At 34.4% G+C, this 288,358-nt stretch overlaps 2 protein-coding genes across 7 annotated transcripts; both read right to left on the bottom strand.

The window, feature by feature from the left end:
- Window positions 1-8,791: 8,791 nt before the first annotated feature.
- LOC149576501 (uncharacterized) lies at window positions 8,792-11,030 on the bottom strand. Its single transcript, XM_089817465.1, has 3 exons — window positions 10,233-11,030; window positions 10,001-10,146; window positions 8,792-9,264 (listed from the first exon to the last, which is right to left on the bottom strand). Exons 1-3 carry the CDS (start codon window positions 10,932-10,934, stop codon window positions 8,952-8,954), a joined length of 1,161 nt encoding a protein of 386 aa, XP_089673591.1. The 5' UTR covers window positions 10,935-11,030; the 3' UTR covers window positions 8,792-8,951.
- Window positions 11,031-60,238: 49,208 nt separating this feature from the next.
- Window positions 60,239-283,486, bottom strand: LOC149576500 (uncharacterized). Of its 6 annotated transcripts, XM_089817443.1 has the most exons (14): window positions 283,364-283,484; window positions 282,709-282,758; window positions 282,432-282,467; window positions 282,043-282,066; window positions 281,774-281,858; window positions 281,631-281,704; window positions 281,398-281,528; window positions 279,657-281,297; window positions 278,880-279,575; window positions 229,332-229,508; window positions 223,013-223,092; window positions 222,877-222,906; window positions 172,776-172,869; window positions 162,287-162,657 (listed from the first exon to the last, which is right to left on the bottom strand). In XM_089817443.1, the coding sequence occupies exons 2-14, from the start codon at window positions 282,731-282,733 to the stop codon at window positions 162,568-162,570; spliced, it is 3,183 nt and encodes a 1,060-aa protein (XP_089673569.1). In that variant the 5' UTR covers window positions 282,734-282,758; window positions 283,364-283,484; the 3' UTR covers window positions 162,287-162,567. The 6 variants fall into 6 exon arrangements, with proteins under 6 accessions (XP_089673583.1, XP_089673569.1, XP_089673588.1 ...); XM_089817457.1 differs by lacking the exon at window positions 162,287-162,657 and adding an exon at window positions 60,239-60,375 and having other exon boundaries at window positions 282,709-283,486; XM_089817462.1 differs by lacking the exon at window positions 283,364-283,484 and having other exon boundaries at window positions 282,418-282,467; window positions 282,709-283,308.
- Between the last annotated feature and the right edge of the window lie 4,872 nt (window positions 283,487-288,358).

Raw genomic sequence — 288,358 nt, 5'->3', positions numbered from 1 at the left:
GAAAAATCCCAATACTTTGAAAAAAAAAATTGCCTCCTAAGAGTAAAAAATCTCTGGAGTTTGTATGGGGAAAAAGAATTATTCCCCTTGTGATGATAGGGAATATTCCCTGATTGATACTCCTTTTAAATTTGAGAATCAAAAAATTTAAATTAATTTAAAAAGGGAAAATATATTTTTTTTATATCCTAAATATTACAAAATCCTATCTACTTTACTTTTGTCCATAACTCCACTTACCTTGTTAAAGCCTTGGTGCAGTTCCCTTGACCTCTGGCACATTAATTTTTAAAATCCCCTCACGCTAACATATCTCCTGCATTTCCCCATGTTGATTTATGCCTATTTGATTGGTGGAGAGTTGAGTTTTTAAATGGGGCAAGGGGGGGGGGGGGTGTGGTTTGGGCGGGGCAGGCAACACATTGTTGGCAGTGCATTAAAAGTGCTAAGTCTATGGAAGGTGGAGGGGAGTAGCCGCCGCCCACTCACCCGCCTCCCTAGGACAACGTGGTGGTGTGGGACAATGCACCAACATGGGGGGAGGGTGATGTGGGATGGTTAGTAGGGGGTTGGGAGTTATTGGGAGTTGTAAATATAGGGTTAGGTTAGTATTGTTAGGAGTTAGTAAAGTTGTTATTAGTATTTAATAATTTTAGAATTTAGTTAAATAAAGTTTTTAAAATTAGTTAGTTATTTTAATTTTTATGTAAGTTAATTAATATGTTCTTTTTAATATAAGTTATTTAGTATAGTTTAGCTTTAGTTTAATTATGTTTTTAGTTAGTTTTAATTCTAAGCAATTATTATGTTTTGTAGTTTAGTTATATTTTAAATATTTTAAATTAGTAAAGTTAAAGTTTTAGATTTAATGTTAAAATTAATGAAATTAATTTATTAGATTATATTAAAGCTTAAGTTTGTGTTAGTGTAGGATAGTAATTGATTTTAGGATATTAATTAGTTTCAATTTAAATGTTTAAGATTGAATTTAGTATAAATTACGTAATGTTAAAGTATTAGTTAGTAAGTTCTTTTTATTTACGTTTCGAATAATTAGATTTATAGTATTTAAATGGTTATTCGAATCAATTAATTATTTAAGTTAATTGATATTTTGTTTAATTGAAGTTTTAATGATTAATGTTAATAGGTTTTAAATTAGTTGAAAATTATGTTTACTAATGAGTTCGGTATACTTTCATTTTGTGAGTATATTATTTTAAAAAGTATATAAAGGTAATAATGTATTATATCTTTTGGTTAATTGAAATTGGTTTGTTTAGTTTAATTAATTGATTTAATAATGGAAGTTTAATTTAATGATGTATTCAAGGATGATGACTATAAACTAAATGTATTGTCAGGACATTGTTAGGAGAACCTGAATCTATCTTACACTATACTTGTACTTAACTTGTGAAAAACAAACTTATTAAACATAGTGGAATTAACCTTTAAAAAACAATTACATGTGTGTTTTGCCCTTGTATTTTAGGCATGACAATATACACCAATCCAAATAATTACCTTTTGGAGTTGGCTACAACAATCTTTACCAAGTCAACTCACTGCTGACACTTGGGTTATGAAGACTACTCGGGTGATATTTGATACTCAGAAACACAGTGAACTCAACAAGCTCTAACACTCAATTGATACTAGTGCTCATTCCACATTGATCACTTCGGAGTAGGCATGAACTTAGTTAACAATGATGACTCAATGAACACTACAGAACTTGGTTGACACTTCAACTTAGTCAGCACTACCTTCCTTTTGGCTTGGTTAACACAACTAGCTCGGTAGACTCTGTAGCTCAGATAAAACTACTTCCTGCTTGGTTGGTTTACACTGTGAAACTTGGTAAATACTATTTTCTACTTGGTTTTACTCTGTGAAGCTTGGTTTATACTATGAAGAAGCTTGGTAAACATTATTTTATGTTTGGTTTACTTCGTGAAGCTCAATTTCTATTCCAATAGCTCAGTAGACACTGTGAAGCTTGGTAGCAATGTAATCAACCAAATGATTAAGTGATTTGACCATAAGGCCAACAAGCTAATACTACACCGTAGAGCAAGTAATCTTTGATTGTCAAATTTCAAGTAATATTTGATCATCAAGTAATCTTATATGACAACATTTTATTTACAAAATATTTTTCCAATACGCCAAGGCATGTAATCTTTTATCATCAAGTAATTTGATTATTTTTATAAACATCTTCATTGCCTATAATTCCTGCTTACAATTGACAACTTTTTATCAAGTAATCTTTGATCGCCAAGTAACCTGATTGTTTATATAAACATCTTCATTGTCTATAATTTCTAATTGTTTTTATAAGCATCTTTTGTTATCTAATAGTTTTTATCTAATTGTTTTTATAAATATCTTCTTATTTAATCTAATTATTTTGGTAATTTGATTGTGTTTTTATAAGCATCTTCTATTATCTGATAGTTTTTATAAACATCTTCTTCTTTAATCTGATTATTTTGGTAATCTAATTGTTTTCATAAGCATCTTATGTAATCTTCTTCTTTAATTTGATTATTTTTATAAACATCTTCTCGCCCTATAGTTTCAACTTTAAATTATTCAAAGTTTAATCTCATCTTAAATGACCCTTATAATTTCAGCTTTAAATTATTTGAAGTTTAATCTTATCTAAAATTATTCAAAGTTTAATCTCATCTAAGATGACCCTTATAATTTCAGCATTAAATTATTCAAAGTTTAATCTTATCTAAATTGACATTCATAAATAGCTAATACTTACATTTATTAGCAATAAGTATAAGTAATAGCTAATACTTACATTTATTAGCAATGCTTATTGGATAATAACTCATACTATGGCGTAGGGCAAGTAATCTCTTTGATCGCAAACCATAATCTTTTCCTATAATTTCTATTATAATTCCTATTTACAATTCAAAATGTATAACAACTTTTTATTTACAAATTATTTTTTCAATAAATGAACCTGAAATAGAGTTGTCCCATCACATTTCTGGTAACTATGACTCACAATATTAGCCAATATTTAAATCAGAGCTTTCTCGTTGCATTTTTGGTAATTATGGCTCACAATATTTAATTTACCTAAATATTAAACTCAAATTAAATCACCAAAATATCACCTAAAATCAGCTAATATAATTTTTGGTAATTATGGCTCACAATATTTAATTTACCTAAATATTAAACTCAAATTAAATCACCTAAATATCACCTAAAATCAGCTAATATAATTACAAATTAAATCCCATCACATTTCTGGTAACTATGGCTCACAATATTTAATTTACCTAAATATTGAACTCAAATTAAATCACCTAAATCTCTGATTTAGGAATCAACTTAGCTTCATGTTGCATGTTGTTGATGACTTCATTTCGAAAGGATTGAAGGATAAGGCTCTCAAGTTCTTGGATGAATTTATGATCTTTTTCTCTATTTGACAAGCCTTGTACTTGAAATTCTAGTGATTGGTGATCATGGATTCCTGAACTTATTTCTGACACCAGACACTTTTTCTTTTCCATAGGAATGTTTTTGTTTGTATTCTCTATGAAATTTCTCCAATATGAATGCACATCTTTGTCACATTGAACCTTCACATGATGTATTTCTTCCTTTTCTCTCATTAGATCGCTCAAAGGAGAAACAATCATCTTTTCCATTTTGGTGCACACATGCTTTATTGAGTTTATCTGATCAAGAGAATTGATCATCAAGTGACATTAATGTAAGGAAAATTCTTTTAAAAGAGCATTGTCATCTATGCCTTCATCTTCACATTTTTCAATCATTAAATCACAACACATTTCTTCAAGGCCAATTACTTGTCTAGTGCAAGGTACCATCATAATGTTTTCTTCAATGTGGTTTCCACTTGTGAACTGGAATGTTTCAAATTCAGGTTTTATGCATGGGGAAGAATGAGAACTTGATGTATCATTTTCTCTTACTTGAAACTTATCTTTCATTTCCATGTCTATTGTACTTGTCATTAAATATTCATCCATGTTTACACAAGCTTGGATCATTAATTTTTCTTGATGACCATCTTCACAAAATGGGAAAACTTCATATTCCACTTGCATGTAACTTGGAAGGGGATCTCTTGACAGCTCATCATCTTTCTCTTGAAAATGATCTTCTACTCTTGTGATGATCATTCCACTTTAACTACTCAACATCCGCAAAAGTAAAGACTTCAATCTCAAGAGTTGATGAAGATGTCTGCAAGATTTCACTTGAGGTTATTTCTTCACCAGTGGTGGTAGAAGATTGTGAAAAATATTCTAAAGAGTTGACTATCAATAGAGTCCTCATCATTAATGATTAGGGGTGAATTAATAGGAAGGTCTTCTCCACAGAGAAAGTCATCATCTAAAGCATTTAGGCACCAAGTAGGAATAAAAGTAGTATGAAATTCATCTAGATCTGAATTTCCCCCATCTTTAATCATATCTTCTGTAATTCCTTGAGAAATATTTGATATTTCTTTTCCCTTCTCATTAGGATTGAGATGATTGAATATGTTCTCATGTTTTACATTACTAGACCCTTCTCCCATAGACATCATTTCTTGACCATTTCCTTGATTAGACATAGAATCCTCATCTTCTTTCACGCATGAGGATTTAGATGAGTCATTTCTAACATTTGGATCAAGAGATATTTTGTTACCAAGGAAATAATTCTTGGATGAGTCTTCTTTCTCAAGTTCTCGCAGTGTTTGAAGTAAAGAAGGATGTACATTGTCAGAATCTAGGCATGCATTGCCATAGAATCTTTTTAAAAATTCAACTTGATTAGGATCAATGGGAGCATGATTTTGATGAGCAATAGGTGTGGAAATTGGGGCACCTTTTTGACCAACACTATCCATCTTTGATTGACATGAATCACTTTTCTGGTCAAACTCTTCCTTATAATTACATGTAGAACTTGTTTCTAAAGATGATTTGGGCTTGTGAGAGAAAAATTGATAATCTTTACCATCTTCTTGTTTGATCTTTTGCAATGTCTGGAGCAAAGATGGATGAGTCTCTCCTAGATCTAGTTTCCGTCCACCATATAAACTCTTCAAGAAGCTAGCTTGCGTAGGATCAACAAAAATCTGATTTGGTTCAGGTAGAGGTGCATGAGAGATACTTTTATTATTCTTGATCACTAATTTCGATGAAAGACATTTTTCAGTAAAGCCTTCTTTATCTTTATATGCTGAATCTTTTTCCGAAAAGGATTTTTGATCATGAAAAAGAAAACCATAATCCTTTCCATCCTCTTCTTCAATATTTTGAAAAACTTAAAGTAAGTGGGGATGAACCGTTTTAGGATCCAGCCTCTTGCCACCATAGAAATTCTTTAAGAATTCAACTTGTAGAGGCTCATCAGGAATCTATTTCTTAGGATATTGAAAGTATTCATCATCACTATCGCTATCACTATCACTTTCAACTTTTCCCCTATACCAAACCATGATTCTGAATTTTCGCCTTCAAATAGAGTCATTGATAACCAATCTTTTAAAATAGAGTCACCAACCTTCATTCCAGAGAAGGTACCTCTAATCAACCCTGTTGTTAATTATTGTTCACTTGGTTTTGGATGTGACCAAGGTTTGGTTGGAGAACTGGAAAAATGTTCTCATGTGGTAGCACCATTGTGCTTCATTACAGGCGGCTGTCAATCTTTCTTGTTTAGTCTCCCCAGTGGAGTCGCCAAAAATCTGTTGGTAAACAGATTTTTTACAGTAGAATTTTCCCAACGGAGTGTGTGGCAAACCGTTCACAACAGTTGGATAGGCCCTTGGTATGCGGCCTTTGTGTTTTGAGGGGCAGTGATATAATTTTTAAAGGGTTTTTCGAATAAAGAATCTAAGACTTCAAAGTTCAGAAAAAAGTCATTCAGGACGAATGCACCACATGCCCTCACAACCTTCTTCGGTGAACAAGATTGATAACAACGGTGATCAAGAACTACGCTTGAAGGCAACCAGTATTACCAAGTGCATTCATTATTATTCATAAACACTCGCATAGCACCATGAAAATGTCTACTACTGCATATAACAATTTTGATTTTAAAATAAGAAACCCAAAGCACATCTCATTTCATTTCCTTGCACCAAGAAAGCAATAGAGATTTTTCAATTTCAAAGATAAAAAGTGTACATACTTTCCAAAATTTATCCCTCAATCAAAATTTTAGCATAGTGTTCCCTTATTTTTAAAACTCAAAAAGTCCCTTTACAAAGCCAAAAGGCGTCCTTATATAGACATAGAGGTTAATAACTACCTCTTCGTGGTTAATAACCACCTCCAAAATACGTGATTTCGGTGAGGTTAATTAACCTCAACAAAATTAACCTTAAATGACAATGACCAATATTTGAAATGTATGGCTTGGAAGATGTCTTCAGAAGCTCGAATCGTTGACTTGATATTTATGAACCATGGTATAGTTGCAGTCCTTAGTATTAGAGAGGGAGCATTCCATTGTGAGAGTAACATCAGAAGTAGTAATGTTGATTATCTTGCCATCAATGCAATAATCATAGATAGGATGATTACTCCTTCCCCATTCAAGCTTTCCCTTCAATGAATCATCCAAAGTCTTAACACTAGCCGGTGACTGTGTAATGTAGAGATCTTTGCTAAAATTCAATGTTTTGGCAGCGTTGCTATCACTGATTTAGTTTATTATTGATAAGGTGATCAACACGGTTTTCCTTCAATTTGAATAAAATCTGAAAACCTACTTTCACTTGATGCCCCATTTGTTATTAGTGTGAGGAAGTAATTATTGATGTAGTCATTTCCTCCGAGAGAGCTAATCTACATGAGACCTTGAGTAACAAGTTTGTCAGTTGCAGCAACACCAAGTATCTGTGCCCCTAGTTTTATATTGAACAAAATTTTGGATTCTATCATGGCATCCTAATAATATTTGCGAATTGCACTTCAATATCACTTAGAATCCAATAGCACCACTGAGCAAGGCATCCCCATTAAGTGTAGGACTCAAATATGGTAGTGCAGATTCTACCCCTAGCTTCATCCATGATTTGGTGCGTCCAACCTGATTCAATGACCATGCCCATTAATTCCAATGAGATGGCATATCCAAGGGCATTCAATAAAAGATAAATCAATAGCTGAACACCATAATATGTTTTATCAAAGCTGGAGTTGAAGTTTGAATCATGATGTCGTGCTTTCCATTATGACCAATAGCAATTCATCGCTGGAGATTATCATGCCGTGGGTTGAGAATAGAAATATTCTACCAAACAGTTCACATATGGTATTGACACAGTCAACATCACAATATTAATGATTCGACTTCATTTACTTCACTGATACATAGGCAGAGAGGAAATGATGAGCAGTTTGCTAGAGACTCACTTCTTTTCCTCACATATTCCTGCAGGCATTTCATTCAACATCTAGACATGAATTTCAATTTGAGTTCAGTCCATGACCACACGTCTCATTAGAGAATTTTCCCAAACACCTGCAGGGCCTTGTTAGTGTACCCTTTTTTTGTGCATATCCTACAATCGGCGTCGTCCAAGACACCGTATCTGGCTCAAGAATTTTGTCAAACATGTATCATGTATCCTATAAGCTTCAACATTTCACATATCACATAAATGTCTACCACTATGACTTCTCTTTGAATTAGTGTTCCATTTTTATCAAAAGCAATTGCTTCTATCCTTCTAAAGGCTTCTAGAAAGTCTCCACCCTGATGAGGAGGCCCATCCTGGCAGTTTGTGCCAAACCACAAGCTATGGCAACTGAAGTTGATATGATCAAGGCGCAGGGACAAGCAGTGACCAAGAGCACTAAAGATAAGTAGAGCCAATGCCGTTTATTTTGCCTTTGGATCAGAGCTGCCACTATATTGGTAGCTGCTCTCTCCCCTATGGATATGATTCAACCCATCCCAGCTGGCAAGTTTGACATACTCAGGTGCTACTCTTGATGTTAAACTCTGCATTGAGGCAACTTTCTCCTCCCAACACACGGGTTCCTTCTTCATTCCAAGAGCAATATTGTGGTTCTGTGAAAGCATTGCTGCCAGTGGACATCCTATTATTCCTCAACAATTCTTAGCAAACAATTCGCCTTCCTCATCCAATTCCATTTGTTGTTCAACATGATGATCTTCTTGCTTCCAATTATAGGTTAATGATTGTCTCAAACAGGTTACGAAAAACATGTTTTTGGAAGCTATCATTAACCTTTTGAGAGGTTAATGGTTAAAAAAAACGTGTTTTTGGAGGTTATCATTAACCTTTTGAGAGGTTAAGAAAAATGCATTTTTGGAGAGGTTAATTAACCTACTCCAAAATGCGCAATTTGAAAGAGGTTAATTAACCTACTCCAAAATGCGCAATTTGAAAGTTATATTAACCTTTTGAAAAGTTAATAATTAATGATAGACTTGAAAACACGTATTTTGGGTCTCAACATTAACCTGCTATAATTTAGAGCTTAGAAGCCAGATTTTAACATTAACCTACTATAATTTAGAGCTTAGAAGCCAGATTTTAAAAATTTCAAGTGCTGTGCAGCGCTGAGAATGAGCCGGAGACACGAAGATTTAGAAACTCACAAAAACTCGGAGATAAAATCGTCAATTGGGCAAGTTTTAAAAATTAACGGGGCAATAAATAGCAAATTAAATCACCTAAAATCACCTCAGCTAAATATTGGACTCAAATTAAATCAGCTAAAATAATTACAAATTATGTCACCAAAACTCCTTTTAAAACTGTACGTAACATAGGTATATTTTATTCGAAATCCAAGACAACGCTAATCTCAAGCAAAATACAAACGAACTGGACTCCACATAGTTCAACTGAACAGCTCAATATCATATGTTATAATTATCCAAATATTCAATGAAAGAGACGGTTTACTTCAGAGCTTTCCTTGCTCTGAAGGCGGCTGCTGCTGCTCGGATGATTTGCTATTACCGCCTCCAACAACGCCCTTCACTGAATCTGCAATGGATCTCAGGATTCCTTTGCTTTCCTCAAGATGTTCCTGTGCTTTCCCGGTCCCCATTTCTGCTCTCTCTGTTTTCTCCTGCATATCACGCAGGACGTCCTCTGCTTTCCTCTCCTTCTCGCCCTCCATTGTCTCTCTTGTTGTCTTCTCCTGAGCATGCTCACTGCTCTCTTTTGCGCCACCAAATATGCTCTCCTTCAACCCCGTCAATGCCTGCCCCGTCCTGCATTTTAAGTATACCTCACATTTTTCAATAACCAAGTAAAGAATCATCTCAAGCTGTTGAAATATAACGTACAATTACGAAGAACTGTAAATGACACTCCGCGAGTATTTACTTCATAAGATTTGCATTTGAATTTGAAGAACTGTAAATGACACTTACTTAGATTTGCATTTGAAGAACTGTAAATGACATTTACTAGATTTTCATTTTGAAGAACTGTATAAGACTTGGACGTAATTTGCATATTTTGAAAACTTTAAAATGACACTTCTGAGTATTTACATGAAAATTTGCATATACTGAAAACTGCAAATGACAGTTCTGAGTATTTAGATGAAGATTTGCATTGTTGAAGAACTGTAAATGACACTTTGAAGATTTACATTTATTTATAAGTGTAGGTGACTTGTCTGAGGATTTGCATTCATGAAGGACTGTAAATGTACATTTCTGAAGATTCACTCAAAGATTTGCATCTAATGGACAATTCTGAAGATTTGCCTTATAGATTTGCATTTATAGAGGACTGCAATCGATATTTTAGAAAATTTATATTTCGTAAGGACTGTAAATGACATTTTAGAATATTTGTATTTTCTAACCTATAATTCTAATATAACTTGCATTTTTTTTGAGATTTTCATGTAAATTTACAATCTATTGAGAACTGTAAATGATAATTTTGAGGTGCTCAATAAACATAACCAACCATATACTATCAATTTTCACTTACTTATTAAGAAGACCGCCCTTGGATTCTTGAGCCCGGTCTGCTTCTTCTCTGGATCGATCTATGGCGCTGTCCTTGCCTTCTTCTCCTTTCACTCGAAGCTGCTTCATCTTCTCCCGCGTAGCTTCTGTTGTTTCGCCCAATTGTCCCTGCGCAACATAAAATATTTTAATTTCTGCATTTTCACTAACAAAATATTCCTCTGAATTAACGAAACTAGGTCACAGAAACTCACCTTTGCAGCATCTTTAGCCTCCTGAGCTTTCTGAGCAGTATTCTCCTCATATTCTCTGGCCTTTTCCTTACTTTCCTGTGCCTTTCCTGCAAGACTGTCCTTAGTTTCCCTTGCCTTCTCAGCAGCAGTATCTTTATACTCGTATGTTTTCCCCAATGTTTTATCCTTGGCATCCCTTGCCTTCTCAGCAGCAGTATCTTTATACTCCTGAGTTTTCCCCAAAGTTTTATCTTTCGCCTCCTTTGCCTTCTCAGCAGCAGTATCTTTATACTCATAAGTTTTCCCCAAAGCTTTATCTTTCGCCTCCTTTGCCTTCTCAGCGGCAGTATCCTTATACTCCTGAGTCTTTCCCAAAGTTGTATCTTTCGCCTCCTTTGCCTTTTCGGCAGCAGTATCCTTGTACTCTCCGACTTTCCCCAGGGTAGAATCCTTGGTTTCTCGAGCTTTCTCAGCAGCAGAATCCTTGTACTCCTTTGTCTTTTCAGCAGTAGCACCCCTGGCGTAATCGATTTTATCTTGAGCCGATTTCAGAACCGACATGGTGCCCTCCTTGAGGCCGCCGAGTAAACCAGAGGCCGAATCTTTGCTTGCTTCAGAAGCGACCCCGGCGCTCGACTTTGCAGATTCCAAATTCTCAGAAGCTTTTTCTCTCCTCTCCTCGGCCTCCTTACCAGCCTGCGATCTTTCCTGATCTGAAGCCATTCTTAACAAATCAATAAAGCAAAACAGAAACAAAATGAAACGATTAGCTGCTTAAGACTTCCAAATCCTGAACTTGTGTCGAACTTGCCGACGGATATGGGTTTCCCATAGAATTTATAGGGAGACTGCTTTATTCAAACGTGTTGGCGCTACGGGGTTTCGAACACGTGTCGGTTTTGGTATGGACACGCGTCGATCTTGTTCTGTGTGTGGACGCTCCACAAAGGTGGATACTGCTACGTGGCAATCTCGTCGTTAAATGGAGGTGGCTCATGGCGAGGCTTCAGGCGACTCTAACAACATAGAAATGTGATTGCACACACAATCACTAAAATCCAGGCACAATTTGAGCCTTGCAAGAGATTAGTTTCAATTGAACATTTTTGCCCACTCCCTAGACAATTTTAGGGTCATTAATGTTACGTGGTAGATAAACTCCAAAACACTATAATGTGTTTTTCCTTCTTCGTTTTAACTACAATTAAACACTTTAAAATTGTTGGGATCTGGTAAAGTTTCAAGAGACCCTTTAAAACTATTACAGTTTTTTGGTTGACTTTTCAATCAACCAATTCTATTGGACTATTAAATTTTGCTTCACAAAAATACTATAGTTAAAAATTAATATTTATTTTTTAAAATTAAAAACTATTAGTTATATGATTTTTCATTAGTTTGAGCAGGGAGAAAATTCACTTTTGATTACTAAAAATATGAAATTTCTTTAATTTCTAACATTAGAACAACTAAAAGAAATTTAAAAGCTTTTTGGAAACTTCCATCCTTTCTCTGCCCTTTCCTAAAGCTTCCATGGAAGCTATGTAGAAGGATGACAAGCAAGGTGCAGTTACATGCTCTAGCAAAAGACCAATAGGCATTGTCAAGGTCGCACCAGCGCTCCACAGAATAAAGGACCAAATTGTCATCCCCTTGCATGGAAAGTGGTCGTTTCACAATGTGTTAGGCATGCAATCTAATTTATCTGATGGTTAGTCCTTCCTCATTAAAGTGGTTGCTTTTGATGTGTTACACTGGTCAATTGACGAAGGTAGCAGTAGTAGAGCAATTGGCCTCTTTGTTTCAATTCATCTGGGGCTTGTTGTTTTGGGTACTCTATAAATTGTTGCAACCAAACAATGAGGAGTTTGAACATACTAAAACTCTTACGTTCAACTTGAAATTCTAATTTTGATTTATTGTGTGTCATATGTGTATCTTATGAACATGTATTAAAAAATCATACATGCATACATATGTCACCCTCAAAGGCATTTATTTTTCAGCATTGAATGTATTTCTTTTTGTTGTATACAGGTCACATGCTTCAAGCTTCTTAAGTAACAAAGACCCTTGTGATATTGCTATCAGGATTTAACTGTGTGATTTTTTAGTCACACTCATTGACCCATGTTTCATGAGTAGTGATTCCACATGAATCCATCTCTCATGAGAATAAATGGAACACTTAGCCCTCATTGGATCTAGGCGATGCTCACAAGGGTGAAGCATCAAGACTTCCCTAGAGATCACCCATCCCAGTACTACTCTAGCCTGAGCATGCTTAACTACGGAGTTTCCTCCATGGTTAAGCCTACGCTTGCAACCCCACTTGCAAAACCTTCACCAAGTGTTGTGCCTTATGAACCATTCATTAGAAAGCCCCTTAAGCTCATCAATTGATAAGTAGGAGATAATTTCCACAGCAAGTCAAATTGTGCTATTGCTATCAGGATTAAATTGTGTGATTTTTGAGACAAACTCATTGACCCATGTTTCATGAGTAGTGATTCAACATGAATCCATCTCTCATGAGAATAAATGGAACACTCAGCACTCATTGGGTCTAGGTGATGCTCACAGGGGTGAAGCATAAGGGACTTCTTGGGAGGTCACCCATCCCAGTACTACTCTAGCCTAAGCGCACTTAACTACGGAGTTTCCTCCATGGTTAAACCCAAAGCTTGCAACCCCATTTGCAAAACCTTCACCAAGTGTTGTGCCTTATGAACCATTCATTAGAAAGCCCCTTAAGCTCATCAATTGATGAGTAGGCGATAATTTCCACAGCAAGTCAAATTGTGATATTCTTATCAGGATTTAACTATGTGATTTTTTAGTCAAACTCATTGACCAATGTTTCATGAGTAGTGATTCAACATGAATCCATCTCTCATGAGAGTAAATGGAATACTTAGCACTCATTAGATCTAGGTGATGCTCACAAGGGTGAAACACCGAGACTTCTCGGGAGGTCACCCATCCTAGTACTACTCCAGCTTGAGCGCACTTAACTACGAAGTTTCCTCCATGATTAAACCCAAAGCTTGCAACCCCATTTGCAAAACCTTCACCAACTATTGTGCCTTATGAACCATTCATTAGAAAGCCCCTTAAGCTCATCAATTGATAAGTAGGAGATAATTTCTACAACAAGTCAATTTGTGATATTGTTATCAGGATTTAACTGTGTGATTTTTGAGTCAAACTCATTTACTCATGTTTCATGAGCAGTGATTCAACTGGAATCCATCTCTCATGAGAATAAATGGAACACTTAACACTTATTGGATCTAGGTGATGCTCACAAGGGTGAAGCATCGGGAGTTCCCAGGAGGTCACCCATCCCAGTACTACTCCATCTTGAGCGTGCTTAACTACACAATTTCCTCCATGGTTAAACCCAAAGCTTGCAACCTCATTTGTAAAACCTTCACCAAGTTTTGTGCCTTATGAACCATTCATTAGAAAGCCCCTTAAGCTCAAGAATTGATAAGTAGGAGATAATTTCCACAACAAGTCAAATTGTGATATTGCTATCAAGATTTAACTGTGTGATTTTTGAATCAAACTCATTGACCCATGTTTCATGAGTAGTGATCCAACATGAATCCATCTCTCATGAGAATAAATGGAACACTTAGCACTCATTAGATCTAGGTGATGCTCACAGGAGTGAAGCACCGGGACTTCTCGAGAGGTCACCCATCCCAATACTACTCCAGCCTGAGTGTGCTTAACTTCAGAGTTTCCTCCATGGTTAAATGCAAAGCTTGCAACCCCATCTACAAAACCTTCACCAAGTGTTGTGCCTTATGAACCATTCATTAGAAAGTCCCTTAAGCTCATCAATTGATAAGTAGGAGATAATTTCCACAGCAAGTCAAATTGTGATATTGCTATCATGATTTAACTGTGTGATTTTTGAGTCAAACTCATTGACCCATGTTTCATGAGTAGTGATTCAACTAGAATCCATCTCTCATGAGAATAAATGGAACACTTAGCACTCATTAGATCTAGGTGATGCTCATAGGGGTGAAGCATCGGGACTTCCCAGGAGGTCACCCGTCCTAGTACTACTCTAGCCTGAGCGTGCTTAACTACAGAGTTTCTTCCATGGTTAAACCCAAAGCTTGCAACCACATTTGCAAAACCTTCACCAAGTGTTGTGCCTTATGAACCATTCATTAGAAAGCCCCTTAAGCTCATCAATTGATAAGTAGGAGATAATTTCCATAGAAAGTCAAATTGTGATATTGCTATCAAGATTTAACTGTGTGATTTTTGAGTCAAACTCAAATTATCTCCTACTTATCAACAAAGACCCTCTTAGATTTATTTTCTTTTTTGTTGAATAGATTAGACAAATCCACCATCTTTCTGTGTACTAGTCATCTTTTACATGTGAAAATATTTCTCGAGCCTATTGCACCTCTAAAATAGAAGGATTTAAGAACTCATTGCTGAAAACTCTGAAAAGACAAAAGATTAATTTGTCAAAAGAATGAAAAGCTTAAAATTCCTCTAACACTAACAACAACATTCAAAATCACTAAAATGATTTTGAATATCTACACCTTGCTTTTCATCCTTCTACATAGCTCTAGCAAAAGACCAAAATCAGACAAACCTATAGATATCTGTCAAAGTATAATGGAATTTAAATAGTTTCATTTAACCAATACTAGGAAGTTACCAAATATATTAAATAAATTTATATAAAATTTACATGTGGCAATATGAGTTGTTTCAATTTTTCTAAAGGTTGAAGACAACATAGTTGCCAAAGAATATATGTCACGTCCAATTTTTTTAAAACATATATGTTTTACTTACTATTATATATTTTATAAAATAAATAATTTTTCAAAATAATATTCAATTTAGTATACTATATTTTAGAATAATGAATGTATAATATTATTATAATATGTGTTAAATATTTAAGTATTTATTTTATATCTAAATATTTTATATTATACATTATTCAATCTAATCTTATATTTTTTAATGTATAATACTATTTAAAAATTTCTTGAAATATAAAGTTAGAAGAGTAAATTAGAGTATTGTCATCTTAATCTAATAGGTATTGATAATTTAATTTAAATCTAATATAAGTACTATAAAATTCAACTTCTATTCTTTGTTATACAATTAATTTATATTACTATAATTACAATATATATTATTTTCAAACCTATTTGATAAATAATCTATAAATATAAATATGATTAAATTGAATAGTGAAATATCTCTTTTGTCTAAATATGTTTTAAAATATATTATCAAATATTAAAGGATTCACTTTTTTTTAAAGTGGATAGTATGAAAAAACATCTCGCAATATTTTGAAGGCACGGAAAGATATAAATTTTGAAAAACCCTTAAATTAAATTTGTGTTTTTAGATATTTAAAGCATTCCAAATGTGATTGCGAGTCTTTTGTTATGTACAATATTCTTCTGGATAATCTTTGTGTTCTTTTATAAATCTACAATGGTACTATTTGGTTTAACAGTTTATATAGTTCACGAGTTTAAAGTTTCTATAAAAGGGGTGAATGTAAAATGTTGGTAGTTTTTGGGGGTTCTTAAATTAGTACTATACACTAAAATGATCTATGAACTTACTTGAATTTCCATATGTCTCATCTCAAACTTTATATACTTTTAGTTTGAAAATTCTGATATAAAAACATTCGTATATTTTTGAAGTTAATATAGGTTGGTGGTTTTAATTATATAAAATTTAACTCTTGAATTACTATTGAAATATAATAAATAATTGTTAAAATGTTATATGTTGTATGCTATACTCTTGCTAACATCTTTTGCTATTTCATGACAATTTTTCCTTATAGTAGAGACATAAGCCTTACTTGTTCCAATAAAATGATCTTCCATGTAGAATTCATTCGTACTCATTTTAATTTTCAAAGTATCACAACATGAAATTTATAAGGATTAATGTTTAAGCTTCTTTGAACACTCATGTTAGACCAAGGCTTGTTCTTTTTATATGATACAATTTATTTGTTTCTTTGTTATTGATATATTTTTTTCTTTTGAAGAATAAGAATGTTTATTAGATATTATATTCTAAAATGTTGATGATGTCATTTGTAAATTAATATCTTAATATTTTTTAATTTTTAGATATTTGTCTTACACATTTTCTATAGTCATCTAAATTATTGAAAACATATGACATTACAAATGCATGTTTCACATTCTAAAATAGAATATATATATATATATAGACACATGCGCGCGCACGTGCATACACACACACACACACACACTTACTTTAATATTTAAACAAGTGTTATACTATATTGTGGATCTCATAATAAATATATCATCAGATTGCCACTTCTTATTTTTTCACATTTACTTTATATGTATTTTAAGTATTCAAAGATCAAAAATTTGTAATTTTGTTGTACTATTTTGTTCATTCCAAATATATAAACTCTTTCTTCTCACTTCCTCTAAATTTAATTTTTTCCACTTCATTTTAACTCTCTATTTTTTCAACCTACAATACTAAAACTATTATACATATGGCAGGAACTATGGCGCTTTGTGTCTCTTGTGTTAAAATTGACATTTAACATCTAATAAGGTGCACAAGAGAATTGAAATAATATGTACTATTATTATATTGCCGATAAAGAAGATCACATAAATTTGATATAATCATTCGTCATTCCTTGCTTCCCCATCTATTATTTTGTGTACAAGCTTATGTTTGTTCCTCCACACTTTGTCCACATTTTTGTTTTACATCTTTTCCACTATAAAAATGGCTTTTGATACACCTTGTTAAAAAAAATACCCCAATGCATTCAATGGTGTATCTCGACTATCAAATCACAAGTACCTCCGCAAGCATGTACCAAGTTTCCAATAGCCATGCATAAATTTCCATCCAAACATCACAACTACCTTTTTCCACCTACCTCCCATCATCCATGACTGATATTACCTAAATACCACAATGCATTCAATGGTGTATCTCAATTGTCAAATCACAAGTACTCCTGCGAGCATGTACTAAGTTTCCCATAGCCATGCATAAATTCCCAACCAAGCATCACAACTACCTTTTTTCTACCTACCTCCCATCATCCATGATTGATAATACCTAAATACCATAATGCATTGAATGGTGCATCTCGACTATCAAATCACAAGCACCCCCAAAAGCATGTACCAAGTTTGCAATATTCATGCAAAAATTTCTAGCCAAACATCACAACTACCTTTTTTCACCTACCTCCCATCATCCATCACTAATATTACATAAATTATGTTGGAAGATAATTGAAATTTTTAACATCATTAGATCCTTTCGTTATTTTTTTTATGTTTCATTTATTTATTTGATTCATTGAGCCCTAAGTGATTTCTATGGTTTTTAATTTTTAATTTTTAATTATAATTTTTAAATTCCATTTATCGACACCATCAAGCTCATTCCCACCTTTGTACTAAACTTTTCATCATTTTTATTTGTTGTCACTTATTGGCAATGGAAGTGAGCTTAAAATCAAATATTTCAAAAAATTGAAGGACACAAAACATTATGTTGTGTTTCATTTAACTAGATAGGTGAAAGCCTCTTTATAACACTAAATCTCAAAATTATCTTACTTGATTACCAATACAATGTTGGTTTAGTGACATCTAGATCTAATCAAAAGATTTGAAATGCACTCAAAATTAACATAAATCTATATAATTAAAGAAAAGTCAGTACAGATTAATTTAAAGTACTATGATTATTCATGTATTTCACAATACTATTTTTTTTTACTTTATAAATTAATTAAAATTGTGAGAGGCCCTGACCGAACCGTCATAGTATAGATGAGATAATCGCATTACAATGATTCTAATTCTATGTTTTGATACACTTTGAGACTATAGGGTTATGTCATTTTAATATCTACATTTTTGATGATCTGCACTTACCTTTGCATATTCTAACCTAATTGATGTATTTAAGGATTCCATTTCATGTTTTAAATTATTGATATTACTTTAATAGAAATTGAATGGTAGAAATACTTGTAATGTAAGAATGTAATGTTTAAGTGGAAATTAGAGTTAAAGGATAGATTATGTCATGCATTGAGACCTAACCCGCATACCTAGGGATTCAATAGCAGCGGATTCAACATCTTGTCACAATGACAAATATAGATTATGAAGTTATTTATAATATCAAATTGACCATACTATGTCGATGAGAAAAGTTTGATATTATAGCATTTTGAGCATTTTACGTGAAAATTGGAAAGAATGAAGTATGGAACCCAAATGTGGAATGTGATATGCAAGTTTTGATATTTTAATGTTATATCTGAAATGATTTGAGATGATGAAATATATGAAAGCCTAATGTTGAATAAGATAATAATTTATTCCATATATGTACTTATTACTTACATGATTTTCTTGGATTACTGATGCTTGAGTTTAGTGTACAGGAATTTGACCATGGGTTTAATGGGGAATTAAGGCTCAAACTACTACAAACATGACATAGACAAGGTTGAATCAGTGGAAAAGATTCAAACCTCATTGCAATGTGTTTTATTTCATATATGTGAATTGTATGTGTGTGTAGTGGCCTAGTTCATGTATTATGGTAGACAAGTCATTTTTAATGTAATGTGTTGTTTTGTGTGTGTCACTTCACACTTGTGTTGTCCATGTGGAGATGCCATGTCATTTAGGGTTTGACAACAAGTAACCTAACCTAAACCTAACCCCAATGTAAAACCCAAGTTAACCTCACATAGAAAAATGCCATGAGGAGTCTCAATCAAAGGAAATTCGAATTTGGACTTGGCTAGGGTTTTGAGGGGTCATTAGGTGGTCCCAAAGTGTCCTTTATGTGAAAATAAGCTTTCCATGTGATAGTATAGCATGCTAGGGACCTAATTTTGACCATGAAAGTGACTAGATAGCCTAGAGGGCCCCTTTATCCATGCATTTTTCCACCAATTCGAAAATGGACTTGTCACATGTATTCTCTTTCATGTTTCCACTAAACCAAATATAGAAAAATTAGAGGATACAAGTTTGTAAGGGGGGATAGCTTAGTGTTTTTGCTAAAATAAGTTAGTGGGAAGGCCTTATTAGAGGGTCTTGGACAAACTAGTGGGGGTTGTCTACCCACTCTCTAATTTTAGAGACTATTAGGGTTTGTAAGCTTAGGAGGAGGGACTCTTCTACAATAGTCATTACCATTTTGCAAGAGATTGAAGGTTAGTTTCTTCTTGTCCATGTAATATTTTGTTCCTCAAATTTACATAATGGTATTGCATTCATGATCATGTAGGGATGTGAGTTCATATTGTCAGTAGAATGCATGGCAATGTATTGAGATGTAGTGTTCACGTGAATGTTTGAATGGTGCTCTTCCATGTAGTTATTTTTCTTTCATTTTGAAGTTGAATCTTGAGATTCCATTCAAGAGATTGTAGGTAGTGTTTATGAAATTGTGAAGGAAATGTGTGTGACCATCTTGTAACTAGTTGTGTTGTGTTTTGTTTTGTGGTGTTGAGCATGAAGTTTGGATTTCCCTTGTTTTGTTGTTTTTGATCTTCCATGTTTGTGCATGAGTGTTGTTATGGGCATGGGACTTCACTCAACCTTTGGGAAGGGAAGAGAAGTCCAAGGTGAAGGGCTTAAGTTGGGTTTGAAAAATGTATTGAGAACCTTGGAGTATGGGCTCCATTGTATGCCATAACCATTCATATCTTGCTAGGGGTGATAAGGAAAGTATGGTGCTGAGAGGAAGTTTGTGGAGTATGGGTTTCAAGGAAGCTACAGCTGATGGTAGTGGGTTTGGAGGATGAATTGTGGAGGCCCCGAGAGGGCATTAAAATGTTGATTGTATGATAGCCCCGAGAGGGCATGAAATTTTCTGATTTATGATAGCCCCGAGAGGGCATGAAAATTGTTTATTGCATATATGGTTTGGTATGGCAAGTCTCCATTTTAGAACACACCTTCACCCTATGTTTATGGTTCCATCTGTGAAACCATTGTGAAATAGCCATGGGAGGGAATTGTTCAAGTTTGAAATGTAATGTTTATGCAGTGAAAGGTTGTATGTGTATCCTAGTTTGAGCCTTGTTTCCCCTAGCACGGGGGTGATCTCTTGAGGTCTATGGTTGGGTGGAAAGCACCCATGGTCCTTGTTATTTTGTTGTGTTGCATATGCAAATTTATGTCCAAGGGAGCAATGGAAACAGCTTGGAATGACCATCTTGCAGATTAATGTTTGGATGAGAAAACTTGACATTGTGCCCCTCATTTGTGAAGGAGGATTCACTAGCTTGTTCATGTTCTCAATGATCATGTTGATCAATGTTCATGCCACTCATTGTTCATGTATTTCAATTTTCATGTTCCTTATGATTTTGGAAGGTCTCTTGTGTTGTCTCATTGTGATGAAAGGAGATTGCATCATTGTTACCAAATGTACATGTAGAGAAAATAATTGAAAATGTTGTATATGTATGTTCCTTGTTAAGAAGTGATCAGTTGAAGCTTCATGAGTTATGGAAGAGTTAGTAGGAGATATAGAATATCTTGGCATCAATGTTTCCATTTGATAATTGTGGAAGGAAGGTTGAGAGGTTTTATGCTTATATCTTATTTTTAATGAAATCTTTTATGTTAAAATCCATGTATTATGAAGTAAGGCTATATGTAATTCCTCTCCTTGATGAATTTATAGTTCATATATGACATGTAGGAAAAAATAATAATAATCATGAATAGGATTGTTAAGATTCAAAAAATGTATCAGTTGAGAGATATATGTTGTGCATTGCATATCTTGGAATAAATTGTTAACTGATAGTTCATTTATACATGTATAAACATTAGTGCAAAACCATCATTAAGAAGGAATGAAATGAGGTTACATAAGAATAGAGAAAGAGCATAGTTCAACCTTGCTGTAGGTTCACATTTTCCTCTCTGGAAAATGTATGGGGAGAAAAACAAATCCCCTCCTAGATTATAGAGTGATATTTTATTCAAGGGAGGATTCTTAGAATCATAGACTTGAAGGGTGTGTGTATATATATATATATATATATATATATATATATATATATATATATATATATATATATATATATATATATATAAACCCATGACCCCAAAACTGCATAAAATATGCCTACATGCATAGTAACAAGGACATGTCAACTCATCTTAGACATGTAACACTAATTTAATATATACCCTATGGTAACTCCTATCCTTATTTCACTTTAAATCCTTTTTGGAAAAAAGAAGCTAAAAAAAAATAATAATAATAACATAGGAAATGTGTCCTGGCGGCTATGTAGTGGGCCCTGCATTATGAATTAACTATAAAGTTAAAGTTAAAAAGCAAGGAGACTCCCCACTTGGCGTGAGCCTAGTCTAAATTAGAGGGGACAAGGAGTAGCTTTCCTAACAAGACTAAAACTCTCCCTCTAACATCCCTTCCTACCTAGCAAGGCATTAATTGCAGATTTAAACAACTTTTTTTATGAGATCTCACCTTGGTTGAAGCACCTGCGTTTGGGGAAGAGGTAAGAGATGTGATCTTCTTGAAAAGAGTTAGGAGTACATTGAGCCAAAACAAAAAAAAACTCTTGTGTCAGGCCTGTCAGCATGTAATAAAAGAAAATCCTTAAGTCAACTTTTTCAAATAAAATGTATTTGCAAAGGCACGTGACCATATTCCTTGGATGTCGAATTGGTAAAGAAGTGAGTAAATTAGTGGTATAGAAAAGTAGGCCATGTATAGTTAAAAAATTTAGGTAAGTGTTAGGGGTAATGAGTTAATTGATTTACTTCAAATTTAATAGATTTTAAATTATGTTTGGAGGTTAATTAAGTTGAAGCAACCATATTTTGAAATTAATAAGTCTTTTTTATTAGTCATTAGAATAAAATAGAAAGAAAATAATAAGCTTATGACTATAGTAGTGTGAATTGAATATATTGTTGAATCAACCTAAACAAATGATAGGATTCGCTTAGGAGTTTGGTAAACTAATAACAAAAATTATAAACAGAAGAGTTTGGCAAATGTTTTATTTATTTGAAATGACTAAGATATATATATATATATATATATATATATATATATATATATATATATATATATATATATATATATATATATATATATATATATATATATATATATATATATATATATATGTATAATTCAATTATTAAGTGAATAGGATTAGATTGATTGTTTTATATCAAACCAACTTTGGATTGTATGATTAATTGAGTCAGTGAAGAGATAATGTTTTATCCTATTATTTGGAGGTATAAATCTTGAATTCCAAAAGAGAGTAACTAGTCATAGTTGACGCTAGAAGTGTAATCCTCAACGAAAACTCTATGATCACCTTATCAAACATATCAATACAACTTCCACATAAAACATAATAGGAGTTTTATGAGTAGAAAAGTCAACAAAAAGTTTATAATTAGTTCACATTTTAATTGTTGAAATTTACATTGGGTTATTGAACTATATTTATTTAATCATGTACTAAGGGATTAGTGGGTGATAAGGAGAATTGATTTAAATATGGGGTTAAATTTATTTGGAGTATAAATATATATAATCATTGATTTAACTTAATTATTTATTTATTTGTTTCAATTACAACAACAAAAAAAATGGTTGTGTTTTATCTCATAAATTTAGGGCATGACAAATTGTAAACTTTTTAAATATAAATTCTAAATTCTAAATTATAATTATATTTATTTTATATTATAATGTCAATGTTGGATATGTTAAGGATAAATCTTTGAAAAGTCACAAAACATGAATAAAGAAAGGGCATACAATGAAATGTAAAGAGATAAATAAAAATTCTTAAAACAAAATAAAATCTTCATTTGAATTATTAGATAATACATCTATTAGAGTATCTTACCATATATTATTACAAGTTGGGTATCTTGTTACAAGAGTTCCTACAAGATAATTCAATAGATAGATCATACAATTACACCACCATTTACTCTTAAGAGGGGAGGCACTGATAGTGTGGAGAGTGCAAGGATCACACTTCAAGAGACTCAATTCTAATTAGATGAAGCTATACATGAAAGATTAGTGTTCCTCCCAAGGTTAGTGAAGTAGTTTTAGACAAGTTCATGGAACTCGGAGATAGGTTTCATGATTTTATTAGTCTTTGGAATGAGTTTTAGCATGTCAAAGAAAAGACTATACCTCAGCTACATGCTATGATGGATACTCATGAGTGACTATTAGTGAAAGGGAAGGTGATTAATACAAGAGAGATAGAAAAAATAAAAGCATGGTACTACTTTGACTTGCAAGTTGTAGATTTTGGAGAAGTCAAGGGATGATACTACTCATCTTCATATTTTAGCCCACAACATAATTACAAATATTTCACGTATCATAATGGTTGCATTTAATTTTGAGTGGGTCAAGAGAGAAAGCTTGACCATATTAATTTTGAGTGAAAGGTTGAGATCTTTTGGTGGTGGGGAGAATGATATCATTGGGAGGGAGACCATGGAATGTCTCTCATCTTTGAAGTCTCTCATGATTTAAGTAGAGAACCATACAAAAAATCCAGAAAGAACCATGGTGGTAGAAAGGGAAGAAATGGATAAGGAAGAGAGAAATATTCATCACGCACCTACACCTCTAATGAATGAAGTCAACAACATGATGTCTAGATTCATCAAATTGGCAAAGAGAGAAAGAGATAAAGGAAAGATAATTTTGGATGATAGTTTGATGTAAGCCCGTGTGGCATCTATTTTCTCATCAATTAGTTATCTAGGTGTTTGATTCTAATTGACCCCACATTTGTGTCATCTTTTGATTGGTTTCTACTTTCATGGAATTTTTCTATTGGTTTATTTTGAGATACTTGAATCTCATTGGCTGATAAGATGGAAACCCTACTTAGGATTTATAGAATTTAATCTAGGTAGTTGATTCTAGTTTAATCTTGATCACTAATTGTATTTGAGCTCCCTATATAAAGATTTCTCCTCTCATTTATAAAGAGAGATGTTGGAGAGTTGTTGCAAAGATAATGCTAAATTTTCTCTACTTATCATTGTTGTGTTTTGCACGATGATAGATGTAATCAATTTTTTATTATTTTATGGTTATCTTCATCCTCATTTGGATAATTTTATTTCAAAGTTGATTTTCCATTTCAAGTTGTTGAGATAAAATAGAGACAGAATTTTCTTCAATTGATATTTTAGTTGAATTAAGTTACTTGTGGAAATTTAGTTACATGACTTGAACAAACCTAGACCACTAGCTTCTTACGGATTATAAGAGTGCCTTGCATGGTAAGACAATGAATATTAATACTTAACTTCAATTGGTATTGAGTCTTTAATTTACATCCATTTGATGAGATTGAAGAGGAGATGTCACTATGAAACCATTCTCTCAAGTACACCTTAGAAGATCACACTAGGTGAGTTGAGTCATTGTATTAATACCCATCTAGTAGATTCCAATTCATCCACAAGTCCTTGCATTCAATCTTTGGATTAGCGGTAATAGTAAATTTTAAGTAGGTTGAGGAGACAAGTGTCATCAACTAAAAAATAACATTTTCCTTGCACATTGAGAAGCCATATCATTAGAAGTGCATTGATAGATCTTGAAAAACAACATAATTCCTCAAGTATTTACCAACATATCACAACATTTCACAGAGAAATTATCTATGATTAAGAAACCTTGAAGTTACCTCATGATCTTCCTTTGTTGGTCAAGCATGAGGGATGACTTTATTCGAGAGGGGATTAGATATTTAATGCTCTACCATGAAATATTGAGTATTTGTTTTTTCATGTTGTAGTGGAACAAAAATCACATCAATAGGTTGAAACCATAAATAAGAGAAGCCATTTTAAAATAGGACAACATCAGACATGAACTACAAACTTGTCAGTGTTGCCTACCCCTTTTGTCTTTCATAAAAAAATCATTATGACTTTCTTATGTGCACTCGTGCACTCAAGAATTTTACTAAGCTCAAATTTAAGAGCTTATAAATCTTTTGGTTCAACATTATGCTTATTTTCATAGTCATCCCACTAGTGCACATGGTGGATCATCCCTTTCCACTTTGCAAGAACGATTTCATTCTCTACCAATCCCAAATTTTCAAACAAATCATCTATGATAAAATTAACTTCACATTCTTCCATCTCTTCTCTAGCCTCATCTTAGCTCTGATACCATTTATAAATATAAAATGAGAAAAGAAATGGAATAAAACATAAACAAAGAAAATAGAATATAAAATACAAAACAAAAATATTTATCGTGGTTTGGGAAAACTTGCATATGTCTACACTCCAACAGAAAAAAATTATTATTCAAATTATCTGATACAATCTATACAGACCGCACATAGTCATTTATAAAAAGTTCTTCAAATAAATAGAAGGGGAAATGAACTGTCATGTGACTATTAGACTCCATGCCACAACAAATCTTTAATGTTCTTAGCATACTAGGTTTTTATAGCACTATAGACATCACTAGCAATATTTGGCATTGAATAATTCTGTGAATTTCCTTATAGTCTCGTAAAATCTACCATGCTTTGTTTAAGTATTTTGAAATTTACAATTTGTTTTAAAATATTAAAAAATATTTGCAGGGGCCATTGACATACAAATCCAGTGTTTTCTTTGATCAATTGATGGATCTATTGCTCTTTGCAACTGATCTCGAATATTTTGTGAAGTTGCTAAAAAATTCCACTCCATATTGGCCTCAATCTTTGACTATATATGTCCATTTGTGCAAATATAGCTCCAATTTACAGAAATCTACAACTTTAGAAGTACTCAAGGACATTCATTTGTGCAAATATAGATCTAATGTTTTTATTTCTTCTTTTAGGGATCTATCACATCCCATCTTGCGACTTTCCTTGTCGTTGCTTATGTGGCGACCCTGTCATTTTTTACTTTGTCAACCTTTGATTTGAACATGAGTTAATTAATGGTTAAGTTAACTATTGCATTATGATGTGTAATTAGAGTGATTAAATGGATAATTAATGCATTGAAAGGCTTGTTTACATCTTTTTAATGTTAAACATGATAAGGCTTATAAATTTATTTTATGATGATATATATAATGGATTTCAAGATGATGATGTAATGAGTTATGCTACATAATGGTAATGTATTTGTGGATATTGATGCATGTTTTATTTCATTGATGTTAGGATGTTCATGATGTCAATTTAGTTATTAAAATTGATGGATGTTGACTTCTATTTGGTTGTGAGTGCTTGAGTGATTGCAAGTTTGACAAGACGAGAGTGTGGTTGAGGTAGAGTGGGTTAGTCTTCCAGAAGGGGATGAATGGATAATCTTTAGTAGCCCATGCATCACATAGAAGTTTAAATGACTTACAGGAAATGTTAATGTGTTTATTTAATTTTAATAATGTTATGTTCAAAATGGACAGCAATGTGAAATAATATAGTTATGTTTTGATTTCTATCCTAGTCTTAGAAAAAATAGAAAATCAAATGGAAAAGGTTAACAAAATTTATGTTTGAGTGTTATATATATATATATATATATATATATATATATATATATATATATATATATATATATTCTTGGATATCAAAAATAAAAGATAGCAATGATAAAATGGGAGATCCAAGAACAAATTAGGTTAGTTATTTTATTGAATGTCGATAAAAACAAAAGAAAAAGGGGCATTGGAGATATCAGAGGTTGTAGTTGGAGGTAGGGCATCAACGGTTGGAGAGAAGAGAGCTAGAGAGGGGTTCTTGGAATAGCTATAGAGAGAAGGGTTTTTGCAAAAAACACTAGGTTCTAAGTTATTTTACAAATTTCATGAATGTTATGAAGCTAGTTTGATTCTGAATGCATGACCATGTTATTCATCTTTCTTTTAATGTCATTTCTCTAGCATTTAGTTGTTAATCACTCTTAGCTTCTGTGAGAGTGTGTTGTGTAGTCTTCTATTTGAAACCTTTGTTCAAAATTCTTCAGTAGGATGCCAACCTTAGGCAATAATAAAGTTAGCAGCAATTACATCACCACATGTTGTGGATTCATTAACACCTATCTTTTCTTTCTAGTCACAAAACCCTTGCGGTTGTGAATCATCTTTTGAATTCCAATCTATCCATGTGTCCCAAATATAAATTCCTCATCCAATAAGAAATAAATTGGTGGGTAAAGAACCTCTATCTGATTCTTGCATGCATGTGTGAGTAAATGCAATTAGAGTCACAATATTGATAGGGAATATGAGAAAGTTTGGATAGAAATGAAACGTTAATTGTTGTTTTTGACATACCCAATATTGTTCATGTTACATCTTTATTTGATAGAAATTTTTGAAATATTCTAGCTACTCAAACACTGGCAAATTGTGACTAGAAGAAGCTAGTTTTGTTTTAAGAAAGTGTTTCTTGTAAGTGTTCCTTGAGTAGACACAAGATTTAATTCTCTATGATCATAGGAATGTTTAGCATAATAGTCTTTAATCCTTCTAATTTAGAAAAGAGGGTCTCAACTGTAACTTTGCCTTCTTTGGAAAAACTTTTTAATTTTTCCTTAAGGTTACAAAACCTATTATATGTTAGGAATAAGATGTCTCAACCTTGGATAATTCCTATTCTTATTATTTGTTTTGTAAATTTATTTTTTGTAAATAATGTAATTAAGTGTGAGTGTACATGTCTAGTTGGCATGTTGATGTGTCACTCTACTCGCATGTGTCGACATCTTGAATTGTGTGTAAGGAGATCATGACTTAAATGGTTATGATGGACTCCTATGATGTGTAAGAGCTATCTTTGGAAGATTTGATGATGGGTGAAGATGTGAAGACATGTGGCAATTGATCATTGAGTTGTATAAGCATTTTTAGGGTTGTAGATAGGAGAGAGTGAAAATTGTATTATTGGTTGCTATTGAATCACTCTTTTGTGTCCTGAAAGAACTTGCATTGCAAGTGTGTTGTAACCTTTGTGTTGAAGATAATACATTGTGTAGGTTTTGGAGGGATGGGGTTGTTTTACCAAAAGGTTTTTCCCCATCGGCATATCTTGGTGTTTATGTGCTTTCTTTCTCTATCTATTTTTTGTATTCATGGTTGACTGCAATAGTATTGTTTACATAATATCAAATTTGAAATTGTAAGGATTTAATACGAATTTGCACAATACTTTCCTTAAGGAATTAGTGTAGGAAGCTATTTCTACACCTGAGTTTCCTTACAAGTAGTATCAGAGCTTGATCAAATTTTGATCCTAGTTGTTAGGTAGGGCTTTTTGAGCTAATCTCAAGTTGAGTGGGAGTTTTCTGCAGAGCATTTTGAATCTTATTTGCAGATTGAGATGACTATTTCATCATACAAAAAAATGGAGGTGGAGAAATTTAATGGTAGTAATTTCAAGTTGTGGAAACTCAAGATGGAAGACTTACTTGAAGATCGTGATCTATGGGAGGCAGCTTCACTTGATGTGAGACCTGCAACAATATCTCAAGTAGATTGGGATCTCAAGGATCAGAAAGCTAAGGGTCTCATTAGACTCTGTCTAGCTGATTCAATTCCCCTGACCATTCTTGATGAGAAGATCGGAAATAGTTTGTGGGCACGGCTTGGGTCTATGTATCAGGCCAAATCTCTTATGAACAAGTTTTTCCTGAGGAATAATTTGTATTCTCTAAGAATGGAGGAAGGAGGATCTATTATAGATCATCTAAATGCTTTTAATTTACTGATTGCATAGTTGACATCATCTAGTGTCAAGATAGAGGAGGGGGATCGATGTATGACCCTATTATGTTCCTTGCCAGATTTATGGAACCATCTTGTGATGGCTCTTGGAAGTATTTTAGTCACTTTTAGAAAGGATAATGTGGTGTCTTCATTGTTATCTAAGCAGATGAGTAGAAACTCATTAGATTCAGCTAAGGAAGCTCTTGTTGTTCACAAGAGATCCAACGACAGAGGGAAGAAAAATGAAAACAAGTCTAGAAAGGGTAGATCTAAATCCCTTGCAAAATCAAAGACTCCTGGAAAGTCCAAGGAAAAATGTTGGAACTGTGATAAGACTGGGCACTTTCATAAAGACCATAAAGAGCCAAAGAAGAAAAAGGCCTTAGATTCAAGTTTAGAAAAATCTCAAGAAGATGGTGATGCTTTCATTGTAGCCTTGGTAGTGCATGCATCTGATGATGTGAGATTGATAGACTCAGGTGCTTCTTTCCACATGACCTCTCATCGAAGCTAGTTATCAAAGTATGAAGTTTTTTTTGGTGGAAAGGTGTATTTGGGTGATGATTCTCACCTAAAGACAGTTGGACAAGGATAGGTCACTATTAGATTCCCTAATGGATGAGTAAAGGGGATCAACAGGGTAATGCACATCCCTAGTTTGGCATGAAACCTATTATCTGTAAGTATGTTGAATGATGTAGGTGTGCAAGTTGTTTTTTCTAATGATAGATACAAGATTATGAGAGGAGCTATGGTGCTTGCCAGGAGTACTAGGAGAGGTACTCTATTTCAGCTTGATGCATGCATTTCTTAGTGCAATAGTTCTTATGTTTCAAAGAAGAGAGCAACTATCACTTCATCCCCACCATCTGAACAATTAATAAAGAAGACTGTGGTTATTGGTGTTGATGGTAGTGCAACATGTGTACCTAAGGGTGCAAACACATTAGAAGGAAAGCTTCCTATAGAAAAGATAATGTTGTAGCATATGAGATTTGGCCACATTGGTGAGAAGAGTCTCAAAACCCTGAAAAAAAAGATCCTCATTGAGGGGTTAAATGATTGTAATCTCGAGTTTGACTTCTACGAACATGTGTCTATGGTAAAAAAAATTGTGTTCAGTTTTACTCTAGTTCTCACAAATCCTCTAATGTTTTGGATCTTATTCATTCTGATGTATTTAGTCCTGTAAAATTTTCTTCATTCTCCAAGTCTATATTTTTTGTATCTTTCATAGATGATTATAGTAGAAGGACATGGATTTATTTCCTAAAAACTAAGACACAAGTCTTTAGTCAGTTCAAGGAATTTAAAGCCCTTGTAGAGAATTAGACTAGTAAGAAGATTAAGTGTGTGAGAACTAAAAATGGTGGTGAGTCTTGCTTAGAATATTTTGAATAGTTCTATAAAGAATGAGGTATCAAGAGGCATAAGACAACTCCTTATACCCCACAAAAAAATGGAGTTACAGAAAGAATGAATAGGACACTAATGGAGAAGGCTAGGAGTATGCTTATTGGAGATGGTCTTGAACAAAATTTTTGGGATGAAGTTGTGGCCACTAATTGCTATCTGGTTAACAGATCTCCTAGATCAACTCTTGTTGGTAAGACACCCATGGAGGTGTGGTCTAGTAAGAAGCCTTCAATTAGACATCTTCATATTTTTGGTTGTGAAGCTTATGCACATGTTCTGAAGGATAAAAAATCTAAGTTGGAAAACAAAGTTGTCAAATGTATTTTCATCAGATATAGAGTTGGTGTGAAGGTATACAAGTTTTGGGACCTTGTGACTAGTAAGGTGTTGTATAGCATAAATGTTATTTTTAGAAAGCTAACATCTTCTCCTACTGTGCTACAACTAGGAAAGAAGATATTGTCGAGTTGCTTCCTACTCCTGAGAAGACACAACAAAAAGACCATTTTGGGTCTAATGATGAGGAGAGATCTAGTAGCTCTGATAGTTCAAAAGAAGAGGAAGAACAACCTCAACCTCATCCCTTGAGGATATCCATGAGAGTAAGAAAGTAGCCAAAAAGGTTTGGTTATTCTATGTTAGATTCTAGTTGTGCCTTTGCTTTGATTACTAACACTGATGAGTCTAGATCTATGAAAGAGGCTTTGGATATGGAAGATGCAAGTTCTTGGATTGAGGCCATGGATGATAAGATGGCTTCATCGGATAAAAAAAAAACTTTGTACCTTGTACCTTTGCCTAAAGGACAAAAACCTGTTCATAGAAAATGGGTGTTCAAGAAGAAATTATGTACAGATGGCAGTGTTGAAAGGTACAAAGCTAGATTGGTTGTGAAGGGGTACTCATAGGTAGAGGGAATAGATTATGGTGAAATATTCTCTCCTGTTGCAAAGTTGACATCCATTAGATTTTTTTTATCTCTTGTTGCATCATATGATTTAGAGATAGAATAGATGGATGTGAAGACAACTTTCCTTCATGGTGATTTGGAGGAAGAGATTTATATGTCACAACCTGAGCACTACATTGTTAAAGGTAAAGAGTCTTTGGTTTGCAGATTAAAGAAGTCTTTGTATGGTTTGAAAAAATCTCCTAGGATGTGGTAACTTAAGTTTGATGCCTTTGTGTTGTCAATTGGATTTGTAAGATCAAAATCAAATCATTGTGTTTATTTTAGAGTTGAAAATGATCACCTTATGTTGATGATATGTTGCTATTTGGGAAGGGTAAGGGTATGATTTCTGATTTTAAATCTCAGTTGCTAGCATAGTTTGAGATGAAAGATCTTGGGGCAAAAAGGTACATCTTGGGTATGGAAATTAGTAGAGATAGGTCTAACAAAAAACTTTGGTTGAGTTAGAGTAGGTATGTGAAGTCTGTGTTGGACAGGTTCAACATGGTAGATTGTAGACCATTGTGTGTTCCTGTTTCTATAGGAGAAAAGTTATTTGTAGATGATTGTCCAAAATGTCCTAGTGAGGTGGAGGAAATGAGTAGACTACCTTATGCTAATGTTGTTGGCAGTCTTATGTATGCTATCATCTATACTAGACTAGACATTACCCATGCAGTGGGAGTTCAGAGCTAATTTATGGCTAATCCTAGATAGGTACATTGGGATGTCATTAAGTGAGTATTTAGATATTTGAGGGTTATATCAAATTACTCCATTTTTTTATCATGGTAACTCTTTTAGAGCTCTACATTCAATTTGTATTCATGGGTTTGTGGATTCAGATTGGGCAGGTGATATTGACAGCAAGAGATCCACCAGTGCTTATGTATTCACTATATGTGGCGGTGCCGTCAGTTGGATGAGTAAGTGACAACTTGTGATTTTTTTGTCCACTACAGAAGCTAAGTACGTGGTTGCTACTCATGCTTGTAAGGAAGCCATTTGTCTTCGGCGTTGATGCAGGATAGGTTACTATTTGGTGCAACAATCAAAGTGCTATTTTCCTTGCAAAGAATCCAACTTTCCATGCCAAAACAAAGCACATTGATATGAAATTTCACTTTGTGAGAGATATGGTGGAATATGGAAAGGTAAATTTGGAGAAGGTGGATACTATAAAGAATGTTGTAGATGTATTGACAAATCTAGCAGGCACAGAGAAGTTCAAATGGTGTTCAGAGTCTATGGAACTTTCGACCTATAGTAGTTAGTTCCTATTATGTTCCTGTTGCTCTTACAAGGTGTTCAACAAGTGGGAGAATGTTAGGAATAAGGTGTCTCAACCTTAGATAATTCCTATTCTTATTATTTGTTTTGTAAATGTATTTTTTGCAAATAATGTAATTGAGTGTGAGTGTACATGTCTAGTTGGCATGTTGATGTATCACTCCAATTCCATGTGTCAGCATCTTGAATTATGTGTAAGGAGATCATGACTAAAATGGTTATGATGGATTCCTATGATGTGTAAGAGCTATCTTTGGAAGATATGATGATGGGTGAAGACATGAAGATAAGTGGCAATTGATCATTGAGTACTATACACTCAAGTGTCCATCTGCCATGTGGGGTTCAAGGCATCGACCCAAAAAAAAAAATTGGGTTCCTACTTTTTTGGAGAATGGTAAAACCTAATATGGTTGTTCTTTAGAAGTTTCCCTAAAAATGGAAAGTGCGTGATATAAGCATTTTTAGGGTTGTCGGTATTGTTGGTTGCTACTGAATCAGTCTTTCATGTCTTGAAAGAACTTGCATTGCAAGTGTGTTGTAACCTTTCTGTTGAAGATAATACATTGTGCAGGTTTTGGAGGGGTGGGGTTGTTTTACCGAAAGGTTTTTCCCCAACAACATATCTATGTTTATTTGTTTTCTTCCTCTATCTATTTTCTATATTTGTGGTTGATTGCAATATTATTGTTTACATAATATCGAATATGAAATTGTAAGGATTTAATAGGAATTTGCACAATACTTTCCTTAAGGGAGTAGTGTAAGCAGTTGTTTCAGCACCTAAGTTTCCTTACATTATACTATAATAAGTTCAGTTTGAGGTGTTAGCTTTATGTAACTATGATCATAGGTAGTCCTATCAAGACTATTGTATTATAACATGAATGTTGTCATTCTCTAACTGCATTCATATGGAAAATATGGTTAATTCTCTATTAGGGAACAATGAACTTCCACAATACCATTGCTTAGTCTAGATCAATATTATAATGTCATATGTTGAAAAGGGAGTGAGACTAATTGGATTGAGTTAAACTGTTATTTTTCCTTTGCATATCCCTTCTATTGATGCAACCCATAATGTCTTTAGGTGAAAAAAATCATCTTTTAATTTATTTTCTTTCATTTTGGATTGTTATTATGTTGATTGAGTGGTACACTTAAGGGATGTATAATCTAGAAAGAAAACAACAAGGAAATTAACTCTGAATCTAATTTGATTCTAATCTAGGGGTAATAAATAAGCAAGATGATAGAGTGAACTATGTCAAACTATTTATTGAATGTTGCTTGTTTGTTTTACTATGTTATGAATCTTTTCCTTATTCCTAAAAGTTGAGATAATGCTTTGTTCAAAATTTATTAAGCTGATGCATTGGATTCAAATTTATGCTCTAAAAATTGTTAATATATGTAAATGATAGAGTAGGCTGTAGAGGACCAAAACAACTCAAGTTAATATTTATTTTTCTTTTGGTGCAAGCCTGGGTATCTTGTACATTGGGAATAGAAGTTACTCATGAGTTGAGCATAGATACATTTTATATTTCCCCTCAGTTAATTAAAAATACTAGATTGTTTGTGTTTGCTATTTATCTCTTTTTTGGTAGGGTGTAATGTGGCATTTTGGAGGGTGGGGATGGATGTAGTTTGTTTTGCTTCTCTCAACTTGTTAGATTTTGAAAAAGTAAGACTTATTATGTTTTTTCTCTCTTTTCTGGAATGCTGACAAATTTAGTGCTTGGGCAAGTCATTTTAATATTTTATTTAATTATGTTTTTTTTCTGACATGTAGCATATTTCTGTGACTATGCTTATTTCATCTTGCATATGAGTAGATATGCTTTAATTAAAAGAAATGTACATGCAGGTAGATGTGTTATAGTTTTTTTTGCATTGCATATGTGTAGATGTGTAGTGTTCTTTTCTTTTCCCTTCTACATTCTATGATTAGGCTACTAGGCACATGGTTGTATGTAGTATGTTTCATGGCTATGCTAGATCCATCCAATCCATCTTGTTTTGAGAATATAGGCTTCTTGTGCTAGGGCTAGGGTATTCTTCATGTCGAGAAGAGTCCTGGGGGAGTAAACACTTCGTGGTTGGCGAGGTAAAAGTGCTTGGGCCACACTCGTATTGCAAATAGTAGATTGACAATGTCTGATGACTTTTGATACCAGATCCACTAAAAGACACATGTCAAATTCCAATAAATTTTCTTGTGGTCTTCTACCTTCATCTTGATGATGAGTACAATAACATTCAATTGATGTAATATTTTTTTATTGGATAACGTAATCATGAAGATGGTGATGTATTATAGTTTATGTATATTATGGGCATGTGATGTATATGCAATGTAAATCAACACCTTAGTCATTATGTTATTTTGTATTAGTTGACAACTAATGAATATGGTGAAATCTTAAATCTTGGATAATTAATAGTTTCAACTGACTTTTCAACTCTATTCATATTGGTTCATTTTTCATTTTTTCATTCATGTGTGATGTGGTATTTATTTAATAGGACATGGTTTTTACATATGGTATCAGAGTTGTGTTTAAACCCTAGGTGCTTGGGCTACTATGTTAATTTTCACCTTGTGTGTTAGGTGTTTAAGTTGTCACCATGGCCATAAGAGCTAATCATAGAGGTGGGTCTAGCAGTGGTGCACAAGCTCAAGAATCTAATGAGAGCTTAGATCAGATATTAGCACTATTGAGCCAACAAGGGGCTTTGTTACAACAAGGGCAAAGGATGGATACCTTAGAGCATGAGACTCAAGGTAGGCATACAGAAGAAGAGGAAAGGAAGCATGATGAAGATCATCAATCTGAAGCCTTGCATAAGTTGAATGGGGAAGTGAGAAAGAAACATGAGGATGAGAAGTTGGAAGAGGCCATTAGGAGATATAAGGTAGAGAAGAAGGCAGAAGAAATTGCAAATCTGACATCTAAAAATGATAGACTAAAGAATGAGTTGAAAGATAAAAAGGAATTCATTGAAAGGTTGAACAAGTGTAAACATGTTATGAGACTACTTAATGAATAGATGAATGCACCAAGGAGATCTCATGACACCACTAGACTAGGCTATGTTGAGTTCCTATCAAGTGTCGAGCAGGGAGAGTCATCAAAGAAAGGAGAACAAAGGAATATGATTGCAAAACCAAAGAAAAAGAAGCCTACATGCTATCACTATGGAAAACTAGGCCATACAACAAAAATTTGTAGGAGAAAACTTGGTAAGTCAAATCCCAAACCCAAATTCAATGGTTATTGTTTCAATTGCAACAAACAAGGTCATCAAGCACATGAATGTAGATCAAATATTAGTAAGATACCAGTTACTTCTAGATTTGAAGGTTATTATTACACATGTTAAAAGTATGATCATAAGGCACAAGATTACAGATCTAGAGAAAAGAACAACTAGAAACCTAAAGGTCATGGAAAAACACATAGGCAAGGTAATATTGTAAATTGGGATTACAATACTCGTGTGAATTGTCAATTGTGTGGAAAGTATGGACACATTGCAAAAAATTGTGCTAGGATACATCTTAGAGGAAGATTAGGAAACTCAAAAAATTTTGGACTAGTATATTTCAATTGCCAGAAGGTCAGTCACCTAAGAAAGGAGTGTATAAACTGAGCATCATGGGCACCTAATGTTGAAGAGAGCAATGGTAAGGAAAAGGTCAATCTTAAAGAAGTAAGATGTCAAATGAATTAGGCATGAAAAAAGAAAATTGAAGGAGAGAACAATTCAAATGGTGAAGTTGTGATCACCTAATCCAATGGACTAGGTGATTCTCCTAGCTCAAACTAAATAAAGAGGTATAAATTGAAATATGTTTCAAATGTTAAATCTTACATCAGGTCCTAGATTAAATGCACTAGAGTCCAAACCTACATGATAATGGATGCACAAGGAAAAACTTGGAGTTCAAATTTGAGTAATGTATGTTAGTGCCGAGTTGAGTTTTTAATGTTGACAAAGTGTCAGTAATGAAGTTCTGAAAGTGCTAGGAAGATGAGTTGCATTGATAGTTATGACCAAGCCGAGGTTTTGACTAAGTTGATGGAATGAGTTAATGTGATAAACAAGTTATCTCATGATGGTCAAGATAGTTTTATCTCACTTACTATGTGTATAGAGTATTGATGAGGCCCTAAATTTTAATTTCTAAACTATATAGAAAATTGTATAAGTCATTTTATATACCTTGCATTCAAGTTTCCACATAGTGAAAAGAGTAGAAGAATTTCCTAATCATTTGAGTGAGGTGCGTGCCTTTGGCTATAAGAGTGATTTACAAATAAAGTGTTGAGGGTAAGCTATGTAGAAGACTTCATGCATAACCTAAATTGAGAAAATGGCATCTATCACATCTACATCTAAGAAGAAGATGGAACTACAAGTAAGTAATATTGAGTTGGTTAGAAATGATGCATGTCCACCTCTAAAATTCAAAGCATATCTTAAAATCACAATGAAGGGTGATTATTTGGGTGTCCTATCATCTATTCTTCTTAGAGTAATCATGAATCACAACATGAGATTATGCTACATGTGTAAGATGGGAGAGGTTGGAGATTTCAAGATAAGGGTTGCATATGACAAGCTATGTGAAAATGGGAAATTGAAGGAAGAATATAATATTATTGCCAAGAAAGGGTTGATTCATGCCCTAAATTTTCCAAAGAATTTTAAGATAAAATGGATCCAAGTTGTATTGATCTGTATTCACAACATAAATTTATGGCTGGAGAATGGACCGGTCAAGATCACTAAGCAGATAGTTCACCATGACACAAGATACCTTGTTATAGATAGGGTTAAGATTATTCGACATCAAGGAAGGTTAATGACACAAAAAAATTATCAATCTAGAAGATCAAGCAATGTGTCATATGTTGCAATGGACTTAGGTTGGAATTTTTTAAGAAAGATGATAGTTATGACCTAGCTAAGCTCCAACTCACCCAACTTATAAAGAATTTGGAGAGCATAAAAAAGGAAAAGAACAAAATGTGTAAGTTTGGATCACTATTAGTTTGCATTTTCTTTTATGTGAAAAACATGTTTGCATCTATTGGTTATGTAGTTTGGGACAAGACTAGGCCAGTCACCCAGTAAATCAATGATTTCATAAGCTAGATTAGTGATAATTTTGACACTATTATGGATGGGTATTTTGAAGATTTTAAGAGGAAAATGAAGAATAGGTCTAGGATACCTCAATCCCTTGTAGAAAAATACTATGATGATATATTCTTCTTGGTAGCGACTAACTTTACCTATGCATTAGAAGCTCTACCTAGGGTTGCATGGTTGAGACCTCTACCTTAAGAGATGAGAATTGATGAAGTGAATGCAACTGTAATAGCTTTATTGGTAGAGGAAGTTTATAAGAATTTTGATCCAATTGACATATATGAGTCAACTAAGGTGAAAATAACGGTTCAAATCAATGAAAAAACAAAATTGAAAAAGATTTTAAAAATACAAGTATAGAAGTCTATGTATATACCAAATTACAGTCATGGATGATATCCTAAGGGGGAATACTTATGTTTCAATTTTGTAATGTAAAATGTTTTATCACATGACTAAGTATTTTATCCACTAATGCCAAAGGGAGAGATTGTTCATACCTAAGGAAAAAAATTCTATTAGTGTCAAACACTTAGTTACTCACAAGGTAGGATTGTTCAATCATCACTACAACTAAGCCATCCTATACATGTCGAGCTATGTACTAAAGAATTGTACATATTTCAATTAAGTGTTTAGTAGTATTTATTGCCCATAAATTTAGAGGTCGTTGGGTACTCCAGTGATTTCCAAGTTTTTTAGTGAGCAACAAAAGTTGAGTGATATAGAGGCTGAGAAAAGTAGTGTTTGCTAAGTATACTTAAGCTCAGGGGACAACACAAAGAATTAGTTTGGGCCAAGCACTAGTAAGGTATAAGTGTTGAGTAAGATTCTTTTTTATATTTGTTTGAAATGAAAAATCATATGTAAACCAATTTTGTTGAGTTGGAAGAATGTTTTACAGATCAAGGAGTTAATCAAGGAGTTGATTGTACATCTGATAGAAGATCATTTATCCTTGTGTAAGAAAATCCACTACCCAGAAAATTGCAAGGACTAATCAGAAAAAGGAATGAATCTAGATCATTGACTTGGGTATAGAAGCTTCACCATATAGCTATTTAAGAAGGTTTTATGACTTAGTTTGTATGTGTGGAGCATATGCGATTAAGATTTTAAGTGCATGCAAAGTTGACAGTGAATGAGGTAGAGCAACTGAGTAGTGCAGTGAATAGTTTTTAGTACAGGTATTGAAGATCAATCATAGAGAGGTGAAAATAATTGGATAGAGAATATCTAACATTAGCATTGAAGTAAAAACTGAAGGATCAGTTAATGATACATTCTAATAGGTGTTTTAGCGTTTAAATCTTTTAACAATGTGACTTTAACAAGCTTTTGTAAATCTCCTAACAAAGTACTCACTTAGCTATGATGTAAAATCATTTAAACCAAGTAGACCTAAAAGTCTTGTAAACCTTTAACAGAGTAGACCCCTCACAGGGTAGATCACCAGAAGTGATCAAACATTGCAGCCTTAATAGACACACTTTATTGCTATAGTAGTAAAGATTTTGTGGGTTTCATCTATTGATATATGATTGAAAAGATCATTTGAGTAAGAAAATTGTTAAAAAAGACTATGTGTTTCAATCATCATTTTGTCACTGATGTCAAACTTGCCACATGTCGGTAAGACAATTGCTTCTATGTTTCAAGCACTATCATTTAGTTGATTGATGAGGAGGATTTGATCAACAAGATGTAGCAAAAGTACCTAGAGGAAAGGTTGAGTTATGATTATGTATTGAAGTGCAAGAATCAATTAAGACAGTGATAACATAATGTATTGATGATCTACTTGAGGTTACAAAATGACTGGCTACACATAGAAAGATCAGAAGAATAAAGTTGAACAAAGTTCATTTGTCAAGCTTGACCAAGTTGATAGAAGGTGTCGAGCAAAGTTAGTGCAAGCTGAGCAAAAAGTTAGTTGGAGCCGAGTTAAAGCAAATTCTAGTGGATGCTGAGTAAGTTAGTAGATGTTGAGAAAGTTAGTTGGTATTGAGTAATTTTTAGTTGCTGTTGAGCAACAATAAAATTTAGTTGATGCCAAGTGATTTTATAGTAGATGTCGAGTAACATAGTATGTGTCAAACATCAATAAATTGATAATGTCGAGCTGCTACGTTATGAAAAAGATCTAAGATTCGCCAAATAAAAGATAACAAGTTGTTTTTCTTAGAACTTGTGAATCAAGAGGAAGATAAGATTGATGAACTGGAGGCACAAAATCTTATGTAAACCATTTTGGAGGTGAATTCAAATGGATTTTAGGAGAATTTTTTAGAAAAGACAAGATATGGGGTAGATACATTGTATCCTACCTAATCCATTGAAAACTCTAATTTTGGTGATGGATAATGAGTAAGAAAAGTGTTCTAATTTCCTATATGTAGGGATGTTTGGTCATGAAGCAGAGAGGTTGGAGAGTTTTGAATGCAAAAATATGACAAGGAGAAGGAAAAGGGTTTGCTTCATCAAGTGACCCAAGAGAAGAAGTTTGTAATGGCATACTAAGCAAGAAGGCTTAATGAGGATGAATGCTTGAAGGGTGAATAAGTTGTTAAAGCTGCAAAGATTGGAAGCCAAGAAGAGTTGAGGACTGAATAGTGATCTATAATCTGCAAGTAATGTTGTAAGTTGTATTAAATCAAAGCTCTACTGTTACTTTCTAACAATTGTATCAAATCAAGGTAAGTCCTTTAGAGAAAGGTTGACTTAATAGTCATTGGAAAATCCATTAACAGGGTGGCATTCCAAGTGAATGGCCTAAAGTCCTCTAACAAGGCTCACTTTTAATAGGTTGATTGAAATCCCTTAACCGGGTCACATTTAACAGTGTGTATTGTAACCTTTAACAGGGTTGGCCTTTAACAAGGCATCACTTAGAAAGAGTGAAAAAGGAGTAGCATGTTACTAGTGGTTTTTCCCAAATTGGGTTTCCATGTTGAATCATTATGTCAAATGTAAGGATGGATATGTTATGCTTTATGCTTTACATTTCTTCATGTTGATTTTATAGTAACATATCAGTTTTGGTTAACACACAATAAATGCATGCATGGTTGGAATGTTTTATGGGTTCATTGAATTGTGAAAAGTTTTATTTGTACATCTGGACCTTGAATAACTAATTCACACCCCCCTCTCTCAGTTATTCTATAGTTATTCTAAAAGAATTCCAACAATTGGTATCAGACCCCAATTGCTTAAGAGGATTAGTTTTAAGGTACTAAAAGCATAAAGATCAAGATGTCAAAAAGAGAGGTACCCAAGCTAAATAGAGATAACTTTCCTGCATGAAAAATTTTGATGAAGCTACACCTTGGAGGACTTAGAGACTATGCACAATCTTTCATTTCAATAGAACATGTTGATCTAGCAAGAGCCTTGATTGCTGAAGATTTGAAGAAAAAGAAAGAACACAATCGGATGATTTTGGAGATTGTCTTTTCCTTAAGCTATGCTGAATTTGATGATATCAAAGGCTTAAGAATGCAAAGCTGATGTGGGATGCCCTAGACACCATCTATCAAGGAGACAAAAATGTTCAAAGAGCCAAGTTAGAGAACCTCAAAGGTAAGTTTGATGACATGAGAATGGAAGAAGGTGAGAATATTGCTCAATATGTTTCTAGAATAAAAGAAGTTGTTAGTGTAATAAAAGGTGCTACTGGTAATAGATGATGATACTATGCTAAGTAAATTCTTGAGAACATTGCTGCATGTGTATGCCATTAGAGTGTCTACAATCCAAGAGCTAAGATGTATACCAAGAAATGAAGGTCGAGTAGGAAGACTCACTATTTTTGAGCTATCTAATTTTGACAACTATAGACTAGAGAATATTGAATCAGTTTTCAAAGAAAAATTGTTACTGAAAGATTCTGAGGAGGTAAAGCCAAAGAAGAAGAAAATAAAGATAAAGTATGCATCCAGTGATATTAGCACAAATGAGGAAGACATTGAACAATTGGAAGCATTGCTGGCAAGAAGATTTCACAAAGGAAAAGGTAAATTCAAAGGTTACAAGTTGCCTATCATTTGTTTTAATTGCAATGAAGTTGGTTATATTACAAGATGTACACATAAGAAGAACTTTAAAGAAGGGAATAAGCACAAAAATAGAAGCGAAGATGATGGAAGAGACTACAGAGACAAAGGCAAGAACTCATGCTACATTACTGATGAAAATGATGATGAAGAGGTATATGTTGCAATGAAAGATGGATAAGGATGAGGCAACTGTACTTATGACTTGTGTGAAAAAGAATAACAAATGGATCATTGGCAGTAGATGCTCACATCACATGACTGGAGACAAAAGTAAGTTCATTACCTTAACCTGCTATGATGGAAATAGTGTAAGATTTGGTAATGATGCACCATATTTAATAAAAGGAAAAAGGTCTATCAAACTCATAGACAAGATTTCATGTGACGATGCTTATTATGTTGAAGGATTGAATTATAACTTGTTAAGTGTGTCACAATTGAATAATTTCGGGTGCAAAGTTGAGTTTGAAAGTAAATCATCCAAGATATATGATACAAATGGAAACTTGATTAGAAAAGGTGATCAAACTAGAAGTAATCTATTCTATTTGGATATAGAAGATGCTACTTGTCTTATTGCAAAATTTGGTGATGTATGACTTTGGCACAAAATATTATGTCATGTTAACTTTGATAATCTGATTAGTATCAGTAACATGAAAAAAGTTAGAGGTTTTTCTAAGTTGAAGAAACCAAAAAATATAATGTGTAAACAATGTCAACTAGGCAAGATGACAAAGTCAAGCTTCAAAAGTAAAGCTTATACCTCTAACGAAATACTTGAAATTGTTCATATTGAGTTGTGTGGACCTATTGAAGTGCAAAGCTATAAAGGAGATAAGTATATAATGGTCTTTGTTGATGATTACTCTAGAATGATGATAGTCATGTTTCTAAAACAAAAATTAGATGCTTTTCAAATGTTTAAATGGTACTTGGCAAGACTTGAAAAAGAAATAGGTAAGACTTTGAAATGCTTGAGATCAGGCAAAGGAGGTGAATTCACTTTATATGAATTTGAGATGTTCTACAATGATGGAGGAATCAAGAGATAGACAACTGCACCTAGAACCCCTCCACAAAATGGAATTGTTGAAAGAAGAAATAGATCTATAATGGACTATGCTAGAACACTCATGATGGAGAAAAATGTTTCTCTAAAATACTAGAGAGAAACTATAAGTACTGTTGTATACACTTTGAACTGTGTGCAAGTAAAGAAAGGTACTCACTCAACACCTTTTGAACTATGGTACGACCATCCACCTAATGTGAAATATTTTAAGGTATTTGGAAGAAAATGCTATATTCTTAAAGATGTTAGGAATGGAAAGTTTGATGCAAAGAGTGAAGAAGGTATATTCTTCGATTATTTCACAAGAAGTAAAGCTTACAAGTGTTTAAATACTAACACTAAGAAAATTGTGGAAAGTGCAAATGTGAATTTTGATTAGTTTACAGAAGCACATGAAGCTGAACCTACAAAAGAACCAAAAGATTACAAGTCATTTGTATACTACTATGAAGGAATGCCTACTAAAGAAGATGCTACAGATCATGCAGCAAACCAACAGCAAGTCTCAACAACTACCAAGTCACATCTTGTGAATGTCGAGTTGCATTCAGATGCTGAGTTGCAGAATGAGGAAAATGTACAATCTGACTCTGGGATTAGCACACATGAAAGAAATGCTAAAACACCTAACAAAGATGCACACAATGATACTAAAGTTGAGAGATAGAATGCAGCTACAAGAACTGAGCCTAGTCTATCCAAATATGTCAAAAGACATCATCCTATAGATCAAATCATTGGAGACAAAGATGCAAGGCAAATGACAAGAAATAGATTGAGAGGTGAATCATGTTTGTTAAGCATGAAGGAACCCAAGATAGTGAGAGATGCATTGGAAGATGATGATTGGTACAAGGTTATGGAAGAAGAAATTCAATAGATAGAAAAGAACAAGACTTGGAGTCTAGTTCCTAAACCAAAAGATAAAAATGTGATTGGCACAAAATGGGTACATTTAGAAATAGGTTAGATGAGAATGGTGAGGTGACAAGAAACAAAGCAAGACTAGTTTGCAAAGGGTATGCACAAGAAGAAGGAATTGAATATGGTGAAACATTTGCCCCTATTGTAAGAACGGAAGGAGTAAGAATTATGCTTGCTTATGTTGCATATAAAGGTTTCAAAGTTTATCAGTGGATGTTAAGTCTGCATTTCTAAATGGAATATTAGAAGAAGTCTACATAGAACAACTAGAAGGTTTTGTTGATAAGAATAACAAGAACATGGCATGTAAACTACGAAAAGCCCTATATGGACTAAAACAAGCACCAAGAGCATGGTATGAGAGACTTCATACTTATCTTGTTAAGATTGGATTTGAAAGGATAGATGATAACAACAATTTGTACATGAAGATAGATAAGGAGAAAGGTATACTATTATCTGAAATATTTTTTAATGACATAATATTTGGAGGACAAGATTCTTTGTGTAAAGATTTTGCAAATCAGATCAAGCAAGAGCTTGAAATTTCAATGTTTGGTGAGATCAAATTCTTTGTAGGATTACAAGTCTATCAAATGAAATATGGTGTCTATATCACTCAGTCAAAATATGTCAAGGAGATATTGAAGACATTTGGACTTGAGGATTCAAAACCAATAAGTACACCTATGGTGAGAACACTCAAACTATCAAAGAATGATGATTTAGCTGAGATCAATCAAATATTATATAGATCCATGATTGACAAATTGCAATATGCAGTACATAGTAGATCTGATATTGCATTAGCTATAGGAATAGTTGCAAGATTCTCTGCTAACCCTAGAGAGAATCACTTGATGGTTGTAAAAAGGATAATGAGATACTTGAAAGGAATAGAAGAATATGGTTTATACTATAAGAAGAATGAAAAGTTTGAACTGAAAGCCTACACTAATGCTGATTGGGTTGGAAATATTGATGATAGAAAGTGCACCAGTGGAGGAGCATTCTTCTTAGGTAAAAGACTTGTTACATAGACTAGCAAGAAATAAAGTTGTACTTCCCAATCTACTACTGAAGCAGAGTATGTTGTTTCTGCTACACAAACATTGTATGGATCAAACAACTACTTAAGGGAATGAAGGAAGAAATCACAAAATTAGTGACACTTTATTGTGATAATACAAGTTCTATAAATATATCAAAGAATCTTGTAATGCATACAAAGACAAAGCATATTGCAATAAAGTATCATTATGTAAGGGAATTGGTTCAAGACAAAGAGGTAAAGATGGAATATATTAACACAAATGAGCAAATTTTTGATATCTTCACCAAAGCATTACCTAAGGATGCTTATGAGTATCTAAGAGGTGAACTAGGGGTGATACCCCTATCAAAGGCTATGTAAAAGATAGAGGGAGTACCCTGCATCAAATAAGCTGGCATTCATTTCATACAAATTGATGTAGTGGATCTTGCTTTAAGAATTTTCTAAAGTAATTACAGAGCTAGAATTACAAATCAATCACAAGCAATGTGATAGAGGGAGAAAATGTAAGAGCTTGCAAAAGCCTATATATGTCTACATATATCAAGATGCTAAGTGTTGAGTATATGTCTTTGGCATTGTTGTTAAAGAGGAAGAAAGTACATTAAACTGATCGAGGGAGATGATCACGGAAGAAAGTACATTATTGATTGGTTTGGAAAGAATAAAAGAGGGAGAAAGTAGAAAGCACTCAAATGAAAGATCAAAACAAAAGAGGAAGATATTATGATGATTCAAAGGGAGTTTTATTTTGTAACCTAATTAGAAGGAGATGTTGATAGAGGGAGAAGTTTTAATCACAAGCTTTCTTTTTGGTATTGCCTTACTATTTTAACCTAGTTAGTTTGATGGAACAAGATGTTTATCACTTGTTTGACTAGTTGATTAGTTTGGTTTGTCATCAATGCCAAAGGGGAGATTGTTGATATATGATTAAAAAGATCATTTGAGTAAGAAAATTGTTGAAGAAGACTATGTGTATCAATCATTGTTTTGTCACTACTATCAAACCTGCCACATGCTAGTAAGACAATTGCTTATATGTTTCAATCACTATCACTTAGTTGATTGATGAGGAGGATTTGATCAACAAGATGTAACAAAAGTACCTAGAGGAAAGGTTGAGTTATGATTATGTATTGAAGTGCAAGAATCAATTAAGATAGTGATAACATAATGTATTGATTATCTACTTGAGGTTAAAAAATGACTAGCTACACTTAGAAAGATCAGAAGAATAAAGTTGAGCAAAGTTCATTTGCCAAGCTTGACCAGGTTGATAGATGGTGCCAAGAAAATTTAGTACAAGCTGAGGAAAAAGCTAGTTGGAGCTGAGTTAAAGCAAATTCTAGTGGATGTCGAGTAAGTTAGTAGATGCCAAGAAAGTTAGTTGGTGTCGAGTAATTTTCATTTGATGTCGAGCACCAGTAAAATCCAGTTGATGCCAAGTGATTTTACAGTAGATGTTGAGTAACACAATATGTGTTGAGCATCAGTAAATTGATAATGCCGAGCTATTGCATTATGAAAAAGATAGAAGATTCACTAAATAAAAGCTAACAAGTTTGTTTTCTTAGAACTTGTGAATCAAGAGGAAGATAATATTGATGAGTTGGAGGCACAAAATCTTATGTAAACCATTTTAGAGGCAAATTCAAATGGATTTTAGGAAATTTTTTTAGAAAAGACAAGATATGGGGTAGATACATTGTATCCTACCTAATCCATTGAAAACTCTAATCTTGGTGATGGATAATGAGTGGGAAAAGTGTTCTAATTTCCTATATGTAGGGATGTCTGGTCATGAAGCAGAGAGGTTGGAGAGTTTTGAATGTGAATATTTGACAAGGAGAAGGGAAAGGGTTTGCTTCATCAAGTGATTCAAGAGAAGAAGTCTACAATGGTGTACTAAGCAAGAAGGCTTAATGAGAATAAATGCATGAAGGGTGAACAAGTTTTCAGAGCTAAAAAGATTGGAAGCCAAGCAGAGTTGAGGACTAAATAGTGATATGTAGTCTACAAGTAAGGTTGTAAGTTGTATCAGATCAAAGCTCTACTGTTACTTTCTAACAATTGTATCAGATTAGGGTAAATCCTTTGGAGAAAGGTTGACTTAACAATCATTGGAAAATCATTTAACAAGGTGACATTCTAAGTGAATGGCCTAACATCCTCTAACAAGGCTCATTTTTAACAGGTTGATTGAAATCCCTTAACTGGGTCACATTTAACAGTGTGTGTTGTAACCTTTAAAAAGGTTGGCCTTTAACAGGACATCACTTCAGAAGAGTGAAAAAGGAGTAGCATGTTACTGGTGGTTTTTCCCAAATTGGGTTTCCATGTTAAGTCATTGTGTCAAATGTGCTAATGGATATGTTGTGTTTTATGCTTTACATTTTTGAATGTTGATTTTACAGTAACATATCAGTTTTGGTTAACACACAATGAATGCATGAATAGTTGGAAAGTTTTATTGGTTCACTAAATTATGAAAAAAATTATTTGTACATCTAGACCTTGAATAACTGATTCACACCCCTCCCCTCTCAATTATTCTAAGAGAATTCCAACATCATCCCCGTTTTAGTTTTACCTTCACATTGGAGTTTTTTTATGCTACCAAATCTTTGTGTGAAATGTGTTATGCGTTTGTGTGTTTTATTCATCCAATTAGAAGTTAAATATGAATTTATGTTGAAGTACATGATTACATTGATTTGAAGTAAATGTTTACTGAGGGTTTATGTGAAGAGATCAAATATGGTTCATAAATGAAGTGTTAAAGTTTTATAGATCCCAATTCATTCCCCCCCTCTCAATATATTAATTTCCCTATTATATTTCCAACATTAAGTTCATGAAAGTGACAAGAACATTAGTCAACCCAAAAAGTAAAAAAATGAATTCGTAATGCCCATACCATGTTTTGAATGTTGTTTTGGGCATGTCTTCATGCCTAATCCAAAGTTAGTGATATTTGGATCTCATGTCAATTTTGGAGAATATAAATTCTCTATTTATTTTATTAAACAATTCATCAATTCATGGGAGGGGGATAGCGATTTTTAATGGTCACCTTGTTCAACATTTGATAGTTAGTCCACAATCTTAAGGTGTTGTCCTTATTTTTATTAAAGATTATAGGTGCTCCTCAAGGTGATACATTAAGGAGGATGAAACCCTTATCCAGAAGTTCTTGTAGCTATACATTAAACTCATACATTTTTGTGGAGGTCATGTGGTAAGTAACCTTTGTCCGAGGTTTGGCTCCTGGTACAAGGTCAATAGAACATCAAACTCTCTTTTAGGAGGTAGTTTAGGTAAGTCATCTGGATATGCATTTATGAATTCCTATAAGATGGAGTAATCCTCTAAATGAGGTGGAGTGTCTTACATGTCTTTAACATGAACAACATAATGTTGAAAATATAAGGTAGGCTAGGTTACTAATAGGGGAGGGGTGAATCAAGAACCAATAAAATCTTTATCTTATTTCATCAATTAATCTTTCATATATTATTTTGATCTAATTGCATGCATGAAAGAATGAAAGCAATAAAAAATTCATAAAACTTTGACATAAGATATGGTGATCCAAAAACTTTCCAATTAGAAAGTAAAATTGGGGTGGGGATGATACCCACAAGCTTTAGTAGTGCAATATAAAGATAACCTATTAAGGCTTACAATTGACCACTTCTAGTGATCTACCTTGTTAGGAGCAATAAGGACTATTAGGTGCACCCTGTTAAGGGATTTACAAACATACAATGAAGTATGCACTTGGTTAGGAGATTTAGCAAAAGACTATTAAGTCTACCTTGTTAAAGGATTTGATTGATGCACTTGTTAGGATGAATCAATGGTTGATCTTTGATTTGCAACTTTGATTTTCTAAATGAGATTCCTTGTATTATAATGATCACTTGGTTGTGATAGATAAATCTTTGTTGTCTCTTATACTACTTGTAGCTTTCTTCAATTTACACTCAGACACTCCTTATTCTTTTTCTCATACATACTCTCAGATATGATACAATTGAATATATATATATATATATATACATATATATACATACATATATATATACATACATACATACATACATACATACATATATACATACATATATACATACACATATATATATATACATATATATATATGTATATATGTATGTATGTATGTATTTATGTATGTATGTATGTATGTATGTATATATATATATATCCAAATAACTAATTACTAGAGTTGGCTACAACACGAAATTCATCATAATTCACAAGTTTGGCCCAACTATTGTAGCTCAAGTTTTGAAGACAAACTCAATGATGTTTTGATACACGACAAACATTGTCAATGCTTAGGAAACTCTGGCACTCGATTGAAGTAGAAGCTCAATCCATACTGATCACTCTTGAGTTGCTTAAACTCGATCAACATTGTTGAGAAACTTAGTAGCTACTAAATCACTTAGTTGACACAACATGACTTGGTCAATGCTAGATTCATTGAGTTCACACTGCAAGCTCGATAGACACTATAGAGCTTGGTTAACACTAGAGTCTTCTTCACATCTCCTAGATATCTCAATAGACACTACTACACTCAAGCTATACTATAAACTATCTCTGATGCTCAGTGGATGATATATAGCTTGGCATGAACTACAAACTATCTTTTTAGCTCAATAGCAACTAAGACACTTAGTTGACATTGTTGGATGAATGATAAGTAGCTAGGTAGCAACTATAGAGTTCAATAGCAATGTAACCATTTGACTAATTGTTGTGTCACTAATAGAAAAATTAACCTTAATCTCAAAAATCTCACCCTTTGGCATTAGTGACAAAAAAACTTATCAAGCCAAAAAATCAAAATAATCAAAATTACAAGTCAAAAACTTTCTATATCATCATACTATGTCTTCAACTTGGTTTTGACTTCATGTTGTTGTAGCTTGGTAAAATACACTATTTTTTTAATTTTTCAAAATTGCTTTATTAAAGATATTTTCTACTTGCCTGTACCATGTATCTGCATAATACTATACTACTTCCCCATACATATATCTCCTAGATGCATACATCTAAAGTATAGTGATCTCCTTTTCTAAAAAATATTCTCTATATATATAATATATATACACTTCTCCCCCTTTTCCTTTTCCAATAGTATTCTCCCCCTTTTTGACATAAATGCCAAAGGTGTATAAAATCTACAAGTTAATACCAAAATGTAACAAAAAATTAGAATGTACCTTCAAAATTAGTATCATTATCTTGTCTCAATTCTCTTGCAATACCTTACTTGCATGCAAAGCTATCTATACTTCTCTTGACAGTTCCATCATGTGGTCAACTATGGAGAAGTTATTATCATGGATGAGAGTCTTTGCATATAGATTATGCTTTTGCAGTGCATCTATGTTTGGAAGAACCATGCCCTAAATTTCTATAAGTGTGGCTATAATTCTAGCTTCTCCCCTCAACAATTATGCCTAAAGATTTGTTAGATATATGATCTTTTTGTAATGTGCAAAAGTATAACTTAGGTCAAGTGATGGTGTGCACTTGCCTTCATATCCGCATCTATCTTGGACAATTTATCCTTGATCTCCCTTATGAAGATAGATGTGTCACTTAGTTTGACAAACAATGAAACAACATTATTTACAGATGTTTCTAGTGAAGCAAGAATGTTAGATAGTTCTACTTGATCTATTGCAATCTTTAGTGCAACTTTCTCTAACACTTTTTTTTCAAGTTTTCTTTCAGCTCTTTATAGTAGTTTTTCTTATCCATTCAAGTCTTCATTATACTTGTGGACAATTTCAGCCAAATGATCTAGAATAGATTTTTTTCTATCAACCTCAATATTGAGAGCATCAACAAATATGCTCTTTATGTCCTCAAAGACTTGATTTTTCTTATTCTTCTTCTATTCTCTAAGCTTCTATTTCTTAGCCTTTTTCTTTAAGAGTTCTCCTAGGGTATCCATTTGATCAAGAGTAAGGATAGAGATATCTCAATTTGGAATAACAATGTCCTCATCCAGATCAATTTCTTCCTCTTCTTCTTTACCCTTAACCTTTGAAATGGTAGAAACACTTTCTTTTGACTTATTGAGAACTTTAGTGCTTGGTTGAGACTACTTCTCAACTGTCATTGTATTGGCTATGGATACACTCAATGTTGAAATAATTATAGAAATATATGGAATAGTAGTAAATGTAGAAATAGCACTAACAATAGGAATACCTTTTTGTTGCTCAGTCAAGCCTGATGTTGGAAGAACTTGTTTCCTAGCAGATGAAGTGTTGGGCACTTCAATCATTGTAACACCTGGTAGTAGAGATCTAGAGATTGGTTGGGTGCTTGGTGTAGTAGTGATAACCACAACAAACTTGGTAGAAGCCTTCTCTAAGCCTGATTACACTAAGGTTTTTCTCAAAGAGTGAGGAAATGAAGTCATAACTAATGTTGCAATATTCTTTGCATCAGTTTCTTCAATACTCTGTATCTTTGGAAGACTTTCCGCAATGGCTTCTTGTCCTTCCTCCTCATCACCAAGATAAACATCATCTATCCCATCATCTTTTATTTCTACTTATTCTTGTGTATCCTCATCATTAGCATTATTGTCATCAACATGCACCACAAAGTCATTGGGTTTGTGCAACCCATAGATGGTTTTTCATGTGGTAGAAGTAGATTGCATTATAGATTCAATGTCCTTAAGTAGTATCATACATGTGTTGAATTTAAGAGTGTGCTTCTTGTCATTCTGCTTCAAGGAATCCTTCACCTCCTTTTCACTAAGATTTGGCACAAGCTATCTCAAAGTTTGTTCATAGATGTCCTTAGTAGTCTCCATTGCACTGTCTCATCTAGGCTTAACTACTTCAAAAAGTTAATTTGAAATTTGTTGTGAAAGCTCATGAGGTAAGTATTTGCACTTGCCCAATTTTTCCATAAGTGTATCTTCTATCTTCTTTTTCTCTTCATCACTTCTAGTCTCATACTTAAGAGACTTAAAAAATGTCATGCCTATTCCTTCTTCCATCTTCTTTAATTTTTATTGAAGTGTAGGTGCAAACCTTTTAAAGATAATCTATCCTGCTTCATCTTCACCTAACTTCATATTCTTCTTGGACTTGGTCATTCTTCTTGTATATACTGCAAGGGAGGGCTTAGCAAGTTTGGTTATAATAACCTTCCCCTTCTTCTAGGGAGGCTCAGATTCAGTCTCTTTTACTTCATCCTATTCATCTTCATCTTCTATATCATCTCATTTTCCCACAGTAAGCATTAGAGGAGATCTTGATGACATGGTATTCTTCATTATTTTCTTTGTCCTCTTTCTTCCTCTTCTTACTGCTTGAGGTAGCTTTATCTCAAGCTCAATTATTTCCTTAGATTCATCATAAGTTCTAAAATAGGTTTCTTTAGGATCCACAAGCTCATTCCATAGAGCTTTAATGATATCTTTAGTGTCATCAATGTTAACCTCATAATCTAGAGGCTTAACCCATGCCACTGTAGGTCTGACTACTTGAATATATAGTTTGTCACAATCAACCATGAAATAGATATCTTTCTCATAGTCTTCTACAATATTCTTGGGTATCCTATATCTATTTTACATCTTTTCCTTGAGTGACTCAAAACAATTATCCATGATGTTGCTAAAATTCTCACGCATTTTTGCTATGTACTCATTGATTTGGTACAATACTAGAACATCCTTTCTCCATACTATAGATCCTTTGGAAGGGAAAAATTTTTGAACAAATAAAAATAGACATGTCAAAAGAGAACCAAAATTACAAGGGTTATTCTTTGACATTCTGATGCTCTACATATTCTTGTTGAATTGTGTTAGCAACAACTTGGCAAGGTCAAAAGATAAGTTATTCTTCACCACCTCATATGCTAGATCAACAGCCTCACATGACACATTGTTCAATTGGCTAAAGCTCTATATCTTATAAGAAATCACATAGATCCCAAAATTTAGCTCCATGTTTGTCATGCCACTTAGCTTCATGCCTCTTCCATCCCACTCAACAAGAGTATGCTATGTCAATTCTACCTGACCTAGGGTTTTAGTGGTCTTAGCTTTATTCAACATGGGAAATCCAATGATTCTATGTATCATCTTCTTTTTTATCAAGATAGGGTGATCTAACCACAATTGTCTATTATGAACTTGGATCAAAATAAATTTGATCCACTTGACTTGAAAGCCCTTCGACATATGTAGAATATGTGTTAAGCCTTTTGTTTCTAAATGATTGTGCTCGAGTTTAAGAATTCCATCCACACATAACTCATTGAATGCTTCATTAATTTCCATGGCTCCAAGTTCTTGGATTGAACAATGATAGAACAAATGGATATCGTGGACAAGAAGTACCTTGGGTGGAATTTGTGGTTGTACTCCAGTAGGGTCAAGTGCCTCTACAATTACCGAACTTAGCTTGAATGTGGAAGCCTTGCAATCCACTCCACAAACCAACATTTCCAATCCTTTCTTCATTTTTCTTCTCAAATATTCTGTCCCTCAGTAGGGTTTTAAAAATGGGAGAACCTTTAACAACAATTCCTCAAATCACTTGAAAACTCTAAATTTGCACTTCACTTTGTGCTCTGAAAATTCATGGTGAAACAATGCATTTGATTTCTTCCTTTTTAATGAATTTCCTCTTTCTTATCACCATTAATGCTTCATACATATACTTGCTCTATTACAGGCTATCCTCTACTCAATTTGGACTTTAATTCTTTGAAGACACCTTCAACTTGGTAAGGTCTCATGAATCAATAGGAACTACCAACTCAGAAAACTTCAAAACTCAGTAACATTACAATCATTCGGTCTGACCTTGGTACTTGGTAGAGTTACCAACTCTGTGTCTACATTATGAATTGATATGTAACCCAAAAATGCTTGGTAAGATCTTGAACCTTTTTTATCACTAAGGGATCCTTGTGCATCTTGAATGTTGTATGGATCTTTCTACTTGTTGGTTGGAACTAATGTTAGATGACTTCATCTGAATCATAGTTCCAGTGATCTCCATAGGAACTAAGTTGAAATGGTTGGGCCACCCAACTCACTAACTTGGGTGTCAACAATTTTGTGACTTTGGTTTACATTCTCTAGAGATTTCGGTACCCATTATTGTCTCATTTGTTTTTTTTTATTGTTATCTTTGGCTTTCTTTTCATCTTCAATTCTTCCTGTGTTCATGCAGTTCTTGGCAGGATGTCCAAGTTCTATACAAATAAAACATATTTTTGTAGTATCTCTTTTCCTCATGTGATGTTTCACACAGTTTTCTCCAATGTGCCCAAACCCACCACAATAGTGACATCTAAACCATGTGTTGTAATTGATCCAAATATTTCTTTTACAAATTGTTCTAATGGGTTCCATTTCTTGGTTTTGCACTATGAAGATTTGTGTCTTTGTTTCTTTCAATTGTGACACTTTCTTTCAAACTTAGGTTTCTTTGTACATTCAATTGCTCTATGTCCATGCTTGTTGCAACTATAACACTTTCCATTAAATTTTACTTTACCATTGCTCCAACATTTGTTTCATGTATGACCTAACTTACCACAATGATTGAAAGTAGGCCTTTCATTCTTTTTAGCTCCCTATTAAGATGATTCACCATATTCTATATATCCTAATCCATCTATGCCCTTGTGTCTATACTAATTTTTTTTATTTAATTGATTCATGCTTTCTTGAGATTTCATCATTCTTTCATTGGTTTTCTTTTCAATGTTGAGATCATTTTGCTATCTTTCATTCTCTATCCTTAGATTGAAAAGCTCTTGATTTGCATCATTGAATTGATCAATAAAGTTTTCTTCTTGAAGGGATAGTTGTTGAATTTTATCGTCCTCTTCTTCTATCACTTCTTTCGCTTTGTCTTTTTCTTCCACGACTTCACATAATCTGATTGATCAGATTTCTTGCTCTCTTTTAAGCTTTCTGAATTCTTCTCCAATAGGTCTTTGATTGTTGCATTAGCTTCATCTAAATTTATTTTTGGACATAAGTCTTCCATACTTCTTTTAGTGTAGAGATTATCATCCATTTGTACTACAAGATCTTTCCTTCTTTTTAATGAATGAGAGAGTTTCTCCTTTTCTTTCTTGAGTTGTCCAATGGCCAATTCCATATCCAAATTTTCATTCTCAATAGCCTTATCTAGCTTGCATACCTCCATTGACTCTGATCTTAGCTCAAGCTGTCAAACTTTTGATGTGAGAACTAGAAGCTCTGATACCAATTGTTGGAAATGTAAGGTAGGATAGGTTACTAAGAGGGGAGGGGTGAATTAGGAACCAATAATTTTTTTATCTTATTTCACCAATTAATCCTTAATATATTATTTTGATTTAATTGCATGCATGAAAGAATGAAAGCAATAAAATATTCATAACACTTCGACACAAGATATGGTGACCTAGAAACCTTCCAATTAGAAAGTAAAATTGGGGTGGGGATGATACCTACAAGCTTTAGTACTGATGTATAAAAATAATCTGTTAAGGCTTACAATTGACCACTTCTAGTGATTTTCCCTATTAGGAGCAATAAGGGTTGTTAGATGCACCCTGTTAAGGGATTTACAAACACACAATGAAGTATGCACTTGGTTAAGAGATCTAGCAAAAGACTATTAAGTCTACCTTGTTAAAGGATTTCACTAATGCACCTATTAGGATGAATCAGTGACTGATCTCTGGTCTACAACTCTGATTTGTTGAATGAGATTCCTTGTATTACAATGATCACCAGGTTGTGATAGATAAATCTATGGTGTCCCTTATACTTCTTGTAGCCTTCTTTTATCTGCACTCATACAATCCTTATTCTTCTTCTCATACATACTCTCAGATGTGATACAAATGAGTTACATATATATCAATCCAAATAACTAATTATTGGAGTCAACTACAATACCAAATTCATCATAATTCACAAATTTAGCCCAACTTCTGCAACTTGTGTTTTGAAGACAAACTCAGTGATGTTTTGATACATGACAAACACTTTCAATGCTCAACAAACTCTAGCAGTCAGTTGAAGTAGAATCTTGGTCCATACCGATCACTCTTGAGTAGCTCAAACTTAGTTAGCACTATGTGACTCAGTGAACACTGAGAAATTTAGTAGCTATTGAATCACTCGATTGACATGGCATGACTCAGTCAACACTAGATTCATTGAGTTAACACTGTGAGCTTGGTAGACACTGTAGAGCTTGGTTAACACTACAAAGCTCAGTTAACACTAAAGTCTTCTTCACATCCACTAGATAGCTTGGTAGACAATGCTATGCTTGGGATATACTATAAATTGTCTCTGATGCTCAATAGATGTTGTGTAGCTCAACATCAATTTCAAACTATTTGTTTAGCTCGATAGCAACTAAGACACTTAGTTGACACTGGTGGATGAATGATAAACTTGATAGAAATTGTAGAGCTTGGTAGAAATGTAACCATTTAACTAAGTATTAAGTCACTGATAGAAAATTTGACCTTAATGTCAACACATAAAACTCACACCCCTTCCTCCTTGCTTTCTTCAATTGCATGGTAGAGATTTGTCTAAGTTCAAGTGGGTGTTTGACACCATTTAACACTACCAAGTGTCCTGCATCATCAAGGCATTCAATCACCTTGTCCTAGTAGTTAACAATGGCTTTATATTTAGTTAGCCAATTGATTCCTAATATGACATCATACAAGCCCAAATGAGCCACATACACATTGACCTTGGTGTGAAGGCTAGAGAGTTTGAGTTCACTATAGAATAAGCATTTCTCTACCCAACACTCAACCCTATTACCATATTCTACAATCCAAGCTTCAACCATTTAACTATGCCCAAAAGGAATTACATCTATAATATTTGGATCTACATAGAATTCTCTAGCACCAGTATCAAATAAATTATAGACAATCTAAATTTACCCAATATCAAAATAGGTGTGGCCTGAAAGTTTGTCTGCATGTGATCAACTACAATATGGATGTGATGTTGAGGTTGAAAGTATCTCCTATCAAAATTTCAAGGGAACCTAGTGGCATAATGTTTTCCACCACATACAAAACATCTTGATTGTGGTACTCTCTGATCATCATTCATGTTGTTTCTATTTCTTTCATTACCTTTAATGTTTATCCTATCATTATTGTTCTGGTTGTTATTCCTATTAAAATTATTTGTGTTATCATTGTTCATATGATTATCAGTATTTTCATGCTCTTTACCTTTTATTTATTGGATATGTTGTTTCTTTCCATCCTCCTTCTAACTATCCATCTAGTATTTCATTTTATAATTATGATTATGTTGGGGTTGCATCCTTCAGCCTCTATTCCTATTTAAGAGCCTTGTTGAGTGCTTAATCCATTGTGTTAGGCTCCTACACTTCTACCTCACTGTAGATCTTTGGGCATAAGTCCTGATGAGAGTCATTTATGACCCATTTAATACCATATTTTAATCCATTTTATGCACTTACCTACTCATTTCCATATTCCATTTCCATTCCATTACCACCCATTTTACCATTTTACGTTGCATATGGTTCAATATATATAAGTAGTAGTTAATGAGGTTTTGGGATTAAAATATGGAAAATTCATCATTGATTATGTTTTACTAATCTTTAATATTGTAGCATGTTGGTATGCATAACAGAACTTCCTGTCACCTATGGAGATGTAACAAACAAAACAAAACCCATGCTAGAGTTACGAAGGACTTCATACATGGCAGGGAATAAAATTATTATTTCCTCTCCTCCTCTTCTGGATACCTTCAATACTATACAGTAAACATCCAGAATATATAAACGATGATTATTGATGTTATAACAACATTTTAAAACTATATTTTGCATCCAACAAATCAAGGTCTACGTAGGTGTGTTTTTACCATTATTTATTCTAGCTGAGAAATAAGTTCCCATTCTTACCCGTGGAATGAAGGGAGCCGCCATCTTCACAATGCTTAATAAATCCTTTCATAACTACTTAAAGGAAAGGAATCCAATTAGCTATTATTGTACGATGGAGGATGTGAAAAGTGGTTAATTAGTTCCTTCAAACAGTCAGCAAAACAGACCACGTATTTCAGTTGTATATTCATGGCTTCCATTGCATAGTTTGTTGGTCTCTAGCTGATTATAGATTATACATTATTGTACATACTTGTTATGTTTGGTCTATATAAGAAATGTAATATGGAGATGTAGAGAACAATTCTATACTATTCTTCTGAGAAATAAAAAGACTGTATATTGTGTTGATCAACCTCATGCTCATTGTCTTCTATCTCACCACCTTACGGACTGGGGAGGGGACCCACTTCTTGGAACATATAGTGTGTTTTCTAGTTTTTATTTCAGTGTGGTATGTTTGTATTTCAGTAATATCAAGTTTCATTTAATTATTATTTTTGAACTAGTTGGTAATCTGATTTGTATTAATATGCTATGCATGTTGTTCATGTAACAGTTTGAATTTGATTTGCATTAATATAATATGATTACTATTTTCTTATAATTACTAATGGTTTATCCTAGTTTTGATTTACTGAATAGAAATAATTATGTTGTTATTACTAGTAGAAAGATGTTTTAGTTTATGATGTTTTTATTCTCCAAATCATTTTAGTAGGTTTCAGTCAAGTTCCTGTCGCAGGAAGTGACAGTTCTTGTCGCAGTTTTGTTTTAGTTCTTTATAGGTTCATTTTTGTGTGTTTTAGTTGCATTCATAAGCCCTCATTTCAAAACTACCATCCCTTGATAGCATATTTCTTGGATGCCTTTCACAAGCTTACGCTCTCGGATTGACACATATAGACCAGCCGAACTGTATTATAAATCATCAATTCTTTATTATTATTTTTCCCAGTGTTGGCCTATCAAGTCCATTAAAAACTTATGGGTCATGAATAGTTCATCATTTCTGGATACTATGGAGCATGTTTAACAAAATGGAAGAACCCTTCATGGTATTGCATAATTGTCATGACCCCTTATCACAACTTGTAGAATTCAGTTGACTTCTTATCATAGAATAGTATAGGAAACCACCTCTAATGGAAATGTTGTAAGAAATCCTCCTAGGACATCTCACCATGTTGAAGCTTCTTCTCTACCATCACATTTTCTCAACACATAGTTTCTTCACCCACCAATAGAAATGTAGCCCATACTACCTTTGATTTCCTTGTGAAAATTTGGAGAAGGAATATTTTTCCTTGTTGGCTATCCATGCCTTGACATCTTCCCTAGTGGAAGCATTACAATTAGAGGTAGGAGGGGTGATCTTTTTGAGGTCCTTTCTTAAATTAGTTACAATCTAAATCCTATCATTAACAATCTCACCAATTCAACGATCAACTTACGTCTTTTGTTTCTCTTCACTCCTCTTTTCCTCTGACTTCCTACATGCCTTAGCTAATTGATCCTCCTCATTTTTCTTCTTATGCTCTTCCTCTTTCCTATGTAGGGCCTTGAAGTATCAATCTTCATCCCACTTATTTTATTCTTCCTCAACATGTCTACCCCTTACATCATTTTCTAAGGTATCCATTTGTTGATCTTGATGTTGCAGAAAAGCCCCTTGTAGAGTCAAAAGTGCCAAAATTTAATCCAACCTATGGTTAGATCCATCATTATATGGATTGTTTCTCAATCCATCTCAAGTGTGACTTCTAGTAGTCATGGTGACAGATCAAACATCTACACCCAAACACATTTATGTACATTAGGATTGTGGCCCAAGGCCCTAGGATTTAAACACCTCTCTAATACCATATGTTAGATCTTGTTCCATCTAAGCAAACGCCACATCATCAAATTTGCAAAAAGTGTAGAAAAATATTCATGGAACCCTAGTTGATTTTTCAACCATCCATTTCATTAAACATAATCAAGGATTAACAATATGTACTCATTAAATAAAGTATTTATGTTGTCAATTCAATGATGTTGACCTACATGTCATACATCCATGACATAATAATATAATCATACTTACAACTATAAAATATTAAATTTGAGTACATCAATGTTATGTACATAATTACATCCAATTATATGATTACATCATCTACAACATATAAGTTGATTTCATGCATTACATCATATGAAGAGTTTAAAACAAGTTTACCTTAGATAGGTGTCCATCTAGAAGTCTCAGTCTCCTCAGCCATCTAACATTGTCAATCTTCTATTTGAGAGAGGAATGTGGCTCAGGTGCTTTTTCCATGGTAACCACATACTGTTTAGCTCCCCTGGGGTCATTCCTAACACCAAAAATGCCTAACCCTGACACAAGAAGCATAGAAACTTAGAATAATAGGATCAGATGGATCTAGTGTAGTTGTAAAACATACTACTTTCCACAAATTTCTAAGTAGCCTAATCACAAAATGCGATAGAGAATAAAATAGTAAGCATATCTATACATATGCAATTTAAAAATGGCTTTGGCCAAAGCACTTTAACCAATATTTTCAGATAGAAAAAAAAAGAAAACAAATGTATCCTTTTCTAATTAGATAACTAGCAAATAAAAAAAAACAAAGAAAACTATATCCATTTCTATCCCTCCTAATTTACCACATTACACCCATCCCATAAGAAAGTCTAAACTCATTAACAAAGCAAAATCAAAGAATATATTAAGTTCAGAATTTAAAAGTGAACTCCAAAATTGTTCTATCTACACATAGACAATCCATAAATTGTTCCCAAATAATGTACCCATTCCTTTAGAAAAATTATCACAATGCAACATTCATGTAATAATATCAGAAATTATGAACAACTCCTTTTTCATTATCAACACATAAGCATACAAGTTAATACGCTTGTTGAATTATTTGCACAATTTTCTTATAGGTCATACTTGTGTGTCATCACATATTTTTATGAAAGCAAATATCTTTAAATACCTCATATGAATAATCTAGATGGGAAATAATTTCCAGTAATTAGACTTCATTTTTGATGAATAGTCCTTTTCAATTAATAAAATTTACTAAGATTACAATTCACAAAAAAGGGGCTGGGGGATACAGGATCACCCTGTGAATGAGTTCAAACGACTGAAGTCAAAATAAACAACATGGCCTCAACTAGAAACTATAAACTATTCATAAAAAAAAAACACTTTTAAGCTGCCAAGGCAGTACCAGCAGAGGGAGGAGGATCATCTTTATCAGAAAATCCCCACGCATCAGTGGGATTGTGAGGCAGACTGGGAACAGTCCAGCTGTCAGCAGCATCAGCAGGGTCTAGGGTAGTCGCAATCTCCGCATCCTTCTTGTCTGGCCACGGAGGAGAAATTGCCAAGACCAGCTGAGGAAACTTGCCAGAGTGTGCCCGTCCAGGGGGAGCAGCCAGAGACCAGCCAAAAGCCCGCCCAGGGGGGGGAGCTGGGGACTAGCCAAAACCACCACGTGGTGGGGAAGTGGAGCGGCACCTCCAACCGCCATGACCACCACTGGGAGAGCGGTGGCGGGGACCCTGGGAGCGCGGCGAGTGTGAATGGTGGCCAGAGGACTGGCATTGGGAATGGTGACCGTGAGACGAGGAGGCATCGACCGAGGCATCCGGAGGCACTCTAGCAATGGTGCAAGGAGCATTGCCCCAATGATTTAACAATTCCTGTAAGTGTGCAACCTCAAGGGAAACTTTATTAGCTTGCACTTGTATTTGCATAATGACATTGTTACAAATGCATGCCTTAGTGTACATTGCAATGTTAACATCCAAAAAACTATGAGTGAATAAAACTGCATTCCTATCTTTCCATAGAGAAAACAAAATTTCCATCCTAAAAGTATGCCAAATCTGGGAGAACTTCTGAGGAAATCTAGGGGAATCACCCAGTAGGATCATGTGCCATGAAAAAGGTTCAGGCCTAAAAGGCTTGAAAAAATCATGAATCCAGTGCCAATAATTCTAAGCACACTTGCAAAACCAAAAAATATGCAAAAAGGACTCAGGTTGGCCACAGAAGGGGCATCTGGGATCAGGAACCCCAATGTGCTTGAGCTGAGGCCCTAGGGGAAGACCTTGGAAGGCAAGGCACCAAGCAAAGTGTGCAATCTTAGGTTCTGTAATGGCACTCCAAATGGTGTCAAACCGTTTTCTCTATTGAGAAAGCGAAGAATGCAAATGCCACCATTGATTAAGCGTGTCCACCATCGAAAGGTGGGGCGAAAGCCATCTGTATCCCATATTGGGCTTATAATTGGTAAATGGAGTGGCAGGAAACCACTTCCAATCATACCACCAAGGATGAACAGACTGAATCCCCACTTTATGAAGTAAGTGCACAAGGATGGAAGACAACAGAAGGTCATAAGTCTGGCGATCAGCATGAACAAGGCGGTATTGAACTTGCATATCCTCCCATGACTTGAAATTCATGGTGACTCTTGAAAAAATGTCCTTGGTAGTGCAGATGCCACGTTTAAAGAAATGCAGAGCACTGGCACCTTGAGTCTTGGCAAGAGGAGTACCCTAGAAGGCAAACAGGGGAGACCACCAAATGTTCTGTTGATTTAAGGATAGCCCATGCGAAACTCATCACCAGCCCAAGGAAGCCAAGGTTTAACAGCTTCCCAAGCTTTCTAGATGCTCTTAATAACAAAAGAGCCCTGTATGACCACTGGTTCACGCATAGTGAGAAGGGTCTGAAAACCAATCCCCTTCCACGCTGGTTTGTTAGCAGGGAAGCTTGAAGAGATGCAATGCCTAACAATAATTTTCTAGGCTTCATCTCCAAAAATAGCTTTGATAATCCATTTAGCACATAGGGCAAGGCCCTGCTTTCGAGTGGAAAGCAGGCCGAGACCCCCAGATTCCCTTGGGAGACAACAGAAATCCCAAGAAACTCTATGAAAACCATGATGGTCAGAACCAAAGGCCCAAAGAAAATCTCTGAGCAAACGTTCTAATTTGAGATAGGAAGCTTTGGAGGAAGCCCAACAAGAAGAATAATACACATGGGTGGCAGCCAAAATCTTAGAACAAATCTAGAATTTACTAGCAAGAGAAAGCGGCTTAGTGATCCAATAATCAAGCTTTTTGTTAATCTTTGTAAGCACAACATTGCAAAGTTCCACAGGGGAAGCTTGGAAAGAAAAGGGAATGCCAAGAAAGCAGAAGATTTCTCCATGAGTAACCCATTTCCATTAGAATTGTCTGAACCAAGGTGGAGCTGGCAAAAAAGATTGTCAGTAGCAGAGCATTTTATGCCATTGAATGGTAGAGCCAAAGGCTTGACAAAAAGTGTCTAGACAATTTAAAGCATTTTTGATGTTTTCTTCATCTTCAAGAAGAGTAAGAAAAGAATCATCAGCAAAATGACCATTGACTAACTGGGAGGAAGAATCAGGCAAGGAAATGCTACGGACCAATCCTGAAGACACAGAGTGAGCAAGTAAATAACCAAAACCTTTAGCAACAAGGACATAAAGCGCTGGAGCTAGCGGACAACCTTGTCTAATGGAACGAAAAAGTTCAAAAGCTTTAGATTGCAAATTATTGATGGTGATGCAAGCATTAGTGTCACCAAAGAGCATCTCCACGGATTGAAGAAAATTGGGACCAAAACCTAGAGCCTGAAGCATAGCCAAAATGAAAGGCCATTCAATGCGATCATAGGCTTTAGCAAAATCTATCTTTAAAAAGCTAGCCTGTTGCTTGGACTTATGAGCCCATTCCATACCTTCCCAGACAGCAATGATGTTGTCAAGAATATACCTGGATTTGATGAAGCCAGTTTGTTCAAGCCGCACAATTAGAGGAAGCATATGGCAGATTTTGAGAGAGAGTGCCTTAGCAATGATCTAATAAGACACATTTAGGAGGGTGATGGGCCTCTAGTTGTAGATGTCCTTAGGATCACCAGCTTTAGGTATGAATTTAATATTTCCTTTATTTATGATTGCTCCTAAGCTTTTAGAATGGTATGCTTCAAGATAAACTTTGTACAGATCAGGACCAATTTTGTCCCAAAGATGTTTGTAAAATTCACAAGGAAATCCATCACACCCAGGGGATTTGTCATCCGCCATGGAGTAAGCTGCCTCTTTAAGGTCTCAGAGGGAAAGAAGTTGCTCACAGAAAGCGTGTTGCTCAACCGTGAGGCGGTTTGGAGTAACAGTAATAGACTTTCTGAGAGCCTCCTCCTGAACAACCGAATGGCCCTGCGAAGCAAAGACGTTCTCATAGTGAAGAAAAAAAGCTTGCAGGATGTTAGGCAGATTGGAAAGAACATCAATTCCCTATTTTATCTTTTTAATCCCAACATTGGTATGATAGGCTCGGAGAGCCTGGAAGAACTCCTTCGAGGCTTTGTCGCCAACCTCCAACCAGTGGAGACAGGCTTTGATTTGAGCTCCTCTGGTTGCATAGTTATCAGCAATTTGCTTTTCATGGCAAAGCTTGGCAAGATAAATTTGAAGATCCACATCAAAGGGGTTGAAGGTGAGAGCTTCAGAGGCTTTTTTGAGGGCAAGGGTGTTGGCTTCATAAGACCATTTTCTAAAAATTGCCAGCTAACGCCCGTAGATGCGCAAAAATCAAGTCGTTCTGGTAATGGCGTCATTCCACCATTGAATCCAACCTCGATGGGAATGTGGACGTGGTTCTAAATTCTAGACACGTTGTATGTGGGAGATGGTGGAAGCATGCAACAACATAGACATGTTGAGGAAGAATTGAGACTTGGCCACTTTGGGGATAGCTTTTTGCCAAAAAATGCCAAAATAAATGGGATAGTGGTCTGACAATGTCACATCTGTCAAGGGAATGACAGGTAGATCACGATCTTCAGAAAAGAAAAAAAAAGATTGCGCTGAGATCATAGCACAATCAAGACGTTTCAATATGCGATCAGGACCGGCTAAAAAATTGGACCAAGTGTGTCAGGCCCCACTATCATGATGGCGGCTAGTATTGGGATCAAAAAGGCCCAATTTATGACACATGTAAAACCAGGCTTCTCTTTCCCCAGCTGTCCAACGGAAAGGCAGAATGCCATCTTTGTCAGAGGCCACTTCAACCATATTGAAGTCCCCACATAGGACCCAAGTAGCTGGCAGCAAGTTGTGAGCAAGCCAAACCCACATTTGTGCCCTTTCCACAGCATCATTGGAAGCATAAACATTAATGACTCCAAAAGAATGATTGTTAATGGAAAGAAAAAGCTAAATAATACAGTGAGTGGGGTCAGAACCATGCGAGATAATAGTAGAATGAAGGCAAGGTGACAGGAGAGTAACTACACCACCTCAGCCAGCTTCATGCTGAGAAGAAAACATGACGCTATCCTGCCGAATGATGCGGCATGCAGCAGAAAGCATGAAACCAGAAATCTTAACTTCTTGTAGGCAAAGAAAATCTAAATTCCCAAGTCTATGATGGGTATCCCGGACATAGTACATTCTAGGGAGGTTTGTAAGACCTCGAACATTCCAAGAGAGGAAGTTCATGAGAACTCTTCCATACCATCCTCATCCTCCAAAGAGGAGTAACTATTCTACAAAAAGGTAGAAATCGGGTGGAAGTCAGACAGGAAATCCTCTGAACTTACAACCTGTCGTTTTACCCCTGATATCTCTACACATTCAAGAGCACTGCGAGAATGCCTTGTTGTTGGTGGTACTATGGAAGAGACTACAAGAGGAGAATGAGCCCCAACCAAGGATGAGGCCTTGGCGGTCGCCTTAATCCCCTGCGAACCAGTAGGGTTTGAAACCTGTGAAATCAGAACAAGTGTAATGGAAGCTGCTGGCATCTCCATGCTAGTAGGCACTGACACTTTGGTGGAAGCAAGAGGAATCACGGTAATTGCCGCATAGGATGGCTTGGGGGCCAAAGGATTCAAGGCAGGCTTGCCCTTGTGCCCAACAGTAACCCATTCTTCTTTTTTTCCTTCGACCTATTTGATAGGCATCGCTTTAGGCTGGGGTTTGACCCTAGGCGTAGCCAAAGGAAAATCCCTGATCTTGTGTTTCGCAGACTGGCACCTATAACAGGTGTTAGGTAGGTTCAAGTAAAGTACCTTCTGTGAGAAGGTTTGAGCACCAATCTGGATTTCCACAGAATCCTTGAGATCTTTAGAAAGATCAACTTCAATGCAAACACACCGCTGAGGGAGAGCATTAAAAAATTTCTCTGGCTCCTTGGTAACAACTTTGCCAAGGGCTTGGGCAATAGACTCAATAAAAGGCTAGCAAGGCAAGGGTAGACCTGAAAATTCGACCCAAACAGGAACCCTAAGCTTTTTATCATCTGAGAGAGTGAAGTCTCGGGACCATTTTTGAAAAACAAGCAAAGACGAATGCACAGACCAAGGGCTGTTGGTAAAAACCGCGTCTTCTTGCGACGGGTTAGCAAAGTGAAATAAAAAAAAACCTTTGGTAAGGTTTTGCACAGCGTCAAGGTGGACTCCATGAGGAGTCTAGCTTTTGTTGACCCATTCTCTGAGCATAGCTTCAGGGGGAGTCCTACCAACAAAATACCCTATCAAGGTATGTTGTTCTAACCAGTCACATGCAGCATCAAATTCTTGCAAAGGAAGGACAATATCAGGATTACCTCGTGGAAGACCTTCGGGACAAACTTGCGTGGGCATTTGTTCGGTGGTGACGCCATGGCAATCTGAAGCAGCAGCGTGAATACTAGAAACAACTAGTTCACTGCTGGCTAGAGCCATTATATCCTAACCTAAAGCTCCCACAGTAAATGCGGTATGAAAAGTGCCGACAGAAGGGGAGTTTAGGCGAAGGGTCATATGCAAAAAAAACTAAAAGTTCGCATGTAGCAAGAAAACCCTAGCAGAGCAAAAAACCCATTTGACTTCATTGACTTTCACACATAAATCTGAATAGGAAACTTCATAAACTAACTTCCACACATAAATCTAAAAAGGAATTATATATCAATCATTTCACAAGAAGAAAAACTTTCAGCATAATCTACGCTTCATAATTTTGATACCTATGAGTAAGCTTGATTGAGTTCTAGACAGTCAAAATCCACGGAACATTATTTTATGCCTGTAAGTTTCATGGTCTGGAATTTCTGGTGTGGTGGATTTCTATGCAAATATTAAATTTTACAATTACATTTTATTCACACTGGTCTATATCCTCTTCAATAACCTTGAATGGTATGCTTCCCAATTTAACTCAATCCATTCTAAATAGTAACAAGTAATGGAAATGGCTAGTATGATGGAAAAAGAATTGTATCACAGGAATGCATCCTAGTAATCATTATGTTTATATGCAAACAACCACATCCTAGTAATCACTAGTTTAATATGTAAACAACAGAAAGAATAATCCTTAACATGTTTTCTCACAAATCCTTATTTTGTTAACACTTGAACAATTTTACACACTTACCAAGAAATAAGTCAAAGAGGGAGGCACCTGATTCCTAGCTCAATGGGCCAAGTTGATTACTTAGAACATTCAATGGGCCATTACATTTACATTTTCAAATATTGTGACTAGCTTTTAGTGGTTTTAAACCTAGCTGACATATGTCCTACATATCATTTAACTGTGTACTAGGAATTTATCATTATCTACCACTAACATGTAAACCATACTAGATGAATTACAACATGAGTTTGATTAATTGGTGTACTTGTTGGAAAAGATTATTTTAGAGAGTGAAATTATAATGGTTTAAATTGATACTTTAAATACATTAGTGAGCTAAAAAATGATTTTATTTTGAGTACTAAATTATTTTGAATAAGTGAAGTAGCATAATATCTCATTTCATGTTCTTTCTTGAGTTATATTTTAGATAAAAAATCAAGTTCAGGGATCAACAAAATATTCATTAGAATTATGGTTAATGAAAAGTAAATTGGTCCTTAAGTAAGGAGTTCCCACAAATGTAACCAAAATTTTCCCTTTAGTAAAAACCCAGAGGCCTGAAGATTTATATTATACTCAAAAATATTAAATTTACATATAATTTGGAAAAGTAAAAGGGACGGGATAAAAAATAATCCTTATAGAACACTTTCGTAATGCTCCACTCAGAAACCCAAAAGAAATAAACCTAATACGTTTTAAAGTTCATTGAACTATTTTTTTATAAGTTTATACAACATCAAAATAACAATGGGGAAACAATATGGACAAACACATCAATTACATGGATACAATTACAATATAGATTTAATTCCTAAAGGGTGTTATAATGATTTAGAATAAATGAGAGGGGGAGTGAATCAGTTATCCTTGGGTCCAAATATACCAATTCAACTTTTAATAGCTTCACACAACTTAATTAATCTCATAAAATAGTCCAGTCTATATAGCATATCATCAAAAATTTAGCATTCTTTAACTCTCTATTTTGTCTGTGAGTGTCGACTAACAACAAATAATTAACCATAAAAATAACATGCATAAAGAAACATCCACACATGTAAATAACACTTCAACACCAGGATTTAACGTGAAAACCCAATTTGGGAAAAACCTCCAAGTAACATGCTACTAATTTTTCACTCTTCTAAATTGAGCTCAATTAAGAGCCAACCCTGTTAAAATTTATACAACACACTATTAAATGTGACCATGTTAAAGAATATAATCAACCTATTAGGAGTGACCTTGTCAGAGGACTTTAGATCATTCCATTATAATGTCACCTTGATTAAAGGATTTACAAAATTATTGTTAGGTCAACCTTGGTTAGAGGATTTTGACTGCCACAATGGTTAGAATGTGACACTAGGTTTGATCTGTAAATACAACTCACTTTGAAAAGTAAGATATGCTTTCACTCATTTGTTGGTTCATTGACTAGCCTCTATTATCATCTCCATCACTGATTTGTTTGTCATCCCTTCAAGAAATCACACTTCATTATTCTCTTCACACTTCTCCTCTATTTCTCTTTTCTTTATAGCTTCTCTTTAAGATTTCCAATCAATAACGAACTAACCTTAGAAAACATGCCTTGCACCTCCTTAAATAGGTAATTTTGATCTTTTGTCACTTAAACATTATTGTTAATCTTAGGGTTAGATTTGATTCATCAAATCCTTCCATCATTTTTTTCCTCCTTCTTCTTTTAGAAACTTCTAATCAAATATTTTCCTTTGATCATATAAAAAACTCTCTTTGTGTATTAAATACTCTAGCTCATCAATCCTTATCATCCATGTGCATTGTCTAATTCAAAATTTCAACTATGTCAGCCTCAAACTCGATTCTTTCACAAACTATAACTTCTTTTGTCTATCAGAAATCACTGTGTTCTTATGCTCGGTCATCACTGTGTAACTCGACATACACTATGTTCTATTTCATTTGGCATCAACTAGCTCGCTCAACCATTAGTACAATTGGTCGCTACTAACTTTTCTTCATCAACGTGCTTGGCAATAACTAACACTTAGCTTAAACTATTTTTTTATCTTATACTTAAGTTCCTTAATCTTTTTCTTCTCTTCTTTCATTGACCAACTGATACTGATACTTAATCATACTTAGAGTTTAACTCAACTGTTGTCATTTCTCTCATATATCAATTCACTTGGCTTCTTCACTTCGTGTATTGATTAAACAACACATTATCTTGTCAATGACTAACTTATCAAGTGCCCATTGTATTTCCATAATACTTACCTTTCTCAAAAACAACACTAGATCACCTTGTCAAATCTTCTTTTCAAATCCTCTTCATCAATCAAATGGTACAACACCCTACACTATTAGCAAATGTCTCTCTAATAGGTTTGGTAATGTCTTATCAATAGGTTTGACATTAATGACAATATAACAATTGTTTCAATTGTAGTTTGCAACATTCTCCCTCTTTTTTATTGATGGAAACACCTCTAGTTGCCATGCAATCCAAAAACTTCAAACTTATACTATCATCTCCCTCTATGTTTGTGTTTTTTCTTTCCTAGTTTCATTCTTATTCTCATTCATGCAATCTAAGGATGCTCCCTCTAGCACATACTCTTTTTGATCTATGAATGACAAAACCTCAGCTCATGCTCTTGATTTGATCACTCTCTCCCTCTTTGACAACAATCACTCCATATAGATTTTCCCTCTTACTAATAGGAATGGTAACTACAAGTCTCTCCCTCAATATATGAATGGTAACAACCATATCTCTCCCTCTTTGACAACAATGTCAAAGACACCAACCATTCACATCAAACTCTTCTCTATGCTCTACCATATATCTTCATGTCACTATTTTGACTGATATAGAAATGTCACTTCAACATTTTTCTTTATAACTCCTTGCAGCTTCATCTGCTCATAGTTCAGTGTCTTTCTTTTCACACCTTTAGACAGCTCCTAAAGTGTGACCTCCTACATCAATCTCTTAAATATTTTGATCATAACATTTGATGCAATGCAACACCTCTTCTCATTTTCTTCATGTAGGGGAATGACCCCTAACTTACATCTTAGATACTCAAAAGCATCCTTAGGTAGTACTTTTGTGAATATGTTAGCTATTTTTTATTTTGTGTACAAATATTCCAATCTTATCTCTTTGTTTGTTACCATCTCTCTCAAGTAATGATACTTGATCTCAATATGCTTAGTCTTTGTGTGCATCACAAGATTATTTGATATGTTTAGAGCACTTTTGTTATCACAATATATAACCGAAGGTTCAATGACCTCTTCCTTCATACCTTTCAACAATTCTTGATCCACACAATATTAGAATAATTAACAACCGTAGAAACATATCTAGCCTCTGTTGTAAATTGTGAAATACAATTCTACTTGCTTTTCTATGAAATCAATCTTCTTCCTAAAGAGAAAGCTCCTCCACTTGTACTTTATATGTCATCAATGTTGCATGTCTAGTCTACATATATATAAACCTTCAATTCAAATTTTTCACTCTTCCTGTACCATAATCCATAGTCTTATGTTCATTTTAGATATCTCAGGATCCTTTTCACTACCATCATGTGATTTTCTCTAGGATTAGTAGAAAATCTAACAACAATTCCAACTACTAATGTAATGCCAGGTCTTCTATGTACAACATATTGTAACTTTCCAATAATTGACCTATATAATATTTGATTCACCTTAGTTGAATCATTATTCTTTGACAATTTATGTCTAGTCATCATAGGTGTTCCAAATGGTCTTCATTCTTCCATGCAAAATATTTAAAATCTCCTTGACATACATGGATCTAGTAATATAAATACCTTTCTTCATTTGATAAACTTGTAATACAACAAATAATTATATATCTCCAAACTTTTTCATCTCAAACTCCTTTTTCATTTCATCATAAAAATATTTGCATAAAAAATCTTGTCCTTCAAATGTGATATCATAAACAAAAAACTTAGCTAGCAATACCTTACTTTCATATCCACTTTTCAAGTATAGATTGGTATTGTCATTAGTTCTTGCAAAACCAATTTTCACCAAATAGTTGTGTGACCTTTCATACCATGCTCTAGGGGCTTCAAATGATACAATTCTTTGTGTAACTTACATACCATGTTTCTCTTGCTAGGATCAACAAATACTTCAAGTTGTTCAATGTAGACTTCTTCCTCCAAGATTTCATTCAGAAATATTGATTTGATATCCATTTGTTATACTTTTAATCTCTTGTAAGCAACATATGCAAGAAAAGTTCTTACTCCTTCCAACCTTGCAACTAGGTATAAAAATTTCACCATAGCCAACCCCTTCATCTTATGCATATCCCTTACAAACTAGTATTTTCTTGATCCTTGTAACTTCACCTTTCTCATTTAGATTTTTTCTGGAAACCTACTTAGTTCCAATCACATTCTTATCCTTTGGTATGGGTACCAATGCCCAAGTCTTATTTTTCTCAATTTCCTCATTTATTGCTCCTTTCTAGTCTTCATTCTCCAAAGCTTCTTTAATTTTAGGCTCAAACTCACATAATAAGTATGTATCATTCTTCAATTTTCTTCTTGTCATGACTCCCGAATCTTTATCTCCAATGATTTGATCTAGTGCATGATGTCTTCTCACATACTTTTCCAATAAAGGTTCAAGTTTTCTTTTTTCTTACTAATGTTCACTCAATTTTGCATGTTCATCTTATTCAATTCTCTAGTTGCAAATTTACTTCCTCTATCTGATGGTCGAAAATCTTTGTCTGTGACTTGACTCTTATAGCCTGATGCTTGGCAGTCAGTTGATGCTCAATAGAACTCTTTTGTGGATCCTCGACCTTGCCTAGCTATTGATGCTTGGTAGCCACCTTTTCTAGTTTAGATAAAGTGTTAGGTTCACCTTCATAGATATAGTCAAAATTTCTACAATCTTTAGGTTCTTTCTTGTATTCTTCTTCATTCTTCTCTGCAAATTCATCAACTCTAATATTTTCACCTTCCACAATTTAGATAGTGTTAGAATTCAAACAATTATAAGCTTTTCTCTTAGTGGAATATACCTTCATCACTATTTGCATCATTTTTTCTTTTGCTTGCATCTTTTAATATGTAACACTTGCTTCCAAAAAATTTGAAATAATTCACATTAGGTGCATAACCATACCAAAGTTTAAAAGGTGTTTTTTTTATACCTTTCTTCACTTGAACTTGGTTGAGAGTATAAACTACACTACTTATGGCTTCTCTCCAATACTTTTGTGAAACATTCTTCTCCATCATCAAAGTCTTTACACAATCCATAATTGATCTATTCCTTGTTTCAGCTATACCATTATGTGGTGGAGTCATTGGTGCACTCATTTGTCTCTTGATTCCTTTATCATTACAAAATATTTTGAGCTCATCTAAGATAAATTCACCACCTCTATCTGATCTCAAACATTTTAGATTCTTACATGTTTCCTTTTTAACTCTAGCCAAATATCCCTTAAACATTTGAAATGCATTAGATTTTTCTTTAAGAAACATCATAGTCGTCATTCTAGAAAAGTCATCAACAAAAAAAATGAGATATTTGTCACCATAATAACTTTGCACTCCAATAGGACACATGATGCAGGAGCATCCAGAGGTATAAGGGCAATCTTGTGTCACCCAAAAAAAAGTACTTAGACTTAGTTTCTATTTCATGTCTTTACATTTTTGGATACCCATTTGGCTCAAATAAAGGTTCCAACTCTCATAGCTCAATTATCAATGCATTTGAAAATCTTGAAAAAATAGGAGCATGTATTTGGGCCATCATTTCGGTAAACTAGAAGGTGTGAATTGGCCAGATGAATGTAATCATGATTTAGAGCATTCCAGAAAAAGAATCAGGTCAATAGGCCCCACGGTTTGAAAGTTATTGCAATTTTTCGAGTTTTGGAAACCTCCTAAGAATGCTTCAAAGTTAGGTTTGGGGCATTAAATGACCTCAAAAAGGGTTGAAAAATGGGGGACAAGCAAAGCTTGTCCATAGGGCTATAGAGCGCTTCGAGAGCTTTCTGAAAATGTAAACAGTTTGTCAATCGGAGCTACGGTTCAAAAGTTATGCCTCCCGAAAGTTCGGCTACCGTTTCTGGATTCTTCTAGATTTGCACCGACTTCTAACGCAGTTTTCGGAACCTTCTATTTCGTCGGTGGATGCCTACTAGCACTTTCTAGAATGTACTCCTAGTCCTTAACCCTCCGAGGTCTATTTAAGGAGATTTATGGCATTGTAAAAGGCAGTTCGGAGTGGAGTTTGAGAGGGGGTGCTAAAAGGAGAAATATTCTCCAGATTTATGCTATTGTAAGCCTTAGGGCATGTTTTGAAGTTTATTTTCTCTGCTCTGTTTGTACTAGCTTATTTTCTCAGTTAATATAATTTTCCCTTTCTATTGGTTCCATTCTGTTCTTGGGTTGTGTCCCCATCAACACACAAGCTAGTATGAACCAACTCCAAAATATCATCAAAAGAATAGGTCTTTCTCTTGAAACTAGACTTTGTCATTTTACCCATTTGACATTTTTAGCACATCACTTTATCAAGTTTGTTTAATCTTGGTAAACTTCTTGATCTTTTCATCTTACAAAATATAAAAAGAAAGGACTTTAGTTTTATAGTTTCAATATAAAATGTTCTCTAATGTTTAGTTAGACCATAAACAAATATACTCAAGCTTGTCGAATAATTTTATATATATATATCCAAAAAATATTATTATCCTCATAGATCTATTCATACTATAATAGTTTAATAAATTAAGCATATTCTAAAACATAGTATTTTAATAAAAACAACTTTATATATATATATAAAGTATTTATCTTTAAAATAATTTCCACACAAATTTAAAATTCATTACTGTTAATTTAAATTAAATCAAGTATTAATTTTAAGCTAAATTTAAAAATATTATATAAATCTAAAAAATAAACTTTTTATACTAATTTTTTTTGAAATACCTTTAATTGAGGATGCACCCACAAACACACTAGCAAAGGTCACCGCTCATTGTCCTTTGGATAGTCATGCAAGGGGGGTGCCTTCCCTCCATATATATATATGATGATGATGATGATGATGAATCTAAAAGAAATTGTACTCTGAAGTGATACATACAAAATTTGAGAAGGATCTATCCATGTTGTCGAACCAAAAAAAGTAACCACTGAAGATATCATACTACCACCTTCTATGAGAATAATTGATACTACACAACATATAGCTAACATAAACAAACCAATTTCCTTGGATATATCATTACAAATTGAAAAAGGCCGCGGATATATTATTAAAAACCTAAATAATTCTAATTATAAGGATGAATTTTTTCATATAGATGCTATCTTTGTCCCTGTTCAAAATGTAAATTAAAGTATTCACTCCTACTGAAGCGAAAATGAGACACAAATTCTATATATATATATATATATATATATATATGTATATATATATATATATATATGTATACATATATATATATATATATATATATATATATATGTATACATATATGTATATACATATATATACATACATATATATACATATATATACATATGTATGTATATATATGTATATACATATATGTATACATATGTATATATATGTATATATGTGTATATATATATACACATATATATACATATACATATATATATATATGTACATATATGTACATATGTATATATATATGTGTATATATATATATATATACACATATATATACATATGTACATATATATATATGTATATGTATATATATGTACATATATATATATATGTATATGTATATATATGTGTATATATATACACATATATACATATATATACATATGTATACATATGTATATGTATGTATATATGTATATGTATATATACATATATATATATATGTACATATATACATATATATGTATATATACATATGTATACATATGTATATGTATGTATATACATATGTATACATATGTATATACATACATATACATATGTATACATATGTATATGTATGTATATACATATGTATACATATGTATATACATACATATACATATGTATACATATGTATACATATATACATACATATACATATATATACATATGTATATATATGTATGTATGTATGTATGTATGTATACATACATACATACATATATATATGTATATATATGATATATATATGTATGTATATATACATATATATATACATATGTATATATATACATGTATATATGTATATATATATATATATATATATATAAAGAGAGAGAGAGAGAGAGAGAGAGAGACCAAATCAAAGTTGTCTATATAAAAATATAGCTTTTTTACTAGTTTTACTATGTGCAGCCTAATAGGACTTTTTATAACACTATTCATTTTCTTACTTTTTTAAAATCTTATTATAAGAAAATTATAATAAGGGTTTTGAAGATGAATCAATAGGAGCACCATTTATTTTGATTCCCCTAAGATTCAATGTAAATTTCCAATTGGTTGTATAAATTTGTTTTCAAATTTAATTTTTTAGAACACAATTCTATTGTTTTGAGTCTCTCACAAAGTTTTTAATCACACCTAAAATTAAGTTCTATTTCCAAACAAATACAATGTTGACCTACCATTTCAACAACCGGATTTCAAACAAGGTAAGCACGAAGCAAATAGAATTTCTTTCCCATGAAAATTTCCGTCAAAGAGAATTCTAAGACCCTATGTAGCTCTAAAAGCTACAATCTGAGATAGCATGTAAACATATGTGAATCCAAACCCCTCCAAAATTTCAACAAAGTCTTCATCTTCAATTCTAAAAACTTGCTCCCCAAAGCATGTGTTTCTAAAAAGACTTATGAAGCCTCTAATAAAGAGACATAACCCTAACTAGGGTTTATGTTCTCCCATTTCTAACTTTATTAAAAATATATATAATTGTTTTAATTGTTTAACCCTTTCATGTACACTTGAAGTATCATTTAATTAAAATATTTTTTCTTCTCCTTTCTTTGCTTTACTTAATTGTGCAAGCACTATAAAAAAACATAATTTATTATTTAAATTAATAATAATTAAAGCTCATTATTTAAATGCAACTCTAATTTAATCATTATTAATTAAATAATTACAACAAAATAATAAAATAATATTTAATATTTTAATCTCTTCATCTAATTTCCAAAATTAGATTTTTAATTGAATATTTTAAATTGAAGTTCATAATTAATTGATTTCCCAATTAATTATAAATCATCATAATTTAATATTTCTCTTTTTAAATCAAATAAAATTTTATAATCCAAATATCATAAGATTAATCTAAGTGTCAAAATTAAACCATTTACTAGGTAAATCACATAGCAAAACCCACATGGAAATGACATGAGCAAACTGACCAAAGTCAAAATCAAACTACACAGACAAAAACAACTCATGGGTTCCAAAGGGTAAACAGTTAGATACGAGTCGTCCTATTTAGGGTAAGTAATTAGGCTATGGTTGGGATTGGACTTGACCATTATCTCCACATTCTTACCACTAAGTTCTTGTGATAGGACACACTCATCCTAGCAATATAGGGAAGTTGTTTGGTACCTACAACATGAATTAAAGATGAACATGTACAAATGTATATGCATAGCTAAACTAAACAAGCAATGGCAAGGATTGGTACATCATGTAGACCCCTATTAGCAGGCAAGTATGACTCCCTCCCTTAACCATATCATGCACATCAAACTGAAAAGCAAAATATACATGCACACCATACACATGCAAGTATGGAGTACGTACCATAATTAATCTCAAGTATACATAACCTTAGATTCTAATATAAATAACTCATAATCTAAAACATATAATAACAATCATTTAAAGATACATCATAAGACATCATCATGAAATCAACTACATTTAAAAACATTGTCAAATAACACATGAAATGACCAATTATGTAATCAATCTAGACATGTAATCAAATGATGGAACAATGTCATATAATTGAAAATCAAATATCTTTAAAACTAATGCATGCATGAAAATACTAAAAGAGTTTGGCAATCATAACAGAAAGAAAATTATGGGTGGGCACTATAACTTTGAAGAAGAGAAGATGGTTCAAAATAGAGAAACAATGCATATGGAAATACTTCAACCATTTTAGAGCAAAGGAACAAAAAATTACACCAATTTTTTTATCAGATGTATGACTTTTTTGTGTTATCACTTTCTCTAACAATTCAATTTCATGTTTTTTTTAAATACTATAATTTTCACCCTTCCTTGAATTAATATTTTCTCATTTATCAAAGATGTTAAGTGTAAGTAAACATGATAGAATCCTTCATGTAGTTTACAACACCCCCAATTGTCCTTATGTAAATAAATATTAATTAGCATGAATGAATCCATGTCATTAAAATTAGATTATTATAGTAATCATCAATGAATAGTTAGGATCCTACATCTAAAATGTGTTCCTTGGGAATAATATCTTCAATCCCAAGATTCAAGTATGTGTCATGAGATATTACATCTTTACAAGTAGTACATTTGTTTTGACCAATAATATATATTAAAAGGCAATTGAAATGGTATAAATGATTGCATTGTAATCCATAAAACCCATCATGATCAAGATTGGATAAGCACAAACAACATCTCTTATTCAAATTTGATGATGTTATGGATTTCACATTTTGGAGTTTCAAATAACCTTTAAAATTTGACATGAAAATATATTGGTTATAAAGGATCTTATTTGGATCATCTTGTATTTCTTGTGAAAGCATTTTAAATTCTTCACAAACCATTTGACACCTTAGTTCAATTTCTTCAACTAAATTTAACTTATATAAAGATTTCTCCTTATGCTCTTTGATATCGATTTGTAAGTTTTTTGTATGTGAAGAATCTTTTCTCATTTGTTTCATAGTATTAGAAGTTGGTGCCACAAACCTAAGTTTTTCTTCTTGCAACTTTTCAAGTTTATCTAGATATACATGTTGTTGTTGTAATTCTATACTCCTTAAGGAAATATGTGTTTCTCCTTGTGTATGAATCCATCCATACAATTCATTATTATTCAAGACTATATCTTGTTGTGTCTTATGGATGATCTTACAAAACTTATGAACTAATATTTGAATTGTTTTTGTTCTCTTCGAACAATACTTTCCAAATGTTTTTTATCTTCATTTAATGAATGGATCCTTGATTTGATTATATCTCCTTTTGTCTTTATTTGTGATTTCTTTCCAAATTTTGCATATCTAAAATCATCAATTCCTTCAAATTGTTGCATCTTTTTAGTTTTGTCACCTACAATCATTAAAAAAATAAAATAGTAAAATATCTAATCATATTCAGAACATGCATATCAAAGCATTTTAACATTTTTATTTTAAAAATTATGATGGCTTTAATTATTGATTTATCTATATATTATAGATGATAATAGGTTGTTAATATATTTTATTAAATATTTCTATGTTATATGCTTGAATAAGCCTAGTGATTAAATTAAAACATGTTACTTTTTTTAATAAATCAATTTCTAAGAAGAACATGCCCATTTGTAATAGAAAATTATAAGCTAGAGTACAAAATGATCTACAACATCTAAACAAAAATTTCAACCATGAGTTTAGCAAGATGGTACAATAGAGAACTAAAAATTTAATTGTATATTTTTTGTTTTTTGTTGTCACACTATAGAATGTGTTTTATGCTAATATTAAAACTATTATCAAAGTCAAAATGCAAGAACACAAACATGTTTTTTTCTTTTTTTTCTTTTTGATAGGTAAACGGTCGAAGCCTAGGTTATTTATTATTATTAAGATTAGTTATTATTATCCATTAATCATGAGTAGATTCGAACCCAAGACCTCCCTAATGAGAGGCTCACAATTTACCAATGCGTTGTAGGCTCTTGCCTAAGAACACAAACATGTTAACAAAGTCTTTATTATTATTTTGTACACTTCTCTATATAAATGAATCAACATATATTACACTTTAGAAAATACTTGAAGCACATAAAATCACAATTGTACTTTATTTTTATATGTAAATAAAAATTGAAATACAACACAAAATACAATATTAAGACCATAAGAAATAAGAACTTGATAGAATTTATTAGTTAAATAGAGTCTTGACTAATAATGTATAAATCATGATTATTGTAAATGTAAAAATAATTTAAATATTACAACTATTATACATTTAATAGTTATTAGAATATATAAATGATATATTTCATAAATATGTTGGAATATATATATAACTGTTAATATGATAAACCAACTCATCACAATTCTCTTTGTGCTTCAAACCATCCACCTTCACCTTCTCCCACATCACCTTCACATTCACCCTAGGAAAAGCCTTCCTATAAAGGCTTGATTTTGATGTCTCAAGCTAGTGTCTCCAAGAGGATGAAAGAAACTCTTTGTAGAAATCTCAATTGAACAACCCTATATGGAATCCCACTCAGTTTGATAATCAACTATTCGTTAGTCATAGACCATATATGACGTATTTGGGAAAGATGATTTGATGGAGACATATGAAGACACATTAGAGAATTAATTTAATATTTTATAGTTAGATGAAAAAAGTCTTCTTGACCATTTTCACTAATATACAAGATTTAGTCATGGAATGTGCAAAGATTGCCCCTCCATGTATATTAATATTAGGTCAAACAAACTACTCAAAGTAATCAAATTGATGTTCATATGTTGTGAGATATAAAAGTCAATGGTTTTCCCTTGAAATTTTCCTTTCTTAATTTTTTCTTAAAATGCATTATTTCCATACTAATCACAATGATGGTGGTGGTGATATGGTGTTAGGCCTTGCCTACCACTTTTATCAAGGATATGTTGGTTGGGTTGTGTTCTATATATGCATCTAATTCCTCTTTGAAGAGGTTCATCTTATGGGATTGGATGCAAACCTCACTTTTTAATATGACATGGGTGTTGGGTGGTGAATTTAACATGATAGAGCAACCTTCTGGATCACAACCAATATTCCCCTTCCCTATTGCCTAACTTTGAATTCTAGGTATGGACTTTAGCCTAAAACTCTCTTGGTGTGCATGATGCAATATTAGTAAATTAAATCTCCAAATGCTTCATTTGTACACTTGAATTAATTGTAGTGAAGGTTCTTTAAGAGAATTGAGCTGATTGGATAGCTTTTATATTTCTCCAAGTTGTCTCATCCTTCCTTCTCATGTTAGTCTTCTAGCTTCTTTAGACCTCTCTACCACTCTTTGACCACCTTCCAATCTATACCACCCTTTTTCTTTTAGATAGTCCCCCTATATCCAATGGCCTTACAAAAATGTTTCCCATATAAAAAAACCACTATTTTTTGGATCGTCTTTTAACTATCTGCAATGTTGAACCAAGACCTCAAAAATATAGTTTAATTAAATGGTGGGAAAGAAAAATATGAAGACGTGCCTCTTTCCTTCATGAGAATGGTAAAAATAGTGGCAACTAAATGTCACAAACATGATAATTCTCTCAAACAATATCTTCAATGTGGATATGTATTTCTAGCCTACAATCCTCACGACAACTCTTTATATCAATTTGTTATTAATGTTGAGAATATATTTCACAAATTAATTGTTTATAGAGGCAAAGGATCTCACATTCATGCTCAACTTCAATGGATCAAAGGTGGAAATCGAGGATCTAAATTCTTATTTCAATATCTTTAACACAGACATAAGATTAAACACATTTATGTGATTAAGTATTATGATGGCACCTTAAAAAGTAGCTAGTGAAAATAATGCACACTTTTTATGAACACTTTAAAATCTTTTTCATAGATGAAATACTTTTGCCAATTGTTGAAGATAGTGTTGTTGAATGCATCCCAAAGAAAATAGACCAAGAATATAGTAGATATCTTGAGCTCCTTATTTCTATAGAATAAATTGTTGAATCCCTTTATTGCATGGTTTTGGAAAAAAATCTCAAGTGTTGATGGTCTTGTAGTTGAATTTTTTAGAGCTCTTTGGCCACACATTCATGAGGACTTTTACAATTTCTACCTAGAAGGAGTTGAGACTATATATTCGGGTAATACTATTAATTAAAGGGTTAATTAATTTCATTCCCATATACAAGGATAATGAAACCATTAATGGATGGAGACCTAGCATACTCCTCAACACAAGGTTATTGCTAAATCTCTAGCAAAAAGAATTGCATATATAACCCAAGATGTTTTCTGACTTGAGCACTCTAGATTCCTTGGAGAAATATTTATTTTAAGATAATATTATTCTTTCTTGGGAGAGTACTGAATGAGCTCAAAATACAGATGAATTAATTATCAAATTGGACTTTGACTAGGCCCATGATCACATTCAATGGCCATTATTCTTAAAATGTTGAATTGGCTTGGGTTTGGTCCCAAATTTTGTGTTCAAATAAAAATGACTTCCACATATGCTAATGTTAGATTAGTAGTTAATGGTGTTCTCTCTCTATAATTTTTATTTAAAGTATCCATACGCCAAGGTTTTCCGCTCACACCCTTATTATATGTTCTTGTTGTTGATGAACTTAGATATATCTTTCGACATGCACTCAATAATCAAACTATTCATGATATCAAGCTTCCTAGAGATGTTATTTCTCTCAACTCTCACTTTGTTGATGAAAACATGTGTTTCATATAAAATGTAGCACAAGTAGTGCCCCATACGCTTGACATTTTGGAATTATTTTAGGCAATTTCAAGATCTCAACTAGTCATGCTCAAAATTGAATTTATCATGACACAACATAACCCTCATCCCATTGGATCCCTTGTGATTGTAGAGGAATTAAGCATGGAATTATTGCTAGATATCTTGGGATTCCTTTTGGAATCATAGTTTCACTCCAAGAAATATGGAAGTGGTTCCTAGTTTAAAATGAAAGAAAACTCTTGAATCAGACTAGTAGATTCTACTCCATTGCTAGTAGAATTAAATTTCTAATAAAATCCTTATATATATCCATTTACATTTCATCTTGTGAATGTGAATGAAATGGGGAAATAAAAAGGCATGCCCACTAATTCATGGACTCATTGTTAAACCAAAAGATAAAGGAGGTTTAGAATTTACTAACCCTTATACCCAAGGTATTTTTCTTCCTACCAAATGGATTGTTAGGGCCTTGGACAATGATTCTCCATGGAAGCATTTGGTTCTCCAATAGATTCAAATTTCTTTAGTTTGTAGATCTTAGAGCTTAGTGATTTAGATAGATAAGCTTTTACTTCCTTCTTACTTCAAAACACAACATCCACCCCCCTTAAATTCTATTTGGAAATCTTGGAAAATAACTTCTAAATAATAATCATGGTATGATCTATATTTGAGTAATAGCTTAAGTTTTGTATCTTCCTCTATTTGGTGGAACCATCTTTTTCAACTTGACAATGCCCCATTTGTTTTGAATAGATGTCTTAAAAGTAAACAATTTTTTTGGTACCTTATGGATCAAGTTGGATTCAATTGGAAAACATGACAACAATTCAAGATACAATCAGTTATCCCCAAATCTCCTATCCTTCAAATTCAAAAACTTGTCTATCTGATCTATTAAGTCTATCATCAATATCTTTCAATGCTAATTTTCTTATAGATTATAAATAGCCTCATAACCAAGAATTTTGTGTCTTTCCCATCAAAGAAATCTATAGACAAATATTTCCAAACTTGTCCCTCTCATCTTCTCTTAATTGTAAGTGTCTTTCTTATTCAAATAAAATGGAGCAAACTAAGTTCTCTAATTTAGTCATATAAAGACAAAGTTGAAGCCAAATAAACATCCGATAAGATTATTCATGTCAAAGTCCCTATTGGTGATCATATCTCTTTCATGTCCCCTCTCCTTCATGCCCTTTTCATGGTAAAAATGAAACCATCAATCATATGTTCCAATATTGTTGTCATGCTCAATGCTTGTGGAAATAATTTTCCACCAATCTTCCTTCTAATTTTCCTCCTCCTTGGGCATTGAAATTTGTGTTTCTTGGGTTGTCCAAACACCTAAATATCATGTCATAGACCTTTAGACACCTTATTTTGAAAAACATTATGGAAATTTCACTACCTAGCAACCTTTTCCCACACCTTTTATATAGTTCACCTAGAATCCATGATCACTCGATAGTAACCTTCAAGAGTACTTGATTTCTCTAATGCCCACCTTTCCATTATGAACTACTTCTTGCCTATGAGGAGTTCTTAGTTTTTGTTATTCCTTTTCTTGATTCTTTTGCAAGGTATTTTTTAGTGGCTAATATTTGTAAATTTGCTAATTTTAGATCATTTGGCTAATAATTTAAGATTTAATGCAACCTAAATCGCCACATTTTTATTAAATTTAGTTCTAAAATATTTAAAATCGCTCAATAATTTATTTTATTAAAAAATTTAAACTCAAAGATTTGCCACAATATTCTATACATGATTAGATTTGATTCGCCTAAATATTATATATTATCAAAGAAATTAAAATTAATTCACCAATAATTATCAAAATTTCTAGTTACTTTAGGTATATATCACTAATATTTAGTTTTCACTATTGATTTAAAATATAATATAATTATCCTCATTATTTCCATGAGATAAAACATGTTCAATTTTGATTTGTAATATTCCATGATGATTAGCAAACTTCTTGTTATTATTGAGATTTTCCAATATTCTCTACTCAAAAATTATGATTCCAAAATAATCACCAATATAAATAATTTTTAAATTTTTAAAATTGTGAGATTTGCCAATAAAAATAATTTGGTTTTTCAAAATATTGAAAGATTCACCAATATTTTATATCTTGTTCTAGAGGGAGGTTTCTTAAAGTTTACCTTGTTCTTTTGTTGTTTTGCTTTCATGTTCTTTCTGCAGACACTGGTTGGTGCTCCCCTTGCTAGTGTTTGCCCTTTGTATTGTTTCTAGTCCCTTAGACCCTCGTTGGTCTCCTATTGGACATTAATAAAGTTATCTTATCTTATATTATCTTATCTCTTGATATTATTCTTTTATAAACCTCTATTTTTTGCCACCCTTAACCTACAAGTCCCTCTAAGAGAGATACAAATATAGTTCATCATTTTTTAGGCAAAACTGACATATGTTGATGATATTGATACTAATAAATCACTCTTTGGTGAAGGACAACCCATTGATCATCAAGGAAATATGATTCCTACAAGATTCAAGTAGGTTGAAAGGATTGTAATAAGGTTTTTTAGACCATTTGGGTCTAATTTGTAACATGGAACCAATATTGTAAGCCAAAAGCGGCATCAAATTTGCAATTAGGACCTTTTAAGAATTATATTTTAAATCAAGATCAAGGGGGTCAAATGTGTGAACCAACCCTTGGAAAATTTTTGTTGATTCATTTTGATCATGTTTGGTCTTATGTCAAGTGGTCAAGGTCTTAGGATGGGTAGAAAGAAAAGTTACTCAAAAGTTGTCATGAAAACTTTGACAACTTTTGGGTGCATTTTTGCAAAATGTTGCAAATGTCCATCAAACTTGAAAAAATCGTTTAAGAGAAGTTTTTAAATGGGTTGAAAAGTACTTTTAAAGGTTGAGGTTTATTTTTGTGAAGTTTAGTGAAGCTTGAAGCAACGACGTAAAAGAAATCTTTGAAATTTTGTGTAAAAATACGTGCAAGTTGTGTGGGTTTGGATTGGCAAACATGATCAATGCTTAGGATCTAAAGTATTAAAAAAATAAAAATTAAAATGGGCTTTAAGAGTTGAAGTTGAAGGGAATGTTTGTAATAGGAAAATCTCTCTTGTGTGCCTTGTAACCTTCACACCCTAGGGTTTAGAAGATGGTCGTGAATTTTGAGCTATCATCCTCTAGTCAAAAATTATAGTTTTCTAGAGTTTGATAGGCCCAAATAGTCTCTGTAATATAGAGGTGGTCTCATAGGTTTCCAATAAAATGGTCAATTTGGATATGATGCCTTAGGCCTGACATCTCTATGTGGAAGACCTATAGAATCATTAACAGAAGGGATTTGATTGTTAAAATAATCCAATTGATGGGTTTGAGTTAATGTCAAGTGTTGTTTAGAAGATAACCAGAGTGTCCAAAGTGATCAGATTTGGAGTAAGGTGAGGAAAGCTGATTGATCACAATTTTTTCGTGAAACTATCAATAATAGCCCTATACGCTTAATAGGTGGATTACAAAGAAAAGGTACTTAGATCAGTGGATTTTCTCCCAATGTTGAGATATTGTATGGAAGACCCAAAAGAGTATCTAAAAATGGAATTATCTTATAGAGATTCCTTTGGAGGAAAGTTTGGAAAGTGAAATACCAAGTAGGGTGACCTAATTAGGGCTACTAGGCCTAATTGGGAAAAAGAGTGCAATTAGATAGAAATACATTGGTGGGAACCCAAAACCTATTGATTTGGCATTAATTGGGTACATAGATACTTAGGAGTTGGAGAAGAGAAATTAAGGTTGGTCATTCAAACCCAAAGACACCAACCCAACTATTGTTAGGAGACAAGGGTTTAAAGACCCAAAACTTGAACATGTTTGATTCAGGGATTGGGGTGAGGATATTTGTCCTTTTGGAGTCCATTGTAGGGTATGCTAGTTCACTTAGAGAAGTGAGAGAACCTATGTGAACAAAGGATACAAGAAATCTTGAGTGTGGGAATCAAGAGAAATGAAGGAAGGGATAGTTGTAAATTGAAAGACCACCCTATCCCCTAGCCTCCTCATCGTATTGATATCACATCCAAGTTCTAGGTTGCTCGGGTATAGTGAGTCTAGTATATGTTAGTAAGGGAGAAGAAGAATTCCTAGATGCTAAAATCATGCCTCCTAAGAGTATGTTCTGGGATGCTATCAAAAAGTTGGTAGAGGAAATGCTAGAAGAAAAAAGTGGAGAGTTGTAGAAAGACAAAGGAAGGGTGAAGGAAGGATGGAATGAAAGTGGAGAAAAGGGGGATGGGCAACAAGAAACTGCTAGGATTTAACCACTAACAGAAATAACAATCACATGCAAATATAAACAATATTAGAAAAACAATGGATCACACAAAAGAGAACACAAGACACCAAGATTTAATGTGGTTCACTTAAACCCTGGGCTATGTCCACCAAACAACAAGTCCAATATTATTATGATCTAGTGATTACAACCTGATTACAATTTGTAATCCCTTACATCTCAATATTGTTGCAAGAAGCAATTTCACATCACACCTTATGAAAAAAATCCTAACCCTAAGCCCTTTTATACAAGTATTTTTACCGCTTTAGGGTTATAATAAATAATTACATGTCAACCCAAAATCTCGATAAAATAGGGCCCAAATTTTTTTTGAAGCCCCAAAGAATTATGAAATGTGTATAGTACTTCCTTGATAGATCACCACAAACTAACAGAAACCTCAAAGTAACTAAAGTTTTCTTTAGATCAGAATTCCTTTGTAGAGGCACTAAAATTAGTGAGCATAGATGCTACTAAGGGATTACCTATGCTTAGTGTTAGTCTAGACCCTAAGGAAATGATATATTGGGATGAATCTTTGACCAACTACTTTGGATACATAGAAGTCTTAGAGGATAAGAGATATGAATTGGAAAAAGCCAAGTTGGAAGGTTCTACCTTCTCATGGTGGGATTTTGTTCAAGGGAGGGTTAAAGAAGGAAACAACATGATCGATTCATAGGGAAAGGATGAAGGCCAGGGTTAAGAGTCAATTTTTTCCCATTGACTATGAAGTCAAAATGCATAGCAAGTTATAGAATCGTAGATAAAGAGACCTAGATGCAAGAAATTATATTGAGGAATTTCACAAATTAAGTCTTAGGTCAAAGAGACTTGAATATGAGTTTGATAAGGTTGCAAGATACTTGAACGGTTTGAGATTGAACATTCAAGATGAGGTTTTCATGCTGGCACCAGAAATAGTACATAAATGCTTCCAACTAGCCCTAAGGGAAAAGAAGAAGTTGAGAAAGAAGATAGAGAAAGGCAATAATATAGGTAGAGGAGGGAGAAGTTTTAGAGTTAGAGGCATTATTGGAGGAAGAATTTCTAACCAAAGGTCTTACAGTAAGTCTATTCAAGGATAGAGTGTAGAGGACTCAAATAGTAGAGGAGGATATAATGGGAGAATACCTAATAGAAGAGGAGGGACAAATGGACCAGGAATGTAATCCAAATCCTCCAATAAGAGTTGTTATAACTGCAACCAAGTGGGGCACCTATCCTATAGGTATCAAGAGAAGGCCTAAAACTCTCATAGTAGAGAAAGGAGATCCACATTACTAAATGAGGGTTCAATGAGTGTCACATATCCTAAAGTGAACTTGACATCAAAAATGGGGGAAACCCTAATGATTAGAAGGATTTTGCACAAGGAACCTGTGAAGATTGAACCACCGTAAAGAAGAACTTTGTTCAAGATCAACTACAAGATCCAAGTTAAGTTGTCCAAAGTTGTTATAGATTCAAGATCCATTTCAAATATTGTCTCTTTGGAATTAGTAAATATACTAAATCTAGAAAAGATACCCCATAGTTGTCCATATAGTTGTCAATCTTGGAATGAAACTTTACAAGTAGGATGATATATCCAAAGTGAACCTCCAAGGAAGAAATCAAAACATTCTGAGCTCAAACAAATAACTTACAAAATAATAGTAAGCTTCTAGAAATAACAATTCTACACTAAGATAACCCTTACTGAAAAACACAAACTAAAAATGTTTTTGGGTGATGTAAGATTGTCCTTACACTCAGGATTCCCTTGCATTAGGTTGTGGATAACTTTTGTCATAAAAAAATGACAGAAAATTGTTTTAATAGGAGATATGTGAAATATTTTTACTATGCAAGGGAAATTTAGAAGATTTGTACAATATTATGATTTTAACTATAATAGGAAAATATTTTTGTATATAAAGGGGGTGAGTTTGGGCATTGGAGGCTAAGGGGGACTTGAAGAAATAATTCAAATAATTTACAAAGGAAGCTTGGAGAATTTTTATGCTTGTGAAAGTGGGGAGTTTTCGGAGGAGAGAAAATTTACAAGGTATTATTACACACAAAAAATTGTAAACAAGAGAGATTGTGAAGAAATTGTATGCAAGTTCTTAAAAGATTGAATATTATAAAAATATATTTTGCTTGGCAATATTAAAAGAGCTATTTTATTTTATTTTAAGTTCTTGTTTTAAATTCTAATTGCCTTATTCTAGTAATTAATTAATTTCATCCAATTATGTATAAGTGTACCTAAGTATAATTTCAATAGTTAAAGAGCATAATCACAACATTCTACATGAATTGAGAAAAATTATAATTAGGATTAATTTATAATTTAAGTTGTAAACCACTAATTACAAATCAAGTTTGGTATAAGAGCCACTTTTGTAAGAAATTGTAGATTGAATGATAACTAGGTTGAGATTAAATCAAGGAGAAGGTTATCTTACTAAGTTCAAACTAAAGATTGGGAAAAGAAATACTTTTCATAGGTTGAAGATTGACACATGAACAAAATCTTCTCGGGTTTGATACATAAGTTTTCCAGAGAGATTTTTTGGAAAGAAGGTATTGGTGGACATTCTTTTTGAAAAGAGGCAAGAGAAATAGAAGAGAAAGGAAGACACGGCTAGGAAGGAGGTAGCTAAATCCTCATCAAAAGAGGACAAAGGAAAAGGATTAGGAGGTTTTAGTGACCCTCATGAACCTCTGTCTCCATCTTCTTAATCATCTTCTTGTTTGTCATCTACTTCTTCTAAAAAGATGCAACATGTGAAAACACCTTTAATGCTTGATGTAAAAATTGATTTGCCTATATATAATGATGAACTAGATGCATTAAAAAATGATAACTGGCTTAAGCAGAAAGAAGTGTATTACAAGGTTCAATAGATCTTGAACAATTCTTCCAAAATCCAACTTCCTACTCTTCAAATGTGACGAACTACATTACCTTGGTGGGAGAGTAAGATTCAAGATTATCTTTCTATACATGGTGAAAATATTCCACCTTGGTATGGATTTAGCTCTTCTTTAAGGAAGCAATTTCATCCTTTGGGTTATATGCAACAAGTTGATATGGATTGGAAAAATCTAAGATAAGGAAAAGGATAAAGAATGAAAGAATGTGCATAGGTGTTTAGAAAGAAAGTAATTACTCTTGGTATTCATATTTATACACAAGAAACTTTATTATAGGTAAATTGCATTCAAATTTAAAACATACAATCTTGATCTTTAGTCCATCTAACTTTGATGAAGTGTGTGTACAAGAAACCCTTATTAAAGCAAGTGGAAGGAAAACAAGTTTCAATTCAAAGGAAGGATTTTGTATCTCCAATTGAAGGCAAGAATGTTGGTAAAAGAATGCTGTACAAGTTGATCCTCACAAAGTTTTCACTCTCCTGAAGTGCACCTAGTCAAGAGATTGTGTCTGTTAGAAGATTACAAAGACATGGTTAGGTGTTATCTATTATAAACTAAAAATGGTCATCTAGACTATGAGCCCCCTTTCTAACAATTTTGCATAATTTATATATCACTTATTTTTTAGCAAACCATCACTTTACTATTTATTTGATTATAACCTATGGTTTGGCCACCTTATCCTAAGTTCCTATTTAATTAAAAGAACCTTGTCCCCTTTTAATTAAATAATCCCCAAAGTCCCTTTGTTTCCATGTATGCCAATGAAAAGTAATTTTCCTATTTTAAAAATATAAGAAAACCATTTTGTCTACACATGGAGGGCACACTTTTCTATGTGGGAGGAATCTTTATTTTGAAAATAACTTTGATTCTCCTCCACACATCTTTTGCCTCTTAAACACTGCCATTGATTTTGCCTCTTGGAGATTCTTGTGCACAAAATCGACATGAGATTGATTCTCCACCATAGATTTTGCATCGTATTCCCTACCTTCTATTTCTCTTTAAAAAGAGGCTCTCTCCTCACTCTATCATACCTTATGCTTTCACTCTATTGTTATGCTCTCATTTTTCTTACTCACTCTTGAGTACATTTGCGCTTACTTTGTTTACTTGCATTGTAGCTTACTTGCATTCTTATCTTATATTTGCTTGTATCCAATAACTTAGCTCACATAGTGTAACTCTTTGTTAGCTTGCTCTTACATTTGCATTGCATACTTGTGATTCTTGGATATTGGCACTCTTGCCTCTACTCCTTTGGATCTTTTGTCTATGGTACACCTTGCAAGGGTTTCCTAACTAGGTTCATTTGAATGTCACCACACTATCATTGAATCTTTGCACATCATATATAGAAAGTTATAGACCACCTCTTGGGATGCTCTTCATCATGGGTTCTCTCAAGAATAATGGTCTATATAAGTGTGTTCACATTTTGAGCATACATTTTTTGTGCCCACCATGGGGCTCAACTTCTTAGTTTAGCTCATTTTAAATTTCCTTTCATTGGATTTTGCACTTATAGGTTTTGAATTTTGTTTTGCATCTAGAGATATCGTACGACACTTTCTATATTGTTGTATGAAATTCCATTCTACTCAAGTACGATACTCTTCTAGTTCTGACTATCGTACTTCTTCTCTGTGCTTTATCATATTGCCTCATGCAGAGTTTCATACTATTTGGTGCCCCCCCCCCCTCATACTAGACTAAAGTATGATACAAATTTAGTAGGGTATATTTTATGACTCTTTGTTAGCTAGTGAAGTATCGCCTAGTCTAATCTACTTGCATAATCAGAGTCTAGGGTTTTAGTTTGCACTTCAATATTTCATTCTTGGATTTATGGTTTTCTAGTAACTCCTAACGATGGTCTTGGAGGGTTACTTTGAGTTTTTGTACTTATTTGATGCCCTAAGCTTGTGGTTTTGTAGGGACTTTCTTGTTTTCTTGCTTTGCTAAAGGAGAAAATAACCTTAAAAAAGGGCTACTAATAGTTGTTTATAGGGATGCCCAAGCACAAAAACAAAAAAAATTTATTGAGTCTTCATTTCATTTCATTGTGGTTTCATCTACTAGTTGTTATTTCACTTCATAGGCACATAAAACTCACAAGTAAGGGTTTTTTTGTTGATAGCAATGTATGTTTCTTTCCCTTAAAGGCAAAACATATATCTTGACTCTTCATGGGAAAAGAAATTTAGTTGCATATACCACTCTTTAGTGGTATTAATAAACTTGATTGGTGTGTTTGGGGGAAGCATTGGGGAGTAGGAGAGTATGCTCTTTGCTCTTATGGAAAATCAAAAATCATGAGCTCCTTGGTGTGGATCCATTTTGTTTAATCTCCTAGTGAGATTTACTCCTTTAGAGGGCCTGCTATTTTGTGAAAAGATAGCAATAGCAACAACCCAAGTTGGAACAAAAAAAAGCTAGGTATATGACTATAAGGAAATCAATAAGTGGGTATGCTTTAGGTACTCTTTTGGCTGTGAGGCACCCATTATGAATCAGGTGCAAGAATTATGAATCGGGTGCAAGAATGGTGTTATGAACAAAACCCTTACTAAGAACCATAAGTTAGAAGCTACATTATTTTTACACTCAATATCTTGGTGAAAGGATTGATCCTAGTAAACTATCTAGGTAACCCCAAGATTTACACTCACCATATGTATTCCTTTAGATATGGGTAATCTTTCAATGACAAAGCTAACATCTATTGTGGGAAACCACTTTGTGTGAGGTAAGGGAGCATTAAGTTGTGGATCAAGCCATTGAGTATTGATTTGTAGTCTTAGGTAGATCTCGCTTCATGTGTTTTCGAATGTGTGAGACCTGTGGAAATCTTATTGGACATACACAAGTGGAAGTTTCATTGGCCTTTACTTTTCAAGACCTCATAGGTACCTATATTAGCAAGGTTACTTTGTCCATTGTCCAATTGTTTGAAGATGTGTGTTTGCATCAAGATTGCTACTCAAAACTTGTTTCTTTTACTATCAGAAAAAAAAAAAATCAATATTTTCATAACAGTCACTCAAGAACATTTGGTCAAAAAATTAGTCAACTTAGGTCTTTTGATCACAAAAAAGCCACAAAGTGTCTTACTAGTAAACTGTCAAAATGCAACTATGAGAAATGTCATACAAACCTTCATGTATCGTATTGCTTCATAGGAACTATCATACTACTATCACATTTTTTGTCGCACTTCCATAATCTAGAGTATTATTTTTCCTTAAAGTATCATCTTGATTCTTGCAAAGTATCGTACAAACCTATTTGTTATCCTACTATCACTTGGCTTACTATATTTTTCCCAATTTTTGCATTTAGTTGGCTTGAATTTAAACTCATTCTTGGCTAATATAAGGTATCTAATGTAGTGCCTACCCCTAGTTTTATTTTAAGTCATAGTGTCAAATTCTTTTAGGCTAGCTTTCATAGTTACATTATTTGATTTAGTGGTACTTAGTTACCTGATTTGGTTGATATTATTTACATGTTTGATTTATATATATTTAATGAGCTACTTTGCACTCGTATATTTTATGTGTCCATGGTGATTCATTTGATGATGATGCTTTGTATACTTCATATAGTGATTTTAGTTGTTTTCATGATGACAGTTATATGAATGATTTATATGTGGTTTTATGGTTACTTACCTCATACTTGCATGTGTATGGTGTAAATGGATGTTTACTTTATATTTGACATATCTAATGTGGTTGAGGGAGGGAGTTGTAGTCATTTTCTAGTCGAGATCTACATGATCTATCAGTCTCTGCCATTACATGTTTAGTTAACATATATATGCATATGTACATGTTCAGCTTTTATGCAGATTGCAGGTACCGGGCATCGACTTCCCTGAATTGCTAGATGAGCATGCCATATCATAGTAACTTAATGGTAAAGAGGGGAGCCAGTCCTCAAGTCCAAATCCTAAATCCAAGCCTAATTGTTCTAAGATAAAGGACAAGTATCTAAGTTTTTCACCTTTCCATATTCGTCAAACTGACATGAATTCAAGATTGTGGCCTTTGAGTTTGATTTCTCACTTTGTATTTGTAGTCAAGTTTTATCTTATTAAGTTTGTGGGTATGTTGTGATTTTCAAGTATAATTAAATCAAGCTAAGAGGTAATTAAATGATTTAATTGAATAAAAATTTATAAAGAAAAATTTATTATATTATATTTAATTAATTGATAAATTAATTAATTATAATATTTAAATTAAAAGATTTAATTAAAAGGCTAATTTTTTATTATTTTATTTATTTTATTTAAAAAATAATAAATTTAGAAGTTTCATTTAAATATTATTATTGGTTAAAATAATAATCTTCTTAAAATGTCTTGCTAAGTAAAATCGAGTGGTAATAGTTTAAATAATTATTATTCTAATTTAAAAGCACTAATCATGCATGCATGCTTGTGAAACTAGAAACCCTAGGTAGGGTTATACTCTTTATTAAGAGATTCGAGCTCGTTTCTACACACAAGTTTGGAGGCTCAATTTCAAAGATTGAAAGACAAGAAATTTCTAAAGGATCTGGGAGACGTGAATTATGCAATCATTGAGCTATTGTCAGATTGTAGCATCAAATTAAGGTAGGAATCTCATAGACTTTATTGTAGGAAATCACTTGAGAAACTTTTGTCTTCTTTGTGCCTGTTATATCAATTATGTTTATGGAAAACACATTTTAACTAGAAACCTTTGTTTAGAAGTTTATTGTTCTTCATTGTTGAAACATCTGTGAAAGAAAAAGGAATTTGAAACCCTTATTCAAAAGATTTGAATTGATGAAAATTAGTTCATGGGTAGGGTTTAGACTCAACAAAATATTATTTTTTAATTAATTTTGATTGGTTGATTGGTTGTATATTGATTGGTTGAATGTATATATATACATATGTATGTATGTATATATATATGTATGTGTATATATATATACATATGTATACATATACATGTATATACATGTATATATATACATATGTATACATATGTATACATATATGTATGTATATATACATACATATATATATGTATGTATATATACATACATATATATATGTATGTATATATACATATATGTATATATCTACATATATGTATGTATATATATACATACATATATGTATATATATACATATATATATGTACATACATATATGTATATATATACATATATACACATACATACATACATATATATATATATATATAGTCACAGTAATAAATATATTACTATGATAATTAACATGTTCTAGAAGCAGGATTTTTTATTTTTTATTTTAAAATTAAATAATAAATATATAAATGAAAGGTGAGGACCACCACCTCCCCTACCCCCTTACCCTAGTGATCGTGAGTTGCAGTAGTGGCTCACATTGTTGTAGCAACTATGAGAGTTGCTAGTAGTAGTTGTAAGCATTGTTGGGAAGCCTTACAAACTATACAATAGTCGTAAGCATTATTGGGAAGCCTCACAGGCTACTGTAGCATCTAGCCTATAGGCTCTAAAAGAATGGTAAGTTCTATTTTTTTTAACTTAATTTAATTTTTTATCATTATTAGTTTTAGTAATAATTTTAATTACTATTAATTTTTTATATATAATATTTGATATTATTTTAAAAGTAATTTAGAATTAATTTAAAATTAGTTTAGTTTGTAATATAATTAAATTAAAGTTTAGTGTAATTAAATTTTGGTTATAACTTAATAGTATTAAATTTGATTTTTTTATTAAATTGAATTTAATATTTATTAAATATAATTATTATTTAATTTCTATAGTTGTACTTTTTAAATATAATTAAATCAAAATTGTGGGTAAAGTTTAGATGAAATAATTCTCCATGTGGATTATCATTGGACTATAATAAACATGTAGTTTATTTGGAAGGCATTTTTTTATCGATCTAAACTTGAAACCTTTATCCAACTGTGAAATGATTATGAAATGAAAACTTGAATTTGACACAAATCAATTTTATGGAAATATATTAAAAATTAAAATGACCGAATAACTACACTTGTTTTAAATGCATGTTGAGATGTTATGTTTTATCATGTGATGGGGTTTGTGAAAACCTAGTAGTTTGGCTAATTAAGAATGTCTACCAATGGTTTGGGAAGCGGATATTTTTACGATGTTTTTATGTGATGTTGTTTTGTCATGATTATTTAATTCACAACCATGTGGTATATTCATGTGTTTTTGTGATGAGATCGATTTATTCTTGTAAGCTCATGTCTTATGATTTTCTTGGTTTAACCTACTAGTTTTTGAGTGGTCATCTATTGGTGCTTTCCAGCTACTTGTATATGACTGATATGATTATTGTGATTTATGAGATATAATTTTATGAGCTTAGGGTAGGTTATCTATATGTATATTGGGAAGTGGCTTGTAATGGAGGTCAGAGCCCTAAAGAGACTAGTTGGGTAACCCATTGTAAGTTGTATTAATAAGTGATAATATTTCATTAATGGGGTTTAAATGAATTAACAAGGGTCAGTGTGTTACCTTGCCCATTCCTTGAGTGCTGGTACAAGCTAGGATTCCTTATGTGACTTATGTGATGACACTTTCCCACATGCATATTAGGTTTCCTATGTGTCTTTGTTACCTCTAGGATTATATGTTACTTGTGTACTTGGTACCTTTGAAATAGATTTTTATTGGGATTCCTTGACCTAGATTATTATTATTATGACTTTTGGATTGTTACCCATTTGGAACTTGAGATTATCTCCTCAACATGGTGGGAGTGGGCCACTTAGGTTCTACGAGGTCAAGTGGTAGTGTTTCTTATACCATTGAGATCCAATAGTTGAATCTCAATGTTGGATGTACCTTGTGAAGTTGTTCTATTCTTCTTATTTTCTAATTATGTTCTATGGTCATATTTTGGTATATTGTACTTTGATTATTTGAGATCTTGTGAGATGTTGTATCTTATCACAATGTATATTCTTTTAGCATTCCATACCCTATGACTTGTGTAGAGGACAATTATGCATTCTAGTTATGCCATGTGGCACCTTATGTACTTGTATATTCTTTTATGTAACTTTGTACCTATGGTTATTCTACGACACAAACTTTGTTTACTTATCAGATTTAATCTTATTAAAAATTATGTGTCTGATTCAAGGTTATGGAACCTTTGAGAGATGTATTTTTTATTGTATTTCTTTGTATGTATGTGAGTTATTACTTTTGCTATGTTATATCTTGATTGCTTTAACTTCAAAAAAAAAATGTTTAACAAACTTAGTGACATTATAGGTTAACTTATTTGGGGATCCCTAGTGGGGTGTTACACTATACTTGTTCATATTGGTTCTCTAATCTGAAATATGTTTGTTTGGGACTATTTAAGCTAAAAAAGATTACCTTGGCATATTGGTTACATACTTGATTTGGAAAGTTGTTCACTTGTCATCTCACTCATCAATCTACTTAGCTATTTAGCTACTCACTTATCTCTTGACTCAAGTCATTTGTGTTGTAAATTACTTGGGCACTTTTCTTGACAACTCACTTTAATACTCCATCACTCTCTATCTTTGACAAGTGAGCACTTTACTTTCTAAGTTTGGATTCCAAGTTGTCTTGCATTATCATATGATCTAAATACTATCTCTTACATGGAAATTACAACTAGGTATCAAATTGGTCAAGGAAGTCATCCTACTATTAGCTTTGAAGAGCTACCTTCCCCTACTAGATGTCAACATAAACAACACTTTGAAATCGAACCTATCTTTGATGGAGTAGAGGAAGATAAATTTGCCACTTGGCTTGACCCACTTAACCATTGTGGCAATACACTTGAAACTCCTAGGACTAAGCACAATTTTTGTTTTGCCATGTCTAGGGAGGAAATAAATAAACACTTGGACAACCTCTTTAATGATAGATTGCAACTAGAAAGAGAGAAAAAGGCTTACTTAGATGAACAAGAAAGTCCTATGGAAGCTATGATCACTATTAATATCTTTGGTGAAAATAATGCTAATGTATTTAGGGGCAATGCTAATGTCAATCCCTTTGCAAACAATGGAAACCATGGAAACAATACTACTCCTAGGACTCCAAGGTCTCATCTTAATCGTTTTGAGTTTCCACTTAGATATTCTCATCATGGGTATGCTTCCTATAGGTCTCAACATGGAATTGAAGTAGATAATGATGTTTTTGATCAAGACCTCTTGAAATTCAAGCAAGATAATTATTTCCAAAAAATTATGCACAAAACTTTGGAAAAAAATTGAGACCAATACTTCAAGAACTTAGCTTCTAAAGGATTAGAATTGTCACACAATTTTGATGTTCAAAAGATGATTCAAAAGAAATAACCTTTGAGATTTCCATAAACTAGATACAAGACTTAAAGATGGAAGTATCAAACTTGAGGAAAGAGAAAGAAAAACTGAAGTCCTCCTTGCCTATGGAAACTATATGTGCATTACCCTTTGACAAAAGTCTCTACATGATCCCTTTGCCTAGAGATATTGAGATCTCTAAGTATGAAAAATAAGATGGCAATCGATATCCACGTGATCATATAATAAAATTATATGCTCTTAATATGGACTTTATGCATGACAACACTTATCTCATGAGACTTTTCCCAAGGCATTTGAATGGGAAATCAATAGAATGGTTTACTAAGATCACACCTCCACTCAAATCTTTCGATGAACTTGTTCAAAGGTTTATTCAAAATTATTCCTACAACATTCAACATCACGTCACTATGCTTGATCCATGCAACTTTAAGAAAAAATATGGGGAACCTTTTGTCACTTTCTCGTAAAAGTGGATGAAGCTATACTCTAAATATCCTCAACAACTTCTTGAGAATGAGTTCATTGACATTTTTGTCAATAACCTTATACCATACTTACATTATGACCTTAGTAAGTAGTTATAATGATTTAGAATAACTAAGAATGGGGGGGAGGAGGGGTTGAATGATTTATTCTTAGGTCTAGATGTACCAATTCAACTTTTAAACAATCCAAACAACTTAATTAAACCCAGATACCCACTCAGTCTCTATAACATATCATTAGTAATTTAACATTTCATGTAATATCTTAACTCACTATCTCTATATGTGTCAACTTCTAGTAAATAAACTACTATAAAATATAACATGCAAAACAATAACATCCACACATGATAATAGCACTTTTGAGACTAGGATTTAAGGTTGAAACCCAATTTGGGAAAATTTACCAAGTGACATGCTACCAATTTTTCACTCTTCTGAAATGAGCTCGATTAAGAGCCAACCCTATTAAAGTTTATACAACACATTATTAAATGTCCCCATGTTAAAGGATTTAATCACCCTATTAGGACTAGCCTAGTTAGAGGACTTTAGAACATTCCATTAGAATGTCACCTTGATTAAAGGATTTACAAAATGACTATTACGTCAACCTTGATTAAATAATTTTTTACCAATACAATGGTTGGAATGTAATAATAGGTTTGAAACCCAATTTGGGAAAAATCACCAAGTGACATGCTACCAATTTTTCTCTCTTCTAAAATAAGCTCGATTAAGAGCCAACCCTGTTAAATGTTATACAACACATTATTAAATGTCACCATGTTAAAGGATTTAATCACCCTATTAAGAGTGGCCTAGTTAGAGGACTTTAGAACATTCCATTAGAATGTCACCTTAATTAAAGGATTTACAAAATGACTATTACGTCAACCTTGATTAATGATTTTTGACTAATACAATGGTTAGAATGTAACAATAGGTTTGATCTCTAAAATGCAACTCATTTTGCAAATTCAGATCTTCATTCACTCATTTTTTGGTTCATTGACTGGCCTTCATTCACATCTCCATCAGTGATCTATATGGCACATCCTCAAGCAATCACACTTCACAAACTCTTCACACTTCACCTTTTTTTTTTACCTCTTCATAACTTCTCCTTAAGATCATCAATCAACCACAAACCATCCTTGTAACTCATTCCTTATGCCTCCTTAAATAGGTAATTTCAATCTTTTTCTACTTAAATATCACAGTCAATCTTAGGGTTGTGTCAGATTCATCGAATCCTTCCATCTTTTTGTTCTCCTTCTTCTTCTAGAATATTATAATCGAATCCTTGTCTTAGATCATGTAACAAACTCTCCTCATACATTAAATATGCCAACTCATCAATCCTTATCTTTCATGCACTTTGAATAACTCAAAATTCTAGCTGTGTTGGCCTCAAACTCAAATCTTTTTGAAACTTCAACTTTTGTTGACACTTGGCAATCATTATGTTTTTCAATGTGGTTATCATTGTGTACCTTGGAAATCACTATATTATCTCACTCAGCATCAACATGCTCGCTCATCCATTACTTTGCTTGGTCACAACTACACTTGCTCATACATTTTCTTAGCAATAACTAACACTTATCTTGAACTGGTTTGTTGTGCTTCTATTGAAGTTCCTTAATATTCTTCTTCAACTCCTTAATTGACCTTGCATTACTAATACTTGGTCAAGCTTATCCTTTTTACTTGTTTCAACTCTTAGCTTCATCCAATTTTCTTCTACTCTTCATTTATTGATTAAACAACACATTATCTTGTCAATGACTAACTTATCAAGTGCCCATTGTATTTCCATGATACTTAACACATCTCAACTCAACCTTTCACTAGGTCATCTCATCATTTCTTCTTTTCAAATCCTCTTCATCAATCAAATTATATGACACTCTAAATTTTTAGTAAATGTCTCTCTAATAGGTTTAACACTCTTTCTTACCAATAGGTTCAATATCAATGACAACATAACAATTGATCTAATTGTAGTTTCCAACAATCTCCCTCTTTGGCATTGATGAAAACACCTCCTAGACTTCACTTACTATACTAGTTACTAAGCAATCCAAAAGGCTTCAACATTGTATATTTCTCTCTCTCTCTCTCTCTCTCTCTCTCTCTCTCTCTCTCTCTCTGTGTGTGTGTGTGTGTGTGTGTGTGTGTGTGTTTGTGTTCTCTCTTTCTTACTTTCATTTCTCATTCAATCAATTCAAGATACTACCTCTATCAATTTAGTACACATACTTCTTTGTAGAAACATCAACATATGTCAACATCTTTAACAACAATCATTCCCTTTGACCTTCTCAGTAAGACTCTCCCTCTTTGATCTCGTCAATGCCATACTCATCTCCCTCTTTATCTAATAATTCATACGTTCTCTCCCTCTTTATTTCTACTTGTATGCTAACTCAATATTACTTATCTCCCTCTTTGAAAATAATGCCAAATACATAACATACACACACATCTTCGTGTCATTGCTTTGATTGATACATGTATGACATCTCTTCATAAACTCATTGTAGCTTCTTCTACTGATATGTCAGTATCTTCCATTTCACACCTTTAGGCATCTCCTAAAGTGTAACATCTTGCATCAATATTCATGATATTTTGATTCTTACAGATTGGTGCAATGTAACATCTCTACTCAGTTTGCTTCAAGTAGGGAGATGACCCCTAACTTTCTTCTTAGGTACTCAAAAGCATTCTTAGGTAGTGCCTTAGTGAATATGTCAGTCTCACTTCTTTCTCTTGTACCATCTCTCTCAAGTTTTGATATTTGATCTTAGTATGATTAGTCTTTGTATGCATCACAAGGTTCTTTGATATATTTATAGAACTTGTGTTATCACAATAAATCACAACATATTTAGTGATTTCTTCCTTCATGCCTTTCAACAATTTTTTGAGCCATACAATATTTGAACAATTCACTACTGCAACAACATATTCAACTTTTGATGTAGATTGTGAAATACAATTCTACTTCTTGCTTGTCCATGAAATCAATCTTCTACCCAATGAAAAAGCTCCTCCACTTGTACTCTTTTTTTCATCAACATTTCATGTCTAATCAACATCTATGCAAACTTTTACTTCAAATTAGTTCCTCCTCTTGTACCATAGGCCATGGCCTTTTGTTCCTTTCAGGTATCTCAATCTCCTTTTTACTACCATCATATGATTTTCTCTAGATTAGCTTAGAATCTGGCAACAATTCCAACAACTAATGCAATGCTAGGTCTTCTATCTACAACATATTGTAGTTTCCTAATCATAGACCTATACAATGTTTGATTCACCTCAGTAGAATCATCATTCTCTAAAAATTTATGTCTAGTCAACATTGGTGTTTCAACTAGTCTTCAATCTCCCATATGAAAGGTCTTCAAAATTTATTTGATATACATTGATTGAGTAATGAAAATACCTTTGTTCATTTGATAAACTTGCAAACCAACAAATAATTTAATCTCTCCAAACATTGACATTTCAAACTCTTTTTTCATTTGATTAGCAAATAACTTGCTTAATGAATCATTTCCTCCAATTATGATGTCATCAACAAAAATTTCAGCGAGCAATATCTTGTTTTCAACTTCACTTTTTAGATACAAATTGTTATTCTCATTAGTTCTCGCAAAATCAATCTTTACCAAGTAATTGTGTAACCTTTCATACCATGCCCGAGGGGCTTGCTTTAAACCATATAAAGATTTTTGTAACTTATAAACCATATTCTTTTTGTTTGGATCAACAAATCCTTTAGGATGTTCAATGTAGATTTCTTCTAATAGAATTCCATTCAAAAATACAAATTTTACATCCATTTATTACATTTTGAATCCTTTGTAAGAAATATATTCAAAAAAAGTTCTCACTCCTTCTAACCTTGTGAATGGGGCAAAATTTTTACCATAGTCAACCCCTTCCTCTTGTGCATACCCCTTACAAACTAGTCTTGCCTTGTTCCTTGTGACTTCACCTTTCCCATTCAGCTTGTTTGTGAACACCCACTTAGTACCAATCACAATTTTATCTTTAGGTATGGGTACCAATGTCCATGGTTTGTTCTCATCAATTTGTTCATTCATTTTCTTGATCCAATTTTCATTCTCTAAAGCATCTTTGATAGATTGGGCTTAAACTCATATAATAAACATGTGTTATTCTTCAATATTCTTCTTGTCAAAACTCTTGAACCTTTATCTCCAATATTTTTTTCTGGTGCATGATGTCTCCTTACATACTTTACCAATATAGGTTCAAATCTTGGTTTTGTTAGAAATAAGGAATACTGAGAGGAGGAGTGAATTAGTAATCTATAAACTTTTGTTTCCAACTGGATATTATTTATTACTTTGAACTATGTATAACAAAGCAAATAAATAATGTTGAACAGTAAAAGTAAATATGCAGAGAGAAAACTATAACACCATGTTTTGTTAACTAGGGAAACCCTAGCCAAGGGAAAACCCCAGTGGGGATGATACCCACAAGATGATGTACTAATATAAATGTTCCTTGTTAGAGGATGAACCCTATTAAGAGTCTATAAACTCATTTAGTACATAGGAGTCCCTATTAGGAGACTTTGAATCCTTGTTAGGAGATTCCAACCTTATTAGGAGTTGTGGTTCAATGTGTGCAAGAAGACCTCATTGCCCAAACATGCACTTTCAATTACAAGAAGAGCTCACTTCCAAAACAAGTAATTAAAGTTTCTTGAATATAGAAGTATGGATATTGTACCTTATTTCACCTGATCTCTGACCTCAACTCAATCTTGGAACACAGAATTAAGTTATCAAAATTTTCTTATGCATATGATACAAAACTTTGCATACACAACTTTCGCATGTTACTTGCAAAAATCACTTTTCTATAATCTCACAAGATGTCTTTGCATAAATACCATGCCTTTTCACAAATTATTGCTAGGTTGGCTAAGACCAAAATATACCTTTCCAATTTAGAGTAAACATCTAGCATGTCGGCCCTAATTAGTCTAGTAATTATTTTGTAAACAAAATAATTCCTTTACCTTCAATTTTGTTGTTTTGTAAATCTTATATAACTCTTTTTCATATTATCTGTACTAATGTTTGAGGTTATACACATCATCATCAGCATTTATATTGTCTTCATCTAACCTCTCTCTTTTAGGTAACATCATATAAACAAGTTATACATCAAAATGATACACTGATGTGAACCAGTTTCATACTTAGACAATTTTTTGAGTACCAAAAGCTAAGTATCTTTATCTTTGAGGTTTTCTACAACATGTACATCATGTGTTTCCATTAATGACAAAAATTACATCACTACATATAGCCAATTTTCAATAATCTCCCCCTTTGGCATTGATGGCAACAAAGTAAGGAAAATTGGCTAAGTAACAAAAACCTTATCAAAACTTAAAATACTTATCATCTATTACATATACTTCATATTACAAATGCTCCCCCTTTTGATATGATTACTACATACATAACTTACTACAATTTTCTTCTACAACTTCTCCTCCTTTGACATCAATGACAAAGGCCAGAATGTTCAAAAACTATCAAAAAGTGTTGTCTATCTGCCATCAAAAAAAAAAAAAATTCAAAAAACTATCAAAATTTTTGTCTTGCTCCCTCAAGCTACTATTATCTTCAACAATCATCAAAGTTTTCCTTTAGACTATTCATACCTTTCTCCCATGTGTTCTTTGTTGCTTCGGCAGTAGTGAGCATTGCACATAAGGCATATGATGTAATGTCAACTGCATTAATGTTGGAGTAGGTGAAATTGGAATAAGTGTCTTTTGCTTTGACACATTCCTCCAACTGCCTCTCAATGGATGATATCTTTAGAGCAATAGACTCTCTAAATTCTGATAGTCTTCTCAAAACGTGCTATTTTTCAAGTTGCAATTTCTTGATATCTATGTGAACACTGACAACTTGTCCTTTAAACTCATCAACTTTGCAAGAGGGTTGTTGTATCTAACTAGTTAGAGCTTCCAACTCACTTAGCTTCCCTTGAATCTTGCTATCCAAATATTTGGTCAACTTATGAGATAAATTACATTTGATGTACAGTACCTTCCCAACTTATTGACATCTTCATAAGTACTTGATACAAGTATCAAGACTCAGCAAATTATTTTGAATGTTTTGACAAATGGTGTTAAAAAGATTAGCATCATGTAAAATTTGAGCCTTAGACTCGACAACATTCAAAAAATCTGTAAACTCATCATCAAATGATTTTACAACTACTTTGGCTCTCTGTTCAGGGTCTGCTTGTGTATATTTGGTTGCCACGATGTTGTGCAATATGTCATTCACCTCCATTAATGCTCTCTATACACTCTTGGTTGTCTTGTTCTTCTCAATTAACTTGTTCAAAGATGAGATCAAGTTTAGATCGGTCATCATCATCACTTGTAAGGTTAGCAAGAGATATAGGAGTGGATGAGCTAGATTCCTTCATCTCATCTTCCTCTTGTTTCTTCTCTACTACCTTCTTTAATTTTCTCTCTTCTTCTTCCTTCTTCTATCTTTCTTTTCTTTTTCCTTCTTTTTTGCTTCTTTCTTTTCTTCTTCCAATTTCTTCTCTTTTTGTTCTTCTCTCCTCTTTTCTTCTTCTTTCTTCTTCTTCTCCTCTTCAAGCAATTTCAACTTGGCTTCTCCAATCTTCTTCTTTTCATTTTTTAACTATCTTTTCTCTTCTTTAATCAATCTCAATTGATCCTAAATATCTTCAGAATGGAGCTCAGGTTGATTAGAACTTACGAAAGGATTATCATCAATGTTAATCGTAACACTTGTTTGATCAATTTTCATAGTATCACCACTTATTGATATTTTCAAAGTTTTCTCTACAGTGGTAGGAGCTGCCTCTACCTCAATCATCATTTTATTGATAGCTGCAACAGTTTCACTTCTTATTACATTCTTATCACCACCCATAAATACAATTGGCCTCATTTTGTTCCATAGATAGGGTGCTAGTCTACCCATCAATTTTATTTCTTCTTCATCTTTAGTCTTGCACATAGTTCTTATCATCGATTTTTGAAGTTCCATATCTTCTTCCCGAACTGGTGCCTTCTTTGTTATAAGTTTTTCATAAACTTTCTGATTGACAAAACCTTTCATGTCTTTGAAATTCAAATTTTTAATAATCATATATCTCATAGTAGAGATATCAATATGTTCTTTCTCAATGTCATTGTACAAATTATAGAACTTTTTCATATGCACAAAGTTCCCTTCATTAACAATGGTTGTGTTAGTTTTCTTTATCTTTGGTTTCCAGGGTTGCCTTGTTTTACCTAATGGCTGCTTGGAAATAATAACCTTCTTTGGTTGTTTGTCTTCTTGTTCCTCTTCTTCTTCTTCATCACTAGAATCTTCAATTGTCAATAATGTCTTCTTCCTTTTCTCTGGTCTAGTAGCTTGATGCTTAACTCTTTTTTATTGTCTTTTAGATCCACTAGGTTACTCGGCTAATACAGCAGCATATGGGATGCTCTGTTCTATAGGAGTTGCTACAATGGATACACCAGATGCTTGGCCAACTGAAAAAGGTGTCACATACATTACAATTGTTCACCAATTTGTTTCAGTCTAGAGATTGTTTGTCTAACTACTTGTGATTCTTCTTCTGACATACCGACCTCAAATAGTGCTTTCTTCATTATAGTTGCAACCCTTTTATGAGATGCTTTCTCTAATGATGTTTGGTAAGTTGATTGAGTTATCTCCTCATATGTTCCAAATCCGTAAGATGCTTGATCTATTTCAAATTTCAACATTAAATCAATGTAACCAATAGCTACATCATCACTTAACTCATAACCTAAGGGATCAATAAATGTTTCCCAAGGTTCTACTGCTTCAATATAAGTGATGGAGACACAACCAAAGACAAGAATGAACACACAAGAAAAGGGAAGATATTATTATCAATGAAAAATGCCCTATGGGCTTACAACAATATGATTCTGGAGAAAGAAATCCTCCACACAGTACCTTCTCTCTAACTCCACTAAGTGCCCTTTTACAATGCCAGAAATGTTCTTAAATAAGGCCCAAATGGTTTAGGGTTAGGAATACATTCTAGAATATGTTGGTTGGCATCCACCGCCAAAATAGAAGTTTCCAAAAAACACGTTAGAAGTCAGTTCAAAATTAGAAGAATTCAAAAATAGTAGTCGAACTTCTGGGAGGCATAACTTTTGAACCGTAGCTCTGATTGACAAACCGTTTACATTTCTGGAAAGATCTCAAAGTTCTCTATAGCCTTATCGACCAGCTTCACTCGTCCCCTATTTTTGGCCCTATATGAGGTCATTTAGTGCCCCTTAGTTGACTTTGAAGCACTCTTAGGAGGTCTCCAGGAAGCAAAAAATTGCAATAACTTTCTAACCATGAAGCCTTTTGACCTAATTATTTTTCTGGAGTGTTCTAAATTACAAATATAACCATCCCTCCAATTTACACCCTCTAACTCACCATAATTATGGCTCATTTACACAATCCTATTTTTTTGACATTTACACGTATCCCAAGGTGCTTAAAAACTCTAACCTAGAACACTAATAGTAGAACTGTGAGAGTTGGAACCTTTATTTGACCCAAATGGGTATCTAGAAATGAAAACACATTAATCAAAAACTATTTCTAAGCATATTTTTGGGTGATACAGGATTGCCCTTACACCACTAGATACTCTTGCATCAATAAGTTAGGTTTGTATCCATCATAAAACATATATCATTGTTAAATTTGTCAACAATTGTGGGTACAATTTTGAATATATGTCTCATCTCATTCTGAAATGTCCTCATGATTAAATTACCACTATCCAAGTTTTTCTCTATAGGATACCTTCTGCATACATCTGTTATCTTATCCATAGTGCATCTTTTATTGCTCATGATCTCTGTAACTGATAAAAATGGAAATCTTTTAAGTACATTGAAGAAAATATGATTAATCAACAACTGGAATCTAAATACACCATTCTTAGTTCTCTTAATCTTCTCCAAATTCTCAAAGAGTTGTACTCTCAGAATCTCACTTAAATTTACTTGCTCCTTCTCAATGCAAATCTTATAAGCTACATAGATAAAGCCTTCTAACAACTCATCACTCTTAGAACTTGCATAGGTAGAATATGCAATGATTTTGCTCAAGAATCTTACATCATGTTGTTTGATGGTGTTGATCAACATTGCCTTACCATTATAAACTGCCTTAGTGTTAAGTTCTGCCTTCTACTTAACTAGTTTCCCGCCAATTCATACATTGTCTTGTTTACTAAGAGCAATAACCTCATCAATAAGGTTGATGGAGATGTCAACTACATCTTCTCCCTTTCAAATATTTTCATTATGAATTATGCTTAATATAATATGAGTCCACTCTTTAGTATCAAGTTCGTGGTAAAAGTAATATCTGACTAAGTCTAAATCATTTAGATGCTCATATCTGAACTTTACAGTCATATCATGATTGAAAATAATTTCCATATCTTTGTTCAAGAATTCTCCTCCATTATTTTCAAATTTACTAGACAAGTAACTTCCTACATCATCCAAATATACTACATTGTTTGGAGTAATAGATAAAGTTGAATTAGGGTTTTCCTCTAAGGGTTTCACAAGAACAACCTTCAATTTAGGTCTCTCAACATTCTCAACATTTTGAACTACTTACATGTCCATGATTGCTCCAAATAGAATTTTATCAAAGAATTTATGTGCAGAAAATGATAAAATACCTTTTTCAAAGAAAGGTTTTTCTCGAAATCACTTTGTCAAATCACTTATGAGTGCTCTATGCCTCTAAGATAATCACAATGTGGAAATAATCAAGTTCATACTCTATTTATCTAACTCAAACTTGTATTAATTGCATACTTTGCTAACTCAAAAAGTTGTTTATTTCGCTTTGAAATCAAATATCTACTAAATATCATCTGTTTGATTTTCAAATGCTATCCAAGGTTCACTATAGCTTCCTTTCATCATGAAAATTCTCTACAAAACTTTGCTCCACAAAATTTGCTGTGAAAACATAGATTTCATCTTCTATCATAGAATAAACTTTCTTTACTATAATAGTAACTCTTATTTCCTTCGCAACTTGTTTTGATAAGCTTTGAATTGCAAGCAAGATTAGCTTCAATCTAAACTCATCTAGATACATCTTCTCGCATCTTCACTACTCATAGATCAATATCTAAATGAACTTTCAAATTCAGGTGCTATGAACAAGCTTATTCGACTTGGTTGAATCAAACTTGATTCTTGACTTCAATTTTCCTATCTCAACATCATCTAACTTTTCCTCATAAATATTTAATCCCTTTACAAATGCCTCATCAAGTTCTTCTTGAAGTTCATTAACTACATTTGTTTTATCTTCATTGTCTTTCTTAGTTCAGGAGTTACTTTCATGATTCCTTCTATCAATTCTAAAGTTCCTTCCATTGTTCCTTCTATCCATTCTACAGTACTTGGTTGTATGTATGAAGTTGTTGCATAATTGACATATTGGGGTTCTACTTCTAGGATTCTGTTGATCAATAGGTTCTTGAAAATTCTAGATCATGTGTCCAAAGTTGTTACACTTATAACACATGATATGCTTTCTTTCTTTAGAATGTCTTCCTTCTCTTGATGTCCTCTAATTAGATCTTCTTCTATCTACAAGGTTAGTATTTCAAGACATTCTACTATTTCTTTTATCATTATCATATTTAGGCTTCTTACAATCAATTACTTTATGACCAATACCATAACAATTATGACAATAAAAATTTGTAACATGATTAAATAACTTATTTGTATAATTTGATTTCACATGACCTATTTCATTACATGAAAAACACTTACCTCTAAATTCATACCTGGTTTCCTTAGGAGATTCCACTTGCTTAGGTTCATTCAATTTCATAGTTTCCTTCTCTTGTTCAAATTCTTTGGATTTATCAAAAGATTGACTGAAATCAATCTTATCATCAGATTTATTTATTTTCTTTCAGATCAAATCCACTTTTAGGTTTCTTCGTAGACATGTTAAATAGATAACCAAGACTAGTCTTATCATAGGTAGGTCTTTGTATTGACATTGATTTATCAAGCTTTTCTCTACTAGTATAGAGTTGTCCAAGTTGCAGTTTGCACTAAGTTAGCTCACATTTCACAATAGTGTTGTACTTATGAATTTTTTCATGATCGTTTTTTAATGTTTCAAATTTAGATGTCCTCTTTGCTAGACTCGCTCTAAGATCTGAATTTTCAGTCTTCAAATCAGATTCAACTTTGCTAGGATTATTCTTCAAACTCAACTTTAGATTGGTAATCTTAAATTCATGCTTCAAGATCTTTTACTCTATCTTTAGTTTTGAATATACATCATCACTAGTTTCAGATTCAGTAGATTCAGGCTTTGATTTGAGATGTCCAATCTTGTCCTTCAGTTGTCCAATGTATACTTTGGAGTTTTCATATCTATCCTTTAGCTTATCTCTTTCTTTAGTAAGTAGATCAATTTTTTCAAGTGCATCTTCAAGGTGCTCATCAATTGTTCCATATCCATAGGGATCTTACTTAAGTTGTTAAGCCTCTTCTGAGTCACTATGCTCTGATACCAATTGTTAGAAATATGGAATATTGAGAGAGGGGGTGTATTAGTATTCTACAAAGTTTTGTCACCAACTGGATATTATTTATTACTTTGAACCATGCATAAGAAATTAAACAAGCAATGTTGAATAGTAAAAGTAAACATGCATAGAGAGAACTCATAACACCATATTTTGTTAACTAGGGAAATCTTGGCCAAGAGAAAACTGCAGTGGGGATGATACCCACAAGGTGATGTACTAATATAAATTTTCCTTGTTAGATATTGGACCCTATTATGAGTCTATAAACTCATTCGGTACATAGGAGTCCCTATTAGGAGACTTCCAATTAGGAGTTGTAGTACAATGTGTGCAAGAAGAACTCACTGCCCAAATATGCACTTTCAATTACAAGAAGAGCTCACTGCCCAAACAAGTAATTAAAGTTCTTTGAATATAGAAGTATGGATGATGTACCTTATTTCAGCTTATCTTTGACCTTAGCTCAATCTCAGATCACAAAATCAAGTTATCAAAATTTGCTTATGCATATGATACAAAACTTCGCAAACACAACTTTCACATGTTACTTGCAAAAATCACTTTTCTATAATCTCACAAGATGTCTTTGCATAAATGCCATGCCTTTTCACAAATTGTTGCTAGGTCAACTAAGACCAAAATATATTTTTCCAACTTAGAGAAAACATCTAAGATGTCAGCCCTAATTGGTCAAGTAATTATTTTGTAAACAAATAATTTCTTTACCTTCAATTCTAATGTTTTGCAAATCTTACATAACTCTTTTTTATACTATCTGTACAGATGTCTGAGGTAATACACATCACCATCAACATGTATATTGTCTCCATCTATGCTCTCTCTCATAGATAATATCATATAAACAAGTTACACATCAAAATGATACACTGATGTAAACCAGTTTCATACTTAGAAAAATTTTTTAGTACCAAAAGCTAAGTATCTTTATTTTTGAGGTTTTCTACATGTATATCATGTGCTGCCATTAATGAACAAAACTGCATTACTACATATAACCAATTGTCAACAAGTTCCTCATGATGTTGTTTGTTGGATTCTTCATGTTCAATATCTCTTATTATCTGTGGTTGTAACTCGGCTTCCTTTGTCTATTGTTTGGTAGTAACATTATGTAACTCAGCCCCTATAGCCTATGCTTAGCAAATCTCTTATGTAGAACCTCAACAATGTCTAGCTACTGATGCTCAACAACCACCTTTTTTGGTTCATGTACAGTGTTAGATTCACCTTCATAGATATAACCAAACTTTCTATAATCTTCAAGTTCTTTCTTGCGTTCTTCTTCAATTATCTCTATAAATTCATCAACTCTAACATTTGCACTTTCCACAATTTTGTTAGCGTTAGAATTCAAACACTTATAAGCTTTTCTCTTATTGGAATAATCTAGGAATATGTTTTCATTAATTTTACCATCAAGTTTACCTTTTCTTGCATCTTTCAATATATAGCATTTTCTTCCAAAGACTATTAAATAATTCACATTTGGTATATATATCCTCCAGAGTTCAAAAGGAGGTTTGTTTGTTGCTTTCTTCACTTGAACTCAGTTTAGAGTATCGACTACAATACTAACAACCTCTCTCCAGTACTTATGTGAAAAATCCTTCTCCATCATTAGTGTTCTTGTGAAATCCATAATAGATTTGTTTCTTCTTTTTACTATACCATTCTATGGTGGTGTCCTTGGTCCATTCATTTTCCTCTCTATTCCTTTGTCATTGAAAAATATGTTGAACTCATTTGAGATAAATTCACCACCTTTGTTTGATCTCAGACTCTTTCCTTTTTTGTTCTCAACTCTAAAAAGATACCACTTAAACATTTGAAATGCATTAGATATTTCCTTAAGAAATATGATAGCCATCATTCTTGAAAAATCATCAACAAACAAAATAAAGTATTTATAACCATAATAGCTCTATATTCCAATAGGACCACACAAATTAGTATGAACCAACTCCAAAATATCATTAGAAGAATATGTCTTTTTCTTGAAACTAGACTTTACCATTTTACCCATTTGACATTGTTTGCACATTACTGTATCATGTTTTCTTAATCTTGGTAACCCTCTAGCTCTTCTCATTTTACTAATGCTTACCAAGTTGTCAAAATTCAAATGACATAGCCTCTTATGTCATAGCCAAACATCTTCATATTGTGCAAATAGAAAAGTATCTTCAAATAGGTCTAGATAGAACAAGTTACCTCTTGTTTTCTCTCAAACTTCCAACTAGTTCACCAGTTGCATCATAGATCATTTCCTTCTTATTTTGGAAATAAACTTTGTAGCCTAAGTTTATCAACTATGCTACACTCAAAAAGTTATACTTCAAACCATCAACCTAATATGCATTGTCACACTTGATCTTTTCACTGAATTTAATTGATCGTTTACCTTTCACATAACATGGTGCATTATTACCAAACTTAACACTACTTCCATTATAATGTTATAGCTTATAAAACTTACTTGTATCTCCAGTCATATGATGTGAGAAACCACTATCAATTATCCATCTATCATTCTTACTACTATGTGAGATCAATGCAGTTTTCTCATCTTCATCAAAATCATCTTTTATTGGTGAACAAGTAACTTCTTTATCATGATCATTTGAATTACTATCAGAACCATCCTCTTCAACAATATAGAAATATTTCTTATCTTTTTCCTTGTAGTCTCTTTTGTCTTTGTTTCTCCTTTCATCTCTCCTTCCTATGTACTTGAAATCTTTCTTATCTTCTTTGTCATATTTGACAACGCATCTTTCCACAATATAACAAAATTTGTTACATGTAAAATAGATAATAGGAAGTTTACTTTTGTATATTCCTTTTCCTCTAGGAAGTCATCTTGCCAATAATGCTTGAAGTTCATCAAGGTCATCATCAAATCCACTATCACTTGCTACATACTTTCTTTTCTTCTTTTCCTTAGATCCATCAAGGGTTGGTTGGGCTTTGAATGCAGATTCAACATTGATAGGGGAATAATTATCAAAAATTGATAATCCAAATGCAATAAATCTACCAATCAAACAATCCAAGGTTAACTCATTACTAAGTGCACATCTCACTTCTTGAATTGCATATTGGTGCAAGAACACCTAGCCATCATATAACTACAAGAGATAATAATGGATATTTTAATGATTTATGCTCATTCATATATGTTTTAGTTTCATTCTATGTAATGGAATCCGATTGAAAAGAAAAGTTATAACAAAAATTAAATGTTGTCTACATTGTCATAGTTAAGGTCCCAATTGGTTTAATATGTCAAAAGTTGTAAAATGACCCTTGAAAGGATAATAACCATGTAAAAGGTTATTAAATGGTCATTTAAATATGTCTTTAATGTTTATGAAAATTCATAGCATCACACTTATCAAAAGTCTCAAAAGTTGTCAAGAAGTTGAAGAGTTGCAAAAAAATGCAACAATGTAAAATTGCATTAAAGTTGTAAAAGGAAGTCCAAAGATCATGGGTAGTATTTGTAAGGTCTAAACTGACCAAGAAACTATAAAATGCATTGTAAGTTCAAACTAAGAGAAAAAGGGAAGGAAAGGAAGGGAAAACAACTGAATATTTAAGTTCTTTTGGAGCACTTTATACTTATTATTTTGGTTGGATTTCTAGTTCTCTTTTTGTTTTCAGGATTTTTATATCCATGTATGGCCTAAAAATGATGTATTATTGACATGGTAGAGTAGGAAAATGAATAAACCTTCCATTTCTTTTGGTTTGAGTTTATTTCATGTAGATTTGAGAAAGTTATGAGTGTTCTATGGATGACAATTTTTTTTCATATTTTCAAATTATAGTCATATTGAAGCAACATGTACGAATGTTTAATTGATGTTTAAAGTGATGAAAATTATATTTATGGAAAGATGAATGAATCAGATTTCTAATGAAATTTATTTGGTACATTTTTGTTAATTTTTGTATAAGTTATGATGTTTTAGTGAAAACTAGTTTTTAAGAATTTTCAATGAAGTCAGAGAAAATGGGTCTCGATGTAGAGACCATAACTTTAGATTCTACCATTGAATGTTTCTAAACTTTGGATATGTTATTGGAAACTTGATTACATCTAATTTGGATGGTTGGATTGAAGAAATTACATTTGGTTAAAAATTTATGAATCTTTGTATGTAGGCCTATCTAGAATGGAAGAATTGAAAACTATATTTTCAAGATTGATTTGTTATTTTATAATGGTGATTTGTTTGATGATTGTATTGAGAAAAATGTATTGATGTCTCTAGAAAATTGAAATTATGATGGAACTCGATGAGTAATTTGGGGGTTCTTGAAGGGTCATAATGATACTTGCATCACATATACTCTGATTGCATAGCTAGGAAGTAAAGTCCTTAATACCTTACTTATCATAGACTCATCAGTTATATGTCCTTCATATCCTCTAATAGCATTCACCACTTATTTTATTTGGCTATAATATTGTGCAACATTCTCACCTTCCTGCATTCTCATGTCATCAAACTTTCCTCTTAAACTTCCTAACTTAGCTCTCAAAACATTCTTGACTCCACCATGGATTTTTTCCAACTTTTCCCACATTTGCTTAGTAGTAATGCATTCCTTCACATCATCAAATTCTACATAATTGAATTTTGTTGAAAGCTCAATCATCATTTGGCTCTACTCATGCTTCTTTTTATTTGTTCAACTGTCATAGGTTTAGGCACTTCAATGTAGAAATTATCAAAGTAGTAAGATCTGGAATTTTCAATTCCATATAAATGCAATCTCATCAGCCTTTGTCATACTAGAAAGTTCCCCTTGTTCATCTTAGGTGTCTCTCTCTTATACATCTTGATCTTTGGCTTGAGTCCCTTCAAACTTTCCTAACAAGCACCAATGCTCTGATACCAATTGTTATAATAATCTAGAATAACTAAGAGGGGAGGATAAATCAGTTATCCTTGGGTCTAGATATACCAATTCAACTTTTAAACACTTCAAACAACTTAATCAAACCCAGACATCCACTCAGTCTCTATAGCATATTATCAAAATTTTAATATTTCATGCAATATCTCAACTCAATATTTCTATATGTGTCAAGAACCAGTAAATAAACTACCATAAAATATGGCATGCAAAATAATAACATCCACACATGATAATAACACTTTTCACACTAGGATTTAACATGGAAACCCAATTTGGAAAAAAAACACCAAGTAAAATACTACCAATTTTTCACTCTTCTAAACTAAGCTTGGTTAAGAGCCAACCCCATTAAAGGTTATACAACACATTGTTAAATGTGACCCTATTAAAGGATTTAATCACCCTATTAGGAGTGGCCTGGTTATAGGACTTTAGAACATTCCATTAGAATGTCACCTTGATTAAAGGATTTACAAAATGAGTGTTAGGTCAACCTTGAGTAAAGGATTTTAGACTAATACAATGGTTAGAATGTAACAGTAGATTTGATTTGTAAAGTACAACTCACTTCTCAAATTTAGATCTTCATTTGCTCATATGTTGGTTCATTGACTAACCTTCATTCACATCTCCATCACTGATCTTCTTGGCACATCCTCAAGCAATCACTCTTCACAAACTCTTCACACTTCACCTTTGTTATTCACCTCTTCACAACTTCCCCTTAAGATTGACAATTACCAACGAACCAACCTTGCAATGCATTCCTTATGCCTCCTTTAATAGGTAATTTTAATCTTTTGTAGCTTAAACATCATCATCGATCTTAGGGTTAGGTCAGATTCATTGAATCCTTATGTCATTTTGTTCTTCTTCTTCTTCTAGAATCTTCCATTCAAATTCTTGCCTTTGATCATGTTAAAAACTCTCATCATGCATTAAATATGCCAACTCATCAATCCTTATCTTCCACACACTTTGATTAACTCAAACTTCCAACTGTGTTAGCCTCAAAATAAAATCTTTCTCAAACTTTAACTTTTGTTGACACTCGGCAATCACTATGTTCTTCAACTTGGTCATCACTGTGTAGCTCAAAAATCACTATAATATCTCAATTGAAATTAACATGCTCACTCAACCATTAATACGCTTGGTCACAACTACACTTGCTCATACATTTTCTTGATAATAACTGATGTAGGAGCATCCTGGATGCAAGGGCAATCTTGCATCACCGAAAAATATTTTATTTTTAGTTTCTTCTATTTTAATAAGGACTAGTAGATAAGGTGGTTACTATTCATGGGACCTTACTATTTTTAGTAAGTTTGTCATACAAGCTCAGAATATTCTCATTTTCTATAGGAAGGTTCATTTTAGAGTTGTAAGCCTACCATAAAAATCTCATTGCTCAAGCATTAGTATTAGAGAAGTTATTACGGATTTTCAGTGGAAATATTTGAGAAAAAATCTTTAGGCTTACTATTGGAGGCCTTAGAGTGCCCGGATGAGATCTAAAAACTGACACAAGGGTGCTAGCATAGTTTCAAACCTGTAGATCAAGAAATGGCATTTCCAAAAAGTGGTTATAATAGCCAATTGGAGCAACGGTTCATGAGTTATGGCCTTCAGAAGTTGGGCTACCGAAAATTCTAAAATAATTTGTCAAAGATGTATTTGGCCGACTCTATATGTATTGTTAGAGTCTATCAGCCATAGGTATTAAGTTTGAGCATCTAGAATCTTTCTGGGCGACATAAAACTGCCTATTTAAGAAATGCTCGAACATTGTCTAAGACAACTCTGGGTGATAGTTGGCAACTTGTCTTACAAATTATTGTACTAAAGGTGCCAATGTGGGTTAGCATATTGTACTTATGAATTTTATAATTCTGTATTTGTGGTGCAAATAAGAAGTCCATATTTTTTCGCATGTTCTATTATTTCTATGTTTCTGTTATGAGTTTATGGTATTAAGGGGAGGTCCTTACATCAAGTGGTATCAAAACTAGAGTTCTTGAATGTGTGAACAAATCATCGACTATGAGGTAGTTAGCACTGGGATTGTACTTTGGGTTGAGTGTGTAGATAGATTACCGATTGTGAGGCAGTTTGCACTAGGGTTTCAGCGGAAGCGCAAAAATGCCTCCATGAAAAGAGCATGGCGAAAGAGTTGTAGGTGTTACATCTAAGGGTTTTCAATCTCTCTAAAGACAAATGCAAGCATTGGAAGAACAAATGCATTGAGGAATGAATCTTCTCATAAGAGATGAAAGTGAGGATGAGAATGCAATAGAAAAAAATATCGAAGCAAAGATAGTTCTAAATCCAGAAGAAGAGCTTTTTAGGGCCACCACCAAGATTGAAAAAAGACCTAAGTTTGAGTTTCCCACATTTTTGAGAAATCTTAACCAAGAGGAGCTAATCGATTGGATCAATAAACTAGAGGAGTACTTTGAGAATGAAAATATCGATGATCCTGATAGGGTCAAGTTTGCAAAGGCAAAACTAAAGGGACATGTGAAGATCTGATGGTAGGAGGTTTAGTTGGAGTGAAATAGAAAGAGAAAGGACAAAATCACCAGATGGGATCGGATGAAAGATAAACTAAAGCGACAATTCATTCTTATGGATTATGAGCTTGATTTGTTGAAGAAAATGCAAGGGTTGAAGCAAGCAGAAAAATTTGTTCAAGAGTATACTAAAGAGTTCTACCAAGTTTTCATTAGAACTGACCATGCAGAAGCTAATAAGGAGAAAGTCGCATGTTATCTTAATGGGTTAAGGGCCAGGATTCAGGATGAACTAAGTCTGGTTTGAATGAGCAGTATTGATGATGCATACCAGTTTTCCCTAAGAGTTGAGGAGAAACTAAGCAAGAAGTTTGACAATAAGAACAGTGGAAGAGGTCACTATGGAAGATCTGGTGGACAATCTTATGGTTGTTGTAATGATGATCAAAAGAAAAAGGATGAGGCTAGAAGTAGCAATCATAACTAGAGGAGAAATAACTTCAATCATTTCCATGATCAAAACAATAGATATCAGAGAGGAAGAGGCAGAGGACAAGGATCAAGAAGAGGAGGCTTCCGTGAAAAATGTTTTGACTATAGAGAAGAAGGGCATAAAGCATTTGAATGTACCCAATGCCAAGGAAGGACAAATAGAAGCATAGAAGGTGAAGCGAGAGTTGCATATATTGATGAAGATGCTAGATCCTCACATTCTAAAGATGCTAAAAGAGGAGAAGTCCTAGTTAACCGAAGAGTCTTGCTGAGTAGTGAGAATGAACATGAACAAAGAAGGAGCTTGTTTCACACAAGGTGCAGATGTGAAGATAAGTGTTGTGATGTGATCATTGATGGTGGAAGTACTAACAATTAGGTGTCAGAAATGATAGTCACCAAGTTGAAGTTGAAAAGACAGAAACACCTGCATCCATATAGTATTGCTTGGGTGCAAGATTGGAAGCTACTAGGATGAGGTACTATGTGATATCATACATATGGACATATGTCATATGTTCTTGGGTAGGCCATGGCATTTTATCAGACATGTTGTACATGATAGCTGAGCAAATACCTACACGTTAACTAAGGATGGAGTGAAACATAAATTGAAGTCATTGAAGGATAAAGAAGAAAAGGTATGTAGTGCTGCTAGAATATGTTTTGTTGATGGAAAAGAGTTTCTCAAAGGCATGAAACATGAGCATGTTTTTTGCTATAATTCCTAAGGATAGTAAAGAAAAAGTAGAGGAGGTGCCTGTAAAAGTTGTAGATATGTTGGAAGAGTTTTCTGATATTGTATCAGATAATGTATCTAATGGATTGCCCCCAATGAGGAAGATTAGCCACTAGATGGATTTGGTTCCAGAAGCCAGTTTGCCAAATAAGATAGCACACAGAATGACACCAGCAGAAAGTGAAGAGTTGAACAAGAAAGTTCATGAGTTGTTGCAGAAGGGGTTGATTCGAGAGTTTGATTCCATGTGTTGTACTAGTAGTATTAGCACCAAAGAAGAATGGAGAATCAAGGATGTGCACAGATTCTCACGCTATCAACAAGATCACAATAAAGTATAGATTTTCATTGCGAAGGATGGATGATATTATGGATTGTTTGAGTCCAGAGCTAAGTATTTCACAAAGATAGATCTGAAGAGTGGGTACCATTAGATTCGTATCAAAGAAGGTGATGAGTGGAAGACTACTTTCAAGACAAGGGAAGGACTATATGAGTGGTTAGTCATGCCTTTTGAGCTAACTAATGCACCAAGCACTTTCATGAGGCTCGTGAATGAGGTATTGAAGGAGTTTCTGGGTAAGTTTGTCATTGTTCACCTAGATGATATATTGATCTTTAGTAAGACATTAGAGGATCATTTGATTCATATTCATAAGGTGTTTGATAAGTTGAGGGAAGAAAAGTTGTTGATAAACCTAAAGAAGTGTAGTTTTGTAAGGAGAGAGTTGGTGTATTTGGGATTTGTAGTCTCAGGAGAAGTTTTGAAAATGGACCTAGAGAAAGTGAAGGCTATCCTTGAATGGCCTACTCCAAGGAGTGTGACAGAGGTAAGACATTTTCATGGACTAGCTACATTTTACAAAAAGTTCATAAGAAGTTTTAATAGTATTTGTGGACCCTTGATTGATACAGTGAGAAGGGATAGGAAAGAGTTTAAGTGGATTGTAGGAGCAGATAAGAGTTTTAATCTATTGAAACAGAAAGTTACTAAGCAACCTATTTTAGCACTTCTTGATTCTAACAAGATATTTCAAGTAGACTGTAATGCTAGTGGTACTGCAATAGGAGCTATTTTGAGCTAGGAAGGTAGACCTGTTGCTTATTTCAATGAGAAATTGAATGGTGCAAAAAGAAAATATTTTGTTTATAATCAAGAATTTTATGCTATAGTTCAAGCATTGAAGAAGTGGAGACACTATCTTCTTCTTAAGGAGTTTTTTTTGTATGCTATGTTGGAAATCTGATTGAAAATGAATACTGTCAAAGAGGGATATTGCTACAAAGAAGGAAGATGGTTGATAAATAATGTTTTCAATTATTGTTTTGCCATTGATGTCAAACCTGCTATTTGTTGGAATGACAATTTCTTATAAGATCCAAGTACTATCATTTAGTTAATTGATTAAGAGGATTTAATCAACAAGATGTAACAAGAGCATGTAAGGAAAGGTTGAGTTATGGTTTTGTAATGAAGTGCAAGGATCAAGTAAGACAATGGTAAAGCGATGTATTGATAACATAATTGAAGATACAGAGGTTGGCCACACTTAGAAATATTGGAGGAATAAGTTGTAACAAGGTTGATTGCAAAGCTTAACTAAGTTCATTAGTTAGTGCCGAACAAGCTAGGTCAAGGTGAGAAAATTCTCAGTTAGTGCCAAGCAAATGAAAAATCTAGTGTGTAATGAGTGATATAGAAGGAGCCGAGTGTGTTCAGGTGCTTAGCAAAGTAACAGGTGTCAAGCATCAAAAAAACTTAGTGGATATCGAGTGAATCCACAATAGGTTTCAAGCATCGGTAAAATATAGTTGATGCCGAGTACCATAGTATGTGTTGAGCACCATAATTTCAATAGTGCCAAGCTGCTACATTATTGAAAAAGTCAAAGATTCACCATATTTGAGCCAACAAGGTTGTTACCTTGAATTTTGTGAACCAATTGGAGGATAAGGATGATGAGCTGGTGGCACAAAATTCTATGTAAATCATTTATGAGCAAATTCAAGAGGATTCTTCATGATGTTTTTAGAAAAAACAAGATGTGGGTTAGATTCAATAAATCCTACCTAATCCATTTGAACTAGAATTAAAGGAGGGAAGAATCGAGCAGGAAAAGAAATTCCAGACTTATATTTAAGGAGTCACATGCCAACAAGCAAGAGTGGTTGGTGTGCCAAAATTACAAAGTGGTTGAAATGTGTCAAGGAGAAGGCATCTAGGAGAAGGAAGAATAGAGCACAAAGACTCTGCTTTGATTAGTGGTCATAAAAGAGATTGCACTGGCACATTGAGCATGAAGACTCAAGGAGACAAAGCTTGAAAAGAGGGCAAGATGTCAGAGCTGCAGAGATTGAGAGCTAGGCAATGTGAAGAGATGAATGGTGATATCAAATCTATAAGATAAGTTGTGAATTATAATCAGGTCAAAACCCCTTATTGTTACTCTCTAGCAATTGTATCAGTTAGGGTAAAATCCTATAGACTTAGGTTGGTTTAATAACCATTTGTAAATCCTTTAACAGGGTGGCATTCTAAGTGAATGTTCTAAAGTCCTCTAACCAGGTCCACTTCTAACATGGTGGTTAAATCCTTTAACCAGATCACATTTAACAGTGTGTTGTAGCCTTTAGCATGGCAGGCCTTTCACAGGGCATCACTTCAGAAGAGTGAGAATTGAGTAGCATGTTACTGGTGGTTTTTCTCAAATTGGATTTTCACGTAAATTACTATGTTATGTGTTAATTTTTCATGTGTGATGCTTGCATGTTGATTTACAGTAACTCGCTAAGTAGGAAATTTTAAGCTTGGATGAATGAACAATTTTAAAGGCTCACTTTACTTGATGAAAAAGTTCTAATTGGACATTTGGACCTTGAATAACTGATTCACCCCCTTACCACCCCCCACCCAGTTATTCTAAAGCATTTCTAACATACTAATCATCAAGCTTTGCAATATTTAAATAGTCAAGAAAAATTGAACCAAAGGCATTTAAAGTGGGTTGAGTTTTTGTAGGTTATACATTTATTTTGAAACACAAGAGTGGGAAGTCTAAAAAAGTTGTAGATGCTCTTAGTAGAAGACAACTTTTGCTAATAGAAATGTAGATAGAGGTGGTTGGATTCAAGGAACTCAATACATTGTATCCAAATGATCTTGATTTTGGCGAAGCATGGAAGGCTTGTACTTAACTGTTACACTTGACAAGACAAAGTGGTTAGATTTCATGATCTAGGATAATATGTTGTTCAAAGGAAGCTAGTTGTGGATTCCTAGAAGTTCAATGAGAGATAATCTCATCAAGGAGAAGCATAGTGGAGGATTGGCTGGACATTTTCGTAGAGATAAAACCATAGCTTTGGTTGCTGAAAATTACTATTGGCCACAGTTGCAGCAAGATGTGATGAAGCTTGTATAAAGTTGCAGAGTATGTCAGATGGCAAAAGAAGTGAAGCAAGATACAGGGTTGTATCAGCCATTACCTCTACCAGAGAAGTCGTGGGAGGATATCAACATGAATGTTGTTCTTGGATTACTAAGGACACAATGCAGGCATGATTCTATTTTTGTGGTGGTTGACAAGCATTCAAAGATGACACATTTTATTCCTTGCAAGAAGACTAGTGATGTTGTTCATGTAGCAGAGTTGTTTTTCAAAGAAGTAGTGAGATTACATGGTCTGCCAAAGATTATAGTTTCAGATCAAGCTACCAAATTTGTTGGGTATTTCTAGCATATATTGTGAAAGAAGTTGAAGATAAATTTAAAGTTCAGTTCATCACATCATCCACAGACTGATGGTAGACAAAAGCTATGAATCGCAATTTGGGAAATTTTCTAAGATTCTTGGTTGGAGATAAACCAAAAGGATGGGATATGATTTTACCACAGGTGGAATTTTCATATAATAATTTTGTCAATAGGAGTATTGATAAATCACCATTCTAGATTGTATATGGGAGTAGTTGTAGGAATGCTTTCAAACTGAGTCAGTTGGATAAAAGAGAGATAAGTAGTGCTAAAGCAAAAAAAAAAATTGAACATTTGAAGAACATCCATGAGGAGGTGAGGAAACACATCATAAAGATGAATACAAAGTATAAGGCTAAGGTAGATGTGAAAAGAAGATATAAGGAATTTTAGATTGGAGATGAAGTCATGGTTCATTTGAGAAAGGAGTGTTTTCTAGTGGGCACATATAATAAGTTGAAGATGAAGAAGTTTGGACTGTGCAAGATAGTGAAGAGGCATGATTCTAGCAATGCATATGAAGTGGAGTTGCTTGATGAATTGAATATTTCACCAGTACATAATATTTCACATTTGATAGAGTATTATGAAGGAGGTGATGGAGATGAAGTTGCAAAAGTGTAGTGGAGCATTCCAACGGCTAGTTCAACTACAAAGGAGATTGAGGAGATACTAGACAGTCGTGTTGGAAAAAGTATCAAAAACAGAACTTATAAAGAATATCTGGTCAAATGAAAAGGGAGACCAACTAAGAATTTATCATGGCTAGCAAAGGAGGAGGTTAACTGTCTTGTTTTTCCTCTGAACACCTGAGATGTGACAGGGTCACTTCTCAAATTACCCCAGGTGTTTGATGCCAGAGCATCTTGGGTACAAGGGCAATCTTGCATCACCCAAAAATATATTATTTTTAGTCTTTTATATTTTAATAAGGACTAGTAGATAGGGTGGTTACTATTTATGGGAACTTATTATTTTTAGTAAGTTATACGAGCTCGAAATGTTCTCATTTTCTATAGGAAGGTTCATTTTATAGTTGTAAGCCTACCATAAAAATATCATTGCTCAAGCATTAGTATTAGAGAAGTTATTGTGGATTTTCGATGGAAAAATTTGCAGAAAAATCTTCAGGCTAACCATTGGAGGCCTTAGAGTGCCTAGATGAGGTCCAAAAGCTTGATGGAAGGGTGCTAGCACATTTTTGAACTTGTAGATCAAGAGCTAACATAGCCAATCAGAGCAATGGTTCATGAGTTATAGCCTTTAGAAGTTGGGCTACCGAAATTTCTAAAATAATTTGTCAAAGATGTATTTGGCCAACTCTATGTATATTATTAGGGTCTATCAGCCCTAGGTATTAAATTTGAGCATCTAGAACCTTCTTGGGCAGCATAAAAATTGCCTATTTAAGAAAGGCCCAAGTATTGTCTAGGACAACTTTGGCTGATAGTTTGTAGCTTGTCTTGCAAATTGTTGTACTCAAGGCACTTATGTGGATTAGCATATTGTACTTATGAATTTTGTAATTTTGCATTTACGGTGCAAATAAGAAGTCCATATTTTCTCGCATGTTTTATTGTTTCTATGTTTCTATTATGAGTTTATTGTATTAAGGGGATCTCCCTGCATCAATAACTAATGCTTGGCTTGAATTTTTTTGCTCAGCTTTTATTGAAGTTCCTTAATCTTTTGCTTCATTGACCATGCAATACTGATACTTAATCAAGCTTAGCCTTTTACTTGTTTCAACTCTCAGCTTTATCCAATTGTCTTCTACATTTCATGCATTTATTGAGCAACACATTATCTTGTCAAGGACTAACTTATCAATTGGCCATTATATTTCCATGATACTTAACACATATCAACTCAACCTTTTACTATGTCATCTCATCATCTCTTCTTTTCAAATTCTTTTTATCAATCAAATGATATCTACACTATTAGTAAATTTCTCTCTAGTAGGTTTGATACTCTGCCTTATCAATAGGTTTGACATCAATGACAACATAACAATTGCTCCAATTGTAGTTTCCAATAGAAGCAAGTGTTTGTCACTTTTAATGACATGATCGAGAGTGCATATTGCATAAAACATGTTCAAGTTAATATGGGAGTGATAGCATTGAAGAAACACAAGTCTACTAATAGAAATGGAAATGGTAAAGACAAGAACAAAACTTAGAAAAACAATAAATACAGTGTCAATGACAAGGTGGTTGATGTGCCTAAACCTAAGGAACGTATCTTTAACTTGGCTAGTGTTGTCCTCACAACTAAACAACAAGAGGTTGCAAAGACTAATGACTCCAACAAATATAAGTCAACATAAATATCAAACTATAAATGTGATTTCACTACTTTAGTCGATTCCTATGATGTGATCCTCAAAACATTTCTTGTCAATAAGGTTATCACACTTCCTGATAACTCAAGACCATATGAACCTGATGTTAAGCCTTCATGGTAGAGAGATGATCATTACTACAACTTTCCTAAAAACAAGGGTCATAGTATGATGCAAGAGCATCATGAGTGTAAGAGCAATCTTGCATCACTCAAAAATATTTTATTTTCAATCTTTTCAATTTTAATAAGAACTAGTAGACAAGATGGTTACTATTTATGAGAACTTGCTATTTTTAGGAAGTTTGTCATATGAGCTCAGAATGTTCTCATTTTCTACATGGAGGTTCATTTTAGAGATATAAGCCTACCATTAAAATCTCATAGCTCCAACTTAAGTATCACAGAAATTATTGTAGATATTCAGTGGAAAATTTTGTAAAAAAATCTTCAAGCTCACCGTTGGAGACCTTATAGTGCCTGGATGAGGTCTGAAAACTTGACAGAAGGGTGCTTGCACTGATTTTGAGCTTGTAGATCAGGAGTTGGTGTTTCTGAAAAGTAGTTATAATAGCCAATCGGAGCAACGGTTCGAGATTTATGGTCTTCCAAAGTTGGGCTACCTGAAATATCTAAAATAATTGTCAAAGATGTATTTGGCCAACTCCATATGTATTGTTAGGCTCTGTTAGCCCTAGGTATTAAGTTTCATTGTCTATAACATTGCCAGATGGCATAAAATTGCCAATTTAAGAAAGGCCTAAACATTATCTAAGATAGCTCTAGGTGATAGTTCTCAGCTTGTCTTACAAATTATTGTAATGAAGGCGCTAATGTGGGTTAGCATATTGTACTTGTGAATTATGTAATTTCACATTTGCGGTGCAAATAAGAAGTCCGTATTTTGTTCTCAATTTTTTTGTTGTTTCTTTCTTTTCTATTATGGTTTATGGTATTAAGCGGAACACCCTTCATCAAGTGGTATCAGAGCTAGGGTTCTTGAGTGTACGGATAGATCACCGACTATGAAGCAATTCACACCAGAACTGTCGTGTGGTCTAAGTGTGTAAACAGGTTGCCGATTGTAAGGCATTTTGCACTAGGGTTTTAGTAGAAACATGAAAATGCCTCCACGAAGAGAGCATGGCAAAAGAGCTATAGGTATTACACCTGAGGGTTTTCAAGCCCTCCAAAGACAAATGCAAGTATTAGAAGAACAAAATTTGTGGAGGAATAAATATTCTTGTAAGAGATGAAAGTGAGGATGAGGATGAAGTAGACAAAAATGTTGAAGTAGAAACAGTTCTGAACCTAGAGAAAGAAAGACTTTTTAGGGCCATCTCCAAGATTGGAAAAAGACCAAAGTTTGAAGTTCCCACATTTTCAGGAAATCTTAACCTAGAGGAGTTGATTAATTGGATCAATGAACTAAAAGAGTACTTTGAGTATGAAGATATTGTCGATCTTGATAGGGTCAAGTTTGCAAAGGTAAAATTGAAGGGACTTGCGAAGATTTGGTGGTAGGAGGTTCAGTTGAAGTGAAATAGAAAGGGAAAGGACAAAATCACCAGATGGGAATGGATGGTAGCTAAACTAAAGTGATAATTCATTCTCGTAGATTATGAGCTTGATCTATTGAAGAAAATGCAAGGGTTGAAGCAAGAAGAAAAATATGTTCAAGAGTGTACTGAAGAGTTTTATTGAGTTCTCATTAGAATAAGCCATGCAGAAGCTGATAAGGAGAAAGTGGCTTGTTATCTTTATGGGTTAAGGCAAAGCATTCAGGACGAGCTGAGTTACGTTCAAATGTACAGTATTGAGGAGGCATACTAGTTTTCCCTAAATGTTTAGGAGAAACTAAGTAAGAAGTTTGGCAACAAGAATAGCAGAAGAGGTCACGATGGAAGATCTGATGGATGATCTTATGGTGGCCGTAATGATGATTAGAACAATAAGCATGAGGCTGGAAGTAGTAATCAGAACCAAAGGGGAAATAATTCCAATCAAAAAAATAGAGATCATAGAGGAAGAGGCAGAGGACAAGGATTTAGAAGAGGAGGCTTCTGTGGGAAATGTTTTCACTACGGAGAAGAAGGGCATAGAGCATTTGAATGTACCCAGCACCAAGGAAGGATAGATCGAAGAACAGAAGGCTAGGCTAGAGTTGTACATGTTGATGGAGATGATAGATCATCACATTCTAAAAATGTTGAAAGAGAAGTCCTAGTTAACAGAAGATTCATACTGAGTGGTGAGAATGAACCTAATCAAAGAAGGAGTTTATTTCACACAAGGTGCAGATGTGAAGATAAGTGTTGTGATGTGATCATTGATGGTGGAAGTATTGACAATCTGGTGTCAAAAATGATCATCACAAAGTTGAAGTTGAAGAAACAAAAACACCCGCATCCATATCATATTGCTTGGGTGCAAGATGGCCATAAGTCATCGTCTATGAGTAGTGCTCAGTGAAGTTCAAGATTGGAAGCTACCAGGATGAGGTACTATGTGATATCATACCTATGTACATATGTCATATGTTGTTGGGTAGGTCATGGTAGTTTCACAAGCATGTTGTACATGATGGGCGAGCAAATACATACACTTTGACCAAGGATAGAGTGAAACATAAGTTGAAACCATTGAAGGATAAAGAAGAAAAGGTATGTAGTATTACTAGAATATGTTTTGTTGATGGAAAAGAGATTCTCAAAAGTATGAAACATGAGCATGTGTTTTGGTATAATTCTAAAAGATAGTAAATAAGAAGTAGAGGAGGTACCTGTAGAAGTTGTAGATATGTTGAGAGAGTTTTCTGATATTGTATCAAATAATGTACCTAATGGATTGCCCCTAATGAGGAAGATTAGTCATCAGATGGATTTGGTTCTAGGAGCTAGTTTGCCAAACAAGGTAGCACATAGAATTACACTAGCAGAAAGTGAAGAGTTGAACAGACAAGTTCATGAGTTGTTGCAGAAGCGATTGATTCGAGAGAGTCTAAGTCCATGTGATGTACCAACCATACTAGCACTAAAGAAAAATGGAGAATGGAGGATGTGCATAGATTCTCATTCTATCAACAAAATCACAATCAAGTATAGATTTTCATTGCCAAGTATGGATGATATTATGGACTATTTGCATGGGGTTGAGTATTTCACAAAGATAGATTTGAAGAATGGATACCATCAGATTCATATTAGAGAAGGTGATGAGTGGAAGATTGCTTTCAAGACCAAAGAAGTACTGTATGAATGGTTAGTCATGCCTTTTGGGCTAACCAATGCATCAAGCACTTTCATTTGGCTCATGAATGAGGTACTGAAAGATTTTTTGGGTAAGTTTGTCATTATTTCCCTGAATGATATTTTAATCTTTAGCAAGACATTAGAGGAGCACTTAATTCATATTCACAAGGTGTTTGATAAGTTGAGGGAAGAAAAGTTGTTGATAAACCTGAAGAAGTGTAATTTTGTAAAGGAGTTGGTGTACCTAGGATTTGTAGTCTTAGCAGAAGGTTTGAAAATGGACCCAAAGAAAGTGAAGGCTATTCTTGAATGGCCTACTCCAAAGAGTGCGACAAAGGTAAGCTCTTTTCATGGACTAGCTAGTTTTTATTAATAGTTCATAAGAGGTTTTAGCAATATTTGTGGACCCTTGACTAAAACAATGAGAGGCGATAGGAAAGAATTTAAGTGGATTGTAGGAGTAGATAAGAGTTTTAATCTATTGAAACAAAAAGTTACTGAGCAGTCTATTTTAGCACTTCTTGATTTTAATAAGGTGTTTTAAGTAGACTATGATGCTAGTGGTATTGCAATAGGAGTTGTTATAAGCCAAGAAGGTAGACTTGTTGCTTATTTTAGTAAGAAATTGAATGATGCAAAAAGAAAATATTCTATTTATGATCAGGAATTTTATGCTATAGCTCAAGCATTAAAGAAGTGGAGACACTATCTTCTTCCTAAGGAGTTTGTTTTGTATACTGATCATCAAGCTTTGCAATATTTAAATAGTCAAGGAAAATCGAACCAAAGGCATTTGAAGTGGGTTGAGTTTTTGCAGAGTTATACATTTGTTTTGAAACACAAAAGTGGAAATTCTAACAAAGTGTAGATGTTCTTAGTAGAAGACAACTTTTGCTAACAGAAATGCAGATAGAGGTGGTTGGGTTCAAGGAACTCAGTACTTTGTACCTAGATGATCCTAATTCTAGGGAAGTATGGAAGGCTTGTATAGAACTTGTTACACTTGACAGGACAAAGTGGTTGGATTTTATGATCCAAGATAATATGTTGTTCAAAGGAAGCTAGTTGTGCATTCCTAAAAGATCAATGAGAGAGAATATGAACAAGGAGAAGCATAGTGGAGGATTGGCTGGAAATTTTGGCAAAGATAAACCATAGCTTTGGTTGCTAAGAATTATTATTGGCCATAGTTGTAGCCAGATGTGAAAAAGTTTGTACATAGTTGAAACTATGTTAGATGGCGAAAGGAGTGAAGCAAAATATAGGGTTGTATCAACCATTACCTATACCAGAGAAGTCATGGGAGGATGTCAGCATGGATTTTATTCTTGGATTACCAAGGACACAATGTGGGCATGATTCTATTTTTGTGGTGGTTGATAGGTTTTCAAAGATGACACATTTTATTCTTTGCAAGAAGACGAGTGATGTTGTTCATGTAGCAGAATTATTTTTCGGAGAAGTGGTGAGACTACATGGTCTACCAAAGAGTAAAGTTTCAAATCGAGATACCAAATTTGTTGGGTATTTCTAGCGTACATTGTGGAAGAAATTGAAGACAGATTTGAATTTTAGTTCATCACATCATCCATAGACTGATGGATAGAGAAAAGTTGTGGATCACAATTTGGGAAACTTGTTGAGATGTTTGGTTGGAGACAAGTCAAAAGGATGGGATATGATTTTACCAAAGGCAGAATTTGCATATAATAATTTTATCAACAAGAGTACTGGTAAATCACCATTCCATATTGTATATGGGAATAGTCCCAGAAATGCTTTTGAATTGAGGTAGTTGGATGAAGGAGAGATAATTAGTGTTGAAGTAGATAAATTTGTTGAACATTTGAAGAACATCCATGAGGAGGTGAGGAAGCACATTATAAAGATAAATACACAGTACAAGGCTAAGGTAGATGTGAAAAGGAGGTATAAGAAATTTTAGATTGGAGATGAAGTCATGGTTCATTTGAGAAAGGAGCATTTTTTAGTGGGTGCATATAATAAGCTAAAGATGAAGAAGTTTGGACCATGCAAGATAGTGAAAAGACATGATTCTAGAAATACATATGAAGTAGAGTTGCCTACTAAATTGAATATTTCACTAGTATTTAATATTTTAGATTTAATAGAGTATTATGAAGGAACTGATGGAGATGAAGTTGTAGAAGCGCTATGGAGTATTCTAGCAATTAGTTCGACTACAATGGAGATTGAGGAGATATTGGAAAGTTGTGTTAGAAAATATACAAGGAACAAAACTTATGAAGAATACCTAGTCAAATGGATAGAGAGGCTAGTAGAGGATTTATCATGGCTAGGAAAGGAGGATAATCGTCCTTTTTTTTCCCTCTAAACACCTGAGACATGATGGGGTGACCTCTCAAATTACCCTAAGTATCTAATCCAAGAGCATCCTGGGTGTAAGAGTAATCTTGCATCACCCAAAAATATTTTATTTTCAATTTTTTTTATTTTAATAAGCACTAGTAGACAGTGTGGTTACTATTTATGGAAACTTGCTATTTTTAGTAAGTTTGTCATATGAGCTCAAAATGCTCTCATTTTCTACATGAAAGTTCATTTTAGAGATATAAGCCTACCATTAAAATCTCATTGCTCCAACCTAATTATCAAAGAAGTTATTGCAAATTTTTGGTAGAAAAATTTGCAAAAAAATCTTTAGGCTCACCATTGGAGGACTTAGAGTGCCCAGATGAGGTTCAAAAACTTGATGGAAGGGTGTTTTCAATATTTTGAGCCTGTAGATCAGAAGCTAACATTTTTAAAAAGTTGTTATAATAGCCAATCAAAGCAACAGTTCGAGAGTTATGGCCTTTTGAAGTTGGGCTACTCGAAATATCTAAAATAATTGTCAAAGATGTATTTGGCCAACTCTATATGTATTGTTAGGGTCTGTTGGCCCCAAGTATTAAGTTTCATTGTCTAGAACCTCCCGGATCAGCATAAAATTGCATGTTTAAGAAAGGCTCGAACATTGTCTAGAACAGCTTTAGGTGATAAGTCATAGCTTGTCTTGCAAATTATTGTAATGAAGGTGCCCATGTGGGTTAGCATATTGTACTTGTGAATTCTGTAATTCCACATTTGCCATGCAAATAAGAAGTCCATATTTTGTTCTCACATTTGATGTTGTTTCTTTGTTTTTTGTTGTGGTTTATGGTATTAAGGGGAGCACCCTTCATCATAGTACTGACAATTGTATCAAATTGAAATGTATCATTCATGGCCTAATTAAGAGCGAGAAGGTTGGTGTAGATGAAATTGTCAAGAACTCTGATCACAAGGCTTTTAAGGAGCCTCTTCCCAAGTATGAAAAAGGGGAAACTTCAAATGCTAACAAGAAAAATCATGATGCTAAGATCAACTACACTTACATAAACAATAACAGTGTCATTCATATGCTTGAACCCATAAGTGAGTATTCACATGGTGAAACCTAAGTATGATAATCCTAACTATGATTGTGACATTGGTGAGAAACCTAAGGTTATCTTGAGAGGCATTGGTTCCACTCAAAGACAAACTTCTAGTGAACACAAACCCATGGTCATACTTAGAGGTGCAAACTCTGCTTCACTTCATGAAAGACTTAATGTTGTTACTAGGAGTCAACTTAAAGTTGTCCTTAGAGGCATGAATCCTTCCAAACAATCCAATCCTAAGCAAGGGAAATCCTCCTCTTCTAAGAAAACCACTACTACTACCAAGTCTACTTACAACCTTGTAGATCAAATTCAACACATTCCCACTCAAATATCTATCTTTAAGTTTCTAGAGTTGTCACCTTTGAATAAGGAGATCCTAGAAAATGTATAACACATGGCTATTGTCCCCACTAATATTGACATTGATAGATTCCAAGCTATGGTTAACCATATTTCTACTGCGCACTACCTATCATTTTCTAAAGAAGATGACAAGTCTCTTAGCCATCCACATAACCTTACTCTTTGCATTCAGGTTTATATCTATCAAACCCAAGTCAAATGTTTGCTGATAGACAATAATGTTGAGTTAAAAATTTGTTGTTTCCATGTCATTCAATAGTTGGGTCTATCTAAATTTTCTATTGAACCTAGGAGAAAGATCAGAATAAAGATTTATGATGAGGTTGAAAGATCTTCTAAAGGCTTAGTAGTGTTACCTATTCGAGTTGGTCTAGTTGAGAAAGATGTTTTCCAGGTTCTTGGCATACCTCTTGCATACAACATTTTGCTAGGAAGACCTTTGATACATAACATGCACGAAGTTCCCTGTACATTTCATCAATGTATTGAATTCCTTTTCAATGATACTAAGATATCTATCCCTGGGGACAATTCTATGTTTATTAACATGCTCACTTATGTTCATATTGGTACCAAATAATTGAGTTTCCAATGAGGCTAAGACTACACTTGTTGACTGTGAGAGAAAACTCGAAATGATGAACATTGGAATGGGAGAATATACACTTGACTCTATTATCACACTTCCAGTTTCCCCACACTCCTATGGGAAACCTTTTGAAAATATGAGACCTTTGGCTTCTTCCATGACAATATTTTGCATTTTTGTCCAATCCTCAATCCCACTAGAAGACAAGAAAGAGGATCAAGTTGTTAGATATTGGATCTATAGAGAAGAGGAGAAGCCTAATGAGGTCAGATCTACTACTCCTATCTCTCCTAAATGTTATGAAAATATCTATGATTGTCTTAAGAAGATGGGATATCCAAGACATGGTCCTTTGATTGATAACAAATATCTCTCACTGAACCTACGAAACACACTAATAGACATAAGAGAAAAGATACTACTAGCCTAGGTTTTGTTGTTGATGATAAGAAGAAACTCAACCTGTTAATACTACTAATCAAGAAGAAGAGGGTTTTTTCCCCTCTACCTCTATTCTTTGTGAAGAAACTAAATAATCTAAAGATCATAGTGCTTAAGCATCTACCTCTAGATAGTTTGATGAATTAGATGTGGAAGACCCTAACAAAGATAGAATTGGGAGAAACAGTGTTTGCCTTATAAAACATTATCACAATACTAATTATGATGAGTATGAATGGGATTCTCTCTTGTTTTTGTCTCGTGAATTGGGGTACATGTTATACATTCTAATTCTAACCAACTCAATGTAGTAGATAAGTCACCCATAGGATTTGACAAGTTGAACTCATAACTTGCCTTAGTGGACCATATTGACCTCATTAGGGATTAGGCCAATTTGAGTGTCTTTAAAGACTACCTTATAGACTCTAACTCCCTTGTCACTATAGATGATCCTTCAATATCAATAACTTGGAATCCTACACCTCAGTGCCACTTATGTATCTTGATCTTATTGGTTGGTCCTTGTGAAATTAGTGACCTAAACTACCATCTTTTCAAAATGACTATGAGATCACTTGCTACCTTAATGTCATCGAAACCGTAGTCTCTTCAACCATATAATAGATATCAAATACCTTAGACTTAAAATAAAATAAAAATTGAAAACAAATAGGTACTCTGATGGAGAAAACCACTTTGTGGCGATGTCAGTGCCAAAAATAGTAAAAAATAAAGATGTATCCAAGAGTGAAAACCTCTTTGAGACACCCAAGGGTGGGGTACTTGGTATCTTGTCGAGTTACTTCCAGGAAAGAGCATCAGTGTTGATTGAGCCTATACAACCTATCAATCTTGGAACATAAAAGGATCCTAAAATCATACATCTAGCTCAATTCTTGTTAGCTAAAGAAAAATAACAATTTACACAATTCTTCCAAGAGAAAAAAGATCAACTTTTCTTGGACTTAAGTAGATATGTGAGGCCTTGACACTCAACTCATTATACATCACCTACCCATAGCTCTTGGTGTCAATCCCATCAAACAAAAACTAAGAAAAATACATCCATGTGTCATTCTCTTGGTGAAAGTTGAACTAGAGAAGCTTCTAATTAAGTGCTAAAATCATAAGAGCTATAAACTATACAAAGTTGATTTCAAATATTGTACCTATATCAAAGCATGATAAATCCATTTGAGTTAGCACAAATTTTAGAGCCCTAAACAAAGCTTTCCCAAAGGATGATTTTCCACTTCCTAACATTGACATGATAATGGATGTGAATGAGGACTATGAGATGTACTCTTTAATGGACAGGTTCTTAGGTTATAGCTAGATTAAGATAGCTCTAGAAGACCAAGATAAATTTGGTTTCACATGTGCATGGCATACTTTCTATTGGAATGTCATGCCACTTGAGGTAAAGAATGTTGGTGCTACATATCATAGAGATATGACTACTGTTTTCCATGACATGATGCATAGTAACATGGAAGACTACATAGATGAAACCTTGGCTAATTCTAAGAAAAAAAATTACTCATCTAGATGACTTGGTATTGATGGACTACATGCAACAATTTTAGCTTTGACTAAATCCTAAAAAATGTGCCTTTGGTGTCACCTTGGGTAAACTATTGTGCTATATAATATATGTCAAGGGAATTGAGGTTGACCTTGAGAAAGTCCAAGAAATCATGGAAATGTCACCTCCCTACAACATTAGCCAACTAAGGAGTCTTCAAAGATGGGTTTAATCAATCTGAAGGTTTATATCTTAGCTAACTGATAGGTCACAACCTTTCAATAAAAGCTTACATAAGAGATCTACATGTATATGGAATGAAGAATGTGAAAATAACCTCAATCAAATGAAGGAGTATTTGGCTAAACCTCCTATCCTAATGCCTCCTATCCCAACAAAACCTTTGATTTTGTACATCTCAGCTACAATTACTTCCTTGGGGGTATTATTGGCACAACAAGATTAAAATGGAAAGGAAAGAGCTATCTACTATATTAGCAGAACATCAGTGGCTTATGAAGTTAACTGCAACAATATTGAGAAGGCTTACCTTGTTGTGGTGTTCACGTCTCAAAAATTTTGACACTACATGCTTGTGCATACTAGGAACTTGATTACTAAAATTGATCCTCTCAAATACCTCTTAAGTAAGGCTGCTCTTACCGGTCAACTTTCTAAATGGATGACGATACTCTTAGAATTTGGTATTTAATATGTTGATCATAATTTTATCAAAGGCCAAGTTGTCAATAATCAACTAGTTGATTTTCATCTACAAGACAATGCTCATATGCAGATTGACTTTCCATATTCATCTATCATGTACATAATTGATAGAACTTGGAAAATGTTCTTCGATGGATCTCACACTCATAATAGTGTTGGTGATGGTCTCTTGTTTGTTACCCCTCATGTATACGCTATTCCTAAATCCTACAAATTGGTGTTTCCTTGCACTAACAACATAGTTGAATATGAGGCCCTTACAAATGGGATTAAGCTAGCCATTATAGAATTCCACATCTTTAGAGACTCCCAGCTTGTTATCAATCAAATCAACAATGACTACCTAACTAAGGATGACAATTTAATACCTTAAAAGAAGCTAATTGATACTTTGAGGAACTACTTCATTTTTGTCACATTCCAACAGATTTCTAGAGCTAAGAATAAGGTTGTCGATGCTATGGCTACTTTGGTGTCTATTCTACAATTGCAAGAACATGAATCATGATTTGAATTCTTTGTAGAAGAGCTAGATCACCCTTCCTATGATTCTCCTGATGATCAAGTTATTTGCATCATTGTTGGCCATGGCTCTTCCTGCTATACCACTATCTACTCGTACTTGCATGATGAAATCATACCTAACAACTTAACCCACAATGACAAATGACAACTAATTCACAACACATCCTGGTATACCCTCATCATCGATGACTTGTTTAGAAAGGTTCTAGATAAAACACTTCTTATATGCTTAAAAAAGGATGAGTTTGAATGAGTAGTAGCTGAAGTCCATGATAAAATATGAAGGTATCACTCTAATGGCCTTGCGCTCGCTCAAAAAATGCTTAGGTCTAGTTACTATTGGCCTACTATGCAAACTAATGTTGTGTGATATGCCAAGTCTTGTAAGAAATTTCAACTTCATGGTAATTTGATTCATTCTACTAGATGTGAGTTGATACCTTTTATAACACATTAACATTTTCAGTAGTGGGCTTTTGACTTAGTAGGCAAGATTCATCCTAACTCTTCTAGTGGCCATAAGTTCATCATCACTGCAATTGAATACTTCACAAAGTAAGTTGAATTTTTTCCTCTTTCTACTACGACGAGAAAATATGTGTCCCTCTTTATACTGAATCACATAATTTGTCACTATAGTGTTCCTTCATCTATAATAACTGATAATGGAGGATAATTTAAGAACAAAGATCTCAAGTAGTTATACAAGAAATTTAAGATCAAACAACATTGGTCCTCAATATTCTATCCTCAAGGGAATGACCAAGTTGAAGCCTCTAATAAGACACTTTTGAAGATCTTGCATAGGACTATTCACAAATTAGGAAGGGACTGACACTTACAAATTAATCTTGTGTTATAGGCTTATAGGACTAGCATTTGCACACCTACTAGGGCTACAACTTTTTCTTTAGTATATGGATCTAAGGTTTTCTTACCACTAGAGGTTGAGATTCCTTCCTTACGAGTCTCTTTGAAGGGTTTGATTACTAATGAAGACTATAGAGCTATGAGAATCCAAGAACTAGAGCTTCTAGATGAATTTCAAATAGCTGCTTTTGATCACATGAGAGCTTATCGGAAAACAATGTCTACAAGCTATAACAAGAAGGTTCATCCTAGAGAGTTCCAAGTTGGTGACTTAGTCCTTAAAGAGAATTTGAAGAATCAACAAAATAGAGAAAGAAAGGAAAATTTGAAACTAACCATTTGGGTCCTTACATTTTCATTGCTGCTTTTGGATTTGGTGCTTATCAAATTTCTACTTCTGAGGGAGAACAACTCCCCAAGCCTATCAATATACTACATTTGAACAAGTTTATGCTTGATGTTCTTGTTCATCATACCTTTTTACATACTTCATGATCTTGAAAAAATCCAAATAAAAAGAAATACAGTCCTAAAAAAAACCTAAAAAGCATAAAATATCTTGCACAATAATCATCTTAGTGAAAACCTAGAAATAGGAACTTTCAAGTATCACAAAAATATATATATATCAAAAATACAAAAAAAAAATCCTAGAAAAAGAAAAGAAAAAAAAAATTGCCAAGTGGTGAAAACTTGAAAACATTTCCACTTGAGACCCTTGCACTTATGTATGTTAGAATGTCACTTTTTTCTCTAAACCTAATCCATCACATATCCCTTTGCCTTGGCTGGTTTGGAATTGATCCATGTCTAAGTCTAGGGGGCACAAACTATATAGCTTACTAGGTCTCTTAGTTGTGTCAACGTTTCTTTTGCATCTCTCAATAGTATTTTTCAACACTTCCCCTTTGACATTGAGTATTTCTCAACACTTACTAGATACCTTACCTTGAGTCGACATTGTCTTTGGTCTAGGACATTGTAATATTTCTCACTTGGAGACATGAGTCCTAGGAAGATAGCAACCTGACTTTTCACACAAACACTTAAACTAAAATGACTGAGACTTTCTTGACTTATTTTCTTGGTGTGTTGTATATGATGGTTTCTTTGTTGAGTTTTCCATCCTCAATCTCTCAAGAATATCATTTAACTAGAGGATTGGGAACATGGAGTATATTTCCTTTTTGTCTTATACTTATGAGTATTGCTTTGATGATCCTAAGTGTCTCTTTCTTTAACCCCTTGGACATTTAGGAGATTTGGGGTATCATCCTTGACTGTTACATTTTGTTTTCTTATGCAAGACTACATTCATGTTATCCCAACCTTTATGCCTTGGTACAAGTGTAACCTTAAAACATTAAAACCAAGGAATCTACCAGTTAGTCATCTTGACTTCTATCTCTTTTATGCTTATGATAGGTTCCCACATTTTGGATCGATGATAAAAAAAGACCTACTTAATTGACCCTTGTAATTGCACTTTCACATTTCATGTTAGCTTACATTTTAGGGCTTCATCCTTGTTTGCATTTGAGTTCAGAGAGAGTCTCCTTCATCTTTCATGGACTTGACGATGAACACCATTCATCTCCTTTATTCTTCTTGATCATGTCTTCATCATATCTCCTATCTTTTTCTCATCATCTTCTTTATTTTCTTGTTATCAAAAAGGGTTCATCTTGTCATTGCATATATCTATCCTTTTGGACCTCTTATATAGTATTTTGACATAAAATCTTCATATTTCTGCAATAATTCATCATTACCTAATTTCAATGTCCTAGATCCATTTTTGGGATCAAAATCAAAATCTAAATTCATATTACTTGTCAAAATCATGATTTAATATTTTTCCTTCTTTTGTGCATCTTAAAATAGTCGAAACTATATATCTAATCTATCTACTTTGGACTTGTTGGTGTTCATCTTATCATTATGGGTCCTAATTTGTCTTGACTTGATCTTGCCTTGATCTACTTTGATGGTTAGTGTGCATCTTCTCATTATGGGTTCTGATTCATCTCGACTTCACTTATCCCTCTATCTTGGACTTATTCGTGTTCATCTTATTGTTATAGGTTTTAATTTGTCCCATATTTATCTGTTATCTTGGCATCATCATTCTTTGACTTAATGTGTACCCATATCACTTGCACATTAGTCAAAAAGGGGAAAATGTATTCACCTAAAAATGGTTCTCTAGACTATAAGCCCCCTCTCTAGCAATTTTGCATAATTTATCTATCACTTACTTTTGATCAAATTATCAATTTACTATTTATTTGATTATAGCCTATGGTTTTGCCACCTTATCCTAAATTCCTATATAATTAAGAGAATCTTGTCCCCTTTTAATTAAATATAATCCCCAAAGTCTCTTTATTCCTAAGTGTGCACATAAAAAGGCATTTTTTCTATTTTAAAAATAAAATAAAATCATTTTGTCTACACATGGAGGGAACACTTTTCTATGTGGAAGGAATCTTTATTTTTAAAACAACTTTAATTATCTTCTACACATATTTTTCCTCTTAAACACTACTATTAATTTTGCCTCTTAGAGATTCTTGTGAACAAAGTCAACATTAGATTGATTCTCCATTGTAGATTTTGCCTCTTATTCCCTACAGTCCATTTCTCTTTAAAAGGGGGGGCTCTCCTCACTCTCTCATACCTTATGCTTGCACTCTATTATTCTGTGGTTGTTTTGATTACTCCATTTTGAGCACATTTGCACACACTTTGTTTACTTGCATTGTAGCTTACTTGTATTCTTAGCTTGGATTTCCTTTTATGTAACAACTTACCTCAAATAGTCTAATTAGGGGGTTTGTAACTCTTTGTTAGCTTACTCTTACATTTCCATTTCACTTAGCTTACCTTGCATTTGTATTGCATACTTCTAATTCTTGCATATTGCCACTCTTGCCTCTAATCCTTTGAATCTTATGTTCTATGGTGCACCTTGCAAGGGTATCCTAACTAGGTTCATTTGAGATCCACCACACTATTAATGAATCCTTGCATGTCATATATAGAAGCTATAGGATGCCTCTTGTGATGCTCTTCATCATGGGTTCTCTCAAGAATGATGGTCTATAGAAGTGTTATACTTTGTTTCCACACATCACCTAGTCAAGGGATTTTGATAAGACCTATTAAAGTCTTTCCCTGTTAGGCGCAACCTAGTTAAAGAATTTTAGAACACAAGTTAATGTGCCAATCTATTAGGGGATTTGTACAAAAAACCTATTACGGTTCATCCTCGATGGGATTTAGTGTTGCAAAAGTTAGTAAACAACAATGAATGATCTAACAAATAGCTACAATACTTAGCTTAAAATAAATCCTTCTTCAACTCTTTTGACTCATTTGGAACTATGCCCTTCCCTTTTCTTGGCTCTACAACTTCAAATCTCGATCACTTGTGCTCTTGGCTCTCCTTTCTCTTGTACATGATATACCTTGTGTTGTTTGACCTTACTCGCTTCTCCTCAACATGATAACTTCTTCGAAGGTGACTTCTCCCTTGCCACTCCCCTTCACACCTTGAGATCCCACTAATTTTGGCTCTTATGGCTCTCTAGCTAATCACTTGGCAATCTAACCTTTTCCCTTTCAACTTTATCTCTTTTTATACTTTCTTCTAGCTATGCTTGGAAGTCCTAATCTATGAATTCAAAATATAAATTCTCACCCCTACTACTATCTTGACTTCTTGTTGCAGTAGTGTGTCACTCTTGTTAGGTGTAGCATGTTCATATAGGAGTCATGGGTGCCATGTGTTCTTGATGACTTTCTCTTGTTGGAAAGCATTCAAATTTGAATAATTTCAATTGTTTCTCGATACATTAACCCATCACCATTAAGCACAATGATGAGTACACTCCTACCCTCTTCATGACTTGACATTCAAGGGTATTTTGCTTAATCATGCTTTCCTTTTTTACTTGTCTCATCTTGTATGACCACTGGTTGATTTGCATTCCTTTCCACTTGGCATCTTTCTACTCACATAGACTTCACTTAGCATACTTCATCTATGTGGATCACCTTTGCCATTGCCTCTGCTAGGCCCACTCTTCTTCTCTTCTCTTATCACCCTTGTGAACTAGAGTTACACATTAATGTGTGTTTCCAATCATTGCTCTATATTGGTCTTAGTTCCTTTGTGTGCCTTGACATCAATGACAATAACTTTAATAAGTGATTCTATCGATCTATCTATCGTTCAGTCTTTAAGGTTCAAGACACTTATGCCAACAATCTCCCCCTTTGGAATTGATGGAAACACTTAGGCATTTTATCACTCACTAATTTGGTTTCTTTCATTTTCTTTCTTTTCTTCTTTCAACATCCCCCCCTGAGATAGTGCATCAACATGATTTGACCATTATGCATCTCCTCTCATTTTTCTTATGTTCTTCTCAAACTTGCTCTTTTCAGCTTCTTTTTTTTTTGCACTCCCCCTTTGTTTCTCTTCTTTGACTCCTCTAAACTTCTCCTCCTTTGACAACAATGCAAAAGGAGACCATCTTCTCTTCTCCTATGTTCTCTTGATTTCTCCCACTATGAAGTAGTCCCTTGTTGTCATCAATCCACCATTAGACTTCTATATTACTTGATCATGGATTGATGCATGTTTATTTATTCTTAGTTTAGGTTGGATAAAGTTAAGGCCCCTAACATTTCTCTTAGATACTCTAAAGTATCATTTTGAAGAGGCTTTATAAAGATCTCCTCTAGTTTCTCATTGGTTGGTACATATTCGAACCTAACTCTTTTGCTTATACTTTCTCCCTCAAAAAATGGTACTTGATGGATATGTGCTTTGTCTTTGAGTGCATCACTGGATTTTTAGATATATTGATTGCACTAGTGTTATCACAGCTAATAACTACTAGTTCCTCCACTTTATCTTGAATTTCTTCAAGTACTTGTTTGATCCAAACAACTTGAATTAAATTCATTGTTGTAGCAACATATTTTGCTTCATTTGTTAACTGTGATATGCAGTTCTACTTCTTGCTAGTCCACGACACTAATCTTTCTCCAAGAAATTTTTTTCTACAAGTTGTGTTTTTTCTATCATCTTTGCTCCCCTCCCAGTTAGTATTAGTGAAGACAGTGATCTCAAAGTTAGCCTTTCAAGGATACCATAGACAATATTCTTCTATATACTTTAGATAATTGAAGATCCTCTTCACAACAACCATGTGCGATTATTTTGAGTTGGCAGAAGATCTAGCTACTATTCCAACTGCTTGTGCTATGTCTATTCTGTTGTGCACAACAAATTGTTATTTAACAATCATGGATTGATAAAGTGTTTCATTCACTTTAGGTCTTTCATCCTCCTTTGAGAGCTTGAAACTGGTCACCATTGGAGTTCCTATCAGATTTTCTTCCTCCATATTGAATGTCTTTAGTATTTCCTTCACATATTTTTTCTTCCCTATGAAGATATCTCCTTTCAGTTTAGATAGTTAAACTCTGATGAAGAACTTGATTTCTCTGATCATGGACATTTTGAATTATTTCTTCATGGCTTTAAAAAAGTTAGCATTTATCTTATCATCTCCTCCAAAGATGATATCATCCACAAAGTTTTCAGCAATCAAAAAAATTATTTTCATTTCTTTCTTCATGTATAGATTGCAGTTGTTGATGGTTCTTATGAACCCAACCTTTATCAAGTATAAGTGTAGTCTCTCATACCATGCTCTTGGTGCCTAATTCAATCCATACATGGATTTTCTTAGTCTACATACTTGGATTTTTCCTTGTACATTTTCAAACTCATCGGGTTGCTCAATATACACTTCCTCTTCTATAACTATGTTGAGGAGTGCAAACTTCACGTCCATCTAATACACTTTGAAGTTCTAGTAGGTTACAAATGATAGGAATATTTTGATTCCTTCGAACTTAGCCATTGATGAAAATTTTTCTCCATAGTCTATGTCTTCCTCTGGTGCATAGCCTTTGTAGACAAGTCTGGCCTTGTTTCTAACTACCTCTCCATCTTTGTTCATCTTATATTAGAACACCCATTTTGTATAAATGATATTTTTGTCTTCTAGTTAGATGACCAAGGTCCATGTATCATTTTGCACTATTTGATCAATTTCTTCTTTCATGGCCTTTTTCTAAAGTCTTCATCTTTCAGAGCTTCCCTTTTAGCTTTGAGCTCTATGTGTGAGAGAAGACATATTTTCTATCTTTCCTTTCTCCTAGTTATCACTCCAGCATCCTTGTCTCTTACGATCTAGTTTGTTGAATGGTACCTCCTCACATACTTTTCTAGCATTGGTTCCCCTTTGTGCTTCTGCTCTTCGTGCTTCATGGTGATCTTCTTCAGCTTGAGCTAGTACAAATTCATGTATATGTCCCTCTTGTAGTCTTTTAGTTCTTTCTTGATGTCTTCCTCATTCTTCTCTGAGAGTTCATCTACCTTTACATTGAAAGATTCCACAATCTTGTTTCACTAGAGGTTTAGATACTAATATGCTCTTCTTTTGGTAGAGTATCCTAGAAAGACACCCTCATCATTGTTAAACTCAAACTTTCCTTAGTATTCATCTCTCTTGATGTAATTGTACCATCTTAAATTGGCACACTTCATTTTGAGATGTTTAGCCCTCCTTGCTGTGGTTTTGGTCTGTGTTTCTCCTTCTTCTTTCTATCTTATGCTTCTTCATCATCTCCCACCTTTCGATATGGCTTCTAAGTGTTTCTTTTCTACCTTTCTAGTCATATCTCTCAGTAGGCATGTTATCTTCTAGAATCATCTACGCATCCTTCTAGGCCAATATGAGGACTGATGTCTCCCTTCCCTGGGACTAGGTCAATCTAGTTTAGCATAGGTCAAAGTCAACCAGGTCGACCTTATCCCGGTGATTGTAGGGTTCAGGGCTTGAAAGTCCTTGAATTTTCCAATTGATTTATTTTGTTTGCCAGTCGGCCTGAATTGTTGTCCCATCCAAAAACTAGTATAAAAAGAGGCTTGGGGGCTTCATTTTCATATCATGCATTTACACAATATCCACAAGAAAGTAAGTAACCAAGGTGTTCTTCTTCAAGAAAGCATCTTCAAGTAGTCAAGTGTTGGCATCTCCTTCTTGCATTAAGCTTCTTCCTTCAAAATGGTAGTGAAGTTTGGCTCTAAGGAGAATATCTATCATTCCAATCCATTCAAGTTCTTCTATTATGCATCCATAGGACATCACATACATTCCTATGCATAGGTTTTGGCTTCTTTAATTTCTCTTTGATTTATTTGAGTTAAGGCTATTACACTTATATACTTGATCACATATTAAATGCACTTCCATCTTCAAAGGTAATTGTATCTTTCGTTTGATATTATCTTAGATCTACTACATGAAAGCATTTATTTTACCAATTACATTTCAATTCAAGGTTGATTCCTCAATCTAAAGCTTGACCAAGGCAAGTCCTCACCCAACAAACAACAAAAACCTTTCATTTTTCATGTTAGGAATAGGATAGTTAATTTTCGCATGCAGATCTAGAAATAACTCCTCAGGAGCTTCCTAGAGAAGTTGGTTCAACTTTGCTACAATGTCACTAGACTATGTTAATTACATGGAAATCGGTCCCTCTAGGTTGATGTAGTCCTTTCTTCTTGTTTGAATGAATGATTTCTTGGTTTTGTTCCTTTCATCATTTCATTTGGGAATCTGCAGTTGAATATTCAAAATTAGGCTTGGATCTATGACTTTTGGAGCTAAAATTATTCTACTACATATCTCAAGGTGAGTCTTTTATATTTTATTTCCTTTCATATCTTCATCCTAGATTTCTATCTTAATTGGGTTGATTGTATACACTTAGCACTTAGATCTACATTGTTTAAGCAATTGGTTCAATTGTGCACTCACTTTATCCTATAAGGGTCAAAGAGTCCATTTCCTTGTATTGTGTTCTCCATTATAATTTGAATTTGGTATTGGCGCCCTTTTTCCAGTGGGTCCTAGCTAATCTAATTTGGGTTATAAAGAGGAATAGTATTTGGAGATTTCCCTCTTTCCCTCACATGCATGTTTAATGGCTTAGTGGCCCAAAAAAATTGAGATCTACAATCCTATTAAAATGTCTCCCTTTTTCCCCTAAACAATAGCATTTTCTTTTGAATATCTTGAAGTAACTAATGGATGGTGTGTGACCAAACCACATTTCATAGGGAGTCTTCATTTTCCCCTTCTTTACTTGTACACAGTTGTTGTTACAACCTCTCTTTAGTAGATTTGTGTGACATTATTTTGGATCATTGATGTTCTAGCATAATCTATGATGATTATGTTCTTTCTACAACACTATTCTATTGAGGTGTCCTAGGAGATGACATGTATCTTCTAGTTATATGCTCCTCACAATAATTTTTAAATTCTTTTGAGGTGAACTCACCTCCCTATTATGATCTCGAGCACTTCAATGCTCTACCGATCTCCCTATCCATTTTTGCTTTGTAGACTTTAAACGTGTGTAAGGCTTCTAACTTTTCTTTCAAGTAGACAATCCACATAATTCTAGAAAAGCCATCAATAAATAACATAAATTATATGTCTATGAAAAATGGAGATGACACACTAAGGTCTTGGAGATCTTTGAGAGAGGTGGTCTAACTATTTTCGTGGAAAGACTCCATGGTGGGAATCCACAAGTTACTCAGTTGTTTATGAGAAAATGGAATGAAGGCATGCTAAATGTGAGAGGTTAAAATGTTACTATCACTAAGGAACGTATCTCCAAAGTGATTGGTATTCTAATTTTGGGAATAAAATTCTATAGGTATCGTAAATTCTCGAACGTTGTCATTGAAGAGTTTTGCAAGGAACTAGGTGAGAATGAGGCCCTGGTCAAGACTGAAGGTAAAACTTATTTTTACCCCAACTATATTAAGAAGCTTTGGCATTTTGGTTTATGTGCAATTGTCTACTATGTTAGTTTGGATGGTAGATTCAGTAAGGTTTGTTTGCACCACTTTTCTATTCTAGATCATTTTAGGCATGGCATTAAGATTGTTATTCCCTTCTATCTTTACTCTTAAGTGAATGCGAGTATTAATGGTATGAGGGAAAAAAATCTTTCCAACCTTCCCCTCCATGATGGTTTAATGTCGCTTATCTATAAGCACATTAAAGTTTATTTTGTGGGGAAATTTATTGAGGTGAAGGGGTTGGCAAATGATGAAGAGTAGTTGGAGGAATCTTGAGATTTCTCTAAAACTAAAGATAGTGAGGAAATTCGTTCAGAAGATTATGATGCTCCTAAAATCAAGGGTAAGGGAAAGGAGTATGCTCACGAGGCCCATGTGATGTCTACTAAGAAAACAATGAAATCTTCTCCCAATAAGAAGGAGGACAAGAAGGTCGTAGGCTATGATGATTATTACTATGATGAGGATGAAGATTGTTACATCCCAAATTTTGACCTAATTTTAAACTTGTTCATAACCGTTGGATTTAACAAATGATTCTTTCATGATTATGTGAAATAGGTAGTTATTTATATATGTTGCATTAACTGTTAATGAGGATGATTGTTAATCAATAACTATTATTAGGTGATTAGTAGTTGTTTAATTTAAAATAACTATTAATATTCTTTTATGAATTATTATGGAATTACTATTATGGTGAAAGTTTTTTTCATGGGTGATTGCTGGAGAAGATCAAGAGGGGGGAGCATTGCTAAATAGGATCATTGGAATGGGATGTTCGCTTAGTTCAGTCACCAGGATCGACAGGTATGACCTTAAACTTCTTTGGAAGAGATGCGATGACTTGATCACAGGATACATTTCTGGAACCTGTATAAGCTATTAAGAAAATAATCTAGGAAAAACATTAAAAAATTAATTTAAAAAAATAAAACATACCTCAAGAGATTTTTAAATGATCTTCATCATATTATAATAATAAATATTTACATACATACTTATAAATATAAAAATGAAATGGCACCAATAAATTATAATAACATAATTTAATGATGTCACCCCATTTATATACTTACATGAAGGTATACAAATATATATTATAATAACAATTGAAAATTATAATCTTTCCAACTTCTTTTTTTTATTTTATTCTTTCCTCTCTCTCCATAATCGATTTAATACTTGGAATTCGAATGGTTTTAAATCTTCAAAAACCAATGGAAGCCGAGAAGCCATGACTAGTCTTTTAAATAGAAGCCATGACAGGAGTCAGACACCATTGTTCCCATTTTTACCTACTTTTCTGCCACCGTTCCAAACTCCTTGTTTGCAATAAGCCTAGTTCTATTATCATAGTAATTTTATACATCCGCCAACACCCTAAAATTACTGATTCAAACTTGATTAGTTTGTGTGATACAATTGAGCTGAGCATGATTCTCGGCTAGACTGCTGAGGTTACAAGATGAGAGGGTGTCAGTCATAAGCCAAGTGTTGCATAGAAGTCTATTTATTTTTCTAAGACTCTGATCATCATATGTTGCTTGTTGACAATCTCCTGCGAGTTATATAGAGTTTCCCATTTTTATTTCTCATTGTATCCTAAACCATCATTAAAGAAGTTGAGTGATAACTCTGATTAAGGAATCTCATAATGTTGTAAAAACCATCATGAATAATAATGATATCATTAACAAGATTTATGGTGTCTCAAACCATGGAAAAGATATTAAGAGCAAAATGCTTATCCAATGCACCTGGGAATCACTGGCAATGAAGCCACAAAAGGTGAAGAGGTGAAAAAGGGTAGAGTGCTCATAAATTTTAATGCACCTAGGACTCACTGGTTGGTAGCCATGAAATGATGAAGAGGTGGAACAAATCTGCAAGAAAAAAAAAAGAAATCAGACATGAATAACTTAAAAGAAATATGCTCAATAGCTCATGCTTATCCATGAAATGGAACCTGTTGCCAAGTCAAGCAGTGGTGATCAGGTCGATGAACCCATCGAAAATCCTTGGTCAAGGTAGTTTATAGGCATGTTTGCCATATAATGATCACTTGATGTCAGTAGTGCTAGTTATGTAAGCATGTTCGTTTCATAACTGAGCGAACATTCAAAATACCAAAATGCTTAGGTGGTTGGACTGAAGAACATCCCAAGCCCAATTCCAAGGTAGGGACGGCCATTCTAATTTAATAGAATGTGTGGGGATAAGTATGGTCCGAGGTTGGGAGGTTAAGCCTATGTCAATGCTTCTCCTCTCAAAGATCCACCGATGATGCTTGTATGTTCCTTTCTTTTCTTGTTAAGCATTTACTTTATTTATCAATTGATCATGAATACAGATATGATAGATAGTCATTAATTTAGTTATTTTAGCTAAACATGATTACAATTATGAGTAGTTTATTGTTGAACCAGTTATTTCAATTGAATATGATTATAATTTATTTTTTGTTGATCATGTTTACATATATGATAGATAGTCATTAATCTAGTTACTTCAGCTAAACATGATTACAGTTATGAGTAGTTAATCATTGAACTAGATATTTCAATTGAATATGATTATAATTTATTTTCTATTGATCATGTATATATTTATGATAGTTAGTCTTTAAGCTATTTATTTTAGTTGATCATGAATTGCAGTTATAAATAGTTAATCATTGATCTTGAATATGATTATAGTTAATTTCAGTTAAAAGCAGTTAATATCATGGGAAAGGGATTCAGTTATCTACATATAATGCTGGGAGTTTTAGTTAAAACCATCTATGTTTTAGATATGGAAATCCGTTTGTTACAAAGATATAGAGACTAACGTTAAGGAGTTGGGCTATAGCAAGAAGAAGCATGGGAATGGATTAGGGAAAAACCAAAAGAATGGTAGCCCGAACATGAAAACCCTTAGAACCCTTGTGACCAAGAAACATGCCAAAGTTGTTATCTTGTCTAATGATTGCGATGAGAATGATGATGATATGGAAACCAATAATAAAGAGGAGGGAACTAGCAAGAAAATTCAATCTTTAAGGAAAAAATAGAGAATTGGGAAAGGTGATTATATGGTCAACAAGGTCTTGGACTCCTCATTGAATCTTATTAAAGACCAGTACAAAGATGCGTCTCCTATTGAGGAGATCAACTAGGATACTAATGTCAACTAAGATACTCAAGCTAAGGCTCCTGATGAGGTCTCCCATGTTATTCCTTCTAAGGGGGGAAAGACAGTCTGGAAGAATATGAATACGAGCTCAATGAGGCTCAACATTGTTAGAGAAAAAATAAATCTTATGGTTGGTTAGGAAGAGCCAAGTAAAGTTGAACTTTAGGAGCTTATTGATCCTTCTATGCTAATTCTTAGTTACTATAGAAAAGAGGAAAATATGGATGTGTTGAACAATGCTAAAAACAACATGTTGGATAATTCCAGACACATCAAATGGTTGTTTCATCATATCATGGATTTGAATGACAAGATGGGTACCCTAGAGGGTAGGATGGTTATTCAAAGGAACCCTAATTCTATTGATATGGTGAATTTTTAAAAACTGGAGGCCAAGGTATTGGAATTGGATATCAAGGTGAATGGCATTCAGAGCTATCTGAGAAGCATTATAGATTAGGGCTACAAAATACTTAAGGTGTCCAATGAGCACATAAAAATTCTCATCAATAAGTTGGAGAATATTGCAAGGGAAAAGGCCATTGTTACTATCCCTGAAGATCAAGGTGGTGCTATTGACAACAAATATGGGCTTGGTAAAAATGCCAGAGCCAATATTGAGAAGATCGGTGCAACTACCTCTACTAATGTTAGTCAAATTAAAGAAGTTGTAGAGAAGATAGATCACCTTGAGCTACAAGATGCGAAGCTCCTAATGAACATGGGTTAGGTCCCTCCTGGTGGCTTGGTGTTGTCTATGTTTCTTTTTGTTTTTTGTTATTTGGGTGGGGTGTTGTCCCTTTTTGGATGACTTTTGTCCATGTGTTGGCTCTATCTTTTTTTGTCCTATTTTGACTATTGGGCTTAATATTTAATCTTTAAGGTTTCAATGTAAAGGACTTTAAAGTCCCTTCAAACCCTGTTTTGTTAATCAAAAAAATTAAAGTACCTGTCACCAAATACACTTTTCATCCTCATGGGACCACGCAAATCAGTATGAAAAAGATCTTGTACATGTTCAAAAGTAAGTGACTTACTAGAAAAACTTGAACTTGCCAACTTCCTAGTTGACAATCTTTGCACATAATATTGTTAGGTTTGGTAATCAGGGGTAAACCCCTTACATAGTTCTTTCTTCCTACTTTTCCAATTATTTCAAAATTCACATGACATTCTTTTATGCCAAAACCAACTATTATCATTTTTAGGTGCCATACAAGCATTATCAAAAATAATAAGGCAAAAAAGATTAACTCTTCTTTGTTCTCTTGTAGCTAACTAGAGTTTGTTTGTATTGTCAAATATTTTGCAAGACCCTTTGTTAAACTCAAACTTATAACCTTTTTAAATCAACTAGGTCACACTCAAAAGGTTATATTTCAATCCTTGCATTAGATATATATATTCAAAAGCAAAGCATTCACTTAAGGATACAATACCCTTATCTATTACTATGCACGGTGAGTTGTTTCTGAACTTCACCATTCTTCCATCATAGGCATCAACCTCGTGGAACTTGCTTCTATCACCAAACATGTGGTACGAGCAACTATTATCCATTATCCAATTCTTGTAGATACTAGTACTAGTTATCATGTCTCTTTCCACCCTTTCATCTGTGATGTCAACAAAGGATACTTCATCTCATGTCCTCAGCATCGTCACTAGTTGACTCTTCATAAGTCACACCTTCTTCAGCAAAATAGAATTGCTTCTTCTCCTTTTCTCCGGAGTTTTACCAACTCTTGTTGATTCCCTTCCAGTTACCGTTCTCCTTCCTCATAGGTTGTGGACATCTGGTATCATAATGTTCTACCTTTTTGCAGTTATAACATTTGAAAGGAAGCTTACCTTTGTACTTCTCTTTACCTATGACCTTACTTTTTGTGAATAGAGACTCCAACTCTTCTTCTTTATCTTCTTCATCTTATGGCATCTCCACTTCTCTTATGCATCTAGATGTGCTTGCCTGTCCCTTTTCTCTTTGTGTTGTAGTCGGTGCAATAGAGGCTTTGAATGCAATTTAAACCTTAGGTGGTTGTAATGTTCCCCATTTGATGGACCCTCAATGGAGTTCTTAGCCTTTCATTCTTCAAAGGCTAAGTGGAGAAATAAGGAGAAATAAATTAAATTAAATCAAAGTCAATAAATAAATAAATCTAAAGGTGACTTTATATTAATTTAATTTTCTAGAAGCACAACTAATTATTACCTTGGAAAGTGGGAAGCTTCTAGAGCGTGCATTTTCTAGAAGCACAACTAATAATTGTATTCAAAAGGGGGAAGCTTCTATAGAGTGCAATTAAATTAAATTTTATTTCCTTCTATAAGGGTGAAGGAAAAGAAAGAGTAGAGGCAAGAGCTTCATTGTTAGGCATTCAATTATTGTCAATTGCATTTGATATAAACTTGGGAGAAGAAAACTAAGGGCTTTTGATTTCAGTTAGCCACTGGAGGGCATCAATTTTTCAGTGTTGCAACAATTTGAGTTGGTGAAATATCCACTAAATTTGGCATTTGGGAGAGCTTTATTTTGGAGTTCTATTTGTGCTTAAAGTGGAGAATACATTTATTGTTGGCTGCTATAGTGTCATGAACAGTGACATGAACATTACCGTGAACAATACTTGTGCTATAGTACTTGGCTTAATTATGATTGCAATTTCTTCTCCTTTATTGGGCAATTTGTATATCAAGTTCTACAATCAATTTGCATCATTTAAATTGGTCATTTGGCATTGTAAAGGTGGTTGTCATAAGTAGTTGTAGATGCACATTTTATTAGATTTATAATGTCATTTCTACTCAGTTTTTTTGGGGTTGCAAAGCCAAGAGCCTTGGAATATTATGTTAGGCATTGAATTAGAAAATATCTCACTAAAGGAGTGATAAGTTACAGGTCTATATATTTGATGTAACATGCATATTTATATCTTCCACGATTGACATAATAGTATGCATGCCAAGTGTTTGACAAAATACCAATTGGTTGTAAGTGCACGTTTTTCATTTAGAATTCATCTATATGCATTTGAAAAGCCATAGGATAATTGCATATGCATTTAGTTCTTTTCTTAGATATAGTAGTAATCAATTATAGGCTTTTAGATTCCCTTTGATATCATTTCAAGCAAGCATAATCAGTTTCAAACTTAGAAACAAGCATCATAGAGATTGTATTGGAAGTGTTTGACAATTTTCCTTGACCTACAAATCAACAAGTAGAGGTTCAAATTGATAAGGGATATTATAGTGGTATTAGAGCTTGCTTACAAAGTGTTTGACAAAATGTCAAACAATTAAATTTGAGAAAGATTTGGTGTTTCACAAAGTTATAACCGGTTGGGGTTAATATAGTGGTATCAAAGCTTGCTTGCAAAGTATTTTACGAAATGTCAAACAACTAAATTAGAGAAGAATTTGGTGTTATAACCAGTTGGGGTTATTACAATAGTATTAGAGCTTGCTTGCAAAGTGTTTGACAAAATGTCAAACAATTGAATTTGAGAAGGATTTGGTGTTTCATAAAGTTATAACCGGTTGGGGTTATTACAAAGGTATCAAAGTGGTTTCCTACCATCTTGTGGGGTAGGAAATTTATATTATTGTCAGATTTGTTGTTGCATTTGGAGTGACTAGCACTTTAGCATTTTCTAGCCATGGACATACATAGGAGGACTAACAGTTCTAAAAGTCAGTGGAGTAATGAGGAAGTTAGTGCAAAGATGAATGTTTTGCAGGAGAGTATGCAGAAACTTAAGCTTCATCAATAGGGATTGACAGAGAGCTTGTTAGATCCAAAGACAATTGAAAGGGCAACAAGGTATATGGTTTTTGCCTTTAGAAGGCCAACATTGAGGTTGTAGGGAAGGAAGCTTGAGTTTTCTCCGACAGGAGTCCCTGATGTAGATGTACCTATATTTAGTACAACACTTGCTAGTCCTATCTGTAGTGTTGACGATGAACTTATTTCACATGGACATGTGGTTGTGTCAGTGGCTGTAGAGGATAGCGACATCAAGCTTCAATAGGTTGAGGCTCCCATAGCTGTTGCTACAGTTAGTGTAGAGGCAATTGATCTAGTTCTTACCACTGATACTTATGGCTCTCTCGAGGAGAAGATTATTATTACAGATTTGTATGTGAGATCTCATGGTATTGCTATAGTGCAGGAGGTAGTTGCTTCCTCGAGTGGTACTGAGGTATGTATAGAGTCACCTTGTTATGATGTTGGTGATGTGGGTGTTTCAGCGGAGCCAATAGATGTGGGTTTATGCTCTAGTATTACTGATTTGCAGCCTAGTGTTGAGTCGTGTGCAGAGTCAGAGTCCATAATTGAGGCTTTGCCAAGAGATGTCAATGCAGATAGTATGGACACATTTGATGATCCATTTGATGATGCTATGAGATGTATGGGGTATAACACCCCTTGTCAAAAATTGGGTGATGAATTTGAGGAGGTTTTGGATGTGTCCCAAGATCGATGTTTATAGGATCTTATTATTGAGGTGCAAGTTGAGACATGCGAGGAGTTTGATACTACGAGGGCTTCCATTTATTTAGATGAGGAGTTGGTTGAGGTACATGGAAGTTATATGTCAGATGCATAATTGTGTGAGGAAGATAGCACATGTATGAGTGATCTTGTGGTGGAGAGTTCTGATTCAGTTTCCTATCTTAGTGCAGTTAGTGAGACAAAGAGCTTGCATAGGAGTTAGGGATTATGAGAGGCATCATGTGACTTGTTAGTTGAAGGTGAGTGATAGTAATATTTCTTTAGCTCTTTAGCATTATGATGCTATTCGTCAGATATTAGCTACATCTGGTTGGGATGCTCCTATGTTTGATGAACATGGTGATAGTACTCTTTCTTTAGTAAAGGTTCATGCGCTTTGAGAGGCTGTTAGGATATTGAAGCATAATTACTCTCAGTTAGTTGCTGATAGGGATTACCTTCTAAAGTAGGGTAGCACCTACAATGAGATGTTGTTAGGGAAAGAGGAGGTTGCTAAGCTCACCTGGAAGCTTGAGGTGACTGTAGACTCTCTTCAGTGTACTTAGTTGGCTCTTTAGGAGTCACAGTCACAGTTGGATAAGGTTACCATGGAGTTAGAATGGGTAGAGTCAACACCAACCCCATACCTTCTTCAATTGCATATTGCAGTTAGTGGTGAGTTTGCTTCTACGGTTGAGGATGAGGGATGTGATGATGTAGCAAAAACATTGGTCTAGGATATGATTGTATTATGTACAAAGGAGGTGAGAGCATCAGTGGAGACGAGCTTTCATGGTGATTTGCTTGCTTCTACTAGAAGTGAATCTATTTCTTCTTTTCATATGGCTGGTAACATTGGACAGTTGGCATTGTCACATTTTTAGAGGGATCAATTGTAGATTGCAAGGGCACAGATTGATGCTTCCACATATAATTTCTATTGTACTAAGTCATTCATGGAGTATTTGCTTGAGAGCTCAGATTTGCGGGAGGTTTCATACAATATATATGAGGGTACTCTCGTTCAGGGCTCTCATGCTATACGATGATTGGTGAGGAAGATTATAGAGACCTTAGCTACAATGCTTCCCAATAGGGATTTAGTGGTTGGGTTTGTTGAGAGGGTTGCCTAGGATCTTGCTCGACCAATAGTTCAGAGTCAGTGAGTGGAGCCATCTTTTGATTCCCAGTTTGATGATGATGAGATTGGGATTTTTTATTGGCATTACACTGTGAGGAGTGCTCATCACTTTTCTTTTGACCCACAGGTAGAGGACCTGGTTTTCAACATTATGGATGGTGAGAAAAGCTTTGGTATTCATTATACCTGTAGAGGGTGTACTTCTCCACCAAGGGATGTTGATTATGAGATACATGGTATTGTGAAACAATTGGATGTGCTAGTGAATGAGATGAATCAAAATCACAAATGGATGATCCAATTAATTTCGAATCTGAGATTTGAGAAAAGCATGATATTGCTTTTTTGAAGAGTGAAATGTAATGACACAATTGCAGCTTCAGATTTGTAGGACATTTCTTATGAGATATTGCATGAGTTGGGCACAATTGAGGTGGAAGGTGATGAGAATTCATGTCAGGTTAAGTCAGATGATACAGTTCTTGGCATGAGTTCCCTAGATCATGTATTTGATGGCGATGTAGCAATAGTGGGAGTAGGAGCATGGGAGGATATTGTCATATCAGCAACCACTTATGTGTTGATTGAATCATCCAACAAGGAGTTTAGTAGTATGCATGCGGTTGTAGATATGTGCTTTGATGATAGTACACTTGTTATTGTGGATGAGGTGAGTGATATAGTAATAGAGTCATGTTATACTATCGATCAACAAAGTGTTGATGTTCACTTCATGGACAATACTATGTTCGACATGGATGCAACATTGTCTTATGACAATTTGATGTTTGAGGTTGATGTTGATCACCCACCTGAGTGGAGTTGGGCTCAGTTTTCACCATCTGCAAAGATTCAATTTTGTGTTGCGCTAGTTGGTATTGTTCATGTGTCCATAGATTTTGACATGGCTACACCTATTGTTAATACAGTTGGTATGAGTGCATATGGTTCTCTTGTAGCTACGTCTCTTCAAGGGATTGTTGATCGAGATTCTAGTCTAGTATTTATTATACTAGAAGGGACCAGGATGAAGATATTTATTGTGGGGTTTTCTTCCAGTGATATTCTAACTCCTACATCATTAGCACATGTTTTGAGTGCTATATTGCATGTTATGTTGTTGGTCATGATGATGTTAGTGGTATGCAGTTGGTTCAATGTTAATAGGGGTGTCACATACTACTTCATTTGGGAGCAAGCAATTTCAGGGAGGGTGGACTATAACGTTCCCCATCTTTTGGGCCCTCAATAGAGTTCTTAGCCTTTCATTCTCTGAAGGCTAAGTGGAGAAATAAGGAGAAATAAATTAAATTAAAGTCAATAAATAAATAAATCTAAAGGTGACTTTATATTAATTTAATTTTCTAGAAGCACAATTAATTATTATATTGGAAAGTGGGAAGCTTCTCGAGAGTGCATTTTCTAGAAGCACAACTAATAATTGTATTCGAAAGGGCGAAGCTTCTAGAGAGTGCAATTAAATATTTTATTTCCTTCTAGAAGGGTGAAGGAAAGAATAAATAGAGGCAAGAGCTTCATTGTTAGGCATCTGATTATTGTCAATTGCATTTGATATAAACTTGGGAGAAGAAACTAAGGGTTTTTTATTTCAGTTAGCCATTGAAGAGCGTCAATTCTTTAGTGTTATAACCATTTGAGGTGTTGAAACATCCATTGAATTTGGCATTTAGGAGAGCTTCATTCTGGAGTTCTGTTTGTGCTTAAATTGGAGAATACATTTATTGTTGGCTGCTACAGTGCCGTGAATAGTGACATGAATAGTGTCATGAATAGTACTTGGCTTGATTATGACTGCAATTTCATCTCCTTCATTGGGCAATTTTTATATCAGGCTCTACAATCAATTTGCATCATTTAAATTGGTCATTTGGCATTGTAAAGGTGGTTGTCATAAGTAACTGTAGATGCACACTTTATCAGATTTATAATATCATTTCTACTTAGTTTTTTTGGGGGTTGCAAAGCCAAGAGCCTTGGAATATTATGTTAAGTGTTGAATTAGAAAATATCTTACTAAAGGAGTGATAAGTTGTAGGTCTATATATTTGATGTAATGTGCATATTTATATCTTCCATGATTGACATAATAGTATGCATGCCAAGTGTTTGACAAAATATTGATTGGCTATAAGTGCACATTTTTCATTTAGAATTCATCTATATGCATTTCAAAAGCCAAAAGAGAATTGCATATGCATTTAGTTCTTTTCTTTGATATAGTAGTCATAAATTATAGGCTTTTAGATTCCTTTTGATATCATTTCAAACAAGCATAATCAGTCTGAAACTCAGAAACAACAAGCATAGAGATCATATTGGAAGTGTTTGACAATTTTCCTTGACCTACAAATCAACAAGTTGAGGTTCAAATTGACAAGGGATATTATAGTGTTATCAGAGCTTGCTTGCAAAGTGTTTGACAAAATGTCAAACAATTGAATTTGAGAAGGATTTGGTGTTTCATGAAGTTATAACCGATTGGGGTTAATATAGTGGTATTAGAGCTTGCTTGCAAAGTGTGTGACGAAATGTCAAACAACTGAATTAGAGAAGAATTTGGTGTTATAACCAGTTGGGGTTATTATAGTGGTATCAGAGCTTGCTTGCAAAGTGTTTGACTAAATGTCAAACAACTGAATTTGAGAAGGATTTGGTGTTTCATGAAGTTATAACCGGTTGGGGTTATTACAATGGTTGACTACTATCAAAGTTGTTAAATGCAAATGCAGTGAACTTGCCTACCAAGGCATCACGTGATACCTTCATCTTGTTTATTGTTCTCAGCTTTTGAATGTATGACATCCTTATGGCATATTTGGGTTGTAGGCTTCTCAATAACTTGCTTACACACTCTTCTTCTTGTATTACACCTCTGCATGCTCTAATGGCTAACATGGCATCCTTCGCCCGCTTGCCATAGGATTCAATCTCCTTTCCATCTTACATCCTCATGTCATCAAATTATCCTCTCAAGCTTGCAACTTTAGCCCTCATGAGATGTTTGTCACCACCATACACAAATTTCAACTTCTTCCACATCTCATATGTTCTCTCTAGTTCTTCAACATCTTTGTACTCAGAGTAGGACACAGTGCTCACTAGATAATCCATTGTGGTTGTTTGTAGCTCCTTCTTCTTCAACTATATGGGCTAAGTTGACCAATTGGTTCAACATATTTGACCTCTACATGGGTCCAGTAAGCATCTCGAAAAGTCTTCAAACATAAATGCATCTTTCTACACCATGAGATATAGTTTTCCATGGAAAACTTTGGTGCATCTCTTTTGAACATTTTGATCTTTTCCTCAAGTTGTTAAACTCTTTTCTCATAAGGAGCTAGGATACCAATTGTTGGTCCCACCATAGGTCAGTATACTGAGAGAAGGCGGGGGTTGGGTGGGGGGGGGGAATTAATATACTCACTAGTTTCAATTTATTACTTCTTTTCACACTTGTCTATAGGTTTGTGTTGTCTACAACTTAATTGGTCAATAAAAACAAATAACATACAAATAGAAACACATAACACAATATTTATCTTGTGGAAACCCAACTAGGGTAAAAACCATGGTGTGTGAGTTGGTCCTCACAAAGATTGCACTATCCTAAAGTGCACCTAATCAAGAGTTTATCTTTGTTAGTAGGTTATAGAACACAAGTTAATGTTTCACCCTATTAGGGGATTTGTACAAATAACCTATTAGTTTCCACTCTCACTAGGATTTATTGTTGCAAAGATTAGTGAATAACAACGAATGATCTAACAAATAGATACTATAGTTGGTCATTCTTCATCTCTTTTGACCCATCTGGAACTATTCTTTGCCTTTTCTTGGCTCTACAACTTCATACCTCGATCACTTGTGCACTTAGCTCTCCTATCTCTTGCTCATGATAAGCCTTGTGTTTTTTAGGTATACTTGCTTCTCCTTAGGATGATAACTTATTCAAAGGTGAATTCTCTCTTGTCACTCTCTCACACACCTTGAGATCTCACTTAGCTTGCTTCTGGCTCTCTAGCTAATCACTTGGAAATCTAACCTTTTCTCTTTTGACTCTCTCTTTTTATACTTTCTTCTAGCTTCACTCGGAAACCTTAATCTGTGAATACAAAATTTGAATTCTCACCCCTACTACTACTTGACTTCTCGTTGCAGTAGTGTGTCACTCTTGTTAGGTGTACTGTGCTTGGACAAGAGTCATGAGTGTCAGGTGTTGTTAATGACTTACTCTTGTTGGAAAGAATTCAAATTTGAATTCTTTTGATTGTTTCTAGATATATTAACCAATCACCATTAAGTGAAATGATGAGTGCACTCCTACCCTCTTCATGACTTGGCAATCACAAGTATCTTGAATTTCCTAGCAAGGTTAATTAGGGATAACTCAATTGACCAAGGTTGATTGAATAAGTTTTGTACTATGGTGGTCTTTGAGTAAGATTGGGATTATAGTAGTGATGAGCTAGAAGGGGAGCTCCACCCTTTTGACAAAGAAGTAGACACCCTAACTGGCTCTTGAGCTAACTCCACGGGAACCGCAAATAGATAGATTAGCACAATGTCAACTTTTATGTGAAAGAAAAGAAAGAAAAACCACTCCCTTTTAGCTTCTTTGAAAGAAAAGTTCACTATTATAATTATGATGTACACAAATATATAAATATATAGTGTGTGTTTATATTGTGCACTTATTTTTCTTTTCTACTTTCCTCATGCAAACATTAATGGAAAGCATGTATTGGATAGTAAGCACTAAATTTTCTCATAAATGTAAACAAAAACAAAACTTTTTATTTTATTTTCAGCAAAAGTACTAAGCATGAAAACTTCATTGGATATAGAACCAACATCATTCTAAAGGATACTTGTTTTGGTATGAACAACGACCTAATGCACTTAATTTGAGCATTTGTATGTTTTCTCTTGGAAAAGTAAAGGTTTTTATTTGTGCATAAATGGCATCTAGCTAACATCATCACATAGAATCTCTTGTTAAATCACACGATGACGACGATGTCTAGGTGACCTTTTTGTTCGCCACTCCACCATGCCAGAACATGTGCAAAAATGCACTTTGGAAGAAACTATAGGTATAAGGCATTATCCTAAAAAAGACTTTGTGGATATTAAGTACCTACCTACCTTAACCTAATCGATAATCCAAATTATTGGAGTGACCCATCAACTAGATTTTGGAAGAATCTTCCCCTTTTCCCTAACTTATTTTTAACAATATAACTTTTTACACTTTAGGATAGGAATAGGGGAAGAAAGTGATTGTATTCATTTATACTTTTAGGAAAAATCACATAAATGTACATGGTGGGGCTATTTTCTAGTGTTTGGGAACAAATGACTTGTTTAGGTACTAGCCTTATGTCTTGATGAGGACACAACTAGGGTGATGCATCGATTGAGGGGCTTTGTTGCATTGTAATGAGACATCCACATGCCATCATAGATGCTATTTAACAAGGCCCCAAACTGAGGTCTTATTTTTGTGTCTTTGCAGGTTGAAGTTGAAGTTTTTGTAGCATTGTCCTCTGCACTCTTTCCTAGGAATGCCTTATCCTCTAGTGATATGCACAAATAATCTAGCTCATCCTAGAATTTGACATTGTTGTCTTCTCTTGCATCCTCTTTAGAATTCAACACACTCCATGTTAGGCTCCAAATAATTGATGTGTCCTCACTTGCAATATCCACCATATCTAGGAAGGTGGGCATTGATAAAAGTGATCTTTGATGGTGGGACACCCTTCTACCAAAGGTGGTTGTTCTCTCCTCCAAATGATTGGGTTTCCTTTGTACAAAGAAAGTGTCTTGGAGAGAAGGGCTTGGGGTGGTAGCAAATCCTCCAAACAAGGCATGCAAATGTTTTCTTCAAAAAGGGGGTGCTTCCTCTAGAAATAAAACAAACCAACTCATTTCCTTAGGCTGATATGTGGTCTAGACATTATCCTGGCCTACAATTTGAGGGTCCATACTAATGGCACTTTTTATCAATCTCCTCCATTGATAATTGGAAATCATGTAGTATATGTTGAACATTATTTCATGTGGTTCTTTAGTAAGAAGAATAGGGCATATCAAGGGTAGGGGTGGGGGGTTTCATACCTCCAACCAAAGTTATCTATGATAAGAATGATGTTGGTAATCTTGATCCATGAGGCTTAGAAAATGACATCAACATCCTACATAATTATCATCATGTTGGAGCACAAGGTGGTTTATATCTAAACTTCTCTAAAAACAAGTTGTCAAAGAGAGCACTAAATTTTGATGATCTTTAAAGATGGGTTCTTATCGGTGTGCCAAAAGAGATATTGATCTCGAAGAGGCTTACACCTAAATAAGAGAAGTTTGAAGGTTTTGTATATGTGAGAATTGGAGTGCTACATAGAACAATTAGTAAGATTTTAGAAGCCCTCTTTGTTCCTTAAACTAAGAAAAGGGAGAAAGAAAAAGACTAAGTAAAATCTATGCTACAAGGTGATGCATCAAGACTTTCTCAACATTATATAGGATCACAACAAAGCCTCAACAAAACTTTAAAATCTATTTCTCCAAGGTTCCTTCCTCTGAAAGAAAGGGTCCAAATAGAGACATGGGGTTCCCTGCAAGTGAGAGACACAGTGCGTGAGAAGTGGTTTTGTCTAGAATAGAACTACCCCTTCTAGTAGTTGAATATAAGTACCCACACCTGATCACTTGACTACATGTGAATGGAAGCCATAAAGGGAATAATCCAGTACCTACTTTAGAATTTAATGAAAGAGTCAAACATGGGCATGACCAATTAGTCTTCAAGGATAGTGGAAAGTGAAAAGGTTAACATATGAAAATTGGGCTAAGCATGAAATAAATCAGCATCATACACTCTAGTCGACAAAATAAGATAGGTGACAAGACACAATTTTATTGCTTTTGTAAGAGTAAACATGAGGCTAGGATCCAAGCCATACATTATATGCTACAATATACATTCAAGGATCTCAAATAATGAAAAGACTCCCCAATAATGTAGGAAATTACAACTTGAGAACTTTCTCAACGTCTATAGATACACATCTACATATATCAAGTCTCTCTTTTTACAATGAACACTTGGGTTTATATAGATTTTTTTTTCTTAGATCAAATACAAATCACACCTTTTAAGATTTGGCATGATTTGACGAAGACAACTTATACCAAATGGGAAAGATCTTCTTGAGCTTTCCCTTTGAAGTAGGGATGTGGTGGTGAGTGTGCAAGGAGGTGGGTCCCACATTCCATTTTGAAATGGATGTGACCAAGAGGGACACACTAGCTTGATGAGCATTCTTGATGTTCTTTTGAAATTTTTCATTGGAGATGCAGGCTTTTGCCATGTTTTGGGGAAGAGAGTGATTTTTTCCTCACTCAAGCCCTAGGTAGTTAGTTAAGAGACATTAATTTAAATTGCAACCAGATTAAAGCTATGGTGTCTTGGACTGACCATTGTAGAAATGGTCTATAATAACTTGAAAAATAAACCATCATCAATGCTTCTAAAAGTAAGCCATTAATTTTTGCTAGCAAAGTCTCATATATAATGAAAATTTTAATTCTGAGGCTATGATGATTAGATGTTTTGGAATTCTTTCTGCTTGTCTCCAATTCCAATCTGAAATGATGTTGCCCCAAATCACTCATAAAGGATTGTTAAGGTTACCAACAAACCATGATACATTCTCTTGAGTTTCCAATCTCATGACTTTGCGATCCTAAATCTTTTTTATAGGAAATATAGTACTTTCCAACCTCCTTGAATTCATTTTTCTCTACATGTTTTTCGATTGAATTGTTCTAAAAATCAAGCCCAAAAATATTGTACTCATCCACCACCTCTAATGAATTGCCTTAAAAATGAAAGTTATTTTGCACCTTTTTATTTCTTTCCAAAGAGAGGATTTAAGTTGTGAATATAGACCAAACATAGTTGAGGAAAGATGACGCTCTTATTTGACACCAATATGATTGCTTAAAACTCTCTAGCATCCTATTTGTAGTTCTCATATTAACCTTAAAATACTCATAAATCTATTAGTACCACTCTAAGCTCATTTGGAGCTCCGAATTCCTCATAAGGTCGCGTTGAGGAATGCCACCACCGCAGCGCGTGAGGAAAGAAACCTGTTACTCGATCGTAAGTTCCCCACCTCCTTGGCAGCTTGCATGCTGGAACATCGCACATGAGATGTCCTCAAGTGCACCCAGGAAGGTATCCTATAATCACAATAAGAGTAGGCATCAGCAATTTCTATTTATGGCATTCAAGGAAAAAAATGGCTTTGTTATGTCTGCGCGTTATGATTATGCGCATTTGCAAAAATAATCTGCTGCCACATAGTTCCATTTGAATATATGTTACAGAAGATGCAATATATTTCGAAATACACCTGCAAACTGCACCCCAGCCTGGTTGGGCTCTTCATTTGGGACATGGAAATGCCCAAATTGCAGGATATCTACAAAACCCTACTCACTCAATACAAATGTACTAAATCCTATGTACTCATGGGCCTGAACCTCACAAACCGTCCTCACAATCGCTTTCTTAATGACGTATCTTCAATATTGATCACTTACTCACCTTGGACCGCTAAAGCTCTGTGTGTTGCTGCTCGTTTCGGACAAATATCGTATTGCAGCTCACATTTTTCACAGCTGAAAGATTTTAACCAATAATGGCATTTTTTTGGCTTATACAACACAATCATTCAATAAATAAGTTTGGCGCAGAGGTCTGCAAGGAAGTAATTGTGCTATTTTGGGCTATTTTGTGTCTTTAGCATTGTGCTTAACGTTTGTGGGCCAGGGAAGTGCAGTGTGGAGAAAGAGTAGAGAGGGATGCCTATGTGTTGGGGGGCTAGTGGCCATGGGCTGCAGCACAACGTAATGCGATTTTTTCTTTCAAAAGCACACAAGTGGTCCGAAGTGGAGCAAGCCAAACATAAAGACAAAAGCATGTGTTTTTGGGCATGAAAACTGCCTGGACTACAGAGGTTGCACTGCATTGTGTCAAATCATTGAATATTTAAATTGTTTTCCGATGCTGGCATTCTCTTTTTAGAATGTTTTCTGATGATCTGAAAACTATTTCAAAGCATGAAACGAGTTTTCATGCAAGTTTTTCGACTTGAAAGCCCATTTAAAGTAAATTAGGCAGGAATATACACATACAATTTGTTTCCCCGTGGATACACATGGATAGGAAGTTTTTCAATTCATATATCTGGAATGAGCAGATGGGGCTTATAATCATCACTTCATAAAATAGATGTATTTTTTTGCTAGTAAAGACCGATGCATTTTTTACAATTTTTTATGTTTTACAGTTTGCTAGATTAACTTTATTATTTTTATAAAATAAGCATCAATATTTGTCTTGCAGAGACAACAAGGTTTTTAATTGGCCTCAATTTCAAGTTCCAAAATGCCCTTTTAATTTACCCTCGTGTCTTGCAATCAATAAGGTGCCCAAATACACGGAAGCTTTTTTAAGCACTTGAAGATTGTTGGTGAGAATAAAAAATGGTAGCATAGCGTAATGATTGGGAAGTGATAATGTTTGGTTGAAGAAGATGGAAATATCTGTGCCAGTACATTATATATATAAATGAAAGAATAACAGTATAAAAACCAGAAATTATCGCTAACTGAACAAAGGTCTAGAAACCTAACATGGAAAAACCTCATGCCCGAGGTTTTATTAGTCATTGTTTGATTTGGAAACATTTCACAGAAACAAAAAAGGTCTCTTGACAAGTCTTCGTGAAGTAATAAATACATATAGTAATTAACTCATTTTATTAAGGGATTATGTCAAATCAAAAACAGATGATCTATGAACTCAACTATCTGCAAGAGAAATGCTTTCGGAATTTTTTTTTCATCTAATTACATATTGTTTCGGTATTTATTGTGCCCAGATAATAGAATAATTAAGTCCAATGCTGAAAGAAATTTCATTGGCATCCGGAAAACCTTCTTGTGCTCTTCTGTCTAGTTTCTATTATCTAATAGCACAAGTTAAGACTTGTCTCTTTGAAAATATTTTCAGGACAACAAAATCCAAGGCCTCTGAGTAGACCAATCACAAGATTAACTCATTTGTTTGTTGAACAGAAACAATATTTGTAATGTATTTACAGTTTAACAACTTCAATTGGAAGAGAAAAGTAACTTCCTTTAACAAACGACGACAAGAAGTAATAGAGGTATTTGTTACAAATATTGATAATGGAAAAAACCATTGATAATAAAAACATAAGATAACCAAGCATTAGGTTTCAGGATCTTTGCATTCGACTACACAAGAACTTAATACTCTCAAGCAAAAAAGAGATCCTGCGAAAACCACGAGATAAACAGCTCTCAGTACTACGCTTGAATGTCTAAACTGGTTTGACAATTGGACCCAATCATCAGCATGTCTGTTGTATGTCTCAAGACTGATCATATTGTGTATCAATTGGAAAATTGCTTGCTTTTCAAAGTAAGAGTGATCTACAAATTTATCCTTATACAGAAGTCCATTCTCCTCTAGAAAAGAACAAATTGGACCACAGTGCGTTGAATTAGAAGCTATCAAGTTTTCACAATATGGATCAGTGGCTGAGAAACTTCTGTAAGTCTGAACAACTGTTTAAAATAATTGATGAAAAAGTAAAAAGAGGCATTAGATTTGTAATCTAAAGTTTTTAATGAAATGAATTTATCAATTATCAAACATCTAGTCCCACAAGGCAAGCCAATTCATCATAGAGCCTGAATCATAAGATGTGGCAAAAGCTATATCATAAGAAGCCAAATTGTATGGGACCTTCCATTTTATTAAATGATATTAAGCGTGTATTTATCTTAAGGCTATTGTACAGTTGTTTAATGCAGACAACCATGTTGAATGGTAGAAGTCCAGCATCCTGTTATTAATATGACTCAGATCAGCAACCACTGCCTTTCTACTTCTCAAATAAGAGAGCCCACAGGATGGACAACCTTTTGTCATATATTAAGTTTGACTATGCATCAATTAGACAATATTGTACACCTAAATATGCATGGTCACTAGGTCAAGCATGCCTCCCTTTACCTCAGGTTGATTATATCGATATATTTTTCAAGCATTCACAACTAATTTTTTTTGTTTCTTGTTTACAAGACTCGGCTCCACTTGTTTTTGCAAATTCTGAACCAGAATACCTTCGTCTTTATGGGAGTTGAAATCAAATCTGCTACCACTAAAGGCCCTGTGTCTTCATGATCTTAATAACCAATGTAAGTGCATAGAGGTTTGACTAGTGATTAAACAGATTTTATTGGCAAAAGACATGAAGAGGTTTTCTCAAAACCATAAGGCCAACCCAATATTGAGAAACATACATGCCATTCATTATATTTGTTTGATAAATTTAAAAAGAAACAGGGTTACTCAGAAATATTTTTTGGCAAATGGCAGTAGAAAAGACAGAAAAATGATCTAGAATAAAATGCTAAGGTAGAGAAACTTTCAGTTTGTATTTGCTTAGCATATGATAAGAATTACTCTAGAAGATGTTAGAGGTAGATCAGATTACTATTTTCTTTCCCGAGGATAGGTGATATGTAATATTGCTTCTACTATTGCAAAACAAGTTAAAATTGCACATGCAAAGAAAACCTGGGACATGGCAGGAGGAGTTCTTGCCTTTGCCATCTTGAATAATTTACCCGCTATGCAAAAACACATTTATAAAAACATTCCAACAAATTATGATGTTTTGCAATAATAGAAGGAAGAATATAATGCCCAATCAAAAAGGTTAAAAATTCTTAAGATTCATGCTATTGAGAATCTTATTCCGTAATCTACATGGAAAAGTCTGGCATTGAATTCTTGAACACACCTGCTTTTATTTAGATTTTATTCCAAATCTTACAAAATTCAAGTGAACTCTCTAGAATTTGAACTAAGAGAAACGGCATACAAAATCAATCACACACACCATAATGATTTAACAAGATTACCAATGTTCTATGAAGTAAATGATGGTTCAAAACATATTGTGACACTCTAAGTTACTTCCATGCCAGACCACTGGAGAATATTTAAGAATTTGGAAAATCATAATAGGAACCAAACTGATAACCTTGAAGCCAAATTGGCAATGGTCAAAGAGAATACTTGTGGTTATGCACAATATTAGATCTGGGACAGAAGACTATTGTCTTGAATAATAATTAAACTAAAATAGAGAAGTACTCAGTGCAGTTAACATATTGCTAATCACCATGTACACTCGGACCTAAAAGCTGCAAGCTCAACACATTAACTAAAAGGTCATTTGATTTTTCTCACAAATAGATTTACAAAATCATACTATTTTCCTGGGGGCAAAAATGATTATGTAGTCATAGGAAGGTCTTTGCAAAAGTGAAAGCCAATACTTTGGCTGAAGCATTGTATGATAAACAACATCGTTTTTATTCATTCCAATCAAAATCAGCACATTGCCAAAAAAATCAAAGAGTGGACTTTTGTTATATTTAGGAAATTATGTATACAATTTGAATTTTAAAACATTAAAAACCAAAAACTATGAAATTGATTTGTAAAAGCACAACTAAATAATCCCAAGAGCATCTCTTATAGGAAAAGCAGTAGAACATCATTAGACTATAGATATTAAGAGTTCATAAGTAGATTAGTTAACAGATGTAATGCATTATCAATATCTTAACGGACAAACATCATAACAGGATTTTAGTCTTGGATGCTCTTGGTGGAAATATGAGCTGTATGCATCAGACTAATTTCTTTTTGCAAATACTATCATCCATGGTGTTGATGTTTTGAAACGTCACGGTTTCAAATTATCTCAATGAGAACATAATACATCTAGGAGTAGCTACTTCCCATCTACAACATACCCTTTCAGACACCGGGCCAACTATAAGGCTAGACCCTTCTTCTACTTCAGGGACTGCAAAACCTTGGTGGGTGGACCTCATATTCATTTATATGGTACTAGTGTTCAAAAGCACACACTTGAATCTAACAAAGAAAATAAAACCCTTATATCTTCTATACTTATGCAAAGATCATAGACATGAAATAGATAATAATATGACCTAAGAAATTGATAAGCTAAGTGAGGGCAACACTTTTAAGCTCTTCAACAAAAATGGAAAAGGATTTTGATTAATGATGTTAATTTCAGCAAAACCATGATATGAACAACATAACACTTTGATCTTGTAGCTGATCAGTGCTTGTCTATTGGGCAATCCTCCAAATCCCTAACACACATCCTTGAAAGTCATTGACATATCCCATACATCAGGACTTTCGTGATCTATCCATTCACCTTGTGAATCAGACATCTACATCTTCCTGAATCTCATACTCGACCTATCCCTTCATGAGATTTGCAACTCTATGATGATAAAATAAGCATTTACATGACTCCTTGAATCACAAGCAAACAATATCAACATATATGATCTAAAACAAATAGTAGCTGGACAATATGCACCTAGTACACATATCACAAAAGATCACAAACAGCATGAATAGGAGACAAAATTTAGATAGAAGATTAATTTGCTGCTGTACTTTTATTTATTTTTTTAAAACAAATATGTAAAGGTGCATGAAATTGAAACATAGAAATGCCTAACAGATCAGAACTATCTATATTCTTATTACTTGCTATTCATTACAAGAGAAATGTTGAAGAAATGGTGGAAATATAGTTCTGGATCCAACTTTGTGGCATCACAGACAAACTGCAACCAACCTTGTGGTATCACAGCAATGAGAAAATTCTCCAAAATTGGAACCAACTTAGAGAAAGAGAAAAGAAAAGATTAAATAGAAATGAAGCCATCATGGATCAAATTAGATGTTACCATTTGTCCACTTGGAAAATCTCTATTTGTAGATGCAAAACATCTCTTTACTCTCTTTGTAATTACAAATCAGATCTTTTCATTGTTGCTTGAAAAATGCCTTGAAAATATCTTCAGAATGATTGAAGAGTGTAACTGATTTTAATGCCAGATTTGAGATCAAAGCAAGAGCAAAACACCCGTCAAATGACTTCTAGAGGCAAAATACAACTCTTAGAATCATTTTACTGTGAATTTGGTAGCAACAAACTTCAATGACTGCTTTCCAACTGATTTTGCAACTTAATCATGATTTCTGCTCATTCTGCTAAGAATGCCCCAGAAAACTCAAATCTTCTTATAGACTGTACTGCTGAATACCTGTGCAAATTTCGACCATAGATTTGGAGAGTTCATCTTCTATCGATTCCAATGGTATATCGCACTGCATATTTTCAACAAAAATCGCCCCTTTGGCATGTGTTTGAAAATCAGGCGCCCATTTCACATTCCGTCATTAAAAATGAAAATTTTAAAAATTTTATAATCGAAACTATAGAAAAACTTTAAAATCATTAAAATTTTCATTGCAGGCTTTGAACACTCAAAATTTGCAGACAAAATCAATAAAAACTTAATTTTTCCACTTTCCATATTTTTGGCCTTCTTTCCATCTGGGTCAACCCCTATTGACCACCTAGGCGCCATGTGGTGGATTTCTATCGGCTGACTCCTACCACCTCACACCTTGCTTTGTCATTGCCTTCGCCATGTGTCATCTTCTCGTGGTGTCGCATCTCTAACCATGTGTTATGCCTCAACCCTAGCGACCAGGTGCCTAACTCCTTTTTGTGGCTTCATAACCTTTCTTTGCTAATTGTAGTTAAGCCATGCGACCAGGCGAAATGAGCATTTTCGAGGCTTCGGGGCAGTTTTCTCCAACTTCACACTGACTGCTGCAATCGCATGCCTACTTTTAATCGCACTGTCAAAGCATTTTTTCAGACTCGACATCTAATGTGGTGATTGCGTGACGCGGTTATCTCCTTCAATTTCGTTCCAGCAGAGATGTTTTCACTGACTGCGTGATTATCTTCGCGAGTGTGCGATTTGGCACCACGTGGCAATGTTGACATCATCATCCTTCTCTACGATTGGCCTCTACATTTTTCGATCAAAATTTATTAGTCTAGGCGCTCAGCTAGCCATCATCCATGGTGGGCCCCCTGTACATGAGCCTTGCACTTATAAAAGTGCTTGTCTTTTAAAACAAGTCAATATGTGAGCGTTGGGATATAAAAGGTATTGCGAGGCCCTCCACATAGGCAATGTGGGATTATAATTTTGACTTGTTTTATCCATTTTGCACTGCTCCACCGTAAATGGATGGGGCTAGAGTGGGAGGTAATCTTCCCTCTATCGTGGGCGCTCTGTAAAAGGAAAATGCAAGCTGCTGTTACCTCCCCACTAAGATGGAAACAAGATTCCACTCCTTCCATGTTGCCATCACACTCCTCCCCAACTTTTTCTTTATTCGTAGTGGCAGGCCTTTTCGCTCCCTCTCTTGTGGTAGGTCATCAACAGAAATCATTGCCTCCATCCTCCATTATGCCATGGGCTCTTCCCATTTCAAAATACTTGGTTGATGCCTCAATTACAGAGGTTATTCATGTGTTGGTTTACATCTAAGTTTAACACCTCTACATCAAAGCTAAAATATTTTCCACCCCTCCTTTTTTTGGAAGTTAATCAACACCTTTAGTGTATGAACCGGGGCAACTGTAATCAGATCAATACTTATCTTCCCTATGGATCTAAAGCTCTGTCTTATTCTCTCATGTCCTGTTCTACAGATTTGAACATCCTCTGCTACCGTGAAGTGAAGTTCCTGCCTCTTCAAGGCATTTTTCGAAATTGCTCTTTCCACCGTCGTAGGGTTATGGCCTCCAATTCATTGAGAGCCAAGGTGGAGGGAGAAAGGTACGATCTGGGATTGAAGTGGGAGTTGAGAGGGTTGTTGAGATTTGCCAGTGCAATACCTGTTGCCTCTAACTCGTGCAAGGATCTTGATGACCTCTTTCTTATTTCGAATGCCTCCTTGAGCTTGTGACTTTGATTGCTCCCCAATACGCCATTCACATTTAGAGCTTCACTTCTTATAGTCTTTCAATTATCTCATAAAAATTTATGAAAGAAGATACAATGCATTATGGTGATGAGTGGTACAGGCTTCAACCCACAGGTGTTGAGACTTTAATACATTATCTAGAGAGGCAAAGTCTTTGAAAACAACTTTAACAATTATTAATCTCGGGCTTCTCCAATGCGGTTAGTAGTTTCTAAAACAAAAACAACTCCCCACTTAAATTTTCAGTCTACATCTCTCTTGTGTGCAATCATAGTCGCAGTGATGAACTAGAGCCCCCCTTTTTGCTATGGGCATTACATATATATCCAATTTGCTTTGAAATGATATGTGCATATGCTAAGATGTCAACATGAAAAGCATTGCTATAATATCCTTTTGAAAACACCTTCATATCCTGACATCTAATTAGTTTGCTGAAATCAGTCGGGCCCCAAAGTGGGTCTGGCTAAAAGAAATTTCGAACTGAAACACCTGATACCTCACACTGATCAAATGGACACCTCATACCAATTGAAATCAAATTTGACCATTGAACGATCATGTAAAACTCATTTCACCCTTTTCCGCAACTTGTCAATTTTGTGCCAAGGGGTCCTTTGGCTGGCCTTAAAAACTGATCAAAACACCTAACTAAGCTCTGAGACCAGACACATTAATTCTTTGTTCCGCATATTCTTACCTTGTCGAATCTCGTGCCATGAAGACTTCGGGGTCAAAAGATATTGACCATCAAAGTTGCCTTCTCAGAATTGCCTGCAAGCAAACATGTAGAAAATCATAAATTGCATTTAGTTTTGGCTTTGGAAACATGTCAAACTGACACTTGGGGGCACGAAAACTGGGGCATTGGTTCACTATCACGAGAAGAGTCTAAATCTATGATTAGGACTCATAAAGAATAACTAGGTGCATTTGGTGAACATTCAAAGTGGGCTACCTAGATTTGCAGGACTAAAAACACTGACAAAAAAGTGATTTTTGCAAACGGAATGGACTTGGAAAAGTGTGTAGATAGATTTGTCAAGATTCGCAAATTGGCACACTTAAAGAATTTCAAAGTAAAACATAATGGTACAATCCATTTGACCTCATCTATCATGGATTTCGAGTTATGACATCCCAAATAGGGGTACTTATCAATATGCACTTTATGAAAAAAGTAAAACTTTACAAATTGCATATGGAATTGCGTTCGAAAATTGATCAAATGGATTCATCATAAACTCAAATTTGAAACATAACAAGTCTCCAACCTCTGGAATGCAGTGCAAAAGGAATTTTCTCATTTTGGTTAGCTAGGTCAAAGTTATAACTGGTCAAACAGGGCCTCCTAAAATTCTGAACAATTAGCATAAGCATGATAACAGTAAACAACTGACTTTGAGGGATTCAAAACCTAATTAAAACATGTCGAAATGACTTTAAATCTGAAACATAGGTTCTCTGATATGCCTACTAAACATTCCAAAAGCGGCGAGTTATGAAACATTACTAGGTGCAAGATATTCACATGTAAACTAAGCTTCCTATCATTGTTTGACATGGGCAAAATGTAGATTTGAATATTGCTCAAAATGAAACTTCGCAGATTGACTTGGAATCACAATTTATCAATACAATACACATGCATACACTGAATGCAAGGTGTTAGAAACATTAAAATGCACTCATTGGGCTCAAAAGCTTGGAATGGTACTCAAATCGGGAAGGCAATTTTGAGTCCCATCACATGGTATATTTCATCTTCATAAAATGGTATTTGTGTGTCTAGATATCTGTTTTATGTACCCTTTTAATAACATGAAGTCAACCCTATGTAGATAAACAAAGATCAAAGCATATAAACCTCTTTTGAAAGAAAGGGCAAAATCAAAATGCTGGAAGACTCACCAAAATCCAACTATGTAGCAAGGAACTTTCCAGAATTTTTTTGTCAAAGACTTCATATCAGTTGATCAATATCTTGTGTATAATTGCTTTGTTTATGACTGTTAAAACATAATTTGAAATCAAGATATGAAAATAGTGTATTTTTCTTAGGCTCAGTCATTCTCAATGTTCATTTGAATGCAAACACATTAATGTTCTATTGAAACAAGATAATTTTAAACTCAAGCCACTTCCCAACTCATATGCTTATATTAAGAACAAAAAATCTCAATTTTTTTTTCTTTTTTGCAATAACATTGTTGGAAACTATTCAATTTTGTTGCAAGATTTGAAAGATAAGTTTGAGCAGCTACTATTTACCTAAATTATCACTCTTGGAAAGATCAAGATGAAAGTCCAATACATAATAGAAACCCGTTAAGCTGTGAATTACCTCTGGGCTGAAGTCAGGGATCCTTAAATTTGGCTCACCGAATTCTCCTTGAAGAGTCCTACTTGTTGCCTCTTCAGCTGGTAGGAAATAATGCCTAAAGAATTCAAGGAGCAAAATAATTATGTAAATTGGGATTATTAGTCAACAACTATCAAACACAAACATGACTATTTTGCTTATTCCATTAATATAAATTAATGTGTTTCTTGCTGCATGTTCCGTGTTAATTGGAAAAAATGCAAGCTATTGACACAAATAAAGTAAAAGGCAAGCATCCATTCCACGTGTCATAGGTTGAGCTAGTATAAATAATATACTAGTGCCTTTGGCTAGATTTTTCATTACAAAGGAATCAAAATTGTAGGGATAGATAGATCTTCCTAGCAATAAAATAAAAGAGAGTGCACATATATTGATTTATAATGAATGCTATGAAAATGTAGAACTAGGGAATGATGTTCAGACATTAAACAATAAAATAATAAAAGGTGAGAAGGATTAACAACGATGGAAATTTAAATTTTCATCAAAAACTAGTGCTAGGAAATTGACATATTGGATTACATTTTTAGTCCAATGGTTTATACGAATTTGGATTGGCTAGTAGCTGAAAATGTCATAGTAATAGCAAGTTTCACCGTACTTTGAAATTAGAAAAATATTTCTTCTATGTACAAAAACAAATTTAGAGCTGCCATGGCAAGCTCATTGTTTTCTCCCTATGGGGTATATGCTTTAATACTCAGAGTAAACAGGAATAGAAAATTCAAAAGACAAACTTATTCAACCTAGTAAATAGATACAACACCTAAGTATGTTCAAAAGATTAGTTTTATTTCTATGTGTAATGTCTATACAGTCTATGTCATAATATGAACTGATTCTTGAGCCAAATGTAAATAGTGTCAGCCAGTTGATTAAGACTGCCTACCGACACAACTTTTTGTAAACAACTAATTATATTGTTAAATACTAACAAGACTAAACAAGGTATTATTTCTTTATTAAGGACAGTTTTGCCATCTACATCAGCCCCCCCCAAAAAGAAGTGTCATCTTAAACAAAATGTGGGTGGAACATATAGAAAAGAAAACTAAGAAGACAGGCAAGGGGACGCCCTTGGAGCCAAAGAGACTAGCATGACTAACTGTTTCTAATGGCATTGGGTAGCTGACATCTCTATTTGTTTGGATACCTTCACAATGTTGTCTGCCTCCATTACTTGCTTCTTTGTCTTCGCAAACTCTGCATTTTTCCCTTTCAGCCCTTTCTACACAATCATCAACTCAATAGTTTCTTTTCCTGAAATTGTAAGTCCTTTTGTGCCAATTGGTCACATAGCTTTTTCACCATACTCTCTAGGATAGAACTTGGGAGTGTTCCTGAGCTAATTGTGTTCAACTCTTCCAAGCTTGAAGTGGGCTTGCATTCCTGTTCTATCTATTAGATGGCCTTATCCCTTGCTATGCTCGACTCATCGAGCACCTCAGTGAGGTGATTATGCCATAATAGCAACTTTCTAAAACAATTCTCCATGCCATTAAGTGCGTAGAGGATATTCAATTTTATAGCATCATATGAAATTCTAAGTATTTTTGGTATTATTCATTTAGAATTTCTGATATATCTATGCATGCATTTGTGATTTCTAGATATTTGAATATTATATCCTAATAACTTTATTGTCCTAAAACTCTGTCTGTATAACATCATATGCAATCACTCTTAGACAAGTGTCACCTTGCTCTATTCAAAGTGCAGAATGCTCTAACATTTTCCAACTACGATTACTAGCGTGGAATTTTGGCCTCTAAATGCAATCCTCACTGCCAAGGAAGATCCTTTGCCAGGTCATAGGCGTTAAGACTAGACATCACTTGAGATGTTGGCAGATTTGTGCTTCCGATACCATTTGGGTGTCTTCAGCACTCCAGTTTTGAAAAGAACGATATACCAGATGTATATGCACATATGTGTACCATGTACAAAGAAGACATTGCTGATGTGCATTTTGTTAGTGGAACATGTGAGAGTTTATGCTCATGTGAAATTGCATGCACAAAATATTATTGTTGATTCCCATGGACACATATACGGTTAGAAAAAAAGTTACATGTTTGAATGCATGTGTGTTAACGGGAATGTAGAAAATCGGGTGTATATGTATGAACTCATGCGTGTTAATCAAAATGAAAAGAAGTCAAGTGTATATGCAATTTGTGCGGTTCAGGACTTACTCTCTCTGTGTGCAAATTAGGAGCTCTCTCTTATTGGATTTGATACTCCAGTACAGTCTATTCTTGACTGTTTTGATTGATTACTATTTTCTCACATATATGTAAATCAGTGCTGCATAGTTTGTATCTATTGTATTTACATCGTTGATTTCTAGAGTCCATCTCAAGATTCATATGTGAATCTCTGGCAATCAGTGATGAATGTTGAGAAACTCTATTCAAGAGATTTGTAATTCGTATTTGTTTCAATAAAATTCATAGGTTTTAGTGGGCTGAGTTATTTCCCTCTGTGAAGGGGTTTTTTCCCAGGGTAAATCTTGTCAGTGTTCGAATTTTGCTTATTCTAGTTCAATTTCAACATGGTATCAAAGATAGGTTTGTGCCTTTAAAATTGAACCAGAACTTCTCTCTTGTGTATAGCCTAAAAGTTCATTATTTTCAATATGGTACTCAGTCTTAAGGTTGAAGATCGACTGGAGGGGGCTTCAAACTTTGTATCCTAGAAGTCTATAATTTTATTAGTTCTTGAATATAATGATCTCCTTGATTATGTGCAATCTGATGTTAAAGAGCCAACCGATGAAGCAGCAAAGGCAACCTGGAAGAAGAATAAAATGATGGTGAAGAGGATCATCATTGATGCTATGAAAGATCTACCAGTAACTGCAATCTCTAAGCTGAAATCTGCAGAGTAAATGTATGACTATCTTCAGAATAAATGAGATTAATAACACTAGCAGGCTTGGCTCTCCGCATAGAACTTCATATTGAAATGAGCAGAGGAGACTCCATTGTTTCCTTCTTTCTGAAAATTTCAGAATTAAAGGATCAGTTGGTTGCTATTGGACAGTCCTTTAATGACAAAGAACTTGTCATGCTGGCTATGAATGGTCTCCCACACTCTTGGGAATCATTCATTCAAGGTATCAGTGGTAGGAACGAACTTCCACACTTCGATAGATTAAGATCAGATTGCATTCAAGAAGAATGCAGGTTGGAGGTCAGAGGAAATTCTCGTAAATCTCATAATGTAGAGGATCAAGTTCTTGCTATACATACTTCTAACAGAAGAGGAAGGAAAAGAAATTTTATGAAAGTTGATGATAAGTATCTGTCCTCTTCTTCTAATTTTAAAAGGAAAAGAGATATGTCCAAAGTGAAATGTTTCAGATATAATAAATATCGTCATTTTGCTAGAAATTGGACTCTGAATCTTAATCATCAAGTGGCTGTCACAAATGTGAAAGATACATCTCTATCTAAGAAGTCCAACGATTTTTCAAAAGGATTTCTTTTCATTTCAACTTTGTCTAGTAATGTTCCAGCAGATTGCAATACTTGGTTGATAGATAGTAGTGCTTCTCGTCACATTTCAGCGTATGAACAACACCTCTCAAATTTAGAAGAAAAGGATTCTCACCTGCAAGTAATTATTGGTGATGATGCTTCCTACTCCGTAAAAGGGGCTGGTAATACTTCCTTCAAGTTAAGCTCTGGCATACTTCTTCACCTCAGCAATATTTTATTTGTTCCTAGAATCAAGAAGAGTTTAATTTCTATTTCAGCCTTAGAGAATAAAGTTTTTAATGTTGCTTTCGTTGATGGAAAAGTGGTTGCTTGGAAGAATTTTTTTGATTTTAGCTCAGCTCAAGTGATCAGAGTACTCCATGAAAGTCTTTACAAACTTTCAGCAAATCAAATTCAAGTTTTAAATCATGCTGCTTTTGATAATAATTTGTTAATGGCATAAAACGTCTGAGCACCTCAACTTCAAATCTCTCTCTTGTATAGATAAGTTGGTTGTAGGTCTTCCTAAACTCAGTGTTGCCCATGATGGCATTTGCAAAGGATGTGCATTGGGTAAATTCACTAAGAATCATTTTCATTCAAGTGAAAGTAGAGCTAAACATGTATTAGAGCCGATTCAATCTGATTTGTGTTGGCCTATGTCTTCAACTACCTTAAGTGGTTTTTGGTATTATGTCACATTTGTTGATGATTTCTCTCACAAGACATGGATTTTCTTTCTTAAATCCAAGAAATCTGATTAAGTGCTATCCAAGTTTAAGGAGTTCAAAGCTTCTGTTGAAAACATTACAGAGAAGAAAATCAAGACTCTCAGATCTGGCAATGAAGGTGAATTTATTTCTTGTGCATTTCAATCCTTTTATGTTGAAGTAGGAATTAAGGGGGAGTTTTGCATTCCCTACAATCCTCAACAAAACAGTGTTGTTGAAAGGAAACATAGATCCATAGTTGAGGTTGCTAAAGCCATAATTTGTGATCAAGGTTTGCAAAGTTTTCATTGGGAAGAGGCTTGCAAAACAACAGTATACGGTCAAACAGAAGTCCTCACAAAATTCTAAATAACATGACTCTAGAGGAAGCTTTTTTTGGTTCCAAACTTGATGTAAGTCATCCTAAAGTCTTTGGTTCCTCAGTTTATATTCATCTTCCCAAAGATAAAAGATCTAAATTAGGACCTCCAAGTATGAAGGGAACTTTTGTTGGCTATAGTGACTTATCGAAATCTTATAGGATTTACATTTTGGGTCAAAAGATGATTGAGCTTAGTAAAGATGTTTCCTTTGAAGAAAATTTTGAAAGTAAAAGATCTTTTGATTCCCCTCTTGATATCAAATTGGAAGTTCCAACAAATTCTCAAAATCCTTGCTGCTCCTTCTCCCAGCCTCTCTCAGATCATAGATTCTCCTTCTGGTTGCCCTCCTAAAAGTAAGCTTGATATAGTTCCAGATCCTAATTTTTAGTTGAATGCTAAGAAAAGACCCATGTGGGCAAGGAACACTATGCAAGACACTGAAAATTATTCAGTTACTCAGAGAACCTTTTGAAAAAGTAAAAGACCTCAAAAATTTGATAGTTATGTTCCATTAATGTGTAATATCATCAACTCTGAACCTTCTTCTTTTGAAAGAGCAATAGAACCAAAGGTTTGGAAAGATGCTATGTTAGAGGAAAATGAATCTATCATGGAAAATGATGTTTGGGAAATTGTTCCTCGTCCAAAAGGTAAATTTGTTATCTTCTCTAAGTGGTTATACAAGACTAAACATGTTGCTGATGGGAGTGGACTCAAAGCTAGATTTGTAGCAAGAGGTTTCAGTCAATAGGAAGGAATAGATTATGGTGATACATTCACTCTTGTAGCTAGATACACTTCTATTAGAACCATCGTTGCAATAGTAGCAGCTAAAAGATGGAAGTTACATAAAATGGACATCAAGAGAGCCTTCTTTAATTGTGCAATTGATGAAGAAGTTTATGTAGAGAAGCTTGATGGATTCATCAGAAATGACAAAGAAACTCATGTATGTAAGCTGAAAAAGGCATTGTATGGCCTTAAACAAGCTTTGTGAGCATGGTGTCAACATATTGATGGTTATCTCTTGAGCGTGGGGTTTATGAAGAATGAAGCCGATCCAAATATCTATCTCAAAAGGTATAATGATTTTATGCTGATCTTAGTTCTTTATGTTGATGATCTCTTTATTACTAATGATTATGAGTTGATTGTCAAATGTAAGAAAGACTTGACTTTTGAATTTGAGATGAAAGATCTTGGTTTAATGCATTACTTTCTTGAATTGAAAACTTGGCAAAAGTCTGATGAGATTAATCTTAGCCAAGGTAAGTATGCTGTAGATATTCTTAAAAGATTTGGTGTGCTTGATTGCAAACCAAAAGTGACTTTTCTGGAGGCAAGTTTGAACAAACTCCAAGAAGTTTTTGCTGATTCAGATTTGATACCTTGCACACCTTATCGGCAACTAATTAGTTCTCTCATGTATCTTGTAAACACAAGGCTTGACATCTGCTATGCAATTAACACTTTGAGTTAGTTTATGTGTGAGACAAGAAAATTTTATCTCATAGCTGCTAAGCACATTCTTAGATATGTTCAGGGCACTCTAAAGTAAGGATTGAATTTTTCTTGCTCTAATGATCTTTAGCCTCATGCGTTTTTTGATTCTGATTGGGCTGGATAAATTCTGGACAGAAAGAGGACCACTAGTTTTTGTTTCAGCCTTGGGTTTGCTATGATTTCTTGGTGCAGTAGGAAGCAAAAATGTGTTGCTCAAAGCACAGTTGGGGCTGAATATGTGGCAGCTTGTAAAGCAGCTCGAGAGGCTGTATGGCTTCGTAAGCTTCTCAAAGGATTATTTGGAGAATCCTTGCATTCTACTATATTTTTTTGTGATAATTAGAGTTGCACAATAAAATTCATCAATCCTGTTTTCCATGACAAGTCCAAACACATAGAAATCAAATTTCATTACTTAAGAGACATGGTGCTTTGAAAAGTTGTGGAGCTGAAATACATCAGCACGGATGAACAAACTGTTGATATTCTCACCAATCCTTTACCCAAGGTGAAATTTTCTTATTTTAGAAACAAGTTAGGTATGGTTAACCTTGAGACTTAAATGGAACTAAGTCTTATTTTTTTAATGTCTATTTCTATTCTTGTATTAATGAATAAAGATTGTAAGAATCAACTATGACAACTCTTTCACTCTGGTAAGTGAACATCATGTTGAGAGAATCCATGATGACATCATGTTGAGAGAATCTGTGATGAGAATTGGATGTCATGTTGAGAGATTCCATGACAGTTCATGTTAAGAGAGTCCATGATTAATGGCTTCGCTGTGCTTCTTACAAGTCTATCACGTTGAGTGATTCCATAATAATTAGTTGTGAATAAACTATTATATTTATCATGTTGAGTGATTCCATGATTATGAGTAAAGTGCTTCTTGTGTTATCATGTTGAATGGATTCAAGACTACTTAGTCAATTTCATATCTGCTAAGAAAATTTTATAGCATCATATGAAATTCTAAGTATTTTTGGTTTTATTCATTTAAAATTTCTGATATATCTACTCATGTATTTGTGATTTCTAGATATTTGAATATTATATCCTAACAATTCTATTGGCCTAGAACTCTATTTGTGTAACAATTGTTGGGAGGTTGATGCCTCTATCCCCTCTAGGTGAAGGTATCATTTAGCATAGACTGTTGGATCTGCGACATGAGCTTAACCGCCTCCCATGGATCCTTGTCTCTGGCTGTTGTGACGTTCATTGATAGCTCGAGCATTTGGTGTAACGACAGTGGTGATTCCAACAAGTGGTATCAAAGAATTGGGTTACGTGTTCAAATCCCTTGGGTCATGCTGAGGGGGGATTATTGGGAGGTCTGTGCCTCTATCTCCTCTAGGTGAAGTTACCATTCAGCATAAACCAATGGATTTGTGACATGTGCTTAACCATCTCCCGTGGGACCTTATCTATGACTAATGTGACGTTCATTGATAGCTCAAGCTTTTGGTGTAATGACAACGATGATTCTAATTTCTAAAAACACCATCATATTCAATCACTCTTAGATAGGTGTCATCCTGCTCTATTCAAAATGCAGAATGCTCTAACGTTTTCTGACTACAATTACTAGCATGGAAATTTTGGCCGCTATATGTAATTGTCACTGCTAAGGAAGAGCCTCTGCTAGGCCATAGGCCTTAAGACTAGACATCACTTGAAATGTTTGACAATTCGTGCTCCCACTACTATTTGGGTGTCTTCAATGCTCCAGTTTTGGAAAGAACAATATATTGGATGTATATGTGCATATGTGGACTATTTACGAAGAAGACATTTCTGATGTGCATTTTGTTAGCAAAACATGTGAGAGTTTATGCTCGCGTGAAATTGCATGCACAAAATATTATTGACAATCAGAACAAAAGTTATATGTTTGAATGCATATGTGTGTTAATGGGAATGTAGAAAGTTGGGTGTATATGTATAAATGCATATATATGTTAATGGAAATGAAAAGAAGTCGGGTGTATATGCAATTCGTGTGGTTCAAGGTTTACTCTCCCCGTGTACAAATTAGGAGCTCTTTCTCATTGGATTAAATCACTCCAATATAGTCTATTCTTGATTGTTTTGATTGATAACTATTTTCTCACATATTTGTATATCAATACTGTATAGTTTATATCTATTGTAATTACATCTCAGTGAGGCATGTATTTGCATCATTGATTTCTGGAGTCCATTTCAAGATTCATATGCGAATCTCTGGAAATCAGTGATGAATGTTGAGAAACTTAGTTCAAGAGATTTGTAATTCTTATGTGTTTCAATAAAATTCATAGGTTTTAGCAGGTTGGGTTGTTTCCATTTGTGAAGGGGGTTTTTCCCAGGGTAAATCTTGTCAGTGTTTGAATTATGCTTATTCTGATTCTAATTTCAACAGAGGATATTGTTATGGTAAATGATGTTGTTGCAGTCATATTAAACAAAGGAGATGAAAGCTCCTTATATAGATTTACAAAGACGATGTTTCTAAAAGAAACAATTATGAACTAAAGACAAAAATAGAAACTACCTAATAAACTAAAGACTAACTAAATGGTCATTAAAGAAACATTACAATCTTCTAATACCCTCCCTTAATGGCCATTGTCTAGCAGTTGTCTTTTGGTCACATAATCTTCAAAACATTTTGCTGCCGCTGAGACCCTCCTTGGATTTGCAAAATGTAAATGACTAAGTGTTAAATATAGTGGATCTCTGATAGATAAACAATTACAAAAGAATGCTTGCAGATAAGTTCTAATTTGAATTATGCAGAATATAAGTACTTATCTCTAACTATGACTTGCAACAAAATATTTGATTGTCTTCCTCCTTCAACAATAGTCAAAGCACTGGATTGCTGTATAACAAAAGAGATGGTGATGATAACAATAATATTTCACAATACTGACGTTTCTTTGCAGGTACTTGGATGCCTTATATTGATGCTTTTCCCTGCGGCAGTTTACTAGTATATATAGGCAGTGAAAAGACATGACTCCGAAGAGATGTCTCTATGTGGCCCAAGAGCCACGTAGGGACATGCCTCTTCGGAGGCATGTTAGTTAAGATAACTACCAAACTAAATCATAAGACACAGCCCGATAATAAATCAAGGGCCTAATAATGATCAACACTTGATAGAAGCAAAGCACGAGGGTATGAAACCCGATACAAGCAAGATATTAAAGTCGCTGATAATATTAAGCCCGACCATTATAAAGTTGGTCAATAATATGCTCTCTTCACTGTCAATAATTCTGATGCATGACAGAGGTGTAAGTATACGTATATGTATGCATATATCAATATGTATATATGTATGTATGCTTATATCTTTGTGGTGCATAGCAAATAGTGGTAACATAAGTGATTCATGTTTTGCTTCTTCTGATGCTAAAGATTAACACTCCCTCTTTAGCTAGGGAGAAGTAAAACATTAATTAAATCAGAATCATTATATAAGCAACACAATATAAACAGTAAACGATCTCTACTTGCACTTAAGCAATGCCTAGAGATAGTATATAAAATCTCTACTTGCACTTAAACAATATCTAGAGATAGCATACATAGTCTCTCCTTGCACTTAAGCAATGTCTAGAGATAGCACATATAATCTCTACTTGCACTTAAGCAATGTCTAGAGATAGCTCATATAATCTCTACTTGCACTTAAGCAATGTTTCGAGAAGCCCAAAAAAAATAGATTTATTATTTACAAGATCGTCACCTTGTAAATACTTTTCTACAAATGAATATGTCCATGAAAGATTGTCACCTTTCATTACATATCTAATACTATTAAGTAATCAATGAAGACATAATCTCAAATGAAATAAACCTTTTATTTCAAAAAATTGTCATTACAATTAATCAAACCAAGTTTTTCTTTGAAGTATTTCAGTTTCACTTTAGCAAGAAGCTTGGTAAGGATATCAGCCGTTTGATCATTTGTACATATATATTTCAATTGAATGACTCCTCGATTAACCATATCTCTGATGTAATGAAATGGAATTTCAATATATTTGGAGCAAATGCGAAACACAGGATTTAGAAGAAAGCTTAATACAACTTTGATTATCACAATAAATCATTGTGGGCTTCAAAGGTCTTTTGAAGAGATCTGAAAGCAACTTTCGTAGCCATACTACTTCTCTGGCACCCAAGGAAGACGCAATGTACTCGGCTTCAGTAGAACTTAATGCTATTGAAGTTTATTTCTGACTAGACCAAGAAATCATACCAGATCCAAGACTGAAACAATATCCTGAAGTGCTCTTTCGCTCAATGGAACTTCCAGTCCAATCAGAATCTGAATATCCAATTAGTTCAAGGTTGACTTTGTCATATTTGATTCCCATTCCAATAGTACCCTTCAGATACCTCAATATGTATTTAGCTGCATGCAAATGTATCTTCTTAGGATCACACATAAACTGACTCAAGGTGTGAGTTGCATAGCATATGTCCGGACAAGTATTAACCAGATACATCAGGAATCCAATAATTTGTCTGTAGTAAGTAGGATCTGCAGCCTCAAATTCGTTCATATCATCTTTTAGTTTGTGTAGATTTATTTCCATAGGGGTAGCAACCGGTTTACATTCCATCATTCCAAACTTGGTTAATATATCAATTCTATATTTTCCTTGATTTAGTATAATACAGTTGTCTTGCTGCCAGATTTCTAATCTTAAAAAATAGTGAAGTAACCCTAGGTCCTTCATTTCAAATTCTGCAGTGAGATCTTGCTTACATTTCTTTATGAGATGTTCATCACCTGTAATTAGCAAATCGTCAACATATAATACAAGGATAACTATATCGTCACCTTCAGTTTTGAAGTATAGATTTGGTTCAGCTTCATTTTTGGCATATCCCAATTTCAATAGGTGATTATCTATTCTTTCATACTAGGCTCTGGGAGCCTATTTAAGACCATAAAGTGCTTTATTTAATTTACAAACATGAGTCTTGCAGTCATAGGTATTGAACCCTTCTGGTTGTTCAATGTAAACTTCTTCTTCAATCTTACCATTGAGAAATGCTGTTTTGACATCCATCTGATGTACTTTCCATCCTTTGGATGCTGCAATAGCTAGGATTGTTCTGACTGAAGTGTACCTGGCAACGAGGGCAAAAGTTTCTTCATAATCAATACCTTCTTTTTGAGAGAAACCTCGGGCTACAAATCTTGCCTTGTATTTTTCAATACTACCATCTGTAGCATGTTTAATCTTGAACAACTGATTTGTTCTTAGGTCTTGGTACAATGTCCCATACATCATTTTTCAATATAGAGTTATATTTCTCAATCATAGCTTCCTTCCAATATTGATGTGAAAGTGCTTCTTCAACATTAGTAGGTTCAGATTTTATGAGTTTAGATAGTAATGCAACATAACAAGATTGATTTCTAGTCCTTCTGCTTTCCTGAATTACTTCATCTGGTTCAACTTGATTTTTTGCTAACATTTTTCTAGCCCAAAGGGGTCTCTTCTTATTGATATGATTGATGTTTTCAAGTTCTATATGATTAGACATGGAAGAGATGTCAGAATTATCCTCCCTCTCAATTTCTGTAGGTTGATCTTCTTCTGAAATGGATTCATCACTATTACTAGAAATTTTAAAAGCTGTATCTTCTTCAAATATTATATCTCTGCTAATTTCAATTGTCCTTTGCCCAGGAATGTAGATCCTGTACCCTTTTGTAGTTTCACTATATCCAATGAATATTCCCTTTTTCTCGGAAGGCTCCAATTTGGTTCTTTTTTCTTTTGGTATGTGAATATAGACTGGACATCCGAATATTCTTAGGTGGCTTAAATCTGGTTTAACGCTTGAAAATACTTCTTCTGGAGTGGTATTTTCTAATATGGAGTGAGGGCAACGATTTTGAATGTAGACAACAGTATTGGATGCTTCAACTCAAAAAGAGTAATGAAGATTTTGATCATGTAACATGGCTCTGGCTGATTCAACAATAGATCTATTTATCCTTTTAGCTATTCCATTCTGTTGAGGATTATAAGGTACAAAAAACTCCCTCTTAATCCCAATAGAAATACATAAGTTTTTAAAGATATCGGATGTGAACTCGCCCCCATTGTCAGACCTTAGGATTTTGATCTTTTGACCTGATTGATTTTCAACTCTTTAAACTTGGATAAGACCTCAAATGACTCCTTTTGTTTCAAAAAATAAATCCAGGTTCTCCTAGAGTAATCATCAATGAAAATAATATAGAAAAGACATCCATTAAGAGAGAGGATTGACATAGGACAACAAAGATCTGTATGAATCAATTCAAGAATGAATTTAGATTTATGATCACTTTTGGGAAAGGAATGTTTAGTATTTTTACCTAAAGCACACCCTTTACAAATACTTGAATGATCTGCTTTTAGATTTGGTAGGCCTTTTACAATTTTACCTATAGATGATAAAGCTTGAAAGTTAAGATGACCTAGTCTTCTATGCCAGATTTCTGTGGAATTTGACTTATCATTACTAAGAGTTAAGTTTAACTTTGGATTTTGATTATTACAAAGCTTATAAAGACTTCCATCCCTAACTCCAATGGAGATTGCTTTCTTAATAGATGAGTTCTTAGTCCAAGATAGACCTCTATCTTCTTGAAATGCAATTCTGTACCTTTGATCAGCAAGCCCAGAGATGGAAACAAGATTTCTTTTGATTTCAAAATTCAGTTGAATAGAACAAGTACCAATTCCTTTAATAGGGTGAGAGGAATTATCTCCAATAGTTACTTCTTTTGATTCATGTTTTGAGAAAGTTTTAAACTTATCCTTAAATCCGGTGATATGACGAGAAGCTCCACTATCTATGATCCAAGTGTTGTGATTAGTGCTTAATTCGCTTGAGAGAGCTACTAGAAATGCATAATTTTCTTTATCCATTTTCTCATTATTTTCTTCTTTAACTTCTGCTAAAGCTGCTTGGATTTTCTGCTTTTCTGGACATACATAATAGGAGTGACCAAGTTTATCACATTTAAAGCATCTTACTTTGGACCAGTCATGTTGTTTGTGAGATTTGTGATTTTTGTTGAAATCCTTCTTGTTATTCTTAAACTTTCTTTTCTTATTTGATTTGGTATATAATGCTTGGATGTCACCTTCTTGATTTGAACTTAGACCTCTGGAAGCTAGTCTAGACTCCCTTGAGTGCATTCATTCTTTAGTTGATCAAATTTTGGAAGTTCAGGGCGAGAACTTAAACCTCGTATGAAGGTTCCCCATGATAGTGGAAGACCTCTAAGAGCAATCATGCTTAGTTCCTTATCATCCACTTGGCTTTGCATAGTTGCAAGTTGATTTTTTAATTCAGTGATTCTTAGGAAGTAAGAGGTTATGGATTCTCCATTTTTCATCTTTATGTAAAGTAGATCTTGTTTTAGAGTTAATAATCTACTTGTATTGTTAATTTCAAATGTATTTTGAATGGAGGAGAACAGTTCAAATGCAGTTTTAAGATTAGCTATAGATGGAAGTATATGATCCTTTACTGAATCTATGATGATTTTCATCGCTTTATTATTATGCCTTTTCCATGTTACTTTCTCAAATTCGTTTTCAGGCATGGGTAAATTTGATTCAATGTAGTTTTCTAATTCCATCTCTCTTAGTACTATTAATAATCTGATTTTCCAAGATGAAAAGTTTGATGCTCCATCTAGCCTGTCTTCTATTCTTACGTGATTCACCATTTTAATACTTTGTTTTAAAACTTTCCTTCCTTTAACTTTTGAATCAGTTTAGAATGAGTTTTCTTATCAGTACAGCTCTGATACCATGTTAAATATAGTGGATCTCTTATAGATAAACAATTACAAAAGAATGCTTGCAGATAAGTTCTAATTTGAATTATGCAGAATATAAGTACTTATCTCTAACTGTGATTTGCAGCAAAATATTTGATTGTCTTCCTCCTTTAGCAATAGTCAAAGCACTAGAACACTGTATAACAAAAGAGATGGTGATGATAACAGTAATATTTCACAATAATGATGTTTCTCTGCAGGTACTCGAATGCCTTATATTGATGCTTTTCCATGCGGCAGTTTGCAAGTATATATAGGCAGTGAAAAGACATGACTCCGAAGAGTCACGTCTCTACGTGGCCCAAGAGCACGTAGGGACATGCCTCTTCGAAGGCATGTTAGTTAAGATAACTGCCAAAGTGAATCATAAGCCACCGCCCGATAATAAATCAAGGGCCTGATAATGATCAACACTTGATAGAAGCAAAGCACGAGGGTATGAAACCCGATACAAGCAAGATATTGAAGTCGCTGATAATATGAAGCCCGACCATTATAAAGTTGGTCAATAATATGCTCTCTTCACTGTCAATAATTCTGATGCATGATAGAGGTGTAACTATACGTATATGTATGCATATATCAATATGTATATATGTACATATGCTTATATCTTTGAGGTGCATAGCAAACAGTAGTAACATAAGTGATTCATGTTGTGCTTCTTCTGACGCTAAACATTAACACCAAGAAGCTAAAATCCACCCAAAGATGAATAGAAAGGGGTATCCACTTGTTCATAATGCTTTGCAACAAGAGATGAAAGCCTTCCACTAATTTTGCCACTGAGATAAGTTTGCCACTAACCCTCCTAGAATTGGCAAAAAACTTGACTAAAGATCATTACAAACTATGGAACCCAATGTTGGATAGCAAATAAGCTCTTCCCTAGAGATAGACACAAACATTGAGAACAACTAGCACAATTTTGAGGAAAAATCGGCAAACCCTCCAAACTTTGCAAGTGAGCATGATGCTCCAAAACAAACTACAAAAGCCATGATTTTGTAGAAGAAAAAATGACGAAAAACCAACACAATTTTGTTAAAGATATAGCTTCAATTGAATTGTGAGACTGATTGGCATACTTGTATACACACACACACATATATTATAATAATAATGATTATTTTAAAGTATGTCAAGACCTATACCTGATTGCATATCTTCACAATTATTACTGATAACACCTATGTGTTCTGAGCGTTTGAGTTAGTAATTTCTAACAAGCAATTTGATTGGATATGTTGATCTAGTCATTGTGCCACCTGTTGTGTTCTGACCTTTGACCAATCATGACTCACATTAATATTGTCGTGCACTATTAATAGTGTCTTATATTATTGCGACAGGTTACTTGCAATTACCTTGCATTATCGGGTTGAGATAAATCTGATAGGTATTTGTTAATGTTATAATAATGGGACCGTTTGGTTAGTCTCTGCGTAGGGACATGACCCTACCTAGCATAAGCCACGTAGGGTCATGCCTCTACATGGATATGACTCTTGGAACATTTATATATATTTTGATATTGCTGGGTTGGAAATCATCAATCAAAACAAAAGGCTATGCAAAGTACAATCAGTGATATCTGCAATATTGTTTTTCTCTCATCTTCTTCACACACACACATATATCATTGAGATTATATCAGAGACAATAGTATAAGAATAATCTCAAGAATATCATATCCAATTTCATCATCCTATCTGATTATATTGAAAACTAAAGCTCACTATAGGACTCTATCTATGATTCATTTCCTTAACATGGTATCAAAGCCTAACTGATAGAGATCTAATAAAGAATGTGATATTACAATTAAATTTTCAAACTTACATCCATTCAAAAGTGCAATCATGGTGAACGATGTCAGAGTCGAAGGCGCTTTGGATTTTGTATCATGGAGAATTTGAATAATCATTGATCCTTTGAGAACTTGAATTAGAATGATATGTAGAAGAAAACTAATCAATGCCTGATAATGAACCAGATAAAACAATATGGAAAAGACATAACAATAAGGCCATGAAAATTATTATTAATGTTGTAAAGGACCATATCCTTCCAACTATATCAAAATTAACAACTGCTTATGATATGTTCACAGCTATTCAAATTACATACGAGATCGAAATACTAGAAGATTACTTACCTTGAAACAACTTCTACACATTAAGATGAATAAAAGAGAAACCATTATATCTTATTTTATGAGAATTTCGTAATTGATTGATCAACTTTCAACTATTGGAAATAATGTAGATGATTGGAATTATCCCTAATAGCCCTTAAAGAGTTACCTACTACTTGGGAATCCTTTATTCAAGGTATTGGTGCTCAGGCTACATTGCCTGAATTTGATCATCTTAAGAATGACTGCACCTAAGAAGATCTAGATTAATTATGAGAGGAATCAGTCCAAATAAAGAGGGAAAAATTCAAGCCCTTCATTCTAATACAATCAATAAAGGAAAGAAAAGAAATTTCAAACATAAAAGAGGGAGGAATAATTAAACCTACAAAAATAGAGATTTGTCTAAAATTCAGTGCTACAAATTTGATAAGTTTGGACACTCACAAGTACTACCTAGAAAGGAAGAAATCTCAAGCCGCTTTAGTTGAAGTAAAGAAAGCGAAAAATCCGCTCTTCTTCTTAGCCTTATCAAGTGAACTAAACTCTAACAAGAATACCTGAATAATTGATAACGAGGCATCATGGCACATAACTGAATTCAAAGACCAGTTTGAGACTTTTGAAGGACACTCAACTGAAAGAGGTCACTTATAGGGGATAATTCCATACATTGATTAAAAAGAATTGAGCTCAATTCAATTAAAAACTGGAGTTACTTTGCAATTAAAAGATGTTCTATTTGTACCTGGCGTCAAAAGAAATCTAGTCTCCATTTCTAGCCTAGCAAATCAAGGATATTGTGTCATCTTTCATGAAGATAAAGTTCTATCTTGGCCTAAAAATTCCAACATCAAAAATGCAATCTCTATAGGGTTTAGAGATGGAAGTTTATATAAACTTTGTAATGTCAAAATCTTACAATAATCATGAAGTTTCCAATACTAATGAAATTTTGCATACAAGGTTAGGTCAACTCCATTTTTGTGCCCTACCCTCCATAAAAAAAATTCTGATACGATTACCACATCTAAAATCTAAACATATTAGAATCTACAAAGGATGTTCCTTTGGAAAGAACTCCAAAGGATCTTTTTCACATGGTAAACATAAATTAAAAGTTGTAATGGAACTTATTGACATAGATTTGTCTGGTCTGATGTCAATACCCTCATTAGGGGGATTTTTGTGGATGACTGCTCTAGGAAAACCTGGATTTATTTCCTAAAACTTAAAGAATCAAATGAAGTACTATTCAAATTCAAAGAATTTAAGGCTTTAGTGCAAAATCAAAACTGGGAAGAAAATCAAGACTCTAAAATCTGATAATGGGGGTGAATATATTTTTGAAAACATTAAAGAATTCAACACTTCTATTGGGATTAAGAGGGAGTATGCAGTACCGTATAGTCCACAACAAAATAGAGTAGCAAAAGGGAAAAACAAAACTATCATTGAATCCTCTAAAGCCATGATGCATAATCAAATTTTTCATATCTCATTCTGGGCTAAAGCCTCAAATATGACAATATACATCCAAAATAGATGTCCTCATTCAATCTTAAAAAATATAAAGTTCCTAAAGAAACCTTTACAGGAAACAAACCAGATTTAAGTCACATGAGAATTTTTGGTTTTCTTATGTATATTCATGTCCCTAAAGAAAAGAGGCCCAAAATATAACCCTCTGGGAAGTAAGGCATATTTGTCGGGTATAGTGAATCCTCGAAAGGTTACAGAGTTTAAATTCTAGGACAAAGACCTATTGAAATCAGCAGAGATGTTAAGTTTGAATAAGATACTAGATATAAACTTTCTAAAAGCATTGAAGAATCAAACAAGGAATCAACTACAAAATTAGATGAAAACCCTACACTTGAGACTCAGAGGGATTATTGTTCAGAAGATCATGAACACTTATCATCTAATACTAAGAATGTTGAAATCCCTAACAACAACAAAAAGGCCACTATGGGCAAGGAAGATGATTGAAGAAAATAATGTAGCACCTGATGAAATCTTTAGAGAAAGTAAGAAAACAAGAAGTCATCCATGTTATGTTTCTCCTATACCCGAACTCATCAAATCTGAACCATCAAGTGTTGAAGAGGCCTTAACATGTCAAGCTTGGAAAGATGTGATGATTGAGGAATATCAATCTATATTAAAAAATGATGTTTGGGATATCGTACCTAGAACTAAGGACAAAACACTTATCTCATCAAAATGATTATTCAAAATCAAACAGGCACCCAATGGTAGTGTTGAAAAACACAAAGCCAGATTCGTTGCATCCGATGGTAGTATTGTAAAACACAAAGCTAGATTCATTGCCAGGGGGTTTTCTCAAAAGGCTAGAATTGACTATCAAGATACATTTTCTACCGTTGCTCGACATACTAGTGTGAAAGCCATTATTCTATTGCAACATCCGTAGGATGGGAGATACATCAAATGGACATAAAGATCGCTTTTCTAAATGGTGTTATTGATTGTGATAACCCGTAATAATAAATGTAATTTCCTACACAAGAAATTCATATTTTGTAATAATATTTATAAATGAGGAAATAAGAAAATACAGATAATAAATAATATTATAATTCATATTACAAATAATAAATAACTAAATTCTAGTAGACAAATAAAAATAAACAATATACAAACAAATAAGAACTAAAACTAATACCATTGACAAAAATAACAAATGGAATATTACTCTCAATACAATTAAATCGCTCCCCAAGAGACATGACTGGTCAAGAAGGCAGTCATATATATCCAACGTGAACTAAAGGTAGAGGGGAGGAAAAAACACAAGAAATCGATAAAAAGAAAAACACAGACTTTGGTGGAAGGAATCAATCAGAGACTAGAATAAGGAATATCTACATTTACGGTTATCATCACACTACACATCAGCGGGAATCATTACACGCAAGAGGATATCTCAACGTCAGACGTTACTCGTCGTCTGGAAGCCATCATATACAAATTAAAGGATTTTCAGACGAACCAAACAATAGAAATTCTTACATGATTCTACTACCACAAGTGAAGAAGGAGCCAAAGCCGAATCTTCAGACACAAAGAAGTACGCTAATAATCAAGATTTATTCAGCATACAAAGAAGACTTTCATGCTGCTTGCCAATGATTCAAACTAATAGACTAGCCAAAATTTGTGATTTCTGATCACACACCAACAGTAGAAGTCACACAGAGAGAGAAGCCAGGAAGATAAGCCAAATACATAACAGAGACACTTAACGTCTACATTGAAACCAGGAAAACAAAACAGAGGTACATAATTTATCATTAAGAAACTTGGGAGCACCTGGGCAAGGAACATCTGAACACCTAGTTTCTTTAGAGAGAAACTCAGAGTAAAAGACATTCAAATAGATGTTGAGATTCCGAATAGGAATTCAGAGAAGGATTCATTTTTGAATCCTTAGAGACAATATATATTGTAGTGGTCAAACATATGCATATGTCAGAGATGAGGGCCTTGGCAGAGGTCGGATCTTTACCAAGTGATTAAATCATAGATCCCAAAAGAGGCCTTAGGAAGATACTCCTTCATGACGATTACTTAATCGGGAAGCAATTCTCATTAGAGTTAGGTGATTTGAAAGGAGTTTCTTCCAAAGGATTAGGAAGGGTTATACGGGGTAGTTTTTATCCCAAAATTTCCCCTCCAAAACTTTCCTCCGAAGTGAAGGAATCAGTAAGGATGACCAAGATAAACCATGCTACTTAAGCAACAAACCTTGGAGCTTTGGACACAAATGCCCTCAACAAAAAGAACTAATCCAAAAGAATTTGTGCTTTAAATGTAGGGAGCCTTTGGGATGGGGGCACCAATGTAAAAGAGGACAAGTAAATCAAATTGAAGAAACAAATAAGAAAGTCAGAATAGAGAAATCAGAACAAGGAACATTGGTGGTCATATCTCAAGATGAGAATAGGCCTTTCTGCATCAAAGGTGTGCTTAAGGGACAAAAGGTGATTGCACTAGTGGATATAGGAGCTTCTCATGATTTTATCAGCAAACACTTGGTCACAAAAAGAATGTTAAAAAATCAAGACTTTGAAGGTTTTAGGGTCAAGTTGGCAAATGGCACCATAGATCATTGTAGAAAGATGGTTACACAAGTGGAAATCACCTCTAATGGACATGTAATTAAAAGGAACCTTTATGTAGGAAACATACAAAATGATGTCATCTTAGGAATGTCTTGGATCAACTCCCTAGGACATTTTATCATGGATGGGCCAAATCTGGAAATATGCTTCAAACATGAAGGGAAAGACATAACACTAAGAGGCATGGCCGATGGATCAGCAAGGGTAGTATCTTGTAATAAAATGGAGAAAATATTAAAACATGACCAAGGAGAAATGATAGCTCAATGTATGATCTTGGATAATAACCCCACTAAAGAGAAAACATTCCATGTAGAGATTCAACCCATCCTTGAGAGATATAAAAAGGTGTTTGAAGATATACCTCCTGGACTTCCCCCTAAGAGAGGTTTTGAATACACGATTGAATTGGAAGAAGGAGCAATCCCACCCTATAGGGCTATTACAACCATTACCTATTCCAAATAAAAAATGGGAAAGTATATCTATGGATTTCATAACAGGGTATCCAAAGGTTCAAGGAAGAGATAGCATCTATGTAGTGGTAGACAAACTCACAAAATTTGCACACTTCTTTCCCATCTCTATAGAATATAAAGCACCTCAAATTGCGGAAATATTCTTTAGAGAATTTTTTCATCTCCATGGATTACCCAAGAACATTGTAAGTGATAGAGAGAACAAGTTCCTCAATAAATTTTGGCAAGAATTATTTAGACTAGTAGGGACTTCACCCACCTCTAGCACCAGCTATCACCCCCCAAACCAATGGTCAGATTGAGATCGTAAACAAGTGGATAGAGGGATATCTAAGAAATTATGTCACGGGGCATCAAACGGCTTGGATTAAATGGCTACACTTGGCGAGTATTGCTACAATACAACATATCATATGTCCATAGGGATGAGTCCCTTCAAGGCATTGTATAGATATGAAGCTACGACATTTGGAGGCCTAATCATCTCTAAAAGTAGAGTACCTAGCACAAGAGTCCATTCAAAGAAATATTGATATTATAAAAGAACTAAAGGATAATTTACATGTTGCACAGAACCAACAAAAACTATATGCAGATAAGAACAGAGTAGAGCCATCATTCTAGGAAGGGGATCTAGTGTACTTGCGATTACAGCCCTATAAACAATCATTGATTAAGAAGAATGGAACCGAGAAACTCAAACCTCGATTCTATGGACCATATAAAGTAATCAAAAGAGTTGGAGAAGTAGCCTATGAACTGGAATTACCTAGCAATAGTCGTATCCAAAACGTATTCCATGTATCCAAACACAACAAGGTTTTGTGCCAACAGGTAGCACCCTGTATAGAACTTCTCCCACTAGATAATGAAGGACAACTCAGGTTGGAGCTAGAAATAATTCTAGATACAAGAGAAAAGGCACTAAGAAATATAACCGTGAGAGAATTCTTAATCAAATGGAAAGGATTGCCCGATGAAGATGCTACTTGGGAAAATGAAGAAAACCTCAAATTGCTTGAGGACAAGCAAAATTGAGATAGAGGGACCATGATAACCCGTAATAATAAATGTAATTTCCTACACAAGAAATTCATATCTTGTAATAATCATTATAAATGAGGAAATAAGAAAATACAAATAATAAATAATATTACAAATAATAAATAACTAAATTCTAATAGACAAATAAAAATAAACAAAATACAAACAAATAAGAACTAAAACTAATACCATTGACAAAAATAACAAATGGAATATTACTCTCAATACAATTAAATCCCTCCCCAAGAGACACGACTGGTCAAGAAAGCATTCGCATATATCCAACGTGAACCAAAGGTGGAGGGGAGGAAAAAACACAGGAAATTGATAAAAAGAATCACACAGACTATGGCAGAAGGAATCAATCAGAGACTAGAATAAGGAATATCTGCATTTTCGGGTATCATCACTACACATCAGTAGGAGTCATTACACGCAAGAGGATATCTCAATGTTAGATGTTACTCATTGTGTGAAAGCCATCATATACAAATTAAAGGATTTTCAGACGAACCAAACAATAGAAGTTCTTACATGATTCTATTACCATAGGTGAAAGAAGAAGCCAGAGCCGAATCTTCAAACTTAAAGAAGTACGCTAATAATCAAGACTTATTCAGCATATGAAGAAGATTTCACGCTGCTTGCCAATGATTCAAACTAATACACCCGTCAAAATTTGTGATTTCTAATTACACACCAACAGTAGAAGTCACGCAGGGAGAGAAGCCAGGAAGATAAGCCAAATACATAACAGAGACACTTAACGTCTACATCCAAACCAGGATAACAGAACAAAGGCACATAATTTATCATTAAGAAACTTGGGAGCACTTGCGTAAGGAACATCTGAATGTCTAGTTTCTTTAGAGAGAAACTTAGAGTAAAAGACATTCAAATAGATGTTGAGATTCCAAATAGGAATTCAGAGAAGGATTCATTTTTGAATCCTTAGAGACAATATATTTATTGTAGTGGTCAAACATATGCATATGTCAGAGATGAGGGCCTTGGTAGAGGTGGGATCTTTACCAAGTGATTAAATCAGAGATCCCAAAAGAGGCCTTAGGAAGATACTCTTTCATGACAATTACTTAATTGGGAAGCAATTCTCACTAGAGGGTTAGGTGATTTAAAAGGAGTTTCTTCCGAAGGATTAGAAAGGGTTATACGGGGTAGTCTTTATATTATTAGTTTCATGTTCTAATGTAAATTCTTAACAATTCGATGCAGATTCCTACTTTCAATCTAGATCCAGACAAGGGAACATTATATTGATGAAGAAGTATATCTAGAACAACTATAAGGATTTTTCACTCATAAAAAAAACTCCTATGTGTGTAAACTAAAGAAAGCTCTCTACAACCTTGAATAAGCCCCCAAGGCATGGTATGAAAGGATAGACAGTTACCTTACCAAACTAGGATACTCCAAAAATGAAGCAAATCCTAATATATACTTCAAAGTATCAGATGGTGACATGTTAATACTTGTTCTCTATGTTGATGATTTACTGATAATAGGGGAAGATCATCTCATTATAAAATGCAAACAGGATTTTGCAACTGAATCTAATATGAAAGATTAAGTTCTTTTGCACTATTTTCTAGGTTTAGAAGTATGGCAAAAGGAGAACTACATTTTCCTAAATCAAGGGAATATACTATTGACATCTTCACCAAATTTGGGATGATGGACTATAAACCATTATCTACACCAATGGAGACAAACCTTCATAAGCTTAAAAGTAGAACATCTGAATTTGAATCTATAGATCCCACATACTGCAAATGGATAAATGGATCTCTAATGTTTTTGGTGAATACTCGCCCTGATATTTGTTATGCAACAAATGCATTGAGTCAATTCATGTGTTAACATAAGAAAATTCGTCTTATAGCAGCCAAACACATTCTGAGATACTTACGTGGAACCATTGGACTTGGTTTAAAATATGACAATGTTGAATTCGACTTCAAGGGTATTCAGATTCAGATTGGGCCAGCAGTTCCATCGATAATAAAAGTACTACACGATGTTGTTTCAGCCTTGGATCTATTGTGACATCTCTGTTTAGTAAGAAGCAGTCAACAGTTGCTCAAAATTCCACTGAAGAAGAATACATAGCCGCCTCTATGGGAGTTCGAGAAGCAGTACGATTAAGGAAATTAGTGGTTGGACTATTTGGGAAGTCCTTGAATCCCATAGATATACACTATGATAATCAAAGCTGCATTGAACTATCTGTAAATCCATTTTTTCATAACAGATCCGAATGCATAGAAATTCCCTACCACTATATAAGAGATATGGTAGATACAAATGTTATCAAGTTAGTATATATCAGCACTGAAAAGCAAAATGCCGACATATTCACTAAACATCTTGCAAAGTTGAAAGTGGAGTACTTTAGAGATAAACTTGGTATGACTAAAATGTAATTGTAATTCCTAAGATTGAGTCTCGGACATGTTTAAATTTAATCTATATTCATTTATATTTTAAATGTTAAAAGAGCTACAATGTTGCATATGTAGATTATGTCATGAAAGGTGATGACCTTTCATTTGATGTATTTATGAGGTCGCTATTGTAAGGTGACGATCTTAGCAATAGCTTGACCTATTATCATGATAGACTACATTAAGTTATCCCAGAATGTGCTACAAGTCATGATACTAAAATTGCTGTTCTTGAGTTCTTGCTCTGTTATCATGATAGACTACACTAAATTGTTGTCCCGAAATGTGAAGGAAGCCATGATAATTAACATATCATGGTAGGCTACATTATGTTGATGTCCTAGAGTGTGTCGGAGATCATGATACATGTGATCTAGGAGACTAAATTTTTGTCCCTAAGATCAAGGTAGTTATGTGATAGACTACACTCAATTTTGTCTTGAAATGTGCCAAAAATCAAATAACTCACATCCTTCTAGGATATGATTTAGCGTAATATTCTTGTTGATAGGCATCTTGATGTTGATGCTAGTGCTCATGTCTCAAGAATGTGAGATTGATGAGATTGCTCAGATTCAAATCACCACTTATAGGATGACCATAATTGATCAGATCCTCCCTCACTAAGAGGAAGTGTTGAAGATATAGCTTTAGTCATATTGTAAGACTGATTGGCATACTTATACACACACACACACATATATATATTATAATAATAATGATTATTTTTTAAGTATGTCAAGACCTATACTGATCGCATATCTTCACGATTATTATTGATAGCACATGTGTGTTCTAAGCGTTTGAGTTAGTAATTTCTAACAAACAATTTGATTGGATATACTGATCCAATCATCATGCCACCTGTTGTGTTTTGACCTTTGACCGATTGTGGCTCACATAAATATTGTTGTGCAATATTAAGAGTGTCTTATACTATCACGGTAAGTTACTTGCAATTATCTTGCATTATCAGGTTGAGAGAAACCTGATCAGTATTTGTTAAAGTTATATTAATGGCACTGTTTGGTTCGTCTTCACATAGGGACATGACCTTATGTGGCATTAAGCCACATAGAGTCATGCCTCTGCTTGGATATGACTCTTGAAACATATATATATATATATATATATATATATATATATATATATATATATATATATATATATATATATATATATATATATATATATATATATGTATATATCTTGATATCGCTAGGTTGGAAATCATCAACCAAAACAAAAGGCTATGCAAAGTACAGTCGCCGATATCTGCAATGTTTTTTTCTCTCATCTTCTTCTTCACACATACATATATATCATTGAGATTATATTAGAGATAGTATTGCAGTATAAGAATAATCTCAAGAATATTAGATCTGATTATATTGAAAAGTAAACCTCAATGTAGGACTCTATCTACGATTCATTTCCTTAACAAATTTTTGAGGTGAAATCTTGATCAAAACCCAACATGATTTTTGAGGTAAAAAACCAATAAAAAACAAACAATATCTTAGACATGGATAATAGAATACAAAATTTCAATTTTGAGGAAAAACAGTAAAACCCAATATATAATTTTTAAGGAAAAATTTATATACCTACAAAAGAATTCCACGCAACTTTGCAAATTATAGAATCAAAAATTTTTGAAGGGAAAAATTATGAAAATCCATCGAAAAAAAAATAAAGGGAAAATAATTATGAAAACCCACCAAAATTTTTTAAGGACTGCAAAACACGAGACTTCGCATGGTTAAACAACACATACAAGCACAAGCAACAAACATTCAAGTACATGCAACCCGAAAAAATCAAAGACTTTTGTTGCAACCAAGAAATTGTGGAATCAAAACTGTTTACCAAGCTTGCGATTTCCAACAAAAATCCTCGAAGATGAACCACAAAAGTTTCATAAAATACTTCTAATGATTTTTATTACTAAAATCAAAAACTAAATTTTTGGAAACAATTCCAGATCAAAAGAGGCTTGAATTTTCCTTAAAACATTTGCTAAATTTTATGAAATCCCATCGGCCTTCTTTGATACCATGTTATGTTAAATCGATGTTGTTGTAGTTGTATTAAACAAAGGAGATGAAAGCTCCTTATATAGAATTACAAAGACGATGTTTCTAAAAGAAACAATCATAATCTAAAGACGAAAAAATAAAAACTACCTAATAAACTAAAGACTAACTAAGATGACCATTAAAGAAATATCACAATTTTCTAATAAATACGACCATAACAACTACCAACTTGTGGTTGTGCAGAATTCCAAGCGCTCACCATCTTCTCCATCCATACTTATGGCCACCCCTTTGCCGTGAAACATTGGGCAAAGTCCTTGTGGCATTCTACCAACATAAACTTGAGGAGCTTCTTTGCAGCATGTGTCATCAAAGGGTTCTAGTTGATGTTGAGATCTCAAGTGATTGTTCCTACTAGAGTCATGAACAAACTTATTTCTTCTAATTGGGGAACATACCTCTAGAGTGTGTCAATAGGGTCGTGGATTCAACTTGTCCAACTGTAAAACCATACCCTTCTCCTCACCTAATGATGCCTCCATCCATTGTAATGTTGGAATTGCGATGAACTCAATGATGTTTGTTTCCACAATTTGTCATAAGTGTTTTTGATGCCCCTCAGCTAGTGGATAAACTCTCCTTGTCTTATTCCATCCTCCACACCCTCTTTCATCGTCCTCCTAACTTCCTACATGAGTCCAAGAGACTTGACAGGTAAGGGCTCTAATGGAATTCCTAAAAGTTACAACCATGAGTTAGCAATAGGATGAATTTTTGACATTCTCTAGTAGTAGTGCACCCTTGACTGGTACTATCTCCCCCTCAACCTATTTTCTTCCACTTTCTTGTACACATACTTTTGTCACCCCATTGGATGGAGGTTTCAATGAGAGCGATACTTCCAAGGAAGTCAATACTTCTCATTCCCTTAATTTCTCTAAAGGTGATGACACCTCTATTGCCATTGTTGCCACTGGTGGCGCTGTGGCATCATCTGATGTTGTATTTGAGCTTGTGACTTTGCTCGACTGTTTCATGGAAGGAAGTAGGGCCAGTGACTAGACTAGTAGTTTGGTCAGCTACAATACCACTACCAATGTGATAGCTCAAGTGGTTGAAATGTCCCCATTCTCATCCATGTCACCCTCTTTGCTAGTTATTGCCAAGGTGACCTTCATGGCACTATTGATTATGGTGTCAACCTCCTTACTTCCACTAGCAGAGGACTCATGTTGGTACACTTCTTGGCAACCTTTTTCCTAAGTAGTTAGCCACCTCCTGCTAGCATATATGAGTGCGTCCAATATAAAAGATGGTAGGCATGAATGGTTCTACTAGGCGTAGTGGTAAATGATAGTCTCTCCATTCATGTGAGCACACCTAGACCCATATAAGTAGCTGCGATAGAGCTCCTTCATACTTGTAATAATCTATTGTATGATTCATCATGTATGTTTGAACTTTTGTTCATGATACTCCAGCGTGTTGCGTGGTTTTAGATCTTGTGAGACTATTTTTTTGGCATCATATGTCTTGGTTCCTTCTCCATATTATTTTATTGTGTTTCATTTATTGGCATCATGATTATCTTTTGTGTCGTCTTCCAACTGCCTTCTTGGCAACCCTTTCATAATTGGTTGGCCACCTTTTAGCATATTTGAGTGTGTCCACTACAGAAGATGGTAGGAATGAATGGTTCTATTGGGCTCAGTGGCCAATGATAGTCTCTCGATTCATGTGAGCGTACGTGGACCCATACAAGTAGCTGTGATAGAGCTCCTTCATACCTATAATAGTCTATTGTATGATTCATCATATGTTTGAACTTTTGTTCATGATACCCCAACATGTGTGGTTTTAGATCTCGTGAGACTATTTTGTTTGCATCATATCTCTTGGTTCCTTCTCCATATTTATTATTGTGGTTCTTTTATTGGCATCATGATTATCTTTGGTGTCGTCTTCCAGCTGCCTACTGTCTTTGTATTGTTCCTATCCTATTCATCTATTTGGATGAATCATATGATGACTTAGCTCAAGGTTATATTGGATATGCTCATGTATCTTTCCTGTCAGTTTTTTTGGCATGTCGTGTGAATCAATCTTTAATGTGTGACCATTCAGTCATGAGGAGGCATCTTGAGTTATCATCAAGGATTGGACCAAATTCTTTTTCCTCTCAAGACTATTTATTCTTGCTCGGATGAGGTGTTATGGTAGTCCGACGATTCTGGAGTTATTCTTTCTATTTTTCGTAAATGTGTTTTTTAGTGATATGTTTTGATATTGTATTCATCTGGAGCATGATATTTGATGATCATTGTAAGAAAGCTATGAATTGATCTGTTAATGTATTACCTTTGTGAGAGCCAGTGTGTGATTTATAAGGAGATATCAGTTAGAGTTTATGATTGTTTGATTGCTTATGTCAATCATAAACATGAGGTGTTGTAATTGCTCGTAGAAGTCAATAAATGGATCATCTTTTGTGGCTTGGGTTGTTTCCCTTGAGCAGGAGGGTTTTTCCTAGGATAAAGAATTATGTCATCCGTTCATATGCTTTTCTAGTTTTCTGTATATTGGATTTATATTATTTTGGTTCTAAAACCTTAGCATGGCATCAAAGACATGTTAGCCTTAACTCTCTAACGAGAGAAGTTGAAACTTGAGATCACTTTAATTCTTCTAGCTATAGGATCAAAGTCACAAATATATTTAAGTTTCCAGGGGAGTATGGATGGTGGTTTTCATTGGAGATGGGCCATTGTGTTTTAGGAATTAAAGGATTTGTATGCAACTGTGAAGTGGGCAGCGATAAGAATTTCTGTGATTGTTATTCTTCAAGTCTTCTACTGACTTGTATTATTGATGAGTGCAATTAGCTTCCTCTGTATGGTTGAATAAACATACCAGTGCCTCAAAGTCAAATAATGTTGAAAAGTCCTTAAGTAACTATGCAAGATATTATTGCTGGAATTTATTTTGGTGAATTGTGAGGAAGATTGAACTATCAAGAGATAAGTATTTTATGGTTGTATTCTTAAATATTGATTATGACTATATATATATATGTAATTCATGCAATAACATTGAGAGTAGTGAATCTTGTATGCTTCTAGCATTAGTCTTTTTGATCTTATTACTAATCTCTCTAAAGTGCTTCTAGGATGTATTACATCCCAAATTTTGGCCTAATTTTAAATTTATTTATAGCTGTTAGATTGAATGGATTTTCTTTCATAATCATGTGAAGAGGATGGTTAAATTTATCAATTGTATTCATTATGTTAATTGTTTAATGAAGATGGTCGTTATCCATTAATTGTCATGTGATGATTAGCAGTTGCTTGAATTTGGAATTATGGTTTATAATTAAATTCTTTATCTCTATTAAATGTTATTTTGGAATTATTATGGAACTTGTTATTACCATAGAAATATTGCACGGGTAATTACAAGAGATGATGAAGGGGAGAATAATTGCTAAACGAGATCAACGGAATGGGATACTAGCTTAGTCCAAGTATCAGGTTGGCAGGTATGACCTTTAATTGCCTTGATAAGGACCTAGCAACTTGAACAACAGGATACAATCGATGAACCTGCATGAGCAATTAAATAAACATTAAAAAAGAAACACTAATTATTTTAATTAAAAATAATGCGTACCTCAAATGGTTTTTTGATTGATTTTTCCACCACATCATTATAATGTATACCTATGTATGTGCATATAGATATAGGAATAAAGTGATATCATAATATTATTTTTATAAATAATATGATGCTATCTCATAAGTATATCTACGTACAAGTGGATAGATATAAATTATAATTATCTTTGATTTATAACCTTCAAGCCTTTTTCCATATTTATTCATTTTTCTTGCTAAAAACCAAAATGAACATTTGGCATATTTTATTGGCAACCAAGAGCCAAGTCTCTTCTTTATGAGTTACGGCTTCTTAGAAGCCAAAGAGACTTTGATACCTTCTTATATTATGAAGCCAAAAGAGATGGAAGCCAAAAACATATCACTCAACTTCCTTTACATACCACCTAACTTCTTTTTTTATAGCACTCGACTTCTTTCCATATCACTCGATACCTTTGCAGATATCACGCAATATCTCTGCAATTTACCACTTGAAAATCATTGCATATTCCTTCCATGATTTGCATTTTTATATTGATATTTGTTGAAGACGTGATTGTTAATCACACCGAGATTTGTGTTACTTCCGTGAAGGGTGGGGCTGATTGATAGCATCCAGCAAGACTCCATTTTATTTCTAGATTTTACTAGGTTACATGGTGTCCATATTCCAAGCATTACAATATATTTTATTATCAGATATTACTGCATTTCAACTTACTATAGCAATAGGATACAGTCTTGTATCATGATGCAAATTATCTTGCTTAAATATCATCAATTAGACCTTCTATAGGATAGAGTTGTTTATGATAAATAAAGGCCAAGCATCCATGACATGATTTCATATTTTATTTATGCCACTGCAAGTCAGAATCAAATGATATTTATTCTGCAAGTCATAAAAACTACATTTCTCAGGTCATAGTTTTTGATAAGTTGGAAACATATAACATTCATATATTAGTTGACGATCAACAAACAGAGCCGAATGCTTTGAGATTCGAGCCCCTAGGACTCATCGGCTCTATAGCCATGGAAAAGGTGAAGAGGTGAGATGAATCTGCAATAACATGGAAATAAAAGTCAAACATGACATAACAAATCTAAATTAACTTCATTTCATAACTCATGCTTGTTCATACTATTATTCCTCTATTGTCAAGTCGAGCGGTGGTGATCAGGTCATTGAACTTGTAAGAATTTGCCTTAGGGAAAAATTCACCCAAGATCAAGGAACTCAAGCACAAGCACAACAATAGACCAGAAAGAGTATGATCAGAATAACAATATGTATTCAATTCTCTATGAAAGTACACTAGGAGTGCCTGTATATAAAGGCCTCTAGAATGCTTCTAAAATGCATAGGAATCAACAACATGATAAATCATACAACCAGGTGCATGTCCACTAGGTGTGGGTTATCCTCCATTAAGCACAGAAGTAAGTGCGATGATGAGAGGATAAGCCTACAAAGGTGTACCACGCAAAATAATGTTGTAGACACCATGTGCTAAAATAGGAGTGTGAATAATTGTGTTGTCTATATGACAACTCAGTTAATTATGCAAACTCCAGTATTGTAGACACCATGTGCTGAATTAAAGTTGCTTACTCCAGTGTTGTCAACATGACAACTCATAAGAGTACGCAAACTCCTACGTGTCTCACCTAAGAAATAATAAAATAATGCATTAACCTAAGTAAACTTAAGTAAAGTGTAATAAGTAAATACTTATTTACACCAACACCCCCCTTAAGTGCAACTTAGGGGAATGCACTTAAGCTTACGAAAACTAAGATGAAATGCATAACGGGTCCCGACAACGAGGCCATGTTAGGTACCCATGTACATAATGAAATGCAATGAAATCTCTCATAAAGCAGAGAAAGAGGGAAAACCACATGGGAAAAACCCTCCCCCAAAAAGAAAGATGAAAAGACAAGATGCATGGATGGATGGAGTAATCAAGACCCCCCCATTATGACATACATCAAGTATTTACAAAAGAGAAGTAGAAGGACAAAACCCCATAAGAGGAAAAAGTCCCCCCCATAAAAGAGAAGAAGAAGGAGACAAGGTAGTCCCCCCCTGCCCGCCCTAAATGTTAGATTGTTGATCAGTGATAGCTACTCCAATGTAGAAGTTGATCCATGACTACTGAATAATGTTCCTCCCCTTTGGAAGAAACAATGTCATAGGTACAAATGAGATGCTTCCCCTATGTGTAGAAAGAATCCCAAAGATCCGAAGATGAATGGAGTCTCTGAAACCTACTCAACTGTCCCTGTATCGATACTAACTGTCGCCCCTTCCAATACTGCTAAAAAGAACAAGTGCAGATCTAGCAAGGATGAATGTAGAACATGCCTCAAAGAACAAACTGTCTCCTCAAATGATAAAGATACCTCCTGCAACTGTTGTACATAAGGATCCACAATCATATCAACCTGTGAAGATTGATCATGTAGAGAATGGACATGATGGTCAGAGTGAGCCCTCGTGACAATTGAAAAAGATTCTACTTCATCAAAGAGAAGATGTAGATCATCAAAGATGTCTCCCAAATCTACTATGTATGACTCAACAAACAAACCTGAAATATTTGTCAAGAAGTCATCCATTGATGCTGGAACTGGAAGACTAGGTGTACCCTGCTGTGCTAAAGTAGATGAACCTATCACTGTGGCAATGGATGAAGTATTCGCTTGAACAAAGAGAAGACAAATGTCATCGATAAGGTCTCCCACATCTTCAATGTGAGACTCCACGAACAGACTGGCAATATCTGGAAGGAAGTCATTCCATGAAGCTGAAGTAGGAAGACAATATTTCCTGCTACACTGAATCAGAAGTATCTGTGGCTAGAACTGGATCAATAGTAGCAATAGAAGCATTAGGAGGTGAGATCTCAACTAGAGTTGCAAGTACCAGAACTGGAGTGACTGGTGGTAGAATGTCTTCTAGAAATGGAGGAATTGTTGGATCTCCAAATGCTTCCCAAAGAGCCATCCAAATATCATGAGGAAAACTTTCCATTCTAAGAGGAGCAAGACATTCCTTACTCATACTGCTATACAGAAAGTGAAGAAGTTTAGTAATATATGTCCAATTAGGATTTGGTGGCAACGTCTTCGAATAGGGATAAGGAAGGACTTCTTGATGTTCTCTTAGATGATCAAGTATCAATGCACTCCATCTGTGATAGTTTCATGTTGTCAACTTCGGTGTAACACCAAACTGACATGTGTGACAAGACTCCATGAGATCAATCAATGAACACCCCAAAATGCAAAAAAAAATCAATCAACCCCCCCCCCCCCCCAAATGTATGATTTGGTGCTTTATAGATAGTGCATGTACAATAGGCCACTTGTTAAAATGTACAATGTGAACTTCTGATTTTACTTTTTACAACTACCTTTTATAGTTCAAATTTGGAACTTTACAATGTAGCTCAGAAATACAACAAATTTGAAGCAATACAATGCAAAGAAAGGACCTATTTCTAAAAGTGGTATTTCTGTCCACACAAGTCTATAATCTGATTGCAGATCTGGAAAGTAGACAAAAAAAAATGCACTTTCAAAAAAATAGAACTTGATTTGGAGTCTAGATGAGCCCATAGTAAGCATTTGAAGTTGCAAAAATCGGTATTTGCGATTTGCTGAAAAATTCAAGAACAAAGATCTCAAACTTCCTGTGTAATTATTTTTCCTGAATTGCGACTGTCATGCCTCAAAAAATCAAATGACTCTAAATTTCACCTCAGATGTCCGATTTTGGTGAAACAAAAGTCGATTTGGGGTTTTTCTGACTTTCTGAATATGATGCCAATATCTTATTAGCACCAATAATCACCAATCTGGTCCTGCAAAAAATCTCCCCTACTGGTCTGATGGCCAAAAATTTTCCGGACAAACTACGCAGATCCAAAAAGTAATGCAGAGAAATTGCAGAGACTGAAATAATAAAATATGCAGATCTGAAATGATCATATACCAATTCTGCAAATCGGGCCTTCGGGTGCCGGTTTGCAAAAAAAATTTGCTTCAAATTCGACTATGGCCTAGGGTAGGCGAATTTATAGTCACTTTTCACCAAATTGACGTGCCGAACGCAATGACGAGGTCCTCTTTGGCTCTAGATGCTCCCAATGAATGCGATACTCCAGATTTGGGTTGAGGTCCTCCGAGAGGTAAGGCAAAAAAATGGTCTCAAAAGGCTATGTGAAGAGAAATTCCCTTAGCTTTGATACCATGTAAGAATTTTCCTTAGGGAAAAATTCACCCAAGATCAAGAAACTCAAGCACAAGCACAACAGTAGACCAGAAAGAGTATGATCAGAATAACAATATGTATTCAATTCTCTGTGAAAGTACACTAGGAGTGCCTGTATATAAAGGCCTCTGGAATGCTTCTAGAATGCATAGGAATCAGCAACATGATAAGTCATACAACCAGGCACATGTCCTCTAGGTGTGGGTTATCCTCGATTAAAGCACAAGAGTAAGTGCAATGATAGGAGGATAAGCCTAAATAATGTTGTAGACACCATGTGCTAAAATAGGAGTGTGAATAACTGTGTTGTTTACATGACAACTCAGTTAATTATGCAAACTTTAGTGTTGTAGACACCATGTGTTGAATTAGAGTTGCTTATTTCAGTGTTGTCAACATGACAACTCGTAAGAGTACGCAAACTCCTAAGTTTCTCACCTAAGAAATAATAAAATAATGCATTAACCTAAGTAAACTTAAGTAAAGTGTAATAAATAAATACTTATTTACACCAACAGAACCCATCAAAAGACCTTGGCCAAGGTCGTTTAAGACATGTTTTCCATCTATGATCACTTGATGTCAGTAAAGCCAGTTATTCAGACATGTTTGTCCATAACTATGTGGACAATCTAAACAGTGGAATGTACGGATGGCTGGGCTAAAAGTATCCCAAGCCTAATCCTAGGGTAGGAAGGGCATTTCTATTCAATAGATTGTGCGGGGATAAATATGATTTGAGGTTGGGAGGTTAAATCTAAGTCAATGCTTCTCTTCTTACCGAAAGTCGAGGCTTGCACAACCAGTTAAAGATTCACTAATACTTCTTGTATGTTCTTCTTACTTTTTCATGTTATGCATTTACTTTACTTATATGCATGAAAAGATAGCAAATTGTTATTTCTGTTATATCAATTAATATAGTTATTACAGTTGATTATTGTTATTTCGATTGAACATTATCATAGTTATTTTAGTTAATCGTTATTACAGTTATTTCAGTTGATCATTGTTACAATTATTTCAGCTGATCATTGTTATAGTTATTTCAATTGAATCTTATCATAGTTATTTTAGTTAATCGTTATTACAGTTATTTCAGTTGATCATTGTTATGATTATTTCAGTTGAGCTTTGTTATCTCAGTTAATCATTGGTAGTTAAAAGCAATTAATGTCTCGTGAAAAGGAATTCATATTTTGTTCAATAAATAGTTGAGGAAAACTCTTTCTAGATCACCTTTATTTTGTTATGAAAATTCGTTTGTTACAAGATGGATTGAGGAGTGCAAGGATGATGATAGATTGCAGCCTGAGCTGAGTTGGTGGCTCTTGAAGAAGTAGTGCCTATTCAGATTATCTTTTGACCAATTTATTCTAAAAGAAGGAATTAAGATTCAGATGGAGCTTGAGCAGCAAAGGGAGAGTGTCAAATTCTTTTGCTGAGAGTCAACTAGCTTGTGTAGTAGTGTGACTACTGAAGCTCCTTGTTTGGTCAATATTAGAATAAAGTCTATTTCGTTATGATAATTAAATCTTTGAGAATGTTGTCCCTACTGAGTGGAAGTCTCCATTCAGAGGGAGTTTGTGTATTCATCACAGATAACCTTGGATGAGGAGGTCAAAGGTTGATATCAAATTGAAAGGGAGTCTAATTTGGGAAGCTAGAAGGTTCTGGGAGAAAGCCTTATCATCATGAAGACTTGTTAATGAGTTCTCCATGACAGAGAAGTTTGAGGTAAAATCCCTTGTTAATGAGTTCACAGATAATGAGTTCTTTTCTGTGAGAGAAGTTCAAGGTGAAATCACTTTTTAATAAACTCTTCTTTGCGAGAGATGTTTAAGGTGAAACTCCTTGTTAATGAGTTTTTCTCTACGAGAGAAGTTCAAGGTGAAATCCCTTGTTAAAAAGTTCTTCTCTGCAAGAGGAGTTTGAGGTAAAATCTCTTGTTAATGAGTTCTTCTCTATGAGAGTTCAAAGTGAAATCCCTCGTTAATGAGTTTTTCTATGTGAGAGAAGTTCAAGGTGAAATCCTTTGTTAATGAGTTCTTCTCTGCGAAAGAAGTTTGGGGTGAAATCCCTTATTAATGAATTCTTCTTTGCGATAGAAGTTCGAGGTTAAATCCCTTGTTCCACCCTCTAGAAGTAGCTATGTTTGATCCACCTTTGGGAGTAGCCATGGAAAAAATCATGTATTCTGATTTTTTGGTACACCCTCTAGGAGTAGCTATGGTGAATGTTGTTATATTGAGATAACAATTTTTATTGAGAAAAATCTATGATGAGATTTTCGTTGATATTCATTTCTGGTTGCAAGTCCTTTTGCATGTTATGCTATGAAAAATGAGGAATCTCTCTCTTGCTAAGAGGAAGTTTTAAAGATAAGTAGCCGCAATAGAGCTCCATACTTGTAATAGTCTATTGTGCTATTCATCCTGTATGTTTGAACTTGTATTCATGATACTCCAGCATGTTCCATAGTTTCAGATCTTGTGAGACTATTCTATTGGCATCATATCTCTCAGTTCCTTCTCTGTATTTATTTACATGATTCTTTTATTGGCATCATGATTATCTTTAATGATGTCTTCTAGCTGCCTACCATCTTGATGAAATAATTGTCACTGATGTCAAGAATGAACAAGATTGTTATTATTAGACTCACCAATGTCAAAGGTAAAATGATGTGTATCTTGGAACAAGTCACAAAGTCAAGAAAGCAATCAAGAGAGAATATTTGAAGTCAATAAAGACATGCAGTAGTAACACTAAATGGACATCAAGTGTATAAGCATCCAGCAATTAAGAATATGAAATATTTAAAAAAAATTATTAATGTCATATAGATATATGAAGTAAAATATTTACTTCATCTATAATCCAAGTCAATGGTATGATCTGAAGTTGATACCAAAGACTTTCGCATCTGTTAGAGTTAGACACATTATATTCGAGAGTTTACCAAAAATACATGAGAGATTGAAAAGAATAGATCATCACTGAAGAGATTAGAAATTAAGAGACTACGTTCAATAACCAAGCATGGATAAATTGAAGAAGAGTGATAAAGAGCAATGAGGTAAGATTAAAAAGCACGAATGGTTATGCATACCAGTTCAATATATTATACAAGAAGGAAGAAACATATACTAAGCTATGTGCATTAAAGAGCTCTCTGAATTGAACGGAGAAGACGAGCATGCACATGATAAATCAGAAAAAGACAAAAGAGTGTCCAGCAAACAAATAGAGACTAGAATCTACAGGTTGAAGATTATTGATGAAACAAGTATTCACAATGAGACGTTCATTCAGATATGCGCTCAAAGTAAAAAACGAGTCTTCAAAAATATGAGGAAGACACAACATGAAATATTTACGGGAAGAATGATGAGGCACGATACTCGACAAGAAAGCCTATGCACAGAAGAGACTATCATGAAGGACACTCAGACGATAAGCACAATAGGAATTCAGCAATACCGTCAATAAGAGTAAAAGCTATGAATGTTGTAGGAGTCCAGCAATGGAACAATGATGAATAATGAATGTTTTTCATGTCAAATAAATCTTGCCACATTACTCCTTACATGCCATCAGGTGCATATGATGATAAATGAAGCAAAAGAATTTTTGATCACCAGTATGATTGACGATAATAGCAGTATTATTTTTGAAGGGAAATTTGTGCATATGAATACAACAACAAATGGGTAAGACATCAACATGTGTGAAGCAGCAATGATAAATCAAGACAACAAATGGAAAAATATCATGAGAATAAGAAATTATGTATGAGAAGCTTAACAAAATCCTGCCATGTCATCCTATATGCGATTCTAAGGCTTACATGAAGGGAATAAATCTTAGAGGCAAACAATGATACAAATTGATATCAAATTAAAATGACTAGATTTCATACTATTGATTAAAAGTCATTAGAAGTTTTTCAAAGTGTTGTGATTATGAAAAAAGGTGCGAGCTTTTCTGTGAGGCCTCGCCCCGACCCATCGTAGCATAGCGATGCATTATTATTATTTTTTTGATATTCACGACTCGAGATGTCGAGACATTATCTGATGCTTAGAACATATTTTATTAATTCATGTAGTGTGATGTTATTTTCAGATATATTTGATGATTGTCATTTAATGTTTCATGTATATGTATGTCGATGAAATCAGTAAATGTAGGATTGAGACTTTGATTTAAGAGATTTTAAATGATTAAGAATTAAGTAGGATAAAGAAACCCTTATTGATGTATGTTTTAATTTATGTGAATTTCTGAATACGTATACATTTATGTACATGTGATTTTACGGGACTACTGATGTGTGCAATGAGTGTGCAGATATTTAGCCGAGAAACCCTACGGAGGAACATAACTGATCTCTATGTGTTAATTTTGGAAACCTTGTTGTTCGTAATTCACGTATTTGTATTGTGAGATGTATGTATGCATCTTCTTTGTTCAGTGAGTGTTAATGTTCGTAATTATGTTCTTTCAATGTCGCTTGACACTCGTAAAGTGGTTATGTGCTGCAGTGGCTGTTTAGGGTTAATTGTTAAACCTTTGGACCAAGTTGGTTTAAGTTAGTGTCAGTTTTCTATTAGGTTCTTAATCTAGGTTAGTCATCCCTTAATCCGGATTAGTGCTTAATTGCAAGTTAGAGTAGGGAGTTGTACCTATTTTATTTCTAGATTTTGTTTGGCTCTAAACCTCTTTCCTAAGACTTAAAACATGATATAATTATACCCAAAGGGTATGGGTATGGGTTAGAGGACTTTTCCAACCCCTAAGCCCCTTTTTTTGACTTTTGAGGTCAGTCAAAAAGTCCCTTTTTGCCTTTGTGCGAAAATTGACCATGGTTATCTTGAGTTACCTCACCTCATCTCCACTTAGGGTTTAACCATGGTATAGGTTGAGTTAGGAGTTTCTAGATTTGTTAGTAGGTGGAAATAGTTATTGCTCCTTTTGGGTGGTTGAGTTGGAGGCTTATTTAGAGGCCTTCCTTGGACTAGTTGGTTGTTACCCAGTCTCTACATTTAGAGAGGAATTCTTGAAGGTTGAAGGAAGGAAAGGGATACTCTACTCAAACTTGTTCATTGCCATTACCTCTTTGTGAAGGTAGGGAATTCTCATCTCCCTTATTCAGTTTTTATGCTTTGTTTCATGCTCATGTTACCTTGTTGTTGTTTCACTGTTGTATGGTTGTGGGTATGTTGGGAAGATTTGAAAACCATGTCATTTTGGCTGTTTTTTTTTCTTGTTTATGTTTGCAATTTTGAGTTTTCCTTACATGGGTGTTTTGGTATTACTCACTCTTGGAGAGGGCAGAAGTGACCAATTTTGGGAGAGGTCTGTTTAGTTGGACTCCAACCGATGTAGAGTCTCTTCTCAGGATGAGAAGAGGGATAAAGGGTAGGGTGTTATGGGCCCCTACCCGTCAGCACAAACCTGGTATGAGTATGGCAAGTTTTAATGGAAGAACGAAAGTTCTTGGTTATTAGCCCCGATTGGGCATTTGAATTGGTGTTGTGCTTGACTTCTCCTGGTTGGAAGAATCCACCTTTCCCTAGTCTTGATTCATTGTGAATCCTATTGTGTAAACCATGTATGATTATGCATGTTTGATTTTCTTTTGGTTCTGCTTGGTTGTCACCCGATTAGTTATTGGTTCCCTCCATGGTTCTTGAAAAGAGATTCAGAAAACATTCCAAATTCCTTGATTTTGATCATGAGGAAAAATTTGATTTAATGGTTGAAATTTGGGATTGAGATCCTATTGTAAATTGCATTTTAAACCTTATTGTAAATGGCAATGACACCGGGTTTTCTTACTAGTTCTTTCCCAAAGGAGCCTTGAACTAGGATGCATAATAGAAAAAAAAAAGATTTATGAAATTTCCCTTGCAATGTGTCCTTGAGAATTTAAAAATTTGGCTTATGTTTGTGAGAAAATTATTGGTAGATAATGTCTTGAATTATGAATGTTCAAGTTTTAATTATGATAATGAAGAGTTGAATTGATATAGTGAGTTTTCAAATATGATGTATAAGTATTATGATGAGATCAAATCAAGAGCAAACCCTATATTACGAAATCAAAGATATTTCATTTCTTGATAATTTTCATGTTGGTTATGATCAAATTTGAATTAGAATAATCTACCACCTTTTCAATTATGTGTATAGTATCATTCACCTCCTAAGTTCTTCAAATATGATCATTTGGATTGAGAGGTTGTATTCTTGAAATCAAAAATAGTAATAATAATAAGAAATTTAAACTCCTACCATGTCCATGAAGAATTAATATAAAACATACATGTTTAAATAAGAAACTGAGAAACTATACCTAATGTACTCCCTTTCATTGACATGCTTGTATAAAGGAAAAATGTTAATAATAGATTTGATTAAATCCTTAGTAACATAAATGAAATGCATAAAATAACATGACCATGCCTTGTTAAAATTTTTTTGCTTCAAAAAAAAAATATGCACTCCCAGGAGTAAAAACTCTCTGGAAAATACATGAGGAGAAAATTTTATTTCTTCCAAGACCACAGAGCATATTCTTGAATAGATTCCTTCCTAAGAGAATAAATAAATAAAAGAAATCTTATGCTAATCTCATGGGTGCATAAAAATTGAATATATATATATATTTTTCCTTAAAGAAATTAATATCTATGTTATCACCTATAAAACTTTATGCAATAACTACTTTTGTTTAAACATCCCATCTTAGCTTTTCTTCTCCTCTTTCTTCATGCACGTCAACTTGAAAGTTTCTCTTGCATGTCAGTAAGGATGACGTCACCCGTACTACCCTGACCTTGTGCATGATTTCTTTACCTTCCTTGGGATGCAATTGAGTTCTTAAAGGAATTTGCACTTAATTTGATTTGTTTTAGGTAATCACCTTGCCCCTTTCCCATCGCCACTTTTCATGGCAGATTGGGATGGGACGACACTTTTTCGCTTCCCTTGTTTTGCGCTCAGTCCTTCCTATGGGACACTTGGGAAGCGCTTACGTGGCGGCTAGGGGAGGAGGGTTGGTAGGGTTAATAGGGTTGAGGGCAAGGGAGTTAGTAGGTTAGAGTTAGATGTGTTTAGGTGTAGGTTAGTTATTTAATTGTTTTAGTTTGAGTTTGTGTAAATGTTTTAATTATGTTAGAGTGTTAAGAGTTTAGTTAAGTTGTAGTTAGATTAGGATATAGTGTTTAGTTAGTTTTTAAACTTTAAGTTTAGTCTTAGATTAGTTAGTTATTTAATTATTGATTTTAGTTTCTTTATTAATATTATTTTATTTATATCTAGTTAGTTTAAAATGAAACTTTAAATTGTTAAAGAATAATTAGTTGATTTAATAAAGTAAGGTTATTTTATGTTTGATTAAGGTCTTTTGTTGTAATTGTTAATAATTTTTAGTTACTTAGTTATGTTTAAATACTAATTTAGTTAGTTTTAATTTAAATGTACTCTAATTGTTTTAACCATTAAGTAGATTAAATTTAACGATTAATTGGCTATTTAAATAAATTTTAATGTAGGTTTGATTGATTTGTTATTGCAAGAAATTTTAGATCCGAATTCATGTACATTGTTATTTAAGTAAGTTTTATTGCATATCATTATAAGTTGATGTAATATCATAATTTTAGCGATATTAATCTTATAACGAAAGTTTTAAAATTTTAACGATGTTATCGTCCTCATGTTTAAAATCTTAGGATTGTAATGTAAAGAACCTGCACTAAAACTTCTATCTCCATCATTTCAAACTTACAGCATGTTTAATTATTAGTTACAAAAAAAAATTTTGTGTGTGCATTTTGCCCTCGTAGTCTGGGCATGACATTTTCTAAAGGCTGTGATTACTAAGTCATGCCTAAGACAACAAGAATTAGGATTAAGTGAAAGGTGCGATTATGTTTTGAAAAATCACAACCATTGTATGAAAGGTTAATGTTAAGGCTAAAATTTGCAACCTGTTAAACTAAACAAGTTTAACGATCTTGCCTAACATGGAATTCATTTCTGCATGTGGGGAATGCTTACCTAGAAATGAAACCTCTGAATTCTAGGCCGGCTCCTATTGGATAATCACTGATAACTCTAGCAAACTAACATGAACTTGTGGGGAAAAGGGATAGAAGTTACTAAAACGAACCTAAGATGTTAAATTCTAAACTTGAGAACTAGGTGATACACCAAAATATGATATGAAAATTCAAATATTGGTAACTAGGAGGGATTACTAGCATATTTGAATGAATACAAAACACTTCCTTTCTATATAGGTTTGCATAAATATTTGTAAAAAAGTTTGAAAATGAAATAGCATAAGGAGGAAAACAGATGTCTCTCTTATGAGCTTCACCTTTTAAAACATAAACTGCAAACTGCAAACAAACATACTTTTCTGCAACTAGGTGTTTAGGTGAGACAAAGCAACATGGAAAAATGATGTTTCACTAATTGCCTTTATCAAATCACCTAAAAATACACACAGAATTAAAAAAAGAAGAGAAGGCTCAAAAATAGATTCAGATATCATAAACTCGGCTGCTGTTACTTGTATTTGATTTTAAAAAATAAGTTACAAATTTCTACACAAAAATGCTGAGGACAAAAAATGTCTCACAAGCCTCCCTTGCATAATCGGAACTCCCTCCAAAATCAGAGTTCAAAATACTAAATACAAACCCCCTTAGGGTCGAATCCATGAAAAGTGCCTCTGAAATAGGAGTCATAATCATTGAAAATGATAATTCACCTTTGAAAAAGGTCCACAAAGCCATAAAGAGACTTATGACTCATTGAAACTGCCCTCAAAAGACTCAAAATGTCAATAAATGGCCTCAAACTGCCAAGACAAGGTCAAAATTCAACCAAGGAATCTTAAATTGACTAAAGAGGTTCCTATGTTTACTCCAATCATTCCTGAACTGACCCAGCTACTTGGTCAAGTTATGACGCATGTATCACTTAAATTCAATGACTGTAACCTATAAATAAATTTCTCTCCCTTAATTTTGCATAAAAAATAGTAAATATTAATGATTTATAATTACACCATTAATATTTATTATTACATAGATGAGACTTAGGCAAAATAATAGAAAGATTTATCAAAAATAATTTGATAATCTATGAATAAAGTAACAATAATTCCCTTCAAAACCCGACAACACACTTTTAATTTGAACTTGGCGACTAAAAATCCCATCCTAAATCTTTCGGATTTCAAAATGTATGAATTTGGATTTGGGGCAATATAATTCTACATTGCAACCCTAAAATTGCTCATTTTCACATTGAAGAAGTCCTGGAGAGCATGCGAAAAATCGTGGCTAGGGTTTGGGAGCCGCCATGATAAGGGTTTGTTGGGTTTTTCAATTTGTTGGAGCATCATTATGCTTTCTTGTTTCTGCCATGAGAGTTTTCTAAGGTTGCCACATTGTCATCATGCAAGCTGAGACTTGAAAAGGTTATCGAGTTACAAAAATTTCACTCGCATCTGGTGTTTTGCTACTGGAGCCGTCATGTTTATGAGTTGCTCTTGGTTGTAAAAGGTAATGTTCTTGTTATATTTGCAGAGCATGTTTTCACTGGAGATGCTATGCCATTACTCTTAGTTTTGTATTCTGCTTGAGCTGCTATGAGAAAGTAATGCTTTACTGTTTCCTTTTAACATGTTGGGCATATTTAATGCTTGTGTCGTGACTCTTTTGTTTTTTTTGGGCTTTTTTTTTGAATGAAGACATGACTTGGGTTTTCTCTTTCAAGGCCACCATGCTTGGGGTTCCTGTGCATTTCTATGAGGCCGCCATGCTTGATCATTTTGTTGTTTGTCTCAGATTTAAACGTCAATTCTCTTTGAAGGCTACCATAATAAGGGTTTGTTGGAAATTTACTTTTATCGGAGTCACCATGGTTTGAAGGTTATCTCTGTGATTACTTCTTGTTGAAACTCTTTTTATGATTAGTATGTTTAGCTTGCAACTGCAATAGATTTCTTGAGTTTTTTTTTTTCAATCTACTACTATATTTTGTTTGCAAGAAAATGTAATCTACATTGAATACGCCCAGATTTTGAGGTTTTCACGTCCTCCATTCACTAGCTTTAACGTTACTATTTGAATGAAGGTCTACATTGTTCCTTTAAAAGCCACCATGACTGGAAATCTATGTATTTAAAGAACTTTGAAATTGCCATATTTGGATAGAGCTATTTTTTTTACGAGGCTATGTGAGTTTCTTTGCATCCAAAGCATGGCTGTGCATTGATGGTGACTACTGCTCCTCCTTTTCCTTTTCAAATGTTGTCACTTTCTTTCCATGCATTTTATTTCTTGTAATTCACAGCTGAAAGTAGTTAGCAATCATATTTCTAAATGTACTGTACAAAGCCGCCAAAGTTGAAATAAATGTTTCACCTAAAGTTGCCATTGTCTTACTGTTGATTTTATGATATTTTGGGCACATTTTTTATTTAGAAACAGCATGGTCAACATGATTGATTTGCTCTTACTCCCTTTGTTGAAACTGACATTTTAGAAGCTACTATCATATTCACTTTAAGCCACCATAGTTGATATGACTTGTTTAGCTATAGCTATCTTATGAGGTTGACATTTTTAGAGGCTACTAGAAGCCGCCATTTCTGAAATTAAAGCTGGAAACCACCATGATATATAAATGTTTTACTGTTGACATCATATCTGATATATTTCATAATGCTAAAAATGATTACTTTTCTTCTTGGAAACGGAGCATTTTTTGTTGCTTGTAGATGCCATTACTGATAAATATTTCGTTCTCCCCGCTGGCCGCAAACTTTATGATTACTGTCCTTGTGACTTTCCTTTATTTTGTTGTTTGCATCTTCTGAAAGGATGTTATTTTGTTGTTGTACTTCAACCGAGTTCATGTCTTTATTATGCAAATTTATTTATGAGGTTCGAGCACGGGCTCGTGACACTCGTAAACCATTTTTTGTGACTTTGCATCCATAATTTTTCAATACCTATTCCTGCAAGTTTCATTTGATTACAATAAAAGGTTTCATATCAAAAATAACATGTCCCTTTAACATTATATTTTTTTGTTAGATCTTGTAGTTTTTAATTTTACTATCTTTGATACATATTCAGAATAGGGAAAGATCGTACATGTATAGGATAACTGGTTATAGATATTCAGTCATTGCTTAAATCTTTCGAGATCTAACCGCCCTCTTTTCCTAATGCAGGGAAATGAAAACCAGAGCGTGACGGATCAGGAGCAGCATCATGGGTCGCTTAACCAGTCAAAAGCTGAAAAGGCAATGACTGGTTACCTCTATCCCTACCTTTATATGTCCTATTTTTCATATTCTAAATATGTATGAAAGGTAGTAGAGTTAAACTCACGGCTTGTGTGAGATATTTCACTTTCAGCATTTCAATTCATTTCATTCTTTTGTAAAATATTAGTTGTCTATTCGAGAAATGAATAATGCAAGGACATTTATATTCTTTTGCAAATATCAAATGAAAAGTATTTTTCAGCAAAATGCAAATCTGAACTTTTAGAACTGAATTTTAACATGAGTTAAAATTAAGTAACAGTTACAATAAAGGTATAAAAGATAGAAATATAAGTGAATCAAAGAGTGAAGTGATGGATTGAGAACGAGTGAGTGTCAGACAACAAAATATAATGGTGAGTGGAAGAACAAGAAAATGAATGAGTAAAAATTAAGAAAGTGTACAAGTATAAAGATACGTGGAAGATCAATATATATATATATATATATATATATATATATTGTTAATTTGTTAAGAAGAGAGGAATGAAAATAAAATGTATATGGGAAATCAGTGAGAAGTATATATAGGAAGGGAAGAGAGAATAGTGTGTGTGTGCTGAAATAAAAGAATCCATTCAGATGAGTATCAAATTAAAGAAGAAAAATGAACATCGTCAGTTGAATAAGCATCATTATCAAGATGGAAAAGCAGTTTGTGTGCAGTGGGTTGGTGCTCATGAAGACAATAGTGGGGGTTGGTGCTTCCAGTAGGTCGTTGTTTGCAAATTGTGAGAATTTGAGCTTCTAGTGAGATGATGCTCACAAACATAGAGGTTGTAGCCTCTAATAGGTTAGTGCCTACAAAACATTGTAATAGAACAAGCTTATATAAAGCAATTATTTTGCTATGGTTTTTCTCTCGCATTGGGTTTCCATGTAAACATTGTGTTATTGTGTTCACGTGCATCATTGTCTATTTCAATATTTGATGTTATTGTTTGGATAGAAGTCTTAAATTGCAAAAATTGTTATTATATTGATTCACACCTACTCTAAATTTAATTGTGTGCTCTTCACATCTTTGTATTGTTCCTATCACATTCATCTATTTGGATGAATCTTATGATGACTTGGATCAACCTTTGGTTATATTGGATGTGCCATGTATCTTTCTCATCAATGTTTTTGGCATGTTAGAGGAGTTAATCTATAATGATTTGTAATTCCTCCAGCATTAATGTGCAACCATTCAGTCATGAGGAGGCCTCTTGAGCTATTGCCAAGGAAAGGATGAGTCTTTTCTTCTCTCAAGATTTTTTCTTTTTGCTCAAATGAGGTGTTAGGATAGTCTGGCGATTTCGGAGTCACTCTTTCTAGTTTTCTTCGTTCTTTTTTTTAGTAATACATTTTGATATTATATTCTTTTGGAGTATGATTATCAAATGATAATTGTAAGAAAGTTGTAAATTTATCTATTATTGTATTCACCTCTATGAGAGCTAGTGTGTGATTTATAAGGAGATATAAGTCAAAGTTTATGATTGTCTGATTACTAATGTCAATCGTAAACGTGAAGTGTTGTAATTGCTTGTAGAAATCAATAAATGGATTACCTTTTGTGGGCGAGTAGTTTGGTATTTCTTGGGATAAATAATCATTTCATTTGTTCATATGATTTTCTGATTTTCTATATATTGCATTTATATTATTTTGGTTTAGAAATATTAACACATACTATATTCAAAAAAAGTTTGATAACATGATGGGACATGTAAAAGCATTTATGCTCCAATTTGAGGAATTCCTTGTTTTTGTCAAAGCATACACACCTAGTTGTTTACCTTCCTTTCCATAAGGCTAATTTTCATGCTACAATGTCAGACATTGCTCTACCTATGAGGCAAGTACTCTTTATTACATCCAAAATACACTTCCATCTTGGTGTAAATAGAAATCTCTTCATGCTGCAACTACTACAATTAGGCCAAATGCTATTCCATTCTTTCTTTGAGAGGTCATCTCTGTATACCAAATGTAGTAGGTGCTTCTTCTAATCTCCCATCATCTTTCGTATTGGTTTCTTTAGCATTGTTACTCTTGTGATGGTATTCCAAACATGCATGTGAATTTTTTGGAAAACAAATGGTGATATGATGCAAGATTGTGATCAAAATTATTTTTTTTATAAAAAATTGTGGAGGAGAGAGAAAGTGATGAAATTAGAGGAAAAATAATAAAAAAAGGAAAAAAGGAAAAAAGAGGGGAAAGAGGAATTTCTATTTTCAAGGTGCATAGGTGGCATAAATAGAAAATTAAGAAAAATGATTGTCATTTGAGGTGTGAAGGTGGGATCTTAGAAGTTTGTGGAAAGTTCCTTAATCATGCATTTAATATTTGTTGTGATCCACAAAGGAAATGTAATTTTTTAATTGGGCCACATGATGGTGCTTAGTTGTATTTGGGTGGGAATTTAATATTTGTTTTAAGGTAGTTGTATTTGCCTTTTATCCCACATTGGTTGTGTTTGTAATATCTTGGGTGGTAAGTGCCTATATAAGAAAGGCTTATGAGCATTTGTAATAAAGCTCTCAAGGTGTGATCTCTTCTTGTATAAAAGTTTTGGAGGCAAAGGATCTTAATGCGTAAGATCTTAGGTGAGAAGTTCTTCTTGGTGAATCCCTTTGGGTTCAAGCTCTTTGGTTGTAATCTCTTCTTGTAGAGGCTCTTGGTTTCGAAGCTCTCATATTGTAAGAATTTGGAGTTCTCTCATTTGGAGAATATTGTAATGAATTTCAAGTATTAATGGATGCTTTATGAAGCATTTTATCTTCTCTTTGTCTCCATATTATTGTGTTTTTGGTTGTGAGTTGGTAAGGGTGGTGTGGCCCTTGGTCATGATAGTATGGCAGCCACAATAAGGAACAGTGGTTACTACCTTGATTTTTCTCTGAACACTTGAGATGTCACAAAGTCACTTTTCAAGTTACTCTGGTTGTCTAGTGTAGGAGCATCCATAGTGTAAGAGTAATCTTGCATCACTCGAAAATATTATCTAGTTTTTCAATAAGGGCTATCTTTGGGTAGAGTCACTGCTTTTGGCAAGTTTACTATTTTGAGTAAGTTGTTCATTATGAGCACGAATTTTCCAAATGCTTCCTCGGAGGTTAATTTTGGATATATAATCTTGTTGGTAAAGTCTCATTTTGTATATATTGAATATTTGATTCTGGTATGGTGGTACAGAAACTTTGGACTCAGTTTTGAAGACCTTAGAGGCTCCGAAAAGGGGTCAAATTTTGACCACTAATGCTTTGCTAGCCCAAGGTTGTAGAGTGCTTCGAGAGGTTTCCAAAACGTGGTTATAATCACCAGTTAGGTACATAATTCACAAGATATGGCTTCTAAGAGTTGCACTACTTTAAGATAAAAAGTAAAATCCATTCAAATACTCCAATGAATGCCGAAACCTATTTGTGGGAATAACTTGGCATATTCCAATGTAAAGAAAATACTATAATGGTGGTTGGCCTCCTAAACTTTCTTGAGAGGTTAAACTTCCTAATATAAATAAGACAAATAGCATTATCAGGGAAGTTGTGATGTTGCATATAGTGGCTCTAGTTTGTAGATTATTATAATGAAAATACCCACGTGGCTGTCGCATGTTATTTTCTGGATACTGTAATGTCTTTTTGTTGAAGATAATAGTAAGCAAGTGTTTCTATTCTTGCAATTCTTTGTTTATTTCTTTGTTGTGTTTTGTGTATATATTATTTAGGTTAGCAAGGGGAGTACTCTTCAATATGCTAAAATCTGGTTGACAAGAACCAAAATAACTAAAACAATACATTAATAGAGTTTGGATTTTTTCTTTTTTTGCATCAAAATTTACTAGATTTTTTTGTAGAATTTTCTTTATCAATCCAAGGAGCACTGGTAAGAGAAACAGTAAAAAGGTTTAAGATGCCTATGCACACAAATCTAGCTACCTCTAAGTACCTGTGTACCACTTCCAAAAATAATGGCATTTGTGTCCGAGTCCTTGTCTGCCATCTCTAGGTGACTATGATTTAAAACTTAAATGTTTGTGTCATGATGATTATCAAATATCAATATAATTAATTTTTCTTTCATCTACATTTATTTCCATGCTTTAAAACATTGATTTTTTTATTTTGAATATTTACTTACTTTTAAACTGCATGATACTCAAGTTTTTTCTTCTAGACTGAAAGTATATACTAAAAAAATCTTTTATTTTGTCTGCAAGCACTAAGCTCTTGTCCCAATATCAGTCCTATCTAATGATAACTATATTTTCAAAGAATAATATTGTAACACAAACATAACATATAATTTTCAAATAGAACATTTTAAAAACTTGCAATAATATTGAGGTTATGCTTCCAAAATAGGTTTATTTTCCAATTATTTAACTAAATTTTGTTTCCATGGTCTCCATCTATGGCTCTACTATTTCTCCTTATTGGGTGCACTTGTCCTTATGTTTCTGGTGTTCAATTTACAATTGTGGTCATGCAACAAGAATGAATATTGAGACTTACTGATTATTGGGTTGAGCCATACGAGACCTCCTGGAATGTGTGAAGATAAAAAACCAATCAGTAGATGACAAATATTTATAAATCTAATATATGACTTGAAAAAAATCAGACATCCAAAGAACCACACACACAGTACCTCCCATTCATATTCATCGTTTCTCCTCTCAGCCACATTAAGAGTGCTCCAGCAGCCAACAGTGCTGCTGCACTCAGTGCCTGTCATTAACATTAATCAAATATCAACTAGAGCAGTTGAAAGATTATACTCAATTAGATTTAGTCCATAATTCAAATGAGTAAATGAAAATAGGAACAAAAATTGGTTTGTGCTCTTTACTAGAAAAAAAATCCTTTGTATGCACTATGATACTATAGAGATACATATCAATGTAGATATGTACAATCATATATGGCTATCTATATTCCCACTACTTCCATTTCTTAAAATTCCAATTAGAAGCTGTTGATGTAATTGTAGTTATGGCCGGATTCCTTCAGACAAACATAGATAACATAAAGGTTGTCATAATATGATTATATTGTTACATTATATATTAATATAATAGTATTATTATGATAATACAGATATATGTTAATTATATGAGATATATAATTAATTAAGAGATATATATAATTAATTATTTTGGGCCATCTTGGGAGAGTTGTAACCCTTGGTTAAGGGGCACCACCAATAGATATAGAGAAAGAGTAAAACTTCCTTTCTTGAAAAATGAGAAAATACACACAAAATCTGCATTATTCAGCAGGGAATTTCTTGGGGTTGACAATCAAGTATTTTCTATGGTTGGGAGAGCAGTAATGGAATCATTGCCCATGGTTAAATGAGCACAATCAAAAAAACAACATGGTATCAGAGCAGCTCAGTCTTAGGGGCCTGCAGTTAAAATATTATTGTCTAGCGATGGAATGAAGGGGATGCAAGCCACACATCAAAGGATGAGGATGTTCATTGATTGGAGCCAACTTTGTTATATATATAAAGAAATACATCAGTGACCAATGTGCAACAAAGATATTATGATGAATGAGTAAAATACATAATCCAGTAGAAAAGTTGGGAAGAAATTATAAAAAATGTTTATCAGACAGATCCATGGTGGGACTTCAATATATGAAGAAAAGAGTAAAATTCTAAAAATTCTAACATCCAGTGAATGTAAGTCATGTTGGAACTTTTTTTAAAGGAAAGTAGCGAGCAGTATAAGGATCTGCAGCAATGGTGAGGATAACAATTAGTAATAAATACAGAAAAGGAATGAAGAATCATTCTGAGAACAAATCGAATAGGAAGGAGGAATACATTTCAGACACTCTGCTATCAAGATATCCCTTGAAAATTCAAGGTAGTTCTAATCGGGGTGGCAACATCGCAGTTAAATATCATCATTAAAAAATTAATCTTTTCCTGACATTGGTAATATGATCAGTCTATTTGACCTTACCAAATCGATTTTGTCTATCAAGCATTATCCAGGATCCAACCACAATACTTTGGCATCACTAAATAGTAAGTACAATCTAATATGGAAGCGACTGAAGACTGGTTATTGTCGAGAGAAAGAAGGATTTGGGGAGTTACTTTGTATTTGATACCTCCAACAATTTTGGTCTTTCTCAACACAACTAGATCATTGTAGCACCAATTATCAATATTGAGTTCTCTATTGAGAAAATCAGTGGAGTACAGTGTGTGGGACTGGAGTTGGAAGGTAGAGTCGCCTTTCTTGTATGGCAAGGAAGAATAGTAGCAGTCCACACTTATCAAGAAAGACAAATAGCTATATAATGATTCCTTATTTCTTACCTATCAATACTTAACAGTTAATGTGATCAGAGAATATGATTTATAGAGACAAAAAGGAAGAGAAAGAAAAAAAGGGGAACATCACTCTTGAATGCTATTCACCCATTCTATCAGTCAATGATGAAAATAAGATAATAAAAATCCTTAGAGATTGATGATAATGGATTCTCTTATATCTTGCCCCTACATAATCTCCAATGGTGCACTTAAACACATAATATATGTGACCATTAAGAGTTATAAAGACACCGAATTATTAATTTTCTATGCTTCAACCTTATATAGTGATGGTCATTATCTAAGACCAAATTGGGTGGAAGCAATAAATCTATAGTCATTAAGTAACCAGTAATTGATAAGGAGAGATCTTAATGTTAAGACAAAATACAATATTGTATATTTGTCTAACTCTTGAGAAGGAACAATGTATAGCAGTGAATGATGTGTAGACAAAACATCATTGACAATAGAAGATTATTGTATACAATATAAGAAGGCTTGATACAAATACTCAATGCATTTTTTGTGAAGGAAGACTTGGAGATTACTGGTCCCACCATATTAAGAATGATTAGAAGAAATTGACGGTTGATTTGTGGTTTACTATAGTAAACTCAATCATTGCGGACCAAAGTATATCAGAGATCATTCTCATGTAATTCTCATCAACACATCAATCATATAAGAGATAATCTACCGTATCTCATCAATGAGGATATCATAATATGGACTGCATCCCAGAATACTTGATTATATAAGGTTATTAAGATTATCATGCTATGTTTGTGGGTGTGTAATAGAAATAAGGACCTATAGAGTCTTTGATTAAATTGAATTGATAGACCTTAGACTAGAGTTAGGATGCTGGAAGACTAGAGTTAGGATACTGGACAAATACATTTTGGATGGAAAGTTTCTTTAGGCTCTAGAAATCGCACTTAAATGCAAAATGCTTGATAAGTTAGAAGAAGCAATCGTGAAAAGTGATAATGTTTCTAGAATGCTTTCTTATTGCATCTATGTTTCTCAAACATTTGTTAGTAGAAGAGAGCACCGATGTGATGAAAAGAAAAATAATGCATCAGGAATGACATTGACGTAATTGTGCAGGTGATAGTAGCATCTAGGATTACAAAGAAGAGTTGAGTCAAGAGGGCTCCCCTAGTGAGGGGATTTTGTTCTAATCTCTGGATGATTATATTCTTTTCTGGTCTAGGGCTCAATCTTATAACAATAGGCCCATGGTGATCTTAAGTCTAGCACTTTTAGCCATATGTGGATCATGCCAGGTGATGAGAGGCTCTTGGAGCAAGATATCTTCCATGATTGGGACTATGTGAGAAGCGCATGCTTTTGTGATAGAAGGAGCAACTAGAGGATTTGCTTCAATTGACTTTCAAGGATCTTGGTCATATTGGTTCAGAGGGAGTAAACCCCGTTGAAATGATTTCTCAAGTAATCAGGAAACTATATCAATCAGAGGACTATGATGCGTGGGATGGAATTCCATGTGTGTAGGCTTGAAGGCCTTTAAACTAACATAAAGGTCAGCATATTCCTAGATAGATGGATACTTGGTGAGCTTGGGATTCACCAACAATGATGCATACTCCAATCTTGTTTATTATGATAGGTCAAAGAATGTGGTGATCAAATGTCACCATATTAGAGATATGATGAAAAGGATTGCTATTCAATTGAGGTGCATGAGCACTAATGATTAGAAAACTGATATTATAATCAAGCCCCTTGCTAGATTCAAATTTGTGCATATTCGAGACAAGCTTGAATTTGTGGAGAATGAAGCCCTTGTTGAGAGGGAGACTTAGCATAGTGATTTCCTGAGATCTGCTTCAATGATTCTTTCTTAAGAGGGAGAAATTTGAGGTGCAATTCCTTGTTATTAAGGTCTTATTTGTGAGGGAGAAGTTTGAGATGCAATCCCTTGTATGGATTTTTCTTTAAGACGGAGAAATTTTAGGTATCGGCCCTTGCATGCATTTTTCTCCAAGATGAAGAAATTTGAGGTATCAACCCTTGTATGCATTTTTTAGTGAGATGGAGAAATTTGAGGTACCAGCCCTTGTATGCAGTTTTTAGTGAGATGGAGAAATTTGAGGTATAAGCCCTTATATACATTTTTCTTTGAGACCGTGAAAGAGAGTATCCATGGTGGATGTCATGTGAGAGAATTGATGACTTAGCACTTGTGTTTATTTGCCCTTTGGGAGTAACTATGGTGAATGTCACGATGAGATGGTCACATCACATTGAGTGATTCCATGATGGGCACTTGTGCACTTATTCTTTCCACCTTGTAGGAGTAGCTATGGTGGGTTATGTGAGAGACACCATGACTTAACACTTGTGTTCATTCATCCTCTGAAAGTAGCCATGGCGAACATTACGTTGAGTGATTCTATGATGAGCACTTATGTTCATTTGGATTTCCACTCATGGGAGTAGCCATGATAGACCCACCCTCTAGGAGTAGCCATGGTGGTCTTCACTACTCTATCTAGAAGGATTCCTCTCTAGTTAAGAGGGAGTGTTAATGCTATTGTACCTTCAAATTCCTTCAAGCCGACATAGATAACATAGAGCTTGTGAAAATACAATTATTGTATTGATAATATAATAATTATATTATACAATAATATAATAATTATTACATTTATATAATGTTATTATGTGATGGTACAATTATATCATAATATTTATATAGTATTAAAATTAATCAATTCATTTAGCTATGGTGGATATCACTACATAATTCAAATATCACGAAGGATTCCTCCCTAGCTAAGAGGGAGTGTTAATGTTATTGTAGCTATGGTTGGATTCCTTTAGGCCGACATATACAACATAAAGTTTGCAATAATATAATTTTGTGATAAAATAATTATATTGTTAAAATTATTGTGATATAATAATCATATTGATAATATTATTAGAATATTATTATTGTGATAATGTAATCAAATTATAATTATAATAATTATAGTGATAATATAACTATTGTATTATTATTATGATAATATAATTATATTGATAATACACTCATTAAATTCATGGGCCACATTGGAACAGTGGTGACCCTTGGTGCAGGGGCACCACCAATAAGTATAAAAGAAGATTAGATCTTCCTCTCTTGGCAATTGAAACACAGACAATCTGCATTTTTCAGCAAACCAGTGCTTGGGGGAGACAATAATAGTTGATCATCTATGGTTGGGAGGGAATTAATAGTCTGAGATATTGTCCATGATTAAATGAGCATAAAAAAATCAACAAAAGCACAAATGAAAAAGTCCTAATAGGTTTCCAGAAACATGCCATTTTAACATAAAATTGCTGACAAACTTTAAAACTTCAAATAGATCTCTTCAAGCTTATGATCAACTAGCATTTTTCAATAACAGTGAAAAAAGGTGAATATGGATGGACACAAACACATAATATCTTCAAAGTCTTGAAGATGATTGTGATTGTATACAAAGATAAGTTTCCTTAGAGAAACATTGTGTGTTTGAGCACAAGCTGCTTATATAGAATTAATGAGAAGACTTCAATAAGCTACTGCTGAAATTCAGTGGCACATATGGTGAAAAGAAAGTGATAGCATCTACGAGAAAAATCATAACCATATAGATGGAAAATTCAAGCCAATAATGACAAATTATAGGTAGCTGGAAACAATCAACATGCAAAAGATTTAAAAAGTAGTTGTGCATAATAATATGGAAGACCGTAGAAAAAATGTGTTCCTATTTTAGAGTGATAAATAGATGTACAAGTGGAATGATGAATGCTATTACTTTGTGTTTGTTATTTCAATTGTGCAAATATTAACAAACGTAGTTGTAGGTAGTAAGAAATGGATATAGTTCTAGCCTTCAAGGTAAACCTCTTTAAGAAGTCATAAAGTACTTGCTGGTATCCTTTTTCTGAGAATGAAATTGTGATCATGCCAAAACATCCAATGTTGAGATGTTGCGTGCTGCACTTATTTAGTTATGACACTTCTAAGTTTCATAAGTATACTGAAGGTCAATTTATAAAGGAAGAAATGCATTCCTATTTGAGAATAATATAAAGATACAGAACTGGAATAAAAAATTCTATCACTTTGTATTCAGTATTTCAATTGCACAAATTCAAATTAGTATAGTTGTAGGTAGTAAAAATGGCTACAGTTCTAGCCTTCAAGGTAAACCATTTTTGCACTCACTGATATCCTTAATCTGAGGATGGACTAACATTCCACCAATGACCATGCCATTACAGCCAAAGTTGAAACTGTGCATCCTGCACTATTTAATTATGACACTACTAAGTTTCATAAATATGTTATGGCATTAAGTTATATTGATTGATAATTAAAAAGCCCCGACAAGGCTTCTAGCTGTTTGCAAGGATTTCTTAGCCCCTTCCATCTATCCAACTAAGATCATTTTGATCTCAAAACATTTCTCTCTTCAAAAGGCTGAATTTTATTAAAAGTTTCAAAATTTATGAAATTGAGTATATCTCTTATACTTATTGTGGTTATTTTATGAGAAAAAACAGAATGTTTAACACAAGGATGAATTCCAGAGACAATTTATGATAATTTATATGCATGACAAACCTGTTTAATGAATCCCCCAAATTCTGTGGGGCCATTTACTAAATCCTCAAGTTTTTCATCTGATATTGTAGGATCTGTTTTGGCTGATGTGTCCTCAGAAAATGAGCTCCCTGGTGTCATGGAATGCGCTTTTTGCTCAATGATATGCTCATTATTACTAATTTGCCCCTTTTCTTCCTGCAGGTACAAGTAATGGATGAAATCTTGAATATATTGCATATTTTAGACTATATAACTTAATATTTCATAGAATTATAACAACTAGATTATTTACAAATGTCTGAGTACTAGAGGAATGCAAATTCAATAACCTATTATTCACATCATGTATTTTACATCCAAAATAAAAAACAAAAGTGCATAATGTCTGTAGAATAAACTCTTGAGAGTCTTCTGAGAAAGTTGGATCAATCATCAGATCATTGAGTCAAATTTTGGCTACAAGCAAGAGTAAACTCAAAATTCGTACAGGTTTGTGAAGAAATAAAGGACACAAAGAAATTACAAACATGGTATGCTAAGCTAATAGATATAGGTGCAAAAGGAAATATTTAATTGGAGCTCATCAAATGGCAATATATCAGTCTAGAATTACAGTATGTATTGGTCCACTTGACCTTTTTCTTGGTTAAATGATGATTTACTTTGGTTGTCATCCACATGGTCTGGTTGTTATGGCTTGTAGTTTTTGCTCAAACTTGTGATAGAGTGGTTGAAGAAATTGTCTAAGTGCTGAATCAATGCATATCTTTATGACTATGTGCCAATATTGTGCTGCACATTTCACCTCATTGAATCCTATGGTTGTGTGGTCTATGATTTTAAATGAGATAGGTGTCAGGTACCTTCCGCCAAATTTTCAAGTCATAACATCTTCCACAAAGAAAGTTGTAAGAGTTTGATCTTGTGAACACTTTTTGGCAACTAAGGGTTTTTCAGTTGATTGGTTTGGCCTTGTGGTTTTGGGAATATGTTGAGGAATGTGCATTGAACCATAGATATGAGTTTCATATTGTTGGTGCTCTGGAGCATGATATTCATCTCATTGAAGAAGACACTCTCTATCCTTTTTGCACTGTGATTGTCTGTTCAGTGAGTTAATTTGTTTGCACCAACATTTGATGATTAGTTACAACAGAGAATGATTGAAGAAAGCTTACCCTTTAATCAAATATTTTTTGGTGGTCTACATGTTCTTGGTTTTTCTTTGGTGATAAAAAGACTTTTGCAGTGTTATTAATATCTAATCCGACTAGTTATGTTCCTTTAATTGCAACTAATCAGGACCTATTTCATTTTCTTCATAGGATGGGGTGTGACACGTTTGATGCTCAGATTAAGTCTTTCTTGGTACAGAACCTATTTTTGATAATGTTGAAGGCAGTTAAGGCTCATATTTGTTGTGTTGGACATTTCATTGATTAGGTCCTATGTGATCCAACCTAACCAATGTTTTGTAATATGGTTGATAATATAAGTAAGAATTAATTATTTGTGGAGATGTGTGTGTTTATGTGAGGTTCTGTAATGAGCAAAATTGACCTGTAATAAAATGATAAGTATGTGGAGTCAATTTAACAAAAACTTAGGGCTACAAAGAGGACTCTTTTATCAACACTAGGCAGATGCTTCTTCTACAACAGTTCATATTATGCATTTCATTATAATCTAATTGCATCTTGCTCTGAAGAAGTGATTGGTTTGCAAGTCTAATGGTTTTTTCCCTAAGACAGTAAGTCTTGACTGCAAGTCCAGTAGTGAGCCTCTTGTGATACATGTTTCATAGATTGTGAGTTGATCCTCGCCATGGCTTTTCCCTTCTCGAATGTTCCATGTTAAAATCTGTGTTCTTGTGTGCATGTTATGCATCTATTCTTTACTTTTGCAAATTTAATTAAATGGTTTAGTGCTTAAATCTTAGATTATGTTGATTCACCCTCCCCCCTCTCAGCATCCATGTGTGTACAACAAGACCCACAATTGTTTTTGAACTGGTTAGGAGTTCGCTGGAATGATGATGTGTTCAAGATGCCTTGAGGATGCCCAAAAATCCCTCAACCCTCCCAAGAATGCCCTGGTGTCTCTCACGGCCAAAAAGCCCAAATATATCAGTTTTACTCACAGATTCATTTCAAACATAAGGATGAAGAGGAGAAAAACAGTGAATAAAGGAGTGAAAGTGAAATGCTACAAGTGCAAGAGGGTGAGAAGGAACAAGAAGAAGAGAAAGAAGAGGGATTCTACACCAAGTTCGAAGGATGTTTCAAGCATAAGGTAGGATTCTATCACCGTTTGTTTATTTATTTTATTTAGTTTTCTATTCATACTATAAATATATTGACGACTTCATAAATATAGCTGCAAGTGCATATTCATTGTTCATTGTTAGTAGTTCATATTATTATCAAGATTCAACATTGAAATTTGAAAAAAACAAAAAAAATGAATTCATAGACATGACTGTCATAATTTTTTTATTGTTTACTATTTTACAAATTAAATTATTGTAGTTTATGGTACACTTTTTTGTTTTTTGTTTTGTCCAACTAGCTTGATTTTTTTTATCCTTTGTTTTTTTTGCTTTGCATGACATTAAGTAATAAAAATGTGAAATCCTTGGTTGACAAAGACTAAGAACAACAATTTTTAGTTGTGTATCCTCTACTTTTGCATTTCACACAACTTAAGAAAGCTAAAAAGAAAATCTTATTTTCTTAATCCTTTGCATTACATTGCATGCAATTTGGAGAATTATAAAATTATAAATTTTTATAATGTTCATTACTGTGTCACAATGAATTCTCATTGCATGAGTAAGGATGAGAGTGAGGTTCAAAGTGAAAAGGGACTAAACCCAATTATGCACTTGAGGCCGGGGCTAAGAGGGTGACCGTGATGGTGAAACCCAAACCACTAGTTCCATTATGACTGCAGCCACAAGTGTAAATTGCCCCTCCACACTACTAGTAGAGTATGCTAAGGATCCTTTTGATCGTAAGTTTCTTTTGAAATGATTTGTGACAAGTTTTGAGCAATCATAGGACATCTAGACACAAGGTTGTAGGAGTGCCACTTTTGTGCCCTTGAATTTTATGGCACCATTACTAGGGTTAATTTCTACCTCCTTTGTATCTGAGGAAAACATGTGGAACATGTACATTTCTAGGGTGACTAGACAACCTAAAATATGGAATTGAGATATATAAACTATGGGTTGTTTGTGAAGACAATGTAGTTGCATCTATATCTACTTCCTTGTCTCATATGTCTAGGATCATCAAAGCCAACCACATGGTTCTACTTCTACTTTGGAAGGGGTGAGTTGCACATGTTCTAGGTTCTTCATGGGCTCTTGCAATAGAGGCTAGGGAAAACACAAGTTGACAAGTGATGCTCATAATCGAATAACTGAATTATTCAATGTGTAGATAAAGGATGATGAAATTGGAAAATTCTTCTTTGCCAATGACATTCCTTTCAATGTGGCTTAATCTCCTTATTATGAGAGGTCAATAGCAATGGTCAGAAGGGCAGGTTCATCATACATGTATGAGTTGCAGACACAAGGATCACTTGCAAAAATAAAGATGTCTTCCAAAAGAGAATACACAAGAAATGAGCTTTCTTGAATATTGAAATATGAGAGATGTTATAGATGTACAATAACCTTGCTCATATAGACAAGGTGTGATGCATGATTATATTATCTAGAAGACTAAGACTTCTAGAAATATTACCTAATATTTTTATTAATAAAATATGTGACTATGTCCCCATTAAGAGTTTACTAGGTACAAAACATCATTTACACTACCCCCCAATTCTAAGTGCAACTTAGGGAGAAGGAATTATTATGAAAATGATACAAGATGTAGGGATGGGTCTCGATTATGAGGCCATTTTAGGTACCCATATACAAATAGTCTTTGACAAATGGATTAGAGAAGAAAAATCACTTGGCATTAAACCCCTCTCCAATAGAGAATGCAAATGAACAATCATGTGCAAGTAATATAATGAGTGATGTATGGAAGACTCATCAGTGCCCCCAAGAAGTGCATCCATTATGAAGATACGAAAATGAAGTATAGCTCCACCATACTATAGCTCACACTTCAAAAGGAAAAGGGAAGAAGAAACTTCAAGAGATTCAAAGATAAAAATGTTGAGTCAAACCCTAACCTCAAGAAACGGAAAAGGGATCTTTCTAGGATCCAGTGCTTCAAATGCAACAAGTTTGAGCACTTTGTTAGAGATTGTAACTCTAGACCGAAGCCTCAAGACATTGCTACGAATGTAGCGAATTCATCTCCTCAAAAGGAATCAAGTGAAAATTCTGAGGGATTCTTATTTATGTTTGCACTCTCTAGCAACGTTCCTACAAATAGTTATACATGGCTGATTGACAGTAGAGCATCTCATCATATTACTAGTTACAAAGAACACCTCTTTGATTTGAGGAAAAAGATTCTCATGTACAAGTCATAATTGGTGATGATGCAACTTATTCAATGAAGGGTGTTGGCTCTTCTTCCTTCAAATTAGATTCGGAATTCCACTTAAGTGTTCTATAGTTTGTACCTGGAATAAAGACAAATCTGATCTCTCTCATTGTCACTATTTATAAAGTAGACATACTGCCTTAACCGGTTTACCTGGTATCAGCGCTTCCAAGTTACTTTTTACCTGCTAGATTGCTATAAATAAGCTCATGCTAAAGCATATTGGGCATCAAGTTTCCTTTTGAGTCTTGAGTGTTAAGTCAAGTCTAGAGCCTTGTCATTTTGTGTATGCTCTTTGCATAAGCGCTTCGAGCAATCTTCCCTGTAGATCAAAAAGCAGAGTGATATAGGTTGTAAGTCTTTTATCATTGTAAGGTTTATTTGATAATAGTAAGAAGCCGTAACCATTTGGCCAACAACCTCCGCCATTGGTTTTTGCACCCATAAGTGGTATTAGAGCCACAGATCTAGGTTGTTCCTGGGTACGCAGATCTATCCATCTCTAGTAACAAGATTGAGATACGTGTTAAGTGCGAAGAGAATTTCTCTGTAGGGTTACACTTTGGTATTGGGATTGAGATTCATATTTATTATGTGTCTTGTCTTCAACTACCAATTGGTTGTTGTCTATAAGTCTCTCTTGTAAAACCCCTATAAGTGTCTTAGCATATCCCATATCTCACTTGTAAAAGAAGATGCTTGAGTTCCAACAATTTGCTACCTAATAGGGGGTTGAAAGAATTAATGAAGCTAGTATGGAAGGACTGTATGAAGTACCTCATGTCCAACCTAATACATAGGATTTGGTCGTGAATAAAGATATACCTGATATCCAGACAAATGAAAGGACTCTAGATCACCAAGTAAGTACTTATGTACCTCCTAAATTGAAGCCTGAAGGTGTATATAAGAAGGATGCATATAGGCCTAATCCATTGAAGAATTTCTTGTCAAAATCTACTTTTTAAGCATTTTGTAATCCCTGGGATGAAGGTAGTAGAGGTTACACTAGAACATGACCCTAGTCAAACATTTTAAATCAAAATATTGCCCATCTTTCCTCCCAAAGAAATAGAATACATTAGAAGTCGGAAGGATGTAAATTTTGTCCATTTTGGTGTCATCTAAGTAACTATTGGGTCGTTAATTACAGAAAATATCAAACTTGTGTGCTATTTAGCCCTTTGTGATAAAAGACAGGTAGATTACAATCATGCTTGCCAATTATCCAATCTTTCGAGAATGTCAAAAAATTATGTGTGCTTTACATACTATTTGAACCTTACTGTTGTTGCTAGAGATAAATCCAGTGCTGAAGTTAAGTATGGTTCCTTGAATTGTTGGGGTATCTTCAGTTCTCTTTATGGTATGAAAATGGTTGCACCTTTTAAATATGCCTCAGTCCAAATTCAAGTCCTGTATAGCATGACAAATACCAACAATCCTGCCATATTTGATAATTTGCCCTATGCTAGAAGCCTAGAACATTGAATGGAGAATTACAATTACAGGAAAGGTCATGTCAATACTGTTGATATACCTACAGGATGGAGACTTAACTGGATGCAACATGTAGCTGCTAAACTCTTAGAGACCACTAAGACAGTTCACCATGTGTCTCATAATCAGATTGACATTTTTCCCTGATCTCTTTCTTCCAGAACTCATAATCCCTCTAGAGAACAATACCAAGATGCTTGCTCTTCTTTCATCTCTTTTGGTAGTACCGGAAGCTGAAGAAAGGCTCATCTTGTCATCGAAACGGAAGAAGAATCTCCTCTTAATATAGGCCCTAGTATACTAGAATCAGTCCAAGTCAAATCCACAAGAAAAGGAAAAGGGAAGTGTACTACTACTGACCATCCTTTCTTCCATATGGTTAATCTACTCCCTTGAGCAGAAACATTGGCCTAGTATAAGGAAAAAGAGCATACATACTATTAGAATTGTAGATGGCCACCATTAAAAGAAAACTTTAAAATAGAACATGGTAATGTGTCTATGTTTCAGTATGCATTTCAGCCTAAGACAACTGAAGAAGAGAGCCCTCTAATGACTTTAAGGAAAGCAACTGTATTGCAAGATTTTGCGAGCATCTGCAGCAAAATATACATGACTTTTGTACAAATATTCTTTCTCTTAAGAAAATTTCTACATTCATTCATACAAATGTATAGAAATTAGGAAATATAACTGTAGAAAACCATGATGGAATTATTGAGATGAGAGATTCCCTTAGTAAACTTAAGTACAGTTTGAGCTAATACTAAACAATCTAAATAAAAATGGAGATGATATGCATTTAAAGTTATCAGTCATGTAGAGCATATAAATCAGAATCATAATGCTCTAACTCAGAGATTCGACTCTGTAGATCGCTCCTTACAAGAGTTATCCACCTCTTTAGACTGGCTTGCAAATCAAGAAAAATAGCCAGAGCAGACAGCCTTGGTTATTCTCACATTGCTCCAGGCACCTAATAAGAAAGCAAAAAGAAATGACAGACTCTTGATGATGAGAACTAGTTGTAACATCCAACCTTGGTACTTAGACATTGACCATGATGATGGTCCTAAGCATAAAATAGAAGGATGGATAAATACGTTTCTTATCATAGGAGCATTGTCTGGAACCTCTGATGAAAATACATGTAAATTTTCTGTGAATTATTTATGGGGAATACCAAGAGCCTGGTGGAATGGGAAAAGAGAATCAGAAAAGGAAGCCAAAGTTTACCAAAATTACCAGACTCAAACTATGGTAGACCCAATTACTAGCCAAACTGTACAATAACAAGTCCAATTGGTTCTAATCAAATGTCTAATGAATGAGCTAGTTAATGATATTTGTCCCAAACTTATAAATAGACAAGAACGAACAATCAAGAAAATACTTCAGATGAAATGCTGTGATTTGAAAGATTTTTCTGCATATTCTCAGGACTTTAGAAAGCTTTTATATAGCTTACTGAACATAAATAGATTGACATGATAAAAACTAAGTATCTTGAAGGATTGCCATATAATATTGCTGATAAGGTTATGGCATACTTAGATCTAAGGAATTTGACACTTGAAGAGTGTCCCATTTATGATCTCATTCAGTTTGCCAAGGATCAAATTTTAAAGTTCATTGATGATTGAAAGTACCAGCAGAAATTTACAAAACATGAAGCACAACGCATATCTCCTTCTTTCCTTGATACTAATGGTTGTACTCCATTCATCAAATCTCAACGTAAAATGCAAAAATGCCATAAAAAGCATTAAAAATTACATTTCCAACCAATAAATTTTCCTCACTGCCTCTCTTATGCACCAAACAATTGGTATCTTCACAAGCACACTCATCCTCGCCCTCAATCTCAACAAATCATCTGCTATATCTGCAACAAACCTAGCCATAAAGCCCCTGATTGTTATTGCTGTAACAAAGTTGTCAAAGCTGTATAATCTGATCCTACTGCAGATGCGTGGTGGGATACGCGGTTGCAGTAGATGAAGAAGATTTATATATGCAAGGTAATATTTTTAAACCTATGATTGAAGAAGAAGTCTCTGAAGAAGATGATCCTCTTTTAGATGATCTTGCAGCCACTCTACGAGAGACTGAAAGACAGCTTGAGCAAGAAGATGATGAGGAGTTACCCACATTGATGATGAATTATACATGCAGAGGAAGAGGAAGAAACCATTGGAAAAATCATAGAGGAAAAGGAAGACACTCTTTTGGAAGAACATTTGATCATCCACAATCTTCTAGGCCACCTACAATGTCCTATCAGCCACCATTTCAAAAGGAACTAAAATTTAAAAATTTCACACAAGACTTTCAGGATTTTAATATGTACCAAACTACAGATCCATTTGAACAGGAGTGCCAAAGATCAATTTCTTTCACACCTCTCACTATTGAACATAAGGGTCAAAAATTCTTTAAGAAATCCCAGCAAGAGGTTAGAATTGATCCTATAGTTCAAGCTCTGTCTAATTATCATATTTTCCCTGAAACTCCTTGAATTGTGAGATTTGAACCTTCTGTGATAATCCGATACGCTATTGAACCCTCTACTTCCTATTCATGCTTTAGTCATAATTAGTTTGCAGTCAAGATCCAAGAAGAATATAGTGATGATAAAGAAGCCATTTCTCCTAGTGTACCAAACCCCAATAATGTCAAGATGGTTATGTTTGTCTTACTAGACCCTACTCCCAAGCTAGAACCACAAGATCTAGTTCATCTATGCACTAGCAAGTTTTCTCAATATATCAATGTCATCATTAATGGAAAACAGTATGATGCCCAGATAGATACTGGAGCATCCCTCTCTTTTTGTAAGGAACAAGTTTTGGACAACTAGGAACAGTTGACTCAGAAAACCATTTATACTATTTGTGATGTACAAGGTAATGAGTTTTATTGTGATAAATATAGTCACCAACAGATAATCCAGTTAGAAGGGACAAACTTTAAGTGTGATTTCTTTGCCATGCCATGTGTCATCATTAATGGAAAACAGTATGATGCCCAGATAGATACTGGAGCATCCCTCTCTTTTTGTAAGGAACAAGTTTTGGACAACTAGGAACAGTTGACTCAGAAAACCATTTATACTATTTGTGATGTACAAGGTAATGAGTTTTATTGTGATAAATATAGTCACCAACAGATAATCCAGTTAGAAGGGACAAACTTTAAGTGTGATTTCTTTGCCATGCCATGAATTCCAGTAGACGTATTGCTTGGTGGAGATTTTATAGATAGATACACTCCATATGGGTGTACAAAAAACAATATCAAGTTCACACTTCAACAAGAAAAGATAAGTGCTACTAGTAGAATACAAGCAGTTGAGAGACTTGTAGAGTTAACAACTGCCATTATCCAAGATATATGATCAGAAGATCCTCAGAAGTTTTGGCAAAAGGAGATGCCAGAGATGGAAATAAAATTGCAACCAGGTGCAAAAATGAAAAGTGGCAAAAAGATTCCAATACCAGCACATGACTATGATGATATGCATGAAGCCATTGAAGAGCTCAAAAAAGGGAAGTTTACTGTCCATTCTCAGTCTGATGTTAATTGTTATGCATTTATGGTTAACAAAGAATCTGAAAAGAAAAAGTGGTTATTAATTATAGACCATTAAATGCAATAACAGTAGCTTTTCCATATCCAATTTCAAATAAATCTTATGTATTAGAAAAGGTAGCCAGTGCTAAAATATTCTCACTGTTTGATTGCAAATCAGGATTATACAAAATTCGAGTAAAGAAAGAAGATTAGCACAAGACTACATTCAGTTGCCCTTTTGGCCACTATGAATGGACAATAATGCCTTTTGGATTGATGAATGCTCCATCTTACTTCCACGAATGTATGGACAAGATATTTTGTGGTTGTGAAAATTTCTTGTGTGTCTATATTGATGATATTCTTGTTTTTAGTAAAAACATTGATGAGCACAAATCTCATCTAGACTCATTGTATAGGTTATGTTTGAATTCTAGGATTGTTTAATCCCTATCTAAAATTCAATGGTATTTAGACTCATGTAGATTTCTAGGTATGATTGTTAATTCTGGTAAACTTGAGGTCCAACCTCACATAAAAACAAAAATCCTTGAATTTCAGCCTCCTCTTGATACTGAGGAGCTGCAAGGATTCCTAGGTATTTTGAATTATGTAAATAATTTCTATCTAGGAGCAAGTTTTGATAAGGAAACATTACAACAATTAGTGACAAAGAAAAAGTCACAATGGACCTCTGTACATGATGAAGTTATAAAGAAGATCCAACAAAAGGTCCAAGAACTCCCTATACTTCATGTTCCCACAACACAAGATTTTGTCTTGTATACAAATGCTTCTGATACTGCTTGGGGAGGACATTTGTGCTTTGGCAAAGATGGTAAAGAATTCATTGTAGAATATGTCAGTGGTGTGTTTCCTAAGGAAGTTAGAAAGTGGATCTCTTCTAACAAAGAAATTTATGGCATCATAAAATGTTTAAAGTAATTTTCTCTAAAAACGATGTACTTGCCAAAGTTTGTCATTCTCACCGATTTCACAAGGTTCTTGGCATTTAAGGAAAAGGATTAAGGAAGAAAAGATGGTAGAGGAAAATATGTCCAATGGAAAGAATCTTTAAACCAGTACACTTATGAGGCTCAGCATATTCTAGGAAAACATAATGTTGTTGTTGATTATCTAAGTAGACATAACCATGGTGTTTTCATGTAGAATCCTCATAATCCTCCACCTTATCCAAGATTCCACTTATCCAAAGAATTTGATGTTTATTTCAGAACTCTTCATGAAATTGCACCGAGAAGGTGTCTAATGAGTGGAATCAACACTAAATCCCCACATTGTGCAAGTTATTCTGCAGACACACACACTTATTTGGGATGTATAACGGAACCAATGATTATAAATGATGCCTATGGAGAATTCACAATATTTAGGGTCAAGACAAATCATCATTATCTCTTAATGCTTGATTTTATCAGGAAACCTTTCTTCACATGGCTAATCACATGCACTACCCCGCATATTGAGCAATTATTAGATTTCTTTAGGTATGCTGGTCCTAATAAAGTTAATCCTAATCATAAACTTGACCTTGAAGTTTGTGTACGAGTCATTATAAGCATGAGGCTTAAGTGGGAATCTTACTTTTCACCACACCTAACATATGATGACAACTGACAAGATTGGAATATTTGAAATCCCTTAAATCTTCTGGCTCGGTGGAGACCACTCCCTGTGCTTGCCAACGATGAGCTAGATGTTGGTGATGACACCTACTGTCCCATCACCAACATCTAGCTCATCGTCGGAAAGTATAGGGAGTCATTATAATTATAGTTCTTAAGGGGAATCCTTGTACAAGGCTATCACTGTTGCTATTTATAAAGTAGGCATACCACCTTAACCGGTTCATCTGATATCCCTTGTTCCAAGTCACTTTTTACCTGCTAGATTGCTATAAATAAGCTCATGCAGAAGCATATTGGGCATCCTATGTTAATGTTAGAAGACAAAGGGTATCATGTTGCTTCTGCTGATGGTAAAGTCTTGGCATGGAAAAAGAACTTGAGTATTCAATCAGCTCATGAGGTTGGAGTTCGTCATGATAGTCTCTACAAGCTTTCTGCCCATCCAATCTATGCACTCGCACATGATACTTCAAGTTCAAATAAACTTGAACACAAGAAGTTTGGGCATTTGAAATTCAGAGCTTTAGCCACTGTAGAGAAGGTTGTAATTGGTCTTCCGAAGCTGATCCAAAACCACGAAGGAGTCTGCAAGGAATGCGCTGTAGGAAAGATTATTGAGAGCACTTTAAGCTATAGTGAAAGTAGAGCTAAAGATATACTAGAGGCAATTCGTGTAGATTTATGTGGTCCCATGTCGATTGCTTCTCTTAGTGGTTTTTGGTATTATGTCACATTCATAGATGATTTTTCTCGTAAATGTTGGATTTATTTTCTCAAGTTGTAATATCCCCCTCTAGTAATGAAATTTAATTTTAAGTCATAACAAGATTAAAATATTAAATAGATAAGTGGTTCTTATTATTAATAAAATAATCAAGAATAATGAATATATGAATAAACATAATTAATAATATTTATCAATACAATAGTAATCAATATTAATGAACTATTGTAATCATTTATTCAAGATACAATATCAATAATCAATCTTTATAATTTACCAATCAAATATACAATTAATATTAAGTAATGCAATTAATAATATCATTTATATTTTATTTACTCAATAAACTATTAATATAAGTCAATAAGAAATAATTAGTCAACAGTAGTATTAAGTCGATAATAATGAGTGGCCATGCTAATGAAATAATAATAACTAACCTTGTTATTAATACTAATCGTCATCAATAATGAAAAAGTACGGTCACAACCATTCCCTTCACAATATATAAATATAGTTTTAAAACTATAAAATGAGATATACACACCATGAAAAAAGAATAGAAATGCAGTCAATAATAGATGATCCCAAGTTAAGAATAAATCTAAGGCAGACTATGAAATAAATATACACAATGATAAAAAATTCTACGAGCAAGAAAGGTTTCAAGAATTAAACTATTTCAGCGACTTCAAGTGACGAGGAATTTCTAATATGAATAAGAGTAATAAGAAATGAGAATCAGCAGCAAATATTACTAAAATATTAAGGACACCCACGGGAAAGGTAAGGAAGAAAACTGAGGTAAGAAATCTCATTACAATAAAAAGGTAGGTAAGTTTATTTTATTTTAGTTTATAATCTTAAATTATAAGAGTTACATTAATGTGGTTAAGAAGAAATAGGGGTATGTGCAGGATCATGGTGTACCAAACTATGGCCTTAAGTGGCAGTGAAAAACTAGCAAATCAGGGTTATGTCAACTTGACACATAATTTTAAAGTGGTTCTGAACTTTATATCAAAAAGTTGTAAGAAAATAATATGTAGGAAATTGAATCTAGTTTCTAAACTATAAGGCCTTATCTGGAGAAAAAATTATTTGATTGGTCAAAAATTTGGATTTTAATGCAGTACTACAAAAATTTCAGGGCGAAAATAAAAAGTAGGTGTATGTCTAACCACCTTAATCATAATCAAATGATAATATTTTTAAATATAATTTTAGATATAAAAAGTAGACTCATGCCTAGATGTGACGCATATTTTTGAAAATTTTTATTCCAAATAAATAATTAATTATGAATTTTCTACTATACTGTTTTTAGAATTAAAAAACTCCCGTGTCTGACCACCTTAACTAGTTCAAAAAAAATCAAAATTAAGTTTTTCTCTTTTTTTTTCTTATACTAGTCGAAGCATAGAATGTGACGCATCTTTTGGATTTCACAAATCTTATACGGTTTGAAAGTTATAGCTATTTTTCAACTAGTATGTCAATCAACACTTTGTAGCTAACTCCATTAGAAAATAAGTAATAATTACTTACTGAACTCGTAATTTGACAAAACTTACATTTATGAAAAACTAAGAACATTCTTAAGAAACCCTTTTCATTACATCAAATTTTGGTTTAAAAAAAGTCGTTAGCTACATGCTTGAAGTAAAAACCACATAAGAACATGCCAAAAACACATTTTCAGGATGTTTTAAAGATGTCCATATAAGGTCGGTATTGAAAGATATAGTAGGAATTATAAAGGTATTAATTGTTTTCATTTAGTATCAGGATGGGTGGGAAAAAAGTGGGAATGGATTTTGAAATTCTTTGAGGCATTTCAGAACTACATATTTTTCAAATCGCCACTTTTTGGCACACCATGATCCTGCACATACCCATAGATAATTATTTATAAATTAAATTTGCTCCTACTAAGTAATTGGAATAGTTTGTTACAATAAATTTATATTAAATAATTAATCATAAATTATTTTTAATATGCTAATAAGTAGTCAGCATATATATATATATATATATATATATATATATAATGATAATGGAATTAATACTTAATGTACTTATTTTCGATTATAGTAGACTTGTGATAAAAGATTAAATAGAAATATATAATGATCCAAGTGTAGCTTGGTGGAGGGCATTGTGTGTGTCATCATACGATCCATTAATAACTTGGTTGAGGGCATTCATTGTGAATGTCATGGTACAATCCAAGTACACTCAATGGAGGGAATTTCATAACTTGGTGGAGAATATTTGTTATGAATGTTAAGCTTGAAAAATTAGAGAAAGATTTGATAACTTCTTAAGATCCATATGGTAATTGTATGACATTTAAAATTAAAGATAGATTGGGTTGCTTATAAATTTTCCAATCACTTTCACAATTATTACTTGTCCCTATCTAAACCTAATAATGGGGACATTCCACAAGTCTAAGGAATCAGATGAATTGTTATCCAGTTTTAAAGAATTGAAAGCACTTGTTGAAAACTTATTGAGCGAAAGGATTAAGATCTTAAGCTCTGATAGTGGAGGACAATATGTCTCTTGTATATTTCATGATTAGTGTGTTGAAGATGGGATTAAGAAGGATTTCAATGTTCCCTATAATCCTCAACAAAGTGGTGTAGATGAAAGAAAGAACTAGACAACTATTGAGGCAGCGAAGGAAATGATACATGATCAAAGTCTTCAAACTTTTCTATGGGTTCAGGTATGCAGGACAATAGTTCATATTCAGAATCTTAGTCCTCATCAGATTCTTGACAACACGACTCTTAAAGAAGCTTTTACATGTATCAAACTAGAAATTGGTAACTCCAGAATCTTTAGATGCCCGGTTTATATTCATATTCCAAAAGATAAAGATTAAAAATAGAACCTTCAAGAAAGAGTGGTATCTTTGTTGGTGATGCAGGAGCATCCAGAGGTATAAGGGCAACCCTGTGTCACCCCAAAAAAAAAAAATGTACTTAGACTTAGTTTCTATTTCATGTGTTTTCATTTCTGGATACCCATTTGGGTCAAATAAAAGTTTCAACTCTCACAGTTCCACTATCAGTGTTCTAGGATAGAGTATTTGAACACCTTGGGACACGTGTAAATGCCGAAAAAATAGGAGTATGTAATTGAGCCATCATTTTGGTGAACTAGGTGTAAATTGGCCAGATGAATGTAATTGCAATTTAGAGCATTCCAGAAAAAGAATTAGGTCAAAAGGCCCCATGGTTTGAAGGTTATCTCAGTGTTTCGATTTTTGGAGACCTCCTAAGAATGCTTCAAAGTCAGGTTAGGGACATTAAATGACCTCGAACAGGGCCGAAAAAATGGAGGACGAGCAAAGCTGGTCCATAGGGCTATAGAGCGCTTTGAGAGCTTTCCGGAAATGTAAACGGTTCGTCAATCGGAGCTACGGTTCAAAAGTTATGCCTCTCGGAAGTTCGGTTACTGTTTTCGGATTCTTCTAGATTTGCACCAACTTCTAACGCGGCTTCTGGAGCCTTCTACTTGGTCGGTGGATGCCTACTAGCACTTTCTAGAATCTACTCCTAGTCCTTAACCCTCCGGGGTCTATTTAAGGACATTTTTGGCATTGTAAAAGGCAGTTCGGAGTGGAAATTGAGAGGAGGTATCAAAAGGAGAAATTATCTCCAATTTTGTGCTATTGTAAGCCCTTAGGGCATGTTTTGAAGTCTATTTTCTCTGTACTGAATGTACTAGCTTATTTTCACAGTTAATACAATTTTCCTTTTCCTGTTGTGTCCATTCTGTGCTTAGGTTGTGTCCCCATCAAGTGGTATCAGAGCTGGTTTTCCTGAGTGTGTAGACAAAGCGCCGACTGTGAGGCAGTTTGCACCAAGACTGTGTGGTTGTGGGTTTGAGTTAAGAAGATGCCTCCACGAAAAGAGTGTGGTGGAAGGGTCGGAGCTGTTAATCCTGAGGAGGTTAGAGCCCTCCAAAGGCAGGTGCAAGCATTGCAGGAGGAGCTCTGTAGAGGAACAAATGTTGCCGCAGGTGACAACAGTGAGGATGACAATGAAGAAGAAGAAATTGGACCAAAAGGGGAATTTGACGAGGAAGTTTTGAATCAGGCAGAAGAAAGGCTTTTTAGGGCCATTACTAAATTTGGGAAAAGACCTACAATTGATGTGGGTGTATTTTCAGAAAATCTGAAACAAGATGAGTTGATCGACAGGATCAATGAACTGGAAGAATACTTTGAGTATGAGGATATCAGGGACCCAGATAGGGTTAAGTTTGCAAAGGCCAAACTGAAAGGCCATGCCAAAATTTGGTGGCAAGAGGTTCAATTGGAAAGAAACAGAAGAGGAAAGGAGAAGATCACAAGGTGGGATCGCATGGTGGACAAATTAAAGAAGCGGTTCATTCCTGTAGACTACGAGCTTGATTTGTTTAAGAAGATGCATGGGCTAAAGCAAGCGGGAAGATCAGTCCAAGAATATACAGAGGAGTTTTATCGACTTTTGATTAGAGCAGGGCATGGAGAAGCAAATAAGGAGAAGGTTGCTCGTTCTATCAGTGGGTTGCGACCTAGCATCCAGGAGGAATTAAGTCTGGTAAGAATGACCAGCGTTGAAGAGGCATACCAGTTTGCCCTATGAGTTGAAGAGAAGCTGAATAAGAGGTTTGAAGGGAGACAAAGAAGGTGTGGTCAAGGAGGAAGGGGAAGCGATAGGTCATCTGGAGGTCGAAATGAAACTCAAAAGAAAAATGAAGATGTGGGTACTAGCAGGAACCAGAGGAATGAGGGTTTCAACCGCTCCCGTGATCAAGACTTTGGAAATCAGAGAGGAAGAGGTAGAGGACGTGAACAAGGAAGAGGAGGCTTCCGTGGTACCTGTTTCCATTGCAATGAAGAAGGTCATTGTGCCTTTGAATGCCCTCAACAACAAGGAAGGACAGATAGGAGAGCTGAGGGTCAAGCTAGGGTTGCTCATGTGGATGAGGATGCACAGTCATCACATTCAGAGGATGCAGAAAGAGGAGAGACCTTGGTAAATGAAAGGATCCTATTAAGTGGTGAGATTGAACCAGGACAAAGGAGGAGTTTGTTTCGTACCAGGTGCAAATGTGAAGAAAAATGTTGTGATGTGATCATTGATGGTGGTAGCACCGACAACTTGGTGTCAGAGGAGATGGTCTCTAAGCTGAAGCTCAAGAGGGAGAAACATCCCCAGCCCTATCGGATTGCTTGGGTGAAAGATGATCATAAGGTCCTGGTAAGTGAACAATGTCTCGTGAAATTCAAAATTGGGAGTTACCATGATGAAGTTCTCTGTGATGTTATTCCAATGGATGTTTGCCATCTATTGTTGGGTAGACCATGGCAGTTTGATAGACATGCAGTACATGATGGTCATGCAAACACATACTCTCTAACAAAGGATGGAGTTCGCCACAAACTGAAGCCCATGAAAAAGGAAGGTGAAAAGGTATGTAGCAGTGCTAGGATTTGTCTTGTTGATGGAAGAAATTTTTTAGATGGACTGAAACATCAGCGTATGTGCTATGCTTTGATTCCTAGGAAAGATAAAGAAGGTAGTAGTGAAATACCACTTGAAGTTTCAGATTTACTAGGTGAGTTTGGAGATATTATCTCTGATAATGTTCCAGAAAGATTGCCACCAGTAAGGCAAATCAGTCATCAAATAGATCTAATTCCAGGAGCTAGTTTGCCTAACAAGGCTTCTCACAGGATGACTCCTACTGAAACAGAGGAGCTAAATAGACAGGTTCAGGAGCTATTGAGGAAGGGCTTGATTCGGGAGAGCCTGAGTCCATGTGCAGTACCTGTAGTATTGGCACCAAAGAAGGATGGAGAGTGGAGGATGTGTACAGACTCTCGAGCTATAAATAGGATAACCATCAAATATCGGTTTCCTTTGCCAAGAATGGATGATCTTATGGACTGCTTGAGTGGAGCTCAGTATTTCACAAAGATAGATCTCAAGAGTGGTTATCACCAGATACGGATTCAAGAAGGAGATGAGTGGAAAACGGCCTTCAAGACCAAGGAGGGTCTTTATGAGTGGTTAGTCATGCCCTTTGGATTGACGAACGCCCCAAGCACCTTCGTGCGGCTTATGAATGAGGTACTTAAGAAGTTTTTGGGAAAATTTGTTATTGTTTATTTGGATGATATTTTAATTTTCAGCAAGACTTTGGAAGAACATATATTGCATATTCGTAGTGTCTTTGAAAGGTTAAGGGAAGAGAAATTGTTAATTAATTTGAAGAAGTGTATCTTTGCAAAAAGAGAGTTAGTCTATTTGGGGTTTGTTATATCACCTAAAGGTCTCAAAATGGATCCAGAGAAGGTAAAAGCCATCTTGGAATGGCCTACTCCAAGGTCTGCTACTGAGGTAAGATCATTTCATGGTCTGGTTAGTTTTTACAGGAAGTTTATTAAGAATTTTAGTGGCATATGTGCACCCCTAACTGACACAATAAGAGGGGATAGAAAAGAGTTCAAATGGACTGCAGCAGCTGCGAGAAGTTTTGAATTGTTGAAGAAGAAGGTGACAGAACAACCTGTGTTGGCACTTCCAGATTTTAGAAAGGTGTTCCAGGTGGATTGTGATGCTAGTGGCAGCGCTATTGGGGCTGTATTGAGCCAAGAAGATAAGCTTATTGCATATTTTAGTGAAAAATTGAATGATGCAAAGAAGAAGTATTCTGTTTATGATCAAGAGTTCTATGCAATTGTTCAGGCCTTAAAGAAATGAAGGCATTATTTATTGCCAAAGGAATTTGTTTTGTATACTGATCACCAAGCATTACAATACCTATATAACCAAGGTAAATTGAATCAGAGGCATATGAAGTGGGTAGAGTTCTTGCAGAGCTATACATTTGTGTTGAAACATAGAATTGAAAAATCTAATAGGGTTGCAGATGCACTAAGCAGGAGACAGTTGTTGCTTACAGTAATGCAGGTTGAAGTAGTTGGGTTTGATGAACTCAAGAATCTGTACCCTGAAGATCCTGATTTTGCTGAAGCGTGGAAAGCTTGTAAAGAGCCTGTTGCTGTAGATAGAACTAGGTGGTTAGACTATCTGATTCAGGATGGTATGTTATTCAAGGGCAGCCAATTGTGCATTCCAAGGAGTTCCATGAGAGAAAATCTGATTAAAGAGAAACATAGTGGAAGGATGGCAGGACATTTTGGTCAAGATAAGACCATTGCCATTCTTAGAGAACATTATTTTTGGCCTCAGATTTCACAAGATGTGAAGAAGTTTGTACAGAGTTGCCAGGTTTGTCAAGTTGCCAAGGGATTTAGCCACAATACTGGACTATATTAGCCATTTCCCGTTCCATCAAAGCCGTGGGAGGACATAAGTATGGATTTTGTTCTTGGATTGCCGAGGACACGAAGGGGTAATGACTCAGTATTTGTGGTGGTTGATAGGTTCTCCAAAATGGCACATTTCATTCCATGCCACAAAACTCATGATGCTGTCCATATTGCAGACTTGTTTTTCAGAGAAGTGGTGAGACTACATGGTCTTCCAAGGAGTATAGTTTCTGACAGAGACACTAAATTTGTGGGGTATTTCTGGAGAACATTGTGGAAAAAGTTGAGAACAGACTTAAAATTCAGTTCCACACATCACCCACAGACTGACGGCCAAACAGAAGTGGTAAACAGAAGTCTGGGCAATTTGCTGAGATGTTTAGTTGGGGATAAGCCCAAGGGGTGGGATTTGATTCTACCACAAGCCGAGTTTGCTTACAATAACTCTGTAAATAGGAGTACTGGTAGATCACCATTCCACATTGTATATGGAAGTAGCCCAAGGACTGCACCAAAATTGAGGAAGATAGAGCAAGGGGAAAGGACAAGTGCTAAAGCTGAAGAATTTGCTGAACATATCAAGCATCTACATGAGGAGGTTCAAGCACACATTACCAAGATGAATCAAAAGTATAAAGCTAGGGCTGATCAAAGGAGAAGACATAAGGAATTTCAAGTAGGGGATCTAGTCATGGTACACTTACGAAAAGAAAGATTTCCAGCCGGTACTTACAACAAGCTGAAAATGAAGAAATTTGGCCCCTGCAAAATTTTGAAGAAACATGACTTAGGAAATGTATATGAGGTGGAGTTGCCAGATGGTATTCACATTTCTCCTATTTTCAACATTACAGACTTAACAGAGTATCATGATGATGGTGCAGATGAGGAACTGATGTTAGAGCCATGTCCAATTCCTGCTTCTAAGAAGGAGGAGATAGAAGACATTCTAGATCATCGTGTGGGTAGGAGCACCAGAAATAGGTAGTATGAAGAGTATTTGGTCAAGTGGAAAGGACGGCCGATAGAGGACTCAACCTGGATTTCAGCAGCTGAGGTTTCCCATTTGGGATTTCCTCTACCATTCATAGAGTGACAGGGTCACTTTTCAATCTACCCCAGGTGTCTGATGCAGGAGCATCCAGAGGTATAAGGGCAATCTTGTGTCACCCAAAAAAAAAAATGTACTTAGACTTAGTTTCTGTTTCATGTGTTTTCATTTCTAGATACCCATTTGGGTCAAATAAAGGTTCCAACTCTCATAGTTCCACTATCAGTGTTCTAGGATAGAGTATTTGAACACCTTGGGATATGTGTAAATGCCGAAAAAATAGGAGTATGTAATTGAGCCATCATTTTGGTGAACTAGGAGGTGTAAATTGGCCAAATGAATGTAATTGCAATTTAGAGCATTCCAGAAAAAGAATCAGGTCAAAAGGCCCCACGGTTTGAAAGTTATTGCAGTTTTTCAGTTTTTGGAGACCTCCTAAGAATGCTTCAAAGTCAGGTTAGGGGCATTAAATGACCTCGAAAAGGGCCGAAAAATGGGGGACGAGCGAAGCTGGTCCATAGGGCTATAGAGCGCTTCGAGAGCTTTTTGGAAATGTAAACGGTTCGTCAATCGGAGCTACGGTTCAAAAGTTATGCCTCTCGAAAGTTCGGTTACCGTTTTTGGATTCCTCTAGATTTGCACCAACTTCTAATGCGGCTTCTGGAGCCTTCTACTTGGTCGGTGGATGCCTACTGGCACTTTCTAGAATGTACTCCTAGTCCTTAACCCTCCGGGGTCTAATTAAGGACATTTTTGGCATTGTAAAAGGCAGTTCGGAGTGGAAATTGAGAGGAGGTACCAAAAGGAGAAATTATCTCCAGTTTTGTGCTATTGTAAGCCCTTAGGGCATGTTTTGAAGTCTATTTTATCTGTACTGAATGTACTAGCTTATTTTCACAATTAATACAATTTCCCTTTTCCTGTTGTGTCCATTCTGTGCTTGGGTTGTGTCCCCATTAGTTGGATATAGTGATTTTTCAAGATCTCTTAGGATATATATTCCAGGTCGAAAATAAATTAAAATAAGGATGCTACTTTTGATGATGTAGCTTGCAAGATATCCAAAGATTCTAACATTGAAAATGATGGTGTAATGTTCCTACCCTGATGGCGTACAAGGAAGGCACTTTGTACACCCTTCCAAATTCTATATTTGTTCCCTTGTCAACCTCAGCACAAAGGTTCTCCCTAACCTTGTTATACAAGCCAATGATGTGGTCATAAGATGTCAAGCTTGCCTGGACGGTGATAGGAAGGTAACCATATGATGTTGATGAGTTGGTCATACAGTGTCAATAGGATGGTCATAGGATGTTGCATGTATAACATATGGTAGTGCTAGGACCAATTGCATGGTGGTGTTGGTTTAATCGTACGGTCAAACAAGTCATATGGTGGGGGGAAAGGAGGCAGACCATACAAACATATGGTGGGTTGTTGAGGTAGCATATGGTGAAGGGGGGAGATTATGGTGTACTGGGTGGTTGGTGAGAGGTATCAATGTAATAACCCCAACTCGGCTATAACCTCAAAAACCCCAAATTCTGGACAAACTTAAGAAATTTGGCATTTTGACAAACACTTTGCAAGCAACTTCAAAATTGTGAGAAATTTCTTGTAATTGTAATCAAAACACCCATATATGAAACTTTAAAACATTTTGAACACCAAAGGTCATAACTCATATTGCAACCAACTATAGAAAGCTTCAATGCTGAAGTCTATCTTTATTGAATTCAGATTTGGAAATTACAAACACAAATATAAGTATGAGGAACCTGATTATAATTTGGATGCCTTTAATGTGATCAATATGAAGAGCACAAGAATCCCAAACTATGGGCTGCAAATGTGAGATACTCTGCAGCTTCCTACAATTCAAAATGGCCGCCCAGCTGATATGAAAATAGCATCAGTCTGAAATGACTGCCCCAAAGCCTGATTTTGCATACCAATGATCAAATCAGGAGCTTAGGAGGTGGAATAGAGGTGCAGAGATGATGTACGGCTAAGCCCCAAGCTTAGCACAGTCAATAACAGTCCTGCAAATCGCAGAAATACTGAATGCAGCTATCGAAGACCAAGCAATTCGATCATCCAACACTGCCTGTAAAAGCAAACTGCAAATTCCCAGATGTAATGCTGCCTTCAATGCACCATGCCCAAGCCCACAAATGTTGCCAGTAAATATGCAGCCTCAGAAATTAATAACGTCCTCCACCACTAACAATTCGCAGACCTCCAATTATACGCTGATCACTACAATTGGAAACGTTGACAATCAATCTCTCCATAGGCACAAGGATACAGTAGGAGATCAAGCAAATTGCTATACAGCGGCAACAATTTGCCACAATACTCAGAGATGAATCATAGTTCAATTATAATGCCAATCTCCAGAGACAGAAAATGACAGTTAGGAGATTTGACTAGTGAAGCCACTCTACCTCAGCAGAGACTTCAAACATCAAAATCTCAAAGACCCTTATACTTCAGCAAGCGCTCACAATTCAGACTTTAGGAAAAAGCCACAAAGGCAACAAAAGAAATTATATTTTCAAGAATGCTTTTCTCAACAAATGAGCTTGTATATATAACCTCCAAATTCCCTTTTGTTGCCAAAATGTAACTTCACTCAAAAAGCTTCACCACACAACATTAATTAAAAGCTTCCTCTAAATTCTCTCACTTGACTTGGCTTAACTAATTAATAAATGGCACTTTCCAATGATAACTCAACTTCCAACTTAAGTGAAATTATAAAGTTAAATTGTGACTTTATAATAAGCCATTTAATAATTAAGAATAATTTGGCCACTAAAAATATAATAACTCCTAAAATACTCATCATTTAAATATGAGTTTGAAATAGAAGTCATGCCTATTATTTCTCTGTGTGAGCAAATGCACTTTCCAAAAATAGAAAGCGTCCATCTCGATCAACACCAACTTACCACAAATAGTAAGTACATAAAACTAAGCCCAAACAAAGTCCGATCTAAGCCAAAGGAAGACTATAGCTTACTGAGATGTGGAGAAGATAAGACCCTCCCAAGCCAAACCACTGCCACAGAAGACCCTCTATCCACAATTATTAGCCTACGAGGATCACAATAATAGGCTAATCCCTAAAACTCAGATGCCAACAAAATTGGGGACATTACAATCAAGGACGTACAATTTACTATAAGATTCTTCAAACTTCAATGAGTATGGTGAAATTTTTTATAATAAGATTGCCTAGAACCCCATTGATGTATGCCAAGTACCTATTGCCACACTTGTATTTATGCCTAAGGAAAACATAGATTTCTCATAAAGACACTAAAGTAGCATTCCAGATTTGCAAAATTACAACCAACAAGCAGAGTAGGGTGGGAGATTAACCCCATCAAAATTGTGATAGCCAAATAAGGAAGATCTTCCACTTTTGAAATGGAGAAACAAAGCATAATCACAATTGGAATTCACAATAAAATCAAAATAATTCAAGTTGCATACCTATAACAATCCAATAGGAAGGACATGTATACCCCATCAGAGAAAAACTTCAGAGGGAGAAACTAAGTGTCGACACATGACACAACAAACATCTATGAATAAATTGAAGTAGAAATGGGCCCCAAAATATACTAAATTGATTAGCCCTACATAGTCCTTCTATCTTGACAATTTCTTGTCCTCAAGTAATTACAACACATGGTGCTCAAAAATTTGTTCACCCTCCCAAGTAGTGTTGTCAAGTGACAAATGTTTCCAATGTACCAAGAACTTCTTGATGGTACGGTCACTTAGCTTCCTCTCTCAAATATCAAGGACCTTGGCAGGTTCTAATACCGGTTTCCTTCTTTGTTAAGAGGTGGTCGGTTGGCCAATACAATGATATTTTTCCCCATGAACTTCTTCATGCAGTATACATGAAAGACATTGTGCATGTGGCTTCCCTCGGAAAGCTCAAGCTCATAGAAGACTTCCCCTATGCACCGAGTAAAATAGTAAGGACCATAAAAGTGTGGCCTCAACTTTTCTTTGCCACTGATTTTTAGGGATGATATTTGTGCAACTGTAGTCATAGATATATCAAATCACCTACCTTAAAACTTCTCTTAATTCAATGCCTATCAGCATACATCTTTTGTTGATTTTGTGCCTGATGGGGATTTTCCTTTAGAAATATTAGTATGTCATGTCCTTCCTGTAGCTAGTCCTTTTCTCTCAACACAAGAGTGTCTCCCAAAACCATGTCCACAAATGATGAGGTTCCTATCCATCAAGTGCTTTAGAAGGTGTCATCCCAATGGACATGTAGTAAGTGGTGTTGTAGCAATTCTCCCCTAGATGCAACCATTCTACCCATGTCCTTTGTTGCACTGAAACATAGTTCCAGAGGTACCCTTCCAAGCATTTATTCACAATTTATCTCTTTTTTGATCTGGGGGTGATAGATGGTGCTTGACAACAATTTTGTCCCTATTAGCCAAAATATATTTGTTTAGAAAGTGTCGAGAAAGTGACTATCCCTACCACTTACTATGTTTCGTGGCAACCCCTTCAAGCATAAAACCTCTTTAAAAAATAACTCTGCCACTTGTGCAACTTGGCACTCAGTGGAGATGACAAAGAAATGTGTACATAATTTGTCAGCAGGTCAACCACTACAAAAATGCAATCTCTACCATTTACTTTTGGAAGCCCAGTGATGAATTCCTTAGAAACACTATCCCACATTTGTTCTGGTATTGGCAATGGCTGAAACAAGCCCACCGGTAATGTGTGTTCAGATTTGTCTTGTTGACCTGTTGTACATTCCCAAATGTATCGTAATACATCATTCTTAAGTTCCTTCTAGGAAAATATTTCCCTAATCTGCCAGTAGGTCTTGAGGAATCCTGGATGTTTGCCAATGGTGAGGTGCGCATTTCCTTCAAAAAAATTATGTTTCAACATGGATTTAGACACCAAGTAGATCATGTCCTTGTAGTAGATGATGTTGTCAACTGCCCTATATCAATTGTCCCAAATGTCACCATCCATTAATTTACATGCAAAAGTATTCTTGGAGTATTCCACCAATAAGCATTACTGCCAATCTATTGAAATTTGGGATAATGAATAGATGGTGGGTTTTCTTGACAAAGCATCTGTAATGACAACATTATTCTTTCCTTTCACATGTTAAATATAAAAGTCAAAGGCTTGAATCAATCTTACTCATTTTTGTTGTCTCTCATTTTGATCCCTCTATTCCAAAAAGTATCTCAGGTCATTGTGATCAATACAGACAACAAACTTGGCACCCATCAGATATTGCCAAAACTTGGTAAGGGTGTGTACAATGGCCAACATCTCTTTATCATAGATAGAATATAACTGTTCACCCTGTGTGAGTTTCCAACTCTCAAAAGCTATCGGGTGTCAATCTTGCATCAATACTGCACCAATGCCCTCATTGGAGGCATCACACTCCAAGATGAAAGGTTGAGCAAAATACAGTAATGCAAGAACCAAACAAATACTCATTTCTTCCTTCAATTATCGAAGCTCTATTGTACTTGTTCACTCAAATGAAAAGAATCCTTCTTAGTCAAATTCATCAACGGTACATTGAGCTGAGAGCAAGCTTTTACAAACCTCCTATAGTAACTACACAATCCAAAAGATTCTTGTAACTTTGAGAGATTTTTTGTAGAAATGAGTCAAAAATAACCTGAATCTTTTCTTGCTGAACCTAAACTCCATATCAATTGATGAAATGTCCCACATATGATATATCTACCATCCTAAACTCACACTTGGATTGTTTGTCAAACAATGATTATGCCTCCATAATTCTGAGGACTTCATCCAAATGCCTTAAATGCTCTTCCCATGATTTATTGTAAATAAGGATGCCATCAAGAAATACCAAACAAGAACTTATGCAACTGTTTGTTGAATATGTGGTTCATGTAGGAATGGAATGTGTCGGCTGTATTCGTTAACCTGAATGACATGATCATAAACTCATTGTTCACACTGACATTAGAAAGCCATTTTTTCCACATCTCGTTCTCTCATGCCAATTTGGTGATATCCTTCTCAAAGGTCTATTTTGGAAAAATAGACTATGCCTTGCAACTCATTTTGCAGTTCATCGATCCTGAGAATAGGGTATTTGTTCTCGATTGTCTTCTTGTTCAACACACAGTAGTCCACACGCATACGTAATGTCATCCCTTATCAAACAAATCTTGAATTGTCTTTTCAATCTCATCTTTAAACTTCTTTGGATGATAGTATAGTGTGGTGATGACGACTTGGCTCTAGCTTCCAATTCAATATTATGCTCAAAACCTTGGTGTAGGGGTATGCTAGGTGGAATGTTGGCAAAAACCCTATCCTATTTAGCATAAATGACCTAAAGCTCATCATCTTGGTAGTACACACATGTTGCCTTTTCATGGGTTCTATCAAAATGAAGTAATGTACTACCCAGGAGACATTTCATGCCGGAAGATGGCCTTCGGCTATCGTGCTGAAACCTCCTTCAATCCATCATTTTCCATCCTTCTCAGGGAAACCTTCTTTCCATCAACAATGAAGGAGAATTCCATTCACTTGAAGCTCTGTCTGTACTTGTTGAAAGTCTCCATCCACTGGATGCCCAGAATGGTCTCCATGTCATCTAGATCCACTATAATGAAGTCATTCATCACTATGTAGTTTCCCATGGTAATGCTTAGTTGGGGAACCAGGTGGTACATGATATGAGAGTTCTTCTTGCCACCTTGACTTGGAATCCCATTTGTGCCTCCATACGTAAACCTCTTCACTTTATGAGTAATGAGTTTATGGAATTAAGTGTAGCTCCGTTGTTTGGCATTACTATGACCCTCTGTCCTTGGAGGGTTCCATGTCCCTTGAAAGCCATTCACTTCGTCCTACTAGAAAAATCCATGGTGCCTCCACGTTGTATCAATGCGATGATCCTCTTTGTACGGTTTAAGATGATCTCATTGAGAACCTCTTGTTGGCTATCCCCTTTGAGTTTCGAATTCTCTTGTTCTTCCTCATCGTTTGACATGTCCTCAATGTAGTTTATTTTTCCTTTTTCTAACCATTTGTGCCTAGGTACCCACAACTCTTTATAGTTGAAACATAAATTTCTCCTCCTAAGTTCTTGCCTAGTAGCTTCAACCAAAAAAGGATTCTTTGGAGGGGTTGTGTTTTCTTTTTCCTTCAGAGCCAATGGTGGTTTGGTGTATGAATAACTCCAAAAAGATGAGGTTGATGATGATGCCATACTTTGAGCCTTCTTGATTGTCTTAGAGAGGGTGTTGGGATTGAACCCCTTTCATCCCTTCAATGATTTTTAAGCCATCCATGAATAGCACAATTTTTCGCCTCTCTAAGATGTCAGCTACAAGTATCTCTGAAAATCAGTGATGTAATTGTCAACTAACTTTGATTGCCTCGATTGTGCCAATTCTTTAAAATTGAGTTATTGATCTTTTGCATTAAACCAATTTATAAGTCTTTCTATAAACTCAACATAAGTATTTACTTGGTCATGTCTGAGATTAAACATACCGTGATGCTACCATTCATGCACCACTCCTAAGTGGAGGGCGGAAAAATTAATTGCTTCCTCTTTGGGCATTGAATTGAGATGGAAGAAGGTATTGCCTTTCACTACCCATGCTTATGCAAAGATTGATCCAAATCCATCAAACAAAGACATATTTACCTTCCTAACTTTTTTTTGAGGTCGTCATTGAAAACTATGATTGCCACCACCTAAGTACCTCATTCTTAATTTTGCATAATCTTTGTACGATATATCCCTTCCATATTAGGATTCCTCCAATCTTCCCATAACTGTTCTTGCATTTCTTCAAAAGTTGGTTTCCCGTCCTTTGTGAGGTGCCTCATTTTGTGGAGGGAAGTTTGGCAATGCAAGGTTGAGAACATGTAGGATGAGGATTTACCTTTCTTGTAACTGAATCGTCACTATATCCATTGTGTTCTCCCCCTCAACCAACTTTCATAGCATTTCCTCCATAAGCCGCTAAGTGTCGTTAATTTGTACCACATTCCTAGTGAGCTCAATCAATAGTGACATGACTTTGGCCGTGGGATCTTGCGAATCTCCCATTTTACCAAGTGGTACCACCTTCATTTTTGGGTATAAACTTGCATTCACTATCCACAAGCTGGCAAGCTCCTAGCTACGATAATACTGTAATGTTCCTCCCTTTATGCCGTACATGGAAGGCACTATGTGCACCCTTTCAGATTCTCTATTCATTCCCTTGTCAGCCTCAACACAAAAGTTCTCCTTAACCCTGTCGTATAAGCCAATGATGTGGCCGTATAGTATCAAGTTCTCCCAAATAGTGATAGGGAGGTAACCATACGATGTTGAAGAGTTGGTTGTACAGTGTCAATAGGATGGTCATATTGTGTTGTAGGTCTAACTATACAGTGATGTTGGGTCCAATCGTGAGGTGGTGTTGGATCATTCATACTATCAAACAAGTCATATAGTGGGGAAAGGAAGCAAGCCGTATAGACATACTGTGAGTTGTTGAGGGCAACATACGATGAAGGGAGGAGATTATGGTGTATGGGGTGGTTGATGAGAGGTAACAAGGACGTATGGTTTACTACAAGATCCTTCAGACTTCGATGAGTATGGGGACAAAATTTATAATAAGATCGCCTAAACTCTAGTGATGAATGCCAAGTACGAATGATACCACACTTATATTTATGCAAGACAAAAACACTTCTCATATATGTTATCAAAATGTGAAAAAAGATGCAATTATTTTATCTTTAGATACTTCATTTGATTCTCCAAATAAGGCGAACTAGAATGTGTATGAGAGAAGTAAAATGCACATGAGCTGGAAGAATGTGTTTCCTCATACATATCCACATCATAGATGTTATTGTTCATACCTAGCTATGTAAAGGAATTAGGGGTAGCACTGTTTTCAAAACAATTTCATCACAAGAAGAATCCATACCATATGTAAAGACCATTAAGTCTAGATCAAAATCAACATCAACACTCACAAAGGATATAGAGTCACTATCATTGGCTGATTGGGAAGTCTTCCCAATGCATTAGCACTATGCCCATCAAGAGCAATAGTGTATGTATCCCCACAAGAAACCTTTACTTCCATACTACCTATCAATAGACCTATGCCATATTAAACATATTCCGCATGATCATTAGAAGGCTGTAAATTGTTGGTGGTTGGTATCTCTTCCTTTTCACGGCCACATGTAAGCTGAGTTTTGATTGTTGAAAACTCCTCATGCAACTCTTTGCAAGCTCCTTGTGCCAGAAGTTCATGAGCTGTCCCACAGAATCGTTTCTTTGCTACATTATTTTTGTTTTGAAGACTTGGATGAAAGCCCATGTAATCAGTGAAGGGTAAATCTTTTTTTGACATGCATAGGAAGAGTATTGTACTCACTCAACATACTCAATTATTCATCCCTTTTACTCTAGTGCATATTATGGTTTAACTGAAGTTGAGCTTGACCACGACACCTCATGACCTTTTGCAAATCAAGCATCTTTCCTTTGTCATGATATTTTGGAACATCATCAAATGGTTCAAAATCTGAATTTTCAAATGTATATGTGCTACCACTATGGTTTGTATTTATGTTTTGATCCAATATTTTCCTGCACCCTTTTAATCTATGAATAATATAGTCTAGTTTGTAAAGGACCAGCCAAGCTATAGTTACACCAAGTGGCTAACTAATCCATATATCTTGTCTGACCCAAGTATGGCATAAAAATAGTCATGTAAGAATCTGCCAATGATGCCCAAATGATCTACAGACCTTTGCCACTTCAGTCTAAGCTGCAATCTGGTCATTGCCCTTGCATATTCCTCTTGGTTTGTTGCTCTTACAATCTTGTGGTTGTGATATTACTCCATGCTTTTGTATACAGCAACAATTTAAATAACCCCTTTTCCAAAGATAATGATTCACACAAGAATCGCGACAAGGAAGGAGATGCTCACAAACTAAATTCAGGAATGTCCTTTGCAAATGACCTTTGTTGTCTTTAACCCTACTCTATGCCAAGATGGTTTGATAAGAACCCCACATAGGCATTGACAAAGGCATAGACCAAAGGCATAGATGGCAGCTTTTACAGCAAAGGCCTATTGTTTATTTAGGCCTTATGCAAGCAGGGGGGGCCTACTATTCTATGGGCATGCAGGGGCCCCCTACAATTTGATAGGACATATAGAATCCCACCCTACTATTCTATCTCATTACAATGACCACAATCCAGAAAAGGTCTCACAGTTTCCCTTGGTCCAGCTTGAAATCTAGCAACGACAAATACATACCTCCACTTCTCTGAATTCTTTTCCTCCATGTCTATGAAAAACAATATTAGCAGTTCAACTCATGACTTCATTTAAAACAATGCATATATGTTCGTTTCATTTTCAAACTCCCCAACACGTTTGACTCATATAATTCAATTTTTGGAGCAGAAAATACCCCCTTCTTCAAGAAAGATACTCCACGACAGATGCAATGATTTAGTGATATGAACAAGGGCTTCTTGTTAAAATTGTCATTGCAATCTCCAGATTCTCAAGAAACGATCATGGCCTACTAGAAACTCCAACAATACTAAGCCACAACAATACAAAAAACTCCTCAACAACCTCTGCCTACAAGAAAGCTATGCTCATAGTTAGTTTTTCTGAAAACTATAGGTGGTTCATTGATATATTTTTCTTGAAGTCCCTCTTCAAAAATTTAATTGGGTCCCACAATGAATTTTCAACACCAAAGTTTCCACATAATAACTTCATGACTTGTATGTAATCAATAGTTTCTGAACTTTACACCATACATATAATAAGCTGAAATAAGCTCGGGCCCCATGATTCAATTAATGTTTAAAAATGGCCTCGAAATCCTAAAGTCAAGCCAGCAACAGAAAATATCTTATTCATTATTATGTCCATCCAAATTTATTCGAGCTTGCGTATAACTATTTTCCTTGGGTTTATTTTCCCCAACATCCTCCAAATTCACACTACCAAACCCAATCTTGAGTAACGACAATGAATTGAAGCAAAAAAATCTCATCTATAGTCTTCATGAAATAGTTGTTGTCTATATTCATTCCATATTGGTCAGAAAATATTTTAAAATGTTCCCTCAAATGAATCTCCGCCAAACATACAGGAAGTAGATAAACTGCTAATATTATTCTCCCAACTCCTTAATCTTCACAGTAAAGCACGACACAAAAGTTTCTTGGAAACAATCTTATGGAGAAAGTTAATGTCCCAACTATTGAAGATTGTCGCTGCAATAGAGATCTTTATTCTGGCTTTTCTATTGTGTTAACAGCTGGAGAAGACATTTATGATAATATTTGAGATAATATTAGATGAAGAGACATGTGTTATGTGAAGAATCATGCATTTGGAAATATGAAGAGACTAGTATTTGAAAATTGAAGAGACCTTTAGTTATGATATGAAGGGTCTTCCAAATCTATATATATACATGATTTCCTTGTATGATTGGTATCACATCAAATGGAAAGCATTGCACTTGAATTTCTATTATTAATAAAAGAGAGTTTTCTAGTGCGGTTGGGTTTTTCCCTTCAAGTTGAAGGGTTTTCCTAGGATAAGTTCTTGTGTCTTTTGTGCCTATTTTTATTCTATTTTTTTCTTTTTTGTTGTTTATCAGTATTTCTAGGAAAAACATTGACATTTTATTGATACTGTTGGACTACCTTTACAATTTATTTCATGTATTATCAAGATTAAACCTGGAGTTTAATTGTGAGGAAGATTAAACTACAAAGATATAAGTATTGATCTCAATTTTTTGTTATATTACTAGGAATGGTATATACTATATAACCTTGATCTCTATATTTGAGTTTATTACTAATCTCTCTTGGTTGCAGGATGGATCAATGGAATGCTGAGAGATTATGTGCAGATTCACGTAGAATATATGGGGACATTGCTTGTAGTCTTGGACTAAATTGATGACACATATCTTCAGTAAAAGAGAAAGATCATATGCAGGAAATGATATTCAAAGGGAGATTATTCAAATTCAGAGGGAGGTCACATCTAATTCTTTGCAAACTTATGTGGTAGTGTAATTGCTAAAGCTCCCTTTTATCACCTATCTTATTGTTGTGATTAAAGTTGTCCTTGCTGAGAGGGAGTCTCTATTGAGAGAGAATCTCAACCATTCTTATATGAATTGTTAATGAGTTCTTCTCTATGAAAGAGAAGTTTGAGGTGAAATCCCTTATTAATGTGTTCTCTATGAAGGAGAAGTTGAAGGTGAAATCCCTTGTTAATGAGTTCTTTGCAAGTGAGGTTCAAGGCAAAATCCCTAGTTCCATCTTTTCTGAGTAGGTATGGTGGATCCACCCTTTGCGAGTAGGAATGGTGGAAATGCATTCTTCTTTGGGAGAAGTTTGAGGTGAAAGTTCTCATTCCACCCTCTGTGAGTAGGTAGGGTGGACCACCCTCTACAAGTAGGCATGGTGGAAATGCATTCTTCTCTAGGATAAATCTAGGTTGAAAGCCATGACTCCACCCTCTAAGAGTAGGTATGGTGGACCACCCTCTGTAAGTAAGCATGGTGGCAGTCATGTGTCAGTGACTCCATGACTTCAACTTTTTGCCACTGTGGTGAATTATGTTATGTTGAGAACATGTTTTATTGAGAATCTATGTGATGAGAATTTATCATCGACATAGTTGGTTGCAACTATGTGTGTCTGTCATACTAAAGATTTTTCTCTTGCTAAGAGGGAGTGTTGAAGATCGTAGCTACGATAGAGATCTTTATCTTAGACTTTGTTATTGTGTCAACAACTGGAGATGTTTATGATAATATTTGAGATAATATTATATGAAGAGACATTTGTCATGTGAAGAATCGTGTGTTTGGAAATATGAAGAGACTTGTATTTGGAAATTGAAGAGACATTTGGTTTTGATATATAGGGGATTTCAATTCTATAAATATGATTGCCTTGTGTGATTGGTATCACATCAAGTGGAAAAGCTTGTACTTGAACTTCTATTATTAATAAAAAAGATATTTTTTTGGTGCGGTTGAGTTTTTTCCTTCAGGTTGAAGGGTTTTCCCAAGATAAGTTCTTGTATCTTTTGTACCTATTTTATTTTATTTTTTTCTTTATTGTTGTTTATCATTATTTCTAGGCAAAACATTAACACCAAAAATATAAAAAATCCACCAAATGAATATTACTGCTAACTATATAATAAAGTTGTTGAGTAATAGCAATTTAAATATTGACATACATGGGTGTTTTGACACAAAATGTCAAATGCTATTAGCCGAACTTAAGAAGTTTTGGCACAAAATTAATATTATAGTTCCAAAAAATCCCTCATACATTATTCATGACATTGTTAATCTTTTTACAAGAACCAATGCAGTTGCAATAAAATATATACCTTCCACCAATGGAACGAAGAACTACAACTTTAGCAAAATTATGTTATGGAAATAGTATGAAATCGGCTTTTAGATATATAAACACCAGATTGACCATATTAAATCACTCCCTTCAAATGGACAATAGAAGCCCAAAGACTAGTAACAAGAAGTAAATTAAAATATATAATTCCTCTAAAACTCACTCGTTGTTCTCTTCAAGCAGTCATTCCCTGAACACCAGATTTCACATCCACAACATTAGGGAGGGAATTATTTAATCTTGTCCCATTGCAAAGTTTCATCCCATGTAGTCTATTGGGCCATAACAACTCCTCTAATCTTTTAAAATAAATATAGAAATATTGGAGAGTGTTCAAAATTAAGATGAGAATAAATCTTATTCCAATGTTCTTTTTAGAGGCAAGTATTCATCAAATGCTATTGTAAAATATTACTCCATTTGTATATCTAAAACTGTGTTCTAATGAAACCTCTATCTATACCTAGTAGGATGACAAGTTTGATGCTCTAATACCACTGTAATAACCCTAACTAGATATTTGCCCAAATCTCATACAAAAATCTCAAAAGTTTAAAAAAAAAAAAAATTCATGCAATGCATTTCAGATTTCACTAGTAAAATCCCATTAAATAACCAGATAAAAAGAAGTGGCAAAATGTTATTGCAATAAATCTCTAGCAGAAATACATTTCCAAAAATAATTTTTCATTAAAGTTCTTCAGTAAAACAACCAAAAAATCTAATTTTAGTTACAAAAAATACAAGATTGGATATGAAAAATATGAACCTAAAGCACTATGTGAAACACTTCCGTGATGTCTCCAATCAATAACAGATTTCCATCCACTATCCAAGATCAAGGGTTTCCATCCTCGCTAAAAGTTGTAGCACTTGCTAAAAGTTGTAGCTTGATAAACTTTTCAAGAGAGAAAATAAAATCCAAAATAATAAACCAAGCATAAATGAGCTCCTCCTTTAAAATACACCCAGGTGACTCTTCACATTCCCTCTTCTATCTCTTAATTTTATTTTTAAAATAATACTTTTTCCCACCAAGGAAATAAAGTGCCCCTACTATTAAAGTGGCATTTAATAATGAACTTATTTTATAAAGTCACTTTATTTAATAAATCAATTAAATATTCAAGCATTAAAATCACTAATCAGATGGACTTGGATAAACATTTGTGATAACTTGCTAGAAAGGTCTCAACGAGACACTCCTAGTCCAACAGTAAAGTGCCAAGAAAACTAAGCCTACTAACTTACTAAAAAAAGTAAGTGTCTAAAAACCCACTAAAACAACCCTGATTTGCCAACAACTAAAACTTCCGAGGCCAAAAATTGAACTGATCCCAGAGAGTACTTGGTTATCCTACGGGACCAAGGCCAAACAGCTAATGAAACGATGAAATTCATTGACCTAGAAAAGGGGGCGTGACAACATATTTAGAAGCCAAAGAATGAAGGATATTTTTGTGTTACTCAGACCTTCTGGACTCAATATTGATGATGATTTTAATCCATGACACTCTTATAATGAGCTATGTACAGAATCACCTAAATGCATGAAAGAATGTGCAACCTTTGTTCTGATATCATGTTGGAATTTTCTAGAATGGAAATGTTCAAACTACCTTCTACGAGTGAAATTAAATTGTTACAAATTGTTGCTGTAACTTCATAACCATATTATATTGTCCATTTGGTATAACTACTATTCGGTAACTATTTGCAGCAATAGTCCACAAATGGACTGCAAATAACATTGTACATATACTTCTTGATGTTCTTGAATATAAATATCAAATATTCATTCTACTTTCACATATGGTATCAAAGCAAGTTTTGATGAAGGGTTGAAGGCATAGTTGTGTAGGTGTCATTTCTATAGGCATATGAAGGTATCTGATTCAATATGACTCGGAGACATGAAAAGCACTGTTCTAGATGCATAAGTGGTGAGAAGAATGGAAGAATGCAAAGATTATTGGGTGTGGTGAATATTGTTTGCAATGTGATAGAATGAATTAGAGATCTTGGCTTGGATTGATTCCACCTGCACCATCTAGGAGGTTGTTGTTTTTGCAATATTTAAAGATCAAGTTTAAGAAGAGATAATGACGTAGAAAACTAATTACCATGCATTCCAAGGCAGTCATTTTTTTCAACTTATGGCATTGATTTTGAATTCCTATCGATATCGATTTTGAATTTGGATTGGAGATTACATTTTATGATGACATGGGAATTATTTAATCTTGTCCCAATGGATGGTTCCCATGGGCTTAGATGAGTTAAAGGAGTTGAATGGTGCTCTCAGTTTTTGTTTTTGGCTTCTATATTAACTCACCCCATTGGGTTAATTTATCGTCTTTCTTCATCAGGATCACTCATGTGTTGTCAGATTTTGTTTTTGATGCTTCTTCAATCATTTTCGCAAGATGGGTGAATTATGATTATTATTTAATTAAATACACTAAGTTTGTTATTTTTGTTGGTATTGTATATTGGTTACTTTAGTGTCATAGCTCATTGGAATCAAGTTGAAAAGTTTTAAATCTTGGGCATAGGAAACAATGATCATGTGTGTCAGAATATCATGATATTGATGGAAAGGTCATTTTTGGAGCCAAATAGAGTTAATAAATTATATTATTCAAATATGTGCCTAAGTATAAAGAAAAGGCCATTTAATTGAAAAAGGGTCTTCAAGAAGCTAACTGTTGGAGTGATAAGGAAGATTTGTTTTATTATTATAAAAGCAATGGCTTGTTACAAATGAAATCATTCTTGAATATATTTTGTTTGCATTTTGTGGTGAATTTGGAGTTTGAGGGTTTGAATTGAAGACATTGTGAATTTCTTTCAAACTTTGCTTGCAGTTTGAATGGGTTTTCAATTGTCAATGAATTTTCCATCTATTGCTTTTGTTTGGATTTATTTTGTTGAACTGAATCATACTAGAGAAGCACATTTGTGTTGTTATATTACCTCTAAGAATCCTAGAGGTATTAGCATGGGTTTTTGGAAGAGCACCATTCAGTTTTAAGGCAGCAATGCTTGAATTTACAGGGCTGCGTTTGCAATTTCAAGGCCCATATTGCTACTAGAAGGGCCAGCATTAGCATTGGAGGATAATTTTATGTATTTAAATCTCAGTTGGAGACCAATGTTGCAATCTGTTATATCAGGTTGATTGCATTTCGATAAACAAATGTGATCATTGTATATATTTGCAATACCTTTACATATGTTGCATAATAGAATACAAAAGAGAGAATTTGTAATTTCTATTTCTATGCGTTGTTGTATATTTCATGTTCGAAAAAAAAGCAGAAAGCATATATTTGAAAAACACAAAAAATTCATTATTTAGCATAGTTTGAGTGAGAGCCAATAGGGCTCATTACAGTGGTATTAGAGTAGTTTCTTGCCATCTTGCAGGGCTGAAAATTTTGGGTTCTCATGCTTGATTTGTGAGTGATCAACACTCTCACAAGTTATTTTAATCATGGACAAATATCCAGTAAATATGGAAACCAATTGAGCAGTGTGTCACATTTCAAAAAACAAACAAGTTCCTTAGTAAATCAAATGGAGAAATTGAGGCAACCACATGAAAGGCTAAATGCAAGACTTTAAAATCCAGCAATAGTTGATAGGGCAGCTAGGTTTATGATTTCCTTTTTCAACAAGTCCGCTTCACAAAAAATGCAGCAAGAGAATCTAGAGATTTTCACAAAGGGGACATCTAGGAGTCTTCATAGTGAATTTTTAGCAGCTAGCGATCATGGTGAACATAATCCTGTGCTTAGTGGAGAAGCCACTACTCCTATCTACAATTATGATGATGAAGATTCTAAACAGGCACATGTGGATGAGTCAGTTTCATTAGAGGACGACAGTATTGAATCCCAATAGTTTGAGGATTCTAGTGTTAGTGATTTAGAAAATATTGAGGACATGCTAGCTACCTATAATGGTTTTCTTACATTAGTTGGTAGTAGTGGGGATATGGGTAATATAGGGTCTAATTTTTAGGACAACAATCCCTTATGTGAGTATGTTGATGATATTTTGGATAGTGTGAGTGCAAAATATACAATTGATACCATTGCTAGTCAAGAATTTCTTGATTAGGGTATTGATTTTGAAGATTGCAAGGAGGACATGAGTACTGACAGTTTTGATTTTTATGGCAGCAATCATAGTGTTGGGTCAGTGCAAGGGACAACAGTCGTCTCATGTGTAGAAGATGAAGGCATGGAATCACTTGGTGATAACTCTCACAATTTGAGAGTTGAGGAGTTACATGGTGTAGATTCATGTCATAGTGATGTTAATCTACATGTTGACATTGAGGCATATATGCAACAACAGGAGATAGCAGAGAAGTTTCAATTAGACGATGTTGACACTAGTGTTATGGGCAATTTTGATGATTTGCATGAGGATGTTTCATGCTGTAGTGATTCTGGATTATCATGTCAGACATTGAATGATGACTTGAAGTTGTCATGGGACAATAATAGGTACCAAGATCATGTTTTAGAGGGACTTACAATTGAGGAGGGGGCAGAGATTTATGGGGAGCTATACATAGCGACGAATTCTACTTCGAATGAGTTGTTTGCAGAGGTACCCAATAGCTGTACCTCGTTGATGGACATGTGTGAGGTTGTTAGCGCACATGATGTTAGTGATCATGTAGTGAGTAGTGAGGATACAGTTTCCTATCACAATGGAGTTATTGAGTCAAAGAGCTTACATAGGAGCCAGGGTATGCAAAGACATCATGTGACCAAATAGTTGAAGGTGAGTGACTAATATGTTTCAGCTCTTGAGCATTATGATGTTATCTGATAGATTTTAGCTATATCTAGTTGGGGTTCTCCTATGTTAGATGAACATGGTGGTAGTTGCCTTTCCCTAGCAGAGTTTCATTCACTTCAAGAGGCTATTAGGATCTTGAAGCATAATTATTTACAATTGGTAGCTGACAGGGATTACCTTCTTAAGTGGGGTAGCACTTGTTACGAGGCATTGTTAGGGAAAGAGGAGAAGAAGGTTGAGCTCACCTATAAGCTTAAGGCGACTTCTGTGGTGTTGGAAAACACCCAATTGGCTCTCTAGGAGTTGCGACTACAATTGAGAGAGACGGTCATGGAGTTGGTGTGTTTACAATCTACCCAATCCTCAAATCTAGTTCAACTGCATAGAGTGGTGGTTGGTGGTGAATTGACTTCCACAGATAGGGATGATGGATGTAACGAGGATATAGTTGCATCCATCACAGATATGAGTGCAGTAGCTACATATGAGATGAGTGCATTGGTGGAGGACTATAGAGAGTTTCCTTTTATACCAAGTGCTCTAGTAGTCGCCACACTAATAGATAATGTGAAACAACTTAAATGAGAGTCTTGATGTGACAATAGTGGATTCTTTAGAGAGTTGTGTGCCAATTCCTAACACTACTCCCTCTTCTTCATAGGACTTGGGTAGGCTATCATCTAATTTGAAGATGAGCTCTCATGGGGATTTATTTCCTTCTGCTAGAAGCAAATCTACTACTTCATCTCGTACAGTTGATAGCGATAGATAGTTGGTAGTGCCACAGTCTCAGAGGGATTAGTTGTGGATTGCGAGGTAGAAAGTTGATACTTATTCATATAATTTCTACTGTACAAAGTCATTTATGGAGTATTTGCTTGAGAATCCAGAATCGTAGGAAGGACCATTTAGAGCTTCTGAGGGTACTCTCATCTGGGGTTCTCATGGTATTCAAGTTTTGGTGGGAAAGATTGTAGAGACTTTGACTACAATGCTTCCCACAGGGATTTTGTGGTTGGGTTTATTGAGAGGGTTACTTGAGATCCTGTCCAACCAATTATTCGGAGACGAAGATTGGAGTCATCTTTTGGTTCTTAGTTTGATGAAAATGAGATACTTATTACTAACAAAGATCAAAGCATTTTATCGTAACTACACAGTGAGTTGCGCTCATCATTTCTCTTTTGACCCATAAGTAGAGGAATTTGTTTCGCACAGGTGTGGGTTGGCTACAAGTTCATACCATATTTTAAGTGATGGGTTTTCACACTATCTATAGTTGATGGGGTTAGTTGTTGCGAGTTAGCAAGAGCCTACTTGCAGAGTCAACATGTCCATGACGATTTTGCAGAGGATGGATATTTGGGTTATGGTACAGGAGCTTTTAGGAGTATTAGTTCCTGTTGCACAAATAGACTTCATACTCATTACAGATTGGTAGGGTGTGCACTAGTATAGGGAGTTTTGATCTAATAGATGATATCGGATATCCATTTTTCCTTGTTATGGATGGATGCGATTTTCATATCAAGGTGGAGATAGAATTGCCACTACAGATTGGGTGAGTCGCCATTGTTGGTATGATGACAATATGTTCAAGATAGCTTTGTGGATAGTGTTATCATCACAGGAGTTTGTAGGTGACCACAGAGACATTATTCATATTTATCCTTGGGCTTTGCGTGGATCATTTTGTTTCTTTGATTCCTATGATTGTTTGGGGACAAACAATCTTGGCGAGGGAGAATTGTAATGTCCCCATTTTAGCATGACCATGATTGTGAATAGATTTAGCCAATTATTGGGTCCTTGTAGGCTAATACTATGATTAGAGGAGCTTGTTGAGGGTTATGACTTCGTCTGGTGGAGCTTCCTATTTGTAGTAAGTCAATGGATGGTTTCAATGAGCTCAGATGAGCTAGAGAGATTGTGATTTTCTTTTAGACATTGCTTGCACTTTGAATTGGTTTTCAATTGCCAATGAATTGTGCCATATATTGTTTTTTTTTGGATTAATTTTGCCGAATCGAATCATACCAAAGAAACATGTTTTTTCTGTTATATTACTGTTTTTTGGGCAGATGTGAGCTCTGAGATTTTCAAAGGTATTAGTGTGGATTTCTAGAAGGGCTGCATTCAGTTTTAAGGCAGGCAGTAATTGCAATTACAGGGACGCGTTTGCAAATTCAAGGCCTATGTTGCTGCTGGAAGGGCCAACATTAGCATTGGAGGAGAGCTTATATGTTTGAATCTTAGCTGGAGACCAACATTGTGTTATGTTGTATCAAGTTCATTGCATTTCGATAAACAAGTGTGTTCATTGTATATATTTGCCATACCTTTGCATATGTTGCATAATAAAATATAAAAGAGAGAATGTGTAATTTCAATTTCTATGCATTGTTATATATTTCATATATTCTGAAAAAAGCAGTAAGCATATATTTGAAATACACAAAAAATCCATTCTTTAGCATAGTTTGAGTGACAGCCAGCAAGGCTCATTACATTTTGTTATGTAAGCCTTGTGGTGGGTCCCTAGAGAAAGGTGAATTTGACATTTTAAGCTTTAATGTAATAAGAGGGAGAATGTTGGTGTAATTTTGTAACCATATTACATTGCTTGTTTGGTATAACCACTATTCAGTAACTACCTGCAATAATTGTCCACAAACTGACTGCAAATAACATTCCTCCTTGATGTTATTGAATATAGACATCAAATATTCATTCTACTTAACACAAATAGAAAAAATATTCATTTATAAAGAGAGGGTAAGTAATTTACATAGAGTGCCTTTCATATATATGCAAGGTATATGAGTAAGAAGGCAGGAAACTGTGACTCACTACCCCTCCAAACATGTGACACTTGTGAGCACACTTAACAAATGTGCAAGCAAGTGGCTAATGAGCATGTACTAGGTGTCTCACAAAGTGATTACACATATCTCAACTAGATGGAATGAGACAATAGTCTAAAAGTCTGTAAGAGGAAGCTTAATCAATGTGAATAGGACTATCTATAGCATGCTATAAGCTAGTTTGATAAAGTCACTATGTAAATCAACATGAACTTATATAGTCATTAACTATTACATAATTGTTTTAAAATTGATTCATGCCATTAAAAAAAATATTAAAATAGCTATATAACTTACATAATTAGCTATGAGTGTGAAACATAATTGTTGTTATTACTATTGCTATCTGAATTTTGGACACATTTGCTCAATATTAGTTTAGCCTCTCCCCCCACTCTCTCTCTCTCTCTCTCTCTCTCTCTCTCACACACACACACACACACACAGAATGTGGGATATTTTCTTTCCCATCTATGCTAAAGTATTTCTACTGAATGGGGCATTCAACTCAACTAACTATCCAATATACATATAAAGAGACAAATTTTCTGCTTCTTGCTGAACTTCTGCTATATTCTAATGTCTCCAACCAGGACTAAACTTGTTTTACCCTGAAATTCCCAACTAAGGTTTGGATTTGCACTTGGGAATGGCAATTTGTAATGTTCTATACTATGAGAATGTCTATTCCTAATGATTAACATACATAACTATGCATTTAAATTAAGAAAAAATCATTGATCCATATTACATACTTAAGCCCTAATTCCTTATTCCTCTCCTAATCAATAGGTTCAAAAAGGATGTGGATTTAGTTCTTGTACAGTAGTTGACACCAATCCACAAGTAGACTCCCTCAAGGCTTTAGTTCCCCATCCCTACCCCATCTTGGGAGTTTCCTCCTACATTGTGAGGTTTTACTCCACCTCTCCGTACATAATACCAACCTATCCTCTCAATGTATTAGCAAGTGATTAAGGAATTGGATATGTATATATTAGCTATCTTATGCATTCTGAATATATATATATATACAACATAACTGATATATATTTCTGATTTTCACTATTATTAATAGATAAATGCTACAACATATATATTAGACCATATATCGATCCCTTACTCATAATGGAATTTAGTTATAATATTCTGTAAGTCAGCTTTAATGCCTAGATAAGCTATAGGATATCACTTGCTATTACACGAGACTTGCGGGAAATTACATAAGATTTAATTCCCTTTAAGAGTGCTCCCAATATCCCTTTCGATATCTTATCCTTCTTTTTATATCTCATGTACTTTTGCAAAGATTGTGTCAATAAAGGTTTGTGACTCTTCTTTAATAACAGTCTCTCCTTAGCTATGGTTGCACCCTTTGAGTTAATCCAACTAAATTTTTATTAATTTTTTGACTAAGTATTTTTGTCATTCACTGAATTGCAGTCCTTCGTGGATCAACCAGCAACTCTCTAACATAAGCCCTGATGTTTGGTCTCTAGTAACTTAATTAAATCAATTCTATATCCTTATGATTGTGATTTTTCTTTTATTGGTTCTCCGCTCATTTTGGTTTGGCAATTATTGACTTATATTGTTCTATGTACAATAAAATCACTTGAATATCTAAGGATAGCATCTGTGGAAATTTCCGTAATAGAAACATGATCTATTAGATCATGTCCCCTTTTTGCTAGCACGTCAATAAATAAATAAAGACTAATGCTAGCCTATTATTTGTTCTCCCCAGAGTCTAAAGCATCAAGTTAATAAAGGGGCTTAAGTGTTTAATTAGATTAAAGGAGGAAAAAGATATAGTTATTGCAAATATGAATTTAATTATTCATTGGCAATTATTAAAAAGGGGCCAACTTAATGTTATAACTTAAATCTTTGCTAGGCCATGGGAGTGAAGTATTAAATGTGAGACAAATATTACTATTTCCCTAAGTTGCTAAATGAAACAATCGGAGGGAAATTAATAGCTTTTTGACTGGGGATTTCTTTAAAGGTTCGATTGGGGTTTGGAGTCTCATTCTATTATACTTGATAATTTCTCCGTTGTTGATGGTTTAACACTAGCAGCAATATTTGAGGATGGGAACCCTGGGATATTTGTAGGTTGGACGGAAACCCAACACTACTTGAGAGGTGAGCTCATTGAGGATTCAACATTGAGCAGATTTGCAGTGGTTTAAACAGGTTTTGAAGGAAAATTCATCCATGTTCTAGCATTGTAACAACAATATATTTGATGTTATAGCCATGCATGTTTTATATCAGACTCATTTTCAATAGATTTTTCTTTGAAATTGCTCATTTCCTTGGAAATCTATCTCATTTCCTTTGCATGTTATTTTGCAATGAGATGAAACAAAACATTGACAAAAACTATAAATCCAAATCAGATTCAAAACAGTATCTGAGTTTGTGATATTTCAATCTCAGCAAAAACTCATCCATGCTATAGTATATCATTTCACCTAAAGAAATCAGTCTTCACAATTTTTTGATTCTATTGTTTGAGAATCATAATGGAGCATTTTGTGTTTGTTTATAGACATTTGGGACTGAAGGCTAACCAATATGATTGAATTTATCAGCTCCAATTCAGCAGCACTTGACAAGAATATAACACATTTCCAATGTTTTTCCTCTTTGTTCCTTCATTATAAATATCAAGTGCTAGTGTTTAGTCATTACTATATTTCCTTAGTTATTGGTGCGAGCTTCTTGCATCTGGAAGTGGAAGTGCATGTGTCTGGATGCCAATCCAGAGGCAGTTGCCCCATGGGTGCTATTGGATGCCTTGATGCCATATCTAAATGGCACCCACGGGCATTTGAGCACTTCCAAAAGTCTGTGCCTACCCAGATGACAAAGAATGGCCAAAGAGTCAATTTTTGCCACTTAACGAACAAATTTGACATGTGCAAATATGATTTTTAATTCTCCCTTTTTCTCCTAATTCTTAAAACGGCCCTAAAAGAGACCATTCAACCATTGTTCATCTCATTTATTTGTAGCTAGTTACTCTTCTCATTTGGACTGCATTTTGGCATTTTGAAAGCAAGGTGATTATTTTCGAAGAGGATCGAGATAACTTCCACAAAGGAGTTTTAAGTATCTAAGATAAGCATTTGATCCCATTGTTGAATGCTTTAGTTCTAACATTTTTGAGATTTTGATGAGATTTTTCAAGTTTGTGAAGAAAATTTTCAAATTTTTTTCAATTGTTTTTTAAGAAATAAAGAGGCAAGTTTAGCAATCTATTTTTAGTAGTTTTGTATCATCAATTTGCACTAGTATGCTTGATGTTCATAGCTTTTTTTTCTAATTTAAATTTATTTAATTCCTTATAATAGCAAGAAATTAGATTGTATTGTGCAAGAATGGCCACCACTAGTAGTCAAAGTTCAGTGGGAGGGCAAGGAGCTGATAATTTCAATACTGATTTAGGATCTCCTTTATGGAAACATACCACAAGTTGCAAGAGGTGGCTTTTATCTTTGGAAGTGTAATTATTGTCAAGTAACAGAGGCAAAGCATTCAATAGCTCACATTCCTAGGTCAAACTTATTTTGATGGGCCCTGCTGGTAAAGGATTTGCAATGTGCAAAAAGCACAAATGGGAAGGGATTGTCTAATACACAAATAGCTTCATTTGTAAAAGAACAAGAAGCTGCTGATAATTTGGTTATAAGATCAAAAAACAGTTTTTATCAACTTCCATCCTCAAAGAAAACAATGCAATCACCTACTGAACCAATTATATCCTCTAAACACCCATTCTTGCAAGTACCTATACCGGAAGTGGAAGAGGAAGAAGTAGAAACTATTGCCTGCAAAACAGGTCCATTGGACACCATATTTAAAATGGAGGCAAGATCTTGCTGATCAATCTATTCCATGTTGCCTCTATGTCAATGGTCTTCCTTTCAACTTGATGAGATCACCATATTGGAAGGAAATGGTGACAACCATAAATAAAGCACCGACTGATTACACGAGTCCCAAGTATGAAAAGGTGCATACTAGTCTATGGCAAAAAGAGAAGACTTATGTAGAGAAAGCTATTCAACCAATTAGAAATTCATGGAAAACTTCAGGTGTACTATTTTTTCAGATGCATGGAAAGATACAAAAAACTGACCATTGATTCATGTGATTGCAATGTCACCCAAAGGGGCACTAACTGTATCGCTCACCCACATTCAATCTAGCTATCCCTCATCAGCTATATAGGCCTAAAATTCATTTTGAAGGAAGTTGATTGTGAAGGGGAAGTGAAAGATTCACAATTCATTTCTGAAATTCTCATTGAGGCCATAGAGATGGTGGGTAGTAAGAATGTGATCCAAGAGATAATAGATAATGCCAAAAATTGTACGAGTGTAGGTGCTTTGGTCAAGGGTTAGTATGACCATAGTTTTTGGACACCATGCACTGTACACTCTCTAAATTTGGTCGTGCAACAAATTAACACTCAAGTAGATTGGTTGAAGCAAATTTACCATGAGGGGGAGGAGATATGTAATTTTTTGTGATGAACCATCAAATGTAAGAATCGATATTTTAGATCATTCTCCAAATTGGAGTTGAAGGTAAATTGTCATTTAAAAAAATTATATTATTTATTTAATTTGAATAAATTTTATGTTATGTTCAATTATTTTGTTTTGTTTTGATCGGTATTTGGTAGAAGCCTACATTAATTATTATTATTTGGTACAATTAATAATTATTACGTGTTAAGTTTGAATAGACTCAAACCCAAGACCTCCCACATGAGAGGCTCACAAGTTACCGTTGTGTTGTAGGCTCTTGCCTAATGTTATGTTCAATTATTGAATTTTATATAACTCTTCTTAATATTTATTGACATATTGTTATGATTAACTTTCTTCAGTGGCTTGAACCCAATTTGCATCTCATACTATTGTTATGAGATGACTTGTCAAGGTGCAAGGGGCATTAAGACAGATGGTTATTTCTAGCCAGTGGAGTATATGGAGGGATTCAAATTCAAAGAGGGAACAAAAGATCAAGGCACTGATCTTGGATGAGAGTTGGTGGGGTTGTGTGCAATTTGAATTAGATTTCACGGACCCTATCATGACTATACTCCACTCTGTTGATACAGATCGACCTTATTTGAGGAATGTCTATGATGGCATGGATATAATGGTAGAAAAGGTAAAAATTTCTATGCAAACACATGAGAATGAACCCACACAATGTGAAGCCTTATACAATCAACTAGAAACAATCATTCATCATTGTTGGGAAAAGATGACTCTCCCATTGCACCACCTTGCATATGTCATATCTCCTAGGTACTATAGCAAGGAAGTACTTGATATGCCAAATAGAGTAGTACCATTTGCAGGTGAAGAAGTTTCTAGTGGGTGCTACACAATTTTTGCAAGACTTTTCTTAGATGATGAGAATCACAAAAAAAGTTAAGAAAAATCTTTGCTTATTTGCTTTGGGAGCTAAGCTTAGTCCTATTGCAATAAAAGACCAATGTGACATGGAAGCTATCACATAGTGGTACCTCTGTGGTCAACCTTTTAAGCATCTACAACCTCTCTCAATCAAAATACTCTCACAAGTAAATTTTAATTGCTTTTTGTTTACCACTTGTATTCTACAATTTTTTAGATTGCTTTTCATTTTTATGTTTTACTTAAATTTTGTATTTGTGAGCATTGTCCAAGTTGCAAGTTCTTCTGCTGCTGAACAGAATTGGAGTACATACTCTATTCACTCAGTGAAGTGTAACCGGTTGAGCTCTAAAAAAAGATGAAGACATGGTTTACATTCATACCAACTTGCTTCTTTTGTCAAGTAAGGAGGAACCCTACAAGGAAAGGGTAGCCAAGCTTTTGGATGTAGAACCTGAGAGTGCAAGCTTGGATGCAACGATTCAAGATCTTACAACAATTATGGATGATGATGCTGATATCATCGTGACACATGGTGCATCTAGCACAAGTGGAACCATTCTCGGTTCATATGATCTTGCAATAGTTGGAGGACATGGTGATGATGAGGATTTTTTTGTGAATCCACATGATTCTGATTTAGATTGACGAACATTGAATCGTGAACATAGACATATATGATATGGTTTATAATCTTATAGACTTATTGAATTTTTGAATTTCAATTTAAATATGTATCACTGAAGTAGCACACTATCAAATCAAGATGTTTTAATTTAGTATATTTCTTTCATTTCTTTTCATATACTGTTATACATTATACATCCCCCAAAAAAGTGCATCCACCCACCTGATTCTTGCATCCACATCGAGATCCACACTTGAATCGGTAACTAAGTGTATTTTTTACCTGGATTTTGTATACTAGCTGCTAGGGCTTTGTTTGATTTAACATACATTAAATACAACATTAACATAGACTTAATCTAGAATATTTTATAATTGTAACATTTTCTGACTTTTTTAATAATTTCTGATTTAGTTGTATTTTATGATTTCATTTTATAAGCTCTTCTATTTTTGGTGTCAAAATGCTTAGTTAGAGTTTATGGTTGGTGGATGCAATAAAAACCCGATCAGTTATTTAAATGAAACCATAGACAAGGACAAAGAGAGTTCAATTTTTTTACGGGGTGAACACAAATTAATATAATGTTACATTATTATTGAAAGTGGACCTAACAACACCAAGGCAACGTCTAGCCAGCCGACAAGATACCTCTAATTAGACATTTATCTGTTATTTGCTAAAATAATTAAAATAGCATCGCAAGTGATCTGTATTTTTAATTTAATCAATAAACAGCACATAAGCAATCATTAAGTCAGCTATATAGCACTTTCGCAACACCAATATATGCATACTGTTAATTATCTTTTGAACAATAATTTTTTCTTCTCTAATTCATTCAAAGCAGATGAGGAGATTATAGATACACTCAACACGTGTACAGCAATGATGGTCCCCGATTATAAAACATTAAAGACATCATACATGAAGAATGACAAATTTATAACAGGGTAGACATGAGGTTGTATTCTTACTTCTATGTACACTCATAACTTAGAAGAGCCAATTTTTAGAAGGTTTGGAAAACATAGATGAATAAATTTAGCTTATATTATTAATTACCGAAGTTTCTAAAATCATTACAAATTAAGAAATGTCATCCTTGCAAATTTGTGTTGGCAATATTTTTGCTGCAACACCAAATCTTCAAAAAATTGTCATCTACTTTTTGTTCCAGGCCTACAGTACTTCAAATTGCAATTGCAATTAGAGTATATTTGAAGGCCATTTACACAGATAAGTGCAACATGTTGACTCAAAGCACCAGACTGACCTTTTTTGTGCAATACAACCTTTAGTTGCATGCAAAGAAGGTGAAGGGGCAAGGGCCACATGAAGTGCTTGACCTCGATACATTGATCCATGTTTTGATGAAGTTATTGGAGTTGTGCATCTGATCTTTAGTCTTGATGAGATAGCTGATTTTGAGAGGGAGTGAACCAAATGGGAAGTGAATGTGGCAATGTATGAGAGAGTAATAGGCAAGCCATCAATGGATGATTCATCTCATTCACATCATGTTTGTATGCCCAAGGCTTCTATTGAGGATGATATTGCTCCTCAACAAAAAGTTGCATTGCTACCACTCAGTTTGAGGGCACCCAATGACTACATAGTCATCTAAAAGCTTCATTCAGCTTTATGGTTGTGTCTGAACTTCCTCACATGGTTTGGCCTACATATGGAGAACTGTTAAAACTCAAAACTGATAAAAAACAAGAGGTGAGAGCCCCACTTGACTACAAAAATAATTACAAGAGCTGATTAAATTAATGGACACTTTTTTGTGACACAAGATTGTCTTCCACAAAGGATGTTCCTGCATCACTAACCTTATAAACATGCTTTAAATAAATAATAAAGGTTTTAAGATAAAAACATCCACAATGGTCATATGTCCTTATAGAAAGAGTATACAAATGTACCTTTTCATTACTGGTCACCCTTGCTTCCATAACTAATCTTCCAGCTTTAGGCTTAATAAGGTGGCTTTCCCCGGCTTGTATTCCAATGTCCCATTTTTGTTCGGATGCTTTGCTACCCCATGACACATTTGTTGATTCATCCATCATTGATTTCTCTACAATTTCATTCTTGTTTGCAGATAGTTCCATCTTCACAACTTCGCCTGCAAAATCCCTCTTCAATTGTAACTCACCAAGTCTCGTTGCCTCCCTGTTGACAGCTCTTTGCATACAATCATCTCCTGTCATTGTTTCTTTAGATTTGATTTCCCAAATCTTTCCTTTTTCTTTCAGGTGTTTCATTAATGCACCCTCTTCCACTTCTCTGAATGTCTGTGTTCTTATGTCCTCTACCGAGTTTGTGGTATTTTCTACATCTTTCTGTGGATGTCTCTTATCCCCTTCCCCGTTTTTTTCCAAATCTTTTATTTTCAGCTTCACTGGTTTTGTGAGTTGTAACTCCTGCCTCTGCTGGAAACCTTTATTTCCCTTTCTTCCCTCAACAGTGCATTTCATTTTTGCTTCATTTTCTTCAGCCTGCCTTCTAGCCTCTGCAGCTTCTGCAGATGCTGCTTCTTCCCATAACCGCTGTCGAGCCCTTTTTGCTTCTATTTTGTGATTTGTTTCTAGTGAGGAAATAGAACGACAATCTGGGTCCTGCAAACACTTGAAATTAATAAAAAAGGAATAATTATTCCTTCAGGCAATAGCTTGGAGAAAATAGTGGAAGAGAGTTACCTGAGATAAACTGTTTTCGAAAACCTTTATCTTTTCCTTTACGCCACTCTGGTTAATCCCCTTCTTAGACTGTGAGGATAAAGTGTTCTCAAAAACCTTTATCTTTGCCTTGACACTGCTATGTCTACCATCTCTGATTACAGTGCGTGATGCTAGAGGTTTAGGAAAAGAAGTGGACAGAACAACAGGAGCCTTGTTGTCAGTCAGCTGAGGGACATAGGAAGAAACAGATTGTGTAAGGCCTTTTCCTGTTGATGACGATTGACAGGGAACTACCTGCAAAGACGATGCTTCACAATATCCCCCTATTTCTTTACGAGATAAGGAACCATTTCCAGTTTCTGATTCTGAGACTTTGTGAGGAGAATCAATACTGTTGCTGTGTGCCAAGCATATATTTTGAGTAAAGAGTTCCGTGTTTTCAGTATTGACCACAATGGCTGAAGCTCGATCCATACATGAACCATCTGCATGAAAGTCAGAATAAGGATGAATTGCAGTAATGATTTCTTTGTCAGGGATGGTAACATCATATGCAGCTGAAGCAGGTGGAATTTTGGTTGAATGAATGGACTGATGTAGCTGAAAACTTTGATCAAGTTGAGTGCTCTTGGGTAAAATGTCTTGAAAGGTAATAGTTTTCTCTTCTTTTGCATTACGTGGGCTATCTACCAAAGCAGACAAGGAAATAAAGCCATCCCTTGAAGAATGTGATGGCAGTGCATTCGGAAAAGTAGATAAACTTGAGGTATCTATGCCTTCTTCACTTGAACTTACTACAGTTAAAGCATTTGCAGTTTCATCAATTTCCAACAAAGAATTTGATTGAGAAGGTATATCAGGAGGTTCAACATGAAATTGAGTATCTAAATTTACAAAAGCATGACTATCTGAAGAATCTGGCTGACAAAAGGATCCTGAAGAAGCTATTGACAATGTTCTGTTTTCTTGACACAATAGAGACCCTGGGGGATAAGTTTCATGTTCCACATTACTTGTAAAGGAACCTTGGGAAAAAGGTGTCTCAGAGACTACCATGTCTGTGATTATTGGTGTCATTTCATTCTTTTCAAACTCCATCTGCCGAGGTCCCATCACAGAGAATCTATCTGTAAAATCATGGACCTCCGAATTCTCCAGTTCTGCAAATCTGTCTTTCACGGGGGGCAACTGAGCAAGCATTATATTGTCATTTGCCAACAGGGTATTTTCTTGCACAACCTCTTTGCTCTCATAATTTGGAAATGATATGTTATCAAAAAGAAAAGATGAATCTTTGATGGGTGGAGTGACCTCTTTAGATGAAACAGTTGCACCTGCTTCTTCGAGTCCATTTACAGGCAGATACTGACAACCATTTTCTTCCAAATGCTGATCAGCTATATCCTTTAAATCATGACTAGAAGTCTCTTTATGAATGACATTTTCAATTGGTGATGATACTTGGGGAACTACTATAGTTCTTATTTGATTCTTCTCATCGTCGTTTTCATCTTTACTAATCACATCCCTAAGCATGTTTTGTGAAATGACCGTGCCAGAAACCAAAGCACTAGTCCTGTTCTCTTCTACTGAGTTCAGCACCTGGGTGGAAGCACTTTTGTTGACATTTTTATACTTCTTTTCAAGAGCAGCCTCCCTCTGCAAGAAAAACAAAAGTACTTTAACATTGCACCACACAAGGGCCTGACATGTTACAGACTAGCAAGAAAATCTAGTGTGAAGAGTAAAAATTGCCTACCATTGCCTCAATCCTCATGCGCTCCTCTAATGTCAAAACAAAGCTCAACCTTAGATGAACACATCCACCACCTTTAAGAGGAAATAGTTCTTCCATGGAGCCCTTCTCAACAATAATTGGGGTTACAATCTCTGCAGATGAGTTCATATTTTATCTTGATGAGCCAAGTATTTCGAGCATATTCTCAATCCTATATATCAAGACGGAACTCACAAAATTCTTTAAAAACAAACCTGTTTGAGAAATGGTGTCACCCTTGCTATCAAGAAGTGACACCATCAGATTGTCTTGAAGATTCAGTACAGGGCTGCACCAAATTGAGATCATTAGCAGAAATAAGAGAATAAACATTATATTTGCAGAAATAGTCACTTACAAAGCAAAATTTGAATTCCACGCTGCTGTTCTTCCTTCATTTACTTCAGAAGGACTTGTCTGGAATTCTCTTTTGCCAATACTAACTGAATACAAAAGGAAAACCAATATCATTGCTTTAGATTTTACATCCACGATTCATTTTAGCAAATAAAAGCAACATCTAATGGGTTACTCAAAAGGTGAAGCCATATGTTGGACTGCAAATGAATGTGTAGCCTCGGCAGCAGACATTTCAGAAGTATATATATACAATTTAAAACATCATACCTTTAATTGACACGTGTTTTCCTCCTGTTCAATATCAAACAAAGTGCTATCAGAACCTTGCTAGATAGTCCTGATAATTCATTATTGCACCATGTTTCCCTCAAATTACAAACCAGAATAACCAAGGAATGTTTGAAAGGATAGGATTAGGTTTTTCTGTCTATGAGAAATTTATTAGTCTTAGGATTTGACAAGTTAAAGCTTGTCAATGGGCAGAATGTTGAATATTTGAAAGTCATTAGAGTGTATTATACAGGGCACATCGGTCGCACACAGTTTGACAACAAACTAGTAGCTTTAACTTAGAATGGAAATGTTGATTAAATCAAGAACTTCCGAAATAAATTTACCAAAAACAAAGGTTGATTGAAGTACTTTTTATTTCTCACCTGTGGCTTCCGGAGGTAAATCTACTGACTCGAGAACTGCATAAATGAAGAAATAGTAAAAGATTTAGTTCATATGATAGCATGCTATTCATATATATAATTCACTTCCACCACTCAATGTTTTTGTAGAGTCTTGCTCACGTATCTATGGTAGAATCAAAATCATTTAAGCTGATTGCTTGTTAAACACATAAACTAAAAAACAAGTGAAAATAAATTACATATGCTTAATCCAACACAAATTCTAACTTAGTTGAGATGAGTTTAGGCAAGACACCTGATACTCGGATACTTCCTGGCATTGGATTTTTTCCCTCTTAATTGCTCCTGCTTTCGTTTAAGTTACAATGCAATTAGAAACTAATTTGATATCTCTCTATGTACAGTTTATCCCGCAGAAGGGTATCCAAACAAAATGAATGAATTTCGTGCTCTTTCAAACTATTACTGATACAGCCCAAGTTGCGGGTAGAGAACCATATGCACAAAAACAACCAGATTACAGCTCCCCATTTATGTACAAGGAATGGTCATAGGCGAAGGAAGAAAAAAATTGAAACAATTATGAATCCTATTGTCTAAGAGATTTAAGAAGCTACTCTTTACAATTGTCTGTAGATTTTAATAAACAAGTTGTGTAGGTGGATAAACAAGTTATGTAGGTGGAAAGGGGATGCCTTTTACTTTAATGCTGGTAATCATAATTTTTTGTTTGGTAGGGAAATTGATTTCTCATCGAGACTTTTATAACACTGTTCCAATTGTGGTTATTCCTAAACCAGCTTGGCAGCCGCAGCCGAAAGACTAAAGAGATTATTCTTCAGCATTTTGCAAAAGCAGTATTCCTTCACTTTCCACTTCCCTTGTCGATAGAATTAATTATAAACCCACATGACAAAAAACCAGTGAAATGCAATTATCATTTCACGCACCATACGCTTTTGTGGCCGAGAAACGGTACGGGATCAGCTTCAGTAGTCTTTCTCGTCCACAATACACATGTTAGCATTCAAGACGGAAGCATGGAGATTATGAAAACGGAAGTTGTGGACTGTAAGCCATAGTTTTTTTTGAAGCCGTAGTTATAAGATGACCGTTTGAGTGACTTGGCATTTTATCCACATGGTCGAGCTATGCCTAATCTATCAGATTGTTTGCCTTTGGTGTGTATATCATATGAATTTCAAGAACATATAAATTTCAATTTTAATTTATCGTATAGCTATATCATATGGCTCGCAATTCAGGTACAGATTGGCAGTTTCGGTGTCCACAAGGCAGGGTATTTCATATTTGTCCTCATATTTTGCATGTAGCACCCACTAGGGGTATTGGATAAATTGGATAAATTCTAAACTAAACCATTAGACCATCAAACATATAATGGAAGTTTGAATAAAAAACTTAAGTACCTCTTGGAAAGGTATGACGTTTTAGTATTCAGATGTTTACCCTATTAGGTATCTAGAAAGGCAGTTGATAAGGAGTTAGCTTGGCCGCATGAAGACAATGAGTACGACCGGTTAAGATATTGTTGGCGTGCCTTTTCTGATTATATTACCAGTAAATATGTTCTAATTATTATTTATTTAACTAGCATAGTATTTGAAAAATAATACTTTTTCTTTTTCTAACAAGTGCCTTGAGTACAACTATGACATAATAAGAGCAAATGTCATGTGTAAGTCTACTGTAGATGTCACATGCAATCCATGTCAGTTAAGGAACCTTAATGGTAACAAGGATACATTCAATGGACCCATAACCCAAACCTAGTGGGTCACTCATTATACCCCATTATCCCCCTAATTAGTATCCCCCCCACCCCACTTCAAAGACTACTAGGTTGATTAATCAAGAGATAGATTTGTTGAAGAGAGCCTTCTACAAGTTCACTATATTGATTGCCCCTTTTGAGTGACTATACTAGAAACTGTCTATGGAAGACCAAGAGTCACAACTTAGAATTCTACCTTTGAAACGACCTCCACATTAGAAGTTAACTATTAGGGACCAAGAATCACAGCTTAGAATTATTATATTAGATGTCCCACTGGGTTTAAACTCGATCACCATATTGAGAACTCTACGCTTTAACCATTAACATTTAACCCCTTAGACATAAATGCTTAGTTTGGTATGTTCAATTTAATTTTAATAATTTCAATTGAGTGAAACACTTTATTAGGAGTGCTTTAAATTCAAATTGTATTAGAAAAACCTTTTTCTAGAAAATTTGTTCAAAAAAATGGATTTTGAAAGGGTCTTGTTTTTTACCAAGAATTAGTGATATATCAAGGACACATTTTCATTAATAAGGAGCAACATGATGAAAATAGACAACATAAAGTCAACCATATAACACTCAACAAGCAACACCCCAGTAATAAGAAAGGGTGTGAAAACATAACTTTGAAACATAGAAGGGAAAAAAAAGGTATAATAAAGTGAACCTCTAGACAACTCATAGAACCAGAGTAAACTCAAACTAATTAAACCTATTCTATTTAAGAAAATCTCTCTCTCTCTCTCTCTCTCTCTCTCTCTCTCTCTCTCTCTCTCTCACACACACACACACACACACACACACACACACACACACACACAATTGAACCTTGTTCATTAGGTTCCCCAAGATGGTGAGAGGTCTTTATTGTTTGGTGCTCAATTGGCTTTAGTCCTTCTATTTTTCTCTAATTTCTTTTTCCTTTTACAAAAGAGCTAGAAGGTGGTCATGTTACAATAATTTACCTATGGAAAGAATGAAAATGTCAAGATCTAGAAGCTCGATTGATAGCAAAAGAGAGATAAAATTATATGAACCTCAATTGACTAGATTTTGTGATGATCAATAGTTAAATAATAATGGATACAAAATCAATTAAATACAAACTAGATGTGATTAAATATATAGGTAATACATGATAACGAGGAGATGTGCATAACATAACCTATTAATCATACTAGGTATAATCATATGTCCACTGGTGGTGGATCATCCTCTATTGTACAATAAAGTATGTGCAACAAGCTCAACGATGAGAGGATAGTAATGTCATAGGAGAGCTAAAGGTGGATCTCACACACAAAGAGGTGAGAGATAACAACTAACTCCACCTGAAGTGGATTTCTCCAACACCATGCACTAAAATGAAATGCAAACTCCTATGTGTAGATATGACAACTAATGTGCAAATGCATTATACTAAATAAACTTAAGTGAAGTGTAATTAGTGAATATTTAAGTGTACCAATAGGTGCTTCTAACAAAGAACTAGAAGCAAGTCTCTACAACCCCTTCCAAGTTTAAGAACCTCTTATCAACTAACACAATAACATTAGACTTGTTTACCTTTTATGAGGCAGATAGCTAATTTTTCTTTGAGAAATCCCTTCTCTTTCATCTTATAGCATAAACAAGTACACTAATACATTTTGGCACATTTTTTGATGAATGTTTGTCGGCCTTGTGACTCCCCACCATCAGTCATGTGACAAAATGGCAAGAACTGTGTTACCACTCAAATTTTATTAGACCTTTTGATGAATACTTCATCATCAAAACCTCGACAAGACTGGTGTTGGAAATTTGACTCCAGCTTGTGACAACAAGGGGACCATGACGAGATATTTGTTGGATGTCTCTTCTTGTTTGTCACCATAACAATGAAAGCATCATCGAAATCGCGATGCAACTACATGGTGACCTCTGACCATAATGTATTAACTTTGACAAAATGCTTTCTCATAGACACACATATTCATTGATGTTTAAGAGATGATCGACCCATCAAGATTTTGACAAACATGCATAAAAATGTACAATGAGGATGTTGAATGACAACAAAAAGCATCATCGCTAGTACAACATCCTCGTCGGTGTTTCCTTATGTTTTTGTCAGATTTTTTTGGCCCAAATATCTACAAACTTTAAGGCCCCAAGAACAAAAAATAATTGCTCCCAATCTAACCAAACCTTTCACAATTTTGCATCTCATCAATAGTGGTAGTCTAAAGGAATTTCATACAATGACTAACACGTTGGGACACGAGGAGGGAATCGATACCTGAGGTTTTAGGACTCTAAGAAGAGGTATGAGTGAAATCTAATAAGGATATTATTGAACGTGTTAGTGACTAAGGTTATTGAATCATTATACTTGCATTGATACTTAGTCTTGTAACCCTCATTTTCACTTATGTCCCACCTCAGCTTGCTGAAAAAGATCTTTGTTGGAATTTGAGAGTTCTAGAAAACATATTGTTGTTGATCTCTAGGCCTAAGTTGCCTATTAGTGTCTAACACTTAGTCATTACCAAGGTAGTGTTGGATGGTCATCACTACAACCGATCCATCTAGAGAAGGTCGAGCTACGAAAGGATGTGTTTATTTTTCAACACATGTTGAGCAATTCAAAGGTTGTCAAGCATCCTTGTTGAGACCGAACAAGGATAAAAGTCAAGTAATTTAGTTGAGACCAAGTAAGTAGGAAGTCAGTTATTGATGGGTGATAGAACATGTTGAGTCTGTAGAAGCCGAGTGACAACATGAATTTTAGTTATGACCAAGTGTCAAAACATTCAAGTGTTGAGTAAACTAGTATTGACATATGAGTTTGTAATTGCACAAACACTTATGTAATTCATTCTAGCCAACTTATACATGACATTTAAAGATTGAAGAGATAATTATGGAGGAGACTACACATTTTGTCAGATGGTAGTAATCCCTAGGAAAGCAATGCAACCAATTAGAAAATCAGAACAAAAAACAGAAAAAGCATAAAATATTCAAATCTAGAACCTTCGAGGATTATCTGTGATCCAAATCTAGAACCTTCGAGGATTATCTATTTAAGAGCGTTCCTAACTATTGTGAGGTTTTCACACCATCACCACAAAAATTTTGGCAACCCCCTTTTTTTAGTCACCTCGGCAAATTTTTGGATTGCCCAACAATTTTGATTTTTCAAGAATTTTGAGCCTTGGACACCTTTAGGGCCAGTGGGGAGAGGGTTAGATTTATTTACATCTGGTTTCAACTTGATTTTCTAGAGCCACCAATTTCATCCTTAGGTCGAACAAATTTTAAAGAACAACTCTTGGCAAGATAAAGTTGTGAATTTTGTACTTAGACATTTTCTTTTGAAAATTTGGATATAATTGTATAAATTTGGATAATTTTCAAAAAATGAAAATTTTGTTAAATTTGGTCTTTTGGAAAATCTTCAATTTTTTGGTGAAGAGAGATTAATTTTGTGATGATGAAATCAAATTGCAAAATCGATTTTTAGGCTCTAAGAGAGATGATTTATTTGTGTTAAAATGCTAAAATTACTTAGCTAAATCGATTAGAATTAAAATTGCAAAATTTGGCTTTAATTGGATTAGAATTGCCTTGAAAACTTTTTAGTCTTTAATGAAATTAGTAATTTAATATTGAAAAATGGCTTTTGGCTAGCCAAAATATAATTTTAATGACGTATTAATTACTAAATCTTCATTAAATGGAAATATTTAACATCTCAAAGGCACCATGTAATTTCTTTTTGCAATTTAGAACTAATTGGCAATTTTCATTTTGGCAAAATTAATATTTAGCTAAGTATTTAATTGTGGGCCATAATTTTGCATTAATTATTGTCTTTCTTGCTCCCAGGGTCCAAGTCGGATAGCTTGGGAGGAGTAAGAAAGTTAGGTATAAGAGGAGGCCTCTCTCCCATTTCCTTCTCACTTCTCACTTCTCCTTCTCAAGGTGTTGGCGATTTTGCAAGAGTAGATCTGCACTCTTCTTGCTTGGAGAAATTTGTGGAAGGTGAAATTTGTGGGAGCTGAATTTTGTGGAAGGCGAATTTTGTGGAAGGTTGAAATTTGTAGGGGCCAAATTTTGTGGGAGTTAAAATTTGTGGGAGCCAAATTTTGTGGGA

Source organism: Cupressus sempervirens, chromosome 1 (assembly GCF_028749045.1).
Source record: "Cupressus sempervirens isolate cs-2001-9-10 chromosome 1, ASM2874904v1, whole genome shotgun sequence".
Classification (NCBI taxonomy): domain Eukaryota; kingdom Viridiplantae; phylum Streptophyta; class Pinopsida; order Cupressales; family Cupressaceae; genus Cupressus; species Cupressus sempervirens.
Note: the sequence above shows the minus strand (reverse complement) of the source record. Positions and strands in the feature narration are given on the sequence as shown.

What these genes read in the sequence shown, in the direction of transcription:
- LOC149576500 (XM_089817443.1), bottom strand. Translation starts at nt 282,733, where the DNA reads ATGCCAGGAAGTATCCGAGTATCAG. An exon ending in TGGAATTCAAATTTTGCTTT is followed by an intron (nt 281,705 to 281,773) that starts GTAAGTGACTAT and finishes AATTTGGTGCAG; the next exon opens with CCCTGTACTGAATCTTCAAG. An exon ending in ACGATGAATATGAATGGGAG is followed by an intron (nt 222,907 to 223,012) that starts GTACTGTGTGTG and finishes CACACATTCCAG; the next exon opens with GAGGTCTCGTATGGCTCAAC.
- LOC149576501 (XM_089817465.1), bottom strand. Translation starts at nt 10,934, where the DNA reads ATGGCTTCAGATCAGGAAAGATCGCAGGCTGGTAAGGAGGCCGAGGAG. An exon ending in AGGCTAAAGATGCTGCAAAG is followed by an intron (nt 10,147 to 10,232) that starts GTGAGTTTCTGT and finishes TATGTTGCGCAG; the next exon opens with GGACAATTGGGCGAAACAAC. An exon ending in AAGGGCGGTCTTCTTAATAA is followed by an intron (nt 9,265 to 10,000) that starts GTAAGTGAAAAT and finishes CTTAAAATGCAG; the next exon opens with GACGGGGCAGGCATTGACGG.